This window comes from Oryctolagus cuniculus, chromosome 12 (assembly GCF_051225735.1).
Source record: "Oryctolagus cuniculus isolate XC-2025 breed Fujian yellow rabbit chromosome 12, ASM5122573v1, whole genome shotgun sequence".
NCBI classification, from domain to species: Eukaryota; Metazoa; Chordata; class Mammalia; order Lagomorpha; family Leporidae; genus Oryctolagus; species Oryctolagus cuniculus.
This window is the reverse complement of record NC_142878.1, coordinates 64,219,081-64,429,760: the sequence shown is the minus strand read 5'-3', so window position 1 is coordinate 64,429,760 and position 210,680 is coordinate 64,219,081. Positions and strand designations below refer to the sequence as shown.

The 210,680-nt window shown below is 46.6% G+C and overlaps 2 protein-coding genes, 1 non-coding gene and 1 pseudogene across 8 annotated transcripts; 2 read left to right on the top strand and 2 right to left on the bottom strand.

Annotated features, from left to right (window-relative positions):
- Positions 1–290: 290 nt before the first annotated feature.
- LOC127484043 (small nucleolar RNA SNORA61) lies at positions 291–421 on the bottom strand. The gene has a single exon (XR_007910824.2). It is a non-coding gene; the product is annotated as a small nucleolar RNA SNORA61 (small nucleolar RNA).
- A 26,465-nt stretch (positions 422–26,886) lies between these two features.
- Positions 26,887–175,071, top strand: INO80 (INO80 complex ATPase subunit). 6 transcript variants are annotated; one of them, XM_017348137.4, is made up of 36 exons: positions 26,887–27,404; positions 53,610–53,794; positions 54,330–54,499; positions 54,591–54,658; positions 59,283–59,444; positions 62,438–62,558; positions 64,024–64,238; positions 67,849–67,902; positions 68,509–68,712; positions 73,749–73,944; positions 75,569–75,636; positions 79,788–79,997; positions 81,085–81,165; positions 82,112–82,207; positions 90,184–90,243; positions 90,628–90,770; positions 92,620–92,704; positions 94,258–94,375; positions 95,241–95,326; positions 99,669–99,836; positions 100,052–100,185; positions 101,595–101,662; positions 102,335–102,428; positions 103,556–103,727; positions 116,866–117,006; positions 126,269–126,494; positions 130,810–130,937; positions 143,309–143,403; positions 151,833–151,905; positions 160,921–161,079; positions 161,704–161,806; positions 162,820–162,908; positions 168,352–168,504; positions 168,920–169,079; positions 171,390–171,605; positions 173,497–175,071. In XM_017348137.4, the coding sequence occupies exons 2-36, from the start codon at positions 53,652–53,654 to the stop codon at positions 173,712–173,714; spliced, it is 4,677 nt and encodes a 1,558-aa protein (XP_017203626.2). In that variant the 5' UTR covers positions 26,887–27,404; positions 53,610–53,651; the 3' UTR covers positions 173,715–175,071. The 6 variants fall into 6 exon arrangements, 5 of the variants coding, with proteins under 5 accessions (XP_017203626.2, XP_002718017.2, XP_089166202.1 ...); XM_002717971.6 differs by having other exon boundaries at positions 168,349–168,504; XM_089310075.1 differs by lacking the exon at positions 26,887–27,404 and adding an exon at positions 27,532–27,699 and having other exon boundaries at positions 168,349–168,504.
- On the top strand, positions 117,533–120,787 carry LOC127483697 (elongation factor 1-gamma pseudogene; annotated as a pseudogene).
- A 21,583-nt stretch (positions 175,072–196,654) lies between the features above and the next one.
- CHAC1 (ChaC glutathione specific gamma-glutamylcyclotransferase 1) lies at positions 196,655–199,765 on the bottom strand. Its single transcript, XM_002717785.6, has 3 exons — positions 198,528–199,765; positions 198,160–198,195; positions 196,655–197,751 (listed from the first exon to the last, which is right to left on the bottom strand). Exons 1-3 carry the CDS (start codon positions 199,131–199,133, stop codon positions 197,350–197,352), a joined length of 1,044 nt encoding a protein of 347 aa, XP_002717831.3. The 5' UTR covers positions 199,134–199,765; the 3' UTR covers positions 196,655–197,349.
- Between the last annotated feature and the right edge of the window lie 10,915 nt (positions 199,766–210,680).

The following is a 210,680-nucleotide window of genomic DNA, read 5'->3' as shown; positions in this document are numbered from 1 at the left end:
CAGGAGCCAGGAGCTTCTTCCAGGTCTCCAACGCAGGTGGGTGCAGGGGCCTAAGGACTTGGGCCATCTTCTACTGCTTTCCCAGGCCATAGCAGAGAGCTGGATTGGAAGTGGAGCAGCCAGTACTTGAACTGGTGCCCATATGTGATGCTGGCACTGCAGGTGGCGGTTTTACCTGCTAAGCCACAGTGCCGCCCCTCTAATTGTGTCTTAACCACTAGGCAAAACTCCTATCCCTGTCCTTGTATATCACCTCTAATTCTCTCACACCTCTACCTTTTTTTTTTTTAACCTTGTTGCAACTGGCTCAATGCTATACATCAGACTATAACACCATGAGGGCAGCTCCAGTATCATTTTTCCTCCTGGTACAACTACCAGGAGCAGAGTTCTGCTATCATGGGAGTAGGAACTGGAGGGCCACCCTTCCTCAACTCTAGTAATCAGTAATCTGTTCTCAGTTTCTATTTAAGTTTATATTTTCAAGAAAGTTTTATAAATTGAATCACATCGTATGTAAGTTTTTTGATGGGCTTTTCTTACTCAGTGTCGTAGTTCTCTGACGACACCAGGCTGATGCATATAGCCACGGTCTCCTCTTCCCAAGGAGCTTCCATGCCATCGAAATGCCATAGTTTAACTGCTCATCTGTTGAAAGACATCCGGGTCATTTCCAGTTTGTGTTTTTTTTTTTTTTTTTTTTTTTTTGACAGGCAGAGTGGACAGTGAGAGAGAGAGAGACAGAGAAAGGTCTTCCTTTGCCGTTGGTTCACCCTCCAATGGCTGCTGCGGCCGGCGCGCTGCGGCCGGCGCACCGCGCTGATCCGATGGCAGGAGCCAGGAGCCAGGTGCTTTTCCTGGTCTCCCATGGGGTGCAGGGCCCAAGCACCTGGGCCATCCTCCACTGCACTCCTGGGCCACAGCAGAGAGCTGGCCTGGAAGAGGGGCAACCGGGACAGAATCCGGCGCCCTGACCGGGACTAGAACCCGGTGTGCCGGCGCCGCTAGGCGGAGGATTAGCCTAGTGAGCCACAGCGCCAGCCCATTTCCAGTTTTTGACCATTATGAAAAAAGCTGCTATGAAGATTTGTGTACAGATTTTTGTGGGAACGGAACTGTTTGGTTTTCTGGTAAAAAAGCCCAGGCATGTACCTGCTGGGTCACAGTCTCGTTGTATGTCTAGTTTTCTTTTTTTTTTTTTTTTTTTTTTTTTTTTTTTTTTTTGACAGGCAGAGTGGACAGTGAGAGAGAGAGACAGAGAGAGAAAGGTCTTCCTTTTGCCGCTGGTTCACCCTCCAATGGCCGCCGCTGCAGCCGGCGCACCGCGCTGATCCTGGCAGGAGCCAGGAGCCAGGTGCTTTTTTCCTGGTCTCCCATGGGGTGCAGGGCCCAAGCACCTGGGCCATCCTCCACTGCACTCCCTGGCCATAGCAGAGAGCTGGCCTGGAAGAGGGGCAACCGGGACAGAATCCGGCGCCCCAACCGGGACTAGAACCCGGTGTGCCGGCGCCGCAAGGTGGAGGATTAGCCTATTGAGCCACGGCGCCGGCTGTATGTCTAGTTTTCTAAGAAACCTCCAGACTGTTTTCTTTTTAAATTTTTATTTATTTGAGAGGCAGAGAGAGGAGGAGAGACTCTTCCATTTGCCGGTTCATTGCCCAAGTGGCCACTACGGCCAGAGCTGAGCTGATCCAAAGCCAGGTCTCCCACATGGGTGGCAGGGCCCAGAGACTTGGGCCATCTTCCACTGCTTTCCTAGGCTCATTATCAGAGAGATGAATTGAAAGTGGAGCAGCTGGGACTCGAACCAGCGCCCATTCGGACTGCCGGCACAGCAGGCAGTAGCTTTACCTACTGTCACAGTGCCGGCCCCTCAGACTATTTTCCAAAGTGGCTGCACCTTTTGCAGTCCTTCTGCGTGAGTAACCTGCTTGTCACTGTTCATCTTTGCTCATTCTAGGCATAGGAGCAGGGATGAGGTGGTGTGTCACAGTAGGATACCACTTCACATCCACTAGGATGGCTGTAACAGGGGGGAGGTCTCAATGCTGTTATCACAGGAACGGATTAGTTAGGACAAGAGTGGGTTTGTCCTAAGTGGGGCCCCCACCCTCTCTCTGTCTTGCCAGGTGCTCGGTTGCCCTTCCACCACGTTGCATTGCAGCACAAAGGCCCTTCCCCAATGTGGCCCATGAACCTTGGGCTCCTCCATCTCATGCCCCGTGAGCTGAACAGACTTCTCAGGTTGATAAGTTACCCAGTCTGTCAGGCTGAGTATTCTATTACAGCAGCAAAAAGCAAACCAAGGCAGTTTGCTTTTGGAGCTCTTCCTTTTAAACGCTGAATTTTCAGGATTCTTTATATATTCTAGACACTATGTTGGACATGTGGCTTGCAGATATTTTCTTTATTTTATTTTATTTTATTTTATTTTATTTTATTTTATTTTATTTTATTTTTGACAGGCAGAGTGGACAGTGAGAGAGACAGAGAGAAAGGTCTTCTTTTTGCTGTTGGTTCACCCTCCAATGGCCGCCACAGCCAGCGCACCGCACTGATCCGATGGCAGGAGCCAGGTGCTTCTCCTGGTCTCCCATGGGGTACAGGGCCCAAGTACCATCCTCCACTGCACTCCCGGGCCACAGCAGAGAGCTGGCCTGGAAGAGGGGCAACCGGGACAGAATCCGGCGCCCGACCGGAACTAGAACCCCGTGTGCCGGCACTGCAAGACGGAGGATTAGCCTAGTGAGCTGCGGCGCCGGCCGGCTTGCAGATATTTTCTTCAAGTCTGTCGCCTTGTCTTTTCATCTTCTTAAGAAGGTATTTCACAGAGCAAATAGTTTTTAATTTTCATTAAGCAAAAATTTTTTAAAAAATTTTAAAAATTGCTTTTTTTCTTTTTTAAAAAAAAAAGCTATTATTTGAAAGGCAGAGAGAGAGAAAAAAGGCTCTCTCATTCATTGGTTCACTCCCCAAATGCCTGCAATAGACAGGGCTAGGTCAGGCTGAAGCCAGGAGCTTAGAACTCAGTCCAAGTCTCCCACATGAGTGGCGAAGACCCAAGAACTTGAGCTTTTGCCTGTTGCCTCCCGGAGTGTGCATTAACAGGGAGCTCGAAACACCTGCCCCCCAAACTTACTCTCATAGAAAATGATTTTAATGTCAACTCTAAGACATTTACTCCAGCACCGTTTGTTAAAACGGCTGGGGCAGGGGCCGGCGTTGTGACAAAGCAGTTAAAGCCACTGCCTGTGACGCCAGCATCCCATACAGGCGCCAGTTCCTGTCCTGGTTGCTCTACTTCCAATCCAATTAACGGCCTGGGAAAAACACCGCAAGATTGCCCAAGTGTTTAGGCCCCTGCCACCCAAGTGGGAGACCCTGATGAAGCTCCACGTTCCGGGCTTCCAGGCCATCACAGCCATCTGGGGAGTGAACCAGTAATGGAAAATCTCCCCTGCCCCCCACCTTCTAGAACTTTGACTTTCAAATAAATAAAATAAATCTTAAAAAAAAAAAAGACTAGGACTTCTAGTATGGTGCAAAAGCTACTTCCTGTGATGCCAGCATCCCATGTGGGTGCTGGTTCTAGAACCTGTTGCTCCACTACCTACCCAGCTCTCTGCTAATGCAGAAAAGCTGCAGAAGATGGCTGGAGTGTTTGGACCCCTGCACCTAAGTGGGAGATCTGAATGGAGTTCCAGGCTCCTGGCTTTGGCCCGGCCCAGCCCCTACAATTGTGGCCATTTGGGGAGTGAACAAGTAGATGGATGATACCTCTCTCTTTCTCTCCCTCTCTGTCTGTAAGTCTGCCTTTCAAATAAATAAATAAATACTTTTGTTTTTCTTTTAAAATGGCTGTCTTTGTAGGGCCAGCACTGTGGTGTGGCATGTAAAGCCTCTGCCAGCAGTGCAGACATCATATATGTATATTAGTTGGAGTCCTGGCTGCTCCACTTCCAATCCAGCTCCCTGCTGAAGTGCCTCGGAAAGCAGCTGAAGATGGCCCAAGTGCTTGGGCCCCCACACCCACATGAGAGATTTATATGAAGCTCCTGGCTCCAGGCTTTGGCCTGGCCCACTTTGGCCTTCGTGGCCATTTGGGGAATGAACCAGCAGATGGAAGATCTCTGCCTTTGCTTTTACCTCTCTGTAACCCTGCCTTTCAAACAAACAAATAAATCTTTAAAAAAAAAAGAGCGTCTTTCCTCCATTGATTTGCTTTTCTTTCCTTTTTTAAAATGCATTCATTGGAGGGTGAACCAACGGCAAAGGAAGACCTTTCTCTCTGTCTCTCTCTCTCACTGTCCACTCTGCCTGTCAAAAAAAAAAAAAAAAGCATTTATTTATTTGAAATCAGAGTTACACAGAGAGAGGAGAGGCAGAGAGAGAGAGAGGGGTCTTCCATCTACTGGTTCACTCCCCAATTAGCCACAATGTCTGGAGCTGGGCAGATCCAAAGCCAGGAGCCAGGAGCTTCTTCCCGGTCTCCCATGCCGATGCAGGGTCCCAAGGACTTGGGTCGTCTTCTACTGCTTTCTCAGGCTACAGCAGAGAGCTGGATGGGAAGTGGAGCAACAGGGACTGGTGCCCACATGGGACACCGGCACCGCAGGCAGCAGCCTTACCCGCTATGCCATGGTGCTGGCCCCAAAATAAATAAATAAATATTTCAAAAAATAAAAGAAAATCCACAGAACAGAGAAACTATTTTCAAATCACATATCTGACAACAGATTTGTATCCAGAATACATGTATTAAATGATAAAAATACAAACAACTCACTTTTTAAAAGGGACAAAGATCTGCACAGATATTTCTCCAAAGAAAATATGCATATGGACATTTAGCATATGTAAAGATGCTCAACATCATTAGCTATCAGGGAAATGCAAATAGTGCAGTGAAATAGCACTCCACACCCATTAGGTTGACTAAAATTAGAAACAGCATATAATAAAATTGAGGGGTAGCAGAGCTGGTTTAAATCCTCAGCTGGCTGGCGCCACAGCTCAATAGGCTAATCCTCCACCTGCGGCGCTGGCACCCGGGTTCTAGTCCCGGTTGGGGTGCCAGATTTTGTCCTGGTTGCTCCTCTTCCAGGCCAGCTCTCTGCTGTGGCCCGGGGGGTGGAGGATGTCCCAAGTGCTTGGGCCTGCACCCGCATGGGAGACCAGAAGAAGCACCTGGCTCCTGGCTTCGGATCGGCATGGGGCGCGGTGCGTCAGCCGCAGCGGCCATTGGGGAGTGAACCACCGGAAAAGGAAGACCTTTCTCTCTGTCTCTCTCTCACTGTCCACTCTGCCTGTCCAAAAAACAACAAACAAACAAACAAAAACCATTATAAAAAAAATCCTCAGCTGCTCTGATTCTGACCCAGCTCTCTGCTAATGCTCCATGGAAAGCAGCAGAAGATGGTCCAAGTGCTTTGGTCGTTTCTTTTCTTTTTCTTTCTTTCTTTCTTTCTTTCTTTCTTTCTTTCTTTCTTTCTTTCTTTCTTTCTTTCTTTCTTTCTTTCTTTCTTTCTTTCTTTCTTCTTCCTTTCTCTCTTTCTTTCTTTCTTTCTTTCTTTCTTTCTTTCTTTCTTTCTTTCTTTCTTTCCTCTTCCTTTCTCTTTCTTTCTCTCTTTCTTTTAGATTTATTTCTTTACTTGAGAGGGATAGTTACAGAGAGAGATGGAGAGACAGTGAGGTCTTCCATCTGCTGGTTCATCCGAAGGCAGGAGCCAGGAGCTTCTTCTGAGTTTCCCACGTGGGTGCAGGGGCCAAGCACTTGGGCCATCTTCTCCTGTTTTCCCAGGCAATCAGTAGGGAGCTGAATCAGAAGTGGAGCAGCCTGGACTCAAACCTGTGCTCGTATGGGATAAGACCTTTGCAGGCAGATGCTTAGCCTACTACCCCACAACTCTGGCCCTGCTTTGGTCTTTTCTACCCATGTGGGAGACAAGGATGGACCTCTGGGCTCCTGGCTTTGGCCAGGCACAGCCCTGGCCATTTCATCCATTTGAGGACTGAACCAGTAGATGGAAGATCTGTCCTCTCTCTTTTCCTGTCCCTCTGCCTTTCAAATAAATTAAAAAAAAAGAAAAGAAACGAAACGAAACATCTTTGGGTCAGTGCTATGGTGTAGTGGGTAAAGCCACCGTCTGCAGTGCCAGCATCCCATAAAGGTGCCTGCTGCTCCACTTCCCATCTAGCTCTCTGCTATGGCCTGGGAAAGCAGTGGAAGATGGCCCAAGACCTTGGGCCCCTGCACCCATGTGGGAGACCTAGAAGATGCTCCTGGCTTCTGGCTCCTGCCTTCTGATCAGCACAGCTCCAGTCATTGCAGTCAACTGGGGAGTGAACTATTGGATGGAGGACTTCTCTCTGCCTCTTCTCTCTCTGTTTAACTCTGACTTTCAAATAAATAAAATAAATCTTTAAAAAAAACTTTAAAAAGAAAAGCAATATTTGGTGAGAATGTTGAGAAATTGGAGCTCTTACCCACTGTTGATGGGAATGTAAACTGGTACAACTGTTTATGAAACAATCTGGCATTTTCTCAAGTGTTTGTGTTACAGGGACGATGAAGGTGATCTTGGTTCTTCTCACCTAAAAGAATTTCAATTGGTGCCAGTGCTATGGCTTAGTGGGTAAAGCTGCCATCTGTGATGCCAGCATCCCATATGAGTGCAGGTTCCAGTCCCAGCTGTTCCACTACCCATCCAGCTCCCTGCTGATACACCTGAGAAAGCAGTGGAAGATGGCCCAAGTGTTTTAGTCCCTTGCACCTATGTGGGAGACCCAGATGGAGCTTTGGGCTTCTGGTTTGGCCTGGCCCAGCCCCAGTGATTGCGGCCAATGGGGAGTGAAACAGTAGATGGAAGATTCTCTCTCTCTCTCTCTCTCTAACTCTTCCAAATAAATAAATCTTAAAAAAGAAGAAGAAGAAACCTCTTGCCACAGCAGTCAGGCAGCAGGGGGCTCCAAAGGAGGAATACCCAGAGAAACTTGCCAGCGTGTGGTGCTTTATGCACAATTTGTGGAGCAGAATAACAGCTAACAATCAATCAGAAGGCAGGGACAAAGCATCTGAGGTCTGAATTGTAATCCTGTCTAGCCTGCTCCCAGGGTAAAACAAAAAGAAAACTCGTCAGAATGGGGGAATTGCCAGTCTTTCTGTTCTCACGATTAAACTAGAAATTCATCGGCAGGGTAGGATCTGTACTTTGTCCAGCTTCTAAGGAGAAGCAAGCATTTATTCACTCTTAAAGAGACTTTGCCCTTTTTCTCATTCCATTTGGAACCTGACCTAACCAACTCCTCACAGTTAAACACAGTTACTATATGACCCAGCAATTCCATTCCAAGGTATTTACCCAAAAGACATGAACAAAATGTCCAGACCGAATCTTGTATACACGTATTCACAGAAGCTTGCATACACATATTCATAGCATTATTCATAATACTAATAAAGTAGAAACAGTCTAAATATTAACTTCTGAATAGGTGAACAAGATGTGGTATATCCATTCAACAGAATACTGTTCACACATAAATGCATAAAATATATGTACACTACAATCTTGATGACATGTGAAAAGATTCTAAATGACAGATGCCAAAAGAGTGGGCATTTGTTGTAGTGGTTACATCTATGGCTGGAACACCTGCATCTTTAAATTTTTTAAGCTTTATTTTATTTATTTGAAAGGAAGAGTTCAAGGAGGAGGAGAGAAAGAGATATCTTCATCCTCTGGTTCACTCCCCTGATGGCCACATCAGTCAGGGCTGAGTCAGGAGCCAGGAGCTAGGAGCTTCCTTTGATTCTGCCACGTGGGTGCAGGGGCCCAAGTACTTGAACCATCTCCTACTGCTTTCCCAGGCACATTAGCAGGGAGCTGGATCAGATGTGAAGCATAGGGGCCAGTGCCGTGGCACAGTAGGTTAATCCTCTGCCTGCGGCGCCGGCATCCCACATGGGCACCAGTTCTAGTCCTGGCTGCTGCTCTTCTGATCCAGCTCTCTGCTGTAGCCTGGGAATGCAGTAGAAGATGGCCCAAGTCCTTGGGCCCCTGCACCTACAAGGGAGACCAGGAAGAAGCTCCTGGTTCCTGGCTTCAGATCCCCACAGCTGCGCGCAGCTCTGGCCGTTGCGGCCATTTGGGGAGTGAACCAACGGAAGGAAGACCTTTCTCTCTGTCTCTCCCTCTCACTATCTGTAACTCTACCTTTCAAATAAATAAATAAAATCTTTATAGAAAAAAAAAAAAGAAGTGGAGCATCTGGGACTCAAATCGGTACTGATATAGGATGCTGGCATGGCAGGCGGCAGCTTAAGCCATTATGCCACAACTCTGGCCCCTCACCTGGATCTTGTATCCAAAGAGCTTTGGTTAGAGCCCTGGCTCTGCTACTGAGTCTAGCTTCTTGCTAATGCACACTCTGGGAAGTGGCAGGTAATGGCTCAAGTACTTGGTTCCCTGCCACCCACATGAGAGAGCTAGATTAAATTCCCGGCTCCTGGATTTAGCTTCACCAAGCCCCATATGTGTGGGCATTTTTGGGGATGTTGTAGCAGCAGATGGGATCTCTCTCTGTATCTCTCTCTCTCTCTCTGTGCTATCAAATAAGTAAAATAAAATAATTAAAATAATTTAAAATCAGTTAAGCTGGGGGCTGGTGCTGTGGTGTAGCAGGTAAATCCATCACCTGCAGTGCCGGCATCCAATATGGGTGCCAGTTTGAGTCCCAGCTGCTCCACTTCTGATCCAGCTCTCTGCTATGGCCTGGGAACGTAGTGAAGGATGGCCCAAGGCCTTGGGCCCCTGAACCCATGTGGGAGACCCAGAAGACACTCCTGGCTCCTGGCTTCAGATCGGTGCAGCTCCGGCCATTGCAGCCAATTGGGGAGTGAACTAGCGGGTGGAAGACCTCTTTCTCTCTCTGCCTCTTCTCTCTGTGTAACTCTGACTTTCAAGTAAAATAAATAAGCCTTAAAAAAATCAGTATGCCAGTGATGTGGCATAGCAGGTTAAGCCTCTGCCTGCGGGGCCAGCACTCCAAATGGCACCAATTCAAGTCCTGGTTGCTCTACTTCCTATCTTCCTGCTGATGGCTTGGGAAAGCAATGGAAGATGGCCCAAGTGCTTGGGTCCCTGCACCCACATGGGAGATCCAGAAGAAGCTCCTGGGTCCTGTCCTTGGATCGCTTCTGCTTTGACCATTGAGGCCATTTGGGGAGTGAACCTGCAGATGGAAGACTTCTCTCTGCTTCTCCCTCGCTCTGTAACTCTGTCCCTAAAATAAATAATTTTTTAAAAATAAAATTAGACATAATTGTATAGGCCTATTTCTGATGTCCAGTCTGTTTATATATATATATATATATATATATAATCCATGTGTCCATCTCTCCACGAATATCATACAGTCTTTTTTTAAAAAAAATTATTTATTTTAAGGATTTATTTATTTATTTGAAAGTCTGAGTTACACAGAGAAAGAAAGAGAGGCAGAGAGAGAGAGAGAGAGAGAGAGGTCTTCCATCCACTGGTTCATTCCCCAGTTGGCAGCAACAGCCAGAGCTGCGTGGATCAGAAGCCAGGAGCCAGGAGCTTCCTCCGGGTCTCCAAAGTGGGTGCAGAGGCCCAAGGATTTGGACCATCTTCTGCTGCTTTCCCAGGCCACAGCAGAGAGCTGGATCAGAAGTGGAGAAGCCAGGACTCAAACTGGTGCCAATATGGGATGCCAGCACTGCAGGTGGCAGCTTTACCTGCTATGCCACAGTACCGGCCCCAACCATACAGTCTTGACTCCTGTTATTGCACTGGCTAGAATTTCGAGCACTCTATTTCCTTAAATATTTCCTCTATACACAGTTAAAATATCAGGCAATATTATGATTTTTGTTCAGCTGTTAAACACACTCAAAAGGTGGCTCACTAGGCTAATCCTCCGCCTTTCGGCGCCGGCACACTGGGTTCTAGTCCCAGTCGGGGCGCCGGATTCTGTCCCGGTTGCCCCTCTTCCAGGCCAGCTCTCTGCTATGGCCAGGGAGTGCAGTGGAGGATGGCCCAGGTGCTTGGGCCCTGCACCCCATGGGAGACCAGGATAAGTACCTGGCTTCTGCCATCGGATCAGTGCTGTGCTCCGGCAGCGGCGGCCATTGGAGGGTGAACCAACGGCAAAGGAAGACCTTTCTCTCTCTCTCTCACTGTCCACTCTGCCTGTCAAAAAAAAGAAAAAAAAAAAAAGGATTATGTATGAACATTTAGCAAAAAAATTTTCTAAATTTATTTATTTGAAGGGCAGAGTTTCAGAGAGGCAGAGGCAGAGGTAGAGAGGGAGAGAGATCCTCCATCCATTGGTTCACTCCCCAAATGGGTGCAATGGCCAGATCTGGGTGGATCCGAAGCCAGGAACCTGGAACTTCTTCCGAGTCTCTCATGCAGGTACAGGGGCCCGAACACTTGGGCCATCTTGTACTGCTTTCCTAGGCAATAGCAGAGAGCGGGATCAGAAGTGGAGCAGTCGGGTCTTGAACCAGCACCCATATGGGATGGCAGCACTACGGGTGGTGGCTTTACCCACTATGCCACAGCATCAGCCCCTCTTCCTGGCTTAGTGATTCTCCATTGAAACTGGGTAGTTTCATATGTATTTAAGCCTATCGCAATTGGCTTTCTCCAACATCACTCCAACCAGGGAAGGGGAAGAGCCGTCTTGTTACTGCCAGGTGAAGGTAGTATAGTAGTCCAGTGTCCTCCCTTGTTGTCTATTTACATTTGATTGGGTGTGTGTGCCTCATACTGCTGGCTGAGTGTTGGTGTTCCCACACACTGTATGGCCTCCATCCATGCCCTGGGGTAACGGTCCTCATTATTATCCTCTGATGAGAGTGAAAGTCTTGGGGCTGGCGTTGTGGCACAGTGGGTTAAGGCCCTGGCCTGAAGCACCGGCATCCCATATGGGCGCCAATTAGAGACTCAGCCGCTCCACTTCCAATCTAGCTCTCTGCTAAGGCCTGGGAAATCAGTAGAAGATGGTCCAGGTCCTTGGGCCCCTGCACTTGCATGAGAGAACCTCCTGACTCCTGGCTTCGGGTCGGCACAGCTCCGGTCGTTGCGGCCATCTGGGGAGTGAACCAGCGGATGGAAGACCTCTTTCTCTGTCTCTACCTCTCTCTGTAACTTTGTCTTTCAAATAAATAATAAATAAATAAATAAATAAATTTAAAAAAGCAAAAAGAGAGAGTGAAAGTCTTGACAGCTGTGTCTTTCTCTTATGCCACCTGGGAGGGGTATCAGGGTATATCTTGCAACAGTCTGCAAGCCTAGAGGTATGCTCCCCACTCAACCTTGTGCTGGCATGGATGTGGGCTGTGTCAGTTTGTTCTTAGCACAGTTGGCTGCATAAGATAAGTTACTATATAAATGTTGTCTGAGGATCAGCATCGTGGTGTAGTGGGTAAAGCCTCTGCCTGCAATGCCAGCATCCCATGTGGATGCTAGTTCATGTCCTGGCTGCTCCACTTCCAATCCAGGACCATGGTAATGGTCTGGGAAAAGCAGCAGTTGATGGCCCAAGTGCTTGGACCCCCGCACCCACGTGGGAGACCTGGATGAAGCTTCTAGGTCCTGGCCTTGGCCTGGCTCAGCTCTGGCCATTATGGCCACTTGGGGAGAAACCAACAGAAGATCTCTGTCCCTCCTTCTTAGTAACTCTTTCAAATAAATAAATAAATAAATAAATATTTTAAAAGATATAAAATAAAAAGATGACAAATGATTTTAAAATGTTGTAGTTTTCAGTAGAAAGAGCAGGCTTTTGTTGGGGCCTTTTGTTGGCTTTCTGGTTGCCCACTTCTTCAGCTCCAAGTCTGCCTCAGGAAACAAAAAGAAAACAGGTGGAACTTCCCACCGTGGGGTTCCTTGAGGTCTGAGCTCCCTTTGTGCTCTGTCTGCTCTCACCTAGAGTCACACGTTTACATATACCATCTAGAGGTCGCAGTTGTCGTCAGAGGGAAGAAGCAGGAGTCTGTCTACTCGGCCCGAAGGTGAACCTGGTTGTTTTGTGAATTTGCTCCTGAATTTGCACGGGAGTCCCCAGAAGTGATGCGAGCACCTTCCCCGGCAGCAGAAAACTCATGCAGTTAGTTAGTACCTTTAGCAGGGATGTTAGCTTCCTCAGCTTCAGGTGACCTGGTAACTGTGCCGTTTGCCAGGCTTCCTCTCTACGAACTTACTAGTTTACCTTTTATGGTTAATAAGTATCTTGTAGGAAGATACTTGAGACTATGAATATGCTCTGACTCTTTTTTTTTTTTTTTTTTTTTTTGACAGGCAGAGTGAACAGTGAGAGAGAGGAAGAGGGGCAACCAGGACAGAATCCCAGCACCTGGGGACTAGAACCCAGTGTGCCAGCGCCGCAGGTGGAGGATTAGTCTATTAAGCCACGGCGCCTTAAACTTTCACCTACTAGTTGTTTTGTTTTGTTTTTAGATTTAAAAGTATTACAATCAAGGACCTCCAGCCAGAGCGGCATGGAGAGGGGCTTTCAGGAGAGGAAAAACCACCTACTAGCTTTTGCTTTCCAATTCCACCATTCCTTCCTCACTTATTTACTTGTATTTTACCAAAAGAAGAGCTTTCTCTTGTCCTTCATTGGTTCACTTATTCATTAATCTATTTATACCTACTTACATGTAATAATCCTTTACTATCATTTATTTTGATGCTCAAATTGTTCCATATTAGGCCAGCATGAGGCCCTTCTAGCTCACTCTAACTGCCTGTGATGTCTTTATTCAAAGACAACATGATCACCTATGCAGAACCACCCCCCCCAAATCTGTGACAAAACTACTAGAACTAGTAAGTCAGGATTGCAATGTTCTAGGACACAAGGTTAATATTCAATTAATATTTCTTTTTCTGTAGTTCTAAATAATAGCAAAAAGCAAGTGGAAATTAAAATGTTAAAACCACAATTAACAGGTGGCCCAGCAGCTAAGTCGTTGGTTGCAGTGCTCATACTCCATATCAGGGTGCTTAGATTTGAGTCCTAGCTTTGGCTCTCAATTCCAACTTCCCGCTAATATGGACCCCTGGGAGGCAACAAGTGATGGCACAAGTGTTTGTTTCCCTGCTCTCTATGAGAGAAACCTAGATTGAGTTCCCCACTTTGGCTAGGCCCAACCCCATGATGTGAATATATTAGTTTTTGATCCAGTTTCTTGCCTCCTGCAGGAATAGAAACACTAAGTGGAGAACGGTCTTGACTGCAAATAGGAACAGAATTTATACAACAGAGAGGGAATAAACATTCATTCACACGCGAGAATGGGCTGCCCCTATAGAGAATTCCCCTCATGAGTGGGCTGAAGAGTTGCTGTCAGCCAGAGAAAGAAATAACCGAAAACAGTACCTATGGCTGGGAAGGTCCACTAAGCATGGGAGAGCAGGAGAGCCCCTTCTGAAAACACACCATAGTAAAGAGAGCTCTCCAACCTCTTTTTTTTTTTTTTTTTTTTTTTTTTTTGACAGAGTGGGGAGAGAGAGAGAGAGAGAAAGAAAGGTCTTCCTTTACCATTGGTTCACCCTCCAATGGCTGCCGCAGCCGGCACACCACGCTGATCTCAAGGCAGGAGCCAGGTGCTTCTCCTGGTCTCCCATGGAGTGCAGGGCCCAAGCACTTGGGCCATCCTCCATTGCCTTCCCGGGCCACAGCAGAGAGCTGGCCTGGAAGAGGGGCAACCGGGACAGAATCCGGCGCCCTGACCGGGACTAGAACCTGGTGTGCCGGCGCCGCTACATGGAGGATTAGCCTGTTGAGCCGCGGTGCTGGCTCCAACCTCTTTTTATAAGGAAGAGACTGGTTCCTCCAACTGGGTATACAAATGTGGTGGGGTCTTAGCACACACCCTGATCCTGGATGTGAGAAGGGCATCCTGGGAAGGTGGGCATATCAGATCTACAGTTAAAGAGATATAATTAATTTGTAGAGATCAAAGAGTTCCAGCCCACCTAGACTTAACTAACTAGTTGCACCATGTCACTAGCTGTTGCAAACCTCTGAGGAATAAACTGGCAGGTAGAAGCTCACTCTTTCTATCTCTGCCTTTCAAATAAAATGAAAAATAGATGACATTTTTAATAACCCCCCCAAAGAAAACTTCTTGGAGAAAAATGTTATGTTTTTTTTTTAATGTTTATTTATAGGGCCAGTGTTGTGGTGCAGCTGGTTACACTCCTACCTGCAAAGCAGGCTTCCCATATGAGTACCAGTTCAAATTCTGGCTGCTCCACTCTGATCCAGCTCCATGCTAAGAAGAAGATGATGGTCCAAGTATTTGGGCCCCTACCACCCACATGGAAGACCCGGATGAAGTTTCTGGCTCCTGGCTTTGGCTTGGCCTAGCCCTTGCTGTTGTGGCCATTTGAGGAGTGAATCATATGGGTTCACATGCCAGCAGCACAAGCAGTGGCTTAACTCACTGTGCCACAATGCTGACCCCAGAATTATAATCTTGACTTGGGTAAAACTTTCATAAACAAGACACAAAAAGAAAAAGTGATGAAAGAAAGGTAAACAAATTTTACTTAATCAAGATTTAAATATTTTGTTCTTTGAAAGACACTGAATAAAATGAAAAGACAAGTCATAGACTACGGAAAAATATTTGCAACATGTATCTGATAAAGGATTTGTATACTGAAAGCATAAAGAATTCTTACAAATCAGTACATTAGTTAAACAATCCCATTAGCCGGCGCCGCGGCTCACTAGGCTAATCCTCCGCCTTGCGGCGCCGGCACACCAGGTTCTAGTCCCGGTTGGGGCACCGGATTCTGTCCCGGTTGCCCCTCTTCCAGGCCAGCTCTCTGCTGTGGCCAGGGAGTGCAGTGGAGGATGGCCCAAGTGCTTGGGCCCTGCACCCCATGGGAGACCAGGATAAGTACCTGGCTCCTGCCATCGGATCAGCGCGGTGCGCCGGCCGCAGTGCGCCAGCCGCGGCGGCCATTGGAGGGTGAACCAATGGCAAAGGAAGACCTTTCTCTCTGTCTCTCTCTCTCACTGTCTACTCTGCCTGTCAAAAAAAAAAAAAAAAAATCCCATTAAAAAAGAAGGGTGAGGGGCTGGTGCTGTGGTATAGCTGGTAAAGCCACCACCTGCAGTGTTGGCATCCCAAATGGGAGCTGGATGAATCTCCTGGCTCCTGGTTTCGGATCAACCCATCTCTGGCTATTACAGCCATTTGGGGAGTGAACCAGATGGAAGATTCTCTCTGTGTGTCTACCTCTGCCTCTCTGTAACTCTGTTTTTCAAATAATGGATAAATCTTTAAATAAATAAATATAAATAAAAAGGGTGGGTGGCCAGCACTGTGGTGTAGTAGGTAAAGTGGCCACCTTCAGTGCCAGTATCCCATATGGGCACTGGTTTGAGTCCCAGCTGCTGCACTTCTGATCCAGCTGTCTGGTATTGCCTGATAAATGGCCTAAGTCCTTGGGACCTTGCATCCACATGGGAGACCTGGAAGAAGCTCCAGGCTCCTGGCTTCAGATAAGCCCAGCTCCTGCCATTGCAGCCATTTGGGAAGTGAACCAGTGGGTAGAAGACCTCTCTCTCCTTCCCTCCCTTACTCCCTCCCTCCCACACTCCCTCATTCTCTCTCTCTGTAACTCTGCCTTTCAAATAAGTAAAAAATAAATATTTTAAAGAGATCAGTATTGGGGCTGGTGCTGTGGTGCAGTGGGTTAAAGCCGCCACCTGCAGTGCCAGCATCCCATTTGGGCGCTGGTTTGAGTCCCAACTGCTCCACTTCTGCTCCAGCCCTCTGCTGTGGCCTGGGAAAGCAGTAGAGGACGGTCCTGTGCCCACATGGGAGACCCGGAAGAAGCTCCTGGCTCCTGGCTTTGGATCAGCTCATCTATGGCCATTGTGGTCATTTGGGGAGGGAATCAGTGGATGGAAGACCTCTCTCTCTCTGGCTCTACCTCTCTCTGTAACTCTATGTTTCAAATAAATAAAATAAATCTTTAAAAAAATAAAAAATAGGCCAGCGTCGTGGCTCAATAGGCTAATCCTCTGCCTGCAACGCTGGCACCCCAGGTTCTAGTTCCAGTCAGGGCGCCGGATTCTGTCCTGGTTGATCCTCTTCCAGGCCAGCTCTCTGCTGTGGCCAGGGAGTGCAGTGGAGGATGGCCCAGGTCCTTGGGCCCTGCACCCGCATGGGAGACCAGGATAAGCACCTGGCTCCTGGCTTTGGATCAGCGCAGTGCGCCGGCTGCAGCACACCAGCCGCAGCGGCCATTGCGGGGTGAACCAATGGAAAAGGAAGACTTTTCTCTCTGTCTCTCTCTCTCACTGTCCACTCTGCCTGTCAAAAAAAATAAATAAATAAAAATAAAGATTAGTATAAAAAAAAGAAAAAAACAAAGTTGGTTGGCATAGCAGGTAAATCTGCCTTCTGTGACACCAGCATCCCATAATCATAGGTGCCGGTTCCTGTCCTGGCTGCTCCACTTCCAATCCAACTCCCTGCTGATGGCCTGGGAAAGCAATGGAAGATGGCCCATGTATTTGGAACTCTGCCTCCCACAAAATAGACCCAGATGAAGATCCTGGCCCATGGCTTTGGACTGTCCCTGTCCCTGACATTGCAGCCATCTGGAGAGGGAACCAGTGCATGGAAAATCTCTCACTGTCTCTCTCTCTCTCTATTAACTCTGACTTCCAAATAAATAAGTCAATCCTTTTTTCTTAAAAAAAAAAAAAAAAAGGCTGCTGGTGGCTAGAATTTGACCACATATATTTACTTAAAAATATATATGGGTGACAAATAAGCACATGAAAAGATGCTCCTCATTCTTAGTCTTTGAGAAAATGTAAATTGAAATGCTAGAGTTTTTTTTTTTTAAGATTTATTTATTTATTTGAAAGGCAGAGTTACAGAGAGACAGAAGCAAAGGCAGAGAGAGAGAGATCTTCTTAGTCTTTGAGAAAATGTAAATTGAAATGCTAGAGTTTTTTTTTTTTTAAGATTTATTTATTTATTTGAAAGGCAGAGTTACAGAGAGACAGAAGCAAAGGCAGAGAGAGAGAGATCTTCTATCCGCTGGTTTACTCCCCAAATGGCAGCAACAGCCAGAGCTGGGCTGATTCGAAGCCAGGAGCCAGGAGCCAGGAGCGTCTCCCGATTCTCCCATGTGGGTGCAGAGGCTCAAGGATTTGGCAATCTTCTGCTGCTTTCCCAGGCACATTAGCAGGGAGCTGGATCCTAAGTAGAGCAGCTGTGACTTGCATTGGTGCTCACGTGGGATGTCAGCACTGCAGGTGGCTGCTTTACCCACTATGCCACAGTGCTGGCTCCCCCTTAGAGTGTTAATAAAAAGACTGACTATCCCAGCCTTCTATTTTTTTTTTTTTGACAGGCAGAGTGGACAGTGAGAGAGACAGAGAGAAAGGTCTTCCTTTTGCCTTTGGTTCACCCTCCAATGGCCACCGCGGCTGGCGCGCTGCAGCCGGCGCACCGCGCTGATCCGATGGCAGGAGCCAGGAGCCAGGTGCTTTTCCTGGTCTCCCATGGGGTGCAGGGCCCAAGCACCTGGGCCATCCTCCACTGCACTCCCTGGCCACAGCAGAGAGCTGGCCTGGAAGAGGGGCAACCGGGACAGAATCCGGCGCCCCAACCGGGACTAGAACCTGGTGTGCCGGCGCTGCTAGGCAGAGGATTAGCCTAGTGAGCCACGGCGCCGGCTCCAGCCTTCTACTTCTGAAATGACATTGTGAAGAGCACTTCAGTGCTCAGCAAACTTGGCAAAAGTTAATAACAGGCAACTATTTAAAATCTCTGAAGGGGCAGGCATTTGATTTAGCATTTAAGACATCATTTGGGGGCCAGCGCTGTGGCATAGTGGGTAAAGCCACCGCCTGCAGTGCCGGCATCCCATATGAATGCTGGTTCGAGTCCTGGCTGCTCCACTTCTGATCCAGCTCTCTGCTGTAGCTTGAGAAAGCAGTAGAAGATGGCCCACGTCCTTGGGCCCCTGCACCCATGTGGGAGACCCAGAAGAAGCACCTGGCTCCTGGCTTCAGATTGGTGTAGCTCCAGCCGGTGATCCAGCGGATGGAAGACCTCTCTCTCTCTCTCTCTAACTCTATCAAGTAAATAAATATAAATCTTAAAAAAAATCAAATAAAAAAAGACCATTTGGGGAGTCTGTGTTCAACTGGAGTCTATGGGTTTGAGTCCATTCTGCTTCCAGTTCCAGCTTCCTGCTAATGCACACCTCAGGAGGCAGCAAGGGATGTCCCAACTATTTGGGTCCTTGCCATCCAAATGGGAGAACTGGATTGAGTACTAGGCTCCTGGTTTAGGCCTGGCCAGCTTGGCTGTTGCAGGCATTTGGGGGAATGAAGCAGCAGATGGAAGATCTTTGTCCTTGTCTATCAAATAAATAAAAATAAAATGCAGTCTCTGGAAATGGTCCTGAGGGATATAACAAATGAATTAAGAACAATTCCCAGAACTATACCAGAAATTTCATCACATTTTGTGGACTGTTGTAGTCCCCCTTTGTGCATGGGCACTATGTTCCGAAACCCACAGTGGGTGTCAGAAACCACAGATCATACTGAACTCTATGTATGTTGTATTTTCCAATACAAGCGAGCATACAGGTATGATAACATTTAATTTAAACATTAAGCACACATACAACATTAAGCACAGTAAGAGATCAACATCGATAATAGCACGGTTATAACAGCATAATATAATTGTAAGGCTGCCACAAAACCCACCAAAATCTGGAGTAAGGGAAAGGGTTTATTGGGGGAAACCTGACAGACTGGAGGGAAGGAGCAGGCAAAGAAGGAAGAGAGAGATAGAGGGATTGAGAGAGAACGAGAGCGAGAGACAGAGAGGGAGAGAGGTCATGAAAGGGAGAGGATCAGGTCCTTTGAAAACTTTGCTGGAGGGCGGGAAAGGAAGTACGAGCAGGGAGTCCCATTAGGATGGGGGTGGGGCTGACACTGGTGGTTGGGCCATGTGGTCACCTGGCTTCCAGCAAGGGGGGAGGGGCTAGAACCTAGGGTGGTGTCTGGGGTGTAGGTCGTGCCATAGATAAGACTGCGTCATTTTACTAACAATGATAAAGTTATTTGTTCATGTTTTAAGACTTATTTATTTAAGCATCAGAGCTACAGGGAGAGAGGGAGAGACAGTGAACCATCAGCTGGTTCACTCCCCAAATGGTTGCAATGTCCAGGATTAGGCCAGGATGAATCCAGGAGCCAGGAAGTTCTTCCAGGCTTCCTACATGGGTGGCAGGAGGACAAACACATGGGCCATCTTCTGTTGTTTTCCCAGACCATTAGTGGGGAGCTGGATTGGAAGTGGGATGTTAACCAGTATCCCATATGGGATTCTGGCACTGCAAGCAGTGGCTTTTACCCACTACTCCACACCTGTCCCTATCATAAAGTTATTTGAAACAAACCAACCAACAAAAATTAGTGTACCGATGCTCAGCAGGCATGGTGGAAGTCCGTGGTGTTTGGACCAGACCCATTTGTGACCTGTCTCTCCCCTCCCAGCAAGGTGGAAACTCCTTTCCAGAATAATGCAGCCTGGAGCACAGCTCTCAGTGGGAGGCCTTTCTTCCTGAGAAAGGTGGGACCTAAGCAGTTCTCACCCCGACCCACTGCCTGTTGCTGAAACGAAGTTCTGGACAAAGGTGGAGGGGCCATGCCTTCTCCCCGCTCTCACTGAGACAAAAGCTGGGGCATCACTCCACCGAGACTACTGGGACCTTCCTTGCTGTCGTCCTGGCTCACGTCCTTGTGACGGTTTCAGATCAAGAGAGGCAAGTCAAGACTTGGGACTACCACACCCTTGTCCTCTGAGCTCTCAGAGATCCTGAGAGTAAAGATTGTTTGGACAGAAGTGTGTGTGTCCTTGTCCCTCCTCCACCCCAGAGAGTTGGCCTGGAGGAAGAAGCAGATAGGTCCTAATCTCTTCCCAGACTTCATTTACAGCAGAATGCGGCAGAATTCAAGCCAAAGGGTTCTCTAAAAAACTCTGGAGGTTGTGGTGAAAGGGCAGCTGGGAGGAGATTGATACAATCTTTGGGTGTGGAAACTAAACTACAAGTTGGCTGGTTTGCGCAGGAGAATGAGGGAGGTGGGCCACTGTGAGAAGTGTCCCTTCCCTGGAGCAAATGTCAAGCATTGACCTTAAAAGCTATCTCTTTGAAAGAGTCTGAATTAGACTGCATTGTTGTGCAGAGCTATTTATGATCGTGAGAGTTTTGGAAAATGTAGAGCAAGCAGGAATTAGTGGAGCTTAACAGCTGGGCGTGTTCAGGGAAAGCACAGAGATCTCTGCCAAAGCCTGCTACTGCCAGGTAACACTGCTTGTCCATACATCTAGGACTACGGCCCTGAGAACTGACACCAGAGGCTTCACGCTGCTGGGGAGGAAAGTTTTAGAAGATATTTATTTATTTGAAAGGCAGAGTTACAAAGTGGCAGAGAGAGAGAGAGAGAGAGAGAGAGAGAGAGATCGTCCATCCATATGTTCACTCCTCAAGGAGATGCAACAGCCAAGGCTGGATCACTTCAAAGCCAGGAGCCTGGAATTCCATCTGCGTCTCTTTGGAGGGTAGCAGGAGCGGAGGTACATTAGCTGTATTGGAAGTGATGGGGCAAGGACATAAGCCTGAGCCATTTTAGGTTTGAAAGCCCACGAAAAATGTGAGGAACCTGTATAGAGAAGCTCACCTCCACCCCTAGCCCACTTAAGATATAAAAATGCCCAACCTGCTGGGGTCTGGGCCCTCTGACACACGTTTGGTCTGTGTGCACCCTAGCAGTTGGTCACCACCTCTGTGAATTTATTTCCTTAGAATAAATTCGGTTTGGGCCGGTGCCGAGGCTCAATAGGCTAATCCTCCGCCTTGCGGCACTGGCACACCGGGTTCTAGTCCTGGTCGGGGCGCCGGATTCTGTCCCGGTTGCCCCTCTTCCAGGCCAGCTCTCTGCTGTGGCCAGGGAGTGCAGTGGAGGATGGCCCAAGTGCTTGGGCCCTGCACCCCATGGGAGACCAGGAGAAGCACTTGGCTCCTGCCTTCGAATCAGTGTGGTGCACCTGCTGCAGCGCGCTGACCGCGGCGGCCATTGGAGGGTGAACCAACGGCAAAGGAAGACCTTTCTCTTTGTCTCTCTCTCTCACTGTCCACTCTGCCTGTCAAAAAATTTAAAAAAAAAAGAAAAAAAAAGAATAAATTCGGTTTGGCTAAGAGTGCGTATCCTGTCTCCTCTCTGATCTGTGGTCCTTTTCCTTACAGAAAGTGAATCAGCCAGGACTCCAAGTGGCACTCTGATGTTCCAAGCAGAGGCTTAATCTCCTGTGCCACAATGCCCTTGGTCTTTTTTATTTGAAGATTTATTTACTGTTTATTTGAAACACAGAGAAAAAGAGAAAGACACACACACACACACACACAGATATTCTATCTTCTGGTTCAGTCCCTAAAAGCCTGAAACAGCTGAGGTTAGGCCAGGCTAAAACCAGGAGCCAGAAACTCCATCTGGAACTCTCATATGGGTTTCAGGGACTCAACTATTTGGGCCATCACCCACTGCCTCCCAGGTGTGTTAGGAGGAAGCTGCATTATAAGTATGGTGGTAGCCAGGTCCATACATGACCTTTTGTCTGTTTGACTTGATGTATGCTTCCCAGGTTCATCTATGCTGTGGCATGTATTTACACTTCATTTCTTTTCATATCTGATTCACATTCCACTATGTAGATATACCATTTTTGTTATCCACCGACCAGCTGATGACCATTTGGATTATTGCCATCTTTTGGCTATTATGAATAGTGCTACTGTGAACATTAGTGTACAAGTTTAAGTGTGGACCTATGTTTTCATTTCTCTTAGGTAGCTACTTATGAATGGACTTGCTAGGTCATATAGTAACTGCCTCAACTTTTGCAAGAATGTCCAGGCGTATTAGCAGGGAGATGGATCACATGTGGAGCAGCCGGGACTTGAACCAGCCCCATATGGGATGCCGGCACTGCAGAGTGACAGTCTCCTGTTGTGTCCTTCTCAATGTAAAATACGAAGGGGTTCATGATGTAAATGTCTTACTATTGGAACTGTTTATGTTGACCATTCGGTTAATGTGGTTGCTGTTGTTTTTTCTTTTTTAAAGATTTATTTATTTATTTGAAAGGCAGAGTTACAGAGAGGAAAAGGCAGAGAGAGGGAGGTCTTCTATCTGCTGGTTCACTCCCCCAAATGGCCACTTCAAACCCAGGAGCCAGGAGCTTCTTCTTAGTCTCCCACATGGGTACAGGGGCCCTAGGACTTGGGCCATCTTCCACTGCTATCGCAGGATATTTGCAGGAAGTGGGATCAGAAGTAGAGCAGCCAGGACTCAAAATGGCACCATATGTGATGCTGACACTGCAGGCAGCACCTTTACCTGCCCAGCCACAATGCTGGCTCCAAGGTTCCTGCTGTTTCACTAGTATAACATTAATATCTTTCCCTTTGTGCTAAAATGTATCTTGAGTGAGAAACATTCAATCTATGCAAATCCTATTTCTCCACAAATTCTCACCCTCTAATCAAGCATTTCTTTTTAGATGTATTAATTGCAATGCTATTCCAACAGAGAACTGTCTTTTCTCCCCTATTCACTGAAATGACAAACTGTTCATGTCAGTTTGGATATTTGGATATTTATATTAGTTAGCTTTTTGTTACAACAGCAAGATACCTCAGACAACCTACTCATGAAGGAGATTTTTTTTTTTTTTTTGACAGGCAGAATGGATAGTGAGAGAGACAGAGAGAAAGATCTTCCTTTTGCCTTTGGTTCACCCTCCAATGGCCGCCACGGCCAGCGCGCTGCAGCCAGCGCACCGCGCTGATCCGATGGCAGGAGCCAGGTGCTTCTCCTGGTCTCCCATGGGGTGCAGGGCCCAAGTACTTGGGCCATCCTCCACTGCCTTCCCTGGCCACAGCAGAGAGCTGGCCTGGAAGAGGGGCAACTGGGAAAGAATCCGGCGTCCCGACTGGGACTAGAACCCGGTGTGCCAGCACCACTAGGTGGAGGATTAGCCTATTGAGCTGCGGCACCAGCCAGGATATTCATTTTGGCTCACTGTTTTGGAGGTGCACAGGCCAAGACCAGGTGGGTCCCATTGGTCCAGCTATTGTTTCCGGCTAGAAGACAGCAATGGTAGACTGTGTATGCAGGATTGACCACATAGTAAGTCAGGAAACAGCTGCATTGGGCTCAACAGCCACCTTCTACGGGTCTGTTCCTAAGGATCTAAGGACCTCCCACTAAGGCCCTTCTCCTAAACACCATAATTGCATTAAGTTTCTATCCTTTTAATATCATCAGTTTATAACTGAGATTTAGCTATCTGCATGACTTCAGAAGCCATATCCTATTCAAACCATAGCTGTATTACAACCATTATCTATGGTGTATGGGCCATACTCTAACATTATCTGTATTTACTTGGTTGCCTTGGCATTGGGAACTCTTTCAAGTTTGTACCAATGTGCTCATGACATTTTTTTTTTTGGGGGGGAGCATTTCCTTATTTTCTGCCATAAGATATTCCAGGCTTATCTTGTATTTTTCTTGCCTTAGCCAAAGAATTAATCAATTCATCATTTCTCCAAGTTTCCCTTATTGTTTGCTGAATGGTGCTTATACATCAATTTCTGGGTGTCCTCACTTCTTCTAGGCCCTCTAAGCAGACAGAAGTAGGAAACATGTACACCAGTTCATACACACTTTTTTTCCCCTAAGATTTATTTATTTGAAAAATAGAGTGACAGAGTTTTCCAACCACTGATTCACTTCCTGAATGGCCATTACTGTTGGGGCTGAATCAGGCAGAAGCCAGGAGCCAGTAACTCCATCCAGGTCTTCCTCATGCATGGCAGGAATCCAAGCACTCACACCATCTTCTGCTGTTTCCCAGGCACAGTAATAGTGAGCTGGATTGGATATGGAGCAGCTGGGACTCGAACTGGCACTCATATGGGATGCTGATATAGCAGGTGGCAGTAGTCTAACAGACTGCCACAATTTAGGCCCCATACATCTATTTTTATATCATCTCTCTCTCCATCTATATATCTCAAATATATATATAGAGAAGCCTCATGTTAGCTTTTTATTCTTTTCTTAGAACTTTTTGCTCTAACAATGAGAAATCCAACTCATTGTCTAGATTTACTTGGTCCTTCAACTCCAGTGTACACAGAGTATCAAATCGTTAACCTATTTCCTGTGAGAAACCTATGGATATCACAGTATTCATAGGCAGGCAGTTCACCTGGTTTTGTCATGGTGTATCAAGATAGTCTGTTACTTAGGTTAGCTCTTTTCTTTCCCACTTCCTGCAGAGTGGCTATGTTAGCAATCTGTAGCTTAAATTCATTTAAGTGTTTATATCTAGTGTTGGATATTCTCCAAATTCCATACCCCAAATTTTATTAGTTTACTATCAGAAATTATATAACATAAACTAACAGTTTCTTCAAAATGACAATATTATGTATATTTTGATGCACTTTAAACACCTTAATTTAAAAAAAAAATGTATGTTGGGGGCAGGTGCACAGCACAGCAGTTAAGATGCTAGCTAGGATTCTCAGTCCTATATCTGAGTGCTTGGGTTTGACACCTGGCTATCCAGCTTCCTGCTCATGTGCACCCTGGGAGGTAGCAGTGACAACGGTTCAAGGCGTTAGGTTCCACTACCCGTGTGGGACACAGGGTGAGTTCTGGGTTCCTGGCTTTATTCAGGACTCAGTCCTGGCCGTTGCAGGCATTCAGGGAGTGAACCAACAGATATGCAGTCTCTTTCAAATAAAACAAGCTGTAATACATCTGTGTTGTTTTAAGCCACTTAATTTGTGGTAATTTTCTAACAAAGCAATAGAAAATTAGTGCAGTAATTCAGACTACATCTAAACTTTAAATCTTTTTCTTTTTTTTTGACAGGCAGAGTAGACAGTGAGAGAGAGAGAGAGAGAGAGAGAGACAGAGAGAAAGGTCTTCCTTTGCCGTTGGTTCACCCTCCAATGGCCGGCCGCAGCCGGCGCACTGTGCTGATCTGATGGCAGGAGCCAGGTGAGCCAGGTGCTTCTCCTGTTCTCCCCTGCGGGTGCAGGGCCCAAGCACTTGGGCCATCCTCCACTGCACTCCCGGGCCACAGCAGAGAGCTGGCCTGGAAGAGGGGCAACCGGGACACAATCCGGCGCCCCGACCGGGACTAGAACCCGGTGTGCCAGTGCCGCAAAGCGGAGGATTACCCTAGTGAGCGCGGCCCTGGCGATACATTTGAACTTGAAAGTGCAACTTAGCCCTTTGCTAGCTTACCGTCTTTTCTCCTTTTTCTCCTTTTCCTTTCAGCTACCGCTCCAGACAGGCAGAACAACTCATTGTTACTTACAGATCCTATTGGTTTTCATTTTTTAATTTTTGGCGGTATGTGAAACATTATTAGGGTTCTAGAAGTCAGCCCTGTATAAAATGATTTGCCACTTCCTCAATCCTGTCACTCCATTCCCAGTGCGGCCTTTCTTCCCACCCTTCCCACACAGGAAAACAATCCCATTCAATTCTGGTTAATCCTTCTTGGATTTCTTCTGCATTTGAGTGGACACCTGTGTGTTTTCTTATATTCCCTTCCTTCCTTACATAAAGGGTGCCACACTACACTTTCGCCCTTAGGCAAACTGTTTTTTTTTTTTAAAGATTCATTTATTTGAAAGGCAGAGTTAGAGAGGCTGAGGGAGAGGGGAAGGGGGAGAGAGAGAGAGAGAGAGGTAATTTTCCATTTGCTGGCTCCTCGGTCTCCAAATGCCCGCTCTGGGTCTCCCACGTGAGTGCAGGGGCCCAGAGACTTGGGACATCTTCCCACTGCTTTCCCAGGCGCATTAGCAGGGAGCGAGATCCGAAGTGGAACAGCCGGGACTTGAACCGGTGCGCATACTGGATGCTGGCACTGCAGGCGGCGGCTTAACCCAGCTGGGCCACAGCGTCGGCCCCACAAAGTTAACTTTTTAAAGTACAGCAAATTCAGCACAAGAAACCTACTTGATGACTTTAAGCAGATACTTTCCTCTTTGAAAACTAAGAGCCAGATTTAAATGGATTAAAGGGAAGGGGAACACCGCCGACACATTTAACTTCAGGACATTCTAATCCGCATCTACAGCTGGGCTCTACACTAACTTTAGTAAATGTGGGAGCAGCGGGTTCAAACTTTGAAGCTGGGGCGGGTAAAACCAATTATTTCCTATTTGGAGCTGGGTGTCTGTGAAAACGGGGTGACATGTGGCATTACAGATGTGTGGGTTCCCAATTCCTTGAATACTAACGCCTTCACACTGAGGTCTGCCCTAACCATGCCATGGCACCTCACCCACTGCTCTTGGTCTTCGATGTAAAAGGGAAACCTCAACTAGTTGCCATACAGGAGTGGCATTGCACACTATGAACTTCCCCGACTATTTAAAATCCCCCCCCCCGGGGGGGGGGCCAGAAACAGGCTAAAATACCAGCTCTCTAACTGCCTTTCCCCTTTAGTGATCCTAATCAAGGTTCGGTCGCCCCTAAGAGGGCTCAGCGCACCCTCCCATCTCCAGCCTGAGGAGAGCCAATATTCCCAGGATCCCGGGCGGTTTCGGTTGACGTTACTTCCGGGAAAAGTAACCTTTCTGTGGCGGTTGCAAGGCTGAGGAGTTCTCGCGACATTTGCTCCCGCGAGATCTGCTTGCTCACTCTAGCGGTGACATCCTCCTCCTCCTCCCCGCCGCCTTTCGGCAATCTTCGCCAGTCCCAGCCCCGACCAATCTGCACTCAGATGGCATGGATCAGGGTCACCCCCGAACCCCGGTCCGCGCGGGGCGTCAGGCAGCAGCGGCGGGGTGCGAACTGCACGAGGTCGACGGCCGCGGCGCTGCGGGCGGCCACGGGCTGGCGACGAGCAGTGAGCGTGGGCGGGGCGGGGGTATGCCAGCCGAGTAGCGGCTCGATTGTTCTGGCCTGGCTATGGCGCCTCTCCTCCCCCCCGCCATGGCTCCCCGTGTCCCTGCTCCGCTCCTCTCAGTGAGTGAAAGTGGCCGCCGCCGCCGCCGGCCCAGCGCCCGCAGCCGCCTCAGCGCCGCCGCCATCTTGGGGTCCCAGGAGCCGCCGAGGGAGCGAGCTAGGAGCGTCCACGCCCAACGCAGTCACCGTCCCACGGCCTCAGAGAGCGAACCGCGTCTCCACCGTCGGCGGGGCGACCCCCCCCTCCGGACCCCGCCCGCACCCCGCCCCCCCTCCGCCGCCGCTGCGGCGGCGGGGCCCGGCGGCCCGAGGTGAGGCGACCAGACGTGGGCGGGCGAACGGAGGGGGGGTTGTGTAGGCCTCGCTGCGCCCCTCTCCGCGGGCAGTGACTGGGCCGTGTCTTAAAGGGGCCGTCGCCCCCGGCCCTTTGATTTGTTGGGGTTAGTAGGGAGGATGGGTGTGGACACTCCCCACAGGGTTGGGACCTCAGGGACCTGGGCCTCGTCCTGCTCCTCTTACACCCCTGGAGACCAGGGGTCACGCGGTGACCTCAACCACCCGAGGAAGCCCGTGGGGCGCTCCCACGTGGGGAGAGTGTTAGCCCAGGTGCACGTGGGACTCGGTGGGGCGGTGTCGGCTAACACGTGTGTGGGTTTGGGGATGGGGAGGGGCAGGGGCGGAGGCTGGTTGGGCTCGAATGGGAACCCGGTGAGGGTTATGCCTGTCATTTGAAATAAACCAAATCTGAGGGCTTGATAGTGTTTCCATTTATACGGAGCAAGTCGGGATATGGACAAATGGTGCACGCTGCTTATTGGTGTTGGGTGGGAGCAGGCCAGCACGTGCACGGGCTTTGGAGTGTGTAGGTGACACCCCCTTCTGGTATTTCAGGGTTTTTCAGGGCGGCTAGGCAAGTGTCATCCTGTTTGGACATTCCTTCTGGAGCTTGCTAATGAAAAGTGCTACTTCCGTGATCACCAGGGATGGAAGCCCCCTACAGTCTAGGAGCGATAGAGCCTAAGAAAGCTCTTACTATTCTGGTCCCAACCGTGCCGAGTTCGAGTTCTTTGATTCCCACGCTGCGTCTAGTTGCGTGTTCTTAAACTTACTAGGAGTACGGGAGGGAAGTTGGAGGTTGACCTAGGGAGCATCTCAGGTAACCAGCTTAGTGTTCCAGTCACTGACCTTCATGGTTTCCTTTCCCAATGAAATGTTTATTGCGACTTACCAGTGGCAGCTTTTAAAGAAAATTGTTTTAAAGATTTATTTATTTTGAAAATCAAAGTTACAGAGAGGGAGGGAGAGACAGAGATCTTCCATCTGATGGTTCACTCCCCAGATGGCCACAACAGCCAGGGCTGGGCCAGGCCGAAGCCAGGGTCCAGGAGCTTCATCCAGGTCTCCCATGTGGGTGCTGGGGCCCGGGTACTTGGGTCATCCTCTGCTGCCTTTCCTGGGCCACCAACAGGGAACTGGATTGGAAGTGAAGCAGTCAGCACTCGCACCAAGCCAGTATGGGAAGCTGGTATTGCAGGCAGGGGTTTTACCTGCTATGCCATAATGCTGGCCTTCTCAATTTTTTTTAAATAGCTTTATTGAGATATGATTTACATACCAAAAAAAGAAGAGCCTTTTAAAATGTAGAGTTGGAGCTGGTGCTGAGGTTTAGTGGGTAAAGCCACCACCTGCAGTGCCGGTATCCCAAGTGGGCCGCTGGTTCAAGTCCCAGCTGCTTCACTTCTAATCCAGCTCTCTGCAGTGGCCTGGGAAAGCAGTGGAAGATGATCCAAGTGCTTGGGCACCTGCACAAGTGTGGGAGACCCAGAGGAAGTTCCTGGCTCCTGCCTTTGTATAAGCCCAGCTTTGGCTGTTGTGGCCCCTTGGGGAGTCAGTCAGTGGATGGAAGACTTCTCTCGCTTGCTCGCTCGCTCGCTCTCTCTCTCTCTGCCTCTCTGTAACTTTTCCTTTCAAATAAATTAATCTTTAAAATAATGAAGTGTAGAGTTAAGTTGTTTTTAGTACATTCATAGTTTTACACAGCTGTCACTATCTAATTTATCACCCCAAAAAGAAGCTACAGGAACCCCTTAGCAGTCACTTCCCATTCCCTTTCTCAAGCCCAGTAACCACTAATCTACTTTCTGTTTCTGGAAATTTGCCTAGGGCATTTCATTCTCTTTTTTGGTTGTTGTTTTTTAACAAATTATTTATTTATTTTAAAGTCAGAGTTAGATTAAGAGATATTCCATCCATTGGTTCATTCCCCAGGTGGCCACAATAGCCAGGGCTGGGCCAGGCCAAAGCCAGGAACTTTTCTGAGTTTCCCAAGGGCATGTAGAGTCCTGAGCACTGGGGCCATCTTTGCTGCCTTCCCAGGCACATTAGCAGGGAGCTGGATCAGTGCCCATATGGGACGACAGCATGTCAGGCAGAAGCTTATCCTTCTACGCCACAGCGCCGGCCCCTCACTTGATCTTTTTAAGACTCATCCACATTGTAGCATTTATCAAAACTTATTTCCTTTTTTATTGCCAAATAATACTCCATCCTGGTTGTGTTGTATGCTTGAAATTCTCAAACTCTCTTCTTCCTGTACGACAACAATTTTAGATTATTATTATTAAAATAATTTATTTGGAAGGCAGATATAGAGGTCTTCCATCTGCTGGTTCACTTCCCAAATGGCTCCAATGGTTGGGGCTGGACCATTTCTGAAGCCAGGAACCAGGAGCTTCTTCCGTGTCTCCTACATGGGTGCAGGGGCCCAAGTACTTGGGCCATCTTTCGCTGCTTTCCCAGGTGTGTTAGCAGGAGCTGGATTGCAAGTGGAGTAGCTGGTACTTGAACTGGTGCCCATGTGGGATGCTGGTACTGCAGGGCGAGGCTTAACTTGCTATGCCACAGCACAGACCCCCAATTTTAGATATTTATGCAGTCAGTTTTCTGCATCTGCAGGATCCACGTCCACAGATTCAACCAATCAAGGTAAAAATATTTTGAAAATTCCAAAAAGCGAAACTTGAATTTATCACATCCCAAATACTGCGTTGAATCTTCGTTAGTGAAGTGATATATAGGCACAGCCTGCCATAGGCTCCCGTCATTTCATAGCTTCTCCACTTCAGCACTGGTTGTTTGCCGCCAGTATGCTATGTAGGCCTACCATGGCTGGACATAAACAGACTTTTTTCTTTATCATTAATTTCTAAATAGTACTGTGTAGCAGCTGTTTTTGTGGCAGTGTGCATCATCAAAGCAGCAGATGATAAACTGTGATGGTGTCATTTCACTCAATGAGCATTGTCATGATATCAGGGAGGGCAAGTATCAGGACAGCTTGATGACCACATAAACGTGGAGACACGGGATAGGGAAGGAATACTTGATGCCTCTCTGCACAAAGAAAACTAGCTTGGAGATTTCACATGTCAACATATATGTTCATAAAATACAGATATGATGTACGGTGCTGTTGATTTTACAGTGGTCAAAAGAGAGAGTTAATGAAGTATAGAAAAAGTCAAATTGAGAAGTTTGAAAGCTGCGTCTTCATCAGAATTTTAATGTTAGGCTGTAACTTTCAGATGTCAAGAGTAGGCACAAATATTAAATATCCCTTATGAGCCAGTAACTATAGTAGGTACCTTGTATGTAATTTTAATCATTGTAAAACCCTCTAGTAGATATTCTCTTATTATATATGAGAAAATTAAAATCAGATAGCGAGTTAGTGACATTCAATATTATTTTATAATACTTTTGCCTTCCCCCCAAAATTCTGAAGACTATTTTGTAGAGGAATGTGAAGTTATTAATAAGATTCTTCATGTATTTTAGTTCAGAAATCCAGTTATAGAAACACTGTTCAGTTTAAAAATTGAAAAATTTATTTTCATTTCTTCAAAGGCAAATAGGTCTCTTTGTTGGTTCCCTCCCCAAATGCCCAGCTAGGGCTCTGCCAGGCTGAACCCAGGGCCGAGGAACTCAATCTATATCTCCCACACGATGGCAGGGACCCAAGTGCTTGAGCCGTTACCTCTGCCTCCCAGGATATGGGTTAGCAGGAAGTAAAGTTGTCAGGACTTGAACCATGGTGCTGTGTCTTTAATAAGTGCATATGGGAGATTTCCTTATGTGTTAGGTTAGGAGATCAGTAATAGTAGATGTAGTTGACAAATTATGTATTGAAAAAAACCATTGTGACTGAAGATCGTTCTTTTATTATGTACCTTGGACTGCTTGGCAGTCTAATGAAGCCTTTGAAACTTCTCAGTGTAATTTTTATATGTGTAAAAAACAGTTTACATGTATTTAAAGAAAATTAGGGATATAAGAAATTCTGCTCAGGGCCGGCGCTATGGCGCAGCAGGTTAATGCCCTGGCCTGAAGTGCCAGCATCCCATATGGGAGACCCTGAAGAAGCTCCTGGCCCCTGGCTTCAGATTGGCACAGCTCCAGCTGTTGCAGCCATCTGGGGAGTGAACCAGCGGATGGAAGACATTTCTCTCTGTCTCTACCTCTCTCTGTAACTTTGTCTTTCAAATAAATAAAACAAATCTTTTTTTTTTTTTTTTAAGATTTTATTTATTTATTTGAGAGGCAGAGTTACAGACAGGTGAGAGGGAGAGACAGAGAGAAAGGTCTTCGTCCGTTGGTTCACTCCCCAATGGCCACAACGGTCAGAGCTGCGCCAGTCCGAAGCCAGGAGCTTCTTCTGGTCTCCCACGTAGGGTGTAGGGTGTTGGACCATCTTCTACTGCTTTCCCAGGCCATAGCAGAGAGCTGGATCAGAAGTAGAGCAGCTAGGACTAGAACCGGCACCCATATGGGATGCCGGCGTGGCAGGCGGAGGATTAACCTACTGTTCCACAGCGCTGGCCCCTAAAATCTTAAAAAAAAAAAAAAAAAGGAAGGAAGGATGGAAGGAAAGAAAGAAAGAAATTCTGCTCTATGTTATTAAATTAAGAAACAACTGGTGATAGTTCTGTTAATACTGTTGTGATTTGTTGCCCACATTCAAATTGAGGGAAATCCTGATTTCAATTATAGGTTAGTGACCTGAGAGACCCGGAAGAAGTTCCTGGCTCCTGGCTTCACCTGGCCCAGCTCTGGCCATTACAGCTATTTTGGGAGTAACTCAGTGGGTGGAGTATCTCTCTCGTTCCTTCTCTCTCTATATCTCTGCGTTTCATATAAATAAGTACATATTTAAAAAAATACCACTGGCCGGCGCCGCGGCTCACTAGGCTAATCCTCCGCCTTGCGGCGCCGGCACACCGGGTTCTAGTCCTGGTCGGGGCGCCAGATTCTGTCCCGGTTGCCCCTCTTCCAGGCCAGCTCTCTGCTGTGGCCAGGGAGTACAGTGGAGGATGGCCCAAGTACTTGGGCCCTGCACCCCATGGGAGACCAGGAGAAGTACCTGGCTCCTGACATCGGATCGGCGCAGCGCGCCAGCCGTGGCGGCCATTGGAGGGTGAACCAACGGCAAAGGAAGACCTTTCTCTCTGTCTCTCTCTCTCACTGTCCACTCTGCCTGTCAAAAAACAAAACAAAACAAAACAAAACAAAAAAAATTGTAGGTTAGTGAAAAAATAATATAAAATTTTTTTCTGTCTGCTCATAGTTTAAGAAACCTTGCCTTAGGGGGAGTCCTGGATGCATAGCTAAATTGTTTTTTTTTTTAAAGATTTATTTATTTTAAAGGCAGAGTGACAGAGAATGAGCCAGTGAGGGAGAGAGAGGTGTTGCATCTCCTGGTTCACTCCCAAATACCTATAAACCTGGGGCTGGGCAAGGTGGAAGCCAGGAGCAGGTAACTCTATAGAGGTCTCACATTGAGTTGGTAGGGACCCAAGTGCTTGTGTCATCATTTACTGCCTTCCCAGGTACATTAGCAGGAAGCTGGATCAGAAACAGTACTAGAACTTGAACTGGCACTTTGATGTGGGATGTGGGCGTCCCAAGCAGTGACTTAACCCACTGTGCCACACATCCACCCTGTACTTTTACATAAGGGAAAAACTAGTGGTTTCCATAGCATAAAGTAGGATTATTGTCTAAAGCATGTTCACAAAAACATGAATACGACTTCTTACAGGAAAAATCACTGGTAGTTTAAGGAGAGGCATGTTAGGATACTGGAAAGACATTGCTTTTAAAAGATAGGTTTGGGCACTGCCATGGTGGTGCAGCAGTTTGAGCTGCACTGTGAGCATGGCATCCCATATGAGCACTGATTGGAGTCTTGGTTGCTCTGCTTCCAATCCAGCTCCCTGCTAATGCTCCTGGGAAAGCAGTGGAAGATGTCCCAAGTGGTTGGGCCCCTGCCACCTATATGGGAGACTCAGAGTTCCTGGCTCCTGGCTTCAGTCTGGCCTAACCCCTGCTGTTGGGGCCACTGGGGTAGTGAACCAGCAGATGGAAGAAATCTGTCTCTCCTCTGTAACTCTGTCTTTCAAATAAATTTTTTTTAAAGATTTGAATCCTATTATTGGGTAAGTTACCTAAACTTTTTTGGTTTCAGTTCTTAGCTATAAAATGATGAACATAATTTCCAGTTTGGAGGTTAAATGATGTATTAATTAAAACATTCAGCACTTAAGTGCAGAGTAGTTAATTTTTTTCTTGGGTGAAGTAAATATAACCAACTATTGTGACATATTTTTAACTTCAAAGAAAATTATTTTTTAAAAGATTTACTTGTTTATTTGAAAGAGCGACACAGAGAGAGAGACAGAGAGAGAGAGAGAAGGGTCTTCGATCCGCTGGTCAACTCTCCAATTGTCTGCAACGGCTGGAACGTTGCCAATCCAAAGCCAGGAGTTTGGAGCTTCTTCCAGCTCACTTGGGCCATCCTCCACTGCCTTCCAGGCCATACAGAGATTTGGATCTGAAATGGAGCAGCTGGGACTTGCACCAGCGCCCATATGGGCTGCTGGCACTGCAGCTGGCCCCGGGAAATTATTATTAGTAAAGAGGCACAACATCAGTGGACATGAGTTTTTCAGGGTATTTTAGTATAGAGTATACCTTCTGGAAATGCTATTAAAAGATAAAACAAATAGGTTACCTCCTTAAAAAAAAAAAAAAAAAAACTTTATGTATTTGAAAGAGAACAGAGGAGACAGAGATCTTTCGTCTCTTGGTTCAATTCCCAAATGCTGTGATAGCCGGGGCTGGGCCAGGCCTGTGCCGAGAGCCTGGAACTCATTCTGTCTCCCATTTGGGTCGCAGGGACCTTTCCATGAAGCACCATCTGCTGTCCCTGGTTGTGCATTAGTAGGAAGCTGGACTCTGGAGCAGAGCCAGGATTTGAACCAAGCACTGATACGGGATGTGAGTGTCCCAATGGGCATCTTAACTGCTAAGCCCAGTCCTCTATGAGTTTTTTTTTTTTTTTTTTTTTTTTTGACAGGCAGAGTGGACAGTGAGAGAGAGAGACAGAGAGAGAAAGGTCTTCCTTTGCCATTGGTTCACCCTCCAATGGCCGCCGCTGCAGCCGGCGCACCGCGCTGATCCGATGGCAGGAGCCAGGATCCAGGTGCTTTTTCCTGGTCTCCCATGGGGTGCAGGGCCCAAGCACCTGGGCCATCCTCCACTGCACTCCCTGGCCATAGCAGAGAGCTGGCCTGGAAGAGGGGCAACCGGGACAGAATCCGGCGCCCCGACCGGGACTAGAACCCGGTGTGCCGGCGCCGCAAGGCGGAGAATTAGCCTAGTGAGCCACGGCGCCGGCTATGAGCTTTCTGAAGTACCCTGATAATTAAAAAAAAAAAAAAAAAAAAACCCAAAAAACTAAGTACAGGTAATTCATATCTCTCTTTTAAGGGAAACATTAGAGTTAGACTCCCCCCCTCAAAGATTTATTGATTTATTTGAAAAAGTTTCAGAGAGAGAAGGAGAGGCAGATCTTCCATCTGTTGGTTCGCTCCCCAAATGACTTCAGTGACTGGAGCTAGGCCAGGGTGCAGCTAGGAGCCAGGAACTTCTTCTGGGACTCATACATGGGTGCAGGGGCCCAGGGGCTTGGGTCATCTGCTGCTGCTTTTCCAGGAGCGTTAGAAGGGACCTGGATCAGAAGTGGAGCACTGGGGACTCGAACTGGTACCCATGTAGGATGCTGGGACTGCAGATGGTGGTTTAACCTGCTTAGCCTGCTGTGCCACATTCCTGCTCCCTGGAGTTACACTTATCTATGACACCTAAGAGCCTGCTTCATTTTGTGTTAGCTTTGTAGATTCCCCTCTGTACTCTCCGTATATGCACATATAACTGGACTGATTTATTTGTGTGTCCCACAGACTATTAAGTCCCTTGAGTATGGCAGTTCATTAGGTGTTCAATAGACATTAATGAGAAAGAGCAGTAGGGAGTTTCATAAACTTAAGTGCAAATGTTCATTTGTTTTTTTGACTACAAATGAACCTGGGATAAATCATAATCTTTAAATTGTGTTTAATGTGTCTTTAAACCTTAACCACCTTCTGCACTAATAAGTTTGAAAAAACAAATTAGTCATTATTCAAGCTCTGCCAAGCAGTATTCATCTTTCAAGCTAAGTTTAATTTAGGATTATTATTCCTATTATTTCAAACTTAATGCGATTTACAGTTCACCGCCGTCCTCATCGTTCCATTCTGGAGTGCCATTTCTGTATTTTCATATGAAAAACCTGACCACTGATGCCAGTGCTGTGGTGCAGCGGATTAAAGCCCTGGCCTATGGCGCCAGCATCCCATGTGGGCGCTGGTTCTAGTCCCGGCTGCCCCTCCTCCGATCCAGCTCTGTGCTGTGGCCTGGGAAAGCAGTAGAAGATGGCCCAAGTGCTTGGGCCCTGCACCCACATGGGATACCTGGAAGAAGCTCCTGGCTTTGGATCGGCGCAGCTCCAGCCGTTGCGGCCATCTAGGGGGTGAACCAGTAGATTGAAGCCCTCTTTCTCTGTACCTCTCTCTGTAACTCTGTCTTTCAAATAAATAAAGTAAATCTTAAAAAATATTAAAAAAAGAAAACCTGACCACTGCCTTCATTTTTGCTACCATTTCCTGAAAACTTCCTTCTTCCTTAATTTGTTCTTTTTTTTTTTTTTTTTTAAGAATTATTTTATTTATTTGAAAGACAGTTACAGAGAGAGGTAGAGCCAGAGAGAGAAGTCTTCCATTCCGCTGGTTCACTCTCCAAATGACTGCAACAGCCGGTGCTGAGCTGATCCAAAGCCAGGAGCCAGGAGTTCTTTCTGGGTCTCCCACGTGGGTGCAGGGGCCCAAGGACTTGGGTTGTCATCTACTGCTTTCCCAGGCCATAGCAGAGAGCAGCTGGGACTCCAGCAGGTGCCCATATGGGATGCCGGTGCTACAGGCTGGGGCTTTAGCCCACTGCACCACAGCGCTGGCCCCAATTTGTTCTTTCTTGAGATACAGTTATTGGATTCCATGTAAAAGTCCGAGTGGACATTATAGCAGTTCCTGAACGAGATAATGCAGTCCATGTAAACATTTTATTTTTCATATTCTTCTCAGGCATGACTGACACTTTATTGACCTTCATGGCGGCATATTGAAGAAACATTCTCGGTTCTAGCATTGTTTTGACCATATTTATGTTAATTAATCATTTTTCTGTTCGTATACCAGGTCACATTTTCCCACACTTTATCCAACGCAGCTACTAACTTCTTACCAGTAAAGCTGTCATGTGTAAATCTGGAGGCATGTTGGATCAGGAATTTGGTGCTCCTTTGAACATTTACATCTGAAATTTGAGTGTCTGGGTTTGAATCTGGCTCCTGCCCTGATGCCAGCTTCCTGCTAATGTGTATCCTTGAAGGCAACAGGTGGTGGCTCGAGTACTTGGGTCCCTGTCACCCATGTGGGAGACTAGGATTGAATTTCCAGCTCCCAGCTTCCATCTGGCCCAGCCCTGATGTTTGTGGGCATTTGAGGAGTGAACCAGTGGATGAAAATCTCTGTGTGTCTGTCTCTGCCTCTCAAATAAATAAAAAAGATTGCATTCTATTTTTTTGAAGTTTTATTAATTTTTTTTGACAGGCAGAGTGGACAGAGAGAGAGACAGAGAGAAAGGTCTTCCTTTGCCGTTGGTTCACCCTCCAATGGCCGCCGCGGCCGGCACGCTGTGGCCGGCACACTGTGGCCGGCACACTGTGCTGATCCGAAGGCAGGAGCCAGGTGCTTCTCCTGGTCTCCCATGGGGTGCAGGGCCCAAGCACTTGGGCCATCCTCCACTGCACTCCCTGGCCACAGCAGAGAGTTGGCCTGGAAGAGGGGCAACCGGGACAGAATCCGGCGCCCCGACCGGGACTAGAACCCGGTGTGCCGGCGCCGCAAGGCGGAGGATTAGCCTAGTGAGCCACGGTGCCAGCCATAAAGTTTTATTAATTTGACAGGCAGAGTGATAGCGAGAGAGGGAGAAGGATGGGGAGAGAGAGAGAGATTTTCCATGTGCTGATCACCCCACAAATGGCCCCAGTGGCTGGGAGCTGGGACATGCTGAAACCAGGTGTGGGGAGCTTCCTGTTCTCCCATGTGGTGGCAGGGGCCCAGGCACTTGGGACATCTTCCACTACTTTCCTGGGTATATTAGCAAGGAGCTGGTTAGGAAGTAGAGCAGGTGGGACTTGAACTGACACCCAAATGGGATGCTGACTCTGCAGGTGGAGGCTTAACCTGCTGTGCTACAGCGCTGGCCCCTACATGTAGTTTTATTTGATTTATTTGAAAGGTAGAGAGACAACAAGACAGATTGACAAAGATCTCTATTCTACTGGTTGATCCCTCAAATGCCTGTGCAGGTCCAGGCCTAGATGAGTTTGAAGCTACGAGCTGGAAACTCAATCTGGGTCTCCTACGTACATGGGAGGGGCCCAGCTACTTGAACCATCACCTACCTCCCAGGCTGCACATAAGCAGGAAGCCCAAATTGGGCAGAGCCCAGGACCCTAGCCCACGTACCTGGATATGGGATGCAGGTAATACTGGATGTGAGTAACCCAAGCAGTGTCTTAATCGCCAGACCAACTGCCTGCCCTATTGCGCGTGCTGTTATTCTAATGTTGTTAGTGGTTTGCTTTTTTAGAATCATTGGAATATAATAGTCAGCTAGGCCCTGGAGCAGCATTGGGCAGGGTTTTCTGTAAAGCGTGAAGTAGTTAGTGTGTTGGTCTTTGCAGGCTGTTCTCCTCTGTTGCAGTGACTTGGCTCTGCCGTTGTGTGAGTGATGCTGGAAGTAAATGAATGGGGCTGTGTTTCACTAAAACTTTAAATATGACCATTGAAGTTGTAGTTTTTTCTCCTGTTTTTAAGATCTTTTATTTATTTGAAAGTCAAAGTTAGAATTTTTCATCTCCTGGTTTACTTCCCAAATGGCCGCAACAGTTGGAGCTGAGCTGATTTGAAGCCAGGAGCCAGCAGATTCTTCTGGGTCTCCCACGTGGGTGCAGGGACCCAAGCACTTAGGTCATCTGCTGCTGCTTTCCCAGGCCATTAGCAGGGAGCTGGATAGAAAGTGAGGCAGCTGGGACTTGAACCAGCTCCTTTATAGGATGCCTACGTGCTTTGCCACAGTGCCAACCCTGAAGTTTTAGCTTTATATAACTTTAGTGTGCTACAAACTATTTTTTTTTAGGCATTTAAAAATGTAAATACTTTTTCTTTGCTTTTAGGCTGGATTTGCCTGTAGGTCACAATTTATTAACCCCTGAGCTAAAGTGTTAGCCCTACCACTTCCTGGCAATAAGATATTATGCAAGTTCCTCAAACTGTAAGCTTTAATTTTCTCTTTGACTTGGGTTAAGAATACTGTTGGGCTGGCGCCACGGCTCAATAGGCTAATCCTCCGCCTGCGGCGCCGGCACACCGGGTTCTAGTCCCGGTCGGGGCGCTGGATTCTGTCCCGGTTGCCCCTCTTCCAGGCCAGCTCTCTGCTGTGGCCAGGGAGTGCAGTGGAGGATGGCCCAAGTGCTTGGGCCCTGCACCCCATGGGAGACCAGGAGAAGCACCTGGCTCCTGCCATCGGATCAGTGCGGTGCGCCGGCCGCAGCGTGCTGACCACGGCGGCCATTGGAGGGTGAACCAATGGCAAAGGAAGACCTTTCTCTCTCTCTCTCTCTCTCTCTTTCTCTCTCTCTCTCTCTCTCTCTCTCTCTCTCTCTCTCACTATCCACTCTGCCTGTCAAAAATAAATAAATAAATAAATAAATAAATAAATACTGTTGAGTTCATAGAGTTAGAATTATGTGAGATAATTATCTAATTGAATTCCCTCATTTTACAATGAAGCTGTTGGAACTCTGAGAAGATACCTCAGTCATAAAGTTTGTGGTTTATCAGTGGATTTAACTCACAATTCTTTAGTTTCTGTCTGCCTTACCACACTGTTTTCAACAAGGATTGTAGTTCCATTTAATTCAGTTACAGTTGCATGATAAAGTATTCTGTTTGATGCTGTAGTGGGAAATACATGATATTATGCTTGTGTCAAACCCTATAGAACTTTACAGCACAAATAGTAAACTTTAATGCATACTATTTAGAAAAAAATCTTAAGAGGTTGAGGGATTCCAGGAAGAAATAGAACCTGTGACAAGAAAATCTAAATGTATCTAAGTGTGTGTAACAGCCTTTTTAAAGAGAGGGTATAGGGTGTAAAGTGCCATCAAAGTAACCTTGGAAATGAGTGGTAGAGTGGTAAGACAGAGGAATGCCACATACACAGGGTCCTGTAACTGATAAATTGTATCCTGGGGGTTTCAAGTTAGCAGTTAACAATGCTGATAGGGATACTGCAGTTGAACAATTAAGTAAGCGGATGGTGGTGACAGACTTCGCACTGTTGGTGTGGGGATTTTCAGATAATAAGAAGAGGAAGCTGGAATGATCCGTTTGGTAATGGATTAGAGTTGGCGACATGAGTATGAATCCCTTTAGCTCAGTATGGATGCTGATGATTATCTATAGAGATATATACGGGGAGCCGGCGCTGTGGCATAGCCGGTAAAGCCACTGCCTGCAGTGCCGGCATCCCATATGGGTGCTGGTTCAGGTCCCGGCTGCTCCACTTCTGATCCAGCTCTCTGCTGTGACCCTGGGAAAGCAGTAGAAGATGGCCCAAGTCCTTGGCCCCCTGCACCCGCATGGGAGACTTGGAGGAAGCTCCTGGCTCCAGATCGGTGCAGCTCTGGCCATTGCGGCCATCTGGGGAGTGAACCAGCGGATGGAAGACCTCTGTTTCTGCCTCTCCTTCTCTCTCTGTGTAACTCTGACTTTCAAGTAAATAAATAAATCTTTAAAAAAATATTTATGGGCCGGCGCCGTGGCTCAATAGGCTAATCCTCCACCTTGCGGCGCCGGCACACCGGGTTCTAGTCCCGGTCAGGGCGCCGGATTCTGTCCCGGTTGCCCCTCTTCCAGGCCAGCTCTCTGCTATGGCCAGGGAGTGCAGTGGAGGATGGCCCAAGTGCTTGGGCCCTGCACCCCATGGGAGACCAGGAAAAGCACCTGGCTCCTGGCTCCTGCCATCGGATCAGCGCGGTGCGCCGGCTGCAGCGGCGGCCATTGGAGGGTGAACCAACGGCAAAGGAAGACCTTTCTCTCTGTCTCTCTCTCTCACTGTCCACTCTGCCTGTCAAAAATAAAATAAAAAAAAAAAATATTTATGGATGTGCGTACATCCTTGGGTTTATATATACACATAATTTGTATTTCCATGCTTTGACAGCTGAGAAGCTCAAAAGAAATGATACCCACAAGTACATCTAATATCCAGATCTTGATTTCTAATAATGTTCTCCAACATTGATTTAGGAGAGCTTGAAAGGGCTGATTCTAAGATTGGTGCAGGAAATATCTATAAGGTGAGCCTTGATTGTTTTTTAAAGAGCCAGAAAGTAAAGAATTGCTCTAAAAACAATGGCAGCAGCAGCAGCCACTCCACATTGATGGCAGTATATCAGAAAAGCACAGAAGACATCACAGAGAGCTTCCGGCTGCAAAATAACAAAAGTAGTATTAGGTTATAGCCCATAGTATAAAATAAATATCTTGGGTCTATATTGATAAAAAATCATTGAATACTTTAGAATACTGCGTGGAATATTCCAGTGGCATAGTTTGCTGGATCTCTTGATTTTTCTGGAGAGACTTCAGACAATATTGGGAGAGTTAATCCTGTGGGGCTTTGGAGTCAGACTTCCTGGATTCTAGTTCTGATGCTGCAATTTCTGGCTTCATGACCTTGAGTGAGTTACCTAAGCACAGTTTAATCTGTAAAATGGTAATTGTGTTAGTATCTGCCTCATATAAGGTTTAAATGAGTTAATATAAAGCGTTTGGCATATAGCTCACAATAGAAGTTGTACATATCCTATGCTTTCTAGTATTTGATAAAATAAAAACTTGGGCCTCTGCTTGGAAGCCTCTGTATTGGAGGCCCTCACCCCAAGGCTTCTTGCATAGAGGGAAAGAAATCCATCATTAACAAGTGTTTATTGACTACCTAGTATGATGCAAACATACTTCTTATTCACATATCATTAATGTAATGATGAGAAAGAAATTATATTTTCTGTTAATATAATCGCTGAGGAGCTGGTGTTGTATAGCAGGTAAAGCAACTGCCTGCAATGCTAGCATCCCATATGGATATCAGTTTGAGTGCCAACTGCTCCACTTCCAATCTAATTCCCTGCTGGTGCACCTGGGAAAGCAGCAGAGGATGGGCAAGGTGGTTGGGCCCCTGCATCCACTTGAGAGACCCCAGGAGGCTCCTGCCTCCTGGCTTCAGTCAGGCCCAGCCTTGACTGTTGGCAGCCATGTGGGGAGTGAACCAGTGGATGGAGGATGGAGGATCTCTCTCTCTCTCTCTTTTTCTGTAGCTCTTTCATATAAATAAACTTATCTCTCTCTCTCTCTAACTCTGCCTCTCAATAAGTAAATTTTTTTTAAGATTTTATTTATTTATTTGAGAGGCTGAGTTACAGAGGGAGTGACAGAGAGAGGTCTTCCATCCATTGATTCACTCCTGGAGATGGACTGATCTGAAGCCAGAAGCCTCTTCTGGGTCCCCACATGAGTGCAGGGCCCCAAGCACTTGGGCCATCTTCTACTACTTTCCCACGCCATAGCAGAGAGCTGGATCAGAAATGGAACCATTAGCCATATGGGATGCTGGCACCCCAGGCAGAGGCTTAACCTACTGTGCCATAGCACTGGTCCCTGCTTTATTTTTTCGGTAATGACCTCTCACTGTGGCTCATGTAATAATAGGTTAACTATGTGGAACCAATACTAAAGATCCCCAAGAGTTTGTGTGCAGTCCTGTTGGTTTTTTTTTTTGCAAGTGATTACCAAGGAAGCTATGTTATCATCCCTTTGTGGAGAAAACTGAGCTGCTCAAGATTTTCTGGGCTTTAAATTCAGTCCTTTATGTTATCTCTTCTACAGGAGCATGTTTTCCTAGCTATCTCATTTCCTGAGAAAGCTAAGTGTTTTTATGGATCTAGCTGTGAAAATTGAAGTTACTGGTTCTTCAGTTAGAGAGATCGTTAGCAGTGTTTCCAAAATTTTAATTGGATAAATTATTAATTAATTCAGGCTGGGTGTTTTTCCTCAGAAGAATTATCAAATATAGCTTAAGGATTGCTAACATAGCCTAACTTAAAAATTACCATTTAAAAGATTCACCAGTTATATCAGGAAAGCTTTTCTTCTCTGGGTTTTCTTGATTATGTCATATTTAGACCCTCACTATTTCATAAATAGGGAATAAACATGTTTGACCAAATGTTCTGTTTCTAGTGTCTCAGAGAATTTCTCTAAGGCAGTTGTTTATCAGGGTGATTTTTCCTTATTCTTATGTTTTGTTTTGTTTTGTTTTGTTTTTTTATCTTCTCAAAGTTACTTTTCTGGGAGGTTGAAATGATTGTTTCCTAGAAGATCTCAAATGCATCATTACTGATTTTTTTTGTCTTTGGTAACATGGTCTACTCTGTGTATCTTTAGGTTTCACACCCGTGAGTCCAACCAACTTTGGACTGAAAATATTCAGGGAAAAAGTAAACTGCATTAGTACCGAACGTGTGCAGATGTTCTTCCTATTAGTCCCTAAATAATACAGTGTAACATCTATTTAGGTAATATTTACATTGTGTTAGGTATTATAAGTAATCTAAAGATGATTCAAACAAAAGCATACTTTTTAAGGCCCTCTAAGTGCATCGTTTCAAATGTTCTTGCACCCAGATCAACTTTTTGTTTCATTTCCCATGAACTTTGTGAAGTACACTTACTTGTATATGCACTTTTTAATTTCTCAAAATATATCTAAAAAATGGACCAAAGTATTTTCTCTTTGCCATTTAAGAATTCAGTGGAAAGGCCATCTGTTTTGGCCAAGAGTTCTTCATTCTATTTAAAATGCAGGCATTATTTGTATCTTTGAAGATTTGTGGTTTGGGTAAACTATGCTTGCTGAATTGCTAGACTCTTTCCAGTAGCTACAGTGATCCTTTTGCGTAGGTTGCTTCTGGCTTCTAAGTACAGGGCTATGTTTGCCTTTGCTCCTGGCAGGCCTGGCCTTTCCCTCCTTGCATGTTTCTTTCACTGTATGGTACCATAGTAGCCTCTTAGTAAATAAGAGCTTTTTGATTTTATTTTATTACTTACCATGGGTAGGGTGACTGAATAATTTATCGTTCACACATGGATATCTGAAGGGAGAAGAACTATTAGTAACTTTATGCTTAGGACAGCAAGGTGTAAACTTGGACTGTCTTGGGCAAACTGATTAGAAGCTATGGTCAACCTAGTCATGAGGCTTTATTTTTCTTACATGTAGCAGAGTTTGGTAGTGGAGGATTGAGGAATAACAACATAATTAGAATGATGTTTTATGAATTCAGATCTGATAGTAGCTTCAGAGATAGATTAGAGGAGAACATGGAGAGGAGAGATTGACTTAGGACGTGAGGTTGTTTTTTTTTTTTTTTTTTTTTAAGATTTATTTATTTATTTGAAAGAATTAACACAGAGGAGAGACAGAGAGAAAGAGGTCTTCCACCCACTGGTTCACTCCCCATTTGGCCACAATGACCAGAGCTGCGCTGATCTGAAGTCAGGTGTCGCTCCCCCTCTTCGTGGAGGAACGACACAGGACCCTGCGCTGTTCTTTCGTCTGCTCGGCCCTCCCCGGGTTTGCTGCTGGTTCTTCCCGGGTTGGCTACTATCCCTTCCACCTCCGTGGAAGGGCAGTTCCCCCTGGCCACATTCCCCACTTCCGCAGGGGAGCGGCACACCGCCAGCCGGCTCTACTTGGGGGCTGCACAGGTGTTCCTTCAGCTAGATGTTCCCCATAGATGTTCCCCATAGATGTTCCTGGTGCATGCTGTCTCTCTCCTCCTTTATAGTCCTCCTCCGCCAATCCTAACTCGGCTGCCCACACGCCGAGTACGCTGCTCTCCAATCAGGAGCAAGTCCTACAGTTTATTGGTTGAACTGGAGGCAGCTGTGCGGAAGCTGTTTACCTCTCTCCCAGCGCCATATTGTGGGAGAGCAGATGCATAGAATAAGTCTTAATTCCAGTAACTCAGTCTAGTCCGGATTGCTCCCCACAGTCAGGGACCCAAGGTTTTGGGCCATCTTCCATTGCTTTCCCTGGCCATAGCAGAGAGCTGAATCGGAAGTAGAGCAGCTGAGACTCAAACCGGCACCCATTTGGGATGCTGGCACTGTAGGTGGCTGCTTTACCCACTACGCCACAGCGCTGGCCCCAGGATGTGAAATGTTAAGAACGTAAATGAGGGTGCCGGCGTTGTGGCTCAGTGGGTTAATGCCCTGGCCTGAAGCACCGGCATCCCATATAGTGCTAGTTCAAGACCCGGCTGCTCAACTTCTGATCTAACTCTCTGCTATGGCCTGGGAAAGCAGTGGAAGATGGCCCAAGTACTTGGGCCCCTGCACCCGCGTGGAAGACCTGGAAGAGGCTTCTGGCTCCTGGCTTCGGATTGGCACAGCTCTGGCCATTGCGGCCAATTGGGGAGTGAACCAGCGGCCAATTGGGGAGTGAACCATTGGATGGAAGACCTCTCTCTCTCTCTCTCTCTGCTTCTCTCTCTGTGTAATTCTGACTTTCAAATAAAATAAATAAATCTTAAAAAAAAAAAAAAACGTAAATGAGAACACTGATAATGGGATGGAAAGATAAGTTTCCAGACATTATACTCAAAGAATTAGCTACACAGAGGGACTGATCGCATGTAAGAAAAGTTGAGGGGAACGTAAAAAAACTGAATTACAGATTTTGGTTCTGAATAACAGTTATATAAATAGGAAAGAAAGATAAACTAGCTGCTGTGGGGGCCGATGAGACATTTGTGTCTGTAGGGATTGGTGATACGTCAAGGGTGGAATATCCAGCAAGCATCCGGAAGTGTGAATTGTATATGTTGTAAGGTAAAGGCTGGAGGGGCAGTCGTATTAGCAGTGTTAATTGAGGTATGAGTAGCAGATGAGATTTTTTAAACAGTAAGAATGAATGACAGGACTTTGATGGACTCCATATTTGGAATAAAAATTTTTTTTAAAGATTTATGTATTTATTTGTATTGCAGAGTTAGAGAAGGAGAGACAGAGAGAGAATCTTCCATCTGCTGGCTCAGTCTCCAAATGGCAGCAAAGGTTTTATTTGGGCCAGGCTGAAACCAGGATCCAGTAGCTTCTTCCTTGTCTCCCATGCGGGTGCAGGGGCCCAAGCACTTGGGCCATGTTCTGCTGCTTTCCCAGGCCATTAGCAGGGAGGTGGATCAGAAGTGAGGCAGCCAGGAAGTAGAAGGCTCCCATATGGGATGCCATACTGTAGGCAGTGACTTTATCCATTACACCACAGTGCCGGCCCCCCAAAAGTGCCAATAAACACGGAATAGTCCAAGAAGTTTTCAAAGATATGGAGAGTGTCCACCAGCAAGAGTTGGTAGCAGAATTGACTTCCTTTATCCAGTCTAATTAACAGTGGACTTCAGAGATCCCGATTCTCAACTGTATCAGACTCAACTCTTTATTATCACAATTTTATAATATTCCTTTTTAAAACCTGACATGAAATCTGTAGGTAATATTATCTATGTATAATTTTTTATTTTATTTTATTTTTTTTTTTTATTTTTTGACAGGCAGAGTGGACAGTGAGAGAGAGAGACAGAGAGAAAGGTCTTCCTTTGCCGTTGGTTCACCCTCCAATGGCCGCCGCGGCCGGCGCGCTGCGGCCGGCGCACCGCGCTGATCCGATGGCAGGAGCCAGGAGCCAGGTGCTTTTCCTGGTCTCCCATGGGGTGCAGGGCCCAAGCACCTGGGCCATCCTCCACTGCACTCCCTGGCCACAGCAGAGGGCTGGCCTGGAAGAGGGGCAACCGGGACAGAATCCGGCGCCCCGACCGGGACTAGAACCCGGTGTGCCGGCGCCGCTAGGCGGAGGATTAGCCTATTGAGCCGCGGCGCCGGCCGTATCTATGTATAATTTTTAAAAGCAGTATGATGCTCAGTTGTAATATGTGAGAGAAACATAAGTAATTTAAGAATGACACAGGATAAATTTTACAGTGTTAATGCATGGGAATGACCCATAGTAGTCATTTCCTCTACATCAACGTGCAGAATCATTTTGACTAAAGAGTTACAAATGTAGACTGATGAAGTCAGCTTGTATTGGTGACTCAAATACTACAAAGAGTGAGAGAGGGAGACCAGTGAGCTAAGGTCAGATTAAAGAGGAGGGGGAGATTTGCTCCTTAAGTCTTCTCAAGGTCAGAGGCGAATGACTTTAGAATTTTAAGGATGAGGGAAATGGGCTACTGGGAAATGTCAGGTGTTCTGCTGAAGTTGGATAACAACAGGGAGAATGAGAGAAAGGCAAATATGGGATTTCCAAGTTCTGTTATTAGAGTAGCAGTGTTTTTAAGAGGCTAGTAAAGAGGGCCGGCGCTGTGGCTCACTTGGTTAATCCTCCGCCTGCGGCGCTGGCATCCTATATGGGCGCTTGGTTCTAGTCCCAGTTGCTCCTCTTCCAGTCCAGCTCTCTGCTGTGGCCGGGAGGGCAGTGGAGGATGGCCCAAGTGCTTGGTGCTGCACCCGCGTGGGAGACCAGGAAGAAGCACCTAGCTCCTGGTTTTGGATCGGTATAGCGCCGGCCCTAGCAACCATTTGGGGGGTGAACCAATGGAAGGAAGACCGCTCTCTTGCTTTCACTGTCTAACTCTGCCTGTCAAATTAAAAAAAAAAAAAAAAAAAAAAAAAAGAGGCTAGTAAGTAATGCATCTGACCTGAACAGAGAAGGTGGTAAACTTAAAAGGCAATTACAGAGGGGCCAGGGTTGTCGTACAGTGGGCTAAGCTGCTACCTGCAGTGCTGGCATCCTATATCAGAATGCCAGTTCAAGTTATGGCTATTCTTCTGATTAAACTCCTTGCTAATGTGCCTTGGAAAGCAGCAAAGCGTGGCCCAAGTGCTTGGGTCCTTGCCACTCACATGGGAGATCCAGATGGAGCTCCAAGCTTCTGGTTTCAGCCTGGACCAGCCCTGTCTGTCGCAGCCATTTGCAGAGTGAACCAGCAGCAGGTGGAAGACCTTTCTGTCTGTCTCTCCCTCTCTTTGTCTGTAACTCTAGCTCTCAAATAATGAAATTAATCTTTAAAAAAAAAAAAAAACAAACCTCAGGAGGGAGACAAGCAGTTTTAAATACAGTCTCAACATATACTCACACATACACGTGAAAACAAATTATTTGCAGTTCTATAGTTAAAGGAGTTTTATTTTTAAAACCACATTTCTTTGAAATCTGGAGTGGTTCATGTCTCACTTTGAAAGGGAGAATTTACTGTAATATTAATGAGATTTTTAAAAAATTCATGCATGGGCTTTTCATGCCACACACTTTTTTTTTTTTTTCTTTTTTAAAGATTTATTTATTTATTTGAAAGGCAGAGTTACACAGAGAGAGAAGGAGGAGCCAGGTGCTTCTCCTGGTCTCCCATGGGGTGCAAGGCCCAAGCACTTGGGCCAACCTCCACTGCACTCCCGGGCCATAGCAGAGAGCTGGCCTGGAAGAGGGGCAACCGGGACTAGAACCCCGTGTGCCAGCGCCGCAAAGCGGAGGATTAGCCTATTGAGCTGCGGTGCCAGCCCGGATGGTCATCTTAAGGAGTGCCTTAATCAGTAGACTAAATGCCATCCCTAGAACATTTAAAAAAATTGTTTGAAAAGTGGTGAGAGAGACAGATGCTGAGACCTATCTCCTGTCTACTAGTTCACAGCCCAGATTCCTGCAACAGCCATAGCTAGGCTTTAGCTGGAGCCAGGATCTCAATATAGGTCTCCCATGAGGGTGGCAGGGAACCATTCAAAATGTTCGAGACATCCCCTGCTTACTCCCAGGGTGTACAGTAGCAAGAAGCTGGAGTGGAGAATGTAACTAGGAAAACCCAGGATTGTAATATGTGGTGCTGGTGTCCCAAGTAGTGTCTTAACCTCTCCATCAAACACCTGCCCCCAGAACATTTTTATCCCCCATAAAGAATCCCTCATACCCATATACAGTCAGTTCTGCTTTCCATCCCCAGTCAGCCATGAACTTAACTTTTTGTCTGTATATAGACTTCCTCTTCTGTATATTTCATATAAATGGAATCATACAAAATGTGGCCTTTTGTGTGGACTTCATTTGCTTAGCATAATGTTTTTGAAGTTCATTCACATGGTTACATGTATCAGTAGCTCATTCCTTTATTGCTTAATAGTATTCCATTGTGTGGATGTGCCACATTTTATCAGTGATTAGTTAATGAATATTTGGGTTGTTTTACTTTTTTACTATTATTAAGAATACTGCTATGAACATCTCCATAAGAGTTGGGGGATGCAAGATATTTTATAGATGGAGGATGCAAGGTTTTTTGAGTGGATAACTAGAAATGGAGTTTACACTGTAGCCTTATATTGAGCTTTTAAAAATTTTTCTTTTTTCTTTTTTTTTAAAGATTTATTTATTCAGGGGCCAGTGCTGTGGCATAGCAGGTAAAGCTGCCACCTGCAGTGCTGGCATCCCATATGGTCACTAGTTAGGAATCCTGGCTGTTCCACTTCTGATCTCGCTCTCTGCTATGGCCTGGGAAAGTAGTGGGAGATGGCCCAAGTGCTTGGGCCCTTGCACCCACATGGGCGACTCGGAAGAAGCTCTAGGTTCCTCGCCTTAGGCCAGCCCAGCTCCAACCATTGTAGTGATTTGGGAAGTGAATCACCAAATCAAAGACTCTCTCTCTCTCTCTCTGCAACTCTGCCTTTCAAATAATTAAATAAATCTTTAAAAAAAAATAAATTCAATATAGGGGTTGTGGTATAGTGAGTAAAGTCTCCGCCTACAATGCCAGCATCCCATAAGGGCGCTAGTTCGTGTCCTGGTTGCTCCACTTCTGATCCAAATATTTTTTTTATTTGAGAGGCAGAGGCAGAGAGACAGAGGTCGTCCATCTGCTGGCTCACTCCTTAGATGGCCTCAGTGGCCAGAGTTGTGCAGATGTGAAACCAGGTGCCAGAAGCTTCCTCTGGGCCTCCCACGAGGGTGCAGGGGCCCAAGGACCTGGGCCATCTTCCACTGCTTTCCGAGCAGTGAATTGGAAGTGGAACAGCTGGAACTTGAACTAGCATCCACATAGGGTGCCGGACTGTAGTCAGCAGCTTTACCTACTATACCACAGTGTCTGCCCCCCATTTTAAATATTTATTTATTTAAGATTTATTTATTAAGTTACAGGGAGGCAGAGAGAGAAGTCTTCCATTCGCTGGTTCACTCACCAATTGGCCACAATGGCCAGAGCTGGGCCGATTTGAAGCCAGGAGTTAGAAGCTTCTTCTGGGTCTCCCACACAGGTGCAGAGGCCCAAGGACTTGGGCCAACTTCTGCTATCCCAGGCCATAGCAGAGATCTGGATCAGAAGAGGAGCAGCTGGGACTAGAACCAGTGCCCATATGGATGCCAGCACTGCAGGCGGTGGCTTTACCCACAATGCCACAGTGCCGGTCCCAGATTTAAGTAATTTTATGAAAGTGTGACTGAGGGAGTAGGGGAGAGAGTAAGAAAGATATTTTCTCTGCTGGTTCACTCCTCAAATGGCAGCAATAGCCAGATCTGTGCCAAGCCAAAGCCATAAACCAGGAACTGCATCTTGGTTTCCCCCATGCATAGCAGAGGCTCCAGCAGCTGGGCCATGTTTTGCCACTCTTTCAGGTGTACTAACAGGAAGCTGGATGGGAAGCAGAGCAGTTGGAACTCAAATGAGCCCTCTGGCATTATGCTCAGAGGCTTTACCTGCTGCATCAGAACAGAGACCCCCTATGTTGAATTTTATTATTTTTCAAAGGATTTTTTTCTATTTATTTGAAAGGCAGAGTGATGGAAAGAGAGGAAGGGATGATCTCCCCAAATGGCCACAATGACTGGGGCCAGGCCAGGTCAGGAGTCAGAAACTCCATCCGGATGTCCCATGGGGCTAACGGGCATAGATACTTAGGCCTTCTTTTGCTGTTTTCCCAGGCACATTAGCAGGAAAGCTGGATCAGAAGTAGAGCAGCTGGGACTTGAACTGGCATTCCAGTATGGGATGCCAGAGACACAAGTAGTGTCTGAACCTGCTGCACCACAATGCTGATGCCTATAGTAAGTTTTTAAGAAACTGCCAAACATTTCCAAAGTGACTGTGTTTTGCATTTCACCCCCACTGTATGAAGGTTTTCGTTTCTTTACATACTTTTCAAGAATTACTTTTTTTTTTTTTAAAGAAAAGGTTTATTTATTTCAAAGTTAGAGAAAGATGGGGTAGGAGTAGATCTTCCATCCCCTTGTTCACCCTTCAAATGGCTACAATAGTTGGGGCTAGGCCAGGCAGAAGCCAGGAGCCAGGAATACCATCAGGGTCTCCCCTGTTGGTGTCAGGAACCAAAGACTGGCTGTTTTCTGCTGCTTTTCCAGGTGTGTTAAAAGGGAGCTGGAGGGGAAGTAGAATAGCCAGGTTTTCAGCTAATGCTCATGTGGGATTCCAGCATCCCAGGTGGCAGCTCAACCCACTGCGCTACAATACTGGCCCCTGTCTTTTTTGTTACAGTCATTTTAGTGGGCATCAAGTAGTGTCTTGTAATTTTTGTTTGATTTTGAGCATCTGTTCATTGCTATTCATATATTCATTTATCTTTTGTGCTGAAATGTTCAAAATCTGTTACCTTTTTTTACAGTTGGGTTAGTTGTTTAGTTGTCTTGTATTGAATTAAGTTGTAAGAGCTAATTTTAAAAAATTTCCTTTTTTTTATTTGCTATGCAGAGAGAGAGAAAGACAGTCAGGGTGGCTAAGAGCTCCTATCTGCTAGTTTATTTCCCAAATGTGTGCAATAGCCAGGTCCATGCCGAGACTGAAGATGGCAAGAAACCAATTACTGGAATAATTACTCTCCAGGTTTGCACTGGCAGGAAATTGGAGTCAGGAATCAAACCTAGGTACTCCAGTGTGGGATGTGGGTATGTGGGATGTGTGTGGCGCCAGCTGCCTCCTGGGATCTTAATATGGATCTGTAGGTGAAATTTTATTTTATTTATTTTATTTTATTTTACTGGCGCCGCGGCTCAGTAGGCTAATCCTCCGCCTGCGGCGCCAGCACCCCGAGTTCTAGTCCCGGTCGGGGCGCTGGATTCTGTCCCGGTTGCCCCTCTTCCAGGCCAGCTCTCAGCTATGGCCCGGGAGTGCAGTGGAGGATGGCCCAAGTGCTTAGGCCCTGCACCCTGTGGGAGACCAGGATAAGCACCTGGCTCCTGGCTTTGGATCAGCGCAATGTGCCGGCCCCAGCACGCCTGCCGCAGCGGCCATTGGAGGGTGAACCAATGGCAAAAGGAAGACCTTTCTCTCTGTCTCTCTCTCTCTCACTGTCCACTCTGCCTGTCAAAAAAAAAAAAAAAAAAAAAAAACTTTTTTAAATTAAAAAAAAGAGAGAGAGGTAGAGCCAGAGAGAGAGAGGTCTTTCATTCTGCTGGTTTACTCTTCAAATGACTGCAATGGCCAGAGATGAGCTGATCCGAAGCCAGGAGCCAGGAGCTTCTTCTGGGTCTCCTTCTGGATGCAGGGGCCCAAGGACTTGGGCCATCTTCTACTGCTATCCCAGGCCATAGCAAAGAGCTGATTGGGAAGAGGAGCAGCCGGGACTAGAATTGCCGTCTATCTATAAGGGATGCCTATGCCACAGGTGGGGGATTAACCTAGTGCACCACAGTGCCAGCCCCTATAGAATTCTTGACATATTTACACAAAGCTAAATACAAAATTAGTATTTTTTTTTTAATTTATTTATTTGAAAGGCATAGACAAAGAGAGAGGTCTTCCATCTGCTGGTTCATTCACCAGATGGCTGGAGCTACACCAGTCCAAAGCCAGGAACTGGGAGCTTCCTCCGGGTCTCCCATGTGGGTGCTGGTTCTGTTGCTCAGCCTTTCAAATAAATCAGTCTTTAAAAAAAAAACAAAACACAACAACTTCACTAAAACAACCAGAAACAACCCCTCCCCCCATATCTTATATGTGATATTGGACTTGGGCCATCTTCTGCTTTCTCAGGCTAAACAGAGAGCTGGATTGGAAATTGAGCAGTCAGGACTTGAACCAGTGCCTCTATGGGATGCTGCCACTGCAGGTAGCAGCTTTACCTGATATGCCACAGCGCCAGCCCCTACAATTAGCGTTTTGAAAGCAGTGCTACCCAAAGTTCCTGTACTATGTTGTGAGGTGCACAATGTTGAGCTTGTAATACTGATTTGGATAGTTGGTTATTCCACAACCAACTGGTTGTGGTAATTGTTAATTGTAAGGAAAAAAGGAGTAAGTAAACATTTTAAGGTACTGTTTTGGCAAAGTATATGAATATTATGACATTTGACAGTGTTCTATATTTGATGTTCTTCCCATCCTTTTAACTTCTGCCTTTTTGTTAGGAGTGTCTAACAACTTTATTGTGATCTTTGTGCAAACAACTGTCTTCTCAGTGTTTTCTAGAAAGTCTGGTTTTCTTTAAAAGATTTATTTATTTATTTATTTATTTAAAAGGCAGAGTTACAGAGAGGCAGAACAGAGCGAGAGAGAGGGAGAGAGATCTACTTCTGGTTCACTCTACAAATGGCTGCAACAGCTAGAGCTGGGCTGATCTGAAGCCAGGAGCTCAAAGCTCCTTCCAAGTCTCCCACGTGGGTGTGGGGACCCAAGAACTTACACTGCTTTCCCAGTCACATTAGCAGGGAGGTGGATTGTAAGTGGAGCAGCCAGGATTGGCACCCATATGGGATGCCGGCACTGCAGGTGGCAGCTTTTACCAACTATGACATAGCACCGGCCCCTGGAAAGTCTGATTTCACATTGAAAGCAGGTGGGATAAAGAAATGGGGAATAAGTGGTTATTTCATCTTTCACACTTATCTCTATCCTGCAGCTGTATAATCCAGGCCCTTGTGCATGAAGACAGATCTGTTCTATGGCCTCGGAGTTGGGTGCCGGGGACGATGGCGGCTGCTCTGAGCTGGCGAAGCCCCTCTACCTTCAGTACCTGGAGAGGGCCCTCCGGTTGGACCATTTCCTGCGACAAACATCAGCCATCTTCAACAGAAATATTTCTAGGTGTGATATTCCATGTTTGCAATATGACACTTATGATTCCCATCAGTCCTACGTATTTTAAGGTTAAAATATTTTATGGCTTTTATTGTTTTATATTTTCTCTTTCTCTTCTTCAAATAAAACACAGTGAGCTTATTCAAAGGTTCTATTTTTATTTATTTGAAAATCAGAATTACATAGAGAGAGGGAGAGACAGAGAGAAAAAGAGAAATCTTTCATCTGTTGGTTCACACCCAGATGGCCCTGACAGCTGGGGCTGGGCCAGACTGGAGCCTGAAGCAAGGAACTTCTGGGTTTCCTACGTGGGTGAAAGGAGCCCAAGCACTTGTGCCGTTCTCTACTGCTTTTCCCAGGCCGTTATTGGGGAGTTGGATTGGAAGTGGAGCAACCAGAATACAAACTGGTGCCCAAATGGGGTACCATCATTTCAGGTGGCAGCTTTATGCGCTATGCAACACTAGCCCCTAACCTTGAATTATTGCAGTTTGCTGGATCACTTGTGGTTGTGGACTTACCCACCATTTTTGAATTTTAGTGATGACAGTGAAGATGGACTGGATGACAGTAATCCCTTATTGCCCCAGTCTGGGGATCCCTTGATGCAAGTTAAGGAAGAGCCTCCGAATTCATTACTTGGTGAAACTTCTGGAGCAAGCAGTTCTGGAATGTTGAACACATACTCGCTGAACGGAGTTCTTCAGTCAGGTCAGTGTAATGGGAGATCTTCTTTGCACCATCAATTCTCTTGGGGCAGTCCTTCTTTCAGTTTTTTAATTCTTTATGTTTCTTTGTACAGAATCAAAATCTGACAAGGGGAATTTATATAACTTTTCTAAGTTGAAGAAAAGCAGAAAGTGGCTAAAGGTAAGAGATAAGGCAGAATATTTACTATCCAAATAACGACCAAAATTCCTGATAGACTGGAAATTTACCAGCTCATTCTGACAGAATGACAGATTTTTTTCAGATATGAGGCTGTTAACACTGGATGTCATTTTTTGAAAAGAATAGAGAAAACTGGAGGGTTTGGTGAAGTCATTTTTTTATTATTTTATAAGAGATTTATTTATTTATTTATTTGAAAGAGTGACAGAGAGAAAGGGAGAGACAGAGAGAACGATCTTCCATGCGCTGGTTCATTGCCCAAATGGCTGCAACCGGTGTGGCTGGTCCAGGCTGAAGCCAGAAGCCAAGAACTAAGTGTCGGCCGGCGCCGTGGCTCACTAGGCTAATCCTCCGCCTAGCGGCGCCGGCACACCGGGTTCTAGTCCCGGTCGGGGCGCTGGATTCTGTCCCGGTTGCCCCTCTTCCAGGCCAGCCCTCTGCTGTGGCCAGGGAGTGCAGTGGAGGATGGCCCAGGTGCTTGGACCCTGCACCCCATGGGAGACCAGGAAAAGCACCTGGCTCCTGGCTCCTGCCATCGGATCAGCGCGGTGCGCCGGCCGCAGCGCGCCGGCCGCGGCGGCCATTGGAGGGTGAACCAACGGCAAGGGAAGACCTTTCTCTCTGTCTCTCTCTCTCACTGTCCACTCTGTCTGTCAAAAAAAAAAAAAAAAAAAAAAAAGAACTAAGTGTCCCATATGGGTGCACTTAGGCCATCATCTACTGCTTTCCCGGGCACACTAGTAGGGAGCTGGATTGGAAGCAGAGCAGTGAGATTCTTTCTTACCTGGTGCTTTGATATGGTACGCCAGTGTTGCAGGCGGTCACTTAACCTGCTGTACCACAATTGGCCCCAGTGAAATCATTTTCTGTGAAGAAAGAACAAAAAATTAACATGATGTAATCCTATCCATCATTGACTCATGTTAGAATCAGAAATATTAATTTAGTTACCATCATTCCCTGAGTGAATTCTGCATTCATTAACCAAGTGTTGATTGTGTGCATCCATGTACTTTTGTGTGTGGAGGGAGCGATTTTTGTCCTGTGGAGGGAGCTTACATTCTAAAGGACAGAGCGGTGAATGAGACTGTAAAAATGTAAAGAACAGCCTCTTAAGAAGGGTGACATATCAGCTGATTTCTGAGTGGAGAGAGAGGATCTGTGACAGTCTAAATTCAGAGCCTTTCAGTCAGATGTAGAAGCTGCATTAAGTCCTCAGAAAGGAAGCAACTCCAGGTTTGGAGAAGAAGCATAAGATGTTCAGAGACAGTGCATGAGAAGATGAACATATACTGAGCTTACAGGACCTTATATTCTGTGCTAAGGAATTTGTATTTTACTTTATAGTCTTTTAAGCCATTAGAGTTTTTACAAGCCATGTTATAATCTCATTTCCATTCTTAAAAGATTACCACTAATGGACAGGCTGAATTAAGGATAATGTTTGTTCTATTAAACTAGTTATCTCTCTGTTTCATACTTTTACATTGAAGAGATCAGTGTAATTTAAATCCTTCATTATTCTAAGTCTTAAAAGGCTCATGTACAGAATATAAATCTCTATGCTTAATAGTCACATTTTTAGAAATTGAGATATAATTCACTTGTCATAAAATTCATCTTTTTTAAAAGATTTATTTTATTTACTTGAAAGAGTTACAGAGAGAGGTAGAGGGAGAGAGAGAGAGGTCTTCTGTCTGCTGGTTCACTTCCCAGATGGCCGCAATGGCCGGAGCTGCGCAGATCTTAAGCCAGGAGCCAGGAGATTCCTCTGGGTCTCCCACGTGGGTGCTGTGCCACAGTGCCGGCCCCAAAATTCACCTTTCTAGAGTTTACAATCTAGTAATTTTTAGCATATTCACAATGTTGTGTAGCCATTGCCACTTTTTTTTTCTTTAAGATTTTATATATTATTTGAGAGGTAGGGTTACAGATGAGAGAAAGGTCTTCCATCCACTGGTTCATTCCCCAGATTGCTGCAATGGCTGGAGCCGAGCCCATCTGAAGCCAGGAGCCAGGAGCTTCTTCTGGGTCTCCCATGTGGGTGCAGGGGCCCAAGCACGTGGGCCATCTTCTGCTTCTTTCCCAGGCCATATCAGAGATCTGAATTGGAAGAGGAGCAGCTGAGACTCTAATTGGAGCCCATATGGGATGCTGGCATAGCACGTGGAGGCTTAGTCCACTATGCCACAGTGCCAGCCCCTCTTTTTTTTTTTTTTAATGATTTATTTATTCATTTGAAAGTGAGAGTTACACACAAAGAGAAGGAGAGACAGAGAGAGAGGTCTTTCATCTGCTGGTTCACTCCCCAATTGGTCGCAATGATCGGAGCTGCACCGATCTGAAGTCAGGATCCAGGAGTTTCTTCGGGTCTCCCACATGGGTGCAGGGGTCCAAGCACTTGGGCTATCTACCACTGCTTTCCCAGGCTATGACAGAGAGCTGGATCAGAAGTACAGCAGCTGGGACTCGAACCGGCATCCCTATGGGATGCTGGCATTGCAGGCAGTGGCTTTACCCGCTCCACCGCAACACTGGCCCCAGGCTGTCTTTTTTTTTTTTATTTTTTTAAGATTTTATTTATTTATTTATTTGAAAGTCACAGCTACTGAGAGAGAGGAAGAGACAGAAATGTCAGTCTACTGTTTCACTCCCCACATATCTGCAACAATTAGGGCTGAGCCAGGCTGAAACCAGGAATTTCTTCCAGGTCTATCACATGGGTGGCAGGAGCCCAGGCACTTGAACCATCTTCCATTGCTTTCCTAGGCACATTAGCAGGGAGTGGAATCAGAAGTAGAGAACTTGTTGCCCACATGGGATGCTGGGTTTATGGGCAGTGTCTTTACCTGATATGTGTTAATGCCAGTCCTACCACTATTTCATAACATCTCATCACTCCAGAAAGATATCTTGTACTCTTGGTGAAATTGTTCCCCTTTCTTCTTTGTGTTCGTGTATGTTTTGAGATTTCTTTATTTATTTGAAGGGGGAATTATAGAGACAGTACGAAACATAGACTTCTATCCACTGGTTCACTGTCCAAATGGCTGCAACAGCCAAAGATTGGCCAGGAGCCTGGAACTTCATCTGTGTGTCTCAAATGGGTCAGAAGCACTTGGAGCATCTTCCATTGCTTTCCCAGGTACATAGGAAGAGACTTAGATTGGAAGTGGAGCAGCCAGGACTCAAAGCATCACTCATATGAGATGCTTGCGTTGCAGGTGGTGGCTTAGTTTACCATGATGCAACCCTGATCCCAGGTACTGCCCCTTCTCTATCTCCACTAGCCCCTGACAATCATGAGTCCTTTTCTGGTCTTGATCAGTTTGCATATTCTGGACACTTCATATATACTGAGTAATAAAATGTGTGACTTTTTGTTTCAAAGTTATTTATGTTGTGGCATATATTAGCTAATTTTTTTAAGGCTAAATAACATTTCCTTTTGTCAGTATACCAGATTTTATTTATCTATCTGTAAATTAAAGCTTATTTTGGTTGTTTCTTTTTTGGACATCACAGCTTGCTGTCTGTGTTGCTTTATGCCCCCCAAGAGATTATGCCCAAGAGGTAGTGTTTTGTTACGTTTTGGCCTTGGTATTTGATGTTGAATTAGAACATCTAATATATATTATAAGTACAGTGTAGCTCACTTGTTTATGGCATTTCCCATGTTTAAGTGCTTTTTAACTTGTGCCTGTTAGGTTTAATTAGTGTCCTTTCCTTTTTTTTTTTTTTTAAAGACTTATTTATTTATTTGAAAGGCAGACTTATAGAGAGAAACAGAGAGAAAGATATTCCATCTTCTGGTTCACTCCCAAAATGGCTTGCAATGCTGGAGCTGGTCTGGTCTGATAGGAGTCAGGAGCTTCTTCTGGCTCTCCCACAAGGGTACTGGGGCCCAAGCACTTGAACTATCCTCTGCTACTTTCCCAAGAGCATTAGCAGGGAGCTGGATAGTAAGTGGAGCAATGGGATGCTGGCACTGCATGTGGCGGCTTTACCTGCTATGAAACAGTACTGGCCCTGTGTGTTTTTTTCTCTTCAGTTGAATTGATGAAAGTAGTATAAGGGAAATTGGAGTGATTGTCTTTCATTATTTTTATCATTGTTTTGGGATCTTTGGAAATGCTGGAACTTTGTATTCCGAGGCCAAGATCTGTTAAGTTGCAAACTGTTTCTGTTTTTCTGAGTCTGGCCTTTGGCGCCTTTTTTTTTTTTTTTTTTTTTTTTTTTTTTTTTTTTTACAGGCAGAGTGGACAGTGAGAGAGAGAGACAGAGAGAAAGGTCTTCCTTTGCCGTTGGTTCACCCTCCAACGGCCGCCACGGCCGGCACGCTGTGGCCAGCGCACTGCGCTGATCCGACGGCAGGAGCCAGGTACTTATCCTGGTCTCCCATGGGGTGCAGGGCCCAAGCACTTGGGCCATCCTCCACTGCACTCCCTGGCCACAGCAGAGAGCTGGCCTGGAAGAGGGGCAACGGGGACAGAATCCGGCGCCCTGACCGGGACTAGAACCCGGTGTGCCGGCGCCGCAAGGCGGAGTATGAATGGAATTGGTTCATGGCAAATGTTACATTTCCATTTTATCCCCTTTTCAGAGCATTCTGCTAAGTGATGAGTCCAGTGAGGCAGAGTCTCAGAGTGAAGACAATGATGAAGATGAGGAGGATCTCAATCTCAGCAGAGAAGAACTTCACAACATGCTTCGACTTCACAAATACAAGAAGCTGCACCAAAATAAGTATAGTAAAGACAAGGAGGTGAGAGTTTCAGCAGAAATCAGACTTCATTCTTGGTATTCACTTTCTGGTTTGTAGTCATCAAAGATACATTTTTAAAGATTTTTATTTATTTATTTATTTGAGAGGCAAGTTGCAATCACAAAGAGGGAGAGACAGAGAGAAAAGTCTTCCATTACTTCCCAGATGGCTGCAACGGCCAGGGCTGAGCCGATCTGAAGCCAGGAGCCAGGAGCTTCTTCCGGGTCTCCCACATGGATGTAAGAGCCCAAGCACTTGGGCCATCTTTTACTGCTTTTTCAGACCATATGCAGTGAGCAGCATCAGAAGAGGAGCAGCCAGGACATGAACTGGTACCCCTGTGGAATGCCAGTGCCATAGGTGGAGGTTTAGTCTACTATGCTACAGTGCCAGCCTCTTACTTTTGTTCTTAAAGATTTTTTTATGTTATTTGAAAGGCAGAGTTTCAAAGAGAGAGAGAGAGAGAGATATCTTCCATCTGTTGGTTCCTTTCCCAAATGACTAAATGACTACAACTGCCAGAGCTTCACTAGAGTGAAGCCAAGATTCTGGAACTCCATCTGGGTTTCCTGCATAGATGGCAGTGGCCTAAATACTTGAACCATCATCTGCTGCTTTCCTAGGTGTATTAACATGGAGCTAGATTGGAAGTAGAGCATCATGGGTTTGAATTGCAGCCCACATGGGATGCTGGCATTTCAGGTGGTGGCCTAACCTGCTTTGCCACAATGCTGGCAATAAAGATAAATCATTTTAACCTTGTATTTAGATGGTGTTTAGGTGAATTTATTGATAACAAAATTCACCTATCAAAAAACTTAGACTTTTGAAGCATGCGGTTCAGTGACTTTTAGTATAATTATGTGTTATCATCATCACTAATTCTAGAATGTTTTCATCACCCTTGAAAGAAACTCCACACTCCTTAGTGCGCTTCATTTTCCTTTTCCCAGACAACTGCCAGTCCATCTTCTGTCTCTAAATGTGCATGTGGTCTTTTCAGCTCCTCTCTTACTGAGCTCTTTCCAAGGTTCATCTATGTTGTGGCATGTATCAGGACTTCATACGGTTTTATTGCCAAACATTCTAAATATTCATATCATATTTTATTCTCCCATCCTTCTGATTTGGTTGTTTTGCTTTTTGGCAGTTGTGACTAAGACTACTAGGAAGATTTGAGTGCAGGTTTTTCTGGATTCATTGACTTTCATTTCTCTGGCATGGGAGTTACTGGGTCATGTGGTCATTCTGTGTTTTACCTGTTGAAGAGCTGCAAATATACATTCTAGTGGTTTCTCATTTAAAAAAGAGGCTCTTGGAAAAACTGTTTTCTTCTCAAACTAACATTAGGATGATAGCTTGAAGGGCCAGCTATTAGAAAAGAAAACATTATGAATTTTGCCAGAAGTGTGACCTGTTGTACATAATGACCAATAGCATATTTGGAGACCGAATGATTTTCCAGCAGTTTCTTAGGGTCCAACGTTAGTTTAAAGGATTTTACATTACTTCCTGAAGTTTGCAAACATATAGAAGTGATAAACAGAGCATCTGACCATTTTGATTGAGAGTTTTTTCTTCAAGTCCAGTGCCAAGGCACTTGGTAGTCCAAATATTTGCTCATTGTAAGAATGGAAGTAAAACCTACATGTAGGGGAGTTCATAGACATTGTACACAGCTTGATGGTTGCTCACTTAATTTTGATTTTGGTAGGGGCCTCATAATAGCTCTCCATGTTACTCATTCATCCTGGTTTTAGTCCTTGGACAACTCACTTGGCTATAATCCAGGAACAAAAATAAGAAATGAACCACACAATTTTTAAGATGTATTTATTCATTCAAAAGGCAGAGTTTTATGTAGAGAGAAATTTTCCATTTGCTGGCTCATTCTCCAAATGGCTAAAATGGCCACGACTGGGCCCATCTAAATCTGGGAGCCTGGAATTCCCTCCAGGTCTCCCAGTTAGGAGCAGGGACTCAAGTACTTGAGCTATTGATCTGCTGCCTACCCAGGCACATTAGAAGGCAGTTAGATCAGAACTAGGGCAGCTGAGACTTGAACCAGCACTCATATTGGATGCCGAGGTCTCAGGGAGTTGCAGCACAGTGCTGTCCCCTGGGCTACATAATTTTGAGAGAAAATGTCAAATTTAAGGGTTGATTTAAAGAATGTTTGAAAGGGCTTACTATGTGAATAGAGTTTTGGCAGTATAGGCATTATGTGCAATAACAGCAGACTCTCTTAGTGGGACATGAAAAGAGTTGAAAGATTGGAGAATTTGGATGATTGGTGACTGTTTGAAATAAGTGTAATAGCTCAAAAAATAGAATAGTAGGAATCAGGAACCTTAGTAAATTTGAGGACCTACTGATAATTGAAATATGGTTTATTTCTTACTGATGAATTTCAGGAAGGAATTAATTTTATCTCTCAAGTGTATGTCAGAATAAGTAAATATTCAGGTAGAAACTCAGGAGCATGATGGATTTTTTTTTTTTTTAAAGATTTATTTATTTATTTGAAAGGCAGAGTTACAGAGAGGTCTTCCAGATGGCCACAATGGCTGGAGCTGGACCAATCCAAAGGCAGGATCCATGAGATTCTTCCGGGTCTCCCACATGGGTTCAGGGGCCCAAGGACTTAGACCATCTTCCACTACTTTCCCAGGCCATTGCAGAGAGCTGGATTGGAAGTGGAATAGCTGGGACTGGTGCCCATATGAGATGCCAGCATTGCAGGTGGCAGCTTTACCTGCTATGCCACAGTGCTGGCCCCTGGATTTTCCTTTTCAAGTTATGTTCAGTGCATGACAGTTGAACCAGTTTTGTTTTAAAGTTACAAACTTCTTTTTGATATATTAAATCCTTCTTTTGGGAAGAATACTGTTTGGGGTCTGTGGTTTCCTCTGTCTAAGCTTTCTGTAGTGCAGATGTTTGGAAGGCCGTGTTGTAGAAGACACACAAGCCCAACATGGTTTTCCTTGCTTCAGTTGCAGCAGTACCAATACTACAGTGCAGGCTTGCTGTCCACATACGACCCTTTCTATGAGCAACAACGACACCTACTTGGGCCCAAAAAAAAGAAATTTAAGGAAGAAAAGAAACTTAAAGGTAAGCATTTTTAACTGCTTTTCCTATTTATTAATTTTATTTTCAGAATTGTGTGTTGTGTGTTTTTTTGCATTTGGGCTACTCTATTCCATATTAGAAACTTGCTCTATTTGAACAACTCTCATGTTCCTTTCTAATTTGTATTCAGTGTTAACTAAGCTTACTTCATGTTTGCTTATAGTCTTTTCTAGAATTGGGAGGATTTGAGAAATATGGATTTTGAGCAAAATGTTTAGGCAAAACGTTTAGTTTATTTCTTTTTTCTTTTTCACATTCTGCAAATGTTGAAAATTTTTGGTATGGGAAGAAGTTGATAACGCACAGGGAAGTCTGAAGAGCAACCCAAGGTGTTGCAATATGTTGTTACTGTTGCTGAGTTGATTGAGAATTGATCACTTCCTGATGGTTTTCTGTTGTGTTTGTATGCTTGCTGTTACTTCTTTCTGAGCTCTGAACAACTGGAACTCAGAACAGAACTTATTATTTTTTTTTTAATTTAATTTGTTTTTAACAGATTCAATGTGATTTGTAGATACAGTTCTAAGAACATAGTGATGTTCCCTTCTTCCTCCTTCTCTTCCTCCTCCTGTTCTCCTTCTCCCTTTCTGTCTCACCCTCCTTCCTTCTCCCTTTATTTCTCTTTTTGTTTTTGAAATAACATTTTAAATTTATATTATAGTAAAAAGGCTTAATACTTCACTGAATAAGAAATTTAACAAGTAGAAAGCAAAAAGGCCCTAGTTTAGTGGGAATATAGACAATGGCTGTAACAATAATTGAATAGAAAAATGACCATTTTACCCATATACAGTAAATTAAGTAACCACATATAAAACTATAGTGTTAGGGAAGAGGACTTTTAAACTCTATTGTGTAAGGCAAATTTTATTACTCTGAGGGTATGAACTCTACTCAAGACTTTTTTTGCCTTTCCTTTATCCCATACCCTCCCTGTTTATCTGTATTTTCTTATTCTCCATTCCCTCCCTTTAACCTGCATTAAGTTTTAATCCGTGTGTGATTTTTCTCTCACAAGTCATGGTGTGGTGCAAATGATGCATTATTTTTCTTGTTATTTTCCTGCAGCTGCCTTAACTTGCCACCATGTGGAAATACATTTTGTTCTTTGTGGCTATTCCTTGAGCCATGATACTTCATAAACCTATTTTCCTGCTGTTGGGTTCACAAGAAATTTGGTTTTCCAGTTCTAGTCTGTATTTCTTTCACATAAACAGAGGGAGTATCCAGTGTTCTTTTCCAAGTTAGTGAAATCTTCCTCTTGGAATGCTTATGGGCCAGAACAGATAATGTAATAAATGTTGCTAACCTCAGGTGGAATGGGGAAAGGACCTTGAATTTTCTTCTTTTTTTTATTTGAATTTTCTTAAAGTGAGGAGGATGTTTTGGGACTGTCCCACTCGGAGGGAAAAAAACCCAATCTCCTGATACTCTGTTTGCTTTGCAGCCAAGTTGAAAAAAGTTAAGAAAAAAAGACGACGAGATGAAGAACTTTCCTCTGAAGAATCCCCTCGTCGACACCACCACCAAACCAAAGTGTTTGCCAAGTTTTCTCATGACGCACCTCCCCCTGGCACCAAGAAGAAGCACTTGTCCATTGAGCAGCTTAATGCTCGTCGCAGGAAAGTCTGGCTCAGCATTGTGAAAAAGGAGCTACCAAAGGTCAGTGAATGTCACCAGTGTAGGGGATGGGGAGTGTTTTCCCTCCCTGCCCTCCAATGAGTAAGAACTGGGGGAGAGCTAGATACCTCCTCCGACAGGAGTTCAGAAAGAGACTAACCTCGAGAATTGAGATTGCTGAGTAGTGTACTACTTTCAGTTAGCTATTTTCCTAGAATTTGGTCAGAATTTATAAGGTAGTAGTTTATGTGTTGGAGGATGTGGGGGCACTTAGCCTTGTAGTTAAGACATATTTGTATCCCATGTTGGAGTATCTGAGTTCAAGACCAAGCTCTGGATGCTGACCCCAGTTTCCCACTAATACAGACCCTGGTAGGTAGCACTGATGACTTAAGTGATTGGGTTCCTGCTGTTCATATGGGAGACCTAGACTGATGTTCTGTCTCTTGGCTTAGGGCCAGCCCTGGACATTGTAGGCATTTGGAGAGTGAACTAGTACATGGGAACTCGCTCTCTCTGTCAATCTCTCTCTGTTGCTCTGCCTTTCATAAGGACATGACATTTAAAATATAACATCCAATAATCCCACTACTGGGTATATATATTTAAAGGAAATGACATCAGTCTGTTGAAGTGACATCTGTGCTTCTATGTTTATTGAAGCAATATTCAAAATAGGCAAGAAATGGAAACAGCGTAAGTGTCCATTAACTAATGAATGGATAAAGAAAATATGATATGTATTTATAAAATAGAATACTATTCAGCCATAAAAAGAATGAAATCCTGTCAACATAATAGTTACTATGTTTTTTGTTTCTCAAAGAGAGAGAGGGAGGGAGGGAGTGAGGGAGGGAGGGAAACAGATACCTTACATCTGCTGGTTTACTATCCAAACCGCCACAATAGCTGGGGCTGGAGCAGGCCAAAGCTAGGAACTAGGAACTGCATCTGGATCTCCCAAGTGGGTGATAGGAGCCTAAGTATTTTGGTCGTCGTATCCTGCCTCCCAGGTGCACTGCAGGAAACTGGATCAGAAACAGAGTAGCTGGGACTTCAACTGGCACTTTGATATGGGATATATGTGTCTTAGGTGTCACCGTACCTTTTACATCAGAGTGCCCGCTCTGGTTATCTTGTTAAGTGAAATAAAACATAGAAAGACACGTACCACATGATCTCACTCATGTGAATTCTTTTTTTTTTTTTTTTTTTTTTAAGATTTATTTATTTGAAAGTCAGAGTTACACAGAGAGAGGAGAGGCAGAGAGAGAGAGAAGTCTTCCATCTGATGGTTCACTCCCCAATTGGCCGCAACAGCCAGAGCTGCGCCGATCAGGAGCCAGGAGCTTCTTCTGGGTCCCCCACGTGGGTGCAGGGGCCCAAGGACCCAGGCCATAGTAGAGAGCTGGATCAGAAGAGCTGGGACTAGAACTGGCACCCATATGGGATGCCGGCGCTTCAGGCCAAGGTGTTAAACTGCTGCGCCACAGCGCCGGCCCCATTCATGTGAATTCTAAAAAAATTGTTGTTATAGAAGTTGCGATTAGAGTGGTAGTTAGTAGAGACTGATGAGAATAGGAGGAATGAAGAGATGGAAAAAGACTGATTAATAGATACTAGATTGGGGCCGGCATGGTGGCACAGTAGTGTAAACTACTGCCTGTGGTGCCGGTATCCCATTTGGGTGCCGGTTCATGTCCCAGCTACACCACTTCCACTCCAGCTTTTTGCTTGTGGCCTGGGATAGCAATGGAAGGCAGAGACACTTTGTGGCCATTTCTGGAGTGAACCACAACACTGACCCCCATCCTTTATCTTTTTATGATTTTTGAAATTTATTTAAGAGAGTTATAGACAGTGAGAGGGAGAGACATAGAGAAAGATCTTCCATCTCCTGGTTCATTCCCCAAATAGCTACAATGGCCGAAGCTGAGCTGATCTGAAGCCAGGAGCCTAGAGCTTCTTTCCAGGGTGCAGGGGCCCAAGCACTTGGGCCATCTTCAACAAAGCAGAGAGCTGGATCAGAAGAGGAACAGCTGGGCTAGAAACGGCACCCATATGGGATGCTGGCACCACAGGCAGAGGATTAACCTGCTGTGCCAGAACACCAGCCCCCATCTTTTGTCTTTTATGACATTACTGTTTTAGAGTTAGGCCTGTTATTTTGTTGAATGTTTTAGAATTTGAGTTTGACTGATAGTGCCTCATAATTAGTTTCAGGTCATAGATTTAAAAAGAAATTTATTTGAGAAGCAGACAATGAGACAGAGTTCCCATCTGCTGGCTTACTCCCCAAAACCTGCGATGTCCAGGACTCTCAAGGCCAAAGCCTGGAGCCAAGAACTCAATCCTGGTCTCCTATGTGGCTGACAGGATTCCAACTAATTGAGCCATTGCTTACTGGTTCCCAGGGTCTGCACTGACAGGAAACTGCAGTTGGGAGCCAGAGCTGGAGCCAAGAATTGAACCCAGGCACTCTGATATAGAACATGAGTGTTTTAACTAATGTCAGCTGCTAAAGCAGATGCCTCTCCTGTGTTGTGTGTTTTGACAGGATTACCATAGGAGTTATGTGCTCTGTTCTGATATATCAGGTGACATGTGATGGGTCTGTTCCAATATTGATGTTAGTTTTGATTCTTTGGTATGGTTGTGCCTCACTACTGTAAAATTACCATTTTCCTGTAGTGAGTAATCAGTACTTTAAAGGAGTTGATTTATATGAGAATATTTTTTTGTTATGGGAGTTTTCTGAGAAAACAAGCTTTAGTACCTGATAAAAAGCTTTAGGTGATGCCTGTCTGATGATAAGGAATGGCTTTTCAACGGAATATTTGAGATTGTTGGCTTTAAAAAAATTATTTCGCCTATTTGACCAGCAAAGAAACAAACAGAAACTGTGAGAGACAGACAGATTGGAATCTTCCATCTTTGGTTCACTTCCCAAATGTCTGCAACAGTCAGGGCCAGGCCAGTCTGAAGTCAGGAGTCCGGAACTCAATCTGAATTGCCCAAAAACTGAGCCATAATCTGCTGCCTCCTAGGGTATGCATTAGCAGGATGCTTAATCTGGAGCAGGGCTGGGACTCAAACCCAGGCTGTAATACTAACTTAGTCTTTTATTTATCTATTTTTAATGTCTATTTATCTTTATCTGAAAGGCAGAGTGGCAGAGCAAGATAGAGATATCTTCCATTTGCTGGTTCACTCGCCAGATGCCCACAAAAGCCATTGCTGTGGTAGGCTGCAGCTTTGAGCTTGGGACTCCATCTGGGTTTCCCATGTGGATGAAAAGGGCCCAAGTACTTGAGCTGTCATCTGCTGCCTCCCAGGATGAATTGGCAGGCAGCTGATTCAGACACCAAATAGATGGGGCTTTAACCAGGCGTTCCTGTAAGGATTGTGGATATACTAAGTGTTGGCTTAAACTGCTGTGCCATAGTACTAGCTGCTGACTTGATGTTTCTTTAGTTTGCATGGTGCTGAGACAGTGTATCTCAATGACTTTGAGGAATAATGTGTATGTTGCACTTTTTTGGCCTGATACTTTGTTTTCTAATCCTCTGGGAATTGAATAAAAGACCATGTCAGTACATAATTTTATTTCAAAAATGAATCCTAAATGAAATACTATTTTTAAATATTTTAGGCCAACAAGCAAAAAGCTTCAGCTCGTAACCTGTTTCTCACCAATAGCCGAAAGGTAAAATTTTTATATTGCCCGTTTTCTGTTTTGCTGTGTATGTTCTAGTTCTTTAGATCCATTCTTGCCATTTCTGTTGGTTGTGACTAGTTGATCATGAATCTTAATGACTAATGCAAATTCCTTCCCTTAGAGGAAATAGACAACTGCCTGTGAGAATAGTTGTCATGATCTGATAAGGTATATTACTAGCTAGTTATTCAGCCTCTGTTTCCTCATCTAGAAAATGAGGGTGATGATATTACCAACTTCATAGGGTTTTTGTGCTGAAGAAATTAGTTTACTATGTGTTGGTCTTATAAGGTGCCTAACACTTGGAACAGTTGTATCTGTTAATTTATGAGGTAACATTTGGTAACTTCCCAGCCAATAAGGCCCTCCTTAGCCATAATTACACTTTCTTTTCATCTTCCAAAGTGGTGGATGTGGCTAGGTTGCTTATTTCTGTTATTACCTCCAGGGTCTAGGCCTGGATCATACTACTGTACAGCAACAGTTAAGTTGGAGAGGGAAGAGCTTTGTCCATAAGACAACCATTTGCACTGAGCAGGTTGAGATTTCTGGCAGAAGTGGTTCCAGATTTGAATCCTCCCCTGTTGTTTGCAGCTTGCGCACCAGTGCATGAAGGAAGTGCGGCGAGCTGCCTTGCAGGCCCAGAAGAACTGTAAGGAGACCTTGCCTCGTGCCCGCCGCCTCACCAAGGAGATGCTGCTCTACTGGAAGAAATATGAGAAGGTGGAGAAGGAGCACCGCAAGCGCGCTGAGAAGGAAGCTTTGGAGCAGCGGAAGTTGGATGAGGAAATGCGGGAGGTGGGGCAAAAACATAACATTTTGAAAACTCTTAGGTTACTATAGCAGGATTAGGAGATTGGTTTGCAGTTTGAAAATTGTGCCTAACCATTGAATCTGGCAAAAAGTTTTAAAGGCGTAATTTTGAGTATAGTGATTTTAGATCAATAAACCAATTCAGGTTTTATTTTTTCAGTAAGTTTCTCCCTTTGGCATTTTGCCTCTTTTTCTTCCATGCTGTCTTTCTCTAACCTTTGCAACCTTTTTCCTCTGTGTATCTGTGGAAGAAAAATAACCAAAAGGGATGAATAAAAGCCAAAGAAAGTTCCTGAGTGCCAGATGCAATTGCAGTTTTTTGAATGGTCAGGGCTGAGTGTGTAATTTAAGGCCAGTTAAGAGTAGTAGACAATTAGCCCAGATTTCAGATGCCCACCCTCAGGTACTTCAGTGTTTTAGTTTGTAGCCACTACTGTTGCTGTACTTGGTGTCAGCTCATCTCAGCTGGGTATATTCCAGAGGAAAACAACCAAAAGGACTAAGTGGACAAAGTCATTGTGTTGCCATTTTAAAATTAGTGTTGTTTTGTTTTGTTTTGTTTTTCTTTTTTTCTTTTGACAGGCAGAGTAGACAGAGAGAGAGAGAGAGACAGAGAGAAAGGTCTTCCTTTTGTCGTTGGTTCACCCTCCAATGGCCGCCGTGGCTGGCACGCTGTGGCCGGCGCACCGCGCTGATCCGAAGGCAGGAGCCAGGTGCTTCTCCTGGTCTCCCATGGGGTGCAGGGCCCAAGTACTTGGGCCATCCTCCACTGCACTCCCTGGCCACAGCAGAGAGCTGGCCTGGAAGAGGGGCAACCGGGACAGAATCCGGCGCCCCGACCAGGACTAGAACCCTGTGTGCCGGCGCCGCAAGGCGGAGGATTAGCCTAGTGAGCCGCGGTGCCGGCTTAAAATTAGTTTTGATGAAGGAAAGTTGGAGTTAGAAGAAAGGAAGGGAACCAGTGGCTTGGATGATGTTTTCTTGCAGGTATGGGTTGTGGCCTGGTCAAAGCAGAGCTTTGGATTCCCCTGTGAGCTCTTGTCCCTTCTTTAGTTATGGCTTTCAGGGTAAATAGGGGTTTTGCCCAGTTGTCTTCAGTCCTCTGGATAGCTTGTATCTTTGTAAAAATGATCCTGTTGGGAATACCAAACTTGCTGAGTAGAGGCATTTGAGAGTTAGCCATAGAACTTGAAGTTTGGCAGGCAGCTTGATTTATAATCTAGGTTTGTGTGACTTAGGTTCCCTCAGCCTTATTGATAGCTGATCGCCTCTGTGCTTTTGTTGACTTACCTGCCTTTTTCTCAGAACCCGTGAAATAACATGTTTTGATACATCATTTATACCATGTGGTACTTAACTTTAAGGTGATGGGAAATGTTGTTCTGGTTTGGAAAGGTTTCTTGATAGTACTTTAGCTTTGGAACATGAGCATCCATTCATTAAGTGGAAACACCTCAATTTTCTATCATTCTCTTGTGTTTTTTCCTAATTTGAATCTGGATTTTGTCCTTTGCTGTGTTTCTTTTTCTTTATGAGAGGTAGATCAGGGATGAATGAAATCTAATTTATATGAATTTTATTATAAAGTACTCAAAAAATAATGACTCTTTAACTTGGGATTGTGTATACTATGGTCTATATAATTGGGTTATTGAATTATTTTATTGTGTATCTTGAGAATGATTTTGTTTATTTCGGAGTCAATTTTATTTTAGCTTTCCCACATTTAAAAGTTTATGAGTATGTATTGGGGGTGTGTGTGTCTGTAATCTGTATTCATGTTTTGTAGCTGTCTTTATCACAGATGAGCTACAGATTGTTTGAGTATTTTCTTTCTTTGGCCAGCTTTTCTCACATACCTGCTACTTTATTGACTTCGAAATAATTTATAGCTTTTAATTTCTAATTTTGCCATTTGGTGGCAGATAAATATTTAACATCTGCATTTTAAAAATTATAGTTTAAAATTGTGAGTCAGTTTTAGAAAATATAAACAGATGAGTGTTTTTTTGAAAACTGCTTATTTTCATCTACATGAAAGGCAGGATTAGAGGGAGAATGAGAGAAAGAGATGTCTTCTACATTCTGCTTCTCTCCCCAAATGTCCACAGCAGCTGGGACTGTGGAAGCCCAGGAGCCCAACACTATCTGGGTCTCTCATGTGGGTGGTGGGGATCCAATTTCTGGTCTATCATTTACTGACTCCTAGGATGCATTAGGAGGAAGCTAAATTAAAGCAGAGCAGATGGACTCAAAAACAAGTACCTCTGTATGAGATACATGTATCTCAAGTGGTAGCATAAGCTACTGCCCTACACTGCTTGCCTCAACATTTTTAAAAATACTAAAGCTTGGGACTGGTACTGTGGAGTAGTGTAAAGCAGCCGCCTGTGGTGCTGGCATCCCACGTGGGCACGGGTTTGGGTCCCAGCTGCTCCATCTCCCTCTTAATGTGCCTGGGAAAAGCAGTGGAGGATGACCTAAGCGCTTGAGCCCCTGTACCCACATGGGAGACCTGGACGAAGCTCGTGGCTTTGGACTGGCCCAGCTCTAGTCATTCTGGCTATTTGGGGAGTGAAGCAGTGGCTGAAAGATTTCTCTGTCTCTCCATTTCTCTAACTATGCCTTTCAAGTAAATAAATCAGTCTTTAAAATAAATAAATAAAGCTGTACATTCTTTTATCATGCAGGTTATAAAACAGAATGTTTTGTTTGGATTTAGTTGATGTCCCAATGCTATTATAGAAAATTCATGTAGCAAAAATCAGGTGTTTTAGACAGAGTCCTAGCAGAGCAAAGATTTTTTATATTTTATAGGAAAGCAAAATGCTAGGTTATTATAAGATTCTAAATTGGGCATAGGGGACGTTTGGCTCCCCAAGCTATAAAAGGTCCACAAAATCTTTTGATCTGGCCTGCCAAAATATCTACAGGTATAACTTAATTCCTTAAGTCTATACTAGGCTAATTTTAAGTTGATAATTTTATATGACTCACAAATGAACTCATCAATATACAAATGACCCTTGGAAGAAAAAAGGTTCCACACCCTTGCTAAATCAAAGTTATTCTTGGGTCAGCACTGTGGCGTAGTGGGTTAAGATGCTGCCTGCAGCACCAGCAGCCCATATGGGTGCTGGTTTGAGTCCCATCTGCTTCACTTCCTATCCAGCTCCCTGCTGATGCACCTGGGAAAGCAGTGGAAGATGGCCCAAGTGCTTGGGCCCCTGCACTCACATGGGAGACCTGAATGAAGCTCCTGTCACCTGGCTTTGGCCCCGCCCAGCCCTGGCCATTGTAGTCATTTGGGGAGTAAACCAGCAGATGGAAGATCTCTGTCTCTCCCTCTTTCTCTGTAATTCTGACTTTTAAATAAGTAAATAAATCTTTAAGTAAGCAAAAAAGAAAAGTTAATATTTGCTTTTAATTCTGTTGACTTGGTTAATAAAAATTGTTCATTAAAATTTTATAAAGATTTATTTATTTATTTAAAGTCAGAGTTACACAGAGAGAGAAAGGCAGAGAGAAAGAGAGGTCTTCCATCCACTGGTTCACTCCCCAATTGGCTGCAACAGCCGGAGCTGTGCTGATCCAAAGCCAGGAGCCAGGAGCTTCTTCCAGGTCTCCCATATGGGTACAGGGGCCTGAGCACTTGGGCTATCTTATGTTTTCCCATGCTGCAGCAGAGAGCTGGATCCCATAAGGGAGGCCAGCACTACAGGCTGTGGCTTTACACCACAGCGCTGGCCCCACCTTTTTAATTTTTTTTTTTTTTTTTTTTTTGACAGGCAGAGTGGACAGTGAGAGAGAGAGACAGAGAGAAAGGTCTTCCTTTGCCGTTGGTTCACCTTCCAATGGCCGCCACGGCTGGCGCGCTGTGGCCAGCACACCACGCTGATCCGAAGGCAGGAGCCAGGTGCTTCTCCTGGTGTCCCATGGGGTGCAGGGCCTAAGCACTTGGGCCATCCTCCACTGCACTCCCTGGCCACAGCAGAGAGCTGGCCTGGAAGAGGAGCAACTGGGACAGAATCCAGCGCCCTGACCAGGACTAGAACCCGGTGTGCCGGCACCGCTAGGTGGAGGATTAGCCTGTTGAGCCACGGTGCCGGCCACCTTTTTAAATTTTTAAAAGAATGTTTTCCTTTTAAAGATTTATGTATTTACTTGAAAAGCAGAGTTACAGAGGCAGAGAGAGAGGTATTCCATCCACTGGTTCACTCCCCAAATGGCTGCAACAGCCAGAGCTGGGCTAATTCGAAACTAGGAGCCAGGCGTATCTTCCGGGTCTCCCACATGAGTGCAGGGGCTCAAGGATGTGGGCCATTTTCTACTGCTTTCCTAGGCCATAGCAGAGAGCTGGATCAGAAGTACAGCAGCTGGGACTTGAACTGGCACCCATAGGGGATGCTGGCACTGAAGGCAGTGGCTTTACCTAATATGCCACAGTGCTAGCCCCTGTTTTCTTTTTTAAGTTTTTTTTAAAATATTTTTAATAGAAAGCTTTTATTTAATAAATATAAATTTCATAAATACAACTTTTGGATTATAGCAGTTCTTCCCCCCATTCTCACTATCCCACACCCAAACCATCCCACTTCCTACTCCCTCTTAAGATTTATTTTTATTTGAAAGAGAGAGAGAGAGATCCGTCTGCTGCTTCATTCCCCAAATGGCCCCAGTGGCCAGGGTTGGACCAGGCCAAATGTAGGAGCCAGTAGCTTCATCCTGGTGTCTCTCCTGTTTGGGTACAGGACCCCAAGAACTCAGGTCATCCTCCACTGCTTTTCCAGAGAACTGGATTGGAAACAGAACAGCCAGGATTCCAGCCATCACTGGCTTAAGCTGCTGTGCCACATACTAGCCTCTTATTAATCTTTTTTTTTTTTTTTTTTTTGAAGTGGAAGATTCAAAGAAGAATTTGACTGTAAACTATATAAATGCTTGGTGTGCTATGCTTACCATCTTATGGTTATAATTGATTATTTGGCTCTACTTTGACTTTCAACTTTCCATCTTCTTAGGCCAAGAGACAACAGCGAAAACTCAACTTCTTAATCACCCAGACCGAATTGTATGCCCATTTCATGAGCCGCAAACGAGACATGGGTCATGATGGGATCCAGGAAGAAATCCTAAGGAAACTGGAAGATAGTTCTACCCAGAGACAGATTGACATTGGTGGGGGAGTGTTAGTTAACATCACACAGGAGGATTATGGTGAGTCAAAATCAAATTCAGGGAATCAGTAGCCTCCATTTTTCATACCTAAAAGTGTGTATTATGAGTTGCAAGTTTTGTCTTCTGTAGGTTAATGATATTAATCCGAAGAGAGTTATTTATTGTATTGGTATAGGGAAGTATATGTTTGCTTGTTTGTTTGTTTGTTTCTTTCTTTCTTTTTTTTTTTTTTTTTTGACAGGCAGGGTTAGACAGTGAGAGAGAGACAGAAAGAAAGGTCTTCCTTTTTGCATTGGTTCATCCCCCAAATGGTAGCCATGGCCAGCGCGCTGCGCCGATCCAAAGCCAGGAGCCAGGTGCTTCCTCCTGGTCTCCCATGCAGGTGCAGGGCCCACCACTTGGGCCATCCTCCACTGCCTTCCCAGGCCACAGTAGAGAGCTGGACTGGAAGAGGGGCAACCAGGACAGAATCCGGCACCCCAATCGGGACTAAAACCCCGGGGTGCTGGCGCCGCAGGCGGAGGATTAGCCAAGTGAGCGGCGGCACCAGCTGGGAAGTGTATGTTTCTTTTTTTTTTTTTTCCTTTTCATTGTTGTGGTGTTTTTTTTTTTTTTTTTTTTTTTTAACAGGCAGAGTGGACAGTGAGAGAGAGAGACAGAGAGAAAGGTCTTCCTTTTGCCATTGGTTCACCCTCCAATGGCCGCCGCGGCTGGCGCGCTGCGGCCGGCGCACTGCGCTGATCCGATGGCAGGAGCCAGGTGCTTTTCCTGGTCTCCCATGGGGTGCAGGGCCCAAGTACCTGGGCCATCCTCCACTGCACTCCCTGGCCACAGCAGAGAGCTGGCCTGGAAGAGGGGCAACCGGGACAGAATCCGGCGCCCCGACTGGGACTAGAACCCGGTGTGCTGGCGCCGCAAGGCGGAGGATTAGCCTAGTGAGCCGCGGCGCCGGCCGTGGAAGTATATGTTTCTATATACAAAATAAGTTAGTAAAGAATTTGAAAAGGAAAAATATGGTTATATAGTCTTACAACTTTGTGAATATTTTATATCTCATGATTTGTTAGAGGTAAATATTTGAATCAAATATTTCGCAGTAGTGAAAATCATCTGTCATATAACAAGATTCTTATGAGAAAGAGACCATTCAGTTTTGCTATTTTCTTGGCCACAAAGGTAGGAAGGAATTAGGATGAATTTCGAGAGGAATTTCAGTGAGAATAGTTATCTTGACCAGTTTGTGCTAAAATAAGAGAATGTGGGAGTGCTTCAGAGTATATTGAGGGTTGCATGTGCTTGTATTTATTCTGTTTCTGTAGTAAAACCCAACGTGAATATATTGTGATTTTTATTCCTCTTTGCTTGTTTGTCTTGGCTATTAGCATCACTTTGTAGAAGAAACTCCAGGACTGAGAGTTGGTTGACCTCAATCTCTGGGTGGTTTTTGGAATCTGGCTTTGGCTGTTGGAGATATGGCAGCCTTCTGCCTGCATCGGACCTTCAGCTCATTACCTCTGAAGGAATTTAGCTTTTTTCCTAACTACCCTTCATGAGCCAAAGGCTAAGTAGAATGAAGGAACTAGGGATTGACATCTGTTATCAGGATTTGCATCTTTGAAGATGAGTTGATAAGGTGTGATAATGTATAAGTTTTCCTTTACAGATAGTAACCATTTCAAAGCCCAGGCCCTGAAGAATGCTGAAAACGCCTACCATATTCACCAAGCCCGGGTAAGTCTTAAAATTGAAAAATTTCCTATAATTGGTCCTGGAAATCCCCCCCAGTCTTTGACATTTGTGGTCTTCATTCAGTCTTAGTCACATTTTTAAAATTTTTATTTTTTAAGATTTATTTATTTAGTTGAAAGGGAGAGTTAGAGGGAGAGGAACAGAGAGAGATCTTACATCCATTGGTTAACTCCCCAGAGAGCCACAATGTCTGGGGCTGGGCCAGGCTGCAGTCAGAAGCCAGGAGCTTTTTCTAGGTCTCACAAATGGGTCCAGGGCCCAAGCACTTAGGCCATCTTCTGCTTTCCAAAGTGCATTAGCAGGGAGCTGGATTGGAAGTCGAGCGGCTGGGACTCTTATCTGGGGCCCTACGGAATGTAGACATCACAGGCAGCTGCTTAACCCTCTGGCACAATGCTGGCCCCCATCATATATTCAATTAAGATCTTTGTCCAGGGCATGGTGTTTTATGTCACCTCTTAGAACATATCCTTCCCATATCTGAGTGCCTTGGGTTGAGTCTCAGTTCCACTCAGTATTCCAGTTTCCTGTTAGTGCACACTCTGGGAAGCTGCAGATGATGGCTCAAGTAGTTGAACCTATGCCACCCACACAGGAGACCCAGTTGAGTTCAGGCTCCTGTCTTCAGTCTCAGCCAGCCCTGGCTGTTGCAGACATTTGAGAGTTAATCATTTTAGTGGATGATATCTGGCTGTCCCTTTGTCCCTCTATTTATCTCTATGCCTTTCAAATGAATAAAATAAAACAATTTTTAAATCACATGTGTACTGAACTTGTACAGGAAAAAAATAAACTTGGGTCAGTTAGTAAAAGTGTGTATGTGTGACTTTGTAGGATGTGGCTATATATCTACTTTAGTAAGAATCTTTCAGGAGAGGTAGAAAAAAATGACCATTCATTTGATTGAAGCTAAGATTGTCTAGTTTTTTTTTTTTTTTTTTGTCCATGTGGAAGTTGGAGTTATGCAGAGAGAGAAGGAAAGGCAGAGAGAGAGAGAGAGAGAGTCTTCCATCCTCTGGTTCACTCCCCAGTTGGCTGCAATGACTGGAGCTGCGCCAATCCAAAGCCAGGAGCCAGGAGCTTCTTCCGGGTCTCCCATTTGGTTGTAGGGGCCCAAGGACTTGGCTCATCTTCTGCTGCTTTTACCAGGCCATAGCACAGAACTGGATCGGAAGTGGAGCAGCTGGGACTTGAACTGGTGGTACCCATATGGGATGCCGGCACTGCAGGCGTCAGATTTAGCCTTTTTTTTTTTTCTTCAGGCAGAGTGGATAGGAGAGAGAGACAGAGAGAAAGGTCTTCCTTTTGCCGTTGGTTCACCCTCCAATGGCCGCCACAGCTGGCGCGCTGTGGCCGGCGCACCGCGCTGATCCGACGGCAGGAGCCAGGTGCTTCTTCCTGGTCTCCCATGTGGGTGCAGGGCCCAAGCACTTGGGCCATCCTCCACTGCCTTCCCGGGCCACAGCAGAGAGTTGGACTGGAAGAGGAACAACCGGGACAGAATCTGACACCCCAACCAGGACTAGAACCCCGGGGTACCGGCATCACAGGCGGAGGATTAGCCTAGTGAGCCATGGCGCCAGCCAGCTTTACCCATTACACCAGAGCACTGACCCCAAAAATCACACTCTTGGCTTAAAAGAGCAATATCAGGGCCCTGCGTTGTGGCACAGCAGGTAAAGCCACTACCTATGGCACTGGCATCCCATATGGGTACCAGTTCGAGTCCCAGCTGCTCCACTTCCCATACAGTTCCCTGGTAATGGCCTGGGAAGAACAACAGAAGATGATCTAAGTGTTTGGGCCCTTACTACCCAAGTGGGAGACTCAGATGAGGCTCCTGGCTCTTAGCTTTGGCCTAGCTCAGCCATGGCTGTTGAGGCCATCCATGGAGTAAACTAGCAGATGGAAGATCTTGCTCTCTGTCTCTCCCTCTTTCTTTATACCTCTGACTGTTGTACCTGAGCGAATGTAAACAAAGGAGCACCACACCTTGATACAATTTGCTGGCAGTGGAGAGTGAGTGGGCTCATGCCCTAAAGAACTCTCAACCCTGAAGCCCAAAGCAACAGGGTTTATAAAGGCAAAAACCGCAATATCGGGAGGGGAATATGTGGTTACTGGGGTCAAGCTGACCTAAAACCTATGCGAAACTAGTATCAATTATAATCTTGACAATACCAGTTATAGTCTTAACAGTTTTAATTATAATCTTGACATTAATCCAGGCATTGGTTTTAATCATATGTAGGACATAGACAAATTATATTTTTGTCATTAACCCAGGTGCAGCCTATCCACTTCCCAGCTTGAACAATCATGCTAGGGGGTATCTATGCTCTGCCAAATGTGATGTAGTGGACTGCTATTGTTCAGCTGTTTTAGATCAGATCATAGTTTCAGATCAGAGTCTCACGGTGGGGGGGAGGAGGGGCCACCTTCCCAGAATGGAGTCTCAGATTCTCCAAAATGGAGTCCCTACTTGTGGGGAGCAACTCGGACTAGACTAAGTTACTGGAATTAAGACTTATTCTATGCATCTGCTCTCCCACAATATGGCGCTGAGAAGGGAGTAACAACTTCTACGCAGCTGCCTCTCACCAACTTGACAAGCTGCAGGACCTGCTCCTGATTGGAGGAGAGCAGTGTACTCGGCGTGTGGGTAGCAGAGTTGGGATTGGTGGAAGAGGACTATAAAGGAGGAGAGAGACAACATGCACCAGGAACATCTAAGGGGAACATCTATCTGAAGGAACACCTGTGCAGCCCCCGAGAGAGCCAGCCGGCGGTGTGCCTCTCCCCTGCGGAAGTGGGGAAAGTGGCTGGGGGCCCGCCCCTCCATGGAGGTGGAGGGTCGGTAGCCAACCCGGGAAGAACCAGCAGCAAACCCGGGGAGGGCCGAGCAGACGAAAGAACAGCGCAGGGTCCTGTGTCATTCCTCCACGAAGAGGGGGAGCGACACCTACTGTCAAGGTGTTACTTCATGATTTTCAAATAGAGTAAATAAGTTTTTATTATTATTATTTTTCAATAGCAAGGTCATATCTTGAGAAAGCTGCTGTTACTGCCTTCTGCCACATTAGTAACACACTTGCTCTCTGCAAGTTATGGATGATGTAGTGATACTTACTAAAATCAGAAAGAAACTGCAATTGGGTTGAATTAATAAAGAATGTACAGTTTAGGGATCCGGTGCTGTGGTATAGCAGGTAAAGCCACTGCCTACAGTGCTGGAATCCCATTTGGGTACCAGTTCAAGTTCCGGCCACTCCACTTTGATCCAGTTCTCTGGTATGGCCTGGGAAAGGAGTGGAAGGTGGTCCAAGTGTTTGAGCTCCTTTGCCCGCATGGGAGACCTGGAAGAAGCTCCTGGCCTCTGGCTTCGAATCAGCTCAGCTCTGGCCATTGCGGTCATCTGGGGAGTGACCCAGCCAGCGGAAGAAAGACCTTTCTGCCTCTCTGGCTCTTCCTTTCTCTGTAACTCTGTCTTTCAAATAAATAAAATAAATCTTTAAAAAAAAAAAAAAAAGGATAAATATGGGGCAGGTGTTTGGCACAGTGGTTAAGATGTCATATCCTGTGATGGAGCGCTTGGGTTTGATTCCTGCCTATACTTACTCTTTCAGCTTTCCGCTGATTGACGTGCTGGTAGGCAACAGGCAGTAAGTAGCTCAGGAGGTTGTGTTCCTACCTCCCACAGACCTGGAGTAAGGTCTGGGTTCCTAGACATTTGGGGAGTGAACCAGTAGATCAGAAATTTCTCCCTGCTTTCTGTCTCTCCAAATATGTAAATAATTTTTTTAAAAGATAGATATGAATGCTATCTACCCTGACCACCCCAATCAGATTTTGTTTTTTTTTTAATTTAAAAAATTAAGTTTAAAATTTACTTACGTTTTTAATTCCTTGATGTATGTGTAATGTTATAATATGGCTTGATTTATGTCCATTATAAATATTCTCAATGTCATTATATTTAACATTAATAAAATAATGTGATGTTTTATATTTTACATTAATCAGATTATCATAAGTTCCAATTTCTTACCAGTATTATGTTTTTATGAATTTTATTTGCATTTAGTGTTTCTTCAATTTTTCTTCTTTTTAAAAATTTTTTTTTTATTTTCCAGACAAGGTCGTTTGACGAAGATGCAAAAGAAAGTCGAGCAGCTGCCCTGCGAGCGGCAAACAAGTCTGGCACTGGGTTTGGGGAGAGTTACAGCTTGGCAAACCCATCTATCCGGGCTGGTGAGGATATTCCACAGCCTACAATTTTTAATGGCAAATTGAAAGGTTATCAACTGAAAGGCATGAATTGGTTGGCCAATCTCTATGAACAGGTGAATTTTAGAAACATGTCATACACATTCTCTTCTTTCATTATCTGCTTTTCGAAAGTTACTGGTTTGGCTTAATTGTAGAATGAGTACAAGTTGGTAGGCAAAAGGAGTCTGTGTTTCGCTAACATGGAAATTCAGCTGGAAAATTTGTTTCAGATGTATAGGTAAAGGACTAATTTTTTTTAAATGACCTATTTATTTATTTGAAAGTCAGTTACACAGAGAGAGAGGGGAGGCAGAGAGAGAGAGAGACAAAGGTCTTCTATCCGCTGGTTCACTCCCCCAATTGGCCACAATGGCTGGAGCTGTGCCGTCCAAAGCCAGGAGCCAGGAGCTTCTTCCCATTCTCACACATGGGTGCAGAGGCTCAAGGACTTGGACCATCTTCCACTGCTTTCCCAGGCCATAGTGGAGAGCTGGATTGGAAGTGGAGCAACCAGGACTGGAACCGGCACCCATATGGGATGCCAGCACTGCAGGTGGCGGTTTTACTTGCTATTGTGGCCCAAGGACTAATTTTTTAACTGTTCTTGGCCTGATGGTCTCATACATCGTTATTCATAGTTGTAGCTGCCTTGTTGGCCTAAGGAATTGTGGGTAATAGTGCCTAGACCAAGTATCTCTGGTTACTTCTGGTTTGTTTGTTTTTTTTGGGGGGGGGGACAGGCAGAGTGAGAGAGAGAGAGAGAGAAAAGTCTCCCTTCCGTTGGTGGTCCCCCCCCCCCCCAAAATGGCTGCCATGGCCAGCGCTCTGCACCCGATCTGAAGGCAGGAGTCAGGTGCTTCTCCTGGTCTCCCATGGGGTGCAGGGCCCAAGCACTTGGGCCATCCTCCACTGCATTCCTGGGCCACAGCAGAGAGCTGGACTGGAAGAGGAGCAGCCGGGACAGAATCCCAACGCCCCAACTGGGACTAGAACCCAGGGTGCTGGCGCCACAGGTGGAGGATTAGCCTAGTGAGCCGCGGCACCCGCCTGGTTACTTCTGTTTTAACAAACCTATTTTTTGATTAGTTCGTTTTAGCAGTAGTTGAACATTGTGTACTGAAATGAGGAAGATGTTGATTTTAAATATATATATTTTTCCAGGGCATTAATGGCATTCTTGCTGATGAAATGGGCCTTGGTAAAACAGTCCAGAGTATTGCCCTGCTGGCCCATTTGGCTGAGGTGGGTAAAAAAAATCTTGCTGTCTTCCTGTCTCCTTTATCTAGGCTCGTTTTCTGTTGAGAGTCAGCCACTTTCTAAGCACTGTGCTATGCTTTGTAGCATGCCATCACAGGATTTTAATCTTTGCCCTCAAGGCCTTTACAAGTGGACAGTGTAGTGTCACAGTTTTGCCTTCAGGAGGGCTGGAAATTCTTCCACCCACCTGTAACTCCTCATTGGAAAACCAGCATTGTGGTGGCAATGGCGCTGTGGTTAGATCTGCAAACCCAGGTTTACCTCTCAGTTCTGCTGTGGCTAGCAATGTAAACTTGAACAATTCACTTAACCTGTGTAGGAATGTCCTTCATTTCATCTCTCTGGGGGTTAGTTTCCTCTTCTGCAAAGAGGTTTTTATACTTATTTTATAGGAATTTTGTGAGAATTACATGAGAAAATATGTGTAAAAACACTGAAAAAAGTAAAAGCTGTGTACCAGCAAATAATGGTATAATTGGATAATTAGATAACTGGATAATTAGAAAATATGAGACAATAATTTATACAAGTCAGTGCATGTGCTTTGTGACTGATACAATTTAGGACTTAGGTGGACATTTTAAAAAGTTCATGAGAAAAAGGAATTATAAGCTTATTTTGGTGCAAAAAAATTGAAATTTATGAAGTTTTTTATAATATGCATTTTCTGAGAACTTTTGAAGACCCCTAAAATAAGCGTTCAGAAGAGGGAGTAATTGCTTGGTATTTTTTTTCTCTAAATGTGTTCTTGGTTATGTTATTAGCATTAGTAATTTTTAATTATTGTTAAATGTGCAGGTTTGGGAACTAGACACCATTTTCTTGTTATTTGTTTGCTATTCTTAAACCGCTCTTTCATTAATAAATTATAATTTTGAATGGAATATCTTCAGTCTTCCAGCAGTTGGCTGACCCCATTTTTCTGTTGCAGAGAGAGAACATTTGGGGACCTTTCTTAATAATTTCACCTGCTTCTACACTTAATAACTGGCACCAGGAGTTTACTAGATTTGTTCCTAAATTTAAGGTAAAACCAAAAGAACAAAAAAATGTTGCTCTTTAAAATAAACTTTCTGACTCTTTTGCTGCCGTACTAATTTAATTACTCACAATAGTTTTAAATTTCTTCTTTTGTTTCCAGAAATACCTTGCCTGTATTGCCTATAATTGATGGGAGCAATTAAGAGAACATATTACATCTTTATCTAGAGGGGAAAACCAAAGCCCAGTTTTCTGATTTCCTGTATTTGGCACAGAAATTAATGCTCCTGTCCATAATAGAAAATATCCACTTTGTTTTTTATAATAGATTTTTGACAAACCATGTCATCAGGGCTCCTTTTCTACAACTTACGGTGTTGTTCTCTCTACCCATTTATTTTTAAATGCACTCATTTTAAAATTCCATGTTTCCACGACCTTATTTTGTTGCTGTTCTTTGTGTTTGAAAGGCAGAGTGATGGGAGTAGAGGCAAAGGGAGAGCTGTATCTTCCTTCTGCTGGTTCACTCCCCAAATGTTGGGAACAGTTGGGGGCTGGACCAGGCTGAAGTCAGGAACCAGGAGTGTCACTAATATAGGTGCTTGAGCCATCATCTGCTGTTTCCCATGCACATTAACAGAGAATTGGATCCTACGTAGAGTAACTGGGACTGGAACCAGCACTTTTATATGGGATGTGGGTATGCTAAATGGTAGCTTAATTTGCAGTGCCATAATGCCTGCCTCTCACCCATTCATTTAAATATATAGAATGTATTTTCTTCTTTTTAAAAATTATTTGTTTATTTGAAAGGCAGTTAAAGAGAGAAAGAGGTAGAGACAGAGAGAGAGAGCTTCCAGCCACTGGTTCTCTCCTCAAATGGCTTCAAAGGCTGGGCTGGGCTAGGACAAAGCCAGGATCTAGGAGCCTGGAGCCAGAAACTTCATCTGGTATCCCATGTGGGTGGCAGGACCCAAGTACTTGGGTTGTCTTCTGCTGCCTGCCTGGACATACTAGCTGGGAGCTGGATTGGAGGTGGAACATCATGGATTTGAACTGACACTCATGGGATGCCTGCATCACAGGCAGTGGCTTAAACCCTTGTGCCACAATGCTAGTCCTATAATCTATTTTGTCAATACTCCAAAGCCAGATTCTTAGGCATAGTCTGCTTTATAATCCCTAAGATAGATAATGTGAAAATTAATTTAACTGATTCTAATTCAAAGGAAAAAAATGAGAGTTTAGATAGGAAATGATCATCAGACAACTATATTGTCTCAAGACATGGGAAAGACTTAAACAGGGAGTTAGTTACAGAACTTTGTAGGGATGTTGCAAGAATGGTTGGGATTTATTATTTATATTTTGGGGGAATTTATTATTTTGTTTGCAGTTTAAAAGGGACCAGAATGAGGAGGATTTTATGGATAAAATGTCAAGAGATGCTGGCTCAAACTCTCTGATTTAGTGTCTTCATAATAGTGATGGGTTTCATGAAGTTTACAGAACCTGGGATAGGGTGGTGGAGGACTGTAGCTCACCTTTGTCACTGAATTGTAGATTTAGAAACTGTTAATAAGGTGCATTTGGTGTATATATAGCTTAACCTGACTTTATTTTCTGCTTTCTGTGTTCATGTGGTCATCCTGAGGTGATTGTTGAATATTTTCTCTTGAGTCATGTGGAATATGGAATATGCAGATCCACCATATTTTTCCTCCCTTTTTTTTAAAATTCTGTTTTTGTGTTTTCATAAAGAGTTCAGTACAAAAATACTTTTTGCTACCAAATTGCTGCCATTTTCAGTAATTCCCCTGCTGACTGATAGATGGCAGTGGGGGTCAATTGTGTCTCCCCTTTTAATATTATACATATATCTGAAAATGAGTTTTTTATTTGCCTTTTGAGTTTCTCCTTTTTATTTATTATTTTTAATGTAGAAATTTATTCTTTTGTTTTTATTTGGAAAGCAGAGAGACAAAGAGACTAAAACAGAGATCTTTTATTTAAAAAATTTTAATTGATAACATAAGAATTGTACATGCTTAAGGTGTATTATGTGATGTTTTGAAGCATGTGTATGAAGTGTAATGTTCAAATCAGGGTTAACATATCTCCCAAAACATTCATTATGTCTTTATGGTAGAAGCTTTCAAAATTCTGTCTTGTCTTTTTTGTTAAACTTACTGTGACTGATGGTATCGTGTTGTGTAGTCACCCTACTGTGCAATAGGAACGATAGGACACCAGAACTTTATCTTTAGTATAAGTTAGTACACATTGACCAACCTTTTCCAGTCCTCCTCCCCTCACCAAGTTTCCCTTTGATATTCCATTTTAGAGGTCCATAAAATAGTCTGTGATCCAACTCCAGGCACCACCTGTTTTGTATTATATTGCCTGCTACCCCCACCATGTGGGTTTACACACACACACACACACACACACACATACATATACTTTCTCTATTTTATATAAATATATGTATACACAGACACATAGTTTTGTGGTTGGTTTTTTTTTTTTGTTTTTTTTTGTTTTTTTTTGTTTTTTTTGCTTTAAGAATACATTACATAAAAGCTGCCATTTTAAGGTGCACAAGTTAGCACCAACAGCACTTACAGTGTTTTGCAACTATCTCAGCTAAGCTGGAAACCCTGTACATATCAAGCACTCTCAATTCCCTTTTCTTCTAGCTTCTGGAAATCACACATCTGTTACAGGAATTGTTTATTCTCGATATTTCATCTAAATGGAATTATCCAGTATATGGCTTTTTATTTCTGGTTTCTTTGCTTCACATAAAATTTTTGAAGTTTACCATATTGGTACATATATCAGCACTTCATTCCTTTTTATGGCTGAATAATATCCTGTTTTATGTCTTTATCACCATTTTGTTTACCCACTTCTTGGTTGATGGTAATTTGTGTTCTTTCCACCTCTTGGCTGTTATGAAAATACTGCCATGGACACTTGTGTACAGGTATTGGAGCATTAGTCCTGTTTTTATTTCTTTGGATATATACCTTCATGTGGGAATTGCTAAGTCATGTAGTAATTCTATTTAGGATCCCATCTCCTGTTTTTGTATGACCTAGGAACTATGATTCTTTTATTCATTTTAAATGATTGATAAGAGTATATCATAGCGTGCAACATGAAATTCAATATGCATACATATTGGAACATAACCATACTCCTTTGTTCATGTATTATTTATGGTTTTGCACATTATGGTTTGTCACAGAGTTGAGTTATGACAGCAACTGTGTGATCTACAATATTTTCAGAATAAAATCATAAGCCTGAAAGATTTACAGGAAAGGTTTGCTGAATTCTGCTCTAATTGTTCCATTGCTTCTGTCACTCTCCTGGATTGTTGGATGTGTGTTCACTTTCTTACAGAGCATAGTCAAATGTAGACTCTGCTCAGGTATATGATTAGATTCTAATCAAAGGTAGTTAGATCCGGCCGGCGCCGGGGCTCAATAGGCTAATCCTCCGCCTTGCGGCACCGGCACACTGGGTTCTAGTCCCGGTTGGGGCACCGGATTCTGTCCTGGTTGCTCCTCTTCCAGGCCAGCTCTGCTGTGGCCCGGGAGTGCAGTGGAGGATGGCCCAAGTGCTTGGGCCCTGCACCCCATGGGAGACCAGGAGAAGCACCTGGCTCCTTGCTTCGGATCAACGCGGTGCGCCAACCGCGGCGGCCATTGGAGGGTGAACCAACAGTAAAGGAAGACCTTTCTCTCTGTCTCTCTCTCACTGTCCACTCTGGCTGTCAAAAATAAAAAAATAAAAATAAAAGGTAGTTAGATCCATGATGATGATCCCCAGGAGCTCATTTTATTTGGCAGTTATCTGGGTAATATTCTTCATGGTTTTATTGTGATCATTGCCTCTTCCTCCTTTTTTTCTTCCCAACTTCATTTTTTTCTACCATGAAGTATGATTTTTGTTTTTTACGTGTGTTTTTAAAATTGTTAATAGGATTTATGTTTTTTAAAAAAAATTGTGCCATCTTTGATTTCTGAAATTGGCTATTCTATGTTTTTCACTTAATTTGTTTCCATTCTCTTTTATTCTTTTCCACTTTTTCATAAACTTTTTTTCTTTTTCTAATGCCTTGAAATGTAGCATAGGTTAATTTTTAGCTTTTAAATATGTGTCTTTAAGGCTGCAAGTTGCTTTGTAAACATGACTTAAGCTATCAAAAGGTTACTATGTGTCATATTCATTATCTTTAAATTCAAAATAATCTTTACCTTGCATTGCCAAGTTCTTCCTTGATCCATAGGTTATTTAAAAATATATTTCTTAAATTCCAAACAGGAAGGACTTCCTAGGTATCATGCCTTGGTTATTACTTTATAGCTTAAAAAGAGAACATACTTTTTATGATTTTAATCTTTTGAAATTTGTTGCATCTTGGCTTTTTTTTTTTTTTTTTTTTTTTTTTTTTGACAGGCAGAGTGGACAGTGAGAGAGAGAGACAGAGAGAAAGGTCTTCCTTTGCCGTTGGTTCAGCCTCCAATGGCCGCCGCTGCAGCTGGCGCACCGCGCTGATCCGATGGCAGGAGCCAGGATCCAGGTGCTTTTCCTGGTCTCCCATGGGGTGCAGGGCCCAAGCACCTGGGCCATCCTCCACTGCACTCCCTAGCCACAGCAGAGAGCCGGCCTGGAAGAGGGGCAACCGGGACAGAATCCGGCGCCCTGACCGGGACTAGAACCCGGTGTGCCGGCGCCGCAAGGCGGAGGATTAGCCTATTGAGCCACGGCGCCGGCCTGCATCTTGGCTTTTACGACCCAACAACATATGGACAGTTTATACATGTCCTCTGTGTGTTGGAAAATTATGGGTTGCAGGTGTATGGCGTAGTGGTTAAAACATCTGTGTTCCATACCATAGTACCTGGGATCAATACCCAGCTATGGCTTTTGATTCTAGCTTACTGCCACTGTAGAACAGGGAGACAGTAAGTGATGGCTCAAGTAATTGGATCCCTGCCCCATACACAGGAGACCTGGATTACGTTCCCAGCTCCTGACATTTACTGGGTTCATCCCTGACTCCACCACCAACAGTTGATTGCATTTGTGTAGTGAACTAATAGATAGAACTCTATCTCCATCTTTATCTCTATATAAATATCACTTTCTGCCTCCCTGTCCAATGCCCCCCCCCAAAACACACACACACACACACACACACACACACAAAATTATAGGTATTTTGTACTTAGTGCAGCTCTTTTTTGCTGATCTGGTCAAGTCTGGAAGCCTGTTTGGCTCTTCTGCATCTTTACTAATTTTTGTCAGCCTGTTAATTCAGGATCTGAGGGAAGAATTTATTCTGATTATGGATTTGTCCTATTCATTTTTCCTTTCTACAATCTGAGGCTAAAAGAGGATTCCAAATTTATAATTTTTTTAAGATTTTATTTATTTATTTGAAAGTCAGAGTTACACAGAGAGAAGAGAGGCAGAGAGAGACAGAGAGAGATCTTCCATCCGATGGAAGGTTTTCCATCCCCCGTTGGTCATGACGGCTGGAGCTGCGCTGATTTGAAGCCAGGAGCCAGGAGCTTCTTCTGGGTCTCCCATGTGGATGCAGGGGTCCAAGCACCTGGGCCATCTTCTGCTGCTTCCCCAGGCCATAGCAGAGAGCTGGATAGGATGAGGAGCAGCCAAGTCTCGAACCGGCGCCCATATGGGATGCTGGTGCCACAGGCGGAGGATTAACCAAGTGAGCCACGGTGCTGGGCCCCATATATTCTTTTTTTTTTTTTTTAAGATTTTTATTTATTTATTTGAAAGGTAGAGTTATAGACAATGAGAGGGAGAGAGAGAGAAAGGTCTTCCTTCCGTTGGTTTACTCCCCAAATGGCCGCAAAGGCTGGAGCTGCGCCGATCTTAAGCCAGGAATTAGGAGCTTCTTCCTGGTTTCTCATGTGGGTGCAGGGGCCCAAGGACTTGGGCCATCTTCTGCTACTATTCCAGGCCATAGCAGAGAGCTGTTTTGGAAGAAGAGCAGCCGGGACTAGAACTGGTGCCCATATAGGATGCTGGCGCTGCAGGTGGAGGATTAACCCACTGTGCCACGGTGCTGGCCCCTATATATTTTTATTTAAAAGATAACTGGGAAAATATTGCAAGGCGTCCTGACTTTTCAAAAGGTGTAATGGAGATAGACATTTGATTTTAGTTGTTATGTGGCCTTGTTCTGTATCAGAGCATCTAGATCCGATACCCACCTCCCTCTTTTTTTTTTAAAGATTTTATTTATTTGAGATTTTTTTTTATTAGATTTACAGACAGAGACAGTGAGAGACAGAGAGAAAGGGCTTCCATCTGCTGGTTCACTCCCCAAATGACCACAAAGGCTGGAGCTGGGCTGATCCAAAGCCAGGAGCCAGGTGCTTCTTCCATTTCTCCCATGCGGGTGCAGGGGCCCCTAAGACTTGAGCCATCTTCCACTGCTTTTCCAGGCCATAGCAGAGAGCTATCTGCTGATTCCCTCCCCAGATACAGTAGCCAGTGCTGGGCCAGGCTGAGTCCATGATCCTAGAACTCAATCCAAGTCTCCCACGGGGATGGCAGGGACCCAAGTACTTGAGCCATTACCTGCTGCATCCTGGGGCACATGTTAACAGGAAGCTGGAGTTGAAAGCAGAGCAGGCTCTTCTGTAGGGGATACAGACATCTCATGTGATATCTTAACTGCTGCATCAAATGCCTGCCCTGTGGATATCTTCCTCTGACCTACCGTCTAGTTTACTAATTTCCTCATGAGCTGCATCTGATCCTGTCATTAAATCCATTCATTGAATTCCTGATTTTAGTTACTATATTTTTTAGTCCTAAAAATTCTTTTATATATGCATAGTACACCATTGAAGTTCTCTATCTTGTCTTCCATGAACAAATCAGCATTTAAAAAAATCTGATTCCAGGGACCAGTGTTAGTGCAGTGGGCTAAGCCACTGTGTGCGATGTTGGCATCCTATATGGGCACCAGTTTGGTTCCCTACTGCTCCATTTCCCATCCAGCTCCCTGCTAATGTGGGAGAGTAGTGGATGATGAACCATAAACTTGAGCCCCTGCCACCCACATGAGAGACCCTGATGGAATTCCAAGGCTCTTTGTTTTGGCCTTGTAAAGCCCCAACCATTGTTGCTTTTTGGGGAGTGCACCAGTGGGTGGATGATCTCTCTCTCTTCCTTTCAAATCAGTAAATAAATCTTTTTTTTTTTTTTAATCAGATTCTCACATTTTCATTATCTGGGTATCTTTTGGGTTTTCTGTTGTTTTTCATGTTGATTTTTAGTAACATGATGTGGTGTCTCCATGGCTGTTTGCTTATAAATTGTATACCAGACATGGTATGGGAAAACTGTGGAGATGGCTTTGGTCTCTCACTGCTGTTTTCTTCCTACACAGAGGATTTTTACCCCCTTTACTGCTGTTTGTTTTTCTGGGGCACAAATAATAAAAGGCCTCTTAACCTAGTCAGTAATTGAGAAGGTTTGAGGCTAAGATTCATTACCTGTTAGGGCAAGTTAACATATTATTTACTGTTTTACTGGTATATAGCTTTTGAGTCCCATCTGAAATCCAGAGGCCTTCTCCTTGAGCTACAGTTTTTGTTGTATGATCCCTGTGCTTTTAAGAAAAGAAGAAATCAAACCTCTCCTCAATTTCTTACCTTCTCAGCTAGAACTTGGGGATAGATCAGTGCCAGAACAGGGATAGTGTCACATCCAAGGCTTACCTCACTGGACTTCCTTTCTTTTCTGTTTCTTGGCTCCATAATTTCCTGCTGCCTCAGTAGTTTTGTTATTTTCAAACAACTGTATTCTGTGTTATGCTTTTATTTTTCAGACCATAAGGTGTACTATTGAAAAAAGAGAAAGCCATATTCATTCAATTAGCTTCCTTTTAAATCTTTCTGAATAACATGCATGTGATGATTTAGTAGTATCAGTAGAAAATAACATATGTATTGGCCTTTTTCCCAGGTGCTGCCATACTGGGGAAATCCTCATGATAGAAAAGTCATCAGGAGGTTCTGGAGTCAGGTAACTTTTAACTTACTACAGACAAGTCAGTAATCACATTTTCCACTTGATTTGAACAGTTTCTTGGGGATGAAATCTTAGCATTATGTAATTCTGGACACTGTGCAAATATACTTATCTTCTGATACAGTGCTTTCCTTATTATGGACAGTCAGCTAGACATGAAGTTCAAGATTGAGAAAAAACCTTTTCTTTAACAAACTGAAGGCTGTTTCTTAACACAGTTTGTTATAAAAGTGACTTATTTAAAAATTACAGCTCATCTCATTCCACACCTCCATGGTGACTTTCAGTATCTTGGCCATAGATAATACAGGCTATAGTTCCTTACTCTATTTTGTAGTTTTAAGTATCTCTTTTCACTCTACTCCTCTTGTATTACAGAAAACCCTCTACACTCAGGATGCCCCCTTCCACGTGGTTATCACCAGCTACCAGTTGGTGGTACAGGATGTAAAGTATTTCCAGCGGGTCAAATGGCAATACATGGTACTGGATGAAGCTCAGGCACTCAAGAGTAGTTCCAGGTGTGTAAGTAGTAAAATACAAGCTCCAGGATTTGGTACAATACGTGCATGTATTTATATACTTGTGAAAGAATAGCAGAGAGGTTTTAGATCATGATGTGATACAGTGTCTGCGTCAGCCATGTGCCCTACTGAAAGCCAAGTGCCCCCCTCCCCTGCAGTTTTTCATGGGACACAAATATCAATGCTTAGGGTGCAAAGATTTTTTCCCCGTACTCAATAATTATGAAATTTAACAGATCTTTTTCAAGGAAAATTTCTCTAGATGCGAAGTCTCTGTCCTTTATTTGGGGGATCATTTTAGATAGGAGTTCCAAGTAGGAATTAAAATGCTATATTATGTGGGTTGGAGATTATGTCCATTTTTTTATAGGCTTGGCTCAGTTAGATTGTTATTAAATCTTCAAGAATTCTGTTATTTGTTTAATGTATTCAACAACTTAAATGTCCCAAACTGAATAGTAAGAATGAATGGCTATGAAGTGCAATGCTTGTACCAAACCTCAAGTTTGATGTGTCACATGTTAATTGGCTATCAGGCATTTTCCATGGAACTTTGCATCTGAAAGCATCACTTTATTTTTCATGCTTTTGAAGGAAGACATGCATGTAACTGGGAGCGTTGAACACAATTTTTTTTTTTTTGTGGACAGTGAGAGAGAGAGAGACAGAAAGGTCTTCCTTTTGCCGTTGGTTCACCCTCCAATGGCCGGCACGGCCGGCGCGCTGTGGCCAGCGCACTGCGCTGATCCGACGGCAGGAGCCAGGTACTTATCCTGGTCTCCCATGGGGTGCAGGGCCCAAGTACTTGGGCCATCCTCCACTGCACTCCCTGGCCACAGCAGAGAGCTGGCCTGGAAGAGGGCAACGGGGACAGAATCCGGTGCCCCGACCGGGACTAGAACCCAGTGTGCCGGCGCCGCAAGGTGGAGGATTGTGGGGAGCAACCCGGACTAGACTGTTACTGGAATTAAGACTTATTCTATGCATCTGCTCTCCCACAATATGGCGCTGGGAGAGAAGAAAACAGCTTCTACACAGCTGCCTCCAGTTCAGCCAATAAACTGTAGGACTTGCTCCTGATTGGAGGAGAGCAGCGAACTCGGCGTGTGGGCAGCCGAGTTGGGATTGGCAGAGGAGGACTATAAAGGAGGAGAGAGACGGCATGCACCAGGAACATCTAAGGGGAACATCTAAGGGGAACACCTGTGCAGCCCCCGAGAGAGCCGGCCGGCGGTGTGCCGCTCCCCTGCGGAAGTGGGGAATGTGGCAGGGGGAACCGCCCTTCCACGGAGGTGGAAGGGACAGTAGCCAACCCGGGAAGAACCAGCAGCAAACCCGGGAAGGGCCGAGCAGACGAAAGAACAGCGCAGGGTCCTGTGTCGTTCCTCCACGAAGAGGGGGAGCGACAAGGATTAGCCTAGTAAGCTGCGGCGCCGGCCACAATTTGTTTTCTTACTGCCTCCTCTTCATTCCTTTATTTCTGTCTCCAGTTTTATACTGGAAGTGCATAGATTAGTAATTTTAATGACTTCTGTTTTCTGATAAAATGACTTACATCAACAAAACTGACCAAGCATAGTGACTTCTGAAAGTCAACAAGTATTCTACTTGAGGCTGTTTTTTCTATGCTATGAAATCATGATTTCAGAATAAAATAAACTTTTCTGAAATTTCCTGTCCTCATCTTTGTTGATTATTTTTACAATTGTGTAAATGTTAGAATACTTGATTCTGAGGTGTGGTGGGTTTTTTTGCAAAGCATTTTTAGAAATATAGAGTATCAGTGTCAGTAGGGTAATAGAGAAAGATTTACTATTAAATTGGAATTTGTTATTTTATTGGACAGCGTTCGTTGGAAGATCCTCTTACAGTTCCAATGTCGGAATCGGCTTTTGCTCACTGGGACCCCTATTCAGAACACCATGGCAGAGGTAGGCACTGGCCAAGGACCAGGTTTATTTCTCTGAGACAGAGTGGTTCTAGAAGAGAATAGAATTCTGTATTCATGCCTCTCCGTAGTGCTACTGCTCTGTACAAAGTATATTTTCAACATAAAAGGAAGAATTTGAAAGAAACAAAAGTAAGTGGTTTTTTTATGCATTTTTTTCTTTTAAGATTTATTTATCTATTTGAAAGAGTTATAGAGAAGCAGAGGCAGAAAAAGAGGTCTTTCATCCACTGGTTCATTCCCTAGATGACTGATGAGATACGGCTAGAGCTGTGCTGAGCTGAAGCCAGGAGCTTCCTCTGGATCTCCCAGGCAGGTGCAGGGGCCCAAGCACTTTGATCATCTTCTACTGCTTTCCCAGGCCATGGCAGAGAGCTGGATCGGAAGTAGAGCAGCCAGGACTCGAACTGGCACCCATATGGGATGCGGGCACTGCAGGCAGCGGCCCTAGTACCAGCACTAAGCATCATTTTAATTTTGTTATTCTCTGGCATATGCCTGTGAAGTATTCTATTGCTTTATCTTAATGTAATAGTGACTAACTTAAGAGATGCTTTTATGCTAAAATTGAATGGTAATATATTTCAGGGCCAGCTTGTGCCGGAGTCAGTTAGGCTGCTGGCTGCAATGCCAGCACCACTTAGGATTGCCACCGGTTTAGTCCTGGCTGCTCCACTTTTCATTTAGCTCCTTGCTAATGGTGCATGGGAAACAATGAATGATGGCCCAAGACCCCTACACCCATGTTGGAGACTGAGAATAATTTCCTGGTTCCTGTCTTTGCTTCCTAGCTGTTGCAGCCATTCGGGGAGTAAACCAGTAGATGGAAGATCTCTCTCTAGTTCCTCTCTCTTTGGAACTGTGCCTCTCAAATAAAAATAGAAAAATTTAAAACAAAACAGTAAAATTGAATGGTAATATTCTTTAGAGAAGCTAAAATGTAACAATAACAACAATAACAATAATTAATTGATCATCTAGAATAGGGGTCAGAAAACTTTCTTCAAAAGGCCAGATAGTAAATATTTTAGAATTTGCAAACAGTAGTCACTGTTGCAGCTATGAAATTTTGGCTGTTTAATGCTAAAGTTTTGCTGATGTTGCCTAGGTGAACAGGCATGGCTATGTTCCAATAACATTATTTGCAGAATACACGACAGGCCCCACAGACCATAATTTCCTGACCCCTGATCCTAAGGTTCTTAGTAACAGGTTATGCTATCTCAGGTTGTGTTCAGTTGTGAAATGGATTTTTTATAAAGCACGTATCTCATCAGTCAACCTTGAGTTTATGAGGTGTTGCAGCAAAAATGTGGTTATTAGTCAATTAACTTCAAACTGAAAGCTTACTTAAGGTTGACTGATGAGATATGTGCTTTTACACTCATTCATTCTGTGTCCTCTTACCCCATCCCCATCTCAACAGATAGCACAACCATGCCTACAGCTGTCTCCTGCCTGTCTCCAATCCTTGCAAATCCTCACCCATTATCATTTTGTCGTCCTACAGCTATTTTATTTTTTCTTTGTTTTCAGCTCTGGGCTCTGCTGCATTTCATAATGCCAACATTATTTGATTCACATGAGGAATTTAATGAATGGTTTTCCAAGGACATTGAGAGCCATGCTGAAAACAAATCTGCCATCGATGAGAGTGAGTACTATTATGAGCTAGCTTTCCTTCTGTCTATTCACATGGGAAATTACATAATTGTATGTTCTTTTGTGTAAAGATTTTTTTTCCAGTATACATAGAATGGGGGGAAAGTTGTTTCTGTTATAAAGTAATTATGTAGTTTGTTTGCATTTGGAAAAGTCAGAAGACTAATTTAGGTTATGTAGTCTTGACTATTTAATTGAAGCAGAACAGTCTTAGTTCAAACACTACTACTACATTTTGGCTGGAGGAGTCCCTGTTTTCCACACACATCCTGAAAAATTCATAGCAGAATTATATTTTTGGAAACAGATCAAGACTTTTTTTCTTTTGATGAGAACAAAATATTAGAAGGGTCATTTTTGTTATTTTCCTTTATGTAATAAGATTTGTTTCTAATGTGAACACTTCAAACTTTTGACCTTGTTGAATGTTTACCTGTTTTTAAGAGCATTCTTTTGTGTTTTATTACATAGATATTAGATGACATTAAAGTTGGAAAAGTCCTTTAAGTGATTTTGCATTACATACAAGTTGTTAATTTGCTAGCAGTTGCATTCCTTTTTGGGAACACTGTAAGTCCTAGATAGCTTTTTTTAGACTTACATGAGAAACATTATCAGTAAAATGTTTGTAAAAATTGTGCAAGTGAATACTAATGGAAATAGAGCTTAATTCATCGGCCCAGATGTTATAGAAAATTAACATTCGTTGCTTTCTCTCTCGAGAAGAAGTTTGAATCTGCTTTCCAAGAATTACTGAGCCAAGTAGGGTTTGAAGGGTTGCATGAGAGATGAGCATGTTGTGTTTCTACTGCTTGTGTTTGGTCAGTATAATGTTGGGGATCCTCCTGGCATTTCAGATCAACTCTCTCGCTTACACATGATCTTGAAACCATTTATGCTGAGGAGAATCAAGAAGGATGTGGAAAACGAGTTGTCTGATAAGGTAAGGAAAGAAGACCTCATGAATTTAAGCCTTATTGGTACCAAAGTAAGGTTCCAGGGGTGAAAAATTTGTTGATACATGTAGAAGGCTTTTAAATTTGATTGTTTCAAGGACAGGCATTTGGTGCAGCTGTTAGGCTGTTGCTTGGAATACCCATATCTGATATTGGAGTGCCTGGATTCAGTTTCTGGCTCTGCTTTGAATTCCAGCTTCCTGCTTCTGTTCCCATGGGGAAATAGCAGGTAGTGGCTTAAGTTTAGTTCTCATCACCCACATGAAAGAACTAGATTGCGTTCCAAGCTCCTGATTGTGCTCTGGCCCAGGCCTGGCTGTTGGAGGCATTTGGGGTATGAACCAGCAGATGGAAGAGCTTTCCTCATTCTTTCAAAATAAGTAAATGAAAATTTAAATTTGAATGCGTCAAAAGGATTTCAAATGAGTCAGTTAGTAAAAGGAAAGGGACATTCTTACCTTTCTCTTATTTCATACATTTTTACTGGAGAATTTGAAGCATTTCAAAAATTACAAAGAAAAGTATAATGAGTCTCTTTCTACCCATTGTACAGTGTTAATAGTGATCAACTCATAGCCATCCCTATATCTCTGAATTATTCTGAAGCAAATCCCAGATACCAGATAACTCCAAAAGATCGGTCTTTTGTTTGTATAAAAATTTTTTTTTAAAGACTTAAGACGGAAAGAGACCCTCCATCCACTGATTCACTTCCAAAATGGTGGCAGTGGTTGGAGCTGGGCCAGCTGGAAGCCATGAGCCCAGAACTCCATCCATATCTTCCACTTTGGTCGCAGCGGCCCAGACACCTGGGCCATCCTCTGCTGCTTTCCCGGGAGCATTAGCACAGGAGCTGGATTGGAAGCAGAACAAATGGGACATGAACCAGCGCTTATATGGTATGCACACGTTGCAGGTGGTAGCCTAACCTTCTGTGCCACAGTGCTGCCCCCTATAAATCTGTTTTTTATTTTTCACTTATTTGAGAGAGAAAGGGAGCTCCATGGTTCATTCCCCAGTTTCCCTCAAGGGGTGAAGCTGGGCTGAATTGGAGCCAGGAACACAATCCAGGTTTCCCATGGGTGACAGAAATCCAATTACTTGAGCCATTATTGTTAATACCCAAGGTCTGCATTGACAGAATACTTGAGTCAGAAGCCAGAGCCAGGAACCAAACACAAGCACATAATCACTAGCATATAGGTTTGCTCTAAGATATGGTCTTAAAAATACATTAATATGGAACCCGTGCTGTGGTGTAGCAGGTAAAGCTGCCGTCTGCAGTACTTTCATCCCATATGGGCAAAGGTTCGAGTTCCAGTTGCTTCAATTTTTTTTATTATATTTATTTTATTTTGCAAGATAGAGTTACAGACAGAGAAAGGTCTTCCATATGCTGGTTTATTCCCCAAATAATTCCCCAAATGGCCGCAATCCAAAGCCAGGAGCCAGAAGCCTCTTCTAGGTCTCCCATGTGGTTGTGGTGGCCCAGGTACTTGGGTCGCCTTCCACTGCTTTCCTTAGGCCATAGCAGAGAGCTGTATCAAAAGAGGAGTAGCCAGAACATGAACTGGTGCCCATATGGGATGCGGGCACCTCAGGTGGAGGCTTAGCCTACTGTGCCACAATGCCAGCCCCCTTCTCCGCTTTTGACCCTGCTGCCTACTAATGGCCTGGGAAGACAGCAGAAGATGGCTCAAGTGTCTGAGCCCCTGCACGCATGTGGGAGAACCAGGTGAAGCTCCTGACTCTAGTCTGGCCCACTTGTGGCCATTATGGCCATTTAAAGAGTGAACCAGTGGATGGAAGATCTCTCTTTCTGTCTCTTTGTAACTCTGCCTTTCAAATAAATAAATCTTATGAAAAATGACCACTCATCATTATCACTCCTATTAAAGACAATAATTCCATTATAGTATCACATATCTGGTCAGTACTCAGCCATCCCCATTTGTGTGTGCGTGTATGTCTGCCTGTCTTAAATTTCTTTTTTATTTAAGCCATTTGTTAAACAAGCCACACATAACATTAGGGTACTGTCTCTTTCACATCTTTTCATCCCTCTTTTCTGTTTTCTTGCAATGTTTTTGAGAAACTGAATTGTTTGTCCTGTAAAGTTTGCCACATCGTGAATTTTGCTAATTCTTTCATATTGGTGTTGTCTGACACATCCTTGTATCATATTGCTATAAATGAGAGTTAGATATAGAAAGTTAATGTGCTTCAGGCTGAAGGTTTTTTTTCTTATACAAACCCAGTACTTTCGATTTAGTATATGTGCTGCCAAAGCAAGTACAATAATTTTAGTTTATAAATATATTAGGGGGAGGATCATCACCAGAGTTTTATGTAATTTTTTGTTACTCCTGTGAATCCATCCTATATTCTTTTTCTCCTAATTTCCAGCCCTTTGGGAGTTTCCACCATATTCTAAAGATTCCACAATTCTTCTAAAGATTGCCCACAATTCACATTCTCTGCCTTAAAAGCATCTTTCCAGATTTTTGACAATATCAGGTGCTTACCTCTACCACTGTCAGAATGTTGAGTCACTTTGAAGTTAGTAATGATCTCTGGAACACTGTTGCAGGAATATATTCCTTCTTTCAAAGAAAGGAGGTACAGTTGTATCTCTACTAGTTATTTTTCTTGATGGCTGTTTTGTCACAGAGATGCACTTCATAGAAAGAAAACATTTAAACCATGGATTCTTTAGTCTTTTCTATCAAAAAAGTCTTAAAAACAACAGCAGTGTCATAGTTTTTGTTGTGTAGTGGTGAATAGGGAGGTGGTCAGAAGACACAGTATGGTTCATCATCCACATTTCTTAAACATCATTCAGTATTTCTCGTCTTTTTGTAGTTCTCTTGAAGGTTGGAGAAGCTTGAAAGAACGTATGAGCTGGGTTTGAATGATGAACTGGCATTCACTGGTCAATATGGTCAAAACCGTGTGCTAGGCAACAGATGTAGGCTGAGCAAAGATGGAGCAGCATCCACATATGTGGTGTTTTGGTAAACGTATTCGGAAGGCCGTTGTGGTTACTGTATATAGCAGTGGATGTGTTGATAGGCAGACTGAGACCACAGAGTATGTTAGATTATGATAGGCTTTCTCCGCCTAGATGAGAAGTTTTAATATTTTGCATAGACAGTAAGCACACTGAGGATTTTTAGCAGTTGAATTACTTGATAAAATTTTTGTGGAAAAGATGTTAGAAGCAGGAGATACTGAAGGCAGGAAGATCCAAAATTAGTAGCAGTCTAGGCTGGCTCTTAGGACATTGTGCAGTCAGGTGATGGGAATGGTTGGAACTGGCTAGTTGTAAATTCAGGTTGAGTTGAGGGATTAGAAGTACCTGGCTCATGGCCGGCGCCGCGGCTCACTAGGCTAATCCTCCGCCTTGCGGCGCCGGCACACCGGGTTCTAGTCCCGGTTGGGGCGCCGGATTCTGTCCCGGTTGCCCCTCTTCCAGGCCAGCCCTCTGCTGTGGCCAGGGAGTGCAGTGGAGGATGGCCCAGGTGCTTGGGCCCTGCACCCCATGGGAGACCAGGAAAAGCACCTGGCTCCTGGCTCCTGCCATCGGATCAGCGTGGTGCGCCGGCCGCAGCGCGCCGGCCGCAGCGCGCCGGCCGTGGCGGCCATTGGAGGGTGAACCAACGGCAAAGGAAGACCTTTCTCTCTGTCTCTCTCTCTCACTGTCCACTCTGCCTGTCCAAAAAAAAAAAAAAAAAAAGTACCTGGCTCCTGCCATCGGATCAGCGCGGTGCGGCGGCCATTGGAGGGTGAACCAACGGCAAAGGAAGACCTTTCTCTCTGTCTCTCTCTCTCACTATCCACTCTGCCTGTCAAAAAAAAGAAAAAAAAAAAAAGTGGTAGAATGTGGCATGTGACAGAGAAGTCAAAACCAACTCTCATCAGAGCTGTCTGAGATTTGTCTTTGGCCAACTGAAATAAATGATTTAATGTTGTTAACCAATTTAGCAAATTTTGGGAAAGATAGTTGCTATAGATTGAGTGGTGTTGTCATGTCTGATAGCTGAAAATATGATGCTAGGGATGTTTGGAAATACATTTTTTGCAAGGTATTGTGAATGGTTGTAGTTGGTACTAGTGGAATAGAAGTGATTACTGAGGGAGAGCACATGTGACATGAGGGCCAAGGAAAGAACCTTGCTCATATTTCTGGATGCTTATTCACATCACAGGTTTATAGATACCGTATTCATATAAGTATTGTTTTCTTGGTCATAATCTGATTTGCATGTATGTTCATCTTCCAGGTGATACTAAATATTTCCAAATATAATTGTTCTTACTGATTTTTAGATTGAGATTCTAATGTACTGCCAACTGACCAGCCGACAAAAGCTGTTATATCAGGCACTAAAGAACAAAATTTCCATTGAAGATTTATTGCAGTCTTCTATGGGCTCTACCCAGCAAGCACAAAATACCACCAGCAGCCTCATGAATCTAGTCATGCAATTTAGGAAGGTAAGAGCCTGGATCAGCTGCCTTGAAGTTGCCCTTATTGACCCACTTCAAGAAAAAGATTCTAGGCTTGATGCCAGAGAAAGGCCATTAAAAGAGATGAAAATGGGAGCGTGAGTGTTCACATTAGAAAACTTTTGGGATATGGGATACCCTATTCCATCCTAGAGTAATTTGTGCATATGGCTATATTACCTTCCCATTTCCCTTTCTTTTAGGTGTGTAATCACCCAGAATTATTTGAACGGCAAGAAACTTGGTCTCCATTTCATATTTCCCTTAAGCCATACCAGATATCAAAGTTTATCTACCGTCATGGACAAATCAGGGTCTTCAACCATTCGCGAGACAGGTGAGTCGATATTAATACCTTTTTGCCCCTTTTGAGTTCTATAATTTGGGGTTTTATGTCTGAATGAATAAATTGAGTGTATGTGGTGTCCCAGCAATGAGGTGTTTTAGCAAAGGATGGACAAGTAGTTATTGGGAGATCTTGTGTAGGAATTTGAGTACTATTAAGTCTTCTATTACATGACCTTAAAGGCTATAGCAGTTTTCAGCTGCCTTGCTAAAACAGGAGTGTGCACTTGTATACCAATGTGTATGTGCATCAGTAGTGAATAGCAAATGTACTCAAGTGCCCCAGTACTGAAGGTTTGTAGTATCTTTTTTTTGGTTTATTGGATGAAAGAGAAAGATAGAGATCTTCCATCTATGGTTCACTCCCCAAATGACTGCAACTGCTAGGGCTGAACCAGGCATAAGCAAGGAGCAAGATTTTTCTGTGTCCCCTACATGGGTATAGAGGACTAAGGACGTGGGCCATCTTCCCCTACTTTCCCAGGCACAATAGTAAGGAGCAGGATCGGAAATGGAACAGCTATGACTCCAACTGGCACCTGTATGGAATGACAGCACTGTAGACAGCGGCTTAACCTGCTGTGCCACAACATTGGCTCCATGTGGTGGCTTATTTTATACCTGGAGTTGTACTTGTTGAAGAACTAATTGCATTTTAAGTTAATCAGTTACTGTTTCCAGAATCAATGATAGATTTGGTAAAATTTGGAGTAGTTGTTAGGCTAATGCATTAGAAGACAGTTTGCATTTGGAAAATTAGGTGTACACTTTTAACCCTGACATTTGAAAAGATGGGTTTAGAAAGCTGCTACTTTAGAGAAATAAACTATTACAAAGATACTCATCAAAATGGCCTCCTGAAACTGAAATTGGGTTTAATTTTATGAGTTCTTTGTGATAGATCCAGGTTGATACTTAACTAGACGAACAAGGGCATATAGCAAAGCTGTAGTACTTTGTGCTTAATAGAATTTTTTTTTACAGATTTATTTATTTATTTGAAAGGCAGAGTTACAGAGAGGCACAGGCAGAGAGAGAGAGGGGTCTTACATTCGCTGTTCACTCCCCAGATGGCTACAATGGCTGGAGCTGTGCTAATTCAAAGCCAAGTGCCAGGAGCTTCCTCCAGGTCTCCCATACAGGTGCAGGGGCCCAAGGACTTGGGTCATCTTCCACTACTTGCCCAGACCCCAGCAGAGAGCTTGATTGGAAGTGGAGCAGCCAGGCCTCAAACTGGCGCCCATATGGGATGCCAGCACTGCCCCTACGCCACAGTGCCAGCCCCAAGTATTTCTAATAATATGGCAAGAAACTTAAATCTAAAAGACTCTACTTGTTCTAGAACTTTCCCGTCTTCTCGGATTTATATTTGAGTTTAGGTTTATTTTATTCACTTTGCAGGTGGTTGAAGGTTCTTCTTTCTCCATTTGCACCAGATTATATCCAGCAGTCTCTCTTCCACAGAAAAGGTAGGTTTTAATGTTCTGTGTTAAGGTAGCTGTGTGAAAGGATTTATCAAGATGTTCTTTTTCTGAGAGCTTTAGCTGGAAGTGTTTTTGTCTAAATGATAGGCCTAAAAAGCCTTGATAAAATTCAATTAAATAAATTAGTCCTCTTGCCTAGTGTCTTTGGTTTATGGCTCTAACAAGAAGCAGTAGATAATGAATACACAAACCTTCCGCCTTTTATATCTGACTTAAATATTTCTTGCCCTGGATACTTGACAAAAAGTCAGTTTTGGACTTTTAGTAATAAGACGTCCTAATCCTTCTTAGTCTGAAGAAAAGAAGGTACTCAGCTTCGAGCACTGTCTGAAATATTAAGGCCAAGGTTCAGAATCTTTCATCTCTGTCCAGTCCTTTTCCTTTTCCAGGCATGTCAAAGCGAAGGCAGTTAGCCCAGCATCCAAAAACCCCAAAGATAACTAATGAGCCAGCTCTATTCTATAGCATATGTGCCGTATCTCATTGGCCTCCATTTCTATCTGTAATTTTAGTAGAAATCTGTGACACAGTGGCTACATCAGAACCTTTCAAACATATTTTGGTTCTTAAGTCAGAATTTAGCAACTGGAGCAGACTTTAATTGACTACTATTTCTTGGTTTGCTATTAGGGCTAACATTGGTTTTTAATATTTCAGGTATTAATGAAGAAAGCTGTTTTTCTTTCCTTCGCTTTATTGATGTTTCTCCAGCAGAAATGGCAAACCTCATGCTGCAGGGACTTTTGGCCAGGTGAGAAGTTTGGTCATTATTTGATAGCCAGCAGTTGGGAATAAACAGGCAACAGCAGTTGAATTTTGTCAGATGAAGTATTTCATGTTACATTATCTTAGAGAGTCTGTTGTTCTTTTTCTACTAGTATAACATTCGCTATTTATGTGGGAACTGTAATTTTGTTTTGATCATTTAATTACATGATACTTCATGATATACTACAAATAAAAAATGTTCAGGTATTTGACCTATATGCTACCAAACAGTCTTCAAATACTCTAATTTCAGGTTAGTTTATTATGTCTTACTGATTTCTACAAAGCAAATGGTAGCTGGTGATTCATTTAGTTAGTAGTGCTGACAGCATATCCTGCTTCAAATGTTCTGGAAAATTTAGTTCTGTGATCTTTTTCTTTGGCATAATGACTTTCACTGACTTGATAACTTTATGTAATGAATCATGATTTCATTAGGAATGATTCTGTCTCTAGCATGAAGTTGTCTTCATGGTATGAGTTTCTGTGATATATTCTTTAATAGTGAGAGGAGATTTATGGAGGATTTTAGCTTTCGTATGCCAAGCTAAGTCATGCCAAAGAATCTATAGAGCTGGCTGGCACCATGGCTCAATAGGCTAATCCTCCACCTGTGGCGCCGGCACACCGGCTTCTAGTCCTGGTCGGGGCGCCAGATTCTGTCCCGGTTGCCCCTCTTCCAGGCCAGCTCTCTGCTGTGGCCCGGGAGTGCAGTGGAGGATGGCCCAAGTGCTTGGGCCCTGCACCCGCATGGGAGACCAGGAGAAGCACCTGGCTCCTGGCTTCGGATCAGTGCAGCACGCCGGCCACAGCAGCCATTGGGAAGTGAACCAATGAAAAAGGAAGACCTTTCTCTCTGTCTCTGTCTCTCACTGTCCACTCTGCCTGTCAAAAAAAAAAAAAGAAGAAGAAGAAGAAGCAGCATCTATAGAGCTGAAACATGAAATAGCTTAATTTGAAAGAAAGAAAGAACTAAATTTCTAAATGCTTAAGATTTACAAATTACATGTGCTAGTGAGAGACAACCTCTTGGCTGGTTCCTCACTGCTGTGAACACCCTCATACCTCCATGGAGCACTGAATGAACGTATCTGCTGTGGTTTGTTTCAGATGGTTAGCTATTTTCCTGTCTCTGAAAGCCTCCTACAGGCTCCATCAGCAGCGCTCCTGGGGAGAGCCAGATCGGGAGAGCCACGAGAGATATCTGAGTAACAAGGATTTCCTTCTTGGGGTTAACTTTCCACTCTCCTTTCCCAACCTTTGCAGTTGCCCTTTGTTAAAGGTAAGCAGTTATTTGAGCATAAATCACCTACTTAGTACTTAACTCCTTGTTCATTATATCAGTACAAATCATAATAATAAATAATTGCCCGACAGCCAAAAAATTGAGTTATAATATAATATGCACTTCAGTAAATGTATTTGTATATGTAACTTCACTATAAATGGCACAGATCTTAGATATATGGTTGTGTGGATTTACATATATGTATACAGTTGTGTAATAACCACCTAGATCAAGATAGAGAATACTTCTAGCCCTCAGACATCTTCCTTGTGTTCCTGCCCATTTAATACGTGTAGTTTATAACAAGCAAAGCAACAGATAAAGGTAATTATGGTTCTGTATGTACCATCATAGATTATTTTTGCTCATTTTTAAGCTTTATATCAACAGAATTATCTAGTATATACTCTTTTATGTTTGGGTACTTTAATTTAGTACTGTGCTTACAAGATTCATATGTGTTGCATATAGCATTTTTTTAAAGAATTATTTATGTATTTGAAAATCAAAGTTACAGAGAGAGAAATTTTCTATCTGCTGGTTCATACCCCAAAGAGCTTGAAGCCAGGAGTCAGGAGTTTCTTGTGCATCCTCCCACAGGGGCCCAAGCACTTGGGCCTTTCTCTGCTGCTTTCCAAGACACATTAGCAGGGAGCTGGATTGGAAGTGGAGTAGTTGGGTCTCAAAGAGGCACCCATATGGGATACCGGCATCCCAGGGGGCTGCTTTACCTATCATGCCACAGCTCTGGCCCCGAGCATCTGTTTTTTGTTGCTATGAAGTGTTTCATTCAATAGTGGCAGGGTGATTTCCTATTGGTGAATAGACCAAGGTTATTAACCTATTCTACTTTTGGTGCTTGGTTCCCTGCCACTTGTGTAATAGAGCATATGGACTTCCTGGCCTCTGTCTTGAACTGGACTCACCCCTGGCTATTGCAGCCATTTGGGGAATGAACCGAGAAATGATGGACTTTTCTCTGTATCTCTGTCACACTCTATTCTGCTTTTCAAACTGCGATGTTTTAAATATAAGGCTTTGGATTCTTTTTTTTTTTTTTTTTTAAGATTTATTTATGTATTCGAAAGTCAGAGTAACAGAGGAGAGGCAGAGAGAGAGAGAGGGGTCTTCCATCCAATGGTTCACTCCCCAGTTGGCCGCAACAGCCGGAGCTGTGTCGCTGTGAATCCAGGAGCCAAGAGTTTCTTCCAGGTCTCCCATGCGGGTGCAGGGGCCTATGGACGTGGGCCATCTTCCACTGCTTTCCCAGTCCATAGCAGAGAGCTGGATCAGAAGTGAAGCAGCCGGGTCTCGAACTGGCACCCATATGGGATGCCGGCACTTCAGACCAGGGTGATAACCCACTGCGCCACAGCGCCACCCCTCTTTTTCATTTTTTAAAGCAATGTATTTGTTTTTCTTCATTTTTATAAATTTTTATGTACATTTATTTGTTTTTAAGATTTATTTAGTTAATTGAAAATCAAAGTTAGAGGGGCTGACACTGTGGTGTACCTGGTAATGCCACTGCCTGCAGTGCTGACGTCCTATATAGGCACGATGTGTGCCGTACCATGTGTGACACACATTTGAAAGGCAGAGTTACAGAATGAGAGGCAAAAGCAGAGAGATCTTCCTTCTGCTAGTTTAATCCCCAAATGGCCACAATAGCTGGACCTGGGCCAGTCTGAAGCCAGGAGGAGCTTCTGTTGGGTCTCCCACACAGGTTCAGGGGCTCAAGCCCTTGGACCGTCTTCTGCTGCTTTCCTAAGCCATAACAGAGATCTGGATCAGAAGTGCAGCAGCTAGGGCCGGCGCTGCGGCTCACTAGGCTAATCCTCCGCCTTGCGGCGCCGGCACACCGGGTTCTAGTCCCGGTCGGGGCACCGGATTCTGTCCCGGTTGCCCCTCTTCCAGGCCAGCCCTCTGCTGTGGCCAGGGAGTGCAGTGGAGGATGGCCCAGGTGCTTGGGCCCTGCACCCCATGGGAGACCAGGAAAAGCACCTGGCTCCTGGCTCCTGCCATCGGATCAGTGCAGTGCGCTGGCTGTGGCGTCCATTGGAGGGTGAACCAACGGCAAAGGAAGACCTTTCTCTCTGTCTCTCTCTCTCACTGTCCACTCTGCCTGTCAAAAAAAAAAAAAAAAAAAAAAGAAGTGCAGCAGCCAGGACTCGTTCCTGGGGCCCATATGGGACACTGGCATTGCAGGCGGCAGCTTTACCTGCTACGCCATCACACCAGCCCCTAGGTAGATCATCTGTCTGCTAGTTCAATGCCCAAGGCTGGGCCAGCCCCAAAGCAGGAATCAAGAACTTATTTTGGGTCTCTTAAATGGGTGGCAGGGGCCCAAGCACTTGGGCCATCTTCCACTGCTTTCCCTGGTACATTAACATTGGAGCAGCGGACTAGACCTACTACCCATATGGATGCTGGAGATGCAGGCAGTGCCTTTACCCACTCCAACATAATACCTTCCCTTGAACTCATTATTTTAAAAAACAGCTCATGACTCTAAAATAATGGCCATTTGTTTTCCTTCTGTGGTAGATAACAGGTCAAGTAGATTACAGTGATGTGGTAAAATATAAGTATATTAAAAATTTAAGGTAGGGGCTGGTGCTGTGGCCTAGTGGGTAAAGCTACCACCTGTAGTGCTGGCATCCCATATGGGCACCAGTTTGAGTCCCAGCTGTTCCACTTCCAATCCAGCTCTCTTCTATGGCCTAGGACAGCAGTAGAAGATGGCCCGAGTCCTTGGGCTCCAGTACCCATGTGGGAAACCTGGAAGAAGCTCCTGGCTCCTGGCTTCAGATCAGCATGGCTCCAGCTATTGCGGCCATCTGGGGAGTGAACCAGTGGATGGAAGACCTCTCTCTCTCTCTCTCTCTCTCTCTCTGCCTCTCTGCCTCTCTGCCTCTCCTTCTCTGTCTGTATAACTCAGACTTTCAAATAAATTTTTAAAAAAATGTAAGCCATTTTCTATTTTCAGTTAGCTAGTATAGTATACACTGGAGCGTACACACATCTCAAAAGTATACACTACTTAATGACAATGCAGAACACCATCTGACACCTGTGATAATTCATTACTATTCCTCTCCAGTGCCCTATCCCACAAATGTTACTGTAGACAAATATTTTGGTCGTTCTGTTTTTTTTTTTTTTATTACAAATTAAGTTTCTATGAATACCTGTACATTAATTGTAGTGAAAATTTTTAAGCATTTTGTTGGGTACTTATCCAGTGGTCAAATCTCTGGGTCATTTGGTATGAGTCAGTTTGTCAAAAGATTTTCTAAAGTAATTGCACCAGTTTTCGCTCTCACTGTCAATGAGTTCTCAGTGGTCTCCATCCTTGCCAGATGTAATGCTGTCTGTCTTTTGGTCTTAGCCTTTCTGTGTAGTGATAATTGAGTGCAGCTTTACATTGTTTTTCCCTCTGGTATCTGTCAGCCACTTACATAACCTCTTTTATGAAATGCTTTTCCAAGATGCTTGCTTATTTTTTTTATTGTGCTATCTATATTTTCCTTAGGATTTAAAGATCTTTATGTATTACGTATGTATTCTACCTTCTAGCTTACTTTATCATTCTCAGACTAATTAGCAGTTTTTACTTCCTTTTAAAGAAATCTTTGCTTATATCAAGTTCATAGGGATTATTCTCTATTCTCCATATTTTTTTGATTCTCATATTCAAACCTACAAGGATTTGGTTTTTTGTGTATGGTGAAGGTTGTGTTTTTTGTTATGTTTTCCACATCTAGATATCATAGATGTTTGTCCTAGCTCCATTTATTGAAAAGACCATCCTACTGTACCACAGCTGCATTGTTGTCAAATAAGTGGCTGTGTATGCTTGGTCCTGTTTCTGAACTCTGTTCTATTAGTCCATTTGTCTGTCTTTGAACTAGCTCCACTCTGTCTTAATTACTATAGCTTCATAATAAGTCTTTGTACTGTTGGCACAGATACTCCAGCTTTGTTTTTCTTTGGTGTTGCCTGGGCTGTTCTTAGCCCTTTGTATTTTCCTGTTAATTTTGGAATCAGCTTATAAATCTTATGTTATTTCTTTTGCACAGTCTAAATATATAAGGCAAGTGGTCTGCCAGTGTTGTATTATATACTCCACTTATGAAAACATTCATAATCCATTTCCCCATAACTTGTGTATTTTTTATTTGGGGTCATATCCATATGTTAATGTTATTTCTATTGCAAAAGTTGTGTATGCTTACTGGAGAAACCACTTCTGGACTATAAAAGAAGGTTTTAGTTAAATAGGGAATGGAGATAAAGGGGAAAGTCCCCCCCCCCCCTTTTTGTAACTACCCTGTCTCAATAAAATTGTTTGACCTCAAAAGCCAAAGTATTGAGTAATTGAGGGCACTGGTTTATATATCATACGTACTTGTTGGTTCAATGAATATCTAGTGGTAGAGGCCGGTGCCTCTCTGGTTAGGAGATAAGAGAGAGTGAATATTTAAATTTAACAATTAAAATGAACAGGAGTGGCTGACGCCGTTGCATAGTGCGTTAAGCTGCTGCCTGCAGTGTCGGCATCCCATTTGGGGACTGGTTCAAGTCCTGGCTGCTCCACTTCCAGCCCAGCTCTCCACTATGGCCTGGGAAAGCAATAAAACATGGCCCAAGTCCTTGGGTCACTGCAACAGCATGGAAAACTTGTGTGGGAGCTCCTGGCTCCTGGCTTTGAATCAGCAATACTCTGGCTTTTGTGGCCATCTGGGGAGTGAACCAGCAGATAGAAGACCTCTCTCTCACTGCCTCTGCCTTTCTAATGAAAAAGAAGAAGCCTACATAGGTCAGGATCCTGACTTTGGATTGGCTCAGATCTGGCCATTGTGGACATTTGGGGAGTGAACCAGTGGATAGAAGACTTCTCTCTCTTCCTCTGCCTCTCTGTAACTCTGCCTTTCGAATAAATCAATAAATCTTTAAAAAACAAAAAAAAGGGAGGGTGCTGTGGTGCAGCAGGTTATAAAGCCCTGGTCACATGGGCATCCTGCTTCTCCTGGTCTCCCATGGGGTGCAGGGCCCAAGCACTTGGGCCATCCTCCACTGCACTTCCTGGCCACAGCAGAGAGCTGGCCTGGAAGAGGGGCAACCGGGACAGAATCCGGCACCCCAACCGGGACTAGAACCCGGTGTGCCAGCACCGCAGGTGGAGGATTAGCCTAGTGAGCCGGGGCGCCGGCTCTGCAAGTATAGTCTTATTCATTATTTTAAAGATAATGTTTTGGGCTGGCGCCACGGATTTTGCTGTGGCCCAGGAGTGCAGTGGAGAATGGCCCAAGTGCTTGGACCCCTGCACCCATATGGGAGACCCAGAGGAGGTTCTTGGCTCCTGGCTTAGGATCAGCCATTGCAGCCATCTAGGGAGTGAATAAGCAAATGGAAGACTTTCACTCGCTTTCTCCCTCGTTTTGTCTGTAACTACCTCACAAATACATAAATAAAATCTTTAAAAATACAGATGAAAACGATGACCATTCTATAAATAAAAAGGTGAAGAAAGTAAAAGGATTCAAGAGAAACTGACAGACATGGAAGATAGGCCAAGAAAATCCAAGACATGAATAATAGGAGTTGCTAAAAAAGGAAAACAAAGCAATGAAAGAGAATAAAAAACATAACTAAAGAAAGCCTTCCTAAAATTTAAAAAATAAAAGAAATTTAAAACTATTAAAGAAGCATATTGATGATAGAATAAAGGGTTGAGTTCCTGCCACCAACATGAGAGACTTGAATTGAATTCTTGGCTCCAGGCCTCGGCTTCAGCTGGGGCCATTTTGGGCATTTGGGGAGTGAACCAGCAGCTGGAAGATCATTAGGCTGCTGCCGCGGCTCACTAGGCTAATCCTCCGCCTTGCGGCGCCGGCACACCAGGTTCTAGTCCCGGTTGGGGCGCCGGATTCTGTCCCGGTTGCCCCTCTTCCAGGCCAGCTCTCTGCTGTGGCCAGGGAGTGCAGTGGAGGATGGCCCAAGTGCTTGGGCCCTGCACCCGCAGGGGAGACCAGGAGAAGCACCTGGCTCCTGGCTTCGGATCAGTGCAGTGCGCCGGCCGCAGCGGCCATTGGGGGGTGAACCAACGGCAAAGGAAGACCTTTCTCTCTGTCTCTCTCTCTCTCTCTCACTGTCTACTCTGCCTGTCAAAAAACAAACCAAAAAAAAAGAATTTAGAACTTTGAAGCAATTTACCTAAGTTGTCTGGTTAAGAATATCTCATTGGGATAGCCTTAGAAACTCATGACTGGAGCATTGGGAGACCACTGATGCCATAAACAGGAGTGTCAATTTGTAAAGTCAACAACAGGAGTCACTGTGCACTTACTCCTCATGTAGGATCTCTGTCCTTAATGTGCTGTACATTGAGATTTAATGCTATAACGAGTACTCAAACAGTATTTTTCACTTGGTGTTTCTATGTGGGTGCAAACTGTTGAAATCTTTACTTAATGTATACTAAACTGATCTTCTGTATATATAGATATTGAAAATGAATCGTGATGTGAATGGAAGGGGAGAGAGAGCAGGAAAGGGGAGGGTTGCAGGTGGGAGGAAGTCATCGGAGGGGCGGGGGGAGCCGATGTAGTCCATAAGCTGTACTTTGGAAATCTATATTCATTAAATAAAAGTTAAAAAAAAAAAAAAAAAAGAATATCTCATTGGGGTAGGCATTGTGGCACAATGGGTTAAGCCATTGCTTGTGACGTCCACCTCCCATATCTGAGTGCCAGTTTGAGTCCTGGATACTTCTGGTTCTGATCCAACTTCTTGCTAATGTCCCGGGGAAGCAGCAGATATGTGGGACATGCTAATGGAGTTCCTGGCTCTTGCTTTTGTCTTAGCCCCACCTTGGCTGTTGTGGCCTTTTGCAGAGTCAACTAGGGAATGGAATGTCTCTGTCTCCATTTTCCTTCTCTCTCTTTCACCCAGTCTTTCAAATAAATGAATAAATAAATCTGCTTTTTAGAAATAAAAAAGTATTACTCCATGAAGGGCATAGATAATTGGTGCAGCTGTTAGGTCACCAGTTGGGACACCTGCGTTCCATATCACAAAGCCTGGGTTCAAGTCTCTGTTCTATTCCTGATTCCAGTGTCCTGCTGTTGTGCACCTTGGGAGGCGGTGGGTTGTGCCTCAAGTAGTTGAGTTCCTGCCACCCATGTTGAAGACCTGGATTGAGTTGCTCGCTGCCAGGCATTTGGTGGTTGAGCCAGCAGTTGAGAACTCTGTTTATTTCTATTTCTTCTCTCAACCAGTCAAATTATCATCATCACATGAAGGGCTGGCAATTTGGCCTAGTGGTTAAGATGCTCGTGTCCCATATCAGGTACTTGAGATCAATGCCTACCTGCATCTCCTGATTTCAGCTTTTTGTTTGCAGACTCTGGGAGGCAGCAGTCATGGCTCAGTAGTTGGGTTTCTGCCATCCATTTGGTAGACCTATATTGAGTTTTCAGCACCCTGCTTCAGCACTGCTCAGACCTGGCTATTGTGGGTATTTGGGGAGTGAACTAATAGATGGGAATTCTCACTCTTTCCCTTTGAAAATAATTTAAAAGAATAATATCTCCTGAAATTGTAGTCAAGATATAGGTACGTGGGGCCAGCGCTGTGGCTCACTTGGTTAATCCTCCGCCTGCGGCCCTGGCATCCTATATGGGCACTGGGTTCTAGTCCCGGTCGCTCCTCTTCCAGTCCAGCTCTCTGCTGTGGCCCAGGAGGGCAGTGGAGGATGGCCCAAGTGCTTGGGCCCCTGTACCCGCATGGGAGACCAGGAGGAAGCACCTGGCTCCTGGCTTCGGATTGGCGTAGTTCCAGCTGTTGTGGCCATTTGAGGAGTGAACCAGCAGATGGAAGATCTGTCTTTTCTTCTCTCTTTCTCTTTAACTCTGCCTTTCAATAAATAAAATAAATCCTTAAAAAAAAAAAAAAAAGAAACAAAAGTAACCAGAAGTGTGTTTTCTGTGCTACAGTGTAGCAAGGAGTGTGCAGCTGTGGGGCCTGTCATCCTGGCCTATTTACTTTCACTTGAGATATTTGCATGGTGCCAAAAGACTCTTTTTCAAAGCCTAACTTTCCTCCTGTATGCTCATTATGGTTTTGGCAGCAAGATGCACACAGCTGCCAGTGCTTGCCGAGTAATGAGACATTCAAGAGCATGAGAAAAGGACAACAGAATAGCAAAAGCTGTGACCACATTGAAACCAAGTCACATCCCCCAAAGTGCAAGATTGTGTTTCCTTTTTTTTTAAAATGTTTTGTTTATAGCCAAAATAGACTAAGTAGTAAAACAAAAAGCCTTTTCTATCCTCTTACTTCAAGCATCCTGCACCATGATAAAAGAACACAATGAACACCTTTAAGGTATCTTCTGTATGAGATATTACATTTTCCTATATCTGGCAATGCCTAGCAGTTTGTGTCGTTATGTATAGGGGAATTGCAGTGCATGAAACCATGGACCACCTGTACTACAGAGGATTTGATAAAATTAATGTTAGGAAAAAATAATCAGAAAAGTAAATATTGGGCAAAATATTCTCCTGGAGAATTTTTTGCCAAAGCCAAAAGTGTATGTTGAACAGTTTCAATTAATGAGGTGTTTTTTTGTTTTGTTTTGTTTTTCCTGATAAAGATTTACTTACTTATTTGAAAGAGTTAGAAAGAGATCTTCCACCCATTGATTCATTTCACAGTCAGGACTTGGCCAGACTGAAGCCAGGAGTCTGAAACTTCATCCCAGGCTCCCACATGAGTATCAGGAGCCCAGCACTTAGGCCACATCAAGTTGATTTCCCAGGCATATTAGCAAGGAGCTGGATCAGAAGTGTAGCAGCTGAGAGACACAAACCAGCATGCCCATGGGATGCTGGCATCACAGTCAGGGACTTAACCCACTGTGTCACTTCGCCAGTCCCAGTGAGATACTTCTTACAGAATCTGGAATCACAAAGCCTGAGTTAGTGACTTCCAGTCAGAATACTATCATGTATCATACGTCATGTAAGACAACTGGCACTGTAGGTGGCAGCTTTACCTACTACGCCACAGCGTCGGCCACGCTAGAGGGTTTTTTTAAATCACAAATAATATATTTTGTTAAAAGGACTCCATAGTGTGAATGTTGTAACCTTTTCTTAACAATAATTAAAATGTTAAAGATAATTGGAGGGAATGTTCTTCCACCATTTATTTTTGGAATAAAGTAAGAAGCAAGTTTTCCTGAATTTTGCCATTTGAGAATACTCAAACTGAGGGTGACTGACAGATATATTATTTAGATACACTGCTCTTTAGGACGTAGCAAGGAGTCCAGGAATCTTTAGCTCAGCCACTGCTGGTGGCTCAACTACTTGCTGAAATGAGCAATGGTTGCTAGACTTGTATCATCTCTTCTTTTCACCTGCTAGGAATAAGAAGAGGAGCCACCACTGATGTCAGGAATATACTTTTGGCAGCAGCCTATTTCAGAATACCTTTTATTTGGGTCCTCCTTCCAATTCCAGCTTCCTTCTCATTGCACCCTGGGAGGCTCAAGTACTTGGGAGACCTGAGTTGAGTTCTTGGCTCCTGGTCTTGGGCTGCCAGCTCTTGCTATTGGGGGAGGGGTGCATTTGGGTAGTGAATCAGTGGGTGGAAAATTCTGTCCATCCCCGTCTCTCCCCAGTCTTTCTCAGTGTCTCTGACTTTCAGATAAATATAATAATTTTGCAAATGTTTGAAACAGGCCGGCGCCGTGGCTCAATAGGCTAATCCTCCGACTTGCGGCGCTGGCACGCCGGATTCTGTCCCGGTTGCACCTCTTTCAGGCCAGCTCTCTGCTATGGCCAGGGAGTGCAGTGGAGGATGGCCCAAATCCTTGGGCCTTGCACCCGCATGGGAGACCAGGAAAAGCACCTGACTCCTGGCTTCGGATCAGCACGATGTGCCGGCCGCAGCGTGCCAGCCGCAGTGGCCATTGGAGGGTGAACCAACAGTAAAAAAAGGAAGACCTTTCTCTCTGTCTCTCCCTCTCTCACTGTCCACTTTTGTTTGAAACAAAATGGCTATAATTTTTAACTTTTATTTGTGTATTATCAGTGGGAATGTTTCTGTTATGTTCCCACCTATCCAGTATCCGTTATTGAAAGAAGAGGGTGACATCCTAATAATCTTCATAATGATCTTCACACTAGACAAATAATAATAGACATAATATTTAGGGAGATGGATGAACCTCAGACTATGATCCTGAAGAATTCATTTACTTCAGAAGAGTTAAGCCCTGTGTAAGTGGAAGAGCACTATCAGTGCTGAAAATGGAAGCTTTGAAGAGAGTTGATACCAAAGTTAGAACTGTCATTCTCCTGCAGAGGGTTGTGGTTGCTGTTCTGATCGTATGGTTTGTTTGACCTTATGCCAGTACATGCTAGTAAATCATGCATAGGGTTATTTAGGTTACCAGCCAACCTTCTTGAGAAACTAGGAAAACAAATATGTGAAGCAATTGAGAATGATGATCCAAAGATAAAATATCTAATATTAGGGCCACTGTTGTGGCATAGTGGGAAAGGACACTGCCTGTGACACCAGCATCCCATTTTGTGTATCAGCTGCTCCACTTCTGATCCAGGTCCCTGTTAATTGCCTGGAAAAGGCAGCTGAAGATGGCCCATGGGTTTAGGCCCTACCCACCCACGTGAGAGAATTGAATATGGCTCATGGGTCCTGGTTCTGGACTGGCTCAGCACTGGCTGTCATGACCATCTTGGTAGTAAACCAGCAAATGGAAGACCTCTCTCTATCTCTGCCCCTCTAACTCTGTCTTTCAAAATAAATGAATCATTTTTTAAAAGTCTAATATTATACTAAAGAATGAATTTCTGGGGCCGGCACTGTGGCACATCAGGTTAATGCCCGGGCCTGAAGCGCTGGCATCCCATGTGGGCGACTGTTCTAGTCCTGGCTGCTCTTCTTCTTCTTCTTCTTCTTTTTTTTTTTTTTTTTTTTTGACAGAGTGTACAGTGAGAGAGAGAGACAGAGAGAAAGGTCTTCCTTTGCCGTTGGCTCACCCTCCAATGGCCGCTGCGGCCGGCGTGCTGCGGCCGGCGCACCGCGCTGATCTGAAGGCAGGAGCCAGGTGCTTCTCCTGGTCTCCCATGGGATGCAGGGCCCAAGGACTTGGGCCATCCTCCACTGCACTCCCTGGCCACAGCAGAGAACTGGCCTGGAAGAGGGGCAACCGGGACAGAATCCGGCACCCCAACTGGGACTAGAACCTGGTGTGCCGACGCCACAAGGCAGAGGATTAGCCTAGTGAGCCGCGGCGCTGGCCGTGCTCCTCTTCTGATGTGGGAAACACTGGTTCACGTCTCGGCTGCTCCACTTCAATCCAGCTCTCTGCTGTGGCCTGGGAAAGCAGTAGAAGATGGCCCAAGTCCTTAGGCCCCTGCACCCGCGTTGGAGACCTGGAAGAAGCTCCTGGTTCCTGGCTTCAGATCGGCGCAGCTCTGGCCATGGTGGCCATCTGGGGAGTGAACCAGCGGATGGAAGACCTCTCTTTCTGTCTCTACCTCTGTAACTCTGTCTTTCAAATAAATAAATCTTTTTAAAAAATTTTTTTCTGCATCTCCCATGAGAATACTATGATCCCACTAAAAATTTTTAATATGTGACACTGCATATTTAAAATCTTTCCGATAAATGATTTATTTGGAAGCAGAGTTATAGATAGAGGGAGACACAGAGAAAGAAAAAGAGATTTCCCATTTGCTGGTTCACTCTGCAAATAGACACAATGACTGGGGCTGGCCTAGACCAAAGCCAGGAGCCCAGAACTCCATCAAGGTCTCCCACATGGGTTTCAGGTCCCAAGTACTTGAGCCATCTTCCTATGCTTTCCTAGGCATGTTAGCAGGAAATTGGATCAGAAGTAGAGCAGCTAAAATTGAACTGGTACCTATATGGGATGCCAGCATTGCAGGTAGTGGCTTAACCTGCTGTGCCACAACAGTGGCCCCTCCATGAATAATTGTAAACTAAAACTTTAACATGAGCTGTTAAGTCTGTTAAAATGTGAATTTTTAAAAAAATACTAGGAGAGACAGGTACAAATAATCTCAACCACTGGCTTATTCCCCAAATGCCAGCAACAGTTGGCCCTGGGCCAGGCTGAAACTAGAGAACTGGGAACTCAATACAAGTCTCCCACATGGGTAGCAGGGACACAACTGTGTGAGCCATCATCTGTAAAATATATCTTTTTGAAAGGTGTTCATCTAAGAGGAATATAATAGATATTTTCTGTTCTGAACACTTGTGTTGACATATCCAAATAAAGAAAGAAAACCACTACCCTTGCTACAACTACACTGCACTGTTTTGGCATACATGATGTTAAATTGCCTGAAAGAAATCATCACTGTTTTTAACTCAAGGTGTGAATTTGCATCCACAGTGTTACAAGTGAATCAGGTTCCCCTCGTGCGTGCAAGTTGTAGTTTTGTGTGTGTGTGTGTGTGTGTGCGCCTATTTATGATTAATAGTATCTCTTCTAGAAAAAGGTAGATTTAGGGGCTGGCACTGTGGCATAGAAGGTTAAGCCTCAGTCTGCAGTGCCAGCATCCCATGAGGGTGCTGATTTGAGTCCTGGCTTTTCTACTTTCCAAGAAGCTCCCTCCCAATGCACCTAGGAAAGCAGCAAAAGATGGCCCAAGTACTTGGGCCTCTGCACCACATGGGAGACCCAGATGAAGCTCCCGGCTCTTGGCTTTGGCAGCCATTTGCAGAGTAAACCAGCAGATGAAGGATGGGTCTGTCTCTCTCTCTCTGTATCTATATTCCTGCCTTTCTTATAAATAAACCTTAAAGAAAAAGGTAGAATTAAAAATGACACTTGATGAATTAGAAATGACACATTGATGAAATCACATTTTGAAGTTAACATGGTTCTAATTAGCAATTAATTGTTTATTTGAAAGAGTAGTATGAAAGAAGTGTGAAAGTAGTATGAAAGAGTATGAAAGAAGGTCTTTCATATTCTTCACAGATGGCATTTCATTTCGTTTTGTTTTGCTTATATTGAACATAATTGTCACTGGCTCTAATTCGTGTTTTTGTTTTGTAGTCGCTTGTTTTCAGCAGCCACTGTAAAGCAGTGAGTGGTTACTCAGACCAGATCATCCATCAGCGGAGATCAGCTACCTCCTCGCTTCGTTGCTGCCTGCTCACTGAGCTGCCATCTTTTTTGTGTGTGGCCAGTCCACGAGTAAGTGCCATGGGAAGGAAAGGTGAAATAAATGTTAATGGAAAAAATAAACTAGTTTTTAAAGGATATGTTTTTTTAAAAAGTTTTATTTATTTATTTATTTGTTTGTTTATTTATTTATTTATTTTGACAGGCAGAGTGGATAGTGAGAGAGAGACAGAGAGAAAGATCTTCCTTTTGCCGTTGGTTCACCCTCCAATGGCCGCCACGGCTGGCGCACTGCGCTGATCTGAAGGCAGGAGCCAGGTGCTTCTCCTGGTCTCCCATGGGGTGCAGGGCCCAAGCACTTGGGCCATCCTCCACTGCACTCTCAGGCCATAGCAGAGAGCTGGCCTGGAAGAGGGGCAACCAGAACAGAATCCGGCGCCCCAACCGGGACTAGAACCCGGTGTGGCTGCGCCGCTAGGTGGAGGATTAGCCTAGTGAGCCGCGGCGCCGGCCAAAGGATATGTTTTTTAAACAAGTATTTTAAGCCATTTGGACCTTGAGAACCATATAAATCTTATTGTGTAAAGCGAGGGCTTCCATGATCCTGACCTTCCCAGGACAACATTTCCTCACCTTGAATTGTATTGACTTGAGAATAGTTATATGGTGAATAGTGTCATCCTCTCATTTAGTCTGGGACTGTGGATTACAATTAGAGCAAGCCATCTGTCAGGTAGATTAACTCCCAACAGCAGAGTCAAGGAAGAGGGAGCCATTTGTCACCCATATTAAGGTTTTTGAGGTTTTCCATAGAAGAGGACCAGATTTCCATTGGGGTGGGGATGGGAATTTTTTTTTCTTTAAAGATTATTTATTTGAGCCGGCGCCGTGGCTCAATAGGCTAATCCTCCACCTTGCGGCGCCGGCACACCGGGTTCTAGTCCCGGTCGGGGCGTCGGATTCTGTCCCGGTTGCCCCTCTTCCAGGCCAGCTCTCTGCTGTGGCCAGGGAGTGCAGTGGAGGATGGCCCAGGTGCTTGGGCCCTGCACCCCATGGGAGACCAGGAAAAAGCACCTGGCTCCTGGCTCCTGCCATCGGATCAGCGCGGTGCGCCGGCTGCAGCGGCGGCCATTGGAGGGTGAACCAACGGCAAAGGAAGACCTTTCTCTCTCTGTCTCTCTCTCTCACTGTCCACTCTGCCTATCAAAAAAAAAAAAAAAAGATTATTTATTTGAATGGTAGAGTTACAGAGAGGCAGAGGAAGGTGGGGGGGTCTTCCATCCACTGCTTCTCTCCCCCAGTGGCCACAACGGCTGGAACTGAGCTGATCCAAAGCCAGGAGCCAAGACCTTCTTCCGGGTCTCCCCCATGGGTGCAGGGGCCCAGGGACTTGGGCCATCCTCCACTGCTTTCTCAGGCCATAGCAAAGAGCTGGATTTTATGTAGAGCAGCCAGGGCTTGAACTGGTGCCCATATGGGATGCTGGCACTGCAGATGGTGGCTTTACCTGCTACGCCACACCATCGGCCCTGGGATGGGGATTTGTTCTGGCCTTATTACCTAAGTACAGTCTCCAAATAACAAAAGTAAATTTAACATTTTATTATCAAGAAGTTTCTGGGTCTAGTGTTTTCTGGCTTTCCTAAGCCACTTTACCCGGACTATGGTTTACTGTCTTATCCATCTGACAGGAGACTGACTGTTGCCCTGTGTTTGCCATTCAGCAGTTCTAACTCTTATTTGCGGAGTGGGGGCAATCTCTGTTGCCTTTTCAACTCTGAGCAGCTGCGTGGATCCTTCCTAATACCCTGTTTATCAAACTCGAGCTCTCCTGCAGTTGCTCACAAGCAGAGCTGCAAAGGCTCCCATTGGCACATTGGGATTGTTTACTTTGAATCTTTGTTGTATTTTACATTTTCTATACCACCCCATCTTGTTGATTGAAACCAGACAACAGCTCTCTCTTGAATCCACGAAGAAGTGTGTAAAGGGAAAAACAGAGAGAAACAGAGTAGAGATTTGGCCAGACCCTGGAGTTAGAGCGAAGAATGCATTTGTCTTCCTAGTGTGTTGCTTTCCTTTGCTCTAAGCAGCAACTCTCTGTTAGCCATAAAACTTGAAGAGGCTCACGTTTCTTATGCTTGGTGTTTTTATTAACCTGAGTTGCCTACATTATTAAGTTTACCAAAAGATACCATTTGGCAGGGGATCCAAAGGAAAATGTCGAATGGAATGAAATTCTATTGTCTGCTGCCCACCCCAATTTGTTTTGTCTGATGTTACACTGTATAAACTTGATTCCCTTGCCACTGGTTTGTATGGACAGTATAGAAAGTATTTGGGTTTTATTTGTGTCCTGTTGTTCTTATAAGCATTCTTGGTCTTGGAAGTGTACGTTGATGCAGTGAAATGCACTTTGTTCTAGGAAGCTTTACTTCCCATATTTTCTGTGTTTTGTTTTTTTTAAAGATTAATTTTATTTATTTGAAAGGCAGAATTACAGAGAGAGGGAGAGATCTTCCATTCGCTGATTTACTCCATAAATGGCCACAAAGGCCAGGGCTGGGCCAGACCAATGCCAGGAGCTTCTTCCAGGTCTCCCACGTGGATGCAGGGGCCCAAGTACCTGAGTCATCTTCTGCTGCTTTCCCAGGTGCCTTAACAGGGAGCTGGATCAGAAGTGGAAAAACTGGGACTCGAACCAGCACCCATATGGGATATCGGTACCTCTGTACTTCCAGTTTGGCCAGACCAACTGAAGTGCTGAATTTCTCCACAAATTCCCTGCTGGCAAGGCTCCAGCATTTGAAGTTGGTGATGGATTCTGTGTGTTTGAGAGCAGTGCCATCACCTGCTGTGTGAGCAATGAGGAGTTATGGGGTAGTTCTCCAGAGACAGCCGCCCAGGTGGTGCAGTGGGAGAGCTTTGCCAGTAGCCACATAGTAGCCCCAGTTAGTAGTTGGGTATTCCCCACCTTGGGCATCATGCATCACAGACAAGCCACTAAGAATTCAAAGCAGGAGGTGAGGCGAATTTTGGGGCTTCCAGATGCTTACTTGGGTGAGCCAGTGACACTGGCTGGCATCACAGTTGTCTGCACCCTGTTGTGACTATAGACAGGTCTTGGAGCCTTCTTTCCGGCAGGCTTTTTCTAGTATTAAATGTTTCCTCACCTGCACTTACCATCCCCACTTCTTAGCTGTCTAGGGAGGTGAAACTGTGTGAGAAGATGAGCAGTTTGATTTTACAAAGTTTGCAGAGAGCCAGTCTAAAAAGGACACCCCACAAAAAGAAGTCTCAACAGTAAGAGAAGAGAAGCCCCAGGCTGAGCAGAAAGAAGAAGGAAGCTACTCCAGTTCTTGGGGAAGAGGTGCACAAATGTGAGCAGGCAGTGACTACTGAAGCTAAGATGAAGGACCCCTTTTCTCACTGCCAAAGAGTACCTTTGTGTTGGGTGAATTTAAACACAAGTATTCCAATGAGGACATTGTCTCTGTGGCACTGCTGTATTTTGGGGAGCACTTTGACAGGGATGGCTGGTCCCTGTGGTATATTGAGTACCATTTCCCCCAGAGAGTCCGCACAGACCTTCTTAAGCTGCAACCTCATTGCTGGAATATTCCAGCAACTGGATAAGCTGAGGAAGAATGCCTTTGTCATTCTCTTTGGAACCAACAATAGTGGCTCCATTTCTGTAGTCTGTCTTCCAAGGGCAGGAGCTTGCCTTTCTGCTGAGACCTAGCTGCCTGTACCTGCCCTTCAAAAGGGGATTGTTGCCAGTGCTGTGGCACAGTGGGTTAACACCCTGGCCTGGAGCACCAGCATCCCATATGGGCACTGGTTCAAGACCTGGCTGCTCCACTTCCAATCCAGCTCTCTGCTCTGGCCTGGAAAAGCAGTATAGGATGGCCCAAGTCCTTGGGCTGCTGCACCCATGTGGGAGACCTGGAAGAAGCTCCTGGCTTCTGGCTTCGGATTGGCTCAGCTCCAGCCATTGCGATCAATTTGGGAGTGAACCAGTGGATGGAAGACCTCTCTCGCTCGCTCTCGCACGCTTTGTCTCTCTCTCTCTCTCTCTCTCTCTCTGCCTCTCCTCTGTGTAGTTCTTACTTTTTTTTTTTTTTTTTTTTTTTTTTTTTACAGGCAGAGTGGACAGTGAGAGAGACAGAGAGAAAGGTCTTCCTTTGCCGTTGGTTTACCCTCCAATGGCTGGCGCATCGCGCTGATCCGATGGCAGGAGCCAGGTACTTATCCTGGTCTCCCATGGGGTGCAGGGCCCAAGCACTTGGGCCATCCTCCACTGCACTCCCTGGCCACAGCAGAGAGCTGGCCTGGAAGAGGGGCAACTGGGAAAGAATCCGGCGCCCTGACCAGGACTAGAACCTGGGGTGTGAGCGCTGCAGGCGGAGGATTAGCCTAGTGAGCCGCGGCGCCGGCCTAATGATCCTTTTTTTAAAATTTATTTATTTATTTGAAAGTAAGGGCCGGCGCCGCAGCTCACTAGGCTAATCCTCCGCCTTGCGGCACTGGCACACTAGGTTCTAGTCCCAGTCAGGGAGCCGGATTCTGTCCCGGTTGCCCCTCTTCCAGGCCAGCTCTCTGCTATGGCCCGGGAAGGCATCCTTGGGCCCTGCACCCGCATAGGAGACCAGAAGAAGCACCTGGCTCCTGTCTTTGGATCAGCACAGTGCGCCGGCTGTAGTGCACTGACCGCAGTGGCCATTGGAGGGTGAACCAATGGTAAAGGAAGAAGTTTCTCTCTGTCTCTCTCTCTCTCACTGTCCACTCTGTCAAAAAAAAAAAAAAAAAAAAGGATCATTAAAGGAAACAGAACATTCAAAACAAAACAAAATACAGAAACTGTGTTGTTGTTAGCAGAGGATACAATTCTACAGGTTTAATAAACTAAGACCCTGTGATGTCGTATTACCAAAAATCTGAAGTACCTAGTGCAGTTAGGCTTCTAAAGCTGGAGCAGGAACAAGCATGTTCCCGGGAAGGATGCACTGAGTGCTCGAGGCAGCCCCTGAAGGTCCTGAAGTTTCAGAGCTTAATGAAGCAAGAAAGGGGTTAGCTCTTGTGGGACTCGAGGGAAGAAGCATTTCCATTTGTGAGGACAGAAGAATGTTATGTCATGCTGCATGTCCCCCTGCTCTAAGCAATCGGGATGGCCACTTGGGATTGACAGAATGGTTGGAGGCTGTTGAAGATGGAGCTGACTTGGAAAGGAGGATTTATTCTAAGTATAAATAGACTTTTTTGCCCTCTTTTGGACCTCATGAGTACACTGCTTACGTACTTACAACTTGACATTCTATGATTCTGAATATATCTTGATCCAGGGCTCTTGGCCAAAGAAGCTTATCAAAACATTAAAAAATATTTCACTAAGAACTAGTTCTTGCAATCCTCCCAGTAATTCAGCCCTGGACTTGGAAGAGTATCAGCCAAATTAACATGGAAAGATAGGTGAAAGTTTAGAACTGGAGAAAGTTTAAAATTTTAAGCACCTAGAAACGAGTCCCAGGGAGAAACAGTGTTCTTTGGTCACTGTTCTCCTCCTAATCCTTCAGACTGATTTCTATCTGCTTCTTTGAGGTTTTTTTTTTTTTTTCTTTTCTTTTTGAGAATGTGGGCCCAAACTCTTTATGTATAATTCCAACAAATATTCTGTCCTTCTGCCCCACCCTAACCAGGACCATTATCTTGAATGGAAAATTGGTCAACATCAGTAACTCATGAGAAAACACCAAGTATGCTTTGCTCATCAAGAGTGTTCATGCATAAATCTGCAGTACAGACCAGTGCATCTTTAGTGTTCATATGAAAGTATAGCTGCTGCTGATTGTGAAGTTCTTGGACTCATGTCCTATATGACATATGTGCTATGGCTCAGAATTTTCTCAAGTACTGCCAAAAGAAGCCATGACAGAGAGACCTAATTTTTATCTATCTGCCTTTTTTTTAACAGGCAGAGTTAGTGAGAGAGATAGAGGGAAAGGTTTTCCTTTCTGTTGGTTCACCCCCCAAATGACTGCTACAACTGGCACGCTGCGCCAATCTGAAGCCAGGAGCCAGGTATTTCCTCCTGCTCTCTCTTGGGGCCATGCGGTTGCAGGGCCCAAGGACTTGGGCCATCCTCTACTGCCTTCCCGGGCCACAGCAGAGAGCTGGACTGGAAGAGGAGCAACTGGGACAGAATCCGGTGCCCCAATCGGGACTAGAACCCAGGGTGCCAGTGCCGCAGGTGGAGGATTAGCCAAGTGAGCTGTGGCACCGGCCGTCTATCTGCTTTGTGTTTGAGTCTTAAATTGTTTTTATAAAGGGTACTGGCTTGTGGCGCGGTGGATTAAACTTTCACCTCCGATTCCAGCATCTCATATGGCTGGTGCTCCAAGTTCAGCTATTCTACTTCCAATCCAGCTCCCTGTTAATGCACCTGGGAAAGCAGCAGAAGATGGCCCAGTGCTTGGGCCCCTGGACCCACATGGGAGACCTGGACAGAGTTCTAGCCTCCTGACTTTGGCGTGGCCATATGGGGAGTGAACCAGCCGATTGAAAATCTCTGTTCTGTCTTTCACTCTCTCTAATTCTGCCTTTCAAATAAATAAGTAACTCTTTTAAAAATCAAAATTAAAAAATCAGGGCCGGCGCTGTGGCACAGTGGGTTAACGCCCTGGCCTGAAGCACCGGCATCCCATATGGGCACAGTTCTAGTCCTGGCTACTCCACTTCCGACCCAGCTCTCTGCTGTGGCTTGGGAAAACAGTAGAAGATGATACAAGTCCTTGTGCCCCTGCACCCACGTGGGAGACCTGGAGGAGGCTCCTGGCTCCTGTCTTCGGATCGGCACAGCTCCAGCCGTTGTGGCCAATTGGGGAGTGAACCATTAGATGGAAGACCTCTCTCTCTTTCTCTTTGCCTCTCCTCTCTATGTAACTCTGACTTTCAAATAAATAAATAAATCTTTTAAAAAAATTTTTTAAGATTAATTTTTTGTTTGTTTGAGAGGCAGAAAGAACAAGGGAGGGAGGACCAAAGCCAGAAACTGGGAACACAATCCATGCCTCCTTGGTGAGTGTAGAAACGCAGTTCCTTGAGCCATTACCCCTGGCTCCAGCACGCTGGAACCAGGTATCAGATCAGGGTACTCCAGTGTGAGACATGGGGATCTTGATTGCTAGTCTAAACAAACATCTGCCCCTGTACTTTGGTCTTCATCAATGTTCACGTGTTAGTAGGGAACGTGAATATGTTTGGAAGCAAGAAAACTGGTGGAGAAGAGCAGATAAGAGCTCCTAGTGGTGTTTAGATAAACTGCTTCTGTGGAGTCCTTTGCTGTGACCCTCTGTAGTTTTGCATCTGGACCGTAGGTGGCACTGCTCTCTTGCAAACTCAGTTCAGTTTCATGTCCAGGCCAGCGTGTATTCTCTAGTTATTGGTAAATGATACTCGAGTCACCTGCAGACTCTTGGTCAGCTGACTAACTGTTTATATGCCCCAAAGCAGTATTTCTCAAGGGTTGGTTTAATGAAGCTTGATAAAAACCAAAATTTAGGGGCAAACATTTAACCTAGCAGTTAAGACACTGAACACTCATGTCCCATATCAGGGCACTTGGATTTGATACCTGGCTCTGACTCTTGACTCCAGCTTCCTGCTAATCCAGGTCCTCAGAAGCAGAGATGATGGCTCAGGTGACTGGGTTTTGGAAGTGAATGTGCATTTTGGCTTATCTGGCTGGTTAGGCGGGTGTCTCCTCCTCCCTTACTGCTCCATGTGTGTCCCTCCAGAAGCTGCAAACTTGGTTGAAGAAGACAACCTTCCCCATGAGAGGAGGGCCAGTCTTTGGTCAAGTAGCTGCACTCCCCTGCTAGAACCTCTAAACAAGCTCTCAAATGACTGGGTTCCTACCACCCACGTGGGAAACCTGTATTGAGTTCTGGCTCTCATCTTTGGCCTAGCCTGTGCTGTTACAGGCATTTGGAGAATGAACTAGTGGACAGGAGCATTTTCTGTGTCTCTCAAATAGATATATCAAAATTAAAAACAGCAGTAACAAAAACCACCACAATCTATTGGTCCCTCCATAGACCTTCTGGATCAAATTCTGTACTTTTCATCTGCTCCCAAGGAAGTTCTTAGGCATTTCAAAATGTGACAGCCATTACTATAAAGATAGATTGACAAGAAATAAAAAAGTTAATGGCAAAGTAGAAATTTCTAAAGTGCCTAAATTCTAAGAAGAAGAAATGTTTACGTATAGTCAGTATTTTATGTCCTGATCTGTTCTGTACCTCTACCCTTACTCCCTCCCTGTACTAGTTTCTTCTCATCTCTTGGTCTGGTTCCAAGATTCTTCTGAGCAATTAATTGCTTATAATGGGCTTTTAGCATTTTTTATCAGCATGGATTTGGCAGATAACATAGCCTCCATGTTTTAAGAAAAATAGCCTTGTCATCTTTAACTGTTCTTCATCAGATTTCACAGCCATCTGCATAGACAGCTGCTTATTAGAGCGGGGACAGACCCAGATAGCTGAAGAAGGGAAAATCCTATGTTTCTAGATTGACACTGGCAGAGCCACATCTGAGTGTTGTTTTGCACCTTGTGATGAGACAGGAATTTGTACGTAGCCTCAGCCGAAGTCAGGAAATGAATCTGCTGCTCTGCCAATTGCTTCCCTCTCCTCAGCCCTTCCCATTCGCCCTTCCCGTTCATAGGGTGAAAGAAAGCCTCTCTTATCTTGCATTAGGTTTGCTGGTCAGCAGTGTGATCAGGGAAGAGGAGAAAGAAGTATTGATAAGCCTGGGAGCTTTGTCACAAAAGCATTAAAGATAATTGCAGATGTGTTAGGCCAGTATTCTTTAGTTCTCCCCTGATGACTAAGTAGCTCCAGCTCCTTCTCTGTCATCACCTTTATGCATGACTAATAGAACAATATTACTTTAAGTAAAATTATAGTTAATAGAACAATATTATTTTAATATTTAATAATAAAACTATTGTTTTCTAAGAATAATACCCAGCAATGAGGAATGGTGGAAGTTGATAGGGGTGTGTGTGTATGTGTGTAATAGAAGTAATGATGATACCATGTTTTATTGAAGACTCCAGCTGTCTTTGGTTCTTGAGTTTGTATGCAGGCTCATTTGTAGGAGGTTGTCCTGTTATCGCTAAGTCAATCATTAGGGACAGCTTAGTTCATCAGAACAGGGTATTTAAAACCACTAGCCTAAAAATTACCCATTAAGCTTGATTTCCAAATTGAGGTTCCCAAAGGGTTTAGTGTGTAGAAAAAGTGAAAGAGCCATCTCGTGTCTCTTAATGCAGGTCACCGCAGTGCCATTGGATTCTTACTGCAATGACCGAAGTGCAGAATATGAGCGGCGAGTTTTGAAGGAAGGAGGCAGTCTGGCTGCCAAGCAATGTTTGTTGAATGGGGCCCCTGAACTGGCTGCAGACTGGCTAAATCGGCGATCCCAGTTCTTCCCAGAGCCAGCTGGAGGACTATTGAGCATCAGGCCTCAGAATGGCTGGTCTTTCATCAGGATTCCAGGTGAGTTCTTCATTCTCTTGGAATATGTTCCCAGCTTTGGCAAGGGAACTTATAGGTAAAAATTCCTAGTAATTTGTGCTTTTTGTGGAGAGAAATGTTTTTAGATTTGTGCTTTAAAATTCTCTTTTGACAAGAGAAAAAGGAAGTTTTTTTTTTTAAAGGGTAGAGATAAAAATTGGTAGGAAAGATTCCAGGTCTAATAATTACAGTTGTCTTGTGCTGTTGCCAGTGAAATGAATGAGAATGTCGGCACTCACAGAAAGCCTAGTTTAAGTTTCGTAAACAGTGTCCTGCACGCAGCACTAGAGATCTAAATGATAACAAGAGGAAAAACAGTGTGTTTTGTGCCAAAACATTCGCGGATTCCCAGACCCCCTAGGGTCAAGGTTGGGAGTTAAAAGGAAGCTAGGTTTCCATCTTCGCTTTACTGAGACTACTTTTAAGGAAATTGAGCACAGAAAGTTCATAGACTCATATTCTTTGTTACACCTGCTAGCAAACTAGAGTGGTAGCTTAAAGCTAGAATCAGTTTTGGTTGTCCAGATTCTCTGATGTCTTTATTATATGCATCTTTTTGGCATGTGATGGAAATAAACTGGAGCTAAACATTGAAAAGAGGACATACGTGGTATTTAGATTCCAGAGTAGAAGGCCTGGTTTTCCCACTTGATGTAAACTTTGCAAGGGTCAAGAGGCTTTGTGTTAGCTTATAGTAGCTTTGGGAGTTTTTTGAACTGGAACCTGCCTTTTTGAAAGCAATATTGCATATAGCTCTGTAGCTGACTTAGTATACATAAAAGCAAGGGATGAAGATATTTTGTTTGAAAACCAGGAGGAGAGCTTAAGGGTAAAATAGGCTGGTCTGGTAACCACAGAATCCCATGTAAGAGGTGAGAGGTATTGGAAGAAGCAAGATAGCACCTTATTTCTTCTTCCTTCGGTCTTTATTCTGGTTCCTGCGTTCCCAGTACAGGAGTAGAAGGCTTATTGCTGGCGCTGTGGGAATCTCTTGTGGCTTTTCCTGTTCTTTGAAAGAAAAATGGACCTTGTTTAAATAGCAGGAAGTGTCTGAGTTCTTTTTGCATCGATAAAAACCACCAACCTCACTGGCTGTTTACTGTGAGAACCAACCAGCTCCTCACTGACCCCATTGTGCTCTGCAGACTAGTTGGGGCAGGGCAGTGGGGTGGGGGAGCCACTGGAACCTGTACTTTATCTCTCTTTCCTCTATGCTTTTTTCATTTTCTGTTTCCCTGGGAAGGGTTGATTCCATTTACATCCTTGAGAGACTGACCATAGCCCCTAGGTTTCACACCTAGATTACTTCTCTGTTTCAGCACTAGTATGTATGCTCCCTTCAAAAAGCTCCTGCCTTTGGAAAAGGAGTGATACTATTTAATATGTTACTTTAATTGTACTGCCTTCACTACAGTCTTTGTTTTTGTCTCAGAATAGGATCTTATTTGTGGACACTAAGAACCTGTATCTAAATGAAAATATTGTAAGATTGTACCACAGGGCCGGAGCCCTGGCTCAATAGGCTAATCCTCTGCCTTGCGGCGCCTGCACACCGGGTTCTAGTCCCGGTCGGGGCACCGGATTCTGTCCCAGTTGCCCCTCTTCCAGGCCAGCTCTCTGCTGTGGCCCAGGAAGGCAGTGGAGGATGGCCCAAGTGCTTGGGCCCTGCACCCCATGGGAGACCAGGAGAAGACCTGGCTCCTGCCTTCGGATCAGCGCGGTATGCCGGCCGTAGCGCGCTGGCCGCGGCAGCCATTGGAGGGTGAACCAACGGCAAAGGAAGACCTCTCTCACTGTCCACTCTGCCTGTCAAAAAAAAAAAAAAAAAAGATTGTACCACAGAATTGCAAGAAAGATTATAAGAGAGTAGGACGGGTGCCTGCAACATTTGTTGAGCTCCTGTTTAAAGAAGGAGCTGGGCCCAGTTTGACTTGGCAGAATCAGCTTGATTTCTAGGGAATTGTGCTCCTCTTGGCCCGATGCCCTGCTTACTAACAGGTGGTGCTCTTGTCCAGTACAGCTTCACTAGCTCCCAAAAATTGTACCATGAGTGCCAGGCTGAGAAGACACCAGTGTGTACAAACAAACCTGTTTTTTTATACATGTTTTTTTACCATGGGCAAATACTAGAAGTTGATTTCCTCTGTCTAGCATGCTCACCAGAGAAATATTGTTCATAGCTGAAGTGTGTTTCTTCTTCCAACTTTTTCCTCCAGATAGTCTGTAGTAAGCCAGTGCATCCACTTCCATCTCCTCCACCTATGCAATGGCATGCTGACAACTGGTACCACCTCTTGCTTCCTGTAGGCACATTAGAGCTTAATGTATGCGTGTCTTCCTAATCCTAGCCTCAGTTTATTCTGGTTAGTAAAGTGAAATAGTTGTGGGAAGTAGAAATGTGTGACTACTGTTGAATCATGGTTTTGAAATAAATCAGAACTTCTCAAAATTCCAGCAGAAGACAGATTTGTATAGGCTTTAATAAATGTGCTGAGGGGGAAGGCATCTGGCTGGAGAGAACCGATAAGCAGGCTGCCGAAACCTGATGAGTTTAGCTTGCACATGCTCTCTTGTTGGCTGAGTAATATATAGGTGACTTTTTTCACTTCCCTGTGCTTTTCATGAGGATACAAAGAAATACAACGTCTGAAGCTGATTGGTGGTTCTGTGGGGAAAGTTTAGAAGCTATTGAAATCTGTAGACCCCAGGCAGTGCAATTACAGGGGAAGGGTAATTGTGATAAGAAAACCTGAAAGTTGTTATGAAAGCCTGGCTGCCTGCTCAGACTTGGAGTTTATACAGTCCTCCTTGTCTGGTGCCAGGGAGAGCGCTTAGCAGTCATTTGTGTCCCAGCTGCAGTCATGTGATTGTGTTGGTGAGGAGACCAACAAAAAGAGGAGCATTTCAATAATCTAAACAGGACCAAACAAAGACACTGAACAAAGGTGTGTGCCGCAGCATCGGGGAGGGGTGGTGGAGGGAGCTCTGGGGCCTGGCAGTGTTCCGAAGGTGGGAGAGGGCAGGCTGCAGTGCAGACGAGTAAACATCCAGGACCTGGGGCTTGGTAGCAAAACAGCGACTGATGATTTGTTATGGTGCTGTCAGCACATCCGTTCTCGTTGGGTTTATACAATAATTGTGCACTTGGCAAATAGTGGCGAGAACAGAGAAATGACGACTGAGAACTCTTGGATTGCTCTCAACAGTCAGCCTTTGCAGTTCTGAGGAAAACCTGTGGGTTCTGACCCAGAAACCAAGCATTGACGGTGTGTTTTCCTAACAGTTTTCTCTTTCTTTCAGCTGGTAGTTATCTGTGTAGTATCTTTATACTTTCTCTCTCCTTCCCTGGGTTCCACAGCCCCCTCCACACAGACTGTTCTGACCCCTTCAGCCTCATCTCTCTCCTCTAATGGCAGCAATTGTTCAGGGCCTGTTTATGGACCAGTCTGCAAACAGGAAACTCTCCTTCCTGAAATAGGATGGGAATTGAATGATACTGAATGGATAAGATGAAAATTTGTCAGTTAAGTGTTCTTTAAAGATCTCCGGCTGAAATGCTTTTCTTATGGGAAGAGGAAGGAGAAAGCCTAAGTTAGTGAGTAATACAACTTCATTTCACAGAACCCTAAAGTCATTCTTTATGCAGACGTGAACAAGCCCTAGTGCCTGTCTTGAATTACAACTTTGGCTAATGATTTTTACCAAACAACCTATTTGAAATCATCCAGGAGAGAGTTCTGATTTAAAATTTAGAGAGAAAAAAGGTCGAGAGTGGGTCATTTATTTCCATTTCTTGATATTTATGTGTTTCAACTTAGACAGGCACAGCCTTTGTTTCTATACATTTTCATACTCTTAGGACACACTTAACCCAGAATAGCAGAAACAGATAAAACTAGAGATAGAATGAACCCTCCCCCACCAAAAAAATGCCCAAAAGATTTTTCAGGTTATTGACAGCAGATTTGATGGAGTCCTCACTGAGGTGACTGCATGGACCTGGTGTCCTTCAAGTAGGCCTGTGGGGCAGGGAAGCTTTCATGCGCCCTAGCAACAGATGCCTGATTAGGCCCTGTTGGAGGGAATCCATACCTCTTCCTTTAGGGATACATCTTCCTGGAGCGCTCCTGGAGTTAGAATTTCACAAGAATTTGCATTCTTCCTCTGGGCACTTTCCTGCTCCTGTGATGACAGGCGTCATAGTTGTAATTTTGGCTGCATACAGCTTTGCAGTGAGTGATTGTGTTGCTTCAATTAAAAACAGTTTCCTCCACCCCACCCCTTTTCTTCCCCCTAGGCAAGGAGAGCCTCATCACTGACAGTGGAAAGCTGTATGCCCTTGATGTCCTCCTGACTCGGCTGAAGTCTCAAGGACATAGGGTCCTTATCTACTCCCAGATGACCAGGATGATAGACCTGCTGGAGGTAGGAGAAGGATCCTTGGGGATCTAGAACACCTTGGCTTTTATCAAAAGTCAGTCCTGCTTAATGGGAATCCTCCCCAAAAATCCTCTTTGTGTAAAGGGAGCAGAGGCAGCTCCTGGAAGATGGAACACCCCTTTGCCCTTCTTTTACTATGAATCTTGAAATGTCCACTAAATTGTGTATGGAAAACATAATCTGGGATTATTTTTCTGTGTTAAAAACCAGAGAGCAGAGCCGGCGCCGTGGCTCAATAGGCTAATCCTCCACCTTGCGGCGCCGGCACACCGGGTTCTAGTCCCGGTCGGGGCACCGGATTCTGTCCCGGTTGCCCCTCTTCCAGGCCAGCTCTCTGCTATGGCCAGGGAGTGCAGTGGAGGATGGCCCAGGTGCTTGGGCCCTGCACCCCATGGGAGACCAGGAAAAGCACCTGGCTCCTGGCTCCTGCCATTGGATCAGCGCGGTGCGCCGGCTGCAGCGGCGGCCATTGGAGGGTGAACCAACGGCAAAGGAAGACCTTTCCCTCTCTGTCTCTCTCTCTCACTGTCCACTCTGCCTATCAAAAATTTAAAAAAAAAAAAAAAAAAAAAAAAAAAAAAAAAAAACCAGAGAGCAGCTATTCAACCTGAGTTAATGTAGTCTTTCTCAATTTGTCTACATATTAGAATCACCTGGGAAGGCTTAAAAACTACCAATGGGTGGTTGACATTGGGCACAGCAGATGGAGCCTCAGCCTGAGATTCTGTATTCCATATTGGAGCATTGATTTGAGTCCCAGCTGCTTCCCTTCTGATCTAGCTCCCTGCTACTGTGTTTGGGAAAGCAGCAGAGAATGCCTCAAGTACTTGGGCCTCTGCCACCCATGTGGGAGACCTAGATTGAGTTGCAGAGTTCCCTGGCTTTGGCCTGGTCCAGCCTTTGCTCAGCCCTGGCTGTTGAAGTCATTTAGTCATCTGGGCAATGAACCAAAAGATGAAAGATCCTCACCCTCAAGCTCCCACCCCCCACCTGGCGCTCTGCCTTTCAAATAAACATCTCTCTTTTTTTAAAAAAAGGATTTACTTATTTATTTGAAAGGCGTAGTTCTTATAGAGAGGCAGAGGCAGAGGCAGAGAGAGAGAGAGAGAGGTCTTCTACCTACTGGTTCACCCCCTAGATGGCTGCAATGACCAGAGCTGCGCCAATCTGAAGCCAGGAGCCAGGAGCTTCCTCTGGGTCTCCCACATGGGTACAGGGGCCCAAGCACTTCGGCCATCTTCTGCTGATTTCCAGGTCATAGCAGAGAGCTAGATTGGAAGTGGAGCAGCTGGGACATGAACTGGCGCCCATATGGGATGCCAGCACTGCAGGCAGCAACTTTAACCATTATGCCACAGCACCGGCCCCAATAAACCTATCTTTAAAAAAAGTTGATGTTAGATTCCATCCCTGGATGGTCTTATTTAGTAAGTTTGGAATGAGTCCTGGACATCAGGATATTTAAAAACTCTTGGGTTGATTTTAATATGCAAAAAGGATGACAAATGCTAGGTTTAGTGATGAAAGATAGCGCTATCTTACTGTGCAGGGCAGGTTTTGTTTCTTGAATTACTTCCATGTTGAGATTCTCTCTTTCATAGAGAAAGAGGAAGTCATGGAAATAGAAACTGGAGGGTGAAATGAGAACATATAATCATAGACCACCAGAGTAAGTATAAGAGAAAGTTCAAAAGGCTAGTTGTTCCTTGGATTCTTAGATGTGAGACTTTGTTTTTCAGTCCTGCTACTTTGGGGAGCAGCAATGAGTGAGTAGCAATTTCATAAGTAGACTATGATCATCCCTGTCTAAGAATAAGGGAACAGGGACCACATCAGTGCAGAAGGAATGCAGGTAGCGGCAGGGAAGGGTTTTAGCCTGTTTGGAAGCCAAGATTAACTTACTGAATTCTGCAGTAGGTTTTTCTGAATTCTGTAGCAAGTGCTCTTTAATAATAATCTGGCAATTTCTTGTATTTAGCAAGAGATATAACAGGTGATATGTGAGGTCAATATAATCACTAAGTCTTGGATATTATACAGCTTTTGGCCCCTTGAATGTTGCCAGTAGGACAAACTTTCTGGTCTGTATTTTGTGTAGGTCATCTATTTCTAAATACTTATAAGTGACTGTAAGTCACTACAGGAGAGTTGATAAAGCTAATGGAAATCTTGACTACATTAAAGATCCTAACAGCAGTAATTCAAAAATAAAAGGACTGTCTATATCTCTCATGTTGTGTTCAAACCATATAATGCCAACAGCCAAAATAATATGATTGACTTTCCTGCCATAGGACTCGTTTTATGTAAAGTGGGCTTGCCCTGTTCTGAAGTCACGGCAAGTACAGATGAATTGGTAATTTTCTGCTGCTAGGAACTCTAGACAAAGCAGTAAGCTAAGGATTTCATAAGGGGAGTAAGGATCTTTCTTTTGCAAGGCTGTATCAGCATGTTACAGTGCTTAAAGTTGATTCATAGTAAAGGGAGGTTCCTAGGGAGTGAATGAACCATCAAAAAAATAGGTAACTTGGCCAGTGCTGCGGCTCACTAGGCTAATCCTCCGCCTTGCGGCGCCGGCACACTGGGTTCTAGTCCCGGTCGGGGCACCGGATTCTGTCCCGGTTGCCCCTCTTCCAGGCCAGCTCTCTGCTGTGGCCAGGGAGTGCAGTGGAGGATGGCCCAAGTACTTGGGCCTGCACCCCATGGGAGACCAGGAGAAGTACCTGGCTCCTGCCATCGGATCAGCGCGGTGTGCCGGCCGCGGTGGCCATTGGAGGGTGAACCAATGGCAAAAAAGGAAGACCTTTCTCTCTGTCTCTCTCTCTCACTATCCACTCTGCCTGTCAAAAAATAAAAAAAAAAAAAAAAAGGTAACTTTAGTAAGTATAGGTAATTGTAAGTGGTTTTAAATGATACAACCCTAAATTTTAGTCCTCCTTTCTTTGCTCATTAAATATTACTAAAATAAGTAAAGTGGAGTATGAGAATGAGTTCTGTCATCGTGAGTATTGTAAGCTCTACTCACAGGGTCACTGCCTGTGTATCTGCAGTCCAGCAGCTGTTTTGGGTATGGACTTAGTAGTGGGTGGACTTTGCGAACAAGGCAGCATGATGTTGTGGGAACCTTCTCTAACGGTAGCTGCATTTCTCTGTGGGGTATTCTAAACTAGGAAAAAGCAAATTCAAAGCCTGAATTTCACAACTGCTAACGTTCCTTAGGCATGTGTATAACATATATCTAGGATGTTGGAGCCAAAAGATACTACAATTGCTTATACATTAAAAAAGACTAATGCACACCCTGGGAGGCAGCAGGTGATAGGTCTACTACTTGGGAGACCCATGGTGAGTTCCAGGCTCCTTGCTAAAGTCTGGTCTAATCAGAGCTCTTGCTGGCATTTGGGAATAAACAATCTGATGGAAGATCTGTTTTTCTTTCTGCTTTTTAGATAAATAAATAAAAAATTAAAAAGTAATGGGAAAAAAGGTATTCAGTGCTTTAAAAGTATTATATGTACTACTGTTTCTTTAGTGCTTAAAAGTCGATTTTTGGGGGCCAGCACTGTGGCATAGTGGGTGGGGCCACCGCCTGCAGTGCCAGCATCCCTGTGGGCACCGGTTTGACGCTTCGGATTGGCGCAGCTCCGGCCATTGCGGCCAACTGGGGAGGAACCAGTGGATGGAAGACTGACCTCTCTCTCTCTGCCTCTCCTTCTCTCTGTGTAACTCTGACTTTCAAATAAATAAATAAATCTTTTTTAAAAAAAGTCAATTATTGGACCCAAGGTTGTGGCATACTGGGTAAAGCCGCTGCCTGCAGTGCCAGCATCCTATAAGGGCGGGTTCAAGTCCCAGCTGCTCTCCTTCTGATCCAGCTCCCTGCTATGGCCTGGGAGAACAGTCGAAGATTGCTCAAGTCTGTGGGCCCCCCACCTGCAGGGAAGACCTAGAAGAGGCTCCTGGCTCCTGACTTCAGATCAGTGCAGCTCTGGCCATTGCAGCCAACTGGGGAGTGAACCAGCAGGTGGAAGGTCGGTCCCTCCCTCCCTCTCTGTCTCTCTCTCTGCCTCTCCTTCTCTGTGTAACTCTGACTTTCAAATAAAATAAATAAAGCTTAAAAACAAAAAAGTCAATTCTTACTAACAGTTTCTTTGACTAAATGCTTAGACATCACACGTTATTCAAATGTATTTTTTTTTTAATTGACAGGCAGAGTGGACAGTGAGAGAGAGAGACAGAGAGAAAGGTCTTCCTTTGCCGTTGGTTCACTCTCCAGTGGCCGCCGCAGCCGGCGCGCTGCGGCCGGCACACCGCGCTGATCTGAAGGCAGGAGCCAGGTACTTCTCCTGGTCTCCCATGGGGTGCAGGGCCCAAGTACTTGGGCCATCCTCCACTGCACTCCCTGGCCACAGCGGAGAGCTGGCCTGGAAGAGGGGCAACCGGGACAGAATCCGGCGCCCTGACCAGGACTAGAACCCAGTGTGCCGGCGCCACAAGGCAGAGGATTAGCCTAGTGAGCCGCGGCACTGACTTCAAATTATATTCTAATTGACTAGGTGTGGGTTGTGCCTTCTGTCTGTAGTGGTTGCTCTCAGCTGCTGATAGAGGGTATCCATTGGGATCATCTTTGAAGCTTTTTATTCCCTCTCCAGCTTTATTGAGATATAGTTGATAAATAGAAATGTATGTGCTTCACACAGACAAAATGTTTTGAGACATGCATATTTTGTCAAGTTAGTTAATGTACCTATGACCTGACGTTACTATAATTTTTTGTGTCTATGATGAAAACACTTAAAATCCACTCATTTCAAGTGTACAGTATAATATTATTAACTGTAGTCACCGTGCTGGATATTAGATATCTAGAACTTTTTTATCCCACATAACTGAACCTTTGTATTCTTAGACCAATATATCCCCATTCCCCTACTCTCTTTTCTTATGAGTTTGACTTTTTAGGCTGTGTATCTAAATGAGGTCATGCAGTATTTGTTTATCTTGATCTGGCTATTTCACTTAACATCTTTTCTAAAGATTTATTTATTTATTTGAAAGAGTTACACACAGAGAGAGAAGGAGAGGCAGAGAGAGAGAGAAAGAAGTTTTCCATCCACTGGTTCACTCCCCAATTGGCTGCAATGGCCAGAGCTGCGACGATCCAAAAGGATCCAGGAGCCAGGATCTTCCTGTTCTCCCACAAGGATGCAAGGGCCCAAGGACTTGGGCCATCTTCTATTACTTTCCCAGACTGTAGCAGAGACCTGGATAGGAAGTGAAGAAGCCAGGACTTGAACCAGTGCCTATATTGGATACCGGCACTGCAGATCACAGCTTTACCTGCTGTGCCACAGCACTGGCCCCTCACTTAACACCTGATGTCTTCAAGGTTCAAACGTGTTGTCACAAATGGCAGAGTTAACCTTTTTAAATTTTAAAGCTGAGTAATATTCCATTGTGTGTGTATATATGTGTATATACCACATTTTCTTTATCCGTCATTTGTTGATAGACATTTAAGTTGATTTAATGTGTTCTCCATATCCCTTTGGCTTCTTCAGTAATTTTTAAGATAAAATACTGTCTCTGGAACTGTATAGGTCTCAAAACTTCCTAAATGTTAAAAGCCATAATTTTTGTTGTATTATTTCATGCAGAATTAGAACTTATTTTGGTTTGTAGTGATTGATGCACAAGAGTCTACTTGAGTGTACTTGTGTTTATGTTTGTTTAATCAAAGATCATCTCTAGGACAGGCACGTCCACATTTGGATTCTGTTCTCTTTTTTGCTAGTTTAAATGAAACAGAAGGAATGCTACTTGTTTTATGAGGCTCCAGGAAAATTAATCATGCTAATGGATCATTTTCTGAGCCTTTCCTAAATACCAAAAAATATATTTGAGTGAGTGATACTCTTGGTTTCTACACAGTAATAATGGTTGGTCTTTTATGTCCCCTCTTTAATGCACAGAAATGCTAAGCATGGCACATTTTCTGCAAGCCATGCTAATGTCAAACTCATCCTCTAGCAGTGCTCCTCAGAGTTCAGGGTAAACCTTAAAGAGTTGAGGGATGAATGAGAATAGCTGTAGGAGTAGGTGTTTGCCCTAGCATCCCACTTGGGATGCCCACATCCTATATTTGTGTGTCTTTCTTGTGAGTCTTGCTTCCAGCTTCCTACTAACGCATACCTGGAAGCAGAAGGTGATGGTTCAAGTAGTTGAGCCCATGTCACCCACATGGGAAACCTGAATTAACTTCTGGGCTTTGGCATCTTGATTTCAACCTGGTCTAGCTGTTGTGGGCATTTGGGGATTCAACCAATGGATGGGAGATATTTCTTTCTCTCTCTGCCTCTCAGGTATTAATAAATAAGTAAATAAAATTATCTAGCTGGAGAATTCAGTGAATGTAGTTTCTTTCTTTTCTCTTCTCTTCTTCTTCTTCTTCTTTTTTTTTTTTTTTTTTTTTTTTTTTTTTTTTTTTGACAGGCAGAGTTAAACAGAGAGAGACAGAGAGAAAGGTCTTCCTTCCATTGGTTCATCCCCCAAATGGCCACTACGGCCGGTGTGCTGCGCCGATCAGGAACCAGGAGCCAGGTGCTTCCTCCTGGTCTCCCATGTGGGTGCAGGGCCCAAGCACTTGGGCCATCCTCCTCTGCCTTCCCAGGCCACAGCAAAGAGCTGGACTGGAAGAGGAGCAACCGGGACAGAATCCAGCGCCCTGACCGGGACTAGAACCTGGGGTGCCAGCGCCACAGGCGGAGGATTAGCCAAGTGAGCCAAGGCGCCAGCCCATAGTGAATGTAGTTTCTTATTAACCAATCAGCTCCTGATTTCAAAAAGAACATAGAAAGCAAGACTTTTAAGGTGGACCTCAGAAAATGTTTTGGTGTTGAAATTGGTGAGTAGAGATATTTGGTACTTTTGAGTTGTTTTAGTTTTAGATTTTTTAATTGAGATTTATTTATTTATTATTTGAAATGTGGGATTACAGAGAGGGGGGAGACAGAAATCTTCCATCCACTGGTTCACTCCCCAAAATGGCCACAACGGGTGGGGCTGGGCATGGTCAAAGCCAGTAGCCCAGAACTCCACCCAGGTCTCCCAAGTATGCGGCGGGTGCCCAAGTACTTGGGCCGTCTTCCACTGCTTTTCCCAGGCTAATTAGAAGGGTGTTCGATCAGAAGTAGAACATCTTGGACTTGAACCAGCACTCATATGGGATGCTGGCATCCCAGGCAGTGGGTTAACCTGCTGTGCCACAATGCTGACACACTTCCCCCCCTTTTTTTCCTCAGATTTATAAAACACATTTTTGAGAAAGTGCTTATGAGTACTAACCAGATCATCAGTTGTTAGAACCTGTGTCTTTCACAGTGTCATTGAAATTTTAGATTTTTTTAAGGACCATGTGGAAACAATGAAGGATGGACGTATTCACAGCTCTTGAAATTAAAAGTCAAAGGCTCTCTTTCCAAATATGCCTTGATTATACTTCTATTCTGTGTCTTTTTGTAAGTAGCTTGGTATTTTAGAGATCTACAATAGCTTGGGAATAGAATGTGTGAATAAAATTTATGTTGCATTTTTAGCCTACTCTTTTACATGTTTCCCTATACTGTGAGGATATAGATGATCCTCTAGTTAGCTTTTTTTAAAGTGTTTTTTTCTTTAAAAAAAAATTATTTATTTGAAAGAGTTACAAAGAGAGAGGTCTTCCATGCACTGGTTCACTCTCCAGGTGGCTGCAACAGCTAGAGCTGCGCCGATCTGAAGCCAGGAGCTTCTTCCAGGTCTCCCACATGGGTGCAGGGGCCCAAGGACCTGGGCCATCTTCTACTGCTATCCCAGGCCATAGCAGAGAGCTGGATCGGAAGAGGAGCAGCCAGGACTAGAACCGGCACCATATGGGATGCTGGCACTTCAGGCCAGGGCTTTAACCCACTGCGCCATAATGCCAGCCCCTTAAAGTGGTTTTTTCATGTATATTTACTTGTTACTTTGAAGCTGCTTACTGCAGTGGGCTCTAAACTCATCTTAAACCTTCTGAAATCCCACCCTTCCCCTGGTAGGAGAGTTAAGGCTTGAAGCAGCAGAAGGGAAAGATCTATTTCTGTTGTTTCTGTTAACAGGCTGTTTGTAATGAGGGTTGGTTTTGTCTAGGGTTCATATCCCTGGTGTTATACTGGTCTTATTAAATGAGTATGTAACCAAAAAGTTTTATAAGAAGATATATTTATCGGGGCCTGTGCTGTGGCGCAGTAGGTTAATCCTCCACCTGCGGCATCGGCATCCCATAGGGGTGCCAGTTCATGTCCCGGTTGCTCCACTTCCGATCTAGCTCTCTGCCATGGCCTGGGAAGGTGGTGGAGGATGGCCCAAGTGCTTGGGCCCCAGCACCTGCGTGGGAGACCGGGAGGAGGCTCTTGGCTCCTGGCTTCGGATTGGTGCAGCTCTGGCCATTGTGGCCATTTGGGTGTGAACCAACAGAGGGAAGATCTTTGTCTCTGTCTCTTCCTCTCACTGTCTGTAACTCTACCTCTCAAATAAATAAATAAAATCTTAAAAAAAAAAAAAAAAAGATCTATTTATCAGTGCTCTCCAAGGTTAAAAGTATTGTTTGTTTGTTTGTTTGTTTTAAGATTTATTTATCTGAGAGGCAGAGTTACAGAGAAAGAGATACTCAGTTCTCTGGTTCACTCCCCAAATGGCTGCAACAGCCAGAGCTGGGCCAATCTGAAGCCAGGAGCCAGGATTTCCTTCCGGATCTCCCACAGGGTGGGTGCAGGGGCCCAAGCACCTGGGCCATCCTCTAACACTTTCCCTGGCCATCAGCAGAGAGCTGGATGAGAAGTGGAGCATCTGGCCCCAAAGTTCTGGTTTTTAAAGGGGAAAAGAGTTCATATTCAGGAAACTTAAAATTTTATTGCAGTCTAAATCAGAGATAGATTTCTCTCTGTTAGTTGTGTTGGCATAGTCCTTTTGTTGTTCGGCATTGTGATATTCCCTGGTTGGATTAGAAATGGTCACCGTGCTACCGTTTTTGAGCTTTTTTTCTAAATTCCTTCTCATCTAACATACCCCACTCTTCTACAGAGCTATACCAGTAAGAGTGAACTTGAAGCTCACTTTGATGGTATATTACCAAATCTTCTAAGGAAGCACACTGAGATAAATAGAATAGTAAAACAACAACAAAAACAAACAAACCACAATGAAGATTTGTGCCTCAGTGAGCTTTTATACTCAAGTGACAAGCTTGGTCTCACCAGTACCCTAGGCAGAGACCTCTGACATGTTCTTGGCACTCATTTGCTTAAAGAATAACCTACCACATATGGAGACACGAGCCCTACATATGAGATTATTACAATAAAAGAACATTAGATCACAGAAAACTAACATAAACATTCCCCGAATGCAGAAATGATGAGTCTTCTTCAATACAGAAATGGTTGTATACAAAATACAGTAGTTTTCCTTTATCCACAGGAAGTGGTTGCCTGACACCATGGAAAATACAACAGTATGTTTTTTTTCCTATACATAACTGCATATGATAAAGTTTAGTGTGTAAATCAAACAGTAAGAGATTAACAATAATAAAATGCTTGGGGCTGGCACTGTGGTGTAGTAGACTCTAAACTTCCGCCTTGCGACTCTGGCTTCCTGTATGAGTGCCTCTTCATGTCACAGCTGCTCCTCTTCCAGTCAGTCTCTCTGCTTGTGGCCTGGGAAAGCAGAGGAAGATGGCCCAAGTGCTTGGGCCCCTGCACCCGCATGGGAGACATGGAAGAAGCTCCTGGCCCCTGACTTCAGATTGGCTCAGCTCTGGCCACTTTGGCCATTTGAGGAGTGAATCAGTGGATGGAAGTCCTTTCCCTCTGTCCTCCATCTCTCTCTGTCTGTAACTCTAGCTCTCAAATAAATAAAATCTTATTTTAAAAAATAAATAACAAAATGCTTGCTTGCTCACTCTTGCACAGTGCCCCCCCCCCCCCCCCATGAGACAGGGTCCCATGGCACCATCTCTGTAGTTCCCATCCCCATCCTTTTCCCTTCCTGGCTTACTCTGTTCCTGAACCGTGTCCACATGAGTGTGTGTGTGTTTTCTTCACCTTTTAAATAAAATTTACCACTTTGTGCGTCGTAAAAATTTTTTTTATTCCCAGAAACCTTTTATTTAAAGAATACAAACTTCATTCATTTTTAAGTACAATTTTAGAATCATAGTGCTTCTTCCCACTGTACCTCCTCTGCCTCTCATACTCCCACTCCCCAACCCCCTTCCTCCTCCCTCTCCTGTTCCCATTCTTACTTTTTACTAAGATATATTTTCAGTTAACTTTATACACATACAATTAACTCTATACTAAGTAAAGAGTTCAACAAATAGTGTGAAAAAAAACCTGTTCCTCAGCAGTTGAGACAAGGGCTGTTCAAGTGATTGCATCTCAGAGTGTGATATCTATTAGATATCACAGATCAGGTGAACATTTGGTATTTGTCTTTTTGGGCCTGGCTTATTTCACTAAGTATGAGATTTTCCAGTTTCATCCATTTTGTTGCAAATGACAGGATTTCATTGTTTTTTGTTTTTTGTTTTTTTTTTGTCACTGTGTAGTATTTCATGGTGTACATATCCCATAATTTCTTTATCCAGTCTTAAATTGACAGACATTTGGTTTGATTCCATATCTTAGCTATTGTGAATTGAGCTGCAATAAACATGAGGGTACAAATAACTCTTTCATATGCTGATTTTATTTGCCTTGGGTAAATTCCCAGGAGTGGGATGGCTGGGTCATCAGATTTCTGAGGTGTCTCCATGCTGTCTTCCAGTGGCTGTACCAGTTTACATTCTCACCAACAGTGGGTTAGGGTACCTTTTTCCCCACATCCTTGCCAGCATTTGTTGTTTGTTGATTTCTGTGTAAAAGCCAGTCTAAATAGGGGATGAGGTGAGACCTCTTTGTGGTTTTGATTTGTATTTCCCTGACAGCTAGTGATCCTGGGCATTTTTTCATGTGTCTGTTGGCCATTTGGGTTTCCTCTTTTGAAAAATGCCTGTTTAAGTCCTTTGTCCATTTTTTAACTGGGTTGTTTGTTTTGTTGTTGTTGAATTTCTTGATCTCCTTATATATTTTGGTTATTAATCCTTTTATCACTTGCATATTTAGCAAATATTTTCTCCCATTCCTATCGGTTGCCTCTTCACTTTGCTGAGTATTTTCTTTTGCAGTGAACTTTTCGATTTGAAGTAATCCAATTTGTTAATTTTGGCTTTGACTGCCTGTGCCTCTGAGGTCTTTTCCAAGAACTCTTTGCCTATGCCAATGTCTTGCAGGGTTTCCCTAATAATTTGATGATATCAGATCATAGATTTAGGTCTTTAATCCATGTTGAGTGGATTTTTGTGTAAGGTAGGGGTCTTGCTTCATACTTCTGCATGTGGAAGTCCAGTTTTCCTGGAACCATTTGTTGAAGAAACTATCCTTGCTGCAGAGATTGATTTGAATAACAAAATATTATAATATTTATTGTAAAATTATGGATTACTTATTTCTGTAATTTTCCATTTAATATTTCTGTACTGCAGTTGCCCACAGTAACAACTGTAGAAAGTGAGAGCATAGAGGGAGGAGGTCTACTGTGACTGTTGGTGGTGTTTCCTATTAGAAGAATCATTTTATAATCTCTACAAGTGAGCTTTTTGTACTGTAATCGGACAACAAAAGAGGAAATTGGTGTTTATTTGGACATCATCTGTTAAGAGGAATTGCAGCTTCTAAGGATGGAGAGGTACTTCTCTCTGCCTTGCAGCTCTTGAAGTGTCTTCTCCATTCTTAAAACTCTAATTCCTCTTAGATTTGCTGTAAGGAGTACTGTCTGCCATTGAAAGTCACCTTGTCTTCTTTTTCACTCTGGTACGTAGGTCCCTGTCAGCAGTAAGGCCTGCTCTGAAAGGAGAAGAACGCTCAGGACTTGGCCTGTAGCGATTTGTTAGGGGGTGGGGAGTCTTTAGGGTGAATGTTACTCACTGACAGAAAACTGGGTGTTTTCATAACTGTGAAAAATATCTGGTTGGTAATTGGTGTTTTTTGTTGAAAAAAAAATTTTTTTTTCGTAAAATTTACTGAAATCTGCAGGAATAAAATTAGGTTCCAAGCTGAAATTGAGGGTGGTTCCCCTTAGTGTTCTCACACATGAAGTTCCTGGACTGATCATGCTGCTTTCTCCCCATTCTGGATGTAGTGCCTTGCCCCCAGTGTGTGGAAGGTGGGTGAATACTTCTGAGAATTAGAATACAGTCATTTATGTCAGACTTAACGTCTTTTTACCCTGATTGGCAGGAATATATGGTTTACAGAAAGCATACCTACATGAGGCTTGATGGTTCATCCAAGATCTCAGAGAGGCGAGACATGGTTGCTGACTTTCAGAACAGGTAATGTGAATGAGACTTATAAACATTGTTATTTGATTTTCCTCTAATCCTTGAAATGGTGATTTTTTTTTTAAAGCAAATACATCTCAGATTGTTAATCAGTCATGTTCTAGTTCTACCATTTTAAGAGGTTGCTAAGTCTACTGATAGTAATTCAGATCTACATATGTATCAGAATGAATGAATGACTAAAAATACTTGGTAATTTTTGTGTTTAAAATATACTTTCTGACCACATCAGTGCCTATTTTTTGGACAACAAGAGAAACCATTTCTGACTATTAACCAAGATCTCCTCAGTGGATAACACATATGTAGGTGAAAGTCCACAGAGTCTTGTTCTAAATGTTAACTGTAGCCATCTCTGCTATTGACTCAGGTTTTAGGTTGTTTGTGGATTTCATTTTGTATAAGTTTAGGAAAAATGCCTTCCTTTTTCCTGTTCTTTCTAGTGTGTTACAGGGCAGTGCAGTATGACAAACTACAGCAGTTACCTTATAGTCAGCCGGTAGCTCTCGGTATAGTACCTCTCCCACCTGCTAATGAGCCTATGAAATTTCCAGTGCCACCTGTTTGATGCCGTGGGTTCACAGGGCCACAATTATCCTGAGTGATCGTTCTCAGAGTAAGCGGGATCTGATTACTGTGCTCTCCAAGGAGAGAAAACCAAGCACCGCTACCTATAAGGCTCTTGAGCTCCACCCTTAAAGTTCTTCCTTAGACTGGGAGAACTGAGGAATAAAGTAGATCTTAATGTCTGTAAATCAAAACTTGACTTTCTGGCTGTTAATGGGATGGCCTATTCATATTTAACGGTTGAATTCGAGGAAAGAAAATCATATGGCCATTTGTAGTTGCAGTTTTTAGTTTATTTCATTTTGGTTTTTAAGCATGGCTTAATTCAGGCAGAAAACAGTTTGGCCACAAAATACATCTATAATTCAGCATAGATTGCCCTCAGAATTTTTGCCATTGTGGTACCCCTTATATTAGTGAGCCACAGGTGGTGTATACATCCTGATGTGTTGGTTTACCATGAATACCCAGTTAGGTCAGTGACTCCAAAGTTAAAACTATACACCAGAATTCCAGATGACTGTTTGGCTAGCAGTAGAGGGAACAATCTACTTAACACCTGTCTCAGCTTTTGTTAATTTTGAGCTGATGTGGATAACCTGATCTGGTGACTCCACTGACAAACTATTGGCAAGTTCTAAAACTGATTGTTTAAAACCTGTATAAACATGTCAGTACTTCACCACATTGTTAAGGTAAAACGGGGGAGGGGGAGAACCTTACCATGTGATTTGTCTTTTCTGGAGACTGAAATTAGTGAAATGTACATTTTATTATGCTCTGAGAGTTCCTGTACATGAGATCTTATGTACAGCTCTGTAGTCATGTTTCTCTCAGGGACCTGAGTTTGTCCAGTCAAGCAAACTCACATCATCACTTTGGGCACATTGATGTGAGGTAGCATGTGTTGTATGTAATAAGAAAATGCCATAAAGGCAAAAGTATTTCACCCAGTACTGTTTCTATTTTTCATCCACTGGCATATTTGATTTTGTACACTTGATTTCATTAACAGCAAAATTTTCTGTTTTCCATAATGATTGGAGTCTTTATATATTTTAATAAAATGTCTGTGGAGGAAAATTTGAAAAATATTTAAAGATGAAAATGAAAAACACACACAATCCCTCCACAGTTAACTGGTAGCATTTTGGTATTATCCCTCTAGACATTAATGTATATTTTGTGATCATATTTACACTATTGATGTCATATTATAGATAGGACTTTGTGTCTTGATTTTTTTTCCACTTAAGTTTATAATAGAAACATTTTCACACATTACCAAGTCTTCGCAATGATTGTTTTTTTAAGACTAGTATTCAATACTGAGTATATGTAACACTTTTCTACTTCGGAAACATTGGATGAATACTTTCTTGGCATTTAGATTCAAACAATGGAAATTATTGAAGAGTGTATGCATATTGTTAGATTGTTTTGTAGAAAAGTTCTGCTCTACCCCAAACTGTGGTTTGTTGACATCTAGTGATTTGGGCTTCTGAGTTATAGAGCTACAGCTGTTCTTCCAGAAAATAGGCTATGAGATCCAGGGCTCATTGTATTTTATTAGTAACCTTTGCACGGGGCCAGCATTGTGACACAGTGGGTTAAGCCGCTTATAACGCCCACATCCCTTAAGGGTGTTGGTTCACATCCCAGCTATTCTGCTTCTACTCCAGCTCCCTGCTAATGCTCCTGGGAAAACACTGGAAGATACCCCCAGGGCCTTGAGCCCCTGTACTCACACAGGAGGCACAGATAGATTACTAGGCTCTTTGCTTTGGCCTGGCCCAGCCCCAGACTTTGAGGCCCTTTCGGGAGTCAGCCAGCAGATGGAAGATGTCTCTGTCTCTCCTCTCTGTGTAACTATCCGCTTCAAATAAGTAAATCTCTTTTTTTTTTTTTTATAAAGTTAAAACTCAATTTTATTAAAAAAAAAAAAAGTAACCTTTTCAGTGGATATATCTGTTATCTCTAAAGTCTTTTTTATGAGAATTATTTGAGCAGTCCCAGTAGCACACAATAGTTTTTCAAAGCTTAAAGGATTGGATTTTTACCATTAAGTTGTACTAGGTCTACTTAGTAAAAATCTTCTTGTGTATAGCATTTTACTAGGAAGTCTTACCTAAGCCTCCAGACCTTACGATTGAGAATTATTTAGCATTAAGTTTATCTGAAGTCAGCATTTGATTGTTGTTTTCACCCTACATCTAATATTAGGTAAAATGAGATAAGAAAGTAAAATCTCCTGATCCCTACCTGCATTACAAGCTAGTTGGGGGTGTGTTAAGAAATAATCTTCTCATGTATAGAAGCTGAACTTGCACCTTGTGCTTGTCAAACTGACCCTTCCGGTTAGAAGAAAACTCTTCAGCTTGCATGTTTGATTGGTTGCAGTAACCCCAAAAGACAGGTGTTTTTGAAACAGAAGAGGATGCTCTGCCACATAATTTGATTATTAATGAAAAGACATCAAAAGAAAAAAGTTGTAATTTCAGCTAGAACGCCCCCTGGCTCAAAGGTCACCCAGAATAAACAAGAACTCCTATAAAAAGCCATTTACATTCCCTTCATACAAGATTTATTTATGAGGGATCCTTCCAGGAAAAAGTCTGACTGAGACTAAAGACTGTTTGGCCAGGATGTCCTGACTGCACAGCAGTCAGAACATGTGACCTGTGCATGATCCTAGAAGCCGTTCAAAGCTCTGTGCTCTGTGGTACCCTGGCCTTTGCTTCCCTTCCTCCTACCTCTGACCTTTATCGAACAGATCCTGTCCTGTGTGATCAGTAGGATGACCATCTGGAAAGCATGAGAACAGGTGACTATAGCATGAGCTTTTCTTTATTTGTGAGCCTTCTAGATCTCTGATGCCTTTTTGATTCATTCAGCATGCCTTTTGCTGTAATCAGTACGTGCCCAGAACTGTTCTAGGTGTTTTGGTGCAAAGAAACATCAGTGGTCTCATTAAAGAGTAAGACTGAGACATGGGTGTGTCTTTGCTCTTTAGGTACACACCCATGTGTACCAAACCCTCCCCACCCCTTTCCCCCACTTACCACTGAGATAGACCACTGATCTCTAAGGCCTATTCCAACAGAGACCCTGAGTTGAGGTTCCTTTTCAGCCCCCTAGAGGGCACCCAAACCACCCTGTTGTCTTCTGGAATGTTTGTCTTCTGTTTAGTCAGTCTCCAAAAACATTAATGCATGTGATTAATGTACTAGATTTATGAAGTAGAAAGGAACTCTTCAGCAGTTTGATGTGGATGTTTTTGTTTATAAAAATCAAGTGGTGTATTCCAGAAAAAGAAGAGAAATTAATTTCTTTGCTAACAAGTAAGATGTCTGTAATCATTTATTTTCCATGATTTTGGCCAAATAATATGTCCCTTATCAGAAGACATCTTTTCACTGCATAATTGACATCCAAAAGAAGCACTTTACTCTCATGTTTCTGGGTTTTCCTACTAATTTATTTTTACCTATATTCCTTTTATTCTGTTTATCTGTATATACTCTCTGTTTGTCACCGATGACTATATCTGGGGACTTAACTATCCAGCTGTCCACATTAGGAGAAATGATCCCTCTTTCTGCATCTACCCTTTGTTTTGTTCCACAACTCCCTTCTTCTCCCATCCCTATCTGTGCCGAATGCTCTGGGCTTCTTCAGTAGTCACCCAACAAGTGCTGGCCACTGGGGACCTCCATCAGCTCTAATACAAGTATCAGAAATAAGCCTCTGACCACCCTCCTCTGTAGCCACCAAAGCAGGAGAGGAAGATGGTGTATGCATCAAGAGTAACCTTCTCAGTACTGAAGTGGGAAGAAGTTATTGTTCCTTAAAGACTAGTATGCCCCTGGAAAGCTCAATTTTTATATAAACTCTTACCATGGTTACATAGTTGGTGGACCTGTGAGGTACTATACTTTTGCTTCTGTCATTCCATATCTGCGGGAAAATGTATTTTTGAACTAGCAGCTGCCTTTCCATTTTTTTTCTGCTGTATGGCTTGATCGTAAAGGATATCTTTGGTTTTTTTTGACAGAGTGTGGACAGTGAGAGAGAGAGACAGAGAGAAAGGTCTTCCTTTGCCGTTGGTTCACCCTCCAATGGCACCGCGCTGATCCGAAGACAGGAGCCAGGTGCTTATCCTGGTCTCCCATGGGGTGCAGGGCCCAAGCACTTGGGCCATCCTCCACTGCACTCCCTGGCCACAGCAGAGAGCTGGCCTGGAAGAGGGGCAACCAGGACAGAATCCGGCGCCCTGACCGGGACTAGAACCCAGGGTGCCGGCGCCGCAGGTGGAGGATTAGCCTATTGAGCCGCGGCACCAGCCTGTAAAGGATATTTTGTAAATTCAGTAGAATTATGAAATATCAAGCTTCTTGATAAAAGTCAGGGGTAGACTAGAACCTTTGTGCGTACGAACATTTTGGTATCATGACTTACAGGAGGCCTCTAGAAATGCAGTTATCCATGCCTCTTTTTAGGAAAGTTGTGTTTAATTGAATGCGGATAATTGGCTGGTTTCCACCAGGACCTACTGAGCTTCGTGATTCATCAGGATGTTCGTTTCAAAATGGTTCCTTTACTGATACTCATGTTTGATGTTTATACATCATCAGTTAGTCACTTGAGCTGTATTCATAGCATCCTGATTTTACAGTCCAGGAAACAGACTTTTAGCAGTCAAGTGACTTTACCAAGAAAGAACAGCCTGAAGGCATGAGAGCATCCTGATGACGACATGTTTCTGGTTTTTATTATTATTATTACTGGAATCCACAGACTAAAATCATGTTGCATTGTGATGTCTAAAGCTTCACAAAATAGTATTTATCCTTGTGACATATGATGTATTAAAATATTTTCCAATCCGGGAGCCAACACTGTAGTACAGTGGGTTAAGCCACCGCCTGTGACACTAGCATCCCAAATCAGAACATCAGTTTGGGTCCCTGTTGCTCCTCTTCTGATTCAGCTAATCTGTTCTGGTTCTTTTTTTCTTGTTTTTTAAGCTTTATTTACTTATTTTAAAGATTTATTTATTTATTTGAAAGTCAGAGTTACACAGAGAAAGAGAAAGAGGGAACTCTATCCTCTAATTCACCCCTCAAATAGCTGCAGTGGCCAGGGTTAGGCCAGGCCAAAGCCAGGAGTCAGGAGCTTCTTCACGGTGCAGGAGCCCAAACATTTGGGCCATCTTCCACTGCTTTTCCCAGGCCATTAACACGGAAGTTGAATTGGAAGCGGGGCATCTAGGACATGAACCAGCACCCATGTGGGATGGGCACTGCGAGCTGCGGCTTTACCCACTGTGCCATAATGCCAGCCCCTTTTCCATTTTTCTTTAGTTATTTATTATTTGCAGTCAAGATCCACTAAACTGATTGCATGACCAAGCATAGGTGTAACAAATGATAACTGTGACCTTCAAATTGAATAACACTGATCTAAATGAATTTCTAGGGGCTGGCACTATGGTGTAGCAGATGAAGCCACTGCTTACAGTGCTGGCATCCCATATGGGCACTGGTTCAAATCCCAGCTGCTCTACTTCCAATTCAGCTCCCTGCTTATGAATGGCCTACGAAAAGCAGTGGAAGATGGCCCAAGTGCTTAGGCCCCTGTACCCATGTTGGGGACCTGGAAGAAGTTTCTGGCTCCTGGCTTCAGTGTGGCACAGCCCTGGCCGTTGCAGCTATTTAGGGAGTGAACCAGCAGGTGAAAGATTTCTCTCTCTCTCTTTCTCTCCCTCCCCCCATAACTCTGCCTTTCAAATACATAATAAATAAATCTTTTTTTTTTTAAAAGATTGAATTTCTAGTTATAGTTGTTGAACATCAAGAAAACGAGTGAGCAGCAAAAACTGTGGTAACACTTAGATTCTGTTTCTATGCGTGTACGTGGATGCCTTTTATTCAAAATCCTCCTCCTTCTGATCTGGTATGGGCCTTGTTCCTAGAGAGATACTCAGTGATGGGGCCAGCACTGCGACATAGCAAGTTAAATCACCGCCTGCATTGCCAACATCGTATGAGCACCAGTTTGATGCCTGGCTGTTCCACAGACCCAGCTCTCTACTAGTGTGCCTGGGAAAGCAGTGGAAGATGGCCCAAGTACTTGAGGTCCTCCCACCCACTTGGGAGACCTGGATCAAATTCCAGGCTCCTGGTTTTGGCCTGGCCTAGCCCCAACTATTGTATCCATTTGGGGAGTGAACCAGCAGATAGAAGATCTCTCTGTCTGTCTGTCTGTCTCTCTCTCTCTCTCTGCCTTTCAAATAAAGAAAATAAATCCTTCAAAAATAGAGGAGATATTCAGTAAATATTTGCTGCCTGAATGAGTGACAGTGGCACTTACAGGTTTATTTGTATTTCTAAGATTCTTTACAGGGATTTAAAATGAAGAAGTGGAGAAAATTGTGTCTAATAGATTCTGTACAAGGATTGTGTTGGCATTCGTCCCTAAGCACTTTTTAATCCTAGCCTATCTTCATGAACTATTCCTAAATTCAGTTTAGTCATGGGCTGGGTTTTAGTCCTGACCTCACATCACTTTAAAAAAAAAATTATTTGACAGCCAAAGCAACAGAGAAAAGGTGAAAGACAGAGAGATCTTCCATTTCACTCTCAAAATGGTCCCAGTAGGCAGTGCAGTGTCCGACCAAAGTCAGGAATCTGAAACACCATCAGGGTCACCCATGTGACTGGCAAGGGCCCAAGCACTTGGGCTATCTTCCACTGCTTTTCCAAGCACATTAGCAGGGAGCAGGGTTGGAAGTATGGTAGCTATGACTACAACTAGCTATCAGATACAGGACACTCACATCGTAAGGGGCAACTTAACCTGCTGTACCACAATGCCAGCCCATCTCATCATTTTTCTGGGGCTCACTTTCCTCATCTTAAAATAAGTGCTTTGGGATAATAACCATTAGTTCCTAAACTACTGGGAGTCTTGATTCTTAGGGGTAGCAACATAAAATAGTGATTGATTTGGCCCCTCTGTGTGAATTAGGAATTGCTTGACATGTTAAAAATGACTGCTATAGGGGCTGGCATTGTGGCATAATGGGTTATCTGCTGTCTGCAGTGCCAGCATCCTATATGGGCACTGGTTTGAGTCCCAGCTGCTCTACTTCCAGTCTACTTGCTGGCTTCAGCCTGGCCCAGCCCCAGCCACTGCAGCCATTTGGGGAGTGAACTAGCAGATGGAAGATTTTTTTTCTCTCTCTCTCTCTGTCTCTCTTTCTCTTTGTAATTCTGCTTTTCAAACAAATAAAACAATTTTTAAAAAAAAATTGCTATCTGGAGAGAGGTCTCTAATTCACAAAAACATACTTATTTTACTATGTTTATAATTGTATTGCGTATCATTCAGATATTAGAGAGCAGCAATAATTTACCTGCAAATTGGCAGACTTCTATCAATAGTTCTTATCAAGAGGGCACTTTCGTACAGTGTTTTTTTAAATTTTTTTTTTAACTTATTTGAAAGGCAGAGTTACAGAGAGAGTTAGAGACAGAGAGAGGTTTTCCATCTGCTGGTTCATTCCCCAAATGGCCACAATGGCTGGAGCTGGGCTGATCCGATGCCAGGAGCCAGGAGTGTCTTCCTAGGAGCCCAAGCTCTTGGGCCATCTTCCACTGCTTTTCCAGGCTGTAGCACAGAGCTAGACCAGAAGAGGAGCAGCCAGGACTCAAACTGGCCCCCTGTAACAGTGTTTCAAGGGAACATTAGTTGGTTCTCAGTAACTACTCTTTGTCTTAGTTCTTTATCCAGAGATCACTATATATACCATGCACCATTTTTCTCTTAATCTGTGCTTCTCTTTTCTGCAGGAATGATATCTTTGTGTTCCTGTTAAGTACACGAGCTGGAGGACTGGGTATCAATCTCACAGCTGCAGATACAGTGAGTATCAATCAACACAATACATTGGATAGGCTGGGTTTCTATTAGAAATATGCTTTGCTGTTTGTTGTTGCTCTTTATGTCACAAACCTTTTATTTATTTATTTATTTGCCTTTTAAAAGAATTATTTATTTAAGAGGCAGAGAAACAGAGAGAGGCACAGAAAGAGCTCTCATCTGCTGGCTTACTATCCAAATCCCCTCCCTCAATAGCCAGGGCTAGGCCAGGCTGAAGCTGGGAGCCAGGAGCTCCATCCTGGTCTCTCAGGTAGGTGGCAGGGTTTCAACCACTTGAGGCATCCCCTGCTGCCTCCCAGGGTGCAGCACATTATCAGGAAACTGGGCCAGAAGCTGAGGAACTGGAACTCAACCAGGCACTCTATGGAATGCAGGCATCCCAATCAGTGGCTAACCTCTAGGCCCAAAGCCCACCCTTCCCTTCTTTGCCTCTTTTTTAAAGACTATAATTGCATTTTGACTGGAACTGGGGCATTGTAGCTTTCCTGTTGAACTTTTCTGTTCATTTTCTTTGAGTAAGTTTCTTAAACAATTATTCAGCAAGTATTTATTGAATGCCTACCTTGTGTCTGATAATGTTTTAGACATTTGGGTTATATCAATGTAGATAAATAGACTGAAAAAAAAAATCAGGCAATCCAACTATATTTGTTTTATTAACTCTAAAGAGTAAGGTTTTCAGATAAAGTCTCATTAGGCTTATTCTGTAAAACTCATATTTTTATATCTTAAAGTTCAAAACATGGTTGGAGAACAATGAAATTTGTAATGAAAAAAATGTATTCCAGGGCTAGCACTGTGGTGTAGCAGGTAAAGCTACTGCCTGCAGCGATGGCATCCCATATGGGCACCAGTTCAAGTCCCAGCTACAACTGCCTGCTAATACAGATACAGTTACAGTTGCCTGCTAATGTGCCTGAGAAAGCAATGGATGATCACCCCTGCACCCACATTGGAGACCCGGAAGAAGCCCTCGAGTCCTGGCTTCAGCTGGGTCCAGTCCCGGCCTTTGCAGCCATTTGGGAAGTGAACCAGTGGATGGAAGATTTCTATCTCTTCCTCTCCTTCTCTCTCTCTCTGAAATGCTGCCTTTCAAATAAACCTTTTAAATAAATAAGCCTTTTAAAATAAACCTTTATTTTATTTATATATATATATATATAAAAATATATGGGTCAGCGCTGTGGCGCAGCGGATTAAGGCCCCAGCCTGCAGCACCAGCACCCCATATGGGCACTGGTTCAGGTCATGGCTACTCCACTTCCAATCTGGCTCTCTGTTACAGCCTGGGAAAGCAGTGGAGGATGGCCCACGTTCTTGGGCCCCTGCACCTGCAGAGGAGACCAGGAGGAAGCTCCTGGCTCCTTGAAGTCATGACTCTAAAAATGGCACTGAATGTGGCTGTTATGTTGCCTCTCTGTGGAGTATAAGGCATCTGTGTCCCTGTAGGTATGAAGAAGAGGCATATCTAGAAGGGCCATGGAGAAGTGAGGCACAGAGAAGAAGAGACCGGATAGACTCGGCAGCCGAGCTGGAAGTGGAGTTAGAGTCTGTGTTCCCTGTCTGCACTCCTAGGCTGTGTTCACTCTTGTTCCTTAGTAGGCTGCAGGCTGGGGCTTTAACCCACTGTGCTACAACACTGGCTCCTAGGTTCTCTATTTTTATACATTTTCCACAGTCCCTGCATAATCATAGACTCAGTGAGTACAGGACTTACCACTTGTCCTAGCTGATCTTTTAGGCTCCAGCCTCAGTCCCTAGTCTCAAAACTGTTACTCCAAATTCATTCTTTGCTGTGCTGTTATTCTAAGTTTGTTTATACCCTTCTTTATTAATCGTATCACTCCTTCACTTAAAATTCTTCAAGAGCAGTGTTTGTGTGGCATAGTAGTTAAGATGCCTTCATTGGCCAGCGCCGCAGCTCAATAGGCTAATCCTCTGCCTGCAGCGCCGGCACCCTGGGTTCTAGTCCTGGTCAGGGTGCCGGACCCTGCACCCATGTGGGAGACCAGGAGGAAGCACCTGGCTCCTGGCTTCGGATCAGTGTAGTGTGCTGGCCACATCGGCCATTAGGGGGTGAATCAATGGAAAAGGAAGACCTTTTTTTCTCTTTCTCTCTCTCATTGTCTCTCTCTCTCACTGTCCACTCTGCCTATCAAAAAATAAATAAATAAATAAGGTGCCTTCATCTCATATCAGGGTACCCAGATTCAAGTCCTGGCTTCACTCCTGAATCTGGCTTCCTGCTAATGGAGAATCTGGGAGGCAGCAAGTGATAGCTCACATAGTTGGGTCCCTGCCACCCACTTGGGAGACCTGGATTGAGTTCCCTGCTCCCAGCTTGAGCCTGGCCCACTTTCAGCCAGTGTGGACATTTAGGAGTGAATCAGTGATGGAAGCTGTCTCTCTTGTCTGTCTTTCTCCATCTTGCCCATCTTTCAAGTAAAACAAAACAGAATTCTGGGATTCTCCATTATCTAGAAGATAGACTATAAACTTCTTTCCATGGCTTATAAGGCTATACATTTGTGGCCTTTATCTGCCTTTCCAGCCTAAGTGCCAGATCACGTTTCTTTCCAAAATTTTCTGTTCCTGATAATGACTGATGTAGTGTCCTGAACATGACATGCCGTGTCACACTTGCATGAATTGTTTCCTCAGCCTTGATCATCCCTTTGTAACCCATCTCTTGGACTTGGTAACCTTTTTTTTTGAAAACCTTATTCAGGTGCCAAGTTCTTCCCAGGCCCCTCCATCTATTCAAGTTAGTCACATTATATTGTAATTATTTTCATATCTAGCCTTAGACCTTCTCAGTGGAGGGAAGTGTTATAGATGTATTTTTTTTTTTTTAAGATTTATTGATTTATTTGGAAGGCAGAATTACGGAGAGGCAGAGGCGCAGAGAGAGGGGCAGAGGTCTTGCATCCGCTGGTTCACTCCCCAAATGACCACAATGGCTGGAGGTGGGCCGATCCGAAGCCAGGAGCCAGGAGTTCCTTCTGGGAACTCCTGCATGGGTGCAGGGGCCCAAGGACTTGGGCCATCTTCTACTGCTTTCCCAGACCATAGCAAAGAACTGGGTCGGAGCAGCTGGGTCTTGAACCGGCACCCATATGGGATGCTGGCACCGCAAGTGGTGGCTTTACCTGCTACACAATAGTGCTGGCCCCTATAAGCTGTATTTCTAGTGCCTTGAACAATTCATTTGTGCTTTCATTCATTCACTCAACAAATGTTCAGTGGACATCTACCAAGGGCCTGGTACTGTTTTAGGCACCAGGAAATTCAGCATGCAGTAAAACGAAGTTCCATTTTTATCCTCACAATTACTAGAAATTTCATTTCTAGCAGGGAATTGGCTAGGAGAAGTATAAACAAGAAAAATTCTAAAAATATGAATGCTTTGAAGAAAAGTATACCAAATAAGAAGTGATAGAATGATTAGGAGTTGTAGGCCAGCACTGTGCCTTAGCAGGTAAAGCCTCTGCCTACACTGCTGCACCCCTAATAGTTGCTGGTTTGAGTCCTGGCTGCTCCACTTCAATCCAGCTCTGTGCTGTGGCCTGGGAAAGCAGTAGAAGATGGCCCAAGTCTCTGGGCCACTGCACCCACGTTGGAGACCTGGAAGTAGCTCCTGGCTTCGAATTGGCTCAGCTCCAGCTGTTACGGCCATTTGGGGAGTGAACCAGTAAATGGAAGGCCTCTCTGTAACTCTGTGTTTCAAATAAAATAAATAAATCTTTAAAAAATAAGAAAAGAATGACTAGGGGTCACTATTTTATGTGGGTTGGTAGTGTCTCTTTGACTGGGTGACATTTAAGCCAAGATCTAAAGAGAGGGAAAAGGAAGGCCAAGCACATATCTGGCAGAAAGAAGGGAATTCCAGGCAGACTAGAAAAGTGCAAAGCCCAGTGGAGAATATGCTCAGCACCATCAAGCACCAGTGAGGAGCCCAGAGTCCTGGAACAGAGTCAGTGAGGAGAATGGTATGAGATGGGGTTGCAGAAGCAGATCCAGTGTACTTGGAAATGGTGTGGGGCGGGGGCGGGGGAGGTAATGTAGGACAGGTTGGAAGAATTTGAATGGTGTAACTTAATCTAGCTTGGGCTTTAAATATGTCCTGACTTTTGTTCAGAAAGGAGGAAACTGAAATTCTGTATGGAGGAAGGTAGAGAAACAAATCTGTTAGGAGTATCAGACATTAAGTAGCAGCATTCCCCATGCATCGTGGTCTGGAGTTGGAGAGAAAGATGTATCTGAATAGGTATTTTGGGATCATCAAGCATAGATGATACTTAAGACCACAAGACTGCATTAGGTCACCTGGGGAGGTTTAGCATTAGTGTTTCATTAAAACAAATTTCCTGGGGCTGGCATTGTGCTAGTTCATGTGATTTGCCCTGTGTGGGTAAGGAGCTCCTACTAGCCACACAGAACCAAAGTAGGCGTGGGCTCCAACTCCATAGCTACAGGAATAGAAGCTAGAATCCCTTTTCAACCTGAGGCCCTGAACACTGAATTCTGAATTACAAAATAATTTACATTTTAATTTTGGGGAGGATTGTTGTTCACTTGTAACTTAAAATTGAATGGAATATTTATTAGAGAAATGGGTTAGTAAGATTGAAATTTATGCCTAGGTTATGCTTTTTGTGAACCCAAGTGGTTGTGGAGTGGATGTGTGTGTATGTCTGTGTGTTTCATTAGAAAAAACAATAGACTTAGCTGCTTGTCTGGCATTTTTCCTTTGCCCTGAGGTTTATTTAGCTTTGGATCCCCACAGCCATTTATTGACAAGGAAAAAGTCATTCTAAAATGTCAAGGAAGACTAAGGTCTCATGATTGAGAATGCTTCTGTAAACAAGTCTTTGTAAACATCAGGGATGTGTCAGCTCCACCTTGGTAGTGAAAATATGATTTTAGAGGACAGTGAATGGCAGCAGCCTCTTACTCCCTTACCATCTGTGTTCTTTGAATCTTCCTGGAATAGGAGTATCTGTATTTTACTCTGTTTAGTGATGGGTTGTTCTAAACTGCTGCATTTGTTTTTGTTTCTGTGTCAGACCTGTTTTAAATGTTTACATGTGATAGTGAGTGTTGTAGTGCAGTGGGTTAAGCCACTGCTTGGGACATCCATATCCTATATTGGAGTGCTTGTTGGAGTCCAGGCTACTATGGACTTCTGATCCAGCTTCTTGCTAATGTGCCTGGGAAGCAGTTCTTGGTGCCTCAAGTACTTGGTTTCCTTCCACCCATGTGTGAGGTCCGGATGGAGCTCCAGGCTTCTGGCTTCAGCCTGGCCCTGCCCCAGCTCTTGAGATAATTTGGGGAGTGATCCAGCAGATAGAAGATTGATCCATCTATCTGTCCTTCTCTCCCTCTTTCCCTGTCTCTTCCCCTCCCTGTTCCTCTGCCTTTCAAATAAATAAATCCTACAACTAGGGCGGATGAGAACCTTTTGTTCTTTAGTGGCAGTCTGAGAAGTCCTGTGTCCCATGGGACAGCTTTTATCCTCTCTAAGGAACTGAGCTTCCAAGTACCTCTTAGGAGAAAAAGCTCCATCCTCCAAAGAGTGGTCCAACTTTTTCCAGTTGTTCCTCTAGAAATTTTGCTGTTTTCCATTGTATTCTCTCCTCGCTCTCATTGGCCTATGGCCTATGTTGCCAGATCTCTCTGTCCTGTCTCAACTTGCACCACCCTCCATGCCTGCTTAACTTGATGTTTACAGCTTCGTGAAGGTGCTAACTATTAATATATTTCTCCTTAGTCATTGCTGGGCCACGCTTTGTAGATTGACTTGCTTTAATCTCTCCTGGTTAATGAGGTTGTTCTAGTCCTCTAAGAGTTATTTTTTGCTCTGGAATGTCTCGCAGAGCTCCGTAAGCTGATTTCCAAATGTAGCTGTCATGTTTGTCCCACTGTGGTGCATTGTCTCCCCCAGCACTCCCCTTGGTTCACATCATAGCCGATTGTTCATTTTGTTTTCTGATTACAGAATAATGTACAACTCTCTAGGATTTTAATTCTGTCACTCTTGGTCTTGTTTTAACCTTTTAGCTTATTTATTTCTTATTTTTCCCCCATATAAGTGTTTTCTACACAGAGTCCTATTTTATTCTCTTTTTCTCCCCAGTACCCACCTTCTTTAATCCATGTAAAGAATAAATAACCATTAATTTGGGTCTTTCAAACTATCTCCTTAAGTATTAATTTTCTTGTTGTTTGTAAGCTTTAAAAAAATAGAATCAGACTTGGCTGCCGCTCAGACTTCTAGGAAAAATATAAATGTTAAGGGAGTACCTATTTAATGATGCATGGCATGAATCCATGTTGAGCCATTATCCCAAGCTTGGACAACTCATGGTATTAATTTTTGGTAGGATAGCAGCCCCCAGGTTGCACACATGCAGTCCTGTTAGGTATATTGGGCAGTGTTATCCCCCAGTCCACTGGTGGTCTCCTTTTTGTTAACTGTGTCTTCTCTTTCTTTGTTCTTCAGATTAAACTGCATTTTCTAAAATTTTACATAGTTCTGTTTGAAATGCCAAAGTGTCCTGTCAACAGGATTGTTATTTCTTCAGCAACTGACAAGCATTGTATGCTTCCACATCTTAGGTCTGTGGATATACTGAGCATCAGTAATGAGGTTTCACAGTGACTTTTTTTTTTTTTTTTTTTTAAGATTTATATATTTGAAAGGCAGAGATACAGAGAAAGAGGGAGAAAGAGAGAGAGAGAGCAAGAGTGAGTGCGATCTTCCATCCTCTGGTTCACTTCCCAAATGGCTGCAGTGGCCAGGGCTGGGCCAGGCTGAAGCCAGGAGCTTCTTCCAGGTCTCCTACATGGGTGCAGGAGCCCAAGGACTTGGGCCATCTTTGCTGCTTTCCCAGGTGCATTAGCAGGGTGCTGGATTGGAAGTGAAGCAGCCAGGATTTGAACCAGCACCCGTATAGGATGCTGGCTTTGGAGATGGAGGCTTAACCTTCTATGCCACAGTGCTGGCCCCCCATCCTGGTCTTTGAGGAGTGAGCCAGCGAATGAAAGATCTCTCTCCCAGCCTCCCTTTCTCTGTCCCTGTCATTTTGCCTTTCAAATAAATAAAAATAAATCTTCAAAACAAAACCTGAGGGATTATGCCTCATGTAAAACAAGACATAACAGCACCGTAAGAATGAGCTAATGGGGGGGGGGGGGAGCTCTTACTAGTAGTGGTAAGAACATTGAAAATGGCAAAGATCTGAATTCTGGAGAGAGAATGGCAGAATAACAGGAAATAAAGTTGGATTAATATAGCAGGGTCAGGGCCGGAGCCGCGGCTCACTAGGCTAATCCTCCACCTAGCAGCGCCGGCACACCGGGTTCTAGTCCCGGTCCGGGCGCCGGATTCTGTCCCGGTTGCCCCTCTTCCAGGCCAGCTCTCTGCTGTGGCCAGGGAGTGCAGTGGAGGATGGCCCAAGTCCTTGGGCCCTGCACCCCATGGGAGACCAGGATAAGTACCTGGCTCCTGCCTTCGGATCAGCGCAGTGCGCCGGACGCAGCGCGTCGGACACGGCAGCCATTGGAGGGTGAACCAACGGCAAAGGAAGACCTTTCTCTCTGTCTCTCTCTCTCACTGTCCACTCTGCCTGTCAAAAAAATAAAATAAAAAAAATATATAGCAGGGTCAGATTATTTAAGGGAGTTTGGACCTGGTGTGTTCACAGCATAGACAGCAAGAGCATGAGAGGTTTGCAGAGGTGCCCAGGGTACCCAGGGTAGACGAGACTGAGATCTGGGAAGCTCTCTCAGCTGGCAGCACTCGTGAACCAGACATACGTGGTGAGGATCAGGTCCAGGACAGTGACTGAAAGGGCAGACACTTTCCTGGAGAAGCACTGGCTGGGTATGGCGGTTTTAATTGGAGATAGAGGAGGATACGTGAGTTATGGGAGCCATTTTGGATTGGGGTTATTTCAGAAGATGCTGTTGCTGTGTTGGATAACAGTCTTAGGACTGAGGCTCACTTAATATTGGTACATTTTGTCTGCTTATTGTTTAGCCAAATAGGAGTAACTTCCAGGGAATCCTTTAAACGTTCTGTCTTTGGAATTCATGGGACAGGATAGAAGCCTAAGAAAGTCAGGAAAGCTTGCTTGTCTCTTTCTAAGCATTAAAGAGAAGGCCTTCCCATCCCACCACCCTCCTCCCCCATTAGGCTGTGTCTCAGTCTCCTCATCTATCAAATGGGAATGTTAATAGTACCTAAGTCAGGGCAGCAGTGGGTTAAAGGTCCAGCCTTTAGCACCAGCATCTCTTATAGGTGATGGTTTGTGTCCTAACTGCTCCACTTCTGATTCAGCTACCTGTTGCGCCTAGGAAAGCAGCGGAGGATGACCCAACTCCTTGGGTCCCCACACTATGTGGGAGACCCAGAAGCAGCTCCTGGCTCCTGTCTTTGGCCTGGCCCAGCCCTAGTCATTGTGGCTATTTGGAGAGTGAACCAGCAAATGGGAGACGTCTCTCTCTCTCTCTCTCTACCTCTACCTCTACCTCTACCTCTACCTCTACCTCTACCTCTACCTCTACCTCTACCTCTACCTCTACCTCTACCTCTACCTCTCTCTCTCTGTGTAACTCTGCCTTTCAAATAAATAAAAATAAATATTTTTTTAAAAATAGTACCTAAGTCTTGGTGATTGTGGAATTTAAATGAGTTAATGAACTGTAGAACAATGACTGTGTCAAGTTTTAACTATTGATATTAATATGCTAAGCACTAAATGTTTATTATGACTGCCGCTTTTTTAAAAATGAAAACTATAGGAGCAGCCCAGGATCATGTCTCTTGCCTGAAGGCTGAGTGTTCTGGGTAGTTACATCTTCTCGTCTTCAGACTGAGGGAGGAATTTGTACAGACACCAAACCATGGCAAACAGATCCGGGGTCAGGTTGCTGAGTTTCTTGTCCTACCCTGATCATACTTCAGTCTTTTGTATTCTCATCCTGTCTGCGTAGGTGATTTTCTATGACAGCGACTGGAACCCCACTGTGGACCAGCAGGCCATGGACAGGGCCCACCGCTTGGGGCAGACAAAGCAGGTGACTGTGTACAGGCTCATCTGTAAAGGCACCATTGAAGAACGCATTCTGCAGAGAGCCAAGGAGAAGAGTGAGGTAAGCACAGCGGAAGAGACTAGGATGGAAGAGAGATTTGGACGTCCAGCCACACACCTAGACTAAGGCTGTGTAGGAAGGACTCTCCTGCCTTTCATTGGCAGTGAAGAAACTAGAATTCCCTCTGCTTAGAAAATATAAAGTCAGGGCCTGTACAATAGCAGTCTGCGCTGCCCGGCCGCTCTTCACTCCATTCCAACAGAATGATGTCCAGAGCCTGTTTGGCTGTTCTTCATGTGGAGACTGATACCGGTATGTCCTTTAGGTTTGGCAGAGGAAGGAGGAGTGACTCTGAGCTCGTGTCGTAGTGCCCTCAGCTGATTTGCTTTGGAGTTGTATGTCGTTTGCTATAGCTTCCAAAGAAATGGCTATTTTGCTGTTTTTTTCCAGCCTTATATGGCATTGTTGGATTTTCTGTCTACCAATTAGCAGTCCAGGCAAAGAAGTTCATATTGTCCTTTCTGCTGGACAGATAATTTGGATGGATCAGTAAGATAAATGACAAGGAAATAGGGAAACCAGAGGCCTCGCCCCGGGAGTGTGTTGAAGAGGATGTTTCTTTGTGGATATTTGTCATAAGGGAATGAATGGCTGCAGGTGACATTTTGATCTGCTTTGGTGTAGATTCAGCGGATGGTGATTTCAGGTGGGAACTTCAAACCAGATACCCTGAAACCCAAAGAGGTGGTTAGTCTTCTTCTAGATGATGAAGAGCTGGAGAAGAAGTGTACGTACTCTCAACTTCCTCATGCTCACCCCACATCTGAGAATGGAAGAGGAAAGGGGGAAACATATCTGGGGAGAAGAACATTGTTACATTAATATTTTGTATGAAAATCCAAAGATGTGCTGTGGAGTAGAAAATGAAATTTATAATCAAAAAACTTTTAAATTTTTACTTAATTGAAAAAGAGAGAGATCTTTCATCCACTAGTTCATTCTTGCAAATGCCCACAGAAAACTGTATCTGGGCCAGGCTGATGCCAGGAGCTGGGACCTAAACCTGAGTCTCCAGCTTGTGTAGCAGGGATCCAGGTGCTTGAGCTGTCACCAGGTATTCAGGGTGCTCACTATAGGAAGCTGAAGTGACAGCAGAGCTGGAACTCAAATCCTGCACTTCTGTATGGGATCTGAGTATCCCAAGTGGTATCTTAACTGCTACATCAAATACCAATACCAATCTGTGTGTATATTTTTAAAGTAAATAAGACTTCAAATAAAAGCATCACTGTTTGTACAAGGAAGGCTAGACACACCTCCTGCCCCTGGGAACGTTGTTAAGAAGTTGGAGAAGCACTGTGCAATAAACATACAAACCCTTTCCCCTTGTATTTCTAGCTTTAGAGAACATTGGGTTTCAGGTTTATCCTGTGAGGCTCTGAGGACACACACGGCATCATACCAGACAACAAACTCCTATTTGCCAGCACCTTTTTAATACCTCCCAGAACTCTGCCACCATGCTTGATGTGTGCAATGCAGAGACAGGAAAAGGGAGGGGATAAGGCAAGAAAAGGCCCATAATAATTAAATGAAATCATGACTTCAACCCAAAAGCAATTAAGAATCCGACAAGTCTCTTCTTTGTCCTAGTCAGAAACATGCCAGTTACCTGCCTTAAACAAATAGAAGTTGTATCTTGAGCATAAACATCAGTGGATAGGCCACCTGGATTGCAGAGGATGAGGATTAAGATTGCTATAGGTTCTTCATCAGGTTGTTGTTTTATTTTTTTGGTAGTGAGACTGCGGCAGGAAGAAAAACGGCAGCAGGAGGAAACCAACCGAGTGAAAGAGCGCAAGCGCAAGCGGGAAAAGTACGCAGAGAAGGTATCTCCAGCCTGGGGTGGCAGAGAGGGGCTGGTGAGGTACAGGTGCTTGCAGGAAGGCTGTGGGGCCCATGGCGTATCATGTTGCCTAGTGGTTGGCATTCAGTGCACCTGTGTGTCACGATGAGCAGCTGTCCCATGCTGATTGACCTTGTTGTGGAGGTCACAATTCAGTTACTAAAACCATCTAAATGTGAGTGGAATGAATGCTACGTCCATCAGATACTAGATTCCTTACAACCTTAGAATGGGCCTTAAGAGATCATAAGGTCCAATCCTTTTACCATTATTCTGCTAGTGTACCATTCACTGTCATCCACCACTGGAAATAGAAATCTGTGGCCAGGCTGTTCATCTTTTTCTCTTCAGCTCATACTGAAGATTTGAACATTCTTGTTTCCTTTCTTTTTCTGCTGGCACCTACCAGATTAACCTCAAAATAGGATGTAGTTTCTAAAGTATTAGATCAGCAATTTTTATCCCTGGTGTTTATTGGCATGCTAATTGGGGGAGAAACCAGCAGGACTTAGTCATTTTGGGAATCAATCCATTAGTTCTGACTAGATTCCAAACATACTGTACCCAAGAGCTGTGGTTGTACCATTTTACTACCTTCTAGAAAGTGCTTCCTAATTTTTCCTGGTGTTTTTGGCTTGTCTTTGGGCTGGGCTCATGGTCTTGAACAAGATACCCACCTGAGCTTTGGGCATCTCCATAGCATTGGCATTGGCATTCAGTATCCCTTACATCTTGTCCTTGTCCTTGCCTTATTTCCTTGGCCGGTTTGGTTTGCCACATGTTATCTGCCACATGTTGATACTGGTTCTGCTTTCAGTGGAGGTTGTCTTCCTCTTGTCCAAGCATGTACTGGGCCTCATGTCTCTTTGTCAACATGGCTTTGAGGATTAGCAGCCTAGGAACCGGTCTCAGTCATCTTTCAGGAGGTATACTAGCTCTTCCTAGTACAGAACTCTAAGCAGAACTGTTGTACTCTGAAGGATGCCCCTCATACTTTTTTCATTTACAAAACTTTTAAAAACCTTGGCTGGAGCCCATGCTGTGCCACGCTGGGTTAAAGCCTGCAGCACCAGCACCCCATTGGGGCACCAGTTCGAGTCCCGACTATTCCATTTCTGATCCAGCTCCCTGCTAAAGCCCCTGGGAAAGCAGTGGAAGAAGGCCTAAGTGCTTGGGCCCCTGCCACCCATATGGGAGGCTCAGAGGAAGCTCTTGGCTCCTGGCTTTGAATCAGCTCAGCTCGGCCATTGCGGTCATCTGGGGAGTGATGCAGTGGGTGGAAGACCTCTTTCTCTCTGTGTCTCTTCCTCTCTCTGTTACTGTCTTTCAAACAATCTTTTTAGAAGAAAAGAAAAGAAAAGAAAACCTTGGGAATGATGGATCTTTCCCTAAGCTGAATCTCTACTTGTTCCCCTAGGCTCTTATGACTCCATCCCCCGATATCAATCCTGTTACTTAGTATTTAAAATAAAGATGGGGCCAGCATTGCAGGCAGAGCCAGTAAACCTCTCTCTGCAGTGCTGACATCCCATATGGGTTCTGGTTCAAGTCCTGGCTGCTCCACTTCCCATACACCTCCCTATTGATGACCTAGGAAAAACAGCAGAGGATGGCCCAAGTACCTGGGCTCTTGCCACCACATGGGAGGTATAGGTGAAGCTCCTGGCTTTAGTGTGTCCCTTTGTGGCCATCTGGGGACTGAGTTAGATGATCTCTTGATCTTGATTTTCTCTCTCTCTTTCCCTGTAACTCTTTCAAATAAATAACTGAATCTTTTAAAAATGAAGTAAATAAAATAAAGATGGAGGGTTGAGTGTTCAGCCCAGCAGTTAAACCATTGATTAGGGCACCCACAATACATATGGGAGTGCCTGTGTTTGTTACCTGCTCCCTTTCCCAGCTTCACCTTCCTGCTATTGCAAACCATTAGAAGGCAATGGTTGGCCGGCGCCGCAGCTCACTAGGCTAATCCTCCACCTAGCAGCGCCGGCACACCGGGTTCTAGTCCCGGTCCGGGCGCCGGATTCTGTCCCGGTTGCCCCTCTTCCAGGCCAGCTCTCTGCTGTGGCCAGGGAGTGCAGTGGAGGATGGCCCAAGTGCTTGGGCCCCGCACCACATGGGAGACCAAGAGAAGCACCTGGCTCCTGCCTTCGGATCAGCGCGGTGCGCTGGCTGCAGCACTCCAGCCACAGCCCAGGAATAGCAGTCTCTGAGGCACTGCCCTTCGGAAGGCCACTGCCTGTCCTGTGGTTTGTATCATCTCTTTGGCCTGGGCTGCTATTATTACACAGAGCACTTTAGAATAAGAGCAAATATTCCATTGGTTTTTTGACAATTAAGAAATAACTAGGGGCCAGCGCTGTGGCACACTAGGTTAATTCTCCGCCTGTAGTGCTGGCATCCCACATGGGTGCCGGTTCTAGTCCTGGTTGCTCCTCTTCCAGTCCAGCTCTCTGCTGTGGCCTTGAAAGGCGGTGGAGGCCGGCGCCGTGGCTCAGTAGGCTAACCCTCCGCCTAGCGGTGCCAGCACACCGGGTTCTAGTCCTGGTCGGGGCTCCGGATTCTGTCCCGGATGGCCCAAGTGCTTGGGCCCTGCACCCGCATGGGAGACCAGGGGAGGCACCTGGCTCCCGGCTTCAGATCAGCGCAGTGTGCCGGCTGCGGCAGCTATTGGAGGGTGAACCAACGGCAAAGGAAGACCTTTCTCTCTGTCTCTCTCACTGTCCACTCTGCCTGTCCAAAAAAAAAAAAAAAAAGGCAGTGGTGGGTGCTGGTGCTATGGCGCAGTAGGTCAATCCTCTGCCCGCAGCGCCGGCATCCCATGTGGCCGCTGGTTCTAGTCCTGGCTGCCCCTCTTCTAATCCAGCTCTCTGCTGTGGCCTGGGAAAGCGGTGGAAGATTTGGGAGATTTGGAGGAAGCTCCTGGCTCCTGGCTTCAGATCGGCATAGCTCCAGCCGTTGTGGCCATCTAGGGAGTGAACCAGCAGATGGAAGACCTCTCTCTCTCTCTCTCTCTCTCTCTCACTCTACTTCTCACTGTCTGTAACTCTACCTCTCAAATAAATAAAATCTTTAAAAAAAAGAAGAAGGCAATGGTGATGATTGAAATAATGGGGTTCCTGCCTCTCATGTGGGAGACCTGGATTGACTTCCTTGCGATAGCTTTGGTTCAGCCCTGGCTGCAGCTGACATCTGGGGAGTGAATAGTGGATGAGAGTTCAGGGGTGGGTTGGGGTGATAACACTCACCCCTTCCCCACTTTGATTTTCCCCTCCAAAACTCTCTCTTTTTTTATATATTTTTTTTAAGATTTATTTATTCATCTTAAAAGAGTTATGGAAAGAGAAAGAGATCTTCACCAGTTGGCCACAACGGCCAGCAGTGGGCCAGGCCAAAGCTAGGAGCTAGGAGCTTCATCTGGGTCTCCCACGTGAGTGGCAGGAACCCACACAGTTAGGCCATCTTCCACTGCTTATCCCAGGCCATTTGCAGGGGACTGTATCAAAGTAGAGCCAGTGCCCGTGTGGGATGTTGGGGTCACAGATGGCAGCTTAACACACTATACCACAATGCCAGCCCACCTCTTTTTTTTGTTTGTTTAAAATAAAAATAATAATAATAATAATAATAAATCTTAAAAACAGAGAGGTCTCTTCCATTCATTAGTTCACGCCACAAATGGCCTCAACAGCAAGGACTGGGCTAGATGGAAGCCAGGAGCCTCTTCCTAGTCTCCCACAAGTGTGTAGGGGCACAAGCACTTGGGCCATCTTCTGCTCTTTTCCCAGGCCATCAGCAGGGAGCTGGATTGGAAATGGAGCAGCTGGGACTCAAACCAGCACCCGTATGGGATGTGTCATTGCAGGCTGCAGCTTTACTGGCTGCAGCACAAATTTGGCCCCACACCTCTCAGAAATAATGATATTAAATGATGTGGTAAATCATTGAGAGAAATATTAATCTCAGATAATTAAAAATAAATAATAAGTATGCACAAGTAGCCTTAGCATTCAGAAACAGTATCAAGGATGAAAGGGTGGTTTTTTGACATAGTGCATTGTAGGGTTCAACAGTTTGCCTCAGGTAACGTCCCCATACTAAGTGTAGAATAATAAGTGCCCAGTGATAGTGTAACCTGTTAGCCTCTGCTAGGGGTAGATACAGGTGCAGTAGTGCCATAGGGGTATAAGATTCGAGGTATATCCAAGCACATTCCATGATTCCAGGTCCCCAGTCTGCAACACAGCCCTGCTGAACTTATGTCTGCAACTGCTTGGTCTAGCAGTTTCTGTGTTAAGAGTTTCTGTGTAAATTGCAGAAATGAAAAAAAGCAACTCATTATTTCTGGAGCACAAGACCCTTCATTCTCTTTGTATATATTTAAAACATATGGAGTAATCACAGACAGACTACAGATGGTCTAAAAAATTCTATGTAGTGGCAAGTGTTTGGCATGGCACTTAAGTCACTTGGAACGCCTGCATCCCATATCGGAGTGCATAGTTTGAGTCCCAGGTCCTCTGTTTCCAATGCAGCTTCCTGCTGATGCGCATCCTGGGAGGCAGCAGATGATGATGGCTCAAGTACTTGGGTCTCTTCCACCCACATGGGAGACCCAGATGGAATTTCCGGCTTCTAGCTTCAACCTAGCCCAGCCCTGGCTGTTGCAGGCATTTGGGGGTGAACTAGCCAATGGAAGACCTTTCTCTTTCTCTCTAGTTGAGTCTTTCAAGTGAATGACAATAAACAGATCAGAACAGTTTTCTAATTAAAAAGAGATGTATAGAAAACTCAATGAAAGCACTGGTTCAGGGCAGGTATTGTGGCAGAACAGGTAAATTAGCCACTGCGTGTGATGCTGGCGTCCCATATGAGTGCCTGTTCATGTCCCGACTGCTCCATTTCCTATCTAGCTCCCTGCTAATGGCCTGGGAAGGCAGTGGAAGATGGCTCAAGTGTTTGGGCCTCTGCCACCCACATGGGAGACCCAGATGAAGCTCCTGGCTTCAGCCTGGCCCAGTGCTGGCCATTGTGGCCATCTGGGGAGTAAACCAGTGGATGGAAGACCGATCTCTGTCTCCCTTGTCTCTTCTGTAACTGACTTTCAAAATAAGCAAGCCCTGGCCTCTGTTTTGTGGGACCGCGATCATTAGGCAAGGACACAGGCTGCTGCCTGGGTGTCCCATGAGGATCTGGCTTGAGGTGGCTCCGGTTCAGTTATATTCTGTTGTAGTAAAGTACACCTGAACTCTTACTAACTGATCCCTCCCCTTCCTTGTGAGTTTTTCTTATAAATGTGCTCATTGAGAAGTTTATAAAGTCAAGAATAAAAGTTCTATCATCATTTTCTTCCCTAACTCACACTTTTCTCTTGGGATGTATTCTCATGCTTCTTCCATATTTCCTGATCTGTGTGTTCCCAGAAGAAAAAGGAAGATGAATTAGATGGGAAAAGGAGAAAAGAAGGCATGAACCTCGTGATCCCGTTTGTTCCCTCCGCTGACAACTCCAACCTCTCAGCCGACGGGGACGACTCCTTCATCAGCGTGGACTCGGCTATGCCCAGCCCATTTAGTGAGGTCAGGCTCCTTTAAAAGGCCTTCGTCGTGCTAGCATGGACATTCCCTGCATTTGCAAGGGGTACCCTTTCCCTCCCTGTGTCGTCTCCCCTATAAAAACATCACAAAATGCTGGGGGGGTGGGAAAGGCCTTCGTCGTGGCAGTGGCCACTCTGGCTGACCTTGTGGGAGGGACTCAAACGTGGGCAGCCTTGCCTTGTAGAATGGGGCTGAACAAGGGACCCATCAGGAGAAAAGCAAATGAGAGCAGGCTGGCTGCTGGCTTCTGAGAAGCCAGAGCAGCTGCTAAGTTTCAGCAGTGAGGCTGGGCAGGAGAGGGAAAGTGGGGTGTGTCTGTGCAGCAGGGTCTCTCCTGATGGGGGACTGCAGGCTGTGCACACTCTGGTCATCATGGTCCTGACCCTTCCTCTTGTAGATTTCCATCAGCAGTGAGCTGCACACTGGCTCCATTCCCCCTGATGAGAGCAGCAGTGACATGCTGGTCATCGTGGATGACCCGGCCTCTTCAGCCCCTCAGTCTCGAGCCACCAACTCGCCTGCTTCCATCACAGGCTCTGTCTCGGACACCGTGAATGGTGAGTGATGCTGCTGTCACGCATGGCTGCCCCACTGCCTCAGGAGCACATTGGTTGGTTTAGTGTGGTGGATGAGGGCCTGAGTGCTTCTAGGATAATGGCATTTTCTTTAGAAAAGAATGCAGTAGACCGAAAAGTAGATGTTATAGCCTTTTTTTTTTTTTTTTTTTTTTTTTTGACAGGCAGAGTGGATAGAGAGAGAGAAAGGTCTTCCTTTGCCATTGGTTCACCCTCCAATGGCCGCCACGGCTGGCGCGCTGCGCCCGGTGCACCGCGCTGATCCGAAGGCAGGAACCAGGTGCTCCTCCTGGTCTCCCATGGGGTGCAGGGCCCAAGGACTTGGGCCATCCTCCACTGCCTTCCCGGGCCACAGCAGAGAGCTGGCCTGGAAGAGGGGCAACCGGGACAGAATCCGGTGCCCCGACCAGGACTAGAACCTGGTGTGCCGGAGCCACTAGGTGGAGGATTAGCCTAGTGAGCCACGGCGCCGGCCTCTCTTACATTCTTTCACTTGAGAAAGCTACTGAAAGAATAAGCCTATTGGCCGATGCCGCAGCTCACTAGACTAATCCTCCGCCTTGCAGCGCCGGCACACCGGGTTCTAGTCCCGCTTGGGGCACCGGATTCTGTCCCGGTTGCCCCTCTTCCAGGCCAGCTCTCTGCTATGGCCCGGGAGTGCAGTGGAGGTTGGCCCAAGTGCTTGGGCCCTGCACCCCATGGGAGACCAGGAGAAGCACCTGGTTCCTGCCATCGGATCAGCACGGTGCGCCGGCTGCAGTGCGCCAGCGGGGGTCATTGGAGGGTGAACCAACGGCAAAAGGAAGACCTTTCTCTCTGTCTCTCTCTCTCACTGTCCACTCTGCCTGTCAAAAAAATAAATAAATAAAATAAAAAGAATGTAAGAGAAACCAAAATATGAACTTCCTAGAGATTTAAAATGTATGTGTTGCTTAGTCATCTTTCTTATTTCACTCTTAGCTGTTATCTTTTAGTTAAAATCAGTTTTTCTGGGCCTTCCTTCACTTTGTTGTATAGGCCTAGTATTCCTACTGTTTCTTAGGGGAACCTCTAGGTTACTGTTTTTGTTTTTTTTAAGATTTACTTATTTGAAAGGCAGAGTGACAGGGAAGAGGAGAGAGGGGGAAAAAATCTCTTTCCTCTGGTTTATTCTCCAAGATGGCTTCAATAGGCAGGAGTGAGGAGCTCCATTACCTGAGTGATCATCTGTTGATTTCAAGACAAGTTAGCCAAGAGCTGTATCAGAAGCCAGCATTCTGACATGGGATCCTGATTGGTAGATTAATGTATCACCATAGTACCCCTGAAACTCTGAAGTTAAAACTTGGGAGAGGAGGTGAGCATTGTCACGGTTTGGGTTGAGCTGCCACTTGAGATGCCTATATCTCACATTGGGGTGCTGGATCAAGTCCCCAGCACCTCTGTTTCTGATCCAGCTTCCTGCTAGTGTATCCTGGGAAGCCACTCAAGTGTTTCCTGGCTTCAGCCTAACCCAGTCCTGGCTTTTGGGGGAGTGAACCAGTTATCTCTTTCTCTTGCTCTGCCTTTCAAATAGATGAAAATAAATAAAGATTATTTCAAAACAAAAGAAAAAAAAAAAAAAACTCAGAGGGGCCAGTGCTGTGGCATAGTGGGTAAAGCCACTCCCTGCAGTGCTGGCAACCCATATAGGCACCAGTTCAAGTTCCGGCTGCTCCACTTCTGATCCAGCTCCCTGCTAATGCATTTGGGAAAGCAGCAGAAGATGGCCCAAGTCCTTGTGCCCCTGCACCTACATAGGAGACCCAGAAGAAGCTCCTGGCTTTGAATCGACCCAACTCTGGCTATTGCAGCCATTTGGGGAGTGATCCAGCAGATAAAATATCTCTCTTTTTCTCTCTCTGCCTCTGCCTCTTTGTATCTCTGCCTTTCAAATGAATAAATAAATCTTAAAAAAAAAAAAAAAAAAAAAACTTGGGAGGAAATGTTGACTTTCCAGGGCAGGAGCACTTTGGGAGTATGCAAGTGAATCCTAGGTTGCAGGTCCCTGGAATTCATTTAGTAATAGGCTGGTCTGAAGAAGAAATACAGGAGTGATAGGAACCTTTGGAATGAAAAGTGCCCTGAAGATTCGGCTTTTGGGTGTTGAGAATCTGTAGTTACTCAGCCACTGACCATTAAACGTAGACCTGAACCTCCCAGGAGTCCTGGAGCAAACACTCCAAGAGCCGGCTTGCACTATCAGGGGGAAAGTTGATATTAACATTTTGAAGAAATTAATTTTTTTCCCTCTTGGCCCATTTGTTCCCACAGGAATTTCCATTCAGGAAATGCCAGCTGCAGGACGTGGTCACTCAGCCCGCAGCCGAGGACGCCCCAAAGGTTCAGGAAGCACAGCCAAAGGAGCAGGGAAAGGCCGAAGCCGGAAGTCCACAGCAGGCAGTGCCGCTGCAATGGCAGGAGCTAAAGCAGGGGCTGCGGCAGCATCTGCAGCTGCCTATGCTGCATACGGGTACAACGTGTCTAAAGGTGCGCAGGCCGTGGGCAGCTGCAGGCTGTTGTGATCAAGAGCAGTCTGGAAAGTCTGTTGCGCATTCTGCCAAGCAGCATGTGTGGGGCTCCCCAAGCCAGCACCCTTCCTCCCAGAGTCCAGGATGGAGTTCTGCTTCTGTGTGCAGAGCAGCCTTGACCTTCCTCTTGTCTGCTGGCTTGGTGCTGCTCTTGAATAGAAAGTCACCATGAAAACACCTTAGCTGCATTGTGGACTGTGTTGATTTAAACATTTAGAATTGTTGCTGCTTTGAGAACTGGTTTTTTTGTTCCTAGATTGTCTTCTAGAACCTATATTTTAGTAATCCAGGCTGACATAGTTAGCATTCATTCAGATGTTAAGCACCTCTGGACCCTGCGCATAGCATGTGGACCCCGCACTTAAGTGTATAATAGACGTGAGAAAGGGAAGCTGTGCATGGGATATGTTTACTAGATTGCATGATACAGAGAAGTGGGAAGAGCAGAGGCTTAATTGTGGTTGTGGGTCAGAAGGAGGAGGAAGCGTGGACCTCCCGATAAGGATGCCCAGCTGTAATTCTGAAAGGAAGACAAGGAAAGATTTGTACAGACAACAGAAAGCTGGCAGTATGGGGGATCACTGAATTGGTCAGCCAGGTTATGCAGAAGAGGAGAGCAATGGGAGTCAGGGTTGGGAAGACATGGCAAGACGTGCTAGGCGACAAGGAGCTATGACAGTTTGAGAAGGGACATGGCCACTGTGGCCTTGGAATGCAGGGCAGCTGGGCTTGGTGAGAAAGGAGGACCCATTTACAGGCCGCTCTCCCCGCTCATACTTGGACTTAGGATGAGCTCACAGGATTGTTGCAGCGAGTCTGAGCGTTCTGGAATAGAAAGTGCTTGGGCTGTAGGAAGTGCGCTGTGAATGTTATTTCACCTCCCCTTTCTCCTGCTGCAAGACTTTCTGCTTTCACTTACTGCTTTATTCTGGAAATACAAAGTAGAACAGCCTAGCCCAGTGTTTCTTAACCCTTGGGCAGCTCATTATATCCTTGGGGAACCGGAGTCACCCAGGGTGGGGCAGAGTACCACACCCTAGGATTTCTCCTGGACACCTGCTCAAGAACGGGTCTAGAGGGGTGAGGAGCAAACGAGTAGTGTGACACAAGAAACATCAGCAGTGCTTGTAACTGGGAATGGAAAACAGGAGAAAGGACTGGCTCAAGATTTCCTGCTCTTGCACTGTAGATGAGGAAAGACTCCTGTGTGCCCCTCAAGCCCTTAGCATTTTTTAGGACAAGAAAACCAGAACAGAAGAAACAGTTGGGGACTCATATTAGACAACATGTTAGCAGGTGTAACTAGATTTGTCTCACACTAGAGAAAAGTCACTGTTGCGCAGAGAGCCATGCCCAAAGCGTGGGGCTTTGAGCTCCTGGAAGCGACAGGGCTTTGAGAGCAGTGATGGCTATGGCCGGTGCAAGGAGGAGCGTGTGAGGACAGCCAGGTTAGAGAGTGGGCAGCCTGCTCAGGGGAGCAGAGGACACCTGTGGATCCAGAAGGAAGCAGATAGTCACAAGGGGCCTCCCAGGAGAGAAGAGCCGGAAGTGCCTAGTAAGCCGCTTCTCAGGCCATGTGTCGTGTGTTCTGTCTGGGGCCTCACAGTGACATTTCATTCTCTGTGGATGAGGTCATATGGAGAGGGGTAGATGTCATTTTCTCTTTTTCCTCAATAGAAAGACTGTTGACTGGAAAAGGAAGCAAACGCACCCAGAAGAGATTGGCCAGGGGTGACTGGGAGGGATTGCCTACTGCCTTTCTTCCAGACTCAGCTCTGGTAACCTCAGGCTCCATGGCAATCCCCACAGGGCTGGTGCTTACCTTCCTGTCTCCTTCTCCATCCCCACAGGAATCTCCGCTAGCAGTCCTCTGCAGACGTCCCTGGTCCGGCCTGCTGGTCTTGCTGACTTTGGACCTTCAAGCGCCTCTTCTCCTTTGAGTTCCCCTTTGAGCAAAGGGAACAGTGTACCTGGGACTCCCAAGAGCCTCCATGTGACCAGCAGCCTAGCCTCAGACTCCCTGGTCCGGAAACAGGGCAAAGGCACCAACCCCTCTGGAGGACGGTAACCACCTCGGTCTTCCAGCTTCCTTCAGCCAAATCTGGGGCGAGAGCCTTGGTCTGCAAACATGCCCCGTGCAGCATCTTACATCCTGAGTCAGAGGGTGGAGATGAGCGTTTGCAGCAGAAAAGCAGGCAGGTGGTTGGTGTGAGCATTTTTATCAGCTGTCTCAGAAGGAATGTTCTGGGGCTGCCTGTGGCGAGAAGGCCAGGGATAGGGATCAGCCCCACACCCCCGCCCCGGCATCTCACATGACCCCCAAAGCCAAGTCTTAAACCTCTTATGGGGGAAGGGCCTGACATGGACCCCCTTTAGCTCAGGCACACTGTCTCCATCCCCATTCCGCTCCCCGGCTCTGACCATGTTCCTGCAGAGGCTCCGCAGGGCTGTGAAGAGCCTTCCAAGGTGGAGACTCCTCTCAGAGTTGTAGGTCTAGGAAAGGGGGAATTGTGTACCGGGTGTCTGCAGTCTTTCGACACCTCCACAGGTCTCCAAATGCCATTTGCCACAGTTTTGTTGTTGGAGAGAAAGCAGTAAGCGCGAGAGGAGGTGGTGGCTTCGGAGGATGACAGGAACAGAGGAAACATGGTAACAGGCAGGTGTTTTCCTTGCATTTCCTCCCCTGTCCTGCATAATTCACACCATAGAACCTTCGGGTCCCACCAGCAACAGTAGCAGTAGCTCCCACCCAAGGGATACCCAGAAGCCAGTAGAGAGACCAGGAGCCACCTCAGTCAGCAGGACACCTCCCCTCCCGTCTCGCAGACTCTCCTTTGCCCATGCTCAATGCACAGTCTCCCCCCACGCCCTCAGCCCCCTCTTGGCTGTATGCACTGTCTGTATTGCACTGAGAAAGGAAGGGACAGCAGGAGGAGCAGGAAGGGTGGAAGTGGCGGAGGGCAAGCTCGGCCCCACCAGCTTGAGCTTGCTGCCCTCCAAGAGAGGCAGAGGGGCCGCATTCGCACGGGAGGTTGTTCTGCCTCCCACCCCCCACCCACACCCCCGCCTGATGTCCCTGGTGGAGCAGGTGCTTCTGGGCGGGCCAGCCTCTAATTTGCACACCTGAAAATCGCGGAATTGAATTTAGATAGATTGATTTTTAAAACTTTTTTTTTTTTTTGGAGTAGGGGTTTTAGGGGAATCATTTAATTTAAATCATTAAGATTCCCCTGCCCAAACCCAGACTCCTGTGTACAGATGCTATTTAGAGGGAATCAGAAAAATGCCAAGACTTTTTTCTCTTTGAATGTGCTGTCTATTTTTATAACTGAACTTGTACATATGTATAAAAAGAGACACATCTTTCTTTTACTAACTGGATAAAAAAATCTTAAATAAAATGGAGTGAGATAATTTTATGTAAATTGGAGTATCTGTGGTCTTTACAGTCACCTCTCCTTAGGAACACGTTTGTTGTGGGACCGTTGAAAGATGTGGCAAGAGACCAGGATGGCATCATTCCGTGGCCAGAGAGGACAGGGTTAGTGGGGCACGGTGTGGACTGTGTCAGCAGCAGTCTTAATTAGGCTTAGGAATTTGCCTCTGGCAGTCACAGAGGAGGCTGGACCCAGTAACAGCATGCCGTGGCCACGGCCTCCGCGTGTGGGTTCTTGATGACTCAGAACCTGAGTGTGAGCAGCTTGACCCAGTCCACCAGCAGGCAGTTATATAGTGTTCATCTGGGTCCGGACGGCGTTTTCAAAGTTAACTGTACTTTTAAGAATCATGAAAGGAAACTATAAATACGTTCCTAGGGATTCCAGTGACATCCAGGCTCTGAAAACGTAGTCATGTGAGCAGTTGGAAAAAGCATGAGTCCACTGCGTCCTTGTGTCACCTTTGAACAGGGCTCATGCTGTTCCAAGCGTACTGGCCACATGGCCTCCCAAGCCTTGGCTCACCCTGTCTGCTGTTGATCAGGATCGGCTGGCCCCAGACAGCTGCCGCTCAGCCACAGTCACAAGGATCAGCCTTCATCTTGTTGATCTCAAGTAGCCATATCAGATACTCTGGGTCTGGTTTTTCTTGCTGGTAAACTTGATCGAGGTCTCACACAGAACAACCAGCATCAGTTTCCCAATTAACGATGTCCTCTGCCCATCAGCAGGGTGGCTGCTGTGACCTAATGTGTCAACAGATCCACTGGGATGAACCCAAGGTCCCCAGTGACATTCCTGCCGAAGCCTTGCCAGGGTCGGCAGCAGCCGCCTCTCTGGAGACCTGACCGGTCTGAGAGCCTGGATCAGCCTCATCCGACGCCCCTGGAAAGGATGCGTGTTTCGGATCAGAGCCCTCAAGTCTTCTCTGTATAAACACTGCAGAATTCCCTGTTCATCCATTTTCAATCAGTCCTTGAAGATGCCTCGCCCTTCTCTCTCCCTCTCGCCCTGAGCCATGCTCATAGCCTTAATGTCTGTCCCCCTTCACCTGACAGTAGAGGTGTGGGACCTGAATCTTTAAAGCGAAGGCCTTAAGCTCATTAACAACTTGAGTCCAGTCCCCACTTTGTGACTTACGCCCCATCTACCCACTTTTAGGACATGTCCATCTCCCATGTGAGAGGCAGTGCCGCTCTAATCTGTGAAGTTTGCTTAATGCAGAAAAACCCAGGTAGAGTTCCAGCCTGGCTCAAAGAATTGTTCCTCAGTAGGCCAGAATCTCAGCCCCAGACACAGACCCAGGCTGGATCAATGAGGCAGTCCATTTGGCTAGTATCACCTTGCCCCCTGGCCCAGCTCCGGGATCCTTGGGTGAGTGTGGTTTCTAAGATTGTGGGTGTGTATGCGCTGTCTTGGAAATGCGAGGTCTGAACGCACTGGGCACCTAGTATTCTGCAGCCCCACCTCTGGAAGGGCTTGATCTGTCTGGTTCTGAGGGTTTGAGCAGGGTGGATGGAGCAGACGGCCACTGGCATTCTGCACAGCATTGCCTTTTTTTCTGCAGGTGTGTTCCATCCATCAAACTTTGCTTTCCACACACCCTCAGCCCTGTGTCTCTTAACTAGATCACCAGGCTGTTAGACACAGATATCCTTTGTTCCCTTACGAGAGTTTGAACTAAATAAGGCAGGTTTGAACTGTCCACCCTGGAGATCCTCTGTGTACCTCCAGGGCTGTTGAGAGTGCTGAGTGTAGGGGTGTGGCTTGCCCAGTTGGAACATAGCGGCTCTGCTTGAGCAAGCCACTTGAAGATTTTGTGTGAAGAAGTAACTGTTAAGAAAGATCATAATTTGAAACCTTCTGATGCTTGTGTGATCTAAAAATGCAGGTTTTGTTTCTGGCATGTGACTGAATTTATTTTTTAAAGGTTTATTTATTTGAAAGGCAGAGTTACAGAGAGAGAGGTCTTCTATCTACTGCTTCACTCCCCATTTGGCCACAACGGCCAGAGCGGCACTGATCTGAAGCCAGGATTCAGGAGCTTTTTCCAGGTCTCCCACACGGGTGCAGGAGCCTAAGGATTTGGGCCATCCTCTACTGCCTTCCAGCCATAGCAGAGAGCTGGATTGGAAGTGGAGCAGCCGGTTCTCAAACCAGCATCCACATGGGATGCCAGCACTGCAGGCAGCGGCTTTACCCGCTATGCCACAGCACTGATCCCAAATTTCTTTATTTTTTAAGTATTTATTTACTTAGAGATCTTCCATCCACTGGTTCATTTCCCAAATTCCCACAACGGCTGGGCAGGAGCAGGTCAAAGCCAAGAGTCCAGAACTCCATCCAGGTCTCCCATGTGGGTGGCAGGGGCCCAAGCACTTGGACCATCTTCTGACTTCTCAGACCATTAGCAGGGAACTGGATCAGAAGTGGAACAGCCAGGACTGAAACCAGCACTCAGCTATGGGTGGGATTCAGCGTGGCAGGCGGCAGCTTAACCTGCTGCGTCACAACATCCACCCTGAGACTGAATTCTAACAGGTCCCAGGTGGTGGCCGTGCTGCTGGTCCTTGGACCACATCTCCTGGCGTAAAAGCCCCTCGGGTACCTTCCAGTCCTACCAGTCAGAATAAGCTTTTCTTGTTCTTAAGATCTCAATTGACTTTACTTGAGATTCTAGAACTGGGCAATACTTCATTCCATAAAAGAGGGTAAGCGTTCTGTCAACTCTAATCTTTGCTTTATGCATCCCAACCCCAGCCAGGAAGCTAGGTACAGAAAACAAAGTTTTATTTTTGTTAATATTCAACTTCACCTACCTCATGACATAAAATGAAATTGTAGTGTTCCCAGGAAGATTCAGTCCATATGTGTTTTCTCAGTTTAGTCGTTTGTTTTTTCTTTTAAAACTCAATTCATTATTTTCTCTGTTGTGATCCTGCCCCTGGCCTTCCCCTGCAGCAGGCATGGTCTCTCTGGGACCAGGCCTCTGACTTGCTGCTGTCTCTCACCTGTGTGCCCTCCAAAGACACCACTTGACTTTGCTGTCACTGGAGTGACTGTCCCTGGAATCCCTGGTTCCTGTGCAGTTTGTACCCTTATGGGGACTACCAGACTCTTCAGGGTCTGTTGGCTTTCTCAGCCTATTCCAAGGTTCTTCTCGGGGCCTGGAGAGATTCAACTACTCTGCCATCTTCTGCAGGCTGCTGGGGAGTGAGAAGCCCTGCAGTTTGGCAGGCTGCTGTGGTCATGCGGGCTGTCCAGTTCAGCCATCTTCATGAAGCACATGCAAGCCACTTAGATGAGGAGAGGACAGAGCCTCCAGCGTCTTGAAACTTCCCAGGTCGGTCCTTGCTGTGTGATAGCAAATGATGTTAAGGAAGAAGTCTGGGCCGGCGCTGCGGCTCACTAGGCTAATCCTCTGCCTAGCGGCGCCGGCACACCGGGTTCTAGTCCCGGTTGGGGCGCCGGATTCTGTCCCGGTTGCCCCTCTTCCAGGCCAGCTCTCTGCTGTGGCCAGGGAGTGCAGTGGAGGATGGCCCAGGTACTTGGGCCCTGCACCCCATGGGAGACCAGGAGAAGCACCTGGCTCCTGCCATCGGATCAGCGCGGTGCGCCGGCGCCCGGCCGGCCAAGGCGGCCATTGGAGGGTGAACCAACGGCAAAGGAAGACCTTTCTCTCTGTCTCTCTCTCTCACTGTCCACTCTGCCTGTCAAAAAAATAAAATTAAAAAAAAAAAAAAAAAAAAAAAAAGTCTGCCTGCGAGGGAGGCCCTGAGGACCTGGGGTGATAGGAGCTTGGGCTATTTCATCCCTCGTGGGAATGTTTCCCCACCCCCACTCCCACCGCAGTTCACCACCCAGGAAGTGCTGTAGAGTGCCAGGTCCAGGCTATAGAGTTCCCAGTCCCGGGTGACAGCTCCTGTTGTAAGAGGAAGTGGACGGACATGGCTGAGGCCGCTTCCTGGTTGTTAAGGGACCTTGAGGAATCTGGGTGCCTCCCTTATCGCCAGGGCCCAGCCTCTTCCTTGCTGCAGGTCCAGGAACTTAGTGGGTTTCTCTTTCCACTTGGAAACTGCCACCTCCCACTCTCACTCCAGCTTCCCTCCTTAGGCAAGCTGCTTGGGAAAGGCATCCTAATTCTTTTTTTTTTTTTTTTTTTTTTTTTTGACAGGCAGAGTTAGACACGGAAAGGTCTTCCTTTTTCCCTTGGTTCAGCCCCCAAATGGCCACTACGGCCGGCGCACTATACCGATCTGAAGCCAGGAGCCAGGTGTTTCCCCCTGGTCTCCCATGCGGGTGCAGGGCCCAAAGACCTGGGCCATCCTCCACTGTACTCCCGGGCCACAGCAGAGAGCTGGACTGGAAGAGGAGCAACCGGGACTAGAACCCAGGGTGCTGGCACCGCAGGTGGAAGATTAGCCTAGTGAGCCACAGTGCTGGCCACTGCCAGAAAGGAGCACTGGGCCTTTTTAAATTAGGGGAGGGGGGCCTTGCTCCTGAGAACAAGCACACAGGATGTGAGGAGTTAACCTCAAAAAACACTTTGCAGTTCTCCCAGAGTCTCTTGCCTACAGCTCCTGACAACACTGGGGAGAAAAAACGAAGGGTCCTGAGTGGGAGGGTTCCTGACCTTTACCCCCCTCCTCTTAGGGAGCTCGGAGGTTCTTCCCAAAAGACAGGCTCCAGGAGCCCCTGCAGAACCGGCATCTCTGCTCTCTGCCTTTTGGGGTTTCTTTGTCCTGGGACCTAAAGCTCAAGAATGAATGTCTGGCCTAAGGGGGTTGGCATCTCGGGCTGACGTGGGCTGGGGATTGGACTACAGCAGCATCGAAGGGAGAGGGAAGCAGGAGCAGAGGTTCAGAACTGGGGAGACGGTGGGGAGTTTGCTGAGCTCTCCCAGCCCAGCTCATGGTGCCCCAAGAGCAGCTCTCGCTGGACATCCTGTGCCCTCCCATCAGCAGCACACAACCCCTACCCTCCCTACCCTGAGTAGCCCGTCCTGTGGCTGCCAGAGCAGAGGGCGCTCCCTTCCCTGTCCTAGGTGAGGGGTGCATGCTCTGTAGCCCTTGTTTTTAAGGTTTATTTATTTATTTGAAAGAGTTAGAGAGAGAAAGGGAGAGATCTTCCATCTGCTGGTTTACTCCTCAGATGGTAGCAAAGGCCAGGGGTGCGCCAAGCTTAAGCCAGGAGGCAGGAGTCTCTTCTGGATCTCCCACGTGGGTAGCAGGAACCCAGGCACTTGGGCCATCTTTCACTGCTTTTCCCTGGCAATTAGTAGGGAACTGGATGGGTAGTAGAGCAGCCCAGACAAACTAGCACCAAATGGGATGTTGGCGGTGGCTTTACCTGTTAATGCCACAATGCCGGCCCCATGCCTTGTCCCTTGAAGAGGTGGCACCACTGCTGGGGGGTGTCTAGGAGGGTGGGGCAGGGGGAGACGCCCCAGTGGATTTTCAGTGCAATTTGGTTTTGGTGATCTTGGCTTGTCATCAGCCCGGTAGATTTAGAAGGTACAGCATAAACTGTTGTCATGAATTTTTCTTATCTAAGTCTTTCAAAGAGCAACCATTTTAACCCCTATAAGCACCAGGATTTCTCTTGGCTAGAATTCTCTGGAAGGGGTTTTATAGATGTCACTACTTAATTAGAACATACCGAGCTCACCTTAACCTTTCCTGAGGGCTGGGGTCATGTAAGCATGTGCTGCTGCCAGGCCCACTGCATTTGCACAACACGAAATCGTGCCAACAGCTGCCCTGACACAGCGGAACATTGCCTGGCCTGGCCGCCACACTGGTTCTGCGCACTTACAAGGCAGTCCTTCCCCTCTTCTAATTTGCCTGTTCCCTATTCTTGGGGGTTAGGAAACAGTTCACCTAACTCAGATACTCCGAGCCAATGAACACCTCGTGGGGAGGGGTGGCGTGGGCCGGTGAAGAGGTGTCCTAGGAGTGAAGCTGCTGCGCACACCTCCCCTCGGGTGCCATGGGGCCAGGCTACACCCAGTACCTGAGTTCTGGGTAAGTAAAGCGTTCTAGCGAGGTGTGTTCCGGCTGGAAACGGTTCACTAAAGTTTTATTTTACTCTCCAGGTTCTACCCATCTGTTTCTCTGCCATCCATGCCTTGTCTTCACGTGCATGGTCAGTGCTGGTTTGCAGAAACATCTTAGAGGGAGAGGGAGTCTGGAGGGGGGACTGACCTGCTGTCTTGACACTTAAACCCTTGAGTGGCTCTCAGTACCTTGGCTCAGGTTCCATCAGGGAGCTCTTTAAACCCAAGGCCCCACCCAGCTGCTAAAGTGGCTGCTGCATTGTCATGGAAGAAGAGACCGGATTAGGATGGTCAGCTGCTGGTTTGGACACAACACCCCCATGGACAGTAGGCAAAAACATTTATTCCAGGTTTATTTTTTTAAGCACTACCTATGTACCAGGAACTGTGCACAATAGAAAATGCACTCATCGCACACATGCAAGTGGGTAATAATTATACGGAGAAACGCCCCACTGTATTGAGGTTCTGCAGAGACCAGTGAAGAACCAACAGGCTGTATAGTTAGAGCTGCACGAGAGGGGGCTTTCCTGGGGAATTGGCTCACTTGATGATGAAGCTGAGAAGTCCCTTGCTAGGCCACCAAAGTCCATAGTGTGGCTCAGTCTAAGACCGAAAGCCCGTGGTGATCCTCGGTCCTGAGCCCTGGAAGTCTGACATCCAAAGGCAGGACAACAGGGTCCCCTGCTCGACAAGAGACGCTACCTTTCCCCGGCCTTTCTGTTCTGTGCGCATCCGAGGCTCGTGGGTGAGGCCCACCCACAGGACGTGAGGGTGCGTCTTCACTACTCAGGGCCCTGTCTCTTACCCTGTCAGGTTGACACCTGCAATTAACCCGTCACATCAACAGTAATCCAAAACAAAGGCGATATGAAACATCCATGGAATTCTGACCTTTCCTGTCAGATCGGCTGAGATTCCTTTTTTAAGATTTATTTATTGGCCCGGCGCCGTGGCTCACTAGGCTAATCCTCCGCCTTGTGGCGCCAGCACACCAGGTTCTAGTCCCGGTCGGGGCGCCAGATTCTGTCCCAGTTGCCCCTCTTCCAGGCCAGCTCTCTGCTGTGGCCAGGGAGTGCAGTGGAGGATGGCCCAAGTGCTTGGGCCCTGCACCCCATGGGAGACCAGGAGAAGCACCTGGCTCCTGCCATCGGATCAGCACAGTGCGCCGGCCGTGGCGGCCACTGGAGGGTAAACCAGCGGCAAAGGAAGACCTTTCTCTCTGTCTCTCTCTCTCTCACTGTCCACTCTGCCTGTCAAAAATAAATAAAAATAAAATAAAAAAGATTTATTTATTTATTTGGAAGGCACAGTTTCCAAGAAAGAGGTAGAGACACAGATCTTAGGTTTACCGTTTCATTCCCCAAGTGGCTGCAGTGCTGGCGCTAGGCCAGGCGGAAGCCAGGAGCCCAGCACTCCATTCCGCATTCCGATTCCCCTCTCATGTATACCTCTCTCGTGTATGCTTCCTGCTGGTTTTGTTTCTCTGCAGTTTCCATGTGGGAGACCTGCGCTCAGCCCGGGCCAGCCTTTGCTGAGGCAGCCATTCGAGGGTTAACCTGTCATTGGGAGAGCTAGCCCTCCCTCTGTCTCTCAAAGGAAGCCAGCCACAGCAGGCATGTATGTGTTAAGTGATTATAAAGTATCCAGAACAGGCCACCCTCTAGAAACAGCAAATGGCATTCGTGGTTACCTCAACATGGGGACAGCTAAGTAGTATGGAATTTTTTGGAGCTAACAATAATATTCTAAAGTTGATAATGAGATAGTTGCACACTTCTGTGAATGTGTAGTGAAAGCCATTGAACAGTACATCTTAAAGAGTGAACTGCTCGATACATGATTTGTGGTCCCATAAAGTTAAGGAAAAAATGAACGTGCAGCCAAAAATGTAGGGGAAAAAATAGGTTGAGGGATGGGCCTTGTGGCCCAGGGGGTTAAGCCACCACTCAGGATGCCCACATATCAGAATGTGTGGGCCTGAGTCCCGCCTCTGCTTGCTATCCAGCTTCCTGCTAATGCTCACCCTGAGAGGCAGCAGATGATGGCTCAAGCCACCCACATGGGAGACCAAATGGAGTTCCAGGCTCCTGGTTTCAGTCTGACCAACCCCTGGCTGTTGTGGGCATTTGGGGAGTGAACCAGCAAATTAAGCTTCTCTTTTTCTGTTGCTCTGCTTTTCAAATAAACATAAGTAAGTGGCACAGCAGGTTAAAGCTCTGGCCTGCAGCATCGGCATCCCATATGGGCTCTGGTTCAAGTCCCAGCTGCTCCACTTCCGATCCAGCTCTCTGCTATGGTTTGGGAAAGCAGTAGAAGATTGGGCCAAGTCCTTGAGCCCCTGCACTCGCGTGGGAGACCCAGAAGAAGCTCCTGGCTCCTGGCTTCAGTTCAGCACAGCTCTGGCCATTGCAGCCATTTGGGGAGTGAACCAATGGAGGGAAGACCTCTCTGTCTCTCCCCAAATGACTGCAATGGCCAGAGCTGTGCTGAACTGAAGCCAGGAGCCAGGTGCTTCTTCCAGGTCTCCCACGCAGGTGCAGGGCCCAAGGCCTTGGCCCAATCTTCTACTGTTTTCCCAGACCATAGCAGAGAGCTGGACTGGAAGAGGAGCAACTGGGACTAGAACCGGCGCCCATATGGGATGCTGATGCGGCAGGCGGAGGATTAACCTAGTGCGCCACAGCACCAGCCCCTGAGTAAAATAAATCTTAAAAAAAAAAAAAAAAGATAAATATGTTGAACAACATGAAATTACTCTTTGGTCTTAAGGAGAGCTTCTGCAAATTGCTCACGTTTTAGGCTGCACATGCCCAGATCTCAGGATGTGAGTGTAAAGTGACAGAATCTGGGCTGGTGGTGTGACTCGGCAGTTTAAGGCACCACCTGTGATGCCAGCATCTGACAACAGGGTCCTGGCTGCTCTGCTTCTGATCCAGCTTTCTGCTAATGTGCCTGGGAAGGCAGCAGAAGATGGCCCGAGTGTGTGTGTACCTCTCTCCCTGTTGTTCTTTCAAATGGATTCATAAAGTAATTTTAAAAATAAAATGCAGCCTAAGGTCAGCAAGTGGCCCAGCAGTTAAGTCGCAGATGGAATGCTGGCGCCCCATGTCAGCATCCAGGCTACTGTTCCAATCCAACTTCCTGCTGATGTGCCCTCTGGGTGGCAGCAGTGATGGCCCAAGTTTTGGGCCCCGCCACCCACCTGGGAGACTCAGCGTGGCTCACGGGCCAGTCCCAGCTGTTCTGGGCATTTGGGAAGTGAACCAGTGTATGGAAGAACTCTCTTGTCTATCTCTCTGCCTTTCAAACAATATGAAAATAAATAAAAATTCTAAAACTAAAATGAAATCTGCCTCAGGGGTTAGGGAGGCGCCTGGTTTGTCTGCGTTTCTGGTATGTTCCTGCGTGGCGTGGGGCCTGCCGGCACAGAAAGAGCCCTGACCGAGCCTGCCCGGAGCTCCCCTCCTGACGGCCGAGTCTGCCCGTATTTCCTGTTTGGGTAAGGCCATTTGAGGTGGATTTTCTGTTACATGTAGTGTACAGGAAGAGTCTGTGGCAGCATGATTGAACCTAGCAAAGAAACTGGAGAACCCACATGCCTCACAACTTAGGATTGGCTAAGTATTTGTACACCCTGATGAGGGATTAGTGAGTGAACAACACAAATACTGGTCTAGAAAATTTGGAAAGTGGTCAGAAAATAATCGTGGGTGAAAAGTATAGCACAAGGTATGATCTGCTTTGTTTCCACTTAACTATATATGTTGGGATTTTTTAAGATTTTTTTTTTTTTTTTGACAGGCAGAGTGGACAGTGAGAGAGAGAGACAGAGAGAAAGGTCTTCCTTTGCCGTTGGTTCACCCTCCAATGGCCGCCACGGCCGGCACGCTGCGGCCGGCGCACCACGCTGATCCGATGGCAGGAGCCAGGTACTTATCCTGGTCTCCCATGGGGTGCAGGGCCCAAGCACTTGGGCCATCCTCCACTGCACTCCCTGGCCACAGCAGAGAGCTGGCCTGGAAGAGGGGCCACCGGGACAGAATCCAGTGCCCCGACCGGGATTAGAACTCGGTGTGCCGGCGCTGCAAGGCGGAGAATTAGCCTAGTGAGCCGCGGTGCCAGCCGGGATTTTTTAAGATTTATTTCATTTATTTGAAAGGCAGAATGACACAGAGAGAGGGAGGGAGATTTTTCTTCTGTTGGTTAATTCAAATGCCCACAGCAGCCAGAGTGGGGCCAGGCTGAAGCCAGGAGCCTAGAACTCCATCTCGGTCTCCCACATGGGTGGCAGGGGCCCAAGTACTTGGGTCATCACCAACTGCCTCCCAGGGTGTGCATTAGTAGGAAGCTAGATCAGAAGCAGAGCAGCTGCGATTTGAACCAGCGCCCATATGGGATGGCAGTGTTGCAGGCAGCCAGCTTAACCAGCTGCACCACAATGCTGGCCCCTGTAAGCGTTATTTTTAATTATTTGAGAGGCAAAAAGAGAGTGCCTACTCACTGGTTCACTCCCCAAAGCCAGGAGCTGGGAAATCAATCCAGGTCTCCCACGTGGGTGGCAGGGACCCAATTACTTGAGCCATCAACACTGCCTCCCACGATGCGATGCCCATTAGCAGGAAGCTGGAGTGAGGAGCCAGAAGCAAGTATGTAACTCACTCATTCCAGTATAGGACACAGCCAGCGACTTAACCTAAAGGCCCAACAGGCACCTGTTTGTGAGTTTTAGATACATAGTAAGAGGGAGGTCTAGAAGGAAACAAACTCTTCTGGATGGTGGATTACCACTGGCTTTTAAATGCTTTACAGCTGGGGGGCATTGCAGCACAGCAGGTTAAACCACCACCCTGTTGGAGTGCCGGTTCGAGTCCTGGCACCTGCTAATGCCTCCTGGGAGGCAGCAGATGATGGCTCAAGTGCTTGGGCCTCTGCCACCCAAGTGGGAGACGCGGATAGGGTTCCCGGCTCCTGGCTTCAGCCTGGCCTCACCCTGGCTGCTGTGGGCATCTGGGGAGTAAACCAGCCAAAGGAAGATCTGTCTCTCTGTAACAATGCCTTACAAATAACTAAAATAAATCTTGAGGGGAAAAATAAAGCTTGCTTACATGGAGTCTCTTTTATTTCAGTTCTGTTCATGTGGTCGCATGGTAACACCCTCGCCCTGCATGTTTTCAGGGGACTTCAGGGAAGCCATACTCCAGGCGAGAGAGTGACCCCACAGTGGCAATTTCCGGCACTATGGGGACATTTGGTAAGCAGGTGAGTCTTCCCCACGCATCAGATTAGCTGCTGGGTCCTTGCTGGGGTCTGCAGGGCTCGGCCTGGAGCCAGCTTCCCTCCAAGTGGATCAGGGAGCCCCTAAACGGTGCACCCCCCAAGTGTGCATGCTCAGCCTTGGAGGCTCAGTCTTTCCTGGGCCTCTTTTCTTGTGCCTGAGTCTTCTTCCGATCTGCATTTTACTGTGAGTTAATTATGAACGTGCACATTCACAGTGAGAAACGCCCCAAAGGGCGCAGGAGGAGGAGGCCTCTGCCGCGGCCTCCCCGCCCAGGAGGCAGCCTGTGCCGACAGTCCCCTGTGATTCCTCCCGACAGTCTTCCATGCTGGTCAGAGGGCACGGCTGCACTCACGCCGTACGTCTAACCGTGGTGCCCTCTTCCCGTGCTAACAGGGAAATGTGAAGAACGCAGTGTCAGCTCTGAGCGTCAGCAAGTGCTCACCATGGCAGGAGGCTGCACCACACGCTGTCAGGAGGGAGGGGCCGCTTTGCTGGGCGGCTGTGGGGCGCTGAGGGCTGACCCTGATTCCGGAAGCCCAAGATGCTCAGCACTGCTGCAGCTACTGATTGCACTGTAGCTTGGACCTAATTTGGCTGTTTGCTCCCTAGGGGTGTGGGGCTCCGGGGTCAGGAGGAGGCCCAGGGCCCAACCCAGAGGGATAAGCAGTGTGGTCCTTGGCCTGCGTGGCCCACAGGGGCTGGCTGTGTGGTCCAGCTCTGCAGAGGGGACATATTTAGCCGGGTCAGAGGCTGCTGGCTGTGTCATGACCTGGGAGGACTGTGCCGTTGGTAAACAAACTGGAGTGGCCTGGCTGAAACCAGCCCTGGACCTCCTGCGTCTCCCAGGCTTGCTGGCTGCAGGAGGGCCAGCCAGAGGCTCAGATGGAGGAGCCCCTGCTAGGCTCCGTGCTGGGCAGAGCAGCTTTGTCCCACTGCCACAGACGGTTTTTGCCACTGTTTCCTCTCTTGCCTCTCCTCTCCCTCCCTCCCTGACACGACAGCACTGGGGCAGCCTGGGAGGTGCTCCCTTCCTGTCCTGTTTCTGGGCCCGCTCTTCATTTTACATAGAGCAGAGGTCCAGGAAGTGCATTGCCAAGCAACTTGCCCTAGAATTTTCAGTGCCAGCTTGGGACACAGACAGGGACCTCAGGACGCCCAGCACAGTGCTGTCTCTGCATCTGGACAGGCGGGAGGCAGCTGGGTGGAGCTGTGGGGTCTGGGAGCAGGCAGTTACTGGGACCATCCCTCACCCCCAAACTCACTGCAGCTTTCTACCGCAGACCAAGCACTGGTGAATTGGGGATGAGGGGTGGTCCCAGTAACTGCCTGCTCCCAGACCCCACAGCTCCACCCAGCAGCCCACAGCAATGAGCACTCCCCCAGCTGCCTCCCGCCCGTCAGCCGTGGCTGCCTCTTGCAGCCTACATGATATGAGCACCTACTGTGTGCAGGCTCTGCCAGCATACATCAAGATGGCCTTGGTCCCCGCCCACAGTGCTCACGATCAGCTGGCGAGGCTGGCAAGAGTGGGGAGGAAGTGACAAGGACACAGGGGGACATTGGCACACGGGATAAATTGCCCTCGGGATGCTCACATCCCATAAAGTCCTGGTACTCTTCTGAACCAGCTTCCTGCTAACGTGCACCCTGGTAGGCAGCAGATGATGCCGCCACTTGGGAGACCTGCACTGAGTTCTGGGTTCCCGCTTCAGTCTCAGCCAGCCCTGGCTGTGGCGGGCATTTGGGGAGTGAAGCAGCGGATTGAAGATCTCTGCCTCTGTGTCTTTCTGCATCTCTCTGCCTTTTAAACAGAAAAGAAAAGAGAAAGTGGAAAGGAGAGAGAGTGTGTGTGCGTGCACGCGCGGCAGAGAGCAGGGAAGCATGGCCGGGCCCAGAGCAAACTTGTTGGTTGGGGTGGAGGAGGTTCAGGAAAGTCTTCCTGGAGATGATAGGTAAACTGAGCCCTGACACCCGAGTGACGGATTGGCCAGGCCAGAGGCCTGAGTCTCCCCACCACCACCACCGCCGTCAGGCAGAGCTCCTCCCATGCTGACAGGGGGAGAGACCAGGGGCAGCAGAGAGGCGCAAACACCCCTCCAGCTTAGAGCCTCCAATGGGGGACGTGCAAGCCTTGGCCTCTCACAGCCCCGGCCGCGAGAGAGCAAGCCCCATGGGTCCTCCCTTGTCCCTGGGGCTGGGTTCTGCCCATCAGCAGGCTGAATATTAGCCCGTGGAGGCGGGCACCCCCCGGTGGTGATGTGCGAGGTCTCAGGGCGGCTTTCCCTGCGAGAGGATGTGTGACGTTGCGGTCCGAAGGGTCATTTCCCACGGGAGCCTCATTTCCCGTAGGCCTCTGGGCTCCTCCTGCCCCCCCCCCCCGCGCGCGCTGCGTGTGTGGGTGTATAGTTTCTACCCCCGGGGGTGTGCGGTTGAATGGGCCAGGCCCACAAGCAAGCGGATCACAAGCGCATCTTGCGCCGGCACAGCGGAGCCAGCGGAGGGGGCAGGGCCGGAAGCAGCTGAGGCTGCACTGAGAGGCCAGGGGGATGAGAGGTGGGCGAAGCTGCTTGGGTGGGAAGGCAGTGGTGCCGTGAAGACGGCTGGAGGAGGGAGGAGAGCGCAGTAGTCGGGGCGACAGGGCAAAGGCAGGAGCCGGACCGCTCGGTGTCATCACGCGTGTCAGTGATCTCGGGAGATGGTGCGAGCAGGAGCGCAGTGCCCGCGGGCACAGCTGGGGACCGCGTAGATTCTGCCAGATCAGCAGAGCACGTAGGGGTGCGAGGAAGGCTCGGATGCTCGCCAGGGGCGCCGCTTCCTGCTGGGAGGGTGGTCCACGGAGCCGTCAGGGGAGGGGCAGGATCCAGCACGAGGCCAAGAGTGGGGTGTCCGGAGCGCCAGGCGGGGAGCAGGGGCACAAAGGGCGAGAGCGGGGGGGGGGGGGCAGCGTAGAGTCCCGGCCGCTGGCTGAGAGATGGTGGCACCGGGCAGGCCGGGTGACCTGGCGGAACCTTTAGGGTGTGTCGGGCTCTCCCCGTGCCCAAGGAAATGCCTGGGGCAGACCCCGAGGAAGGGCGGGCCTGGTGGGGACTCTCCACAGGCGGCAAGAGGAAGAGAGAGGAGAGCGGTCCCCGGCCACCTGCCCCGGCTGTGCGCCCTGGACTGGGGAGGAAGGCTTGCGGCCCTGCCAGTCAGGCTTTGGCCACGCCCCTCCGGCAGCCCTGCTCCGCCCCACTTCTCCACCGCTGCCTTGTCCAGTCCGGGGCGCTCGTCCGGGACGCGACGGTGAACCACGCCTGCCCTGGGCACCTGACCGTGGTGGGGAGGCTGGACTTTGCGCTACCCCTGCCACCGCTGCCACCCCTAACCTGGCCTTGTGCACCAAGGTTAGCCTCCACTGTAGGGCACGCGGACTCCCCTCAGAGCCAGCCCTGGGGGAGGCTGGTCTCCTCCACACCATCTCCCCTGACACCGCTACTCTTCTGGGGAACCGGGGGCGTCCCAGGCTCCTCCCGCGTCGCCGTCCCGGTGCCTGGCTGGCCTGCAGCCCTCCCTCGCCCCGCGCTCGCCTGCACGGGTGCTGCCACAGGCTGCCTGCGGCCCCAGCCACAACCCAAGGCCCCCTAAACGCGGAGCCTTGTCTCCTTTACAGAAGACAAAACGAACAAAAAACCCTGCAGGGGGAGGAAAAGCGCAGCACAAACAAAAACCCTCCTCCTGGCTCCTGGCTCCGGATCTGGATCAGCGCAGCTGCAGCTGTTGTGGCCATTTGGGGAGTGAACCAGCGGATGGAAGATCTCCCTCCCTCTCTCTCCCCCTCCCTCCCTCTCTCTCCCCCTCCCTCCCTCTCTCTCCCCCTCCCCCCTCTTTCTCCCTCCCTCTCTCTCCCTTCCTCCCTCTCTCTCTCTCTTTCAACTCTGACTTTCAAATAAATAAATAAATCTTAAAAAATAAAAAAAACCTCCACAATGAGCTCCGCTGCTCTGCACGTCCTCTGAGCTCTGACCCAACGCGGCTTTCAGCCACTGCCAACCCAGACATGGCGGGCTTCTGTCTCCCACAGCTGAAGGCCAAGGGCAGGTGGTTGTGGACTGATTAACTGGCAGCTGAATTCACTGATCCTTCCGCTGATTCTTGGTCCCTGGGTCTGTTAGTAAAATGGCACAGTCTTATCTGTGGCGCAGTCTACACCCTGACACCACCCTAGGCTCTAGCCCCTGCCGCCAAGGCTGGAAGCCAGGTGGCCACATGGCCCAGCCACCAGTGCCAGCCCCACCCCACCCTAATGGGATTCGCTGCTCCCACTTCCCTGCTTGTACCCTGGCAGTTTAACAGGACCTGCTCTTGAACACGTGTGTGTGGCTCGCTCTCTTCCTCTCCGTCTCCTGACCTCTGTCGCTCTCTCTTGTGCTCTCCTTCTTTTCCTCCTTCACCCCTTCCCTCCAGTCTGCCGTGTTTCCCCCAATAAGCTCTTTCCCTTACTCCGGTGCTTGGTGTGTTTTGTGGTGGCCTTACAGGGTCCCCGCTGACTGAAATTTCTTAATGCTGTTGTTTGTAAAATGGCACCGTCTTATCTGTGCCGCCATCTATGCCCCAGATGCCTTCTTAGGCCTTGGTCCCGTCGCCACGTGGCACAGTAGGCTTTGGTCCTAAACCTCATGGCCCAACGACCAGTGTCAGTTCCACTCCCACCCTAATAGGATTGGTTGCTCCTACTTCCCTGCCCGCCCCCTGACAAAGGGATATTAGGACCGGGTTCCCCCAGACGGCTCTCTCTTCCTTCTTTGCCCCTTCCCCCCAGTTGGTTGGGAATCCTTTCCCTACTCGAGTGTGCGGTGTGTTTTGTGGTGGTCTTACAGCTGTGGCCCAATGTTGGGCACCCCCTTTTTACTCTGCTTAAGACTCTTCCAACTAAAAAAGAAAACCCCAAAAATGCACTTTAAAAAAATGTTCCAGGGCCAGCACTGTGGTATAATGGGTAAAGCCACTGCCTGCAGCGCTGGCATCCCATATGGGCTCCAGTTCAAGTCCCAGCTGCTCCTCTTCCGATCCAGCTCTCTGCTATGGCCTAGGAAAGCAGTAGAAGATGGCCCAAGTCCTTGGGCTCCTGCACCCGCATGGGAGACCTGTTAGAAGCTCCTGGCTCCTGGCTTCGGATTGGCCTTGGTCTGGCCATTGCAGCCATTTGGGGAGTGAACCAGCGAATGGAAGACCTCTCTTCTGCTCCTGCCTTTCTGTAACTCTGCCTTTCAAATAAATTAATTAATCTTGAAAAAAAAAATGTTCAGGAGGTCTGTGAGGTCAAAGTTATTTTCACACTCAGACTAAGAGGCACGTGACAGTGCAGCAGGCTTCATGCAGGGCGCCTGAAGCTGCTAACACCGACGTGTGGCGGGCCTCTGACAACTCGGTGAAGCTGGCGCGCAGGACACCCGCATCCCGTATGGCAGGGAGCTCAAGTGCTGCCTCCACTTTCAGTTTTAGCTTCCTGCTAACGAACCCTGGCTGGGAGGCAGCAGGTGGTGGCTCAGGCACGTGGGTCCCTCCCACCAAGGTGGGAGACCCAGACTGAGTCCTGGGCTTCCCACTTTGGCCTGACCCAGACCCAGCTGTTTGTGAGCATTTGAGGGGTGAACCAGCAGACAAAGAAATCCTCTCTCTCTCTCTCTTCCTTTCCCAATCTCTGTCACTCAAATAAATGCAAATAAAATAATGAAACATTCTATTAAAAATATAAAACAATATCATCCTTCACTAAATTTGCTTTGGAAAATAAATTTTTTTCTTTAAAAGATGTTAACATGCAACAGGTTTACTGTTTTTATATATATTTAAAAATTTATTTATTTATTTATTTGAGAGGCAAGAGAGAGAGGTTCTTCCACCTGCTGGTTCACTCCCCAAATGGTCAAAATGGCTGGAGCTGGGCTGCTCCGAAGCCAGGAACCTGGAGCTTCCTCTGGGTCTCAGAACCAGTCAGGACTCGAATCAGCACCCACGTGGGGAGCCAGTGCTGCAGGCCGTGGCTTTAACCCACTGTATCACAGTAACAGCCCCAGGCCCCACATTTGTATTTTTTTTAACTAAGGAATAGGGGATGATGTGACGATGTTGTGACACGATTGGAGTGGCTGTTCAGGTCCCAAATGCTCTGCTTCTGGTCCAGTTCCCTGCTAATGTGCCTGGGAAGGCAGTGGAAGATGACCCAAGTGCTAGGGCCTGTGCCACCTATGTGGGAGACCCAAACGGAGTTCCTAGCTCATGGCTCGGCCTGGCCCAGCCCTGCCTATTGTGGGCATTTGGAGAGTGAACCAGTGGATGGAAGATCTTTCCTCTCTCTCCCTCTCTCTGATGATCTGCCTTCCAAATAAATTAAAATTTTTTTTTCAATAAAATAACGAATGTTTTAAACTTCTCAATTTCAGGGTTGGTGCTGTGGCATGGTAGCTTAAGCTGTCTGTGATGCCAGCATCCCACATGAGTCCCAGCTGCTCCACTTCCAATCCAGCTCCCTACTAATGCACCTTGGGGAGCACCTGGGCCCCTGCCACCAATGTGGGAGACCTGGATGGAGCTCCAGGCTCCTGGCTTGTGCCTGGCCCAGCACCAGGCATAGCGGCCATTTGGATAGTGAACCAGCGGATCATTCTCTCTCGCTCGCTCGCTCGCTCGCTCTCTCTCTCTCTCCCTCGCTCTCATTTCTCCCTCTCTGGCTCACTCAGCATTTCAAATACATAAATCTTAAAAAAAAAAAAAAAAAAAAAAAACACTTCTTCATTTCAGTGTCTAATACAGCAGGCGAAGGCCACCGTACCCCACATAAACAAAAGCTCTTGGGACCCCCAACAGTTTTCCCTGTGTAAAGGGCAACTGAGACCCCAGCCTCCCAGCTGCCCCCCTACAGCCAGATTTCCTGAGTGCTACCTGCTTCCTTCCCACCGGCTCCCCGGCCCTGCCCTGTGCTTCTCCACGCTGCTGTGGCGACCGCTGTCCCCCTGACGTGTGTGTGTCTCCTCCAGGGCAGACCGTCCACCCCTTCCCTCTCAGCCCTTTGTTCCCAAGCCCTCTCGGGCTTTGCCCACACCACCAGGCCAGGGCTCCTCGGGCAAGGCCTGGCCTGCTCTTCCTTTCCCCTCGAGGGCTTCCAGCACCCTCTCCCAGTGAATGGCTCCCGAGTATCTAACTGCAGCCCGGGCATCTCTCCTGAGTCCCACGCCAACACACCTCCCTCGCCCCTAACATCGCAGTGCTGCCCCTGCCCCTGCCCCAGGCCTCGACCTCAACCCAGGGCAGCCCCTGCCCTGTGCCCTTTCTGCTCTGTCTCACCACCAGGAGCCCTGCCATCCTGCCTGGACCCTCGCCCTCTGACTTCAGGATGTGGATTTTTTGGTTGTCATCCATGGCTCCCGGCTCTAAGGCAGGTCACAGAGACTCATCTTGAATGCTGTAATCCGCCTGGTGGGGTAGCAAAGACCCTCAATTGGAAGGGGTCCTGCCCCTTCCCTCCCCTGCCGCCCACTCTGCTGCCATTGACCATGCCCTTTCTGTCCATTCTCGCTCCTGCCTGTGCTGTGACTTTTCCATCAAAACCCCAAAGGACGTGGGCATGTAGCGAAGCAGTTACTGTCCTTGCTCGGGATGCCGGTATCTCGTATCTGAGTGCCTGGATTGAGTCCCGGTCGCTCGGCTTCCGATCCAGCTTCCTGCAGAATGCACTCCCCGAGAGGTCCTTGGCTTCCTGCCACCCGTGCGGGAGACCTGGATGGAGTTCCAGCCCTGGCAGCTGGGGAGTGAACTAGCACATAGAAGATCTTTCTCTCTCTACCTTTCAAATAAAATGAAAATAAATGAACAGGCCGGCGCCACGGCTAACTAGGCTAATCCTCCGCCTTGCAGCGCCAGCACACCGGATTCTAGTCCCGGTCAGGGCGCCGGATTCTGTCCCGGTTGCCCCTCTTCCAGGCCAGCTCTCTGCTGTGGCCCAGGAGTGCAGTGGAGGATGGCCCAAGTGCTTGGACCCTGCACCCCATGGGAGACCAGGATAAGTACCTGGCTCCTGCCATCGGATCAGTGCGGTGCGCCAGCCGCGGCGGCCATTGGAGGGTGAACCAACGGCAAAGGAAGACCTTTCTCTCTGTCTCTCTCTCTCACTGTCCACTCTGCCTGTCAAAAAAATAAAAAATAAAAAAAAAAAATAAAAAATTTTAAAGTGCTTCTTTAAGAAAAAAAAGGACAGTGTTTTCAGGTAGCAAAACACAAGCTTCCTGGAGGCAGCGTGGAAGCTCGACACCCCTCCCCCACCCCACGCACCTCCATGCTGTTCTTTACAATAAGGCAGCACACGTGTTTCCCTGAGTTCGTGAGCCACGAGAGCAAATCAGCCACACCTGAGGAGATCGTGGAACCCCGGGAGAACACGCTGGGGCTGGGGCCGGGGCTGGGGCCCGCACCTGAAGTGGGGGCAGTCTCTGGAACGGAGCCCTCAGCCCACAGGCTCTGATGCTGGGTCCAGGTAGTGGGGTCAGAACCACACTGAGTTAGGAACCCACACATCTGGTGTCAGCAGCGGTCTGCGAGGTGAGCGCAGGAGGAGGAACTGGGGCCGAGTTTGAGGGTCTGCACCTTCTCACCCGTTGGTCACCAAGTAAATCCCGCGGGCCTTACCTGCATGCTCCTGCCCCTTCTGCGGCCACAGCTTGGCTCAGGCCACCTTCCCCCTCCACCTGACAGCAGCCCGCAGTCCCTGCTCCCAATGCACTGGAGGCCGGCTGTGACCCAGGAGGAATGCCGCCTCCACGGCTCAGCACACCTGGCCAGCCCACCTGCCCTGCCCCCTGCCCCTCCCTCTGGGCCAGCTCCTCTGACCTTGCCTCCTCCCCCCACCGCAAGCACACGCAGTTCCCTGGCTCCCTGCTCCCCAAACATCCTTTTTTTCTGCTCCCTCTCCCAGAAAGCCCTCTGCCCCACTAGCAACCCTAGGGTCCTTTTCACAGTATAGGGTGCAACTCTCCCACTGGGCTTTGCCTACTGAACGGAGGAGGAGGGTTTCCCCACTGCTGGATCCCTGAGCCTAGAGTGGTGCCTGAACAAAGGGCTTGAAGCACGCCAGGCGTGGGCAGACGGCAAGCAGTCTGCCCCAGCCTCAGTCAACCCTCAGCAGAAAGCAGGGCTCTGAGCTGGCTGCCTGGCCCTGCCCCGGCCCAGAGGCCAGGGCCCAGCTGCCGCTCACCTCCTCCCGTTGCTCCTGACCAGGTTCCCAGAAGGATCTGGCTGGACTCCACATTCTTCCCATCAAGGGCCAAGACACAAGGCTGCCAAGATGGGCAGCCTCCCTGGGCACAACGGCGGCCCAGCCTGGTCAGAGCTGACCCTGCCGGGGACACCGGATGTGCAGCACGCAGCACACAGCCTGCCTCACGCATCAATCCACGGTGTGGTCCGCTCGGAGTCAACTGATGCCCAGAGGTCACCGGTCAGGGAGGGCAGGGGCTGGCTTGGACTTGGGCTCTTTGGCTGCTAAAGTCCTGTCCTCTTGATCCCACCCCCCTACAGGGCCAGGAGCTGAGTGGCAGGAAGGGGCCTCTTTCTGTTAAGGAATCCGAGTCAGGCTGAGGTCTGGGAGCTGTGATCTGCTGCCCTGGGGGCCAGGACAGGAGGTGGAGCACCCAGCACAGGTAGGAGGTGAGCGAGCAGCACCCTGGCGACTCATTCCAGGGTGGGTGAGGGTAACGGAGAAGGAACAGCTGACACTATGGCCCCAGGAGGCAACAGCATGAGCACTCAGAGCCTGGAATCAAGGGGACACTACCAGGTCCTCCAGGCCCTAGGTCCCTGCCATCTGCTGTCAGCATCGCCACTCCCTGCCTTAGCGGGAAGCCGGATCTAATCCCACTGTCAGGAAGCGGCCCCAGTGCTGGCGGAGGAAGACCTGGTCTTAGTTCCGAGCTCGCCAACTCCTCAGGGCAGCTGGGGAGGGTGAAACAGGGTCCCAGCCCCCCAGGCTGCCAAGCAGAGCTGCCCGAGCCGAGTTCTGCAACACGCAGAGAGCACTGTTTGCACGCACCAAAGGACATGAACTGTGTGGGTGGGAGAGGAACCTGCTCTCCCCAGGGAGAGGGATGGAGAGGAGGAAGGAGCCCCTTTCCTTTTAGGGGCCTTCCAGGGTTTCCCCACCTTGCTCACCCCATCCCCCACCAGCACCCCTCCCCGACCTAAAGCAAGCAGGGTATTCCAGCACAGCACAGATAATGGGAGATCTATTTATGAGTAGTTGCATGGGACAGACAAGAAGGTGCAGGGGCCTGGGGTGATGAGTCTCCCAGGAACAGACCAGACAGACAGGAAAGGCCCAGACAGACAGGCAGACAGGGGACAGAAATAAAACCAAATGGGTAAGAGGCCCCAGACCCAGTCTTAACGTTTGTGTCCAGGCATCAGATCCAGCTCTGCTCTGGGCACCTGGTGGATTAGCAGGGCTGGCGGGGGCCCCAGCCCTTGTCTGGCCCCCTCCGCTCACTCCCTGCTGCCCCTCATCCAGTGGGCTGGGAGCTTCGGCAGGGCTGGGGAATGGGTGGGCAGAGGATCAGGTTCTCAGGAGCTCCTGGGGAGGTGGAGGCCTGTGGGGTGTGGGGTTAGCAGCAGCACTGGGGGGAACCTGGTCAGGCACCAGGGGCCTGGGTGGGGCCACCGCTCAGCAGGACCCTTGTGTCCAGGGCAGGAACCCCATCCTGCCCACCGCACCAACATGGTGCAATAAGTAAAGCTTCAAGTAGTGAGTCAGTGTCCAGCAGCAGAGCCAGGCGGGCAGCCAGGCAGGTGTAGGAAGAGAAGCCCCCGGCTGCCCCCGTGTCTTCCCAGTGGGTTCTAGCTGTATCGAGTCCGATTTATGCACTGGAGTGGGGACCTGGCCCCGATGTCCACAGGGCTCAGGCACTCAGACCAGTGCCAGTGCCTGCTCGGTGGGGCAGAAGCAGGGCAGCATGGTGCCCACAGCGTCCACAATGGCTTCCAGGTGCTCGTCCTGCGCTTGAGGCCCGCAGAGCTGCATGAAGTCCGCCAGCCGCAGCAAGTACTCGAGGTTGTGGCCGGAGGAGCCTCGGCACGCCAGGATCTGCGTCGCGATGGCCTCCTCGGGAGCAGGGCCCAGGTAGCCAGGGTTCTGGGGGGTGGCCACGTAGGCCAATGCCTTGAGCGGCTGGTCGGGAGCGTCTTGGGGATAGAAGGTGACTTCCTTGGTGTCGTAGCCGCCAAGCACTGCCTCGCGCACGTTCAGGTATTTCAGGGCCTCTGTCACTTGCTCACCTCGTACCTGGTAAGCCACACCCCAAGTGCAGCCCTAGGAGAAAACAGGGACACCTGGGGTCAGTCTGGATTGCTCCTTGCTGGTCCTCAGCACCCTTGGGCCCCGCCCCAGGACTCTGCTCTCTGGAGGAGGGGGTGCCAGTGGCTCAGCTGCAATTCATCAGTCCCTATCTGGTGGTGCAGCCCCAAGGAGGGCAGGGTTGCTCCTCCAAGAGTGGTCCAGGAGCCCGTGGCAGCCCCTGTAAGGCTGTAGGAATGCTGCACCTCAGGCCCCACTCTAACCCTGCCCAGTTAAAATCTGCCTTGCAACGAGGCCTTTCAGGTGCTTCTCCTGAGCAGCTCCACCCTGCAGCCAAAGCCCACGGGCTCCGACCCGCCACCGCCACCGCCACCGCCACCCCCACGGCAGGCCCAAGATCCTCCTCTTCACTTGAGCACTTACCTCATGATCTTCAAGGAGGGTCACCACACGGCCAGGCTGGGGTGGAAAAAAAGAGATTTGGAGAAAGACAGGTCATAAGTCAGCTTTGCCATCAGTGCAAAGAACTCCTGCTAAACCCTGCTCCACCCTGCTGGCCTGGGCCTAGGCAGGCCCTCTCTGTGTGCCCTCAGAGTCCCAGGGCGCCATGCGAGGATCTGGGAGAAATCCCCGGACTGGAGCAGCAGTGGCCCAGACTGGCAGCCAGCACAACGATCCGATCAACGATCCACAGGTTCCTGATAGGCTTTGCACATTCCCCTCCTTCGGCCCAGAGGGCACGGCCGCCCGCCTCCCCGCCCCTCGCCCCTGGGGCACGGTCGGATGCTCACCATCTTGTCGCTGCCCCGATGGAAGGTGTCTCCCTGCCAGAAACGGCGGCTGTAGCCGCGCACGAAGCCCACGCGGCTGTCGCTGTAAGCAAAGTCGGGCCTCCACACCAGCGAGCCGTACCCGAAAATCCACAGAGCCTGGGGGTCGCCGTCCTCCCGGGGGGACGGCGCCGGAGACGGCGAGGGGGGCGGGGTGTTCGGGGCGGCAGACTCCTGCTTCATGGTGCCGGGCTCAGGGACGGGCCCGAGCGGCCTCCGGGGCTGGTCTCCGGCGCGGGCACGGAAGGACCGACGGACGCGCACACCTGGCCTGGCACCGTTCGGTCGCTCCAGCTGAGGGGACCCTACCGAGGCGCCCTTTAAACCCTCCGGCCGGAAAGCCCCGCCCCCCCGCTGCCAGCTGCCGCGGTGATTGGGGCGGGGCGAATCCCCCTTTGGCCAATCATCTTCGGGATTTGCTTCTCGGTTAACCGCGCCGCCCTCTAACTGGGTGACCGACCGGCCGGCCCCGGACCCAGCGCGCCCGCTGATTGGTGCGGCTCCTCCTCTGTGGCAAATCTGGCAGGAGTGATGCAAGGGCCGGGGAGGTTTCCCCAGCACCGGCATGCAGCAAGGGTGCCCCTGATTGCGTCAGCCGGCGGCGGGCACTGGCCGTCCTCGGACGCGGGCACCGGGCGTCTCCCTGGAAGTCTCTCTATGTCCACGGCCCAGTGGGCTCCTGGACAGGCGGGTCTCGGGCGGCATCTCCTCAGGCATGCCGCCAGTGCACCTGGCAGAGTCGGCCACCTCGGGCCGCGCGCACTCACCTCCGGGCCGCGGCGCGCCCAGGAGGCGCTCTCTGGGCAGCATCCCCTCCCGCCTCTGGGGCCCCGCCCGAGAGCACGCACCGCGGGGAAGCTGTCGGCTGCACCCTCCGCATTCCGCTCCGGTGCTTCACGCTGTTGGCTCGCGTGAGCGAATGGAGAAACTGAGTCACGGGGTCGGCAGAGGGTTCTGCAGAGGCTGGGGGACTGAGTCAGGCCGGGCCTCACGTGAGGGCTCCGCCCCTGGCCGGGCGCGTTGGGGAATTGCCGGCGGCCTTGCCCCGAGGCAGTGCGTTCAGTTCTTCCTGCACTTGGCAGCGATGGTTAATCCTGAGAGCAGTGGGCGAGGAGGGCCCCAGGGAGACCCCCAGGGAGCCGGGGGCAGCCGCAGGCCTCCTCCGTTGGCTCCCGGCGCCTGGCGTCGCTGCCTCTTGTCCCATGAGCGCGCCCCTGAGGCGGCAGAAGGCCTTCCCCTGGAGGAACTGACCCCTGGCAGGGGAAATGGGCAGCGATTCGGATGAGATATTACCCATTATCTGCACACCTCGCATATTCATTCCAGAGGCTTCTGAGACGCGTTCCCCGGTGGGAATGTGGCCCAGCGGAGCGTGAAACCATTTCTTTAAAAACAAGAAACAGATTGTGCCTTAGCATCGGTAAGAAATATTCTGGGGGCCGGCGCTGTGGCATAGTGGGTAAAGCCGCCAGCATCTCTTAGGGGCACTGGTTCGAGTCCCCCGCTGCTTCACTTCCCAGCCAGCTCCCTGCTGATGCGCCTGGGAAAGCAGTGGAGGATGGCCCAAGTGCTTGGGCCCCTGCACCCATGTAGGAGACCCCGATGAAGCTCCTGGCTGCTGGCTTTGACCTGGCCCAGCCTTGGCTGTTACTGCTGTTAGTAAAATGGTGTAGTCTTATCTATGGCGCAGTCTACTCCCGGACACCACCCTAGTCTCTAGCCCCCACCGCCATTGCTGGAAGCCAGGTGGCCATATGGCACAACCACCAATGTCAGCCCCACCCCCATCCTAATGGGATTCGATGCTCCTACTTCTCTCTCTCTCTCTCCCTCCCTCTCCCTCCCCCTCTCCCTCTCCCTCTCTCTCCCCTCTCTCTCTCTCCCCTCTCTCCCCTCTCTCTCCTCTCTGACTCCTGACTCCCTTACTCCGGTGTTTGGTGTATTTTGTGGCGGCCTTACAGCTGCTATTTGGAGAGTGAATGGTGGATGGGGGAATCTCTCTGTCTCTCTCTCACTTCCAAAATAAATTAATTAATTTTAAAAAGAAAGAATTTGGAAGAGTACACCCAATCTGTTGTTACCATTGGAGGGCTCGGCATTAAAATGTTTGTGGAAAAGTTTGGATTTCTTTTTACAAACAGCATGAATTACTTTCTCAACTGGAAAAAATTGACAGGCAGAAGGGTATTCTGTGTCACTTCTTTCTCCTCCCCTTTGCCTCCATTCCCCATGCCTGATCTCCCCTCCCTCAGTCCTGTCCCCTGGGTCCAGTTTCTTCAGGAAAATGTCTTCTTGTCCACTCAGCCACCTGTAGGTCCCAGGCAGCAGGTGGGAAACTGGGACCAACACATTGCCAGGAGGATCTGAATTGGCACAAACACCCCTTTGAGAAAGCACCTTGGTGATTCAAATCAAGAATCATAAAACGTCCCTGCCCTTTGACCCGATCCTTCCACTCCAGGAAATTATTCAAAATATGAGAAAAGCCATATGCCTGAAGATCTTCAAGGCATTGTTATTTACGATAGCCCCCCCCCAAAAAAAAAAAACACAAAAAACCAAGAATGAGTACCTAAATATCCAAAATAGCCGCATGTTTATGAAAATGATGGTTAATTCACATGATGCAGACTCACACACACAAACACAGAAAACAACAGAAATATCCAGAACTAGATGGTAACATACATTTGATGTAGTCCATTAAATCTGTGCAGCCACTTGAAAAACATTGTGTTTGCTTATACTTACTGAAGTGGAAACATATTTATGATGTATAATTACGTGAAAAAAGTAAGTTATAAAGTAACCCAATGCCTTTTTTTTAATTTAAAAAGTCCATATGTGTTTATTTGCACACGAAAAATCTAATTTATTGAAATACTCAGTGATAACCTTTGACTCAGAATTACATGAGATTTACACTTTTAAAAAATGTCCATTTCAATTGGAATTTTAAAAAGAGAACGTGAGGTATTTCTGTATTTAAAAAGAAAATTATTTCTCTTTAGTTTAAAAGTTTAAAGTAAAAACCCATTATGAAAACTATGTTATATAAATGTCTATGGCTGCATTGCAAGGTAGAAATTCAAAATATGAACTATAATTTGCACCATGATTGAAATTGTTAAAAACAACAAGAAATCCTTGAGGAAAAAAAAATGGGGGTGGGGGCACCAAATATTTGGTGATGGGTATTTTGTGATCATGGTGATTCTTTTTCCTAATTTCCAAGTTTTACAAAATGCAAATTTTTTTTTGAGTGGCAGAGAGATAGAAAGTGAAAAAGATAGCTCCCATCTGCCGGCTCACTCCCCAAATGCCCACAACAGAGGGGTTGGGAGCGAAGTTGAAGATGGGAACTCAATCCAGGTCTCCCATGTGGGTGACAGGAACCCAACTACTTGAGCCATCACCTGCTGCCTCCCAGGGTCTACATTGACAGGAAACTGAAGTCAAGGGCCAGAACCGTGTCTTGAACCCAGGCACTCGGGTATGGGATGCGGGCATCCTAACCTGTTTCTTAACTGCAAGACCAAACGGCCACCCTTGAAATGCAATCTTTAAGTAAGAAAAAGTTAAAGCTACTTTTAAAAATTTAGTGGTTTTCTGATGGGTGAGGGGTGGCCAGCCTATCTGCATCACCTGGGCACCCCCTCTGAGACCTCCTCCCTCCTGCACGAAGCCTGGAGTGGAACTCCTGTCCCCATGTCTTGCTCCGGGCAGAGTTCAGTATGTCCTCTTCTGTGCTCCCACAGTGACTTAGGTCACTGTTTAATTAGCCATTCTTCCACCCGGTGAGTGTCACGGAAACTACCATTTACGGAATTCTCACCGTGTGCCAAGCAATTTGCTAAACACTTTTACATACATTCCCACTAGAAAATTCTCCGCCACTTTGTGAGGGAAATGCCTGTTCACAGAGAAGCAAGCAGGAGAGTTAGGTAGCCCCCCCATGGTGACAGGGCATCCTGCAGGGGAGCCCGCCTCCAAGAGGACCTCCTGCCTGACATCCTGCCTCCTGCTCACTCACCTCCCAGCCCCTGGGAGCAGCACTCGTCTTCAAAAGCCCAGAGAGGCCAACACGGTGCCAGGCCATCAAAGGTTGCCAGGCTGTGGGTAAAAGAAGGGAAACTCTTACTTGGTCTTACTTATAAAAGACCAAGGCTATGTCTCATGTCCTGTATGACACAGGCTCAACCTTGACCTTCTCAAAATAGGAATCTCCATAAAAGTTAGCCAAAGGGATCTTAAACATCTTCCTGTTCCCATTCCTTGCCAACAACATCTGTCTCTTGTCCCCCCACCCCCGCGTGTCACTCGGGCCCCTGAAGCACCTCCTCAGCTGGTTCCTTAATCAGCCCAGCAACAGAGTCATCATCTTCCCTTCTCAAGTTCGCTCTGGGAGAGGCTGCTGGTGTCAGGCCCCCAGAGGTACCAGCTCAGGAGTGGTGATGAGCCCAAGGCCACCACCACTTTGCAGAGTCACACCTGGTGTGCACCTGCTGTGCACGTGATGTGCACGTGGCAGCTTCCTTTTTTGGACCTTTCCCAAATTAATCTTTCCTTCAGGCACTCATTTCCTTCTCACTTCTCATTCCAGACCCTGCCATCAACTCCCGGCCTCAGCGAGTATCATTAGCTTCCACAAGGACAGAGTGTCCTTCTGGAGGGAGCGAGTTATGCTAGGTTCATGTGTCAAGTGAGGAAGTAGTTTCACAAAGCTGCTGATTCCAGGAGGATGAAAAACCTTCCCCAACACGGACTGGAAGTTCACTTTGCTCGTATTTGATCCAGCTCTACCATATACCAGCTAGGGGACCCTTGACACATGGTCTCTGACCCTCAGTTTTCTCAACTGTGAGATGGGAGAATAATGGTAACAGAATCTGCCCTGTAGGGTCTGACAAGAATTAAAAGAGGGAACACCTTAGCTAGTATCTGGCACGTGGGAACATGCACTAAATGTGGACTCTTTACTATTTTTTTTTATTTTTTTATTTATTTATTTTTTTTTTTGGACAGGCAGAGTGGACAGTGAGAGAGACAGACAGAGAGAAAGGTCTTCCTTTGCTGTTGGTTCACCCTCCAATGGCCGCCGCGGTCGGCGCGCTGCGGCCGGCGCACCGCGCTGATCCGATGGCAGGAGCCAGGAGCCAGGTGCTTTTCCTGGTCTCCCATGGGGTGCAGGGCCCAAGCACCTGGGCCATCCTCCACTGCACTCCCTGGCCACAGCAGAGGGCTGGCCTGGAAGAGGGGCAACCGGGACAGAATCCGGCGCCCCGACCGGGACTAGAACCCGGTGTGCCGGCGCCACTAGGCGGAGGATTAGCCTAGTGAGCCGCGGCGCTGGCTCTTTACTATTTTTGTTTCAGGCTTTTCACTTTCTATTTTCACCCAGGACAAAGCCATAGTCTACCTCTCAGTCTGACACAACCCAGAGGAATTGAGTGGGTCAGAAAAGGGATCAGGGCTAGCATCTTCTTTTGTTTTTTAATTTTTTAATAAAGATTTTATTTATTTGTTTGAAAAGCAGAGTTACAGAGAGAGGGGGGAAGACAGAGACAGATCCTCCATTTGCTGGCTGAGTCCCCAAATGGCCACAATGGCCTGGGCTGGGCCAGGCTGAAACCAGGAGCTGGGACTCCATCCAGGTCTCCCACATGGGTGGCAGGGGCCCAAGTACTCGGGCCGTTCTCCACTTCCTTCCCAGGAGCATTGGCAGAGAGCTGGATTGGAACTGGAGCAGCCAGGACTACAGGATGCTGGTATTGCAGGCAGTGGCTTAACCTGCTGTGCCACATGACCCACCCAAGGAGGATTTTCTCTAAAGACAGAATGGGTAATGGCCTGCCCCAAGAAAGCTATCAATAGGACAATGGCTTTAGCAAAGAGAGATATTGTGGGGGTATGGGGTGGAGTGCTAAATAACCCACAGCGTGTAAGGGACCACCGCTCCCACAGACCACCAAGAACAGCGTGTCCTCAGGCTTGTGGCCCAGATGCTCATTCCCACCAACACACGTTTGTAGGGGACGGCTCATGAGCGGAGTCTATGAAATGAACTGACAGCAGTCACAGGGACACGGAGGTGTAACATGTTTGTGTGTGCAGTGGCATCACAGGAAGGAGAAGTGAGCAAAGCAAACCCAGCGAGAGTCAGCTCCCACGCCGCTGTCCCTCGAGACCCACAGGGGCTTGGCTCCAGGGTCCCCTCTGGATACCAGAATCCGGGCTGCTCAAGCTCCTTATGTGAAACGGTGTAGCATGTGCACAGACCTGCCCACGGCCTCCCGTGTACTTGACATCATCTCTATGGCACTTTTACTCCCTAGCATAATATAAATGTAATGGAAACCACGCTGTGCTGTGTTGTTTAAGGACCATGACAAGAAAAGAAAAGCCTATACGTGTGCAGTGCAGTAGAGATGCATTTTTTCCCCAATATTTTTGACCTGAGGTTCAGTGAATCCACAGATGTGGAGCCCACAGAGGGCCAGCTGCACTGTTCACGGCAGGGAGGAGAGAGGGCATGGAGGCCGCCTGGGGAGGTCCCTGCACAGAGTGGGTCTGCCTGGCCATGGCGTCCAGCTCCACCCGTCTTGTGACGTGAGTTTGATCTTGATCCTCCTGGGTTGATGGGAAGTGGCTTCACGAGGACGAGTGGCTTTGGAAGATCTGTCCTGAGGCACAGAACAGAACTTCAGCAGCAAAAGCTCCTTCCTGCATTTGCTCTTTTTATTTTTCTTCAAGATTTTATTTATTTATTTGAGAGGCAGAGTTAGAGATAGAGAGAGGGAGAGACAGAGGGAAAGGTCTTCCATCCACTGGTTCACTCCCCAGATGGCCGCAACGGCCAGAGCTGGGCTGATCTGAAGCCAGGAGCCAGGAACCAGGAGCTTCTTCTGGGTCTCCCATGTGGGTGCAGGGACCCAAGCACTTGAGCCATCTTCCACTGCTTTCCCAGGCCGTAGCAGAGAGCTGGATCAGAAGTGGAGCAGCCGAGACTTGAACCAGTGCCCATAAGGGATGTCAGCACCACAGGCAGAGGCTTAGCTACTGTGCCATAGCGCTGACCCCACTAGGAGCTCTTTCAAAAATTTCCCACCAAAATAAACTCGTATTTGAATTTGTTTTTCACAATCTTTTTGAAGTATCCCAGTGCCTAAGGAGCACATCATTTTTGGTTTGTCATCTCCTGAACTCCTCCAATGCACCCCAGAACGCCTGAGGGTCAGAGGCAGCGGTTCTGCTGGTTGGACCAGCTGAATCCAGGCCCAAGTGGGGCAGGCTGCTTGGCCCTGGGGCCACGAAAGTAGGGACTGAAAGGATGTGACCCTTGTCCTGGCAGAATGATGGTCCGTGGGATGGCGGGAAACCCTGGCTCCTTGCCTGTTTCCTGCCTTCCATGGAGGGAAAGACCCGCTGCCTGGGCACCTCCAGGGAGCCAGTGTTCCAATTCTTCCCAGCCACTCGGAAGGGAAGGGGCCAAGGCTCTGCGGGAGGATAGGGGGACGGCGCAGCGGTCCCAGTTCCCAGCAGAGAGCCAGGTGTCATTTGTGGGGGCAGCAGGTGGTGGGCTGCTGCTACTGCAGTGGGGAGCGTCTCAGTGGGTGGCCGCGCTGCACAGGGAGCCCACTGGAGCTCAAGGTGAAACTTCAGACCCCGTGGAAGTGCTGCAGTGTGGAAGCGCCTGGCTTTGACAAGAGCCCCCAGGAAAACAGCCCACGTGAAGTGCGACTGCTCACAGGGTCCTGACTGCGGGTCCCCAGACAGCCCTGGAGACTAAAAGCAGTGAGGTCCCCAAGCAAGGGCAGCCAGCACACTGCTAAGACAAAGGGGAGGATCCCGGAATGTCTCAGCGCTCCTTTGCCAGCAAGGCAGAAGAGGGAGTACTGAGGACAAGGAACCCGTGGGGACATGCAAAACGAACAGACCCAGCCTGGGAGGCGGAGCCTGGCCAGCTACACCACCGTGGAACAGGGACAGCCCTCCTCAGCCCTGCCAGGCCGAGGGGTCACTGGGGACAGCCAGGCTGGCCAGGCCTGGCTCTCGGGCTGCCCTGCCTCAGGGCGAGCATGGGGCCTGAGCAGACCTGTCGCTACATCCCAAAGCCTGAGATGCTGTCCCTGACACGACACTGTGAAATACATATTTGGTTCCATCCCACTCCTAAAGTTGTGGGAATCCCCGAGGTAAAAAATGTCCTTTTGTGTGTTAATGAGATGATTGGTGGCTGGCAGCCCTAGCTGGCCTCAGGTTGGAGCTTGTCACCAGAAAGACCGAGGCAGGGCTCAGGTCTCTTCCCAGGAGCCAAGAGAGGCTGAGGCTGAAACTGACGACCAACGGCCCATGATTTGAAAAAACACAGCTGAATGTATGGAGGCTCCTAGCCAGCAGGACGGGGACGCCTGAGCCCCTGCCCACATGCCTTGTTCTGTGCGGTTCTCCACTGGATCCTTCCTAATAGCCTGTGTAAAAAGCCGGCTAAGGCAAGTCACGTGTTTCCCTGAGCTCCGTGAGCCACCCTGGGAAACCATGCTCACCTGGGGAGGGCGCGTGGGAAAGCAGATTTATGGCCGGTGAGAGGCAAGGTAAAATGGCCTGCAGCGTGCAGCCCAGGGCAGCCTTGTGGGACTGGGCCCTCAACCTGTAGGATCTGAGGTCTGAGGCCAGTCTCCAGGTAAATTGCATCAGAGTTAAATTGAATTAGAGGACACCAGCTGGTGTCTGCTTCAAGAAGAACTGATTGGGGGGGGGGGGCGCAATCTCCACTCGATTTAATGGCCAGAGGTCACGGAAGTCTCCTGTGTTGACTGTTGTGCCATAGCTCCTGCTGGCTTTTTGGATCCTGTGTCTCGACCCCAGGCAACCTTTGGGGATGAAGGGAACAGGCCAGGATGCTAAAGGGCACAGCTCTCCAGAGGCCCTGGGAGGGGGGGGATCCCTGGGGGCGGACCCCCAAGGGGAAGGTATGACTTTCAGGGGGTCCTGGGGCCTGCTACCCTTTCCCACAGCAAAGAGTCTCCCATCTACCATGCCGTAGCAGGTTGCTCCAGATCCACGTCTTCCTCAAAGGCAGACACCGAAGGAAATGAACAGAAACAAGCCAGGATCTGAGCTGCCTGCGCCAGGGCTGCCCAGGCTGCTACCCAGCCAGGCCTCAGCCCTCTAGAGGCCGCCCCACTGCGTGGGCAAGAGGTGTGAATGCAGAAAGTGGTCTCTGAGATATAACTGACCAACCAGCACTCACCAGTGTTCTCCATTAATGCCTTTTACACCTTGGCTCATCAGACAAGTAATTAGCCGGAGGGTTAGCTTCCCTGGGCAGAGACCGCGCATTGCTGCCAGTGCTTGGCGTGCCATAGGCGCTCAGCTGGTGCTGAAGGAATGGAGAAATGGATGGGCTTGTCCCAGATCACCCGGCAATAAGTGGGGCTGGAGGGGCGCTTCAGTCTCCAAATGCCAAGCCGGTACCTTTCCCCAGCCCGCCCCAATTCCCTTCCACTCCGGGGGCCGGTGGGGCAGACGGCAGAGCTGGCTTCCTAAGCCCACGGGGCTGGCTGCTGTGTCAGCTGGAACAGACCTGTGGACTGCTTGCCACTATCTGGGAGAAAACATAGATAGCACTGGGCTCCCTGCACTTTACTCCCTCGGCTTAGGGCCGCGGAGCCTTCAGGCAGCTCTGCCGGGCAAAGACGTCAGGGCGCCTAGGCACAGCCCCTCCCCGAGGCAGCCCTGCTGACCCCGGGACCTTGCGGGACAGCGGCCCAGAAGCGCGCAGCCCAACGGCCGCGCGGCGCCCTCTAGTGCCGGGCTACGGGGCCCGCGCGGTGCCGCCCGCCGCTCCAGCTTCCCGCGGCCGCGGCTCGGCGCGGGCTCCCAGGCCAGGGGCGGGATTCGGGGAGGCTAGAGGCGGAGCCCAGCAGGGGGGCAGGCTCTGAGAAACTCTCGGCCTTCGGCGGCTTCCCGGCCCGGGAAGTGAGCCGGGGTCGGCGGCTGCAAACAGGAAGTAGGGCGGTAACAAAGGGCGCGGGGGCGGGGATGCGCGGGACCTCCCGGGCGCCGGGCGGCGGCGGCGGCGGCGGCGGCAGCGGCAGGTGGAGGACTGACCCCGGCCAGCGGGCGCACCTGCCTCTTCCGCCGCCGCTTGGGGCTCGGGACCTGCCGGATCCGGCCGGGCCATGAGGCTGGGCGGTGTGCCCTGGGTGACCACGAGGGCGTGGTCGCCCGAGGCAGCCCTCTGGACCTCCCAGGCGCATCCCTCCGCGGCAAGGGACAGTCACAGTTCCGAATGAATCACTTCCATCCCCTTCCCGGAATGCGACAGGCCACGTGGGGCGGAGGGCTGGGTCCGCTGATCCTGCAGACCCCATGGCAGAGGGGGCGGGGAGCGCTGTGTCCCCAGCAGAGGTGGAGCCACAGGTCCACTGCTGCGGCCCGCCCCCGGCCAGCAGGCAGGCGGGAGAAGGACCCTGGCTGAGCCGAGAGAAAGGGCTTTCCTCCCTCCTTCACTGCCCCTCCCTTAACCGCTCTCTGCAGCCGCCTCCAGGTGGTGACCAGCCAAGAGCCCTGGAAAAGCAGCTGTCCTCAGGGCTGGAGGTCATTGTGGGGTCAGATTTGTTCTCCAGACAGGGCACTGGCTCCAGGCTGTTAAGGAACTGATAAGCTCTGAATTCTCTTGTAAAATACCCATGGAAATTAATGCTGGCATTTGCTAACCCAGGGCCAGCACCTCATAGTGAGTCTCCAGCTAGCACCTGGCTGTTACTACCCAGCCTCGGGGACCTCTCGCACACCTGTTCACTCAAGGAGTCAGCAAAGTCTTGGGTACCTTACTGATGAGAAGCCAGTGAAGGTTGGGAAGTGACCTTCAGGAAGTCCTGGGAGCCCAGTGTTGGGGCCGTTCCCACCCCAGGTGCCTGGCCCAGCTTCTGCTGCATTGCTGGAGACGGAGGTGGGCACAAGCTACAGGTGGGAGCTGCTCGAACCGAGTCCAGGCACAGGGCCCCACCTTCCCTAGAAAGCCAGTGTGGCAGCAAGCTCGGGTGGCTCCCTGCCCAGGGTGTCAGAGCCCCCAGCCTTCTCCCCTCCAGGGCCCTCCTGAGAGGGTCGGGCAGCCCGTGCTGCCCAGCACAGCCTGGTGGTGTGGACGTGCGGGACTGCGGGTGTCCTACCTGGCCCCCACATGGGAGCCTCGTCATCTCGCCTTGTGTCCTGGCCCAGTTTCCCCCGCCCCCCAGGGCCCGGGAGCTGCTTTCCTGTTTCATTTTGGGCAGGAAGAGTGAGGTCGTGTTGTTCTTCCCCCTGCTGCCGGCTCAGGCTGTGGGAACGGTTCCCTGAATGCTTTCCTGTTTGATACCCTGTGTGTGCAGCGCAGGGAACAGGGAGCGAGGAGTGGGGCGTGGAGTGTGGAGTGTGGAGTGTGAGCATGCTCCTGGGTCCCTGGCATACGCGTGCGGGTGCAGGTGCGGGTGCAGGTGCACCTTGTCAAGGAGAAGAGCAAGGTCAGGAGGGCTGCCTGCACTTGGAGCCCACTGGGTGGGAGGGGAGCTGGGAGCATCTGCTCAACTTTTTGTCAATGGCTCATTTTTTTCATCATGTGGCTCTCCATGGGGGATGTTTGTGGTTGTGAAGAGAGGGCGGTGGCACCCTAGGGACTATCCTGCACAGCGGAGGAAGCCAGGCATGAAGCAGAGACTGGAAGCTCCCTCCTTAGCACCCCAGCCAGAGGAACCTAGCCTGCATCTCCCCATCCCTGCAGTCCTTAATAAACTCCTGCTGCCACCGCAGCTGTTAAGGGCAAACCCAAGGCCAACCCCCTCCTGCCCCACCCTCCTGGGGCCAATGCCCTGCCGAGCCAGCCAAGAAAGAGCAGAGCCCCCTGTCCACTACACCCGCCCGAGGGCAGGAGGAGGAGCCACGGTTGAGACCCCCATTGTCTGACAAAGGAAAAAACGGGCAGGACTGAGGGGTATCATGAGCACATGTAAGGCTCTTGGAGAGGAAGGGAGGACAGACTCAGGTGGGGGGGCATCGCCCCAGGAATGGTGACAGCAGAAAGGGCAGGCCCACAGCCAGCAGGCAAGGAGTGCTGGCCGAGGCTGGCCACGG

Bases quoted from the DNA above. Each gene is read 5' to 3' on its own strand.
- CHAC1 (XM_002717785.6), bottom strand. From the start codon at position 199,133: ATGCCGGTGCTGGGGAAACCTCCCCGGCCCTTGCATCACTCCTGCCAG. The intron at 198,196-198,527 runs GTGAGCATCCGA...TTTCCACCCCAG, and splicing joins ATCGGGGCAGCGACAAGATG to CCTGGCCGTGTGGTGACCCT. The intron at 197,752-198,159 runs GTAAGTGCTCAA...GTTTTCTCCTAG, and splicing joins CCCTCCTTGAAGATCATGAG to GGCTGCACTTGGGGTGTGGC.
- INO80 (XM_002717971.6), top strand. From the start codon at position 53,652: ATGGCCTCGGAGTTGGGTGCCGGGGACGATGGCGGCTGCTCTGAGCTG. The intron at 68,713-73,748 runs GTGGGGCAAAAA...CCATCTTCTTAG, and splicing joins TGGATGAGGAAATGCGGGAG to GCCAAGAGACAACAGCGAAA. The intron at 126,495-130,809 runs GTGAGTTCTTCA...TCTTCCCCCTAG, and splicing joins GTCTTTCATCAGGATTCCAG to GCAAGGAGAGCCTCATCACT.